The sequence below is a fragment of the Ochotona princeps genome, chromosome 26 (assembly GCF_030435755.1).
Source record: "Ochotona princeps isolate mOchPri1 chromosome 26, mOchPri1.hap1, whole genome shotgun sequence".
Taxonomy (NCBI): domain Eukaryota; kingdom Metazoa; phylum Chordata; class Mammalia; order Lagomorpha; family Ochotonidae; genus Ochotona; species Ochotona princeps.
The window spans coordinates 5501768-5785008 of NC_080857.1; the positions used below are offsets into that span (position 1 = coordinate 5501768).

Sequence of the window (283241 nt, forward strand, 5' to 3'; positions counted from 1 at the left end):
GGGTGGCAGGGTTGGGGAGTGTCCGGTCCGCAGGCTGCACCAGGTCCACAAAAGCGTCTCGTCTGGGCCTGCCACATCAACCACTGCACCGAGGAGGAGCTGGAAGTCAACTTGAACCAGATGACCCAGTCACCACCCTCAGTGCCCGGGAGCTGCAGGTGGCCAACACTCCACCAGCACCTGCCTCTTGTCTGATCCTCCCCGCACCAAGCCCCTGAAAAAAGCCCCTGGTCTCCATTCCCCAGAGGCCAGAGTGGATAGTGGCTGCCTGGAATTTTCCCCAAACTTGCACGAAGTCTGTTTTTCAGGAACCAGAAATATGGGTGTCTCCCAGCACACCCAGCACTCCCAGCACTGCCCTGGGCCCCACCTCCCCCACTCCCACCTGTCCTGGGCCCCACCTCCCCACCTCCCCCACTCCCACCTGTCCTGGGCCCCACCTCCCCCACTCCCACCTGCGCTGGGCCCCACCCTCTACTCCCACCTGGACCCCACCTCCCCCACTCCCACCTGTCCTGGGCCCCACCCCCACTCCCACCTGGACCCCACCTCCCCCACTTCTACCTGGACCCCACCCAGGGTGAATTGTTGACATTTCACATCTACTGACTTCCCCTAGACAATCCCTGCTCCCCAAATGGCAGGCTCTGTGCCCCCAGACCTGCCCATAACTGCTACAGTTACTTCTTTCTAATTTTTTTTTTTTTAAAGGAGAGAATCAGAGGGAACTTCCATCTGCAGGTTGCCTCCCCAAGCGGACACAATGGCTGGAGCTGAGCCAGCTGAAGCCCGGAGCTTCTTGCTGGTCTCCCACATGAATGCAGCAGCCCAAAGACTTGGGCCATTCTCAGCTGCTTTTCCAGGTGGTAAGCAGGGAGTTGGATTGGAGCCGGTGCCCAGAGGGGCTGCTGGTGCTGCCCATGGAGGAGTAGCTCTCTATGCCATTGCGCCAGCCCCTGCAGTTACTTCTTACGAGGTGTCTCTGCCTTGGGTCTAACGTGTTAGTGCTCGTCTCCTCCAACCAATGCAGTTTGCGACAGCTCCATCCCTCGTGGCCTCCTCCCACCCCAGCCGCTCCTCACCGCCCTCATCCTCGCCCTCATTCCGAGAGGGGCACAGCTTCACCTGCCCTCTCGGAGTTCTGGGAGCTCCAGCAGAGCTCTCAGCATCTGCGCGCCTTCCTTCCCCCATCTGTAAGCCAGGAGTGATAGCAGGGCAGACCTCACAGGGCAGCTGGAGGGGCTGGTACAGGCTCGGGCAAGCGCAGGTCTTACCAGGTGCGGTCCTGAACACCTGGACCTGTGGCGCCTTCACCTGCTGCTCCCTCAGCCCTACGCGGGCAGGTGGCTCTTGCCCCAGAGGAAATCTCGGGCGCCCTCCTGGTTTAACGGCTTACTCTGACACACATAGCTACCAGTCATGATCCAAAGGCCACAGTGACCTCAGACTGCATCGCAGGGCTGATCACACTCCTGTGATGTAACCGTCAAAACCTCAAGCTTTCACTCGGTGTTTGGTGTTCGGGCTTCTTCCCTCCCTGGGTCGAGGCCTGATGCTGGGAGCCGAGGCCAGGCAGCGCCCCGATTCCTCCAGGGTGGGGACCCCTCTGCATTTTCTGGCCCCATTGTCCACAGGAGACAGTGTTGCCACTTGAGGCAGCCTCCTGAAAGAAGGCCCAGCTCACCGTTGCTGGGGTCTCCTCGAAGCGCCTCTGTTAAGCCTTGGTGGAGGCCAGTGCTGCCCTTGTCTCCTGAAGGGTGGAAGGCTGGCAGGCGGCAGGTGGATGGGCGTTCTCGCACCCTCAGCACTTTGTCTGGGAGCCCTGCAGGCTCCGGGCCTGGCCTCCCTGGTCCATGGTGGCTCAGCACATGGAGCTCATGGACCACTCTGCTCCTGCCGCCTTTGTAGGTTCTTCCTATCTCCCATGGAGGCTGGCATCTGCCCAGGGTGGGAGCTGATTCATAGAGGCCGTCATTCCAGGGCCTGGAGACAAATGAAGAATGAAAAAGTTCCACCTAAACACGACCTGGAAAATGTTCTTCCTGTTGAAGCGCCTGGAACACAGCAAGTCCTCAATCAATGTTTATTATTCAAGCCAGTAAATAAATACCAGTGCAGTTCTCAGGGCTGGCAGCTACTGTCATGGTGTGTCGGCTTAGTTCTTGCAGGCCCTCTCTCCGTTCCTGATGTCAGCCCTCCAAGGGCCTCAGAGTCCCCACCTGTGTCCTGCACTCACCCACCTACCCCGGAGGACTTTTAAGCCCTTTCTCACAGCCCCAGTCAAACCGGGGTCAGCCAGCATGCTGTTCTGTCCCTAGAGGAAGCTGATCCCTATGTTACCCTGGCACCCATCGTGGTCACAGCAGGGCTTCTGCCTGCTGTACACACACACACACACACACACACACACACACACACACACACACACACACACCTTTGAACCATGGCTTCACGGCTTACGCACGTCACAGCCTCCATGACACCACACTGCCAGGGTTATGGAGAGAGTGAAGAATTGGTCAACAAGGCAGGCCACAGTGGGTGCTACAGACATCAGATCCTCCTCACTGCCTACCCAGCGCCGTCCTGGGGGTTTTCTCTGCAGAAATTTTTCCACCCTGTCCCTCCTGGAAACAGGCTGAACTGTAGCCCACTGGAGTGGGGTTCTCGTGAGATCTGCCCAGCCAAGCCGCCCAGCACCTTAGCTCCAGCAAGCGGGACAACGTTCAGCGGTCACAGTGTTCCTTCACTTTCCACCTGCTGCCCCACCCCCTTGAGGGGTCTCCTCCCAGTGGAATAGTAACTTTGATGGAAAGCCCCAAGTGGGACACACAGTTAAGAATGGGTTATGAAGGGTTAAGGGTTACAAAGGTAATGATGGGTTAAGAGGGATGTTGCCTAGCCAGTCTCCCTTTCAATGGACAGTTCAGACTTCTGGTTTGCCAAAGCCGATGGCCAGGTTGCATCCTCCTCCTCCAGGGAGCCTTGGCACTGCTGGTGGCTCCTTCCTGACCTCCAGGCACCCCACTTCTTACCCTGCCCTGGTGCTGGCTTCCTGGGACACCTCCCTTCTCTGGCTTTTCCTTCTGTTCACTGGCCACTTCCAAACCCTTCCGCCTCCCTGTCTCTCCCCTCCCATCTCCTCCTCTCCTGCCAGTCCCTCCCCTCATGACCCAGTGCATTCTCTAAGCATCAGATTCCATTTCTACATGGATGAATCGGGACTGTGTCTCTCCAGGCCTGGCCTCTCTTCTGACTCACCAGGTTGGCTGCCTCCCAGACACCTCCCTCTTCGTGCGTGTCTCCAATGTAGACTCTTGGCCTCCCTGCTCAGCTCACTACATAAATCTGCCTCAGGGGCCAGTACCGTGGCACACAGGGCCAAGCCACTACCTGTCATAGCAGCATCCCATGGGAGCCCGTGTGACTCCCAGTTGTTCCACTTCTGGTCCAGCTCCCTGGTAATGCTCCCGGGGAAGCAGGGGAAGACGAGCCCACATGCTTGGGTCCATGTGCTCACGTGGGAGACCTGCATGAGGTTCCTGGCTTCCGGCTTCAGCCTGGCCCCACACTGGCCATAGCTACCATTCAGGGAATGAATCAACAGATGAAATATCTCTTCCTCTCTATAACTCAGCCTTTCAAATAAACAAACAAATCTTTAAAGGAAAAGAAAACAAACAGCCCAGCCCCTGCCCTTTTGCCTCTCTGCAGACAACAGCACGATTTAGCTGACGGGTCATGCCAGCAACCTTGCCCCACCATGGTTGTCCCCGTTTTCTCCCTCAGATGGTGTGGGCAACACTGCCACAGCCTCTCTTGCCCCTGCCCCATCCTAGTCCAAGTCACGGCCTCCTTTGTCTGGGTTATTGCAGGATGTTGGCCTCACTGCCTGCTCCAGCTACCCCACCACTAGCAGCCAGCTGCTCTTTCAAAGTAGAGACCATCCCACACCACTCCTTGGTATAAAACTCTTGGGTGAGATCCTAGCCAATGCAATCACGCAAGAAAAACAAGATTGTTGGCAGCACGTGGAGACAGCGACTCCTCTCCTCTGCTTATCAAGGTGAAGCAGCACAGGGAGAGCCGCCGGGAAGCGGTGGAAGGAACAACAACAACAAAGCAAAGCATCTGTGGGTTCCAGCGCTGCCCCGCCGGCCCCCGCGAGGACGGTCCAGCCTGGCAGTGACCACGAGCTCTGCGTGCCTCTATTCTCCATGTCGCTTCCCAGAGCTACTGTGGGAGAGCATGTCCCGGGCAGGAAACACAGTAACCCTGGGACGTGACCATATGTCCTTTCTGATCACAGTTCACAAGGGTATTGAGTGACAACAACGCATCCTCTCTGTGTTAGGCCTGCCTGCATCACCTTACAGCATCAGCTCCAATCCCCTTGATGCCCTCACCCAGACCTCACCAGGTAAACACCATCATTATCATCACCATCATTATCATCACCATCATCATTTGCCAAGCATGGACAAGGAATTTGCTGAAGAACACTGGCAGAGCTGTGATTTGTACCCCAAGCCCGTGATGCCATCACTCAGTCCCCTTATGCCCCAGGGCTAGGGATCAGCTCCAGGGACGATGAGCCTCAGGGCCGGCTCACTCATTCTCCCCACGCATTTCCGAGTCTGGAAGTTCAGTCTGTGGAAGTTCCCATTGAACCCAGCCTGCTCCCTGGGAGATATCTTCTAGATCATAGGTGGCTAAGCAGACAATTCTAGCCTGGTGGCTTCAGATTGCAGCCTCTTGTTGGAGGGAGAAAAACACCCCCCACACCTGTCAATGCAGGTGTCGATATGGCCAGAAAGATATGTAATAATTAGAAAAATAAAAAAGGATGGTAGAAGTAGTCACAGGCATTGTCCACATGGAGCCATCATAGCAGGAAGGGAGGAGAAAATTCTCCTTGGTCTCTACAAGGAAAGGGCTCGGCCGTTGGCAGAATTGGGTACACAGTAGCCTCTGGCAAGAGGACAAGAGAGGCAGAAAGTTCCTTGTCAGGGAAGTTTCCAGACTGCGGGACAAAGGTCTCTGGGTGTGTGCCCAGACCTACTCAGACAGAAGGGCAGCCCTGGCAAACAAACCCTGGGTACAGAGAGCTCAGGTGGGCACATGCCCTCCAGCTCCTGCCTGGAAGCTAAGCGATCAGCCCAGGGTGACCTCCCGGAGCTCCTGGGTGGGGCCCCACTGGAGGTGCTGACAGCAGACACTTTAGCTCTGTCCACACCTTTCCCTCTTGGTTAGTGCCTGCCTGGCTGAACTGTGTGAGGAGGAAATAAGCTCATTGTGCGGGGAGCATGGGACCTGGGCCCAGGAAGTGGGGAACTCCGCTGACCTGGGTACTTGGCACTGGGATGGGACCTTCCCTCATTCAGGCCAATACCAGATGCCACCTGCCTCTTGGAATCTTGTGCAAAGAGGGAAGAAGAAGAGGGGAGGGGGAGGCTTCCATGATCAGTGACCACTGCTCTCTGCCCCTGGCTGCAAGCAACCAGGAGGCTGAGCCCCAGGCATGTCCTGTTCACAATGTAGCATGGGCATGCAGAAACATAGAGGGGAAGGTGTGCAGATGTGGGCTCTATGGTGGGCCCGGGGACATCTGGTGGCCAGGTCAAGGCCACTCTGTCCCTTGGCATAATTGAAGATGACTACAGCATTTTGTGCCTCCTGGAGGCTGGTAGAGATCAAAGGCAATGCTGAGGAGCAGCTGCAACAGGCAGGAATTCCCTAGCAAATACCACCAATTATGAAAAATTGACTGCAGTTACGGCAATTACCGTGGGGGGCTGCCCAGCTCCCCAACCCTATCGGCCCATGGCACCACTGGAGAGATGTGTCTCTGATAGTGGGTGGGGGAGCCTGCCAGGCAGGGCTGGTACAAGGCAGCCAATTCCAAGGGTCTGCACCTCCCTGACTCAGACTCCAGCAACATGGGAAGGGATTGTATGCAGGGAGGATTGGAAGTGGGGGTTGGGAAAGTGCCTGGGAGAGGACAGTGAACCTGGAGCACGGGCCTGGTGTTGGCAGAGCACAGAGCTCCACCACCTGCCCGAGGAGGCACAGGTGTAAGCAGTGTGTCCTAGAGGTCCTCATTCTGGGCATGAGGACCGAAGCAAAGGGACAACAGCAGCAAGGAGCATCCTGAGCCAAGGTCAAGGACTCTGCTGGCATATCTGAAGCCTGCTCCAGGCTGAGGGTCTGAGGCTAGTGGAGGGTGGGCATCCAGATAGTAATCCCCAGATCAATACACGCGGGGCGGGGGCGTAGGAAGAAACAGGCACTGGGGCTCAGCTCCCTGACTCTAACACTCACTGAGCTGCGTAACCTTACCTTCTACCTCCGGAAGGCAACGAAAATGTGGCTGATGTCAGACGCACGCAAGATGGCGCTGGGTAATGAGTCACAAAATCATGGCCGCTGTGCAGGCCCAAGGCTCGTGGCTGCTTAGCCCACACCTGGGGCCCTCATGCTTCGCTGTGGTCACCAGCTGACCCAGGGGGCCCAGGGAGCCAGAATGGCCTTGTGTCAGGAGGCGTTGGGCTGCGAGGAGCTTCAGCAGGGACCAGCACAGTGAACTCATTCCATAGCAGGTCTGAAGGCATCCCACAGGGCCAGTTCAAGGGATCAGCAGAACCAAAGTGCTCCTTTTGGTCCTTTGTCTCTGTTATTCTCCACGGGGGTCAGCTACAGAATTTGTGGGGCCGCGTGCTGCAAATATAGGGTCCCTGGCTTAGAAACCAGAAAACTATGTCATTGATGGCAACATAAAGACCATCCTTTTTAAAAGATACATTTTACTTCTTTGAGATTTAAAGGCAGTGCTACAGAAAGAGGGAGAAAAAAACACAGAGAAATCTTTCATTGGCTGGTTCATTCCCCAGATGGCCATAATAGCCAGGACTGAGCCAGGGCCAAAGCTAGGATGCAGGAGCTTCTTCCAGGTCTCCCACATGGGTGCAAGGCTTAAGCACTTGGGCCACCCTCTGCTGTTTTCGCAGGCCATTAGCAGGGACTAGATCAGAACTGGAGCAGCAGGAACCTGAACTGGTACCTATATGGGATGTTGGGGTCATGAATGGCAGCTCTACCAACTATGCCACAGTACCCACCCTGCTGATTTTCTTTCGTAGTCTCTTTCTCGAAAGGGCACTTGGGTCAAGTTGCTCTGCCCTATAATGACATGCTGCCTGCCCAGCTCCTCCTCAGCCCTCATCTGCCACCGGATTGACCTGCTGAGTCCCTCCTGGGGCAGAAAGATCCCAACCTACATAAAGATACAGTTGCTATTTGAGGCTCCTCTTTCCCATCCTCCCACCCCGCCCCAGTCACTTGCTAATGCTAAGCAGGCTCCGATGCATGCAGCTCTAGGTGGGCTAGCCCGACCCTGAGCTAGAGGGTGACAGTGCTCAGAGGGAGGCCAGATATGAACTAGAGGGGCAGCAGGCAGCTGGCAGCGGAGACCCAGCCTGGGCAGGTGGGACCAGGTGTGAACTGAGGAGCCAAGGGTTCAGGCATACTCCTTTTGTCCCCCTGGTCTACACTTGCAAACACCAATTCAAGGACAAGATGATTGGGAACTTTAAGATAATGTATGCAGCCTGTTGCCTTCCTTTCAGAGTGGTAAATATTTCTAGAAGCTTCTAAGGGCTAATGAGCTCAGTGGTGTGTGTATGTGCGTGCACACGCTCTCCCAATTGGGCACATGGACTCTTTGCTCACTGCCAGGCTAGCTCCTCCTCTGAGGCAGACTAGTGCAGACTTCCATATGAAATCAAATGCCAATGGACTCCACGGTGCCCACAGGCTGGATTGTCTAGCCAGCCCTAGGGACTTGTTGACATGAGAGTTTGAGTCTCTCACTGAAAACAAGTCAAGTCCGTGTACCTGTCGTCTCTGCAGGGGGATGTCACCTGAGACCATGCCTGTGCTTCATGCATAGAATGCTACGGTAACTGGTGGCATTGGTTTTGCATCCTGGGCCACAGGAAGGGCATATCCTGGTTGTAAAGCTGCTTGGTGGTGGCGAGCAACAGCAACTGGCTCACTTGAGCAGGCAGGCATGCCCCAGAATCCTCAAAACAAAGAAGGTGAAGGACCAGAACTGAAGGATGCCGGGTGGGGTGTGTATGTGTGTGCATGGTGGGGGCATATGGCACAAGGGAGGAATTCGGCACCAGGAACCCAGCAGAGGGGCTTTCTCCTTCTTGGAGCTTTCATTCCTAGGCCTCAGGCAGAAACTCCTGGGAGTGTGAGGAAGACTTTGATGGGCTGAGCTGGGTCCCAACTTCAGCCCTTAGCTGATGGAGGTGGAAACCAGCCAGTCCAGCAAACGGCAGAGACAATTGCCAGGAGGGGCAAGAATCAACACTGGGCAGAGGCATCAGCACACGCCTTGCACAGGCTGTCTCCTCATGTGTAAAATGGGCCTGATGATGTCTAGCTCATGAAAGTGTGGTGCAGACTGGGAACCACACACAGGGTGTGGCATGATATTGAACCTGTCTTCTCTTACACCAGGTACAGGGTGGTGCCGGTGGCACAGGATGGGGCCGGCTATTGATGACTGTTGAACGTCTCTCCCTTTGGCACAGAGCAGGCGTTGAGATGTTTCTTTTCCTTTAACCACTGTATCTGCCACTTGGGAACAGGGCCTTGAGGAAGCTTGGCATTCTTTGGTCGTCCTGGTGGTAGCCACAGTTGGGGTAGGGGAACTGATGCCCTTCTAGGATCCCTGTACCGCTACATGCTGGCCTCGTGTGGCATGCTTCCATGTTCCTCCATGCACCTGAACCCTGTCCGACTGTGTTGTGCCTCTGACTTCTCTCGAGTCCTTGTGGGGGCTAGCAAGGTGGCAGATGCTGGGACTCGCTCCTCCCCTAATCTTGCCCACAGGCGTGAGGGCTTCACTTTTACTTTCTTTGACCCACAATGGTTTCTGGAGCTGCGGCAAGTGGCGAAGTTTAGGAAGGTGCAGGCAGAGCACAGGGAATGCTAGGTTTCTATATCTTGTCAGGGGTCCTCTGTCCTCCTGGCACAGATGCGCAGCAGCAAGCAGAACCCATGTATTTGTAGACAGCTGTGGGTCAGCAGAGGGGTGACAGATTTTTCTGGAACTGGGTCCCCTATCAAGGGTCTGGGAATTACAGTAATCCCCTGCCCTCCCTGCCAAATATTCATGCTGTATTCTTCATGATTTTGCATCTTGTCAGCAACAAGCAAACTTGCATGCAAATTGCAAAGTGCATGCAAATGGTAAAGACAAACAGAAACTGCACGTGCAAAACGGATGGCACAGTCTCCGCTCATTTTTTCTGCTGGCTGATGCTGCCAGGGAGCCAGACGAGGCCAGTGCACGGTGGCCAGGGCAACTCAGCTCCGCCCTGCTTGGTCTCTCCTACAAGCCAGCTTGGGCCCTCCCCAGCGGGGACTCAGGACTCCATGAGCTGCTGAGGAGGGCAAGTCTGCAGGCGCAGGAACTAGTTGACACTTTCCGCTCGTGCCACATTTACCACACCCTGTGGGCCAAATCACTCCATGGCCAAGCTTTGAAGCATGAGGCAAAGCCAACTCCACCTGTGGCTGAGAGGAGTTTGACAATCAAGTCTTGGAAACCACCTGCTGGCCCTGCCCTGTCCCTGCCCAGAACTCTGCATGGTGTCTGCCCCATTGCCATAAGAAACTGCTATTTATTTTCCTCTCCCACTTCTCTGGAACACGGCACAGGCAGGGGCTGCAACTTAACAGTTATTAACACACATCAGTGAAGGAGGCTGAAAGACAAGGGGAAAAGGTGTGAAAAGAAGAAAGCAGGAGAGAAAGTGAGAAGGAGGGAAGGAGGCTGACCCAGAACTCCCAGCCTGCTTCCGTTCCCCCCAGCCCATCCCTCTCCTCCTGCAGCTTGGCTCCCTCTCACTTCTTGCTTTGCTTGCCTTTGGGTCCCTGGATTACAGTCACAGGCTTCTTCAGCTTCCTTTCCCCTGGGGCTCTGTGTGGCCAGGCAGTGCCCTGGCTTCTGCTGCCCGCATCACCGTGAGCAGGTGTAGCTCTGTTCTTAGTGAGCTTCCGGCCACCTGTAGGACTCCGAAACAAGGATATTGGTACTCAGCTGAGACAAGGTCACTGCCAGGAAGCGGGGGGTGGGGGGGGAGCTGGGACTCAACAGTGGGCAGTGGGATGCACCCTCCAAGCGCAAAGCCTCCGGGGAGACTATGGGTACCGTTGTCACTGCTCCCTGTTTCTGCCCCTCCTCCCTGCAGCACAAGGCCGCCAGACTGCCAGCCAGCAGATCCTTCCTTTGCGTCACTGGGCTTTGTAGGTGGGTCTGTTATCCGGCCAAGGCTGAGGGCTCCAGACGGGGCTGGGCGGGGGAGGGCTGAGCCAGATCTGATAGTCTGGGAGGACTTGTCCAGAGAAAAACGAAGAGAAGGCGAGGCATGCCGGTTGCAGGAAGGGGTGGGCGGGAACGCCACTGGCTGGCTGCAGAGGGAGGCTTTTATTGTTTTTTCGCGCCTTGTTGAACATCCACGAAACATCCCAATAGATGAGCTCTCCCACCATGAGCAAACCACCTGCCTTGCCCAACTCACACGGGAGACCAAGCCCCTCCAGCCCCTCCCTGCCTCCCCATTACCCTCCAAGGCTGCCCGCCTCCCTGGCCCCCAGCACTCCACATCCCCCACTCTTCACACCTGCTCAGCAGCAGAATCCACCGCGTGTTGGCCCCTCTGCTCCGGCCGCCATGTTCTTTCTCCCCCATGAGGTAGTCCCCATGGCTGTGCACACTCCTCCTAGACATTTGTACTGCTGGGGCCTGAAAGAACCACACTGGATGTGGCTCCAAATACTCTCTGAACACAACTTCCTAGAAACATACCTGGGCCCTTCAACAAGTTTATAGGAAAATGGAATTAAAAGATTAGTTTAGAGGCCAGCACTGTAACATAGCAGCTTCAGCTACCACCTGGGAGGCCGGTAGCACTTATGAGCACAAGTTCAAGTACTGGCTGCTCCACTTTCAATCCAGCTTCCTGTTTATGCAACTGGAAAAACAGTAGAAGATGGCCCAAGTGCTTGGATCCCTGCCATTCACATGCAACACTTGGGTAGAGCACTGATTTCTGGCTTCAGCCGGGCCCAGATCCTGCCATTGCAGCCCTGTGTAGAGTGAACCAGTGCCTGGGGGAGCTCTCTCCCCAAACCTCTCCCTCCACCCACTCTGTGTGTCTCCCTTCTCGAAGAATCTATCCATTGCTTTCTTGTAATATGATTGCCCTGAATTCTCTGTAGACCTCCAGTGTGTGTTTCTGTCTGGTCAATGCCAGCTAGCAGTGGAATCCTGGGTGAGAGGGCTTGCATTTTGAGAAAATGAAAGAGCGAGGCAGCTTGAAAGAGGGCAGTATGTTATTGCAGGGCTGGGGCCTGTGAGTGTGGCAAGGAGACTTGCTTCCCTGTGTGCAGTAAGCCAGGGAGTGCCATGCCCTGATGACATGGGGCTGTGAGGCTGGAGCCCGCCATGAGCAGCACACAGGTAGTGCGGTGTGGAGGGAACAGAGAGAGACGTGACTGTGGCTGAGACCAAGCTGCTACGGAGATGGTGGTATCTGATGACCCAGCAGTGCACAATGAAGCTTGGTGGCTTAAAACAGCGATGGGGGTGGTGCTTGGTACGGCAGTGAGGACATCCCTTGGAACGCCTGGCTCTGTTCCATCACTTGGAACATCACACCTGCTAATGCACACTGGGAGGCAGCAAGTGCATGAGCAGGTTGTTGGATCCATGTCAACCATGTGGAAGACCCAGTTCTGGCTGCAGATACTTGGTGGAGCACACCAGTGTGTGCTTGTGTTCTTTCTGACTTTTGGAAAGGAACAGAGCATATATTTCCCCCTACAACATTGGCGATCTCTAGGATGGTAACAATCAGATGACAGTTCGGGCCAGAATCTTCCAGAAGCTCCTTCGGCTAAAGCCTTTGAATAAGGTGACTTTTCCAGTTGTCTGCCTGGCTCCTACTCTGGTACTGCTGGAGCAGCAGGGCACTAGGGGAGCTCCTCTCCCCATGCCACCCCCTGTGTGGCCAGCTGGCCTCCATGGCTGCCTGGTGATCCCAAGGTGATGTGATGGTAGCCACCTTTGCTCAGGGCCAGGCCAGAAGCCTCAAAGCTCCATGTGATCCAGTCTCAGCAGCCACAGAACATCACACCTGCCACATGCTTACCTTTGAGCAAGTTAGGAAGTATAGCCCCCGGTTCCAGGGAGGGGGAACCAATGACAGGCCTCGTGCCAGGGAGGAAGGAGCGACAGAAGCTGTCTTTATTCAGTAGCTGGCAAAGATGCATGTGTCAGCTGCACCAGACGTGGCCAGGGCCCATTGCCCATGTGGATAAAGGTGCTCATCACTTCCCCTCACAGGTGACATGTGATGACATTTCAGTTAGTGAGAGACCTCTGGGTCCTCAGGACTGGTCTCCCCTTGTGATGTCATGGCTGGCCTTGCTTGTGTGTGTACACTCTGTGATGTTTGCTCAGCAGTGCCCTTGCCTCACGGCACACTGTCAGCACGTGTCCCTGGTGTAGGCATGACTGTGCATTTCTGGCACTGCCAAGGAGATGTTGGGCTGCTGCTGGGGGAGTCCCTGGGAGTCACACTTCCCACAGAACTACCCTGCAGGGGGCCATGGGGAGTCTTGCTGCTCTGAGCTTAGAAGGCTCAGGTGCCCTGCCCCCAGGGGTCTTGCTTACCTAGGGCCATGCTTGGCAGAACCCGACAGCCTGTGAATCTTTAACTGGGACTGCTCCGCTTAATAACCTGGACCAGTTCGGAAAGGTCATGGCTGCCTCAGAGCAGCAGAAAGACTGGCCACTGGCCACCCCTGTCCAAGTCAGAGTTCCCTCTGGGCTGGCCTACAGCTCCTGCAACCCTGGGGACACAATGGAGCTTTCCATATTTCCTCATCCACAGAGTGGGGATGGGGTGGTGCCTCCTTGGAAGGGTTACTGCAGGAGACGACTCCCAATGCTGGACCCGATCCATGGGAAGCAGGGATCCATGGTGTATGTTAATGGTGCAGTAAGAATGGATGCACAATACAGTTGCAGAAATAAGGGGCTGGAGCCTGTGACACTGGCAGTCCACATGGGCCAGTTCAAATCCCAGCTGCTCCACTTCTGATCCAGCTCCTGCGAAAGCTGTGGATGATGACCCACGTGCTTAACTCCTGGCTTTAGCTTGGCCTAGCCCTGGCTTGTGACTACTTGGGGAGTGAACCAGGGCAAGAAAGACCTCTCTCTTGCTGGCTCTCCACAGTGGCTCAGATGGAGCAGAGGACAGCATATACAAATGTGCATGGAGGATATGGCAGTACATTAGCGCCTCCAGAAGACCCCTGGTACCATGGTAGGGGACAGAGGACAGAACAAATTGATCAACTACCCTAGTCAATCATTGGCAGTAAAGATCTGGGCAGATAGAGACATTAAGGTGGACCGATCAGCTGCAGGACTTTGTCCGGGGATTTGCTTCATTATGCATCGACCTTTCATGGAGTTATCAGCAACAAATTTGCTTTTGACTCCAAACCATTGGGATCAGTGTTGCATGTTTTTGCAGTTTTTGTTGCAAACACCTGGAGACAGGACAGGGGGTCTTTCCCTCCAGGGTCTTTCCTCTCTCCACATCGGTACACTGCCAACCTTGAACATGTGATGGAGAAGTTCAGCTTTTTCACTGGAAAGGAACATTCCTTCCACCATCTCCAAAGTCTGCAAAGAAAAAATGGGCAAAGCTATCTCCGGGGAAGCGGCCTTTGACTACGCAAACCTGGGAGAAATGAAGGGATTTATTTGTGGAAATTGGGGCATCCGGTGCTGTCTACCTAAGGAAGCAATATTTTTTAAAACCACCTACCAACATCTCCACAGAGCAGAAAAGTTGGTAAAATCCCAGAGAACGCATTAACGTTGCACATTGGAGGTAATCACCCAGGCTCAGGGGCAGTTTGGTTCATTCTGTGCCATAGAAACACTTTGAATCTCACTGAATCGCACGCTTCTGGAAGCAGCTCTCCCAGGTTGTATATCTTTGATGTCAGTCACCCCGAGGAGGAGAACTGTGGGCTCCGTGTTCCCAAGAAGAACACACAAGCCCAGAGTGGCTAAGGACCTGCTGGAGGGCACACAGCCTGCGAGTAGACCCAGCAAGGAGAGGCCTTCCCATCCACGGCCCCACAAGGCTGCTGCAGTTTGAACCTGGGTTCAAATCCTCAGTAGCTACCCCCAGACTCCCTGCATTTTTTACCTCTGGGCAAAAATTCTTGTTGCCACTGCTCCACTTACAGTCCAGTTCCCTGCTAACGTGCCTGGAAAAAAACATAAGCACATGACCCAGAGACTTAGGTCCCTGTCACTTACGTAAGAGACCCAGATGAAGCTCCAAACTTCAGCTTTGCCCAGTCCCGGCCATTTGGGGAGTGAACCAACAGATGAAAGACCCTTTTCTTTTTTTTTTTTTTTTAAAAGATTTATTTATTTTTATTACAAAGTCAGATATACAAAGAGGAGGAGAGACAAAGAGGAAGAGGTTCCGTCTGATGATTCACTCCCTAAGTGAGCACAACGGCCGGTTCTGTGCCGATCCAAAGCCAGGAACCAGGAACTTCTTCCGGGTCTCCCGTGCAGGTGCAGGGTCCCAAGGCTTTGGGCTGTCCTCAACTGCTTTCCCAGGCCACAAGCAGGAAGCTGGATGGAAAGTGGAGCTGCCAGGATTAGAACCAGTGCCCACATGGTATCCCAGCAAAGAAGAGGACTTTAGCCGCTAGGCCACGCTGCTGGGCCCGAAAGACCCTTTTCTCTGTCTAGGTCTCTCTTCCTATAACTCTGCCTTTCAAATAAATAAATAGATCTCAAAACAAACACACACACATACACACACACATACACACACACACATACACACACACCCCGGAGGATCCATTTCCACACTGCTACGGTGCCAGTGTCAGCTGCCTTCAGCTTGCACCTGCGCTTCCTAGGCCAGCAAGGCTGCCTGGCACCCTGCCTCACACCGTGGATCTCTGTTCTGCACAGAAACTATGTGGGCCTATTTGGGTCCTCCACATGTCCTTGCTGCCTCAGAAGATGCACACTCCACTCCAGGGTCCGCACCACAGATGGCAGGGCTGGACCATGGGTGGGCGTTCAATGCAGGGTGAATGAATGAGGCCAGGGGTCTTTATGTTATAATGCAGCCTGGTGACATCATAATGCAGACCCTGGGTCTGTCTGAAAAACAACCATCACTTACTCTGGTCAGGACCAACCATGACCCTCTCATTGGATTTAACCTGAAATCCCTAAAGGTTTTTATGTGCTGGTGAGTGCCATGGTTTTAACGAAGCTAAGACTTTTTTCAAAATATGTGTATTGATTTTTCACTTTATGTGAAACGTAAAGAAACATAGAGAGATGGAGAAAGGCCTTCTGTCTACTGGCTCACTCGCCCAATACCGGCAGCGGCTGGGGCTGGGCCAGGCCGAGGCCAAGGGCCCAGAACCCGGCCCGAGTCTCCTATGTGGGCAGCAGGGACCCAGCTACCTAAGCGTAGAGCTGCTACCTCCTAGGGTACATAGTAGCAGGAAGCTGGATTCAGAAGTGGAGCCAGGATGCACACCCAGGCACTCCCTAATCACTACACCAAACACCCTCTCCTACAGCTAAGACCTCAATCAAGAAGAGGTCATGGCCTGTGACCCCCGGAGTCACATCCTCCAGCCAAGGCCCCCATCACACAGCTCTCCTCGAAGTGTTTGCCAAGGAGGCCAGAGCTGTAGAGGTGCATCCCCCAGAAGGTTTCCTGCCTGGACCGGCAGCAGGACAGGAAGCGAACGGCATCTGTGAGGTGTGTGTGTAGGGCGGAGAACACTGAACGTGGGGAGCTCTGGGGTGGCATCCTGGAATCTCTGCAGCCCCTCTGACTCCGAGTCCTTCTGCTCAGCAGGACTCAGTTTTAAACACTGCCAAGGAGGCTAGCAGAATTGGGCACTTCTGGAAACTCCAGAGAAGCCTTGAGACAGAGTCCCTCTCCCTTCCCCATAAAGAGAATAAGAGGGAAGGAGCACCACTCACTCGGGAGGCCAAGGCATTGGCAGCTCTCCTGCACTCTCTCACATGCGCATGGGCGTGCTCTTTCTGGCTTTCACTATCCCTGCCAGGATTCCAATCCTGGAAGGTGAGATGGCCAGACCCTATCTCGGTATTTTCCTCAGCCCCAAAATGCAAACATTGTAGAATCTCCTCCCTACATGTTTATTTGGGCCCAGGACATGGGCATGAAAGTTTGTCTTTTTGAGCACTGAGTTCTAGCCTGCAATGCGTAAGGAGTTATTCGAATATCTCACCATGGGCCCGGCGCCATTTCCTCTTCCTCACAGCTCACGAAATTTGCGCCAGTGCAGCCATCCGCCAATCAGATGTAACCCTGCATTTCACCTGAGAATCCCACTCCCAATCTCCCAGCCCCTTCCCCAGCTCCGCCCACTTACCAATCATTCTTAGGCAATCACCTGTGACAGTCTCAGGCACCAATCCCCTGGGGTCTGCCCTCAATCCCTCCCATCCCCGCCCCCCTCACCTTGCAGGCTCACCTGAGTGACAAAAAGGCCCCCAGGTGCGGCTCTATCTCTCTCTTCTCCTTCCAGCCTGCCACCCCTTCCCCCTCACCTCCCCACCACCTCCACCCTGTTCCTGCCCCACTGGAATAAACCTGAGATACTTTGTTGCGTCTGGTGTTTTTGGCTCATGGTAAAGAACCAGGTTGTGGGAATTAGCTGCACGTAATAATATCGTAATAACTAGAACTCTGTTTTAAATAACTAGCACACTGTGAGTGATTTGCTTCCTCCAATGACCAGGAAAGGCACCTGCCCACATCCGTGCGAGGGGAGGTGGGATGAAGCCAGCATGGGTGGCAGGAAGACTATGGGAGTTGCACAGTCAGCGTGCGGCTGGGCCAACGAGTGGGGAATGATGAGGGTGGGGTCAGGAGAAGGTGGTTTCCTAGGGGACACATTGACCAAAGCCTGGTGGTCACTGGGGTGTATTCGTCCAATTTCTGTTACTATAACAAAACACCTGAGCTTGTGTGACTACAAGGAAGAGGTTTATGCAGCTCACAGTTTTGGGGTGCTACACAGTGCCAGGCTGCGTGTTGTCGTAGTGGACAAGAGGAAGCAAGACAGTAGCCGGCAAGTGGGGAGGGCCAGTCTTGTGCTTTTCACAGAGAGCCAGCTGGCAGTGTCCCCACATGGACCTCATGGCCAAGGCCCCATTTCTAGGCACCACACACGCCTCCCACACACAAACACCTGTGGGACAGACACCCAAGCCAACACCGGGGTGGGGTGGGGTGGGATGGCAGGGACGTGGCCAGGATCTGCAGCAGCCCAGGAATATAGATCAACCTAAGGCAAGAACGTGGCCCAGGGATGCAAAGGGGCTGGGTGGACATCGACACGCCTACCCGACTGTTCATACACCTTTATGACGTCAGAGCTGGCTCAGAGCAGGCTCCCAGTCCGCTCTGAGAAGCACCACAAATTCTTTTCACCTCAGTTCCACAAAGGCTGGTGATCCAACATCTGATACACATCTGAAATCATGGTGGGCTAGCCCCTCACTGTTGGGGTGCTGTTACTACCTGGACAGTGACTCCCTAACCCCCGGTGATCCGGGAAGTCATCTCAGTATCCTGACAACTGCCTATTGCCTTGCTGGACACCCATACCACACCTGGTTCCTGGCGCGTGCCTCCACGGAGGGCCAGATTTATTGGAAAGTGAGTTACAGATAGAGATCTCTCATTGTGTGGTTCACTCCCCAGATGGCCAAAAAGGCCAGGACTGGGCTAGGCTAAAGCCAGGAACCACGAACTTCATCCGGGTTTCCCACATGAGTGCAGGGGCCCAAGGACTTGGGTCATCTCCTGACACTTCAGCAGGGGGCTGAATCAAAGGTGGAACAGCTGGGATGCAAAGCAGTGCCATGGCTTCGCCACAATAGGAGCCCCTCTCCTTGTTCTTTGCAAAGAAAATGATTTGAGCCCAACTATTGCCCCACAGCAACTATAGGAAATAAACGGAAGTTCCAAACCCAGGCAATGACCAGCAGATGGGGGGATGGGAGGCTGGGGTGACAGGGCTGCCCCCACCCTGGCTGCGTGGGGGGCAGAGGTAGGGCCTTCTGCTGCTGTGTGAAACAACCACAGGCAGGGCCATGAGTCAAAGGTGGAACAAGAGAGCTCCTTCCTCTACCTGGGCCGGGGTTGGGGGGATCCTGGCGGAGCGTGCATTCTTGTCTGCCCTGACCCCAGCCCAAACAGTGGTCTCAGCAGGGGTCCCTCTCTCATTTCAGGCTCAGCTCCAAGGTCAGTCCTTAGAGACCTGGGTGGTGTCCACTCCTCACTCCAGGTCTTACCCTGAGCTGAGGGTCTCCTCCCGTTGATGGGTTTATGGGGGGGTGAAAGGCAGGTGGACTGCTTGTAGAGCCCCTCTCCGTGGGGTACTGCCTGAAGGGCCTACCCACATGTTAGTTATTTCCGGCATTCCAGCCCACGAATCCAGGCCCATGTGTAAATGGTCAGCAAACCCTGCCCACTTTCCCCCCCCTCCTCCTGGAATGCTCCATCTTAAAAGGCATTTTCTGTGCAGCCTTAGGTGTCCTGGAAGGGGTAACTCTGTGGGGAGCAGGGAAGGCGCCTGGGACCCCATGTCTCAGGTCTCCAAGGCTTGGACAAGTTTCCCCATTCTAGCTGCAGAAAAACCAGGAGGCTCTGCCTGGGGCCCAAACGTGATAAGATCCAGAATTCCCGAAAGTTCAAAGAACTGACGGGGGGGGGGGGGAGAGAGGGGGAAGGCTGGGCCTTGCATTCACAGCAAGCACCCTCCCACCGGGCCCCAAGCCCTGCGCCCCGGCCTCCCGTCAAGGGACAGGCCCCAGTATCTGGACGCGCGGAAAAGGTTCTCCTCCCCGATGGTCCCACATTGGAGACACCCCTTCGCCTCCACACTCCTTCTCTCCCTCCCTTCGGTGGTCCCCCTCCTTCCCAAGCCGCCCACAGGGGCCAGGGAGGAGGAGGGGGCTCGCCTCTCAGGTTCCAGAGCGGCAAGGGATCCAGTATGGAGTGGGGGTCATCCTTGAGACCAAAGGGGGGCGCCGCAGGGTCGCAAGGAGGAGGGGACAGGGACCCGCAGTCTTTCCCGGCCCTGGCTGCGTCACTGGACCCACCACCCGTTGAGACATCACAATCTGGGGGGGGCCCGGACCCCGCGCCTCATCACTGCCCCTTTGCGACCCAACAATCCCACCCTCCTACACCCCGGAAAACAAAACAAAAAAGAGCCAGCGGCCCGCGCCCAGCCTCCCTCCCCGCCCCGCCCCGCCCCTCGCCCCGGGGCCCCCGCCCCCGGCTGGGGGAGTGCGCGCGAGCCGGGCGCCCCGCACCCGCCGCCCCGCGCCCGCCCGCTGTCCGCCCGTGGCGGGGGCGGCCCCGACCGCGCCAGCGCCCCGCCCGCCGCCCCGGCTCCGCGGCTCCGGCTCCGCGGCTCCGGCTCCGCGGCGCCCTCGCCGGTGCGCGCCGCCCGCCCGCCGCCCGCGCCCGCCCGCCGGCACTCCGGCCTCGCGCGCTTCATGGCTGCGCAGGAGTGGGACTGGTTCCAGCGCGAGGAGCTCATCGGGCATATCAGCGACATCCGAGTCCAGAACCTGCAAGGTAACGCGGCCCGCTGCTCCGGGAAGGGCTGCTCGGCCGCGAGCGAGGGACCTGGGCCGCCCCCGCACCTGGCGAGTGCGGCGGCTGCGCCGCGAGCGGGCTCCTGACCGGGCTGGCGGGGCTGAGGAGGAGGCTGGCCGGGGGACGACTGCTGCGTGGGGAGGGCCCCTATTTTTCCTTCAAGGGAACGCCGCCGCCATCCCCTACAGCCCCTGGGGCGACTTTGGAGAAGTTTGTTCCCGGGCTCCAGGGGGCGGTGGCCTAGGTCCTGGAGGGGAGGAGGAGAAGGCGCGGCTTCCCCTGTGCGCGCCGGAGTTTGTGTGTGTGTGTGTGTAAGTTTGTATGCGAGTGTGTGTGCATGTGTGTCCGAATGTCCGTGAGTCTGCGCACTTTCTGAGTCCCTGCCAGGGGAGGGGGACTGGATGGGGACGGGGGCTGAGGCGCCTAGGAAGGACCTGGCGGTCACTGTCTTGTGGACGCCGCCCCTCGCCCGCGGGTGCCCCACTGCCAGGTGGGAAGGGGCGGAGGAAGGACCCTTGGGCTGCCGGGCGCTGGACGCCCGGCAGAAGCGGCTGCCTTGGGGTAGCTGAGACAAGGTGAAAGGGAGTCTGCGTGGCCAGCTCTGTGTGTGAGAGTGTGACCAACTGGAGAAGTGGTCATCCTCCCTTCTACCTTCCAAAGAGTTTATTCAGTGTAGGCACTAAGAAAGCATAAATATGCTGGCATGAGAACAGCGACGCACAGACGTGTTCCCGAACATCCCCCCTCCGTTCCCTCTTTTCCCTTGGGCTCTGCCTGGCAGTGTCTTCCCAGGCGGGTGTTTTCATACTAGACTTTGTAAACTTGGGCACCTTTCCACTTCCGGCCTCTCCCCACTCACTTTTACCCGTACAGGTGAAGTTCTTCTAGGGTTTGGATTTCTAGAGACTGCACGGGTGGCTGGGTGGAGGGTGTAGAGGCTGTGGCACGCCATTCCCAGCAGGTGCGATAGCTTTATTGCTGGAAGTGTGGGAGCCTCAGGGGTTAGGGTGCAGGCTGGGGAGTGGTTGAGAAAGCCATTTAAACCTGACACCTGCTGGAGTGTTTCCTGGGAGACCATGTGGACATGCTCCGCCCCCTAGGTTGGGCAAGTGCAGCGCTTGCAGAGGTGATGGGAGGGGGCCAGGGGGTGGGTCCTGGAACCAGCCTGCTCTGGGGCTCCTCTGCCCTCCTCCTGCTGTGATTGATGCCAGAGGGTGCAGCTCTGGCTGGGGATGTTGCAAAGGGTCCCTTATGATACTAAGCCAAGTGCCCTGGGCTCTGTTGCCCAAGAGGAATGCCTGGCATCATCTTTGGGGGTGGGCATTAGTGTCTCTTGCTGAATTGGCATCTGGTTTGGGCTGTCAGGGTGTGTCCCTGTGTGTGTGTGTCTTAGGCAATCACTGGATGTTCAATAAGTAAGCTCAGGCAGCAACACTTGGTGGAAAACTTCCTTCTGCGCTCCTCCCGGGTCTGCTTCAAGGGTACAATGGACTGTCAGCAGTGCGGGCGCCTAGTTACCCCCAGATAGCTGGGGGAAGGGCTCACAGAACAGGGACCTTTGGAGTTGGTGCCTGACAGTTGGGTGGGAGCCCCTAAGCAGGCTCTTTTTCTCTTCCAGGGAGCCATCCTCACCTTGGGATGAGTTCAGCTACAATCTGAGCATCTGTAGGCTCTTTCATTGAGACAGAAACACACAGACACACGCATGACATGCACTAACCCTGTATGTAGATTCAGCAGATTTTTACATATGGGTACATCTGTATAACCAGCATCCAGATCCAGATCCCGGGAAAGAAGTCGGAACTGTAGGGCACTGCCTCAGTTTCCCTCACCTTCAGTAGCATCTGCCCAGCCCGCACACCACCGCCAGGGTAACCGCTGTTGTGGGCTTTTCTTCCGATGCCTGCTTTTGCCTCCAAGACTGAATCGTACCATAGATACTCTTGACCCGCGCCTGTTCCATGTTGTGGTGTGCTGGTCAGCCCGTGTGCTTGCTTGTGTCCATCCATAGCTCCTTGGAGCAGTCAGCTTCCCGGGGGTGGCTGGCTGTGCTGCTGCTGCTGGGGTTGGGGCCCCTGGCTTGCTCGCAGGTCCTGGGGCTGCAGTGTGATGGTGGAGCTGCCTGTGTGTTTTGAGAGGATGTCAGCCTTGTGTAGTTGCCGAGCTAGGTGTCTGCTCCTCATTGGTGAGGAGAGGCTGGGAATAGCCTTGGGGTCAGGAATCTTCCCTGGATTTTTCCCTTGGTGTCCCTGTTTGGTGGCTGACTGAATAACAGATACCGTTCCTTCTTGATTCTGTGCATCCAGAAGGTACCCCACGCCAAGCTTAGAGCATCTGCCCGAACCAGCTGGGAGATGTCACCGGCTGGATGTGCCCGGGTGTCAGCTATGGCACAGCCACCAGCAGGGGCCTGCTTGCCAGGGGGAGTCTGGGAGACAGGCAGACTTGGGGATGGAGGGACTGTGCTCCCTGGCAGGTATCTGTGGGTGTCATGGTGACAAGTACAGTGGGACTTCAGGAATCCAACTGAAGGGCCAGCCCCGTCTGCTGCCTTTTCCCCTAAGCTTTGGCTCTTGGGTGGCCCTGAGGCCACATAGGAGCGGCTGCCATGGGTCTGTGTGTTTGGGGTGACTTGGCGGTATGTCAGCCTCTGTTGCTCTGTCTTGTCCCAGACCGTGGGGCTCTGGAATCCACATAGCTGCTGTGATTATGATGTGGGAAGAGCATCTCCTGAGGAATGCTGGAATAGAGATGCCCTGACCTGTCTTTGGAGGTCAGCGGGCCAGGGAGAGCTCCCCCAGAAGGCCTGGTCCCCCACTTTCCTGTGTCAGCCCCAGGAGTGTGATGATATCACCCACACATGTTTCAGCACTGGCCGTGGAGACGTGCTGGAGCGTGGAACGATCCTCGGTGGGCTGTCTGGCCAAGGACCCCGCATGCCACCCTCCCTTGCAAGGGAAACAGGATGACCTTAGTGCAGAGGAAAAGCTGGTATTCCAGGCCAGGCCAGCCTCTGCCTGCCCTCCCCACATCCTCAAAGCTTCCAGAAGTAGAACTGAGGTTGGAGTTGGCTGGGGAACAGGGCTGTGTTCTGCAAGGACTGGTGTCCTTCCGACTGATGACAAGGTGACAAGGCCACTCAACGCACCCCTCCCTCTTGGCCACAGGGTCCGCCTGAGTTTCCCACTGCGGTGGGGGCTACTCTACCGCCGGGCAGTGGCAAGGGGCGTGGGGCTGGCCTTTAGAAGTCAGACACATCCATTCCGCCCCCATACCCACAGCCCCTTTCTGTTCAGTCTTGCTGGCGAGCCATAGTGCTGTGGCATCTTGGGGACAATGGAGAGTAAAACCCTGGCTCTGGCTTTTGGAGCTTGAGGTTGTGGCTGTCAGCTGGCCTTTCTGAGCTTGGTGAGTTCCATGTGGGGGTGATGCCTGCTGTGCGGTGCTCTGGGAAGGGCTGGGGGGCTTGAGGCTGTAATTCTTGCCCTCCTTGTTTTAGAGTGGCTCTGCCTGCCATCACAGGCTGTTCTCCCTGCTGGGGCAGGTGCTGCTCCTTCACTGCCCCCAGGCCCTACTGGCCGCTGCCCCTAGATGACCTCCTCAAGGTGAAGCCGAAGCTTGCATAACGTCACATGACTCCTAAGTGGCTCTGGGATGAGAACAGCCCTATAACCTGTGGCACTTGCTCCAAGAGGCCCATGCAGCGGCTCCCCTGTGCACTGTAGCACCCCATGGAGCTTGGGGTGGGAGTTTCCTGGGCTTGAGCATGGCAGCTCTTGTCCCTTGAACCCACTGCCCTCTCCCTTGCTCCATGGGCTCAGACCTGCACCTAGGCCCCACTATGGGTGCTCCCACTCTGCAGTAGCTTCTTGGTGTTGCTGGCCTTTGCCTCATCTCTTGTAATCCAGCCAGCCGCCTGCATGCACCTGTTTGTGGCCTGGGGGTTTGGGGCAATGGTTTGGCACACTGGACAGGCCTGGGTCCACCTTGGGACAACGCGCGCCCTTGGCCATGAATGCATGATGAGAAGCAGGTTGGCTGCACTGCTCCAGGAGGAAATTCAAGTGCCTTTGGCGTGTGGGGCCATCCATGATGTGGCTCAGCATGCCACGCTGGCCTCCCCTCCCACTCTCTGTCTCCGGCACCTTATCTCCCAGCCCTTTCCCTTATCTCTGTCTTGAGACCTTTTGTGCACTCAGGGCTGGTGTTGTCATGGGGTGTGCCCCTGTAACCACTGTCAGGTGGCGGCCAGAGAAGGGACAGCGAGGCAGGAGCCTGGTGTCCAGAGGCTGAGCTGAGCTCCAACAGCTGTGCTTTCTCTGGGCCCCGGCTAGGGTCTCCGGAGTGCAGGCAAAAGGCTGAGTCCTGCTGCCTTTGCCCTCCCTAACTGTGGAGTTGGCCACATGGGACCTCGCAGGCGTGGGGAAGCTGCAGGTAAGCCCAGGAGGCCGAGGCTGGAGCCTGGGTCCGGGGGTTGGTGCCAACTGGCTGTGGGATCGGGGGAGGGGGCAAGGGATATTTTCCCCTGCTGTTCCCATTTTCTCACTTCCTTCATGAGAAGGTTGGATGGTCAGACCCAGCCCCTGGGGAAAGTGGTGTGAGGGGAGGCAGGTCCCCACCCTACCTCGAACCACCTACACCCATGGATGGACGGCTGATGTGGGACTGTGAGGGGCTACCTTCCTGGGTTCAGTGCCGCGTCAAGCCCCAGAGGCTCATGTCTGCAGGGGCCCTGGGTACGAAAGGCCGTAATGTCTGAGCTTTGCTGTCAGGGTGCATGCCAATCAGTGGCTTTGTCGTTGGTTGCCCGGAAAGGTGGATGTGTCGGAGCCTGGGAGGTTTAGTGAGCGACTCAGTACAAGGCAAATGGGGTTCCCAGCCCCTTTACGCACATTTATGCTGAAGAACAGGGGTGCTCCGGGGCCAGTGAAGGTGGCAACCATCCTAGACGTGCCAGCACCCCCCGCCCCGGCCAGCAGCCATCTGCAGAGGACCGCGTTGCCTGGCAGGCCTTGCTGCCTGCTGGCCACGCAGCGTCTGGGCACCCCACTGCAGTCCCTGGGCCACGTGTCCTTTGGGTCTCATGCACAGGCCTTCCTGACCTCTGGGGCACTCTGGTGTTTAATTTTTGACTGGGACAGCTGAGACTCTGGGCAAAGTCCCCCTGCCCAACCAGCAGCCTGCCTGCATCCGAGCGGAAGAGGGAAAAATCCAGTAATTGTCTTCTTAGCGGCTGAACCATTTGAAGTGAACTCTCTGTTCCCATAGAAACTCTTTTTTGAAAAAAAATTTTTTTCCCTTCTCCATGCCTCTGTCTTTTTTAAACAGTGGTGGATTGTGTCGCTCACAGAAGGAATTAGAAGCAGCATCAGAAATCCCAAGTGTGCTGCTTTGTCCTGCTTGCTGCTGTGTCTCCTTTTCTTGCATTATTATTATTATTTTCTATCAAGGATTTATACAGCGTGGTCTCTGGACCAAGTATGGCCTCCTGCTTATGTTTGTAAATAAAGTTTTATCGGAATGCAGCCACACTTTATTGGTTCTTCCTGGTGAGGTGGGGGGCAGGGTCTGTATTTTGTAAACCTGGGGTGGGAGACGCTTCTGGTGACGGCAGTAGGGGGTGTTTGCCATGTGCCTGGCATGTTTTGGTGCCCTCTGGATCTGCACTGGCAAGGGACCTCTGCCCAGGGAGCCTGGTCACATCACAGTCCCTGAACCCTCCAAATTGCTGGGAGCTGGGGTGCTGGGTGGACAGGGCACCCTGGGAGGTTGAGATCAATGGGTGGTCTGGAACAGAGGGTGCTCACTGCAGCAGGGTGGGGGTCTAGGGTCCAGCCCTGAGGGTGAGTGCACCGGAGGGAGCGGTCTTGGGAGAGGCCTGCACTGGTGCCACCGTCTAGACGCTGCTGGGGTACTGCATCCTGGACACGGTGCCTACGTCGCAGTCCCCACACTGCTCTGACTCCCACCTTCTGCTCACACACATCACAGGAGGCAGTGCGTGAGACCTCAAGTCATTGGGTCCCCCCTACCCCTATGTGGGTGTCCCAGATTGAGTCCTGGGCTCCTGGCTTCAGCCTGGCCTCGCCTCGGCTGTTGCAAGCATCTGGGGAGTGAACCAGCGGATGGAAGATCTATATGCATGTCTTTGTCTCTCTGCACTTTAAGAAAGAATGAGAAAAGAAAAGCAGGGCTGGGGGCCTGTGGGGATGCAGGACGGGAGCTGACAGTCAGGAGACCCAGGAGCTCTGGAAGGCTGAAGTTAGGGGTACAGAGAAGGGGACCCTGTGGGAGTACGTGCCTGTCTTGGGCACTGTGATCTGCTGCGTGGAGATTTGAGTCCCTTCTGAGGTGAAGCAAAGCCAAGGAAAATTTGGGGAACTGATAGGAGTCCCAGAAGGCCTTTGGGGTTGACCAGCAGGACCATCAGCTCCTGCAGAGCCAGGGTCAATCTGGGAGGGCTTCCAGGGCTCAGCTAACAGATGATGTCACTCCACTCCTGCCTCCCTCTCCCGGGGGGTTCTCTAAGAAGGGTCAAGCTTTTGATATTTATATGCCTCTCCTCTTTTAAACTATTTTAAACCTCTGGGCTTGGACATGACATATTTCAAAGCTGAGAACTGGGGCTCTGAGCAAAGGGACTGAAGCCGTCAGGCGGCCCTGTCCAGCACCTCACCCCTCCTCCCCTCCCAGGCTTGTGTCCATCAGCCCTGACCCTGGAGCAGCTCATCCAGGCCTTTCCATGTTTACCTGCTTAGGTGGCATCCTCCACCTTGTTCCCTGCCCCGAAGTGTCTGGTCCCACTTAGTGCTGCAGGTCAGCCTCCTCCTGACCTTGGGTGTAAACTCCCGGCACCACCCGGCCTGCCTTCCTTAGGGGTGTCTCCGTGCTCCCCCCAGAAGTCACATCCTTTCTCATCATTGTACCTGTGCCTTCAAGGTCCTTCTCCATAAGACTAACTCCCTGAGTCCCTGTTTGGATCAAATTTACACCCTGGGGTTTCACAGTTGGCCCACCTGTGCATGCACCTACACCGGATGCAAGTGTGTTTGCATTGCCTGTCCCTGATACGGACGTGATCTTCGGAAGCACCTGCTGAATTGTAGGCTGACCCTGCCCTCACCCCAACAAGGATGTCCACAACCAAACCCCAAAACCTTGGTCAGGAGGGACTTGGCAGACATCAGTGCATGCAGGACATTTAGAGAGGGATGGGGTGACAGAAGCAGAAGGGAGAGTGGTGCCAAGGCTGGAGGAACCAGCCCCACCCCCAGGAGTGTGTTTGGTAAATGCCCAGGGTGGACATGGGAACCCAGCTGAATGTGGGGCCTGGGCTCTGTTACCAGGGACAGACAGCAGGCAGGCAGGAGAGAGGGACTTGCAGGGGCAATGGAGGAGGCCATGTGGCCCAACGTTCCCCAGGTGGGATGGGACGGGGCGATCCACCTGCTGTCTGTGCTGTGACGTGGCAACTTGCAGGTGCACACCCTGCTCTGGTGGCGGTGATGTCTCTACTCCTCCTTTGTTCTTTCTTTTCACATTTTATTTACAAAAACATTGAGAGAGGAAGAACATGCATGCTCCCATTCCCAGGGTTCACTCTCCCAGATACCCCTAATGGCCAGGGCTGGGACTGGAAGCTGTGATCTCCCCCCCGGGTCTCCTATGTGGATGGCAAGGAACCGACTGCTTGAGCCGTCATCCCTGAGCCCAGTGTGCGCCTTAACAGGGAGCTGGAGTCGGGAGCTGCAGCTGCGGAACGGAGTTGTGTGTTCCACTGTGGGTGCAGGTGTCCTAGTCAGTGGAGTTTCTAGGCCGTTCCCGACTTTCATTGACATCCTGTCAAATGCCAGAAGTCCAAAGTGAGGCAGACATGTTCAAGGGGACTCCAGTTCCCAGAGGGTGGAAAAATGGAAATTTTGGTCTCACCCCTGCGGTCCTGCAGTGTGAGTGACGTCATGTCATCCTTTTCGTCCACTTTCCTCTGGCCCCTTCTCCCTTCCTAGTTGAGGATGTGGTCAACCCCACACTCTTCCTGAGTGTGGTGCTGCTGTTGTCCCCAGGGACCCAGGAGCCCCCAGTGTCTTGGCGCCTGTGTCTTTGCCCTTTACGTCGGGCTGGGCCCTGGGCTGTCCTTCAAGTCTGGGCCTGAGTCCATGGCTTGGTTTCGACTGGTGTGATTTCTGCGCATGGCTTCTCTCTGACCTTCTACAACGGCCTTTATCTGACTGGTCATCCTCCTGGGCTGAACCTCTCATTTTCCTGTCTTTCTTATTCTTGGTCCCTTTTGAGTTTTGCTGTGCTGGCTGGGAGAACTGCATCAATTTATATTGCGTAGTTTAATCTCTTGCATTTTTAACTTGCAAGTCCTCTTTTGTCCTCCTCGGCCAAGCCCACCCTTGTTCATCACTGCAGTGGGAACGTCGGCGATGGGCAGGGAGGGCTAAACGGATCTTCAGTTTCCTGTCTGGGGACTCACCATCAGTCTGCTGGGGCTGTGCTGTGGTGCAGCAGGTTCAGCTGCCATGTACAATGCAGGCATCTCAGCACAGCACTGTGTGCCTGAGAAGGCAGCAGAAGACGCCCTGTTGCTCGGGCTGCTGCCATCTGTGCAGAGGACCAGGGTGGAGCTCCTGACTCCTGGCTTCGACCTGGCCCAGACCCTGCTGTTGTGGCCATTTGTGGGGAGTAAGCCAGAAGACCCCGGGGTCCTGAATGAGAAAGCTCCGTGGTCAACTTCTGAGCCTGCCACTGGCCAGTTGAGTGACTGCAGACCTTGCACCAGCCCCTCAGCACCCAGTTCTCATCTGAGAAATGCCGGTTTTCCCCCTTGTGGTGGTGAGGATTCAAGATAAAATACCCAGCGGGGTTCCAGTGCACAGTAGCTGCCCTGCAGACACGGCGGACAGAGGTAAACACACCGGCCACAGCCAGCAGCCGCACCACTGGGTTCAGCAGCATGTTCATCTGCCCCGAGCCTCGAGAAATGACACTGGGAGGAAGTAGCCCTCTTCCCCGCTGCCCCATCTGAGAGACACTCAGTCTCAACCAGGGCAGGGACAGGGACACAGGCCATGAGCATGAGGACAGGAGATGACAACGACCACCTGGCAACACGACCACGCCATCCGCTGTACTCCAAAGCACATGGAGGAGCAAAGCAGAAGTGACCCCATGGCACAGGTTGGCCTCAGAGCCAGCCCTCGTGCCAGCAGCGGTGGCTGGGAGAGCTCTTCAGAGTACAGACTGCAGACCCTGGGGACCCTGTTGCCGAGAGTCGTCCTCTGCTGCTTTTCTGCAAAGGAGGAACCCACTCCCACTCCAACTCCAAAGCCATGGCCTGCCCCGGGCTGGGCATTAGGCTCTGTGGATCAGTGTGACCTAACCACTAACATGAATTCCAGGAGCTCAAGTTCACGGACAGTTTCCCCTGCCTCTGCTGTCCCACCAGCTCCCATCCACTCCTCCCACCATTGCTCACCATCCTACCCCTCCACACAGCCTTGCATGACCCCTGAAACCAGGCCCTGGTCAGAAACCCCAGAGCCTTGGACCAAGCTGCTCAACAAGTGTTCGCAGGACGTCGTTGCTGAGAGCTTGGGCTGGTGACCTAACAACGGGCATCACCCTGGCAAACAGAAGCCAGGTTGCAACATGTGCACCTTGACACGTGGGGCAGTGTTCCACGGAGCCATCCCCTGGGGTCATGTGTCATTGTGTCACTTGTTGGCTTCTGCCCACCACTGTCCACCCATATAATGGACACAATTCACAGACCAGTTATTACATCAGCGATGGATCATCCACGAGCCTCCCATCAAAGGGTCTTTTGAGTGAGGGCGGCACGTGTGGTTGTGTTTGGGTCTGTGGCCAGCTCTTACCCTTTTATCTGCATATAGATGATCCCGCTAGTACACAAGGGGGCGGTGGTACCATTCCCTAGGAGAAAGGGGGACGTTTTGATTGACACACAATTGGTATTTTGTGAACTCAGCCAAGGCTCTGAAACCTCTTGCCAGAAGAGACCCATTCACAGAAGTCCTGCTCCTTAAGCCAACCGTGCCATTCCTAACACTCACATACCATGTGGTAGGAATGAGCCAGGGAGAGGGGAATGGCGGCAAGAGGGACAAGAAAGACAAAGGTCACATCGTTATGAAGGAAGGCCCTCCAACCCCCTTCCCCAGGCCCTCTTCCCACTCAGGCTGGACTAGTCCCCCTCTACACATTCTAGAACCTTCTTAACACTGCACTTACTCTTATCCACCTCACCACTAGCCAGTCTCCATCTCCCCGAGTCACACCTCCACCCACCCACCCAGCACAAGATCTTGCTACACAGCACCTTCTGTGTCATCAACTCCAGGAATCTGTTCCACCTCCAAAGGCGTCCCCACCTCTGGCTGGACAAGTTACACCAAGGGCTACCACTTGGCCTCAGAGTGCAGACTGCAAACTGATGTGACATGGTACAAACCTTCACACGCTGACCATGCCATCAATACATGCACCCCGCCTAAATGTCAGCCACTAGACAGGAAATAACTCTCTTCGACTTGAGATCTATGAAACACCGACGATTCCAAAGGCCCCGACCAGCAATCACCACCTCACAGGGCCCTTCCAACAATGTCCGCCAGGATCCCATTCAAGGCAGGAGCGACCAGCACCAGGAAGGATGTGTTGTTTGAAGTCTACAGCCAAACTTCAGGTCCAGGCCTGGCTTCAAAGGCCACCTGTGCCCACTCTACACATGGCAGCCCGTTCCTGTGGCTCAGTCACACTACAGTGTACAAATGCATGGACTCGGAGGGGCTGTGGGTGCCTGCGGACGTTTGCCCTTTACCTCCCCAAAGGTGTCTCCACAACGCTCCTCCCTCTGAGTTAGACAAGCCTCCAAGCCCCCGGGGCGGAGCAAGTCAGAGGGAGACGGGGGCAGCAGAGAGAATCTTCCGTTTTGCCAGGAAGAAGTGGAGAAGAACCAAGCCCTACTCCTTCCTCTGAGCGCCAACCCACCCAGGTGGTTAGGGTCACTGCCCTACAGAGCACCAGCAATGGTGCCAGGTGCTCCAGCCAGGAGGCACACGGATCCCCATACACACCTAGCCAGAGCAGCTTAGCTCACCCACGTGTGAGAGCCAAGGCCCATGGAAGGGCTCAGGGGGAGTTCCAGGCTGCAGGTGCAACAAATGGTGTGGCTGAGAGAATGGGCATCAGGTGGGAGCTCCACACCTGCCCGCCTTGCCATAACCATGAGTCTCCAAGGTCAGACCTAGGAGGCCCCGACTGGCTGGCATCCTACCTGACTGCACATAGGCCAGGGGAAGAAGGGAGACAATGAGTGCCTCACTATGGCCGCCTACCAATGCTACTGAACTTCATGCATGGCCCGGGGCAGGCCATGGCTTTGGAGTTGGAGTGGGAGTGGGTTCCTCCTTTGCAGAAAAGCAGCAGAGGACGACTCTCGGCAACAGGGTCCCCAGGGTCTGCAGTCTGTACTCTGAAGAGCTCTCCCAGCCACCGCTGCTGGCACGAGGGCTGGCTCTGAGGCCAACCTGTGCCATGGGGTCACTTCTGCTTTGCTCCTCCATGTGCTTTGGAGTACAGCGGATGGCGTGGTCGTGTTGCCAGGTGGTCGTTGTCATCTCCTGTCCTCATGCTCATGGCCTGTGTCCCTGTCCCTGCCCTGGTTGAGACTGAGTGTCTCTCAGATGGGGCAGCGGGGAAGAGGGCTACTTCCTCCCAGTGTCATTTCTCGAGGCTCGGGGCAGATGAACATGCTGCTGAACCCAGTGGTGCGGCTGCTGGCTGTGGCCGGTGTGTTTACCTCTGTCCGCCGTGTCTGCAGGGCAGCTACTGTGCACTGGAACCCCGCTGGGTATTTTATCTTGAATCCTCACCACCACAAGGGGGAAAACCGGCATTTCTCAGATGAGAACTGGGTGCTGAGGGGCTGGTGCAAGGTCCGCAGTCACTCAACTGGCCAGTGGCAGGCTCAGAAGTTGACCACGGAGCTTTCTCATTCAGGACACTGGGCTCTTGCCATGAAGCCATACCAGTCTCCAGCAGCATCGAGTCTGCGTGTGAATGGTGGACATGGGGCCCTGGCCTTAGGCATGCACCCCTTTTTGACCCCAGCTTCTGTGTGTAGACTAAAGGGAAAATTTACTCTTATTTTTTGAAAATGAAGACAGACACAGATCAAGCTTCTGTCCTTTGCCACAAATGGCCACGATGGCTTGGCTGGGCCAGGCCCAAGCCAGGAGACTAGGCCTCCATTGGAGCCTCCCTCCTGGGTGTCAGGGGCCCACTTACTCATGGAACTTGCTGGAGGCCAGAGCCTGTCTTGTGGGTAGTGTGCATACAGCCAGCCCTTGCGTGGCAGAGAGTATCATCCACAGGGGGACTTTCCCACTTGGTCAATTGCTGCTTTTGTTCTAAAAGTTTCCCAACTGTGTTCTGGGGTCAGCCTTCTTAACACTGGAGAATAAGGGGCCTCACCCAGCCAAACGAATAGTCCCATCTGGGGCCCAAGGTCTCCCCCTGGAAGGCCCTCTCTTAGCCCAGTTGCAGCCTCGTGGTGGCCAGGAGATGACATCATTGTGTTCTCCCTGCTTTGTGTCATCTTTGTCCTGCTTCTGCTTGTCTGATTGGTGGAGGAGGGGAAGGGGGCAGCCCTGAGCTCTGGCCTCAGGCCTGGGGAGGAATGAGCTGCAGGGCCCCGAGCATATTACAGGAAGTTGCCCAGGTCTTCTGCCTGTGGAAACCTCTGCTTTCCTTTCCAAAAATCACTGACAGGTCGCGGGGTCTTGGTGGGGAGGGGGATGCTGCCCAGGACTTCCTGGGACTCCCCTCTTCCAAGGCCGCTGGAATGGACTCTGTGTGCCCATGTGCTGTTATTTGAGGCCTGCTGAGTCCACAGAGTACAAGGCCAAAGCCAGGAGACTGGAACTCTATCTTGGTCTCCCACTTGGGTGCAGGGACACAAACATTTGGTTCGTCTTCCACTGCTGTCCCAGGCACATTAGCAGGGAGCAGGATCAGAAGGGGAGCAGCCGGGACTGGCACCAGTTCTACAAGATGCCAGTGTGACTTAACCTGCTGGTAAAGAGAGAAGACCACAGGTTTTGAGCAGGGTAGCTCCCTAACGGTGCCCTGCGTGCCCTGTGAAACAGAAGTGTCCAAGGTGGCCTTTTCGGTTCTGTGATCCAAAGGAGTGTTTCCTGAGCTGATCTTTGAAATTCCTTCCCCATAAAACCGGGATCCCCACTGAGCCCTGGGCACAGACTGAGCTTGTAAATGTGGCTTTATAGACTTCCAGGGCTAGTAAAGTGAGGCTTGTGGGGTGAGCTGCAGGCGGGAGTCTGAGGCCGCCTCTTCATTGCAGCCTGCCTCTGCCCGGGCCCTGTGCCCCTCGGCCCTCGCCAGGAGCGCCCCAGTCACTGTTCCTTGTGCTCTGTTCCCACTGTAGATGGGAAGATTCGGGAACACAGGTCCTGCAGTCTCAGCTCGCAGGGGCTGACTCCGGATTGGTCTTGGGGTTGGCTGTGAGTTACAGAACACCCAAAAAAACAATTGTTTTCCCCTCTGTCACATGAACACAACAGTTCCTGCCTGCCTTGCTGTGGGAATGACACAGGACGATGGCTGTGCAGCCATGTGTGAGAGCGTTCACCCCTGCCCCTGAGCGGTGCTTTTGTCACCTGTGTTTCCAGTAATGGTTAATCACATCTTGGCCAAGCAGACGGCGGGGAGGACATCACGAAGCAAGGACACAAGCCTGCCTGCCCTGCCGTTAGTGCCCACCGAGCAGCCAGGCTCCTGGATCTCTGTAGCAGCTCCCCCCTGTCCTTGCTTCCAGCCACGCTCTCCTTGTCCTGGTTGGCAGGCGGGGGAGCGGGTCAGGGCTGCAGTCCTGAGAGATTTGCCCCAGTCCTCTGGCCAGGAGAGGTGGGTGCTCAGACAATGAGGGTTCGGGTCTGCATCCCAGATGCTCATTGCTTTGTGTAGGGGCTGATCTAGGTGCACCTGAGGCCAGGACAGTGGGAGGGGATGCACCCTTGGGAGTGGCCTGAGCGAGGTCGTGTGTGACGATCTGTACCCTTTTCCCTGGATGCTATGGGGGTGTCAGGACAGCTGCTGCATCTGGGGTTGCATGGGCAGGGAGTTGATGGAACGCTGCTGAGTGCCAGCCTGGGGCCTGGCTGACCTTCCAGTGTATTCTGTTCCCGTATCAGGCCTGGTTGAAAAATACCTGGACAGGGTTGTACCCAAAGGGTCTGGGACCCATTGGCAGTGGCCCTCCTGGGCTCCATGGCATGCCCTGCGGACATGAAGGCCCAAGGTGCCTTTCCCTGGGGTCTGGAGCAATACCCTGAGCTCTGCCTATGAGCAGGGGTCATGCCCAGGTGTGGGCTGGGGTGTGCTGTTTTCCCTCCTTGTGAGTATTGCTGGGTTCTTTCACAAAGTATGGTTGGTTGTTTTTTTTTGGTTGTTGTTTTGTTTTGTTTTGTTTTTTACCAAAAACAGAAAGTATTTTTAACAATGAGCCTTTAGCATCCTGCTTGGTATATGGGCTGCCCCCATTGCCCCCGCCATGCCCTGCCCATAGCTTCTATGCACATCCACCTGCTTGAGTTTGGGGTCTCCCTCGTAACCTAGAGGACGTAAATTACAGTGTATGAGCGATGTGCGTGCCGTGAGGAGCTCACTTGGGTGGGGTCAAGACTGGCCAGCTTCCCCAGGGCGTGAAGTGTCTGCACTCCCTGGAAGCTGGCCTTCTACTTTGGACTTTGGGGTCTTTTCCAGGCTGCTCTGTTGTGTGCTGTGGTGCTGAGCTTGGTCGCTTGATAGGTCAGGGCTGTCATGTGTGCTGTCAACTTGCAGTGAGCTTATTTGGGACCCACCCCATGGTGTGTCGGGCACATCTGTGTTAGCTTCATGGCTCTCACATCTCAGGGATAATGGTTTGACAAAGGGCTGCGTGGGAAGCTGTCACCAGCGGCCCTCCCCGTGTGTCTGTCCTCATCTGAAAGTGGAACAGGGTGCGCTTTGCTGCGTAGTCTGATTGATTGGTTATGACTGCCTCTAGAAGGATTTCCCGCCAACTCTGTGGGAAGGCATGCTGGGTTTGATCAGCAGTGTCTGCCAGGGCACAGGCCAGGGAGTTTAACAGGAGGGAAATATTCAAATCCCAAGGACTAAATTATCTCCAAGTCTCTCTGTTGGTCTCTGTGATTATAAACTGTTCCTAGAGCTGGCTATGTAATCTGTGGAGTCCAAGGAAACATGACCGAGGGAAGACATTTCCTGGGGCCTAGGGTGCTTGCCGAGGGCCAGATTCAGTGCCCACGGGCATCTTAGCCGCACCCTCCCACCCTGGTGTGTGTGTGAGAGAGATGGTCTCCCCAACCCCGCTACCATCCTCCCTTGTTTGGTCCCGCCCTCTGTCCCCCTACCCAACCTCTGCCATCTGTCTGCTCTATTGGCTTACCTCCTCACCCACCAGCTCTCCTCCCGGGCCAGCCCTTCCCCTACCACTGATCCCTGGTCATGCACCTGTGGCCGTCCTAGGGTTGAGTTTGGCCCACCCCACATGGAAGTTGAATTTAGTGGCTGTTATGTGCCTGTGCTCCCCCAGGGGCTGGGAGGCCTGTGAGGCCTGGCTGTCCCACAGGCTTCCCTTGCCTGCCCTCTCTGGGCAGCACATTGTCATTAAGCGCCTGCTGTATGCCAGACATGGCTGTAGGTGCTTGACAAGACAGGCTGAGTCTGGCTCCCTCAGATCTTCATGTCTTAGTGTCGGGGGGTGAACAGGTGCGCAGTCCATCAGAAGCTAGAGGCTGGGTGTGCATGGAGAGAAATAAAGACAAGTCAAGGGGTGCAGCATGATGGGTGCGGGAAGCAGCTGCCCCTCCAACGTGTCTGGCCCTGGTGGCTGTGTCGCCTTCACAGCCAAGGGGGCTTTGCAGGATGACTGATATGGGCCTGGGGAGCAGTGGCCCCAGGCCACTCAGGCTTACAGGATTGTGACTACAGGGCCAGAGGCAGCATGCCAGAACCTGAGAAAAAGTTGAAGCTGGAGGGGAAGCCAAGGAATGTGGGTGCATTCTAGAAGTTTACAAAGCAAGTCAGATTGCCCTCTAGAACCATCAGCAGGAGTGTAGTGTTGCTCTTGGCCTGATGAGACTCATGTCAGGGTTCTGACCTCGAAGGACTGTAAGGTGATGGCATTCTTGGAAGTCACCAGATCTGTGGTTGTTATAGCAACAGGTGGACATCAGTTACAGGAAGCTATTTGTTGCTAGTGGTACCACTTGGCCAAGAGGCAGATGCAGTGTAGAGATGACGTAGAGCTTAGAGAGCAAGTATGCCGGTCCTGGGAACAGCAGGTGCAGCGGCCCTGAGTGAGGATGAACTGGACTGGGTGGCGAGTCGTTCTTACATTGTGGGTCACTCCTGAGCCATGTAAGCACACTGACCCTTATCCCAGCAGGCCTCAGCTCCCTGCTGATCTCAGCTTCTGCAGTCCGTCCCCCTCCCATGGGGCCACAGCTGCTGCTCTGGGCCACTCCCCACACAGGGTCCTGGCACCAGGCCTGGCCAACAGAGGTCAGATATTTACTGAATGAGCGATGGTTCTGGTCTCACAACACAGGACTCTGGAGCCCCCTGTGTCACCCCCAGCTTTCAGCCCTGGATGAGACCCAAGTCACCCAAGGTGAGTACTTCAGCCCCCACAAGCCATCCCTTCCTCCCAATAGCCAGGGGAAGGGGAGCCCCAGCCTCTCCTGGGGTTGCATCAGGTAGGAGCCCAGCAGCAGTCTCAGAAGGGTATGTCAAGACGGAAGGGGAAAGGGAGGGGTAGTGCTGTGGCTCAACAGGGTAATATGCCATCTTGTGGCACCAGCATCCCACATGGGGGCTGAATTTGTGTCCTGGCTGCCCCACTTCCCATCCTGCTCCCTGCTTGTGGCCTGGGAAAGCAGTCGAGGATGGCCCAAAGCCTTGGGACCCTGAACCTGTGTGGGAGACCTGGAAGAAGTTCCTGGCTCCTGGCTTTGGATCAGCTCAGCTCTGGCCATTTTGGCCGTTTGGAGAGTGAACCAGCAGATGGAAGACCTCTCTCTCTTTCCTCCTCTCTGTAAATCTGCCTTTGAAATAAAAATACATCTTTTTAAAAAAAATGGGGCTGGGAGGAGGAGGGTGTGCAGGCCCTGTCCTAGCGCTCCAGACCTCTCTGAGAGGTGGGATCCTTTCTTAACCAGCTCATTGGCCTGAGAGGACAGTGCAGGGGCAGGTAGGTGAGGGGAGGCAGCTGGCGACACTTAGCTCCAAGGCTGCCTGACCTGCCTTCTCCACCAGCAGGTTGGAGGCCAACCTGGGGTGCCAGGCCTGCCAGGGATGTGCCCACATCCCTCTGCTCCTGAAGACTTTGTGTCCTGCCGCCTCATTCCCGTCTCCTTTCCTGCTGCCCTCCCTGCTGTAATCTGCCATGACCCCACACAAGCAGGGCCTGTGCACCTTGCGTGCCTGGCATGTATTAGGTGCCTAGCAAATCTTTGGTGGCAGTGGGTGAACCCAGTGCCATCCCTAGCCATTTCCGGTTCTTTGTCAGGTGGACTGCGCCTCTAGGCTGTGTGGGGCAAGGGGTTGGGAAACTGGGCTTGGGGACAGCCTCCCACCAGACTGCTTGCCGCACCTGCTCTTTGCATTCTCTCCAGCCAGGTCGTGGGGCTGGCCCCTCCCCCTGCTTGCACGACGCTTTTGCTGGAATGCTGAGTGAGAACAAGCCCAGCAGGCAATAGGAGCAACACCTGCCTCTGAAGTTCTCCATGCTGGCAATTTCCTTCCTTGCCAGGCAGAACCACCTGGGTGGGCCTGATCTCTGGAGACTGCACATGTGTGTGATGGCCCCACAGGTTGGGGAAGGAGCAGCTCAGCCAGGGCATCTGTAATCACTGTCCTTGTGACTTTGTTTTCTCATTGCCTAAGCCGCAGAGGGCTGGGCACCTGTGTGGCTCTGCTCTTCCCAGCTAAACCCTGGAGCTCAGCTAGGCTCAGAGTGTGTGTGTGTGTGTGTGTGTGTGTGTGTGTGTGTGTGTGTGTGAGATTGGCAGACAAACCAGAGACTGTGGGGAAGTAAGAAGTGTGGGAAGGGCCGAAGGGCCGTTCCTCTAGCTTTGCAGATCTGTTCTGGGTACAGGCCGATGCGCCTTTGCCTCCAGTGCCTCTTGGTTTTGCTGCTGCTTGGCAGCACTTCATGCCGCTTGGCTGTGCTGGGATGGAGTTAGCCTTGCCCATGAGGGAGTAGCCCCGGGCCTCCTGCCCCTGCCTCCCCAGCATCCTGTGCTCTGCCAGCCTGCCTTCCGGAGCTTTCTCTTCTCACCCCTCCGTCTCTATTAATCCCAAATCCCAGCAAGTCCTGGCTCCCTGGGGACCTGGTGTTTTCACTGGGGCTGGTACCCCTGCTCATCGCCTCCCTGCACCTGCTGGGCAGTGAAGGCAAAAGAACATCTCTGTACCTCTGAAAGTGCCCAGGGGATGAACTGTTCTTGAGCCTTGGACCTGAAGCTGCCCAAAGTCAAGGGCATTGGCTTTGAGAAGGAAAAAAGATCAGTATGCCCCCAGAGGAGGGCTGTAACTGCCCTCTCTGTAACCCAGGAGCATGGGGTCTTTGGGGGCAGAGCTGTTCTTGTTTCTGTTGTTGTTATTTAAAAATCATTCTAGAGGAGGTTGCAGAGTCTCAGGAGACTTTTTAAAAATAGTGGAGTTTCTGGTTTGGAAAGTAGAACAAGTCCACAGTCTAAAATAGAGAAAATAGCCAGAAGATGAAGAAAATAAAAGTCATCCTGTACAGTGCCACCCAGAAATGACAGCTATCAAAATATTCTGATGTGTTGTTCTTTTCAAGCTTGCTCCCCTGGAAAGGTATCTAGAGCTTTAATCTAAACAACATGGGCTATGAAAGATATGAATTTATATACAGAGCTGAACATTCTGGTGAACTTGAGCTGGCTCCTTAATTCTGTCCAAAGGTCAGCGTCCTAGTCTGTGAAATGGGCGTAAAACTAGAGCTTGCTTGCAGGTTGCTCAGCATGCAGGAAACAGCCGCTGGTGGCGTCAGGTGCTCGGCTACCCAAATTTGGATCCTGCTTTTTCCTCCCCAAGTTTCAGATGCACAAGCATCGCTTCTGTGGCCACACAGGCTTCCGGCCCGGCGTGGATTACAGCACCATTTGCATCTAGGTCTTGCATGGTTCTCTGCCCTGCTTGGTCCCAGCCTCCTTGCAGATGCACTCCTGTCCCCATTTCAGGAGGTCTTTAAGGACGTGTCCTAGGCCGAGATATACTGGGCCACAGGCCATGGGAGTTCCTCCCTGGAGCTCTGGGTCACGTGTGTCCATGGTGTTCTCCAACGCTGGGCTGTGCGCTTGCCTTTCCCCAGTGGGGTTGGCAGGAGCCACTGAGGCCCCACCCCTTCGTCTGCTCCTGCTACTGCTGTTTATTTGCACGGGAGACCCTCTGCAGCCAGGCCTGCCTCTAGGAGGTCCCGGGAAGAGGAAAGGGATCCTCTGGCCCTTGATGTGTCCAGGGAGGATGCGTGTGTCTGTGTTATGGTTTGTTATTTATTTTGGGGCCCAGGCGCACAGCCTCAGTGATTAGTCAGCTCTGGGAGGGGCAGGAGCCGTGGGCAACACAGATCCGTGTGGGCGGAGGCATCTGTCTCCAGGGCCCCAGGGAACAGGTGGTTTACTGGATGGGGATCCAAGCCCCAGACAGACAGGAAGTTCCACTGAGCCTGTGCTCAGCTTGGGAGTGGGGCAAATGTTGTCACCAGCAACCAGGGACCCTGCCCCAGCCCCAGCCCCCCTGGCAAGCTGAAGCAATTTCCAAGGTAGTTTCTTTGATCTTTGCTCTGATCCTCCCTGGGAGGAGGAGGTGAAGCCGTGGGTGGAGGTCGGCCAGGGTGGAGTCTGGCAGTGGCCTGGGAGGGTGTTTCTGGAGGTGACAGGTGCATCCTCTGTGGTGGCAACACAGCAGTTCTGTGCATCAAGGAGGAGCACGCGCGCCCCAGTGCTTCGTGTCCTCCAGCCCCGTCTTGTTCCGACTGCCCCAGCGTGGGTGCAGCATCTGCTCCATGCCGGAAGCTGGGGTAGGGATGAGACATGTGCTGAAGGACAGCTTGGTGGTGTTAGTTGTTCACAGTGTTAACAAAAAGCTGCATGAGTATATGATCACCAAGTCAGTGCTTTGGAAACACAGGAGGGCGTGGGCATGGGGAGACGCGTTTCAGACTCCGCTTGAGACACCCACATCAGAATACCTGGGTTGGAGTCCCAGCTCCACTCTCGCTTCAGCTTGCTGTTCATGCTCCCTCTGGGAGGCAGTGGTGTTGACGCTAGCTCCTACCTCCAGGTGAGACCTGGGTGACGTTCCTGGCTCTTGATGGTGGCTTGGCCTCACCCAGCTCAGCGGTTGTGGGCAGATGGGAGATCTCTGACTCTTGGTTTCTCTGCCTTCCAAATAAATCTAAAAATCAAGTAAATGCATTTTTAAAAGGGAAAGAGCGTGTGCGCACACACACATGTGCACACACACATACACACCCACACTACCTTAGAGTTTGGTGGGCTGGGGATGAGGTACAGTCCCCCTGACAGGGCTGCAGGTGCCATCAACCAAGAGGAACGTACAGGAGATGGCCAAGTGCCTGGACCTTTGTCACCAAGGTGCACTTGGGTGTCCGTGAAGGGGTCTAAGACAGCAGTGTCCTGGGTGTGACCAAAACACCTTCCTCTTCTCCAGCAGCCTGGAGTAAGCTGGTTGCTGGCTTTGGCCTGACACAGCCCTGGTCTTTGTAGCCATCTGGGGAGTGAACCAGCAGATGAAAACTCTGTTTCTCCCTTTCTCGCTGTAACTCAAATAAATAAAATTGGTTTGAAAAGGCAGGAGGGGAAGGCAACAACACAGGATGAGTGTGGTGGCAGAAAGTGGGTCTCGCTGGATGGGGACTCCATATGGAGGAGGAGCAGGGGGTCTCTGCAGTAACTTGAGACTGTCACACTTCAAAGATGGACTGATGAGGCCCTTAGCTACCGAGCCCTGCAGCTGAGTGACACTGTGCAAGGGTCTGTGGTGTTGCTGTCCCACCTGGTACAAAGGATCAGGCCACATCGTACCAGCCTGGGGAATTCATGATTTGAGTTGTAGTCTCCATTGGGTGTGCACAATCAGTCTGTCCTGAGTGGGGAGCTTGTATATGTGATGTGTTCTGCATGGCTTGGCAACCGAAAGGAACTGCCAGTTGTCCCCAGGGACACATCATCCCAGGCTAAGAGCCTTGCATTTCAGAAGCGACCACCGCCTTCTGCCCAACCCACTCCCCCAGCTGTACTCCTCTGGCTGGATTCATTTTGCACCTGACTCTTACTCCGGGGAACAGTCTACATATTTACACCTTTTACCAATGGATGGTTGACTTCTCGGGATCAGACTGCAGCCCTCTCTGCTCTGTCCGTAAGATGCTTGTCTTGGCTGTATCACATCTTGGTTGGACCACAGCAGGGCTAGTGAATGTTGGAAGTCACATGTGACTGTCTTAGAATGATCTCGCAAGGTGCACTTGGGTGTCCGTGAAGGGGTCTAAGACAGCAGTGTCCTGGGTGTGACCAAAACACCTTTCTCTTCTCCAGCAGCCTGCAAGGAGGTGACATGGGGCAGCTGTGGCTGGGCAGAGGCGGGTAGCTCCCCAAGGGCTGTGTTTGCCACTTGACCACAAGATGACATGATGGTGGCTAATCATGGGCCTGTGCGGGCTGGGGCAACCATAACAACCCCGGCTGACTCCATGGCGCCAGTTGCCCTGTAGTCTGCGAGGTGTGGTTGCTGCATTGCAGGGCTGAGTAGGGGATCAGAGCAAGCAGAGCACTGGAGGGGAAAACACGAGGGAGACAGGAGGATAGGTGTGCAGAGGGTCGGTTGGGACCACGAAGAGCAGTGGGTGAGGGACGGGTCAGTGGATATGGGATATGGGATAGTGGGAAAGAGCAAAAGCATTCATGGGGGCAGGAAGCCCATTGCCAAGCCAGAGCCCGAGAGAAAACGTGAGACTCTCCTTGCGTCTCTTCCCAAGGACCATCACAGAGGGGTGAGCATGTTGGTGCAGTGGTGGTTGCCACTTGGAAAGCCCGCACCCCATGTTGCAGTGCCCAGTTTAAGTCCCACCTCCTCTGATTCCAGCTCTCTGCTAATGTGCATCCAGAGAGCCAGCAGGTGCTGGCTCAAGTACAGAGACCCAGATGGAATTCCGGGCTCATAGCTTTGGCCTGGCCCAGCGCTGGCCGGTGAAGGTTTTGGGGGAAATAATGTAGCAGATGTGAGATCTCTGTCTCCTTCTCTTTCTTTCTCTTTGCCTTTAACAACAACAACAACAACAAAATTAAATAAGCAAAACCTGCCCAGAGAATAGAAATGCAATAGCTCACAGGCCTCATGTATGATGGATCTGGTCTCTGCTCAACTATGACGTGGTGGTGGGTTCAAACTCAACTATAGTGAGGGCACCCCCAGAGACTACAGAGAGCGAGAACAGGTGGGAGATGGGTCCTGGAGTCAGGTTCCTGGGGTTCTGGGCTGTGGTTTCATGTGAGGACCAACTCTGCACATGATGGGGACAAAGACCCTGGGGTTGCTGCTGTTGCTGCTACTGCGACTGACATAAAGTGTGTGGTCTGAGTGGAGACTGCTGAGAGCAGAGGCTGTGTTTGGAGAAACTTGGATCAGACACTAACTCCCATCATCCCCTCCACCCCTGCTTCTCTGGTTAGAGTACAGAGTCTGGTTGCATTCCCAGAATGCAGCCTTGCAGCACATGGCTGCAGGGTGAGATCCATCACTGAGCCATTCTTTCCAGAGCTTGGCTCATTGTGTTGTAGACATCCTTTATCTGAGGGTGAGCCAGTCTCACTTGGGGTGCCAAACCTGTCTGGTGACAGAGATGCCATTTCTGGCTCCCAGTTACAGCCTCAACAATGCCTCCCCACTCCCTCCTGACATGCCCAGGGCCTGACCTTGAGGCAGGATCCTGCAGGGCAGGGGTGAGTAACAGCAAGCTGTCCTGGATGTGTGTGTCTGGTAGGGTGACAAGTAGATGCACATCCACTGACTGACCCCAGGGCTGGACTCTGGAGGGGCAGACCTGCCCCATCTGAGCCTTCTGAATGTACCCCTGGGATACCCTTCACCCGGTGGTATCGTTTTGGGATGTCCTTCCCCAGTGTTGCAGGGGTGACTCCTTACCCTGCAGCCCTTCAGGGTTGAACTGTGTTCAGGGGGCAGTGCAGCTACGTGCAGGCGTTGTGTGTGTTTCTTGGCAGAAGTCAGAATGCCTCCACAAAGAGACAGAGCAGACGTCACTGCTGTTGAGGGAGGGGCTGGTGAGAGAAGGGGGTGGGGGTGGAGGAGGCATCTCTGCCACCCCTGGGGGGGGTACTTTCTGCATTTGGAAGCAAGTGAGAGTTTACCTGTGCAAACGTGACTTAAAGGAGGCCAGTGCTTTCTGCTGGGAGCTTCACAAACGGCCTGCCTTCCCTCCCGTCAGACTGCCAACTGCAGGTGGGCAGGCAGGTAGGCAGGCGGGGACCATGTCTGTCTGGTTTTTCAGTATCTAGCACAGGGCTGGGACTGCTGGGCCCAGGTGTTTGGTGACTTACCATAGAATGAATGGGGTGGGGAATGTTAAGAGAGCTGTGGAGAGTGCGAAGTTGTAGAGCTGTGGGTTAAGTCACTTCTGCGGCGCCTGCATCTCATGTTGCAGTGCTTGATTCAAGCCCTGGGCACTTGGCTTCTGATCCAGCATCCTGCCGCTGTGTACCCTGGGAGATAGCAGATAATGGCTCAGGTACTTGTGGTCTCTGCTTCCTATGTGGGAGACCAGGATGGAGCCGCCAGTCAAGGGTGTCATCACCCTTCCTGTGAGCATAATGACAGGCTCTTAGAGACTGGAAGGGCAGGATGGGAACCCAGAACACCTTGACCTGTGCCACAGGTCTCTGGCTGGGTCAGCGCCTGTCCTCTCAGCCTAGAGTCAGGCCATTCGGTCTCTTAGAATAGACCTGGCAATCTAAGGGTAGGCGCATGCTCACAGGAGCATCTATAATGTGCAAACCCAAGGCAAAGCAGCATGACCTGCTTCTTCCCACTGGCCCTGGGCTACAGCTGAGGCCCAGGTGGCAGCCAAGGCTGTGGGTCTCCTGGGTGGCTAGTGGCTTGCTCCAGCGGCCTGCGTGTGAAGTGTCCAGTTAGACCAGGAGATGGCTGATCCTTGCCTGTGGCAGTCAGGGAGTTTGTGCTGCAAAGCTGTTGCCATAGAGAAAATCTGATTACGTTCAAACTCAAAGGTCTTTAAGCCAGAATTGTCTCCGCTCAGGGTCAGAAAAGGTCACCCGAAGGCCTTTCCTCCTCCTCCTGTCATCAGCCTAGTGGCAGGCAGGCCTTTTCCAGGACTCTGTCAGAGCAAGACAAGAGTGCCTCATTCCTTCTGATCCCAGCCGGCTCGGAATGCAGCTCGGCCAGGAGGTGACAAGCAGTGGCAGATGGCTGGAGATGGAAGGTCTGAGTCACAGGTGCGGCCACTCTCCTCTGTGCTGTGACCGCACGTGCCCCTGCCACACCTGCTCAGATGGATCAGCCTTTTCTGAGAAACAGCCAACAGGATGTGCATATGCATGTATGGAGTCGTACTTACACAACCGGGGAGACTTTGCAAATCCCAAACCTGCAGGGCAGGGCAGCTGGCTAAAGATGCAAGGAAGAGTCCAGTTCAAGAGTAAAGACCACCTGCTGGCAGAATCCCTGCTTGCCCAGAGGAGGGCAGGGATCGCCTTTGTTCTGTTAAGGCCTTAACTGACGGGTCAGGCAGCCCTCATTCGGGATGGCAACCTGCTTCGTAAAGTACAGATGTGTTCATCGTCTCTGAAAAATTGGCTCAGCCTCTAGTTGCTGTGGCCTGGTCTCTCTGTTGATGCATGATATATTTTTTTAATTATTTATTATTTTTAATTCATTAATTACATTGTATTATGTGACACAGTTTCTTAGGTACTTGGGTTCTCCCCACCCTCCCCAAACCCTCCCACCATGGTGGATTCCTCCACCTTGTTGCATAGCCATAGCTCAAGTTCAGTTGAGATTCCCCCATTGATGCATGATATTAATCGTTACCCTGTGTTTATCCCAAGCCTGTTGGCTTCTGGAGGAGGTCTCTGGTGCAAAGTTCACGGACACAGGATGGGGTGCCCTGGATGTGAGCCTTGGATTCTGTGATTTCTAGGGACCCAACCTTGGCCTCCGTGGCTTGCAGAGGCCAGATATTGAAGAGCGTCATGCCCCTGCTGGGTGTGGTGGGCTTGCGATGGTTCCCAGGATAAGGAGAGGGTGTCTTCCAATACTGGCCTAAGATTGTCCAGCTTGGAGTGGATGAGGAGGGCCTGAGTCCAGGACTGGCCCTGAAATGCTACCAAGGCTCATGAAAACAAGGAACAGGTGTGTTGGAGCCATAGCTGGACTAGCAGCCTTTGCTCTGTTCTTAGGGCTACGGGTCGGATCTGGAGGCTACCATGGCATTGCCAGCCAATGTTTGCCAGCAGCTGGCACTCACTGGCACTGACTCAAGTATACTCACTACCAGCCCAGGAGGTGAACACCACTCCTCTCCCATTCCCCCTGGAAGATGAGGCCCAGGCTGCAAGGGTGCCCACTGCGTCCGGTTCCTCTCCCCAGCACCCCACACTCCACCTTCTCTTGCAGCTACTCCACCCTCCCAAAGCCTGTCTCCCTCTGCCCTCACACACACTCAGGCCTTTATTTGTGAGCATGCACAGAGCAGCAAGTAAACGCACTCCGCTGGCTGGAGGCATCAACCAAGCGATGCCTCGCATTTCCGCCGCACCCTTCCTGAGGGCAGAGTCTCAGTAGCACTCCAGGTTTTGAATGTTTGTGCTTTTTTTTTTTCTTCAGCAGTTTTGCTGTTGAAATATCTCCCACTCAAGTGCAGAAGGGCTGTGAGGTAGCTGTTGGAGAAGACGTGTTGGGGGTAATTTATAGTGCTGGCAGCAGTGGGTACAAAGTTAACGAGTCAACAGTAAATGTGCCGTAAGGTGTCTGTCAATGTTAATGCACGTAAGACAAGGTGTGGGGTAACCACCTATCAGAGAGTGTGAGCCAGGGTGTTTGGCACAGTGATTAAGGTAATGCTTAAGGTGCCCGCATACTGCATTGGAGTGTCTGGCTTAGTCCTGGCATTGCTTCCAATCCCAACTGTCTGCTTGTGCACATCACGGAGGCAACAGGGAATGAGCCACACACTGGCTGTTGCAGGAATTGAGGACAGGAGATTTCTGTCTCAAGGAGAAAGAAAGTGGAACGAAAGCTTACACACACATATATGCAGACACTCCCACACATGCACACACAGGCACACACACATGTGCACAAATACATATGTATGAACACACAGGCACATGCGCACACACACACACAAAGACAAGGACACACACACGAACCAGAGTCGTATGGGAACTTCAGCCTGACTGTCTCCCAAGATCGGTGGGTCAGTATTCCTTCATTTTGCATTCACGGCAGGTGTGAACAGTGGAACCTGACTGCCTTGAACAGTGAGAATCAACTGGCTTCTATTGGACAGTGGGCTTGTAGTGCTCAAGATCCGACTCCAAGTCCATCTCTTCAGGAAGCTTCCCTGGAGCCGCTGCACCCTCTCAGGGTTTTCCCCTCGCCATGTCCTGCTCCACAATGTAGATGATGTTTACCGTTGATGTGGCGCACGACCCAGATCGCAAGGTTTGACTGAAGTCGCTTCCCGCATCTCATGTGGCCACGCATGAGCTGCTTGAGGCTTGGCAGTGTGTCTGCTGCAACCTGTCTATGCAAATCAGGCAGAGCGTAATGACATTTCAATCATTGGCTTGATTTACTTGTTGCCTCAATTCTTTGAGCAAATGTGGAGCTGAATGAACGAGTGACTTGCCGTGTGTGCCAGACGCCCGTGGGCAACAGGCACGAGGAGAAGGCCGGGATGGCTCAGAGTTGTGGACGCCTCCAAAGCGGGGAGCAGACAGGAGCAGTCCCTCCCTTCCGTGGGCAGAGCTGGGCAGGCACCCAGGGACTCTGAGACGGAGGTGGAGGCGGAGGCGCCAGGCAGCACGAACAGCGAACAGCGTGTGCAGGGCCTGGCAGGCTGGGCAGAGCTGCCAAATGCCCAGGCAGCAGAAGGAGGTGGGGAGTATGCCGGGATGGGTGGGGCGAGGTGGGCAGGTACAGCTGGACAGGCCGGAGGGTCCAGCCCTGGGGGATCTGTGTTTGAGGGGTCCTGAGTGCTGGAGAGCTGCCAGTAGGTTAAGCACCGAGAGGTTCGGAGTGTGGATGGAGTGTACTGCGGGCTTTAATGAGCTCTCCAGCAGCTGCTTCTGGCTGGGAACAGGTATCCGTCCTGTGCTGGCTGGCTGGAGCCCCCCGGGAGTCACAGCCCTGCCAGGGAGCCCTGCGCAGCCTGCTCCTTTCCCACCCCACCCCCAGCTACCAGGCCCGGGGAAGGGGGAGGTGGGGCCCTGGCAGCCGGTAGGTTCTCCTGGCCTGCCCCCAGCGCCTCTGTGGGAACAGCCTTGCCTTGCTTCCTCCCAGGCGTTTCTTGAACTCCCAGGGGCTCCAAGAGAGAGCTGGGTGGAGCATCTGTGGGTGTCCTTGGGAGTGTAAGCCCTGTCCCCGTGTGTCCTCCTGGCCTCTGTCCTCCGAGGTCCTGCCTGGTATGGGGAACAGAGCTCGGTGGCTTGGCTGTGTGTGTCATGGCCAACCTCATGCGTTCACCTAGCACCGTTTCTGCCAAATGGGGTAGTGTCGCTGCCAGGATACTGCTCTGGGGGTGTTCATTTCCCAATCTGCAGGCAGGGCCCACTCAGCACTGAGCCCTGACATGTACCCACATCTGTTGCATACCACACACACATGTGTGCACACATGCAGCCCATATACACCATATACCACATGCACACACATACATCCAATATACCCCATAGCCACCACACACCACACGTATACGTACAAACACACGCACCCCACATATGCTCTATACCATATACACATGCATCCTACACACCACAGACACATACACCCTTCATGTGCCACACACCACACACACGCACACATGTACCACATACATTACACACCCATGTATCCCACTCAAACCTACATGTACCCCATAGCCACTACATACCATACACACCTACATACATACATACATACATATATGCAAACACATTCATTCTGCATGTGCTGTATACCATGTACGTATAGACCCCATACATGCTGCACCCCATGCGCCCCGTGTGGGATGCTGGCATCACAGACAGCAGCATTACCTGCTATACATAGCCCCTGGGTATTAGCTATGAAACTTTCCAGTGGCACACCCTTGCACGTGCCCCAAACTTCATCTTCTCGTTGGTGAGCCAGGGACAGGAGTGCTTGCCTGCTGGGACTGTGGGTGGCAAGGGGCAGACACCTAACGGGAACTCACTGGAGGATTCCCAGACACAAGGGCAATCAGCTGTCCATGGGCTCCCAGGAGGAGACACTGAGGAAGCCACTGGCTGGACAGGGGTGCAGCCGGGCCCCATCATAGAGGGAACGAGACCTGGACTTGCTGGTTCCTTCCTCCCTGCTGCCCTCCACTCCCCTCCGTGCCATGTAGAATTCTCTCATCCTCTCTAGAGTGACTTTCTCCACCAGGAGGCCAGCGGAGCCGCTGTCAGTCCCCGCGTTCAGATCCCATAGCTCAGGCATAGGGGAATTCTGGGTCCAGAGCCCCAAGGACAGCTGTTTAGTTGGATGTACAAAGTAGAACTCATCTGCTCTACGTGCGTCTTTAGGTTGCATCTCAAATCCGAGTGTAAACTGAAGCCCAGGGCAGAAGAGCATGCATCGTGATTTAGTAAGCCTGCATGGAAATGGCCTAATTGGAACGCTGAGTGGCATCAAAGCCTGCCTCTCCCCTGCCCGCCCACTGATCTCTGCCCAGGGGCCTGGGCTTGGTGAGTGTCAGAACATGCGCTCCTGGTCAGTTTTGTGTTGTGTATGAAGATGCCCGAGAGTAGCACTTTATGAGGAAGAGCAGTTAGCCCACACTCTGAGGTTCAGGATCCTGGTGCTGGCATCAGGTGATGGTGCCACCTCTTGGCATGATGTAGCTGGAGTCGGGGGCAAGGGGAGAGAGAGAGAGAGAGGAGAGACTGTGTAGTGAGGGTGGAAATGAGAGAGCAGGAAGGGGCCAGTTTCATTGTGGAGTGAACTAACCAAGTCCTGTGAGAACCACATTAGTCCCTCTCAAGGGTGATGCCTATCCCTGAACATTCTACCACCTTGGTACCATGGCACGGGGAAGGGTCCTGTTGGAGACGCAGTTGTCCCACCTCATCTGAATCATGGCACTTGCCTTCCACCATTGTGCAGCCTCCTCTTGCCTTGGCTCTTATTGCTCCTGCAGAGAACAGCCTGTCCCTTCCCTTTCCCTGTCTGCTAGTGTCCCACTAGGCCTCCAAGCTCCTGCTTCAACTTCACCGCCCGCCTAGGCAGGCCCTGAGGCCCCTGTGTGGTACCGCTTCCAGCACCCCCACATGTCCCCTGGCTGTTTCCCAGCAGGCCCCTGTCTTGGGCAGTTTCTCTCCCATGCTAAGCATAGACATGTGCCCATGCCTTGTGCACTATTTGGAGATGAATGCGCCAAGGGGCTTCGAGCTGGGAGCACCCAGTCCTCTTGCTGATGATTCAAATATCTTGCGTGATTCCACACTGCATGCTTGTTGAGGACACGCGGCAGATGCCCCATCTTGGGCAGCAGGTGGGGTGTGCCTTGGGAGGCCTCCACAGGTAGCAGTGGAACGTGCCAGGACACGTCCACAAGTGAGACGTTCGCGTGTTTCCGAGCGCTAAGCCCTGTAATTACCTATTGAGTCACAAAGCTGCAGTTTCCTCAGCCAAGATGTGCCGTTGCTGACAGCACGGGATACATGCATCCCATTAAACTCCACAACGCGCCAGCAGGTCATGCTCTTTTGGCAAGGGGATAAAACCGGTTTCAAGCTCTGCCAGGAGCACTGTGGAGTCCTGAGGCATGGCAGGGACTGGTGCAGACCAGGGGGCAGAGCATGGGCCATTGTTTCCTGTTTTCCTGCCCATGCAGTCACCACAGGTCCCGGCAGCTGAGACCCAGCTCCCCTTGCAGTTCTGCCCACTTGTGGCTGTGTGGCCACAACTAGGCTTCCTGCCCCTCTGCCTTTGTTTCCTCATTTGTAAAGCAGAGCTAAGAATCTTGTCTTTACTGGAATTAGAGAAATGGATTCACATGAAGTGCTTTAAATAGGACTCTGTTCTTTTTGTAAGGTTAATGTGTTTATTTGGAAGGCAGAATTGCAGAGAGATCTTCTTCCACTGGTTCAGCCCTAAATCTGAATGGTCAGATGGCCAAGGCTGGACCTGGCCAAAGCCAGAAGCTCAGAACTCTCTCCGGGTCTCCAAAGGGCGCAATAGAGCCTAAAGGGTGTGGAACATCCCCTGCTGCTTTCCCAGGCACATCAGCAGGGAGCTGGGTGGGATGCTGAACGGCCTGGGACGACCAGGGTGCTGGCCTCAACAGGTGGTGACTTCACCCACTGTGCCACAGTGCCAGCCCGTTGTCTGTTGTGTTGTAATGTGATGTATGCATCTGTTCCTGAAACTCCCTGCATAATGCAAAAACAGCAGCTTAGAGCTGCAGTGTCTCAGGAAGGTGGGACCTCAGTACCAATCCCAGCATGACACAGCTTTGCATCTGTGGAATGGATCAGAATTCTGTGAGTATTATAATAAATACAGAGCTGAATTTGGTGGTGGAAGGGGTATGGCTGTGCTCGGGCTGAAGCCAGGAAGAAGGTTCTGTGCCAGTCCTTGAAGAACTCCAGACTGGAAGATTGGAACACACACACACACACACACACACACACACACACACACACACTTCAGGAAGTTTGTGGAAAGTCTATTTTGATGCCGAGTATGTCTGAAAGCCATGCATGGTTTTTTTTCCCCCTGTTGCACAATTTTGATGTTTTCCCTGGATTTTCTCAGTCTTAGAGGGGAGAAGCCAGAGTCCAAGGTTGCTATCCTCCAAGGTCTGTCATCTTGGCTCAAGGTGGCTGTACCTCTGTCTCCATGCTGCATCTCCTGTGAAGACCTCCATGCAGTCACAGAAAGGCTTTGTGATGTGACCAGTGACCAGTGTTTTGTTCACAGCAGCTGTTACGGGGGAGGGAGGGCGCTGCACAGACCACCAGAGTGAGAGATGCGCATGGCAGAGGCGGGAGGATTCCAAGCGGAAGTTCCTGTTGTGCTTCTCCCTGGGGTTGGGGCACTGTCCCCTTGCCATTGATGTGTCACAGTTGGCCTGTGCCATTGCCAGCACCTAGGAAGCTCATGCAGGATTTTAGTGGGGCTTTGTGATGGGGCAGGCTTGGCCACTGGACTGATACGTGAGGGACGCTCCTGGGCTTGGGCCCTAAGACTGGTGTGTGGCCACCCCACATTGCCCTCTGACCTGTGGTGGGCAGTCACCATAGACGGAACTCCTGTCGGAGATGACTAGGTGCCCACTCGGAAGCCGAGAGGGACGCTGCTGGTGGTCCCGGCCGCCCATTCCTGGCATTGGCTTCCCAGCACGCTGAAGGACACCCAGATGCGCTGCTGGCCCTTGTTTCATGGTGCACAGCGAAGCCGGAAAGGGGCAGCGACACACCCACCCTTACAGAACTAGTGAGTCGGGGGGGGGGGGGTCCCTCCCCAGCCCTGTGGCTTGGCTCATGAGCATCTGCTCTTATTTCTCACACTTGGCTGCTTGCATAAAAATCTTCTGAAAACATTCATTAGTTGCCCTTCATCAGGTGGTCTGCTCGGCACCCCCTGGGGTTCCTTCGGCAATTTCCGGTCTTTGGGAGGAGGAAGGACCACCCCAAGTCCTCGGTCCCAGGGTCCAGGGGCCAGACTCCAGGAGGGCTGGCGGGAGGAGGTGCAGAGCAAGAGAGCCAGCCCGGCGGGAAGCTATTTTCCAATCAAGTGAGGCTTTGCCTGGCTAATCCTGCTCCTCCACGGGACCCAGGGCAGGCGCTCCTCTCTGCAGGGAGAGCTTGGGCCCAGGTCCAGCCTGCCGGACCCGGTTCAGGGCCTGCCGTGTAGAGAATAAGCCAACGCGATGGAATGTGTCTCGGACAGCCCTGGGCTTGGCCAAGTCTCAGCTGCTGCTAATGAGAGAAATGTATGAGCCCAGGGGGTGGAGGGGGGAGAGGGGCGACCATCCCTTCACCCCCAAAGGCCCCAGGACTGTCAGAGCCAATTTGTCAGCGCTGCTTCTCCCTTCCTTATCTCCCCCTTGCAGGAGCCTGTCCACTGAACTCCTTCCCACGTAGTGCCTCAGTTTTTGCTTCCCTAAAATGGGGATGCCAGGTGCACTGCACAGGGCTTAGTAAATACAGAGGGATTTTCAAAAAGCTCATGGAAAGATAGAATTAAAACTAAGGATGTGTTTACATGCAAAAAATTGAGGTCCGTATTTTTTTTTCCGGTGTATCTTCTGTGTACTTGAGGTCTTCCTGTGTAGTTCCTTGAGCTCCAGCCCTCAGGGTCATGGATGACCCTTCCAGCCCACAGCCTGCCTGCCCCTGGAGACACTGGAGGCCGGCGAGCTGGGCAAGATGTGTTTTAGAGCATGTGAGGACTCTCAGACTGGGAGGCGAGTCTCCTTTGGTGCCATTGCTGGTTCTTACAGGATGCACGTGGGATTTATGCCCCTCGCCAGGGCAGAGGGACTCCATCCACCAAACAGATGTCAGGTGCAGAGGCCCCGAGGCCTTTTCAGAATGCGGGCAGCCGGGAGGCCATGACAACTGCGGAGACACGTGTGTCTCTGGTCCTTTGCTCTGATGCGCAGACACGCATATGCGCACACACACACTCAGGATCGCCACGTGCAGGCGCCAAATGCATACACCATACCACATGGGAAATAAATCCTGCATTGGGAAGCGTGGAGGTTAGAGGCGGCGCTGACGTGTCCCCGTGGTCCCTGGAGCAGATTTCCTGTGCTGTCATTAAGAACCAGCCGCTTCCTAATGCTTTTTCAAGATCTCTCGCTTGCTGCCACCTTTCCACCACCCCACTCCCCCAGCTGAACACTCGACTCATCATCCAAGGCTTTTGTTCAATCCCCCAGGCTTCTCAGAGCCCCAAGCAATATCCAGTTTTTACGGCTTTGCTTACCCCTTAATCTCCTGCATTCATTCATACCTTGTACCCTGAGGTTAGCGGCAGCTTCCCTGGCTTAACAGGGTCCTCCTCACCTGCCCTGCCACCTGGTAGAACTGACCTGCCGGGTTTTAGAACCTGGATGCAAACCTGTGGCTCTTGGGGAAAGGTGATTGTCTCTGGTGTTTGCTTTCAACCCTGTGGCCAGTAGTTAGTGAAGTTGCCTTCAGTCTCTGAGCAGAAATGAGGCATGGAGAAGACAGCCCTTGCAGAGAGCCTGCCGCCTGGAGCTTGGCTGCCGGGCTGTTGCAGCTTGAATTGTTTCCCCCTGGCTTCAAGAGAGAGTGGAGGTGAGTTCTGCAGATTGCAAAGTGTTTTTAGAGACGCAAGGGTCCCTGTGTGTTTATGCATAGATACCCACTCATGAAGCATTTATAGCAGCAGCTGGAGAAGGTGGAACCAGTGTCAATATTTAGCATTAGGGATATGGCTGGAGGATGTGTGCTGTGTTCAGCTGCACATAACAAAAGCCCAGCTTACAGTGGCTACTTCAGCAAGGAACAATCCATTACACAGAGTAAACAGGAGAGGTGAGTTCTTCAGGGCCATCCGCCTTTTCTCTGAGTGCCCAGCCCTGGTTGTTTTGTCCTGCAGCTTCACAACTGCTCTTCAGAAAGGCAGAGGGTTCGTGTGGCAGGAGGAGAGGTGCACACTGCCGTGCCCTAATACCCATGTCGGCTTTGTGGCCCAACGTTGTCAACTGCAAGGCAGGCTGGAAAATATGCTTAGGAAAGTTACTGACTCAGAGTTACTGGGATTCTGCTGCGGTGGCTGCCCAGCCGAGAAGCAGGAAAAACCTGTGCAGCTTCCCCTTTGGGTCTGCATGGGATTGGGGTCCCTGCCCACCCAGCAGGGCCACTGTCCAGTGAGCTGCCCCTGGTGGAATGGGCTGCTGGGCGGGTACTGAGTACCGTATCTTGGGGAGCATCCCAGCGGACTGCAGTGGGAAGCTGCCCTTGACAGTGCGACTTCAGGGCCTCTCCCACCAGAAAACTAGGTTGCCCTGTGCTGTATGAGCAGACCAGTCCCCAGTCCCTTGGGATGCTGAGAACATAGGAGGGCAGCTCCCTTGTGCACATCTGCCCTCCGAGAGGCGCTTCCTGTAGGTGGCCCCTGTCCATGTTGCGTTTCTACCTGTTTCCATGTCAGTCTCACGGCGGAAGACAAGGACGAGACCCAGGAGAAGTGCTAGGGCTGTTTTGTTGCTTCCCACACTCTTTTAGATATGTCAGAGGGGAAGTTTTTGTGGGAGGGAGTGGGCGATGATTTGATTAGAAAAACGCCAGTTGTGGAAGGAGGGGAACAAAAACATGAATTATTTAAAAGCCTTGTTGCCCAGATGCAATTTTCCTGCCTGCTGACGAGAGGAAGAAATCCAAGTGGGTTTCTCTGACGTGGAGGGACCCGACTCCCAAGTTTCTCTGCTGCTTTGCCTTCCCACACCCTTACCCCCTGATACAGGCATGCACCTGCTAGCTGCCCCATCCCTCCTGCTGTCCTGCAATTTACTGAGAGCAGCAGACAAAAGGCACACAAACCGGTCCTCTGGAAGCCCGAGACTGAATTGTCCAAAGTCAGGGCCTGCGCAGCACTGTCCCTGGCAAGTTCTAAAATGCTGTTTAAATCAAACCTGAGCCCAGGGAGTCTGGAGCAGGGCCTGGCAAGCTGCAGCCTACTGCTCGATCTTACAAAGTGTTATTAGAGCGTGACTTTTGCATTGTAGAGACAGTTGACCCATCGGGGGTAGAGACCAATGGCCTGTGATATCAAACACATCTTCCATCTGACCCCTGACAGAAGGAAATTGCCCAGGGTCACCTAGGGAATCCCTTGAGAGCTTTCAAAATATAGACGCCTGGTGCTCTACCCCACCCCTGCCGTTCAGACCCAATTAGTCTGGAGTGGAGCCCGGGCTGCTCTCAGGGTGTCCCCAGGCGACCATCATCGTAGATCTCGGTCAAATGGGTTTTTAAGATGACCATGCTAGAATGTGCAATTCTGCGGGGTTTTTCTAACCCACAACGAAAATCTGACGTTGACCTCAGGGTCCAGTCCTAAAGGTCCAAATCACTGTGGTTACAGCACAAGGGAAACTTGGTAGTGATGCCCACCTGCCATAACCTGGCGACTAATCTCCCCCAAGCGGCTGAAGGGGGCTCATACGTGGTGAGGCGTGCAGTGTGTGTGCCTGCAAGTGTGGGCCTCCAGTGGGCGCGCGTGAGTGTGTGTGTTGGGGTGGTTGTGTGTGCAGGCACCTTTCACTTGCTTGTAAACGAATGCATTTCAGAGGGAACCGCGATGTGTGACGTATTGGGGTTTGTCATGCTGTCACAGCCCAGGTCACTGTCTCAGGCTGCAGCAGCCTATGGTTTCTCATGCTGATTGACATGAAATGTTGGTGACATGTCCAGCTGGAGGGGAATTTGTCGACTTTCCTACTTCAGTTTTCAGTCCCTCCCTCTGCCACTCCAGGGGTGGGGAGATTCAAATTCACGCAGGTGTCACTTTCGCTGGTAGGTACTCTTGTTTGGCTCCTTTTATTCAAAGCAAATATTAAGCCCCTTAGCTGTCTCTGTCCCCCACGTGGGTTTGTTCTGTTGTGTCACCTACTGTGCCCCTGGACCCAGCACCTGGTTACTAAGGCGACCACCTTATCCCAATTTGCCTAGGCTTTTGCATTAAATGCTCCTGGAGTATCTGCAGGCCTGGGCAAACCTGACCAGCTGGTCACCCTAATTCCGGAGGCTCCTGCAGCTGATTGGTTTTTACATATGCATAAAAACATTGATGCTTGAAGGGCGAGTGTCACGTTTTATTAAAGACAGATGTGCTTACAAATTAAGTCGAGGTCATTTATGGGGGTTATGTGTTTTTAATCTCCTTTTTAAAAATAGCTACGTGTGGGAGGTCGAGCTGAGCCCTGTTCAGAAGGGCCAGCCCGGCAGGTCAGCCCAAGTTCTGCCGTGGAGCTGAGCTGAGCACATAGCAAATGTTTCCTAAAAGACCTGAGTGAAAATGTGTGTTTTCAAGGGCTGTGGCTGGCCCCAAATGGCCCTGAATGCCGGCTGCTGGGCGAGTGTCCTCCCTGAGGTGCCCGAAGTCCTCAGCAACCCCCGTGTGGACACCCTCTGCCCCCTGCACACGGAGGCTTTGTTCTCACAGATGGCAGGTGTCAGCCACCCAGAGGGGTCAGGGCTGGACTCAGCAGCCCACCAGTGGTCCCTCTCCTCGGGCACTGTAGTGGGTGGGTCCTTGTTAGTGGCGAGAGAGTCACCCTGGATGGTCACCAGGCATGGAGGATGCTGTAGGGGCTTGTTGGGAGCCATTGTGAAAGTGGCTTTCCTCAAGCTCTCCCATAGCCATGTGACCCCCACATGGCTATGCCCCAGGGTGGACTGGGAAATGTAGTCTGGCTGTGTGCCCAAAGGAAAGAGCAAGCAGGATTTGCCAGTCATGTAGCACAGGAAGCGGGGTTGCTGGTCTACCACCTGTGATGACAGGACATGGACTTTCCCGACCCTCCCATGAGGGTCTGTAATCTCCAAAGCGAATTCTATAGCAAAGCTGGGGTTGCGTTTGCACAGACAGGGATCTAACTTCAAAAGATCTTTGAAAGGAAATTAACCCAATCTGCAGAACTTATTAGAGCCTCCAGCTCTGGCTGAAAGGTCCTCCCAGAGTGCTCATTGAAGCTCAGACTTACTGGGCTCCCTTTCTTTGTTATTTTTTTAGTGATTTGTTTATTTTTAAGAGCTACAGAGAGAAATCTTCCATCTGCTGGCTCAGCCCCCAGATGCCTTAGTGGCCAGAGCTGAGCTGGGCTGTTCTGAAGCTGGGAGCCAGCAGTTTCCTCCTGGTCTCCTACATGGGTATGGGAACCCAAGGACTTGGCCCATCCTCCACTGCTTTCCCAGGGACAATAGCAGGGAGCTGGATGGGAAGCTGAATGGGGAGTGGAGCAGCCAACCAGGGCTCGCACTAGCGCAGGCAGAGGCTTAGCATGCTATGCCATGGCTTTAGCTGCATGGGCTCCTTTTCTGAGAGGTGTTTTGGACCAGTGAGCTGGAGAAGGCTGCTTTAGGAGTTGCTCAAGTTAGAGTTCAGAAGCCGGAATACTTGCTGCCTCTTGTGTGTATAATCAGCGTGTATGAGGTTCTCAACAGAGTTTAGTGTCCATGGCACAGTGGTGTCCAGACCCGGCAGGTGAACCCTCATGGAACGTGAAAGGGGAATAATCTCCCGTGTCCCCCCTTCCTCCTCCTTTCCCTCCTTGCCCCTCCCTCCCTTCCTCCCTTCATGCTTTCTTTCCAATCCTGGCATGGGGAACCCCTGAGGTCACGCTCTGTGTCCTGGTATTTACGGTTGAGTGCGGTCATCAATGCCGGCTAATGAGATGGGCGTGTGAACGGTGTGACCAGCAAGCGCCCTGCCGCTCCCTTCATTGGCCCTGCCCCCTCTCCTAAGCTTGGGTTTATGGCTGGCTGGCGTCACTCGTCCTAACTCACGGTGGGCTGAGGTTTAGCACCAAGTGTCATTCTCGGGAGTCGCCAGCACAGGTTTATTTAGTCACAGGCACCAGCTATGTATGCCTCCATACACATAGATATGTATGGAGCTGAAAACTTAATTTGGTGTGTAATTGGGACTAGCTCTTCGGAGTCCTGGGTTATGTGTTCTGGAGCCGTGGTATGTTAATTGGCCGCCTCTGGGACCTGTGAGAGAATTGGATTTAAGTCCCCAGTTAAACTGAGCTTGGCAGTTTTATTTGCATCTCTGTGGGCATTTATTTAGAGAGAGCATTGATTTCCCCGCTTCCAGCAGGGGGCTCACCCCTCAACTTGATGCCCTGTGGGCACAGCCGAGCCTGCATGTTGGGGGTGGCAGAAGGGTCCTGGAGAGGAAACCACGCTGCCCCACCACCCCACCAGACTGGCCACCCCCTATGCTGCTGCCTGCTTTGCCTGCCTGGCCGCCCTGGAGCCCCAAGGAGAGTTTTGTATTTTATGACCAAAGCCTGGATAAAAGGGACTTGGGGCAGAGCAAACATTGGCGAGGAAAAACAAAGGAAATGAAATGCAGAATCACCACTGGGGAAGGCCTTGACTTTAATTCCGCCAAAGCCGCTGGGGAAAGCCGCCCCTGGAGGCGGAACCCAAGGACGCTGGCCTGGTATTCTGGGGGCTGGGGGGCTCCCCCTCTCCTGTTTAAAACGAAATTGCCGTTTAATTTGTTTCTGAGTTTTATTTCTCAAGTGAGCCAGCATGGGGCCGTGTAATGAGGCTGTGGTTCTGGGAGGTGTTGAGAGACAGGGAGTAGGGAGTGGAGTGGGGGTGCTTCCTTCAGCCGGCAGCCAGGGCAGGTTCCATTGCTGTCGGTGGGGCAGGTGGTGCCCTGGGCTGACTGGCAGGCCGGGCTACCATGCTATGCCCGCCCCAGGGGGTGAAGGGACTTGTTTCTCCACTCCCCTAGTTTTTAGCTCCCAGAAGGCTGAAGGCCTTTAGCTCCCAGAAGGCCCCAATAAGAGGGGCTGGGAGAAGGAGTGGCTCCAGGCCTGGTGTGGAGGTAGCTTTCTGTGCTGGGTGCATTCAGAGAAACTTTGCATGGGCTTGGGGAGCTGGGCCTGCCCAGGGAGGAAAGGTTGACCGGGGCGCCCCCTGCCGTAGCTGCCTTTCCATACAGTTTGGGAAAGGGGAGGGACTCTTGCCTTTTGGTGACCTTTCCTTTTGTGACAGGGAGAACCCACCAGCCACAGCTACCCTGTGTTGGTGTGTGACCTAGGCGGGAGCCACCATTCCTGATGCCCCAAGCCCTGACCCAAGGTCCCCTGCAGCAGGCAGTCATGTGACAGTGGTTTGTGCCTGCAGCTGACAGGCTGAGTGCAGGACCCAGTAGGTGCTGTGGACTCAAGTCATACGCGTCCATTTACTGAGCACACACAGGTGCTCTTGGAGAAGCTTCACCCAAGAGAGGTTTGGGGGGTGTTGCTGGACAGACAATAGCAGCCATAGCTGTGGGTGCCAGGTGCTTAGGGTGTGGCCAGTCCCCCACTGAGGTCTCCATCTCCACAGCCCTCCCCTCCTTCTATCCCAGCTGCCACAGGCCATGCCTGCCCTGTAGGAAGCTGGAATGGGCTGTGCTGAGGGCAGCTGCAACCCATTGCATCCTATGACAACCCCCCGTTGTAGATTGATCCACTTCCTCATGCCCCAGAGGTGCTGGCTGGCACAGACTCTCCGCGCTGCTGTTGTGGGGAGGGGATGCAGGAGCCTGAGATGGGGCACTAGGAAGTGGCTTGCTGCCAGCCTCTGTGTGCTATCCCGGCCCCTGCCAAGCTGGTGTGCCCTCTCCTGTGCCCAAAGATGACCACCAGATGCTGCTAATAGGCTCCTCTGTGGCAATGCCAGATCTCCCCTCCTCACCATCAAGCTGTTCAATGCAGATTCCTAGGCCTTGGTCCCACAGACTAGGGGTCAAGTCAGCCTTAGATGGAGTCCAGGGTTGAGCCCATTGGCTTTCACCCCAGAGGTGTCATGGTTCTGGGCCACACCGGGAGCCACCGAGGCACTGACCAGTGACACGGAAGCTGTCCCCATGGGTCAGCTGAATGTGTGCCATTAAGGGGGTGTTTTCTCTGGATGTGACAAAATTCCTACTGATTTTCAGTACTTTTCCTGTATGCTTGTTTGCGTTGTTTTCACTTTTTGTGATGAGCATGTGGTTTTTAGTAGATTTATTATTTTTTTTTATTTGAAAGGCAGAATTACAAAGAGGAAGGAGACAGAGCGATCTTCCATCTGCTGGCTCACTCTTCAGAATGGCTGCAATGGCTGGAACTGGGCCAGGCTGAAGCCAAGCCTTTGTTCTGGGTCTCCCACACGGGTGCAGGGGCCAAAGGATTGGACTCCCCTGTGCTTTCTCAGGCCATAAGCAAGGAACTGGCCCGAAAGTGGAGCAGCTGGGACATCAACTGGCACCCAAATGGAATGCTGGCTGCTGTTGGTGGCCTAGTCTAGCATGCCATCATGGCATGGGGTGGTGGTGGGCAGTGAACGCATAACTCTTACAAGCAGATAAAGGCATGGGGCTCCTGCTGGGTGAGGAAGAGGAGGAATGTTCTATAGGAATTGTTACCCAGGAAATTAGGCTTAGGGACAAAAGACCGCAGCGACTCCTGTATCTGTGGCTCCCGGGTCCTGGGCTGGCTGCTGATGGCTGGAGCAGGGAGGAGTGACCTGAGTCACTTTCTAATGATCTTGTTCTTGGCACCGAAGCCACACCTGGGAGCTGAGGCCCGTGGCTTGAGTCAGAAGGCCAGGACCTCTCTCCTTTCTGCCTGAGTCCCTGGAGGCTGGCCCATGAACTCTTCTTCTCTCATGCCACCTCCCCTACTTGACTCCCTGCCAACCAGGCAGAGCAGGGATGGCGATTTTATGGTGCAGTTATTGCTGTATTGTTGTCCGGTAACCCCGCACCGGGCCCCACGAACACTCCGGCAGAAGGCCAGACCCTGCCAGAGAAACGGTCTCCTACACCTTTACAACGTGATAGGAAAAAAGGGGCCGTTGGATTTATGGAAACTATATAAAGTTTATGGAGTCTTGGCAGGCCTGAAGGAGCTGGGGTCTGCAGGCTCGAGGTGGGGATTTTGAAATGGAGACGGCCGTGAACGAGTGGCAGACCTCTGCATCCAGACACCAGACAGAATCCCCAAGTCCAAGGTGTGCCAAGGGCCAGCAAAACTGGCCTGGAGGGAGCCGCTTTGGGGTGCCTTTTGGGGTGACCTCATTTAGTCTCTCCAGAGTTCCTGTGGGAGATGTGTGGCTGGCCTGGTTCTCTGCAGGGAGAGCGAGGCTGGGTTTATTTTGAAAGTTGTGAATTTGCCCTGGGTCCAGTACCGATGGTGGGTCCAGAGTGGGTATGCTGGAGCAGCCTCGGGTTCTCTGTCTCTATCTCTCCCTCCTGTGAACTGAGTGATGCGTCCCAGCAAACAGGGTCTTCAGACCCTGCCTCAGATGGGGACCTGTCTTGTTATTTGTGACTTAGTCTAACCGTCCCCTGTGGCTCTCGTCATCAGCTCTGCTCTGGGAGCCGACGTGTGTTCATATTCGCCTGCTGACCTGGGCTGGACTGGAAGCAAAGTTGTCCAGACCTGGGCAGATGGCAGCCCTTGCCTTCTGGGACCCCTCTTAGGGCCCTGGAGGAGAACCCCTGGGGTTCTGAAGTCAGTTCCTCTTGTGTCTCTTGGCCGCTGGCATTTCTCCTTGCCTGTACGTCTTGTGACATTGAGGCTTTCTGTCTCCTACGAGTCTGTGAATTCTTGGAGTACAAATTCCATGGATGCTTCCTTTCCGCATTGCTGGTTCTGCCCCCAGAACCTGGCATCTTTCCCAGCATATTGTCATAACTGCCTAGATAGCAGCTTGAAAGATGGACACATGGGTGGTGGATCGCTGGGTGGGTGGGTAGGAGTGTGAGTGAACGACTGGGTGGGTGAGTGGGTAGATGGATGGATGGATGGATGAGTGGATAGATGGATGGGAGGGTGGGTTGTTAGACTGGTGGAGGGATGCATGACTGGGTGGGTGAGTACATGGGTGGGTGCAGAGGAGCATAGGTGGGAGGGAGGGAGGGAGGAAAGGAGGGAGAGGGAGGGGCCTGTGTAGCCCTGCAGACACCCACTTCTTTTATACCCTCAAGTGCAGTTATACCAGCAGCCTGACCCGGTTCCTGCAGGCTTTGTCTAAATGCGTTTCTGTTCCAGAGGGCATGCCGGGTTCTGACGGCATCTGGAGAAAGCAGCCCAAGTGTTTGACTGTGTGTGTAAATACTTTACAGACCCCATAAACTTGTTTAAAGACAGGTGGGCAGGAACGGCTAAGCTGGGGTGGCCTTTTGGGAGGGCAGTTTGGAAGTAGCTATTAAAATGGTCAATGCGCCTACCACTGAGACCCGGCCGTGTCAGGGCTGCAGCCAGCCTGTCCGTGCGGGGCCGGGAGGTCTACGCAAGGGTGCTCGTGGCCACACGGCCACTGACGGTGAGCACCTGACAGCCGTTCTGGTGTCTGTCCATCAGCAGGTGTGTGGGTCACTGTGGGACCCCACCCCCCAGGATGGAGAGCATAGAGCAGAGCTGTGTGGGCGTAGTGGGGAAGTCAGGAGGCACTTGGCACAGCCGCCCTCATAGCCGACCCGTGGCAGCCTCTCTCCCGCCTAGTGTGTGTCCTCTCCTTGTCCCTCCCTCCCTGCTTCCCACCTGAATCACACTTCACTTGCTCCTCCTGCCTGCTCCCCATCCACTTGTTGTGGCAGAGTGGGAGGAGGAGGAGAGAAAAGTGGTTGTGTGCGTAATTACTGTCTTCAATTATCAGCTCTTCAATTAAGAAGATTGAAAGGCGTGATATTAAAATCTGATTTACGGGCACCACTCGCTACCTAATAACCGGGCCGAGGTGGACTGAGCGCCACAGTCGATACGGAAAAACGTCTCCCTGGTTCTCCCCCGGGAGATGAATTGGCTGTCACAGCGCACTGCTGAAGAGGTGGGAAATGGTTTTGAGGCGTGTGCGTTGTGTTCTTCCAAGTCGCTGAAATCCAGAACTTCGTAATTTAGCAGTCGTCTGGCCCAGACACTTCCAGGAAGCTTGTCCAGGGAGGTGTGGCTGCCAGGAGAGCTGATGAGGCCGTCTGCTGTGGGCCTGTGACCCAGCTCAGAAGCACCCCATGGGTCCCCAAGACAGCCAAGGCCTTGGTGCGGAGTTGGGAGTGGGAAAAGTCAGAACCCAGAGTCCCTGCTCAGCGACCTCCTATCTGACCCCTGAGGTGAAAATGGTGGCCTTCCCAACTAGGTGACCCTGGACAAGATGGACAGCTCCTTGCTGAGTCCCAGGATCCATACTGTTCCAGCTGGCCCTGCCCTGGCTATTGCAGGCAGCTGAGGACTTAGGCAGTGAGCAGAAAGATCTCTCTCCTCTCAAAGAAATATTTTTAAAGTGCAAATTAAAGGAGTAAATGCGTGTTAAGTGCCTAGCTCCATGTCTGCCACACAGCAAGTACCCAGTGTCTTTTAAAAACAATCCCTGTTATTCCAATGATTCTAAGAAGAGGAGAGCTGGGATTCGAACCCAGGACTTCTGTGCCCGGGTGCTGGCTGATGAGATAGAACAGACCCAGACAAAGATGCCCCATTTTTTTTCTCTCTGTCCTGGGCAGGCCCCTGGGACTTTCTGAGTCCCGGTCCATTCACCTTTAAAATAATTAAGTGACATGATGAAGTATGGCCATGGATGGGAACGATGCATCTTGGGGGCAGGTGGCGGCTGGTAGTGGTCCTGGGCACTGGAAGCCTTTCCTGGGGAGTCTGCTTGGGCCATGTGCTGCCCTGGGAGGAGGGGTTCCTTCCTGATTTATGTCCCTCGGGCAGCAGGAGCCTACAGAATACCCACCTTCCCAGAGTGTGCAATCTTTCCAAAGGCTAAAACTCATACCAGAAAAGAAACGAGAGCAGCAGCCGCTGCAGCAGGACGGTGTGGAGTCTGGGTGCTGGGTGTCCCACTGGCAGTCTGGGAGTGGGCACCCCGTCCCCCCAGGTGTGTCAGACATGGTGGCTGGCCACTAGCCAAGCCCACAGCGCTGATAGGTGACAGGGCTGTGTCTCACTAGGGGTGCCAGGAACGTTCCACAACACTCTGGCACATGGCAGAACCCCCACCCCAAGTCCGAGTCCCCGACCCTTCCTCCTTGCTGCTTCAAGGGAACTCTACAGAGCCACTGCCTTGTGGGGTTCGCTTCTATTCTCATCTAGGATGCTACATGTCCTCGTGAGGTTGTGTGTGAGATGTGAGCGGTGTGCATGTGTGTGATTTGTGAGTAGCACGGTGCTTGAGCTGGGACCAGTGGGCCCTAGAGTGGGGGCAGGAGGCAGGGGGCAGCAGCCTTGGAGCCTTTGCCCAGCCCACCCCAGGAATCCTCAGGGCTCTGTGGGCCCACACAGGTTTCCCTGCCCCTTGACTAATGACATTTCTTTGCTTTTAGTCGAGAGGGAAAATGTGCAAAAGAGGACTTTCACGCGTTGGATGAATCTGCACCTGGAAAAGGCAAGTATGGCCTAAAGGCTCGCCCTGCAGGGACTGGGGGGTCTGCACCCTCCCAGCTGGGCCTGGGGCCATGTCCACTCTCCCAAGGGGGGGGTGCGGGGGGGAGGAGGACGGCCCCTGATTTGGATGGGGATTTGGACTGACAGTTCTGGGATGAAGAGGAAGGGTGTGGACAGAGTGCCCCAACATGGCCAGACTCCAGCCCAGGCCCTTGAGGGCGCTGAGTGGTCCAGGCTGGGGCACCAGAGCTGGCTTTGTCCTTTTTTAAAGAAAGTTGTCAGGAGTTGGTTCACTTTGCCTCTTCCTCGTCCCACAATTCTCCTTGCTTCTCCAGCTGCATCCAACCTGTAGTCTCGTTTCTTTGGGAAGCTGGTAGTACCTCATGTACAGGGAGCCCTGTGCGCTGGTTCACTCTCCAAGAGCCACCCAGGACGGGGAAAAAAGCGGGGTCTCCCTGGTGAGTGGCAGGGACCTACTCCCTGGAGCCGTCACGGCCGCCTCCCAGCATCTGCATCGGCAGGAAGGTGGAGCCTCACGCCAGCGTCTTGGTACCTCACTCTGTGCATTTGACTGCGTTTGTTGTCCTCTGTCTCCTCTTCCGAAGACAAGAGCCCACTGTCGGCTCTCTGGATAAGCAACCGGAGGTGAAGGACCTTTGGAAGAAATGGTTGGAAAGCAGAAGAAATAAATACAGCAGTGAGGAAGTGGAGCTCTTGGCCAAGGTCTAATTCACGTTGTTTGGCTTTAGGCAGGCACCCTTAACTTGTGCCCCCCTGTAGAATGGGCGTCCCCTTCCACCACCTAAGCCATACGTGTCATGAACTCCTGTCTGTCGTATGCAAGGCATTGTCCATCACCAGGCGGGGAAGCCAGCCGGCACCTGGCCCCAAGGCCTCAGCTGCAGGGTAGAATTAACAGCTGGGTTTCCAACCTTGAGTCCTTCAAGAACAGCCTTTCAAGTCCAAGAAACCCAGGAACTGCTTGGGGCTCGGGGCTTAGCTGTCATTTGAAGGCTGTCAGAAATATTTACGGAGTCTCTGACTTCTGGAAAAATCCTTTCGTTTACCGAAGGAGTTAGATGGTGAGGGAAGCCCCTGGTGGGGGAAGAGGGAGTGTTGGGCCAAGGGCCCAAAGCCCGTGATGCGTTTGCGTGTTTGCGCTGGAGCAGGTTCAGCAGCCAGCTCGCCTGTGGACTCAGGCCAAGCCCTCCCTGTTGGTCTCTCTGTGGCAACTCTTACAGGAACTGTCGGTGGAGGCTATTTTTCATGTTTAACTCATGAGTCAGGCTGGGCTGTGGACAGGGCTGGTAAGTGGGAAGGTTGTTAGTCCATTGATCAGGGGGCATTCTGTTGGGGCTGTGTTCTCTGCCTTGCCTTAGCAGGAAGGCCTGGGTAACCTGACACCATCCTGCACTCTGCCTGGGATGGGCTCAACAGAGCTAACACAGCAGGCACTGCTGGAGGCACCTGTGGGTAGACTCGCCCTGTATTTGTACAAACTGGGGTAAGGAAACGCCACCTTCCTTAACAAGGAAATAACACTTGGAACCTCCGAAGCTGCTCCTTAGCTGGCACCTCTCCCTAGTTTGAAAGATTTTCCTGGCTCCTGGGCTTCCGGCTGGGTACAGCCACCACAGCCCCATTGGCCCAGGGGTACCTTGTCCCACTGAGCATCCCTCTTGTGTAAGTGCCCGCTAGTCAAGCACACCCACAGCAGAGAGCACCCAGACTGGGCATCTTCAGTCTCACGACAGCTTCCAACACCAAGAGGGAACAGAAAACATGATTCAGGGATAGGGCTCATTATGAATACAAGTTTCGGGGCATGACACTGCGACTCAATCGGCTACTCCTCCGCTTATAAGCACCAGGTTCCCATGTGGGCACTGGTTCATGTCCTGAATGTTCCATTTCCCATCTAGATCCCTGCTTGTGGCCTGGGAAAACAGCAAAGGATTCCCCAAGTGCTTGGCCCTTGCACTCACATGAGAGCTCCTGGCTTCCAACTGGCCCAGCTGTGGCCGTTGCAGCCATTTGGGGAATGAGCCAGCAAATGCAAGATTTCTCTCTCTGTCGCTCTCTCCTTCTGTAACTCTGCCTTTCAAATAACTAAATCTTTAAAAAGAAAAGAATGCAGGTTTCTGGGGGTCCGTATTTGGCACAGAAGTTAAGATGCTGCTGGGAATGCCCCATTCCACATCTGAGTGTTTGTGTTCAGGTCTCTGCTAATCTGCTTCCAATCCAGCTTCCTGCAGATGCACACCCGGGAGGCAAAGGCTGATGCTTCTGTTGGGTTCCTGCCACCCACATGGGGGATCTTGTCTGAGTTCCAGCCTCCTGGTTTTGACCTGGCCCAGCCCTGGCTGTTGGAGCCGTTTGGGGAGTGAACCAAGAGATGAAAGATCTGACTCTCTTTAGCTTTCAAATACATAAAAGACATTTCTGGAAGGTTTCTGGATGCTGCTACTGGGATTCTGTTCCAGTGAGGATTCAACGTGTTGCGTTAGGTAGTTAGCACCAAGAAGCTGGTTGAGTCAACCAAGCCCTCGGGAAGGTGCACCTGCAGAGCTGGAGCTGTGTTGGGGTGGGAGAGGCCTGCCACAACCCATGTTGCAGTGGCGTGGGTCTGCTGTGTGCACAGGTTGGCTAGCGTGGCCCACTGCAGGCACAGAATGGGACCAAGGAGCTGCTTGGTCAGGACATGGGACTGCCCCACAGCCTCTGTGAGCCTCTCTGTCTGCAAAGCTGAAGCAAAGGGCTTGCTCCTGGCAATGTCCTGTAAGCCCTGGTAGGTGTGGTTTGTGCCATAGAAGTCCGGCATCGTGACAAGCCATTGCTTTCCTTTCCTAAGCAGAACTTCACATGTCATCTCCTCGTGAGGTGCGAGATTGCAGGCCAGAAGGGCCTGCCAAGGTGACTTATTCACTCAGCCTCCTCTTGCTGAATCTCCACAGTTCCTGCCATGCGGCATGCACCTGCTGCCTGAGTTTCACCTCTGGGGGGACAGGTCTACTACCTGGCTTGGAAGGTGTTTTTGCCTAGGATGGGTGGATCTGGATGTTTGGAATTTTTCTCCTGACACCTGCTTCTCAGGTCTGTGGACTACACAGGTCACTAACTGGCTACTGTCTCCTCCCTTTGCACAGTGTGACCCACCTCTAGAAGTTAAAGACCTGTTCCTTGATATACAAGATGGCAAAATCCTCATGGCTTTGTTAGAAGTCCTGTCTGGACGCAGTCTGGTAGGTAACTCACTGAACGGCCAGGAAGAAGCACCTGCCACAGAGGACTCAGCTCAAGGTGTCTTGTCAGTCAGTGCACACATCCTACATCGAGAACTTTGGAGGGTGACCTTCCTTTATGGGTGACTAAAGGGTGTAATCATGTGTACCTAAGCTGCATTAAAAAATAAATTTAAAAGGCAATGTATGATGGTAAGTAAATAAGTGCCAGCATTCTGTGAAGGCCCAAAGTAGAACTCCAAGCTTAGACTTTGGTTAGCCAACCTTCATGTTAACCAGAAGGAGAGCTAAGAATCAGAAATACGGAAGAGAAAGGCCAGTTCACCCATCAAATGCTGTCATGCAGTCCAAGCCTGACGCTAGAGCTGCTGGCTTCCATGACGTTTGTCCAAGCGTGACTGCAGTTGAGCTGAGCGGCTGCTGTGGACATCCGTTTCGTTTTGGCCATAAGTCAGACTTCTCTGTGCAGGTGGAGCATGTCTATTCCACGCACATTGGGCTGCTCGGCCTTGGCCCTGTTGGCATTTAGGGTGGGCAGTTCTTCATTGTGGAGGTATAGGGGAGGATTGCTCTGTGCATTGGAGATTGTTTAGTATTCAGCCATGAAAAGCCAGTGTTAGGACGGCAGCCAAAAGCCAGTGTCCAAGGGGACAAACTAGGCCCTTCCAAATAACCATTGGTGCTGAGAGGAGAAACTTTCTCCAGGGTCACGTGTTGAATTTCACTGTGGTGACCCAACCAACCTGCCCATATGCCGGGACAGCAACAAGGCCACCCTCGGCCAGCAGGGAGCGCCCCACGTTTGTCTCTATTGATTTGAAATCATGAGCCTCTGTTGGTATCTCAGCTGCACAGTAGAGGGGGGTCTTGTCACCCCCGAGGCTGGTCAGTTTTGCTATGCGCCTAGTGAAATAGGAACTCCATCAGCTGCATCTGGAGCAGGCTGTGCAGGGTTATGCAAGCATGGGGCCCCCTCATTTTGCAAAATTTGTGTTTGGTATCTCACAGGTCTTGTCCTGAGCCAGCAGTGTGGTTGGTCCCTGGAAAGCTTCCTGAGAACAGCGTGTTCCCAGTAACACAGGGTCCTACCTTGGAGGCAGGATGCTGGCCAACGGTCAGCCTGTCCCCAGCGGCCAGGCAGCTCCCTCCCTGGAAGCCAGCACCCTCACCCACACCCCTTAGGAGCATGGCCGAGTTTCCATTCAGTTCAAGTGATCTTCAGTGATGCTCCTGGCTTAGGAGAGGCCTTTAGAACATTTGTGGAAAACACATGTTATGGGAAAACCATGCGTGGATTTCAAGCTTTTTCTAACATGAAGATGACTGTATCTTTTCATCCCATTTTCTTCACAAAATGTTGGTAGTGCCTTGTGCACAGCTAACATTATCGGTGTTTTAGCATCTGTAGTTCCCCCTCCCCCACTCTGGACCTGGGATAACTGTTCACAAAGCTCTTGTCCAGAGAGTAGAACCATTTGCCGCCTCCAGGGAGGCCTTAGCTGGGTGACGGGGCAGCTGTGTGGCGATGCTGACAGCCCCTGCTCCCTGCACAGTCAGTGGTGTGCCCCGAGTTGCATGTGCACAGGGGGGTTGTGGTCTGTGGGTTTTCACCATGAGCCTGGGTCTTGCTGTTGACATTCACAGAGATCAGTAAGGATGGAGGAAGGCAGGGCCTTGCTGCTTAACCAGATGGTCTTGTTCTGCTTTGTTTTACAGCTGCATGAATACAAATCCTCATCGCATCGTATTTTCCGGTTGAATAACATAGCCAAAGCACTTAGGTTTTTGGAAGATAGTAATGTAAGTATTTATTCTTCCCCATGCTTGTCCTGCAATGCAAGGGTCCCATTGCCGTTGAGTGCCGGTCTGCATGGAAGCGTGGAAGGGGTGGCATCAGCCAGCATGGTCGCGTTAACCAAGCTGGGTTGTAGCAGGAAGCATGCAGGAAGTGCAGCAGCTGGAGGGGCTGGGGCTGAGTCCTGCCTGTCTGCCCACCCGTCCCCCACATTGATCAGGATTAGGGTTGCGTGCAGAGCATGGAACAGCTGGCTCCCAGCTGTGCAGAGTTTAATTGGGATTTTCACTTGCCATTGCTTTAAGTCGCAGTAAAGATGTCAGCGTGGCCAGTGTTGTCAGGGGACTCAGGACGTGGGATAAGCATGTGGGGAGTTAAATGCGGCGGGAGAGGAAGCCCTGCTCCCCTCTGGGCTCTGCCTTGCAAGGCTGCAGGGAGTCTCCCCATCTTGGGAGTCTGCAGGGAGAGTTGGGAGGGGTGAAATTCAGGCTCCCCTTCCAGTTGGTTTCGCAGTCAGTCTGGGTGGCCAGTGCCATACAGTGTGATCCACACAGGGCTTGTCATTACCAGCACAGAGCTGAGTCTGGTGGATTTAAGCAGAACGGGAATGTGTTGGAAGGATGCTGAGTGGCTGGCAGGACTTGGAAAACCAGCGACTCGGGCATGGGGAGCTGGCCAGAGCCAGGAGCACTGTGGAGCCTCCTCCATGCAGCCTCTCTGCTTGCCCCTGGGTCATCATAGCACATTCAGCTTCCCTGGCCCTGTGCTCATGAGTGCCCAGGGTGCCAAAAGCCCTTGGGAGAGAGATGGGGTCTCTGCCTCCCTGTAAACGTTGTGTAGAGGAGTGGGAGTCCTGGGGAGTGGGTGGGGAGCTGGAGGTGGCAGCCACGCAGCACATCACACACCTTCCAGTGTGGCCAGAAGCCAGAAACCACCCAAATGTCCATCATAGATGGATGGATGACCCAAAGATGGTCTCTTTAGACTTGGATTTTTCTACCATTAAAAATATATATAAAGAAGAGGCTGGCATTTGGCATAGTGCGTAAAGCCACCAGCCTGAGATGTCGGCTTCCCATGTGTGTCCCCGTTCAAGTCTCAACTGCTACACTTGTGATCCAGGTTCCTGCTAATGTGCCTGAGCAAGCAGAGGGAGGTGGCCCAAGTGAGCCCCTATCACCCACATAGGAGACCCAGAAAAAGCTTCTGGCCCCTACTGTTGTGGCCATCTGGGGAGTAAACCAGCAGATGGAGGGTCTCTCTGTTCATCCTAACTCTGACTTTCAAATAAACAAATCTTTAGGAATGAACCTACCAACACCTGCCACACCATTGGAAACATTATGTGAAGGGAAAGAAGGCAGTCGTGAAGGACCCTGACCGGTTGTGCCCGAGCCTGGACTGGGTGATTTCTGAAGACAAGCAGGAGACTTAGTGGTGGCTCACGGCTGGAGGAGGATGAGGGATTAGGGCCAGTGGATCGAAGGGGTGGGCTTGTCTGGAGCTGCTGGAATGTTCCACAGCTGACTGTGTTGGGAGTACCCTAATAATCAACCCAGTAAACTATGTGTCAGAGACAGTGGGGTGCTTGCAGTGCCAGGCCTAATACAGCCGTTCGTGAAGCAAGTATATCCCGTGTTTGTCAAAAGGCTCCTTTCTGCTGAGTCAGCCTCCACTCAGACGTGGCCCGTTTGGGTTCTGGTGTCTGCCTGCCTTGGTCCCTACTCCTGGCTTCCCCACTCGTTTCCAGAAGCCATGGGCAAACGGCCTGACCTGCTTGAGCTGACTTTCCACATCTAAGAAACACAGGTGATGAGAGCATGACCCGTCGCGCCTGGAGAGCTGCTGAGACCTGAGCGTGTTGACCAGGGTGGATTCTGGCCACATGATCCCTGGCGCAAGGCTCCCTTAGCTCCGACTATCCTTCGGCAGCCACCTGACACCCTGCTACTCTGGGCGTTCTGCATGGCTCTTAGCAGCATGTGTGATAAAGTGGACCCTTGCAGACTATGCTTGTTGCCACTGCTGTCCATACCACCTTGTTGAGCTGGGAGTGTCCCCTACTCCAGCAGCTGCCCGCAGGGATGAGACTGATGTTGCTGTTACCCAGGTTGGTTGTGGGTTTGCTCCTGGGAGTCCCTTGGACTGTGTTTACTGGGCATCTTCTATGGCCGCAGGGCTGTGCTCAGTGTTAGGGACAGATAGCTGTATCAGAAACACACCTGCATCTTTGAGAGGCTCAGGGTCAGGGGTAAGAGACCCCACGTGGACAGCTTGCTGCAAGCCACCACAGATGCATGGGAGCAGCCATGATCCTGCAGGTGAAAGCATACCTTATGCCCGACAGGCAGGTGGACTGGCCTGAGCAGGTGTGGCACCGTGGAAGTACCCAGCCAGAACTCTTGCATCTATTCCAGAATGGTTCCCAGACGATCTGCACAGGCTGTCTTATTACATAATACAACATTCAAGGCTTCTCCCTGTTTCACTGGTCTTTTCAAATGTGGTCTATGGTGCCAGCATTATGCCTCCTGCAGCTTGCTTTTCCAAACAGGTGGGGCAGGTGAATGGCAGAATAGGAAAGTCAGCATGGGTGAGACAGATGAAAGCTGGCACCGCAGGTGTATCTCTGTCTCACTTCCAGGACCTTCAGGTTCTGTCCGCTGTCCCGGCCTAGGCAGGACAGGTCAAAGCTGTGTGTACAGGTTCTGTCCGCTGTCCCGGCTAGGCAGGACAGGTCAAAGCTGTGTGTACAGGTTCTGTCCGCTGTCCCGGCCTAGGCAGGACAGGTCAAAGCTGTGTGTGCAGGTTCTGTCCGCTGTCCCGGCTAGGCAGGACAGGTCAAAGCTGTGTGTGCAGGTTCTGTCCGCTGTCCCGGCTAGGCAGGACAGGTCAAAGCTGTGTGTGCAGGTTCTGTCCGCTGTCCCGGCTAGGCAGGACAGGTCAAAGCTGTGTGTGCAGGTTCTGTCCGCTGTCCCGGCTAGGCAGGACAGGTCAAAGCTGTGTGTGCAGGTTCTGTCCGCTGTCCCGGCCTAGGCAGGACAGGTCAAAGCTGTGTGTGCAGGTTCTGTCCGCTGTCCCGGCCTAGGCAGGACAGGTCAAAGCTGTGTGTGCAGGTTCTGTCCGCTGTCCCGGCTAGGCAGGACAGGTCAAAGCTGTGTGTGCAGGTTCTGTCTGCTGCCCCGGCCTCGGCAGGACAGGTCACAGCTGTGTGAGTGACTGAAGCACATCAGTCAGGGCCTGCTGGCCCCAGGAGTCAGGTGCGGCTCTCGTACATAGCTGCACAGCACACAGTGTGGGCTCCGCATCAGAGAGGGTCTGCCTGTGTGCTGTGGCCTCCAGTGAGTCATTCCACGTCTTTGAGCCTCAGCTTTCTTTTTTCTGTAATGGCTGTTGTGAGCATTACAGGAACTAACCTGTGAAAAGCCTGGGATCAGGAGACAGCAGGAGCCTCATGGTCATTATCATTGATCAGGACCCTGAGTCGCCACCCTAGATGTGCCAGCCCAGAATTGGAGGAGGAAAAGCCCTGTGAGCCACTAGAGGAAGAAGAGCAGATCACCAGCCCTGAAACCTGCCTGGCAGAGGTGGAAAAACAGCTGGCACGTGCGACCTTTGGGATTGTCTGCTGCTGGAAGCCTGGCACCACTTGCAGCCAGCACCTTTCTTGGGCCAGGGGACAGCGTCACTCCCCGGGGCCCCTTCCTGGAGCCTGCTGCTCCCTGCCCTGCCCACCCGCCCTCCTGGTGGTGGCAAACACCATCACAACATCCCTAGGAGACAGCCCAGTGCTTGCTCTGTTTGGAGCGGCACCTGTCGCTCACCATCTGACCTGCCTCCAAGCTGGAGTGAGGACCGTGTAAAAGAAGTGTCGGCCTGCTTTGAGTCTCCTATATGGGAATGCTGTTCTGCAAGCCACAAAGCAGAGGGAGTGGGCCGGGTCTGGCATGTGATTCAGCATGGAGAACATGTGCGTTTGACGAATGAGGAGAGAATGTTGGACTTGAACGTGATCTGCCATGTCTTGTCACCACACTGACAACCTCCTGCCTGCCCGTGATGAGACTGTGTCATCTGAATTAGATTCTTGGCATCCACTTGTAATACCAACTTCACCGGGGGGGGGGGGGGTGTCTCTATGGCTGCTTGGATGAAGAAAGGCCTGGCGGTATGGTCCTGGTGTCAGAAACCTCTGACAAGTGGTCGAATCAGAGGAGCTTTAAGAGCCAGGAGGGAAGGGGGAGAGGAAAGGAACCGTTCTGCTGAGACGCTCTGTGTTCTCTCTCCTGACTCTGCTGGGCGGTGTGCACTGGGGGGCATCTTGACACCTTATTTCTCTTCACCGGAAGTACAGCTTGTGCCTTTGCCAGGGACGCCCATGAGCTGCAGCGCCTTCAGAAGCTGCTCCTCACTGCTTTCGGAGGGATTGGCAGAGCCCTGCTTTGCACTCTTGGTTTCCCTTGCAGAATGGAAGGGTGACTGAAACAGTGCTTCTCCAAGCAGAGCCCGCCTTGGGAGTCTCCTGGAGCCCTGGGGAATTGTAGTAGGCTAGGCCCCGCCCCCAGAGTCTCTGATTCGCTAGGTGCAGGGGGCTACTTTGCATTTCCTAGAGGGAGTTTGTCAAGAGTTCCTGCAGTGGGCTGGTTGGGGCCTGTCAGTGGTGCACTGTGCTGTCCTGCAGCATCTCTGGGTGTAAACCTTCCCTGACTTTGCTCAGCACTCTTTCTATCCAGCCACAGTCCCTGTTTGTCCCAAGGATGTGTGAGGTCTACAATCGAGGCTGTTACTGTTGCATCTAGAAAGACCCCGGGGGAGAGAAGGATTGAAGGGTTGGAGTGGTTGTGTGGCCCTGGTGGGTGGTGTTTAACCTCTCACCAGTGCTCCCGCCTGGACTGCTGGGGTAGTGAGGAGACCCACAGGAAGACAGATGTAAGGGTGAGGGGGCATGCACACACAGCCGTGTGCACCTGTTACATGCGTTCTCACATGCTGGGAGCCACCGAGGGCTGCCTTTAGCAGTGCCAAATGGCACCAAAGACCCAGGCTTGTGAGGGTATTGAGCAGTGAGTCAGCCCCGTGCGCCCCTGGGGACCCCCTTTAAGCACATGCTTTGCTGCTTTCCAGGTCAAACTAGTTAGCATCGATGCAGCAGAAATAGCGGACGGCAATCCATCTTTGGTTCTTGGGCTAATATGGAACATAATCCTTTTCTTCCAGGTAAGTCATTTCCTGGCTGCACCCCCCGGGAGGGAGCATGAGCTGGAGCCTGCTTGGGTGCCTGCAGGGTGTTGGGGGTCCAGCTCCAAGACACTGTTTCCCTTCCAGATTAAGGAGCTCACGGGCAACCTCAGCAGAAACTCTCCGTCATCCAGCCTGTCCCCCGGCTCAGGGGGCACCGACTCAGACTCCTCCTTCCCCCCAACACCCACCACCGAGAAGAATGTGGCTATAACTGTCAAGGACCAGAGAAAAGCCATCAAGACGCTGCTGGCCTGGGTGCAGAGGAAGACCAGGAAGTGAGCCCTGGCCCCAGGGCGGGGGGGTTGGAGACAGGGCTTGGGCATTCTTGCAAGGGTCGGCTGCTTCGTGCAGGCCGTTGGCAGGGCGCACTCAGCCGTTTCCATTATCTCACACACATGCACACACACCCTCACACATCTGCAGGATGTCTGAGCTGCAGAAAGCTGGAGAGAGGATTTGAATCCAGAGCAGAAGGCGCATGTTGGTGTTGATCTCGGATGTGGGCTTGCAGTTCGGTCATGCCATGCCCACATCCGTCAGTAAACTCCTGAGTGCCTGAGGCTGGCAGCGGCCCAAGGGTGCTCTGTCCAATTTGAGACAACAAAACTAAAGCATAATCCCAGTCTTCTGTTGGACCCTGTGCCAGCAGGAGAGGGTTTTGTTGTTTTGTTTTGTTTTATTGTTTTTATGTGTTTGAAAGGCAGAGCTAGAGAGAAAAGTCTTGTACCTGCTGATTCACCAGTTAGTGCTGATTTGAGCTCCAGCTGCTCCACTTCTGATCCAGTTCCCTGCTAATGTGCCTGGCAACATACCAGAGGATGACCCAGGTGCTTGGGTCCCTGCACCAAGAGGGAGACCCGGACAGAGTTCCAGGCTCCTGACTATGGCCTGGTTCTGCCCTGACCATATGGCCATTTGAGGAGCGAACCAGTGGATGGAAGGTCTCTCCCTTTGTCTCACCTTCTTTTTCTGTAGCTATGCCTCTCAAATAAATGTAATAATAATAGTAAAAATGGTATAGACAAGTGCCCCTTTGTAAGATGGGACTTTGGAGATTTCTTAGACAATGGAATGAAAACAGGTTTCTTTTTGTATAAAAATGTTGAACTTCATGAGGTTTCCTCATAATACACATTTCCTGTAACACTTTTGAAGACTCGTATTGTCTGGGGAAGCCCCGGTGCTGCCTGCTGTGTGCATGCTGCCCTCCATGGAGATGGGGTTGGGAAGCGTGAGGGGCCAGGCACACCTGCTCAGGTAGCTTGGTGGTGCCCACCCCTGCCTGGAGGCTGGTGAGGCTGCTATGTGCTGGCCCCTCACCTTGAGCCAGTTTTCTCTGCTGCCCAGTGTGCCTCTGCTGTCCCCCCAGGTATGGAGTGGCAGTGCAGGACTTCGCGGCCAGTTGGAGAAGCGGGATGGCTTTCTTGGCCATCATCAAAGCCATCGACCCAAGCCTGGTGGACATGAAGCAGGCCCTGGAGGACTCCCCACGGGAAAACCTGGAGAAGGCCTTTAGCGTCGCACACGAGGTGCTGCACATCCCAAGGCTGCTGGACCCAGAAGGTGACTGGGGCTCTCGCTCACGCTGTAGTAACTTTTATGACAAGTGTGTACCTGCTGTTCCAGACAGGAAATCAGCAAAATATAGAGAAATTCCATGTAGATGTTTTCCTGTCTCCTGTATTTCGTGTGTTTTCCATGCTTCCTATATATTGAATTCTATTTTACATCATTGGTTTCATTTTCTCTGTTACTTATCACCACAATATAATGTAAGCATTTGTTACTATAATATCTTAGTTCGATGCCCTTATTGGTTGCATAGTATTTCATTGAGCAGGGCACACTGAGACTTACTCAGGTGCTGCTTACTGGGAGTCACTCAAGCTCTTTCTGAGACAATCCCTTTTATATGAAACACTGCACTGAGCGTCTCAGGGACAAGCTTACAATGCATCTCAGGTTACTGCCTCCAGGACCAGCACCCACGAGCAGGAAAACAGAGCAGGTGCTCAACTGGCTGTTGAGTTGCCTTTCACCTAGGCTAGGCTCAGGCAGGACCCCCTGCAGCAGCATGGAGGGCTCCTGGTTCGTGGTACTTACAGCAACGGGACTAACAGGGAGCTGGCTGTTCCTGTGCAAGGCACTGAACCCACCAGGAAGGAGGGACGGAAGGTAGGGAGCAAGGCACCATGGGCCCTGTAGCTCAGCTCCCCTGTCCTGTCTGAGCACCCTGCTCCTCACATGCAGAATGCAGGTGATGCCCCAGCGCCCCCATGGTCTGTGGGCTCCCTCATTCTCAAGCCTCCTGCCATCCTGTTGGAAGATTGTTCCCGTGTACGCCTGACTACTGTATCTCTCTTCACAGACATCATGGTTGACTCGCCGGATGAGCAGTCCATCGTGACCTATGTGGCTCAGTTTCTAGAACGTTTTCCGGAGTTGGAAGTTGTATGTTTGTTTTCTCTTATCTTTGATTCAGAAATGTATGCTTCCTCCGCTGGCTGTCAAAGGAAGCTGGGAGTTGGGCAGTGGGGGGGCGTGTGGGGTAAGAGCAGGTCTTCTGTCCCCGGGAGTACTGTTTGGCTGTGTCTGTGGGTTGATGTTTGCTTTAGAGCAGCAGGGCGGGAAGGTAGACAGCCACGCCTCTGCAATCTCTTCCTGTGCCAAGCTGCCGAGGCAAGAGCAGGTGTACACGGGCCACGTGTGGGCCATACGCATCTGCTGCTTGCCACTTGCTCTGCAGGTGCCAGTGGGATGATGATGTAGCCTTCCAGGTTTTAGCAGAGGGTTTAAAAGGGTCTTCATAAGCAATCCTGCTGGTTTTTGGAATCTCAGATTGCAGCTGGTGATGGATATCTTTGGAGCAGAACCAGACTCTGTAGACTGTCGCGGTGCCACTGACCCCACCCCTGAGCTGCTGATGGCAACAGCAGGAGAATAAACAAAACCCTCATGTGCTGAATGTGTTCGTGGCTCCCTGAGCACCTGTGCTGACTCAGGAGATGCAGCGATAAACTCAAGGGATGAGGTTCTTGACCCTGGCAACTTTGTCCTCATAGTTCCTGGTTTTCATTGGCCAATGCTTTCCCACGTCAGCAGTAGTCGTTTGGCCAGTTTGCGACATCACGGAGACAGCCCTGGTACTGCAGTGTGTGTTCTGAGCATGGGCCGTGCTTGATGTCCCGCTGAGCTCATGCTGCGCTCTGTTTCTCTGCAGGAGGACTTCCTGGAGTCAGAGAAGGAAATGCCCATTGAGTCCACCTTTGTCCGTATCAAAGAGACCCCTTTGGAACAGGAGAGCAAAATCCTGGTTGTGACTGAAAATGGGGCATGCGCCTACACGGTGAGCCACGACACTAGCCACCCGCCACCCCCCAAGGTCTTTGTCTGCGACTCGCCCGAGAGTGTCAAGGGCGTGTGTGTGGACAGGAGTCGTTCCTTGGCTGACAGCTCCTCCGACTTCGTGCACCGCATCATTGACCAGGTCTTCCAGGGAAGCCCCGGGAAGACGAGCAGCCCAGGCGAGCCGCCTCTGGAATCGTCCATCTTAGCCACCCGGAAGGATGGCCGCAGGTCCAACTCACTGCCCATCAAGAAAACCGTCCACTTCGAGGTGGACCTGTACAAGGATGCCTCCTGCAGTAAAGACCCTCTCTACAGCTCAGACCTGCGCTTCGAAGGGACCCTGCAGGCTGCCAAGGGGTCAGCCACAGAGGACAAGCAACAAGTGGCCAATGCCCCGGAGGTAGCCTCCAATGGGATCCCTGAAGATGCCTCTGTGGCCACTGGGTTCCTCAGCAGCTCCCAGCCGTCCCAGAGTTCCTCTCCCTGTAATGATGTCATGGAGAGCCCAGCCAGCCCTGGTAAAGAAAGCCATTCTCCTGCGCCCCCTACGGAAGACTCACCGATGGCCAGCCCCTTGCAGATCCAGGCAGAGCAGCAGCTGGCTGTGGAAGCTATGGACGGAGATGACTCTTTCGACAGTGTACCGCTGAAAACCTCAAAATTTAACAGGGACCTGGTGGAATTCGCTTCTACGAGCCAAACTTTTGGCGAGGGCTCTTCGCCTCCCGAGAAGACACCTGCTGGAGATGAAGGCGCTGAGACGCAGGAGGACAAAACAGGCAAGAGGAGAGCTAAGTCTGCCTGCAAAAGGAAAGAGCCTTCTGAGTGCCCAGAGGAGGCCAGTGACCATGGCCCTCCCGGGGAGGCAGGACCAGAAGCCCCAAGCTCCTCCTTGGCCCCAGAGGAGGCAGTGGTACACAAGCCAGAAGTATATGAGAAGGCCAAAAGAAAATCCGTCTGTCACCATCGCCACTCTGGGGAGGAGGAGGAGGAAGAGGAGGAGAAGGAAGCTGAAGGCCAGCAGGGGGCTGATGCCGAGCTGCCTTCAAACCCCGCGAGCAGCAGTGTCAGCCTGGAGACCCTGGGGACCCCCAGCAAGGAACGCGTGGACTTCGCCCCCTCGCCGCCCCTGTCCAAGGTGTCCGTCATCCCCCATGACCTCTTCTATTACCCGCACTACGAAGTTCCCCTTGCCGCGGTGCTGGAGGCCTATGCGGAGGGCGCTGAGGACTTGAAGATGGAGGAAATGGATCTGGAAGAGCCAGAGGAGGCTCATCTGCATGACCCTGAGCCCAGGGAGCAGGCTGAGGGCTCCCCAAACAGATGCAACTTCTCAGGGCCCGGGATCAGCAGCCTGGGGCCAGGTCCTGGCAGGGGTGCCAGCCCAGCTTTGGACCCCACTCCTCCAGACCCCCATGAGGACCACCAGCCGAGGGCAACTGAAAAGAGTGACCCTGTACAGAGCCAGCAGGTACCAGAGGTGAGAGATCTTGACTGTTGGGAGATTTTGTGCTCATTGGCCTCTGTGGTTTAGAACAGGCTGTCAACAGGCTAAGGAGATCCTAGCTTTGAGTGTGGGCACTTGTCTTCTCATTTCACCATGCTCAGTCACTCCTGGAGCTTACTGAAGGAAGAAGAGAGCTGGTGTGAGCGCTTCCAGCCTGGTGCCACCAGGGAGAAGGGCGGAGCAGAAGAAGGAACCCTCAGGCAGGTGCACTGTCACCGAACTCCCCCATTGCCACACCTGGAATCTGGGGTGGGAAGAATCCCAAACCACACTGATTATGCACCTGCTGGATACAGTGTGGACAGGGCTGCCAGGGGGAGGTAGTCCTCAACGACTCACCTGCCTATCCAGTGTAAACCCGGGGCTGGATGCTAGAGACAGTCAGTGCCAAGCAGCTGTACTGTGAGGCCTGAGGCAGCGGGGGAAAGTGGGCGCTCTGCAGTGGCAGGCTGCCACCCAGCTCCTGAAAGGATGACTGGCAGACAGGTGCCCTCTGGAGCTAGCGGGGGTAGGAGTGGTTCTGCACCAGAGGGGGACAAGGCCAGCTGTCCCGGGCGGCTGTGGTCCCACCACCTGACCACCTGGAGCGCCTTTCCCCACACTTTACTTATGAAACAGTTCTTCATTCTGCAGTTATCACTTCCTCCAGGGAGCCTTCCCAGCTCCTCCCCAGGGAGAACCATTGTTCCCTCCACTCCTGGGGGAGGTGAACGAATGCTCATTGTGGTTTTTGGACCCTGGAGGTCAGCATGGAGCCCACTGCTGCTGCAGGGTTTGGAGGTGTGTTTGATGGTTTGGGGGTGCAAGGTGCTTCTCAGGTCGAGCACAGAGATAAAGACAGAGCCCTGGCTGTAGCCACGAGGGGCGAGGGAGCCTGTGGGAAGTCTCCCGGGGCAGTTGGCATTAAAGCTGACAGTAGAGCTGACTCGGTGCTATCTAGATCCCGGAAGGGCTGCCCAGAGCATCAGAGGAGCAGGGTTTTCAAGCCAGAGTGCACACCTGGCAGGACCCGTGGGCCCAAGGGCAGGGCACACGCAACCTGCTCCCTCTGTGCAGGGCTGCTGGGGAAGAGGGCGGGGGTCCCCCAGGGGCTGCACCTGTCACCTTTCTTTCCCTTCTGCCTGCTAATGAGGATCTACCTCCCTGCCCTACACACCTCCTGTGTACAGGCTTCTTGTTTGCCCCTGCCAACAGAGAGACCTCAAGAAGCCAGTGGGTTGAAGGACATTCAGGTTTTGGGCTGGGGGGCGACATGCAGGTTAGAGAAGCAGCACAAAGGAGTTGGGTGATTAGAACCCCGTAGGGCCAGCTGGCTCGCTCCCTTCTGCTCTAAGACAGGCAAGGACATGCGGCCTAAGGGAGCCGGGCAGGAGGCTTGCCCTGCTGGTGCATGCGAGGGTTTCGCCAGGATTTCTGCTGCCATTGTGCCTTCAGGAGCCGGGCGGTGGAAGGGGTGAGCTCATGCCTGGGCTTTGCTTTCTCTGCCCCACCCCCATCATTCTGCCACCTGTTCAGCAGGTTCTTCCAGCCCCCACCAGGAGTGAGAGGTGCCTCCCACATTCCCAATTTCTGGAGTTCACCCAGGGGCACTGCTCATGGGTTCACAGGTGCCAAACTGTGCTCAAAGATTTTTTTTCCTCACGAAATGAAAGCAAGGCGGAGAGCACCCTGGGCTGCCTTGGCCACAGCCCGGTGACAGTGTCCCCACACTTGCCTGGGAACTGCTGTCATGATGCAGTGCCACCTTTGCACCCCAGAGGAAGAAGACAGGATTTATTGTGCCCATTTGATAGACATGGCCACTGAGGCTCAAGGTCAGATAACTTAGAACTAGCTCTTGGTGACACTGAAGCCCTCACAGTTTTTACTCCATCATTGGAATTCTGTCCAGGGAGCCTGGAGTTGGGGGCGGGCTTCTGTGTGGACAGGGACCCGCCGGAGACAGCATGGGCAGGGCTGGAGCCGGGCAGTGGCGGCGTGAAGTGCTGACTTCTGTGTCTTCCAGTGCCAGGAATCCCCAAACTTGGAACCCGTAGCCAGCCCGTCAGAAGCGAAGGCAGTGGGAGAATCAGTCAGCAGTAAGAAGAAGGAGAAGCGGAAGCATGTAGATCACGCGGAAAGCTCGTTGTCGGTAGTGGCTGGCACTGTGCAATCCTCCGATGACCTGGACGAGGAGCTCCGAGACTGCAGGGTCCCTTCCAGGTACGTGGCTCTGTCATCTCGCTGTGGCTGGGGACCCTCTGCAGCTGGGCTTTGTGGGGGTCCAGGAGCATGCAATGGCCAGGTTCCCACAGTCCTCCTAGGCCACACCCAGCTTCCCCCAGCCCTGCTCACCAGGAGCGTGATGGGAAGGGTGGGAACTGGCCTTCAACCCCTGTGTCTGCAAGCTGGCTGAGCTGTAGTGGGTATGCAAGGTGTGATGGGTGCGGTGGGGGCACCGTCCCTGTGCCCTGGGGTCTGGTGGAGTCCAGGCTTCACCCTTCACAACACCTCAGACTTCCAGTGTACATCCCAAGGGGATCTTCGTCCCTGTTGCGTGGAAGCTGGACATGAACCTGAATGTCTCCTATGAGTTTGGCACCAAGGAAGGCAGGAAGGATGATGGACTGTGAAGTCCAAAGGGAGAGAATGAGGCTTGAGCCTTCAGGGAGGTCAGATATCCCTTCTGTCCTGTAAGGGGCACTGGAGAGGGCCAGGATGGGATGGGGAGTTGAGCTGTCCCCCGAGTTGAGCGTAGAGGAATAAGGGGGACTCACGTTGCACAGGGGAGAGGGTTTCCAGGTGACAGAAGTAAGCTGAGCAAACAGTTGCCCTCCTCCTTAGCAGGTGCTTGTCGCCATGCAGAGTGGGAGGACACCCTGGGGGGCAGACAAGCATTTTACTTCCTTTCTGTGCTAAAATAAAACCAGCCTGGAAAAACTAGCGAAGTTTTAGGGGAGCAAGGACTGGAGTTCCCTAAGCCTGACATGGTCTTGGCACACAGCAGGTGCATGAGGTCTGTTAGCTGGCAGTGTGCCCATTGCAAGGGGAGAGCTGGGAAAGGTTTCCAGGGCCAAGTGGGCAGGAACACCAAGGCAGTTGCTGGTGGGTTCCCTGGGCGTGAACTCCTGAGTCAGGTCCTTTGGACCCTGGGATGCCCCCGAATGGGCTTGCCTGGAGCAGACAGAGGTGACTGTGTACTGCCTGGGGCCTCAGCATCCAACACCCGCTTCTTCTGCTGAACAGTGAAGACAAGGCAGGTCGCTTCTCTTACCAAGTGCCAGGATCCCCAGAATGATGATCTCTTTCACAGAGGAGGAAAATGAACCGAAGACAGAAACAGCCTGGAGCCAGAATGACAGCCCAGGCCTCTTTTGGCTCAATCCTGAGCCAGTCAGCACTGCTCAGGGGGCAGAGGCACGTTCTAGGCTGTGGTCAGGGTGCCACTTCCAGAAGCTGGACTAGCCAACAGCAGCACTGTGGACAGACAGCAGGGAGCACTGGGAAGCGAGCCCAGGTCTGACTCAAAGTTGCAGAGACCTTCTTGCCAGCCCCAAGACCTGAGCAGGCCTAAAGTCCTGTGCATATTGAGGCTGTGTGGCCTACTTTCCATTTAAAAGCCCAGCATTGTGTCTTCTTGTGGTCGTGGGTCCACTCTGTCCCCAGGCTCCTTGCTGCCACCTGCAGGTGCACAGCAGCCTGAGGGGGCCCCTGCAGGAGCATTCTCTTTTCGCCTGGGTGTGCTGGTGTGGCTAGGGGGCTGTGCTGGTGCCCATTCAAACCCCGTCTTTTCTCTTCCAGGACTAGTCACAGTGACTCCAGCATTTACATTCGGCGACATACTAATAGGTCTTTGGAATCGGTTAGTATTCTGCTTCTTGGCACAGGCCCCTACTAATCAGTTCCTCTTCACCCTTCCTCCTCCCCCAGCCCAGAGCTTTGAAATTACTGAAGTGCAACAGCTATACTTTTGGATAGAAGACCAAACACATTGAAACCTTGATTGTTAAGTACAGTCCAATCGGGTGTCCGATTTGGGCAATAAGGGATGTAAATAAAGTGGTGATTGTAAAGCCCGAAGGCCTCTTTGTTATAAAGAAAATATACATACATATATATGTGTGTGTGTATATATATAAATGCATGCATTCCAAGCACCCTCCAGGACACTTCTCCACCCTCCCACTACCCTCTGCACACACATCCAGGAAGAACACATTCACAGAGGGGCAACTGGTACCCGGGGTCTGCCTCACATTCATGCTATCTCAGCCCCAGATGTGCTGCCCCCGAGCCCTTGTCTGGCTGTAGGTGGTTGGGAGCTGCGTAAGGTGAGGTGGGAGATGGGGTCACGGGGAGCTGCTGTCGAGGAGCCCTGGGTTTGGGAAGTAGATGTTTGCAGTATTGAGAAAAGCATGGCTTGCTTGGCTTTGTGTGTTTTAAAAAAAAATTCATCTTATTTTCTGTTTCAGAGATTTCATCTTTACTAATTGGGTTGCGGGGTTTTGTTTATAAATTTCACTGTAGGATCATTTTAGCTATGTTCACTCGAGGAACGCAGCAGATCTGGATGACAGGAGAAACCGAATACTAAGCAGGTGCGTGGCTTTATTCCTCCAGCTCGGGGAGGGTTGGAGCACTGCTTTTAGTGGTACAGCCTGCTCTTTGGCGGTGGCACCTGTCCACCTGCGCTTTAGCAGGGAACTGGATGAGGAGTGGAGCCGCTGGGACTTGAGCTGGGATACTGACATCACAGGTGGAAGCTTAACTCACTGCTTCAAGATGGCAGCATCCCCAGGAGGATGCTCAGAGGAGGGAGCAGGCTGGGCTGGAGCTGTTGCCTGCTGCAGTCCCTGACAGCAGGGTTCCTTCTGTCGCCCCTACAGGTACAATACTGAGAGGCTCGCTGAGCTGATTTTACAGTTTTATGGCATCAGAGCAGATCTGAAGAGGGAAAGCAAACATGCCAGGATGTCTATGAAAGTATTTCTTGCTGTCGGACGTCTAGCGGCCTGGGCCAAGGCTGAGTCGCCCTAGAGCTGCCCTTGCAGGGCCTAGGAGAGCAGGAAGCGCTCCCAGCCCCAGCTGTTCCAGTTGCGGAGTCACAGGCGGTGGTGCTAGTGGTGGTTGGGGCTTGGTTTTCCTGTGGGTTTGGATAGGTTTGGGAAAGGAGTTAGATGCTGGGGATTCGGTCAGAAAGCTCTGTCTAAATAATGCCTGATCTCTGGGAGTGTGATCCTTCCTGCGCAATCCTAGAAAAAAAGGATGGGCCACCCTGCCCTGCCCTGCCCTGCCCTGCCCTGCCCTGCTGTAAGGTGGGAAGAGTCATGTTCATTTGCAGTATGGCTGGGCAGGCTGGGAGGAGAATCTCTTTGGCTTGTGTGAGCTGGGAAGGCAGAACCAGCAAAGCCATGTTTCCAACATCGAGCGCTGATTCCCTTTGGGGTAAAAACCAGTAAATGTCCTTTACACCTAGGTATGCAGTTTTAAGAAAGACAAGACAGGGCTGTCGGCTGGCTGGGGCTTGCCTGGGCTTCACTCAGGGTGCAGGGTGTGCTCCCAGCCCTGTATCTCAGGGAGACAGGGGCTCGTGGGTGATACTGTCCTTATTCCTCTCAACCCCCATCACACACCATGGAAGGACCCTGCAGCCAGCTCGTGGCTTCTCACCCTTTCTTCCATGGCAATTTGGGTCTGTGGTCACTGCCCACTGCCTGGCAGCCTGTTACCCATCAGGGTCAACGCAGAATGTCATATGACCCTGTTTCCTATAACGTTATGGAAGGAAGCTAACCCTGCCCAAGTCCAGTGTGGTCCTATTTGGAAAGGACCCTGTTCCTTCAAGCCTTTTGTGGAGTCTTCCCCAGCGCACAGACAGGAGAGCAGCAGAGACGCCAGCAGCATCTCCCATACATGCTGCCGAACCCCGGCTCGGGTGCCAGTTCTGTGTGGCCTTGGCCACAGTCACTCCACCCACGAGGGTCCGTCTGCCCATCCGCACCATGGGGCTGACAAGGACGTGGATGCTCCCAGGGCTGTCGCCTGCGTGGCAGCATGCTGGTTTGTGCATGCTCTGTGTGGGCAGCCCTGAGATCTGACAGTGTCAGGTGGGGTGCTCCTTCTGGGGACCCCCTGTAACTGCCGTCCTCTGTGGTTCCTCCTGCAGGAAAGCCAACAGCTCTGGAGAGGCAGCGGTGCTGGGGGCACAGAGCCCACACGACGACTCGCTGACACAGCTGGTGCAGCAGCCTGACCTGGTGTATTTCATCCTCTTCCTGTGGCTTCTGGTTTACTGCCTGCTGCTCTTCCCACAGCTGGATGTCAACAGACTCTGACGTGTGTCGGGATAATAAAGCGACAAGACCCTGAGCAGGGGTTTGGGTTTTTTATCTGGGAGTCAGGATGGGGTCCTTCGTTTAGACCCCCTTTCTTCTGTTGTCGCTTGCCCTGCCTGTGTTTCCCTTTGCCTTCTCTGGGGCCTCAGTGTACTTTTCTCATGGGCTATGTGCCCAGGACTCAGGGGAGGGGCTGAGGCTGCAGGTGAGTGTGCCTGGCTTGGTCAGAGAACAGCCATCCTTGCTGTTACTGAGCCCGAACCCGGATCTTGGCTCATTGCATTTGCTGTGGCCGGGCATGGCTAAGGAATGGGAAGATCTACAGAAGCAAGTGAAGGTGTTGTCATGAGCCGGGGGCATTCTTTCCTTACCCTGGTATGGGGACAGTGGGGCTCGTTTGGAACTCACGCTTGGGTTGATTGGATTGTGAAAAGCAGTGATTTCCAAACCTTTTCCACCAAGGGGTCAGCATAGGTAGGAGTAGGGTGAGCCCTGAGCCCCCTCCCACTCTGCCTTTGCTGCCTTTGGCTTTAGCGACTGCTCCAAAGCTCTGGTCCCCAGGCCACAGGGGGTACACCTTGCGGAGAACTGGAGAGAAAGGGTGTGGCTAGAATAAGCGCATGAGTCACTGTTGCCTGGTGTGGGCATCCTTGGTGCTCGGTCTCAGAGGATTTCTGCAAAGCACAGGGAGAAGACCAGGGTAGGTAGTCTGCAAGGAGGGACGGGCCCTGCTCCTCCACTTTCCTCTTCCCTGGCCCTGGGCCCCCTCCTCTCTTTTTCTTGCCAAAATTCAGGTCCCTAACCATCCCCTAGGTAGTATGTGTTGAGCCCTCCTGGTAAAAGGGTAAACTGGCATGAAAGGCCTTGAGAAGCATCTCGGTTAACACAGCCCAGGAACAGAGCAGGCTGGCCATGAGGAGCACTTAAAGAATACACCTGTTACCTGATGCCCATCCCAGAGCTATCATCTCTGGTAAGAACTTCTACCAATATCCTGAAACAAAGACAACACAACTGGAGAGAAATGTCCTCCGTTAGCCAAAGTGAGCACATTAAGCAAACTTAGTTTCGTTCTTATATTTTGCCCATGAAGAAGTTCTGTCCACCTTGGAGCACAGCCTCTGTTCCTTCTGGAATAGCCTGGCCAGCCGTGTCCCCAACAAGCCAGCCAGGGATGTGCCCAAGCCAGGGGATGGGTTTCGAGTCCACAGTCCCAGCATGGAGGGCCCAGAGACTTGCAGAGCTCACTGGGCATCAGTGACAGATCCAGCCCCGCCAAGCATCCTGATTGTGGTCTGGGCCTCGGCATTCCACCTCCCATCACCTGCCTCCCCGCCGCCCCCCTGCCCCGCCAAATGGCAGCCTCCAGGCCACAAGCTATTGGAAACTCAAAGGCCAAGAGCTAAGCAGAAAGGGAGCTAAGGAATGGGCCCCTGGTGGCATGGAAATTTACAAGTGCAAGCGTGGTTGGGAGATCCCTGTGTACTCGGAGCAGCACTGGCCCATCAGGTGTCTGCTGAGCCAGGGAAGTGCTGACCCCTGCATGAGTCACCTTACGGATCCAGGCCTTATTCAGAAAGATCACAGGCTTCTCGCTTGACTTGTAGTGGTGCTTAAAACATTCTCTGGCATGCGGCCTACAATTCATTTGGTTCAGGTTGGCAGTGATCTGATTTTCTTTTTCTTGAAGGGCACAGGTCTCATTTAAGTTTGCACTGTTAGGAGGAGGCTGGAAAGAGATGGCTCAGGGACAAGCTGCCCCACTGTGGTCCGTGCTGCCTTGTCCCATGTGCTGCCCAGACGCCACCACTTCTAACTCTTGGCTGTTTCTTCTAGTATCTTCCTTTGCATTTTTATGGAATGTGCTCAAGCTTAATTTAGAAACACCTACTGACTCGTGGTATTGTCAATGAGAAGTTTGCCCTGTCTGTACCCCCTTGGCTTTCTAGTTTAGTGACATTGCAGTATTCGGGGCATCTCCCTTCAATGCCATGCTGGGGTCACTGTGGACTTACCGAGTGCTTATTCTTGGGCCAAGCAGAGTGCTACAGTTTCATGTCCCTCCATGTCAAATATTATCCCATGATCTTTTAGTAACTTCCAGAGAAAGAGGTGAATAAGATTGAAAGTAGGTGTTGTTACAAATATTTGTAGCGTTAATCTCAACATCAAAACTCAAGCTCAAAAGAAGAGTCGTCCTTGCCACTGAAATGTATCGCTCCTTTCCCAGTGTGGCTGAGCTTAGAATTCCAAGTGGGAACCCACCTCCGTCTCAGGGTTCCTACCCAGGCGCGATTTCTGATTCCGTTCTCTTCTTGTGCCTTGGCCAGGGACTTGGGTGTCTTCTTCTCTCACTTCAGGTCTGTGTCCCTGGTATTCTGGCCTGTCCTGGCATGTGTCAGGTGATCTTGTCACGTGATGTTACACCTTGTGCCAACTTCCGAGGCAAGGGGCTCACGTTTTCTTGTACTAGAGACCATGTTCTTTCTTCCTGCACCACCTGCTGTGCCAGTGTTTTCCCTACCAAGCTAATCCTTCAGTATCCATAGCTTTTCTATCTGTCATCTGTTTATGTTCTTGGTCTGTTTTCCAGGAAAAAAAAAAAGTCTGTTTTCCCAGTAGGAATGTTGTATTTGAGTTCTCATTTGTGAAACGTTTGGTTGTTCCTCCGTTATTGTTCTGGATACCAGTCTTACCCTCTGTGCTCACCACCACGTGTCTGGGGGAAGTTCCCTGCTGCTGCTGGCCGTGCACTTGTCTCCTCCGAGACCCCTCTCGCGCAGTGGTCTCAGGCTCTCTCATGTTACCCGTTTGCTTCAAACACCTGCTGATGCTGTTTCACCATTCCACTTTAGAGCCACACAGCAGGAAGCTGACTGGGCAGCCCGTGTGCCAGCCTGTGGACTTGTCTCCAAGGGCACCAGGTGGCCACCTGGACTCATCACTGAGAAGCCCACGTCAGTAGCTGCAGGTCTTTTCTCTGGAGCTTATTCTAACTTCTTGGTTTAAGAGCTGTTTCCACTCTCCTCCCACCTTGGGAGGAGAGAGAGACACACACATGCTCACCTGCTGCCCTCCAGGGCCACCTCTGCCCCCCTGAAGCTGACAAGGGACTGCTCTGCCGCCAAGCTCGAAGACCTGGGTTGGGTGGTGGAAGACCAAGAGCTGACACAGGGTTGCCCTAAACGGCAGGCTGTGCAGAAGAGGCAGGAATGAGATCATCCTTGTTGGGCACAGAGCTCCCTAGGTCTTCGCGCCTCTGCCTCTTATATTCCTGAGGGTCAGCAGTCTGCAGCCCGCAGGTGAGCTCAGAGCAGGAAATCGCCAGCCCCGCTCCGGTTTCTCATGCTCCCCTCCCCTACCCACTCCCCCACATCATGTGTGGACGTTTGGGTCTTCAGGCTCCCTCCAGCACTTAGCTGTCCTTGACCTGACTTCTCAGAGCACCGTAGTGACCTTTTGGCCTTGCCATTGCTCTGTCGTGTATGCAGGGCAAGGCCTGGGATGTGCTGGGTTGGATGTGGAGCACAGCGTGGAGACTTAGCAGTGGCAGAAGCTGTCAGCATGCTTGACTGGCTGGCTGGAATTGCCAAACCTTGCAGGCCCAAGGAGACACTTAGCTGTGTTTAGAACTTCTTCTGAGAGCCTCAGTAGAAACATATCAGGCAAGGAGTTGTTTCCAGCCAAGCTTGCAGCAGCAACGTGCCAAAAAAACACTCTCCCCATAGGGAAAGACTGACAGACCTCTGTGCTGTTGGATCAAGCGCTTTTAAAAACACACAGTAACACAGCCGGCTGTGGCCCGCTGCTGACTGCGGCTCTGGCACCCCCATGTCAGGTCTACTTGCTTCTTGGGGGGGGGGGGAGGCGGAGGGAACTTCCTCTTGTCTGGGAGGTGTTGGTGGGATTGGGAAAGAGGGTGGGTTGGGAGTCAGCAAGATCTAGTTGAAAGCGCCTGTTCCATCGCGCTTGGGCAAATGAGTCCGTTTCATCTCTCTGAGTCTCTGGCCAGTGTGGACATGGAGCATGCGTCTGTTGCGTGAACAGTACCTTCCTGGCAAGCGTGCTGTGTGACCTTGTAGACTGCTTAGTACCCTCCTTGGTCCCCGTTCACCCCATCTCCGGGCAATGATGAGACGATCCAACATGCGGTGTTCCGTGGCTTCTGCCGCCCTCTCCCCAGTCCCACACCATCCTTCCAGCTGCCCCGTCTCGACTCTAACTCCTGCCTTTTGCCCAGGGATGTTTAAGCCATTGCGTACTCGCTGACACTGTTGGCCCTGCAGACAGTTATGGGAGGTGTTTATTCCAGACAGGATGGGAAAGCTTTAAGCTTCTCCAATTCAGAGCTAAACTGGCAGGCCTGGGAACACAGGGCTCTTACTTTCCAACGTACATTTTCAGTCTCAACCTCCTCACTCAGACAGGAGTTTTGCCCTAATGAGATTCTGACTCTTGCTGGCTGGCTTAGTTGGCAAGTTATAGGTAAAAATTCCAAATGGAGAAGGTGGCAAAGTTGACTAGTCACCATGCAAACACAGCTGCAGCCTCCCCTCACACTCACATGGAATGGACTAGAAGCCTCAGCTGCGTTTAGCTGACAGCTGCAAATTTACAACCAGGTTGATGTCTTCTGAAGAACTCTGAGCAATAAAATCTCAGTGTCTTAACATGGGAGAGAGGCTTCTGGAACTTTACTAACTACATCCTGCTCCCTGCTGTTCCTCTGACTTCCTCCCACACAGGCTCCTCCAGCAGGAAAGCAAAGAGAGGGCCTGGGCAGAGTCCAGGTAAACTGGGGGAGAGGAGCAACTGTTTGGTGCGGTGGTGAAGTCGCCCCTGGGCATGCCTGCATCCCGCATCTCAGGGCCTGGGTTCGAGTCCCAGCTCTGCCTGCCATCCGGCTTCCTGCTGATGAGCATCTGTGCAGGTGCAGCAGCTGGGTCCCTGCTACTCAGGTGGGGTACCCAGTTTGAGTTCCAGGCTCCAGGTTTCAGCCTGGCCCAGCCTAGTTGTTATGGCTATCTGCAGAGTGAACCAGCAGGTTGACATCTCTCTACATTTAAAATAATATTTTCATGAGGGAAACTAGACTGTGAAATATTTAGATGAAGTTGTGGGTGGTTGGTCTCTGATACAGAGTAGAACTCATTTTTTTCCTTTGAAAGTTGTGATTTTTTGCATTGATATAAACAAAATGGAAAAGATGTATTATTTAAAAGCCTGAATTACAGAGACATGGGGGAGAGAGATATGCAGAGAAGAATGTGTACTTCTGTCCTCTGGTTTATTTCCCAGCGCTGGGCCAAGCTAAAGCCAGAAGTGTCATCCAGGTCTCCCACATGGTTTCAGAGGCCCAAGCACTGGGTCCATCTTCTGCTGCTTTCCCAGGTATATTAGCAGGGGTTGAATTGAAAGCGAAGCAGCCAGGACTCAAACTGACACGCCTGTGGGATGCCTCTACCATAGGCAGCTGCTCAACTTGCTGTTCCACAGCTGGCACCTCAGTGGATGTATTTCTTTCACTTGCAGTAGCTGCCTCTTTGAAACCTGCTAGATCCCACAGGAGCATCTTCTGTGCAAGCGCCTGCTGTAGGTGAAGACCCCAGGAAATGTCTGGGACTGCTGGAGGGAGCTCTGGAAGTGGCTGTATGTGCAGGGTTGACACTGTCCAAAGCCGATAGTGTCAACCTGGGGACCGGGAGCCCACATCTTAGCTTGTGCACTTGTAAACGCCTTTTAACAAAAGACCATTCTAGGTTGAACCATCCAAAGGTGAGCCCATTTGGTTTTGTGTGTCTCTGTAAGTGGCCTATTGCTTAAAATAAATGCACTTCTATTTATATGTGAATGCCAAAGCTTCAAGCCTTGGGTCTTGGCTTCTGTGTCTGTGATACGTGCCTCTGGGGAGAGTTTGGGCAAAGTGGCCTTCAAGATTTGCGAATTTGAAGGAAAGCCTGGGAGAGCTGCTTCTCAGGGCTTCAGGATGAAGTGTGGCTCAGGTTGGCATCTCATGTCGACTCAGTTCCCAGGAATTTCTTTGAAATTCAGGAGTCCAGCTGCAGGAATAACTAGCGCAAAGGACTGGTCCTGTCCTTCCACTGGCAATGAAGCAAAATGTTCAGAAGATTCCAGTATTATCACAGCCCCCTGCCTGCCAGCCCTGGGATCCAGAGGCTAGGGTGCTTGTGTAGACTTTCCCCCCAGGTGGGGTTAGTGCCTGGGGTCAGGGAGCAGAGATGAAGAGACCAGCTGCTCTGTGCCATTGAACTTGGACCATGTAAAGAAGCCTGTGTCACCTGCATTGTGCCAACACTGGCCAAAGACCAGCAGTAGACATGGGAACATGATTGCTTTCTGCTCTGCATCCTTGGGACAAGTTCTAAGACCTGTGGACACAAGTTTGTTCAGAGCCTCACACGTTGGAGGGTCATGAGTGCTTTATTTTTTTGGTAGGGCTTGTGCTATATTGGACAGATTTAATGTTTTTGTAACATCATGGCAGGGTTAATCATCTGAAAATTTTATTGAGCGCTCTAGGAGACCTGTTAAGGTTGAAAAGAGTAAAATGTTATTTTGTAATACAAGGGTGATTTTGTCTGTTTAGCATATGCATAGCTATAGCTTTGTTTAAAAACGGGGCAATCTTTGTAAAAGGAATTGTACGAATGTGTATTATTTATTGATTATTATAAATTAAGATATAAATGACGATTTGCATAATTTATACCTGTGGAAATTAACTGGAGTATTTGTCATTTGACTTTTTATTAAGGAATATTGGGTTTGGTGCTATGATGAATGATCTTGTAAAATTACACGTATTCTTAAGAAGATTTCTGAGCATAAGTTTCCTGAATGGACCATCTCATTGGTAACACTTCGTTTGGCATTTGTGTGTTCCTCTGCCAGAAATGAGCTATCTTCCCTGATCTCCAGTAAAGACACTCTGCCGAGGTCATTGTGAGGCCAGCTGTCTCTACATCTGCAGATTGCAGGGGAGGTGCTGTCGGTAGACTGTGCAGAGGTACTTGAAAAAGCAGTGAAATTGGAAATTAAAAAATGAGTTTATTAAGGGGCAAAGTGTCTTGAAATCCACACACAGTCTTTTTACAAAAAAGACCCCTGCTGGGAAGTTGCCTTGAGCTTTTCCATGTGAAGCTCCAAGAAGGAATCACGGTAGAATATCATGCGTCGGTTTCCACAGGCCATTGGCTGCAGGACCCCAAGCCCAAGGGCGCCCGGGCACTGTCTGTGAGACAGTACAGTACTGAGGCCAGCGCTGTAATAGCTGCTTCCCCAGCATTCCATGCTGAGGCACCAGTTGGAGTCCCACGTGCTCCTCGGATCCAGTGCCCAGCGAATGCACCTGGGAGAGTAGTGGAAGATTCCCCAAGTGTTTGGGCCCCATTGCCGTGTGGAAGACCCAAAAGGAGTCCCTGGTCCTTGCTGCAGCCTGGTCCCAGCCGTTGCAGCCGTGTGGGAGTGAACCAGCAGATGGAAGATTCTCTTCCTCTCCTTGTTACTCTGCCTTTCAAAAACAAACAAAAACCTTTAAAGAACAGGATAATGTTTGCATAAAATCTTCCTCAGTACCTTAAGTCATTTCAGGTTCCTTTAAATACCTAATACATATAAATATGATTTGTGGATCATTACTGTATACCATATTGTTTAGGGAATGGCAGTGAGAAAAAAGAGTGTGTAAATATTCACTACAGACCACTGTGTTTCCCCAAATGCCTTCAGTCCCTGATAGGCTGAGCCAGGGGGTGTGGAGGCAGCGGGTGCAGAGGGCTGCTGGAGGGCGGCTGGAGGTAGACTGGGCTTGAATGCTGAGCTTCTCTGACTAGTTTCCGTACCAGTCAGGGTTCCCCAGAAAACAGCCTGATGATACATCACCTGGGGTAGAGAGGGTGTGATCCAAGGGCGCTAAGGATGAGGGAAGGAGGGGGCACCAACAGGAGGGAGATGAGGGAAGGAGGGAACACAGACAGGAGGGAGTGGAGCAGTTTCTGCTGCGTGTGCTGCAGACCCGGCACTGTGCTGCATCCAGCACTGAGCCCATCCCAGAGCCCTCGCCTGCTCCTGCCTGCATTCCAGCCACGAGGCATACACCTGCTGAAACACAGGGAAACAATGCAAAGGTTCTGTCACACACGAAAGAAGAATCTGCCTGTGAACACAGCAGTGAACCAGGTGAGATTCAGTCAAGTCAAAGACCTGCCCTAGAAGTCAGGAGGAGGCTGCCAGGAGGGCAGCTGAGTGGTCTTTTTTTAAAAGTAGTTCTATGTGTTAGAGAGATTATTTATTTGAAAGGCAGAGTTAGAGAGAGAGGAGACATTGAGATCTTATACCTGCTGGTTCACTCTCCACTTGGCAACAACAGCCGGGACTGGGCAGTGGTGCCACTTGGGTGATCAGGGTAACAGCTAGCACTAGAGGAAGGAGGCAAACAGGGCCTAGGCAGCCCACAACTGTAGGCCACGTGGGCAGAGCAGGTGGGGAGCAGGGACACCGGTTGAAGCTCTGCCCCACAGATTTACTCCTGGCCTGCCTGTGGGATGGGAGAAGGGCAGGGTGGGAGAGGTGCCAGGCTTTGGCCTCTGCAGCTGGAAGGGGGGCTGTGCTTGGCTGCTAGAGGGAACTGTGGGCAGAGCAGGTCTGGGGAAGATTATGGGTACTGGTTGGGAGGCGGTGGTGGACAAGAGGATAGTTTGAGGCTGTTGTGTTTGAAATGCCCCTTTGCTGTTGTTTGTCCTGTCCCTGGCCTTTGGTTCCAGGGTTTGAGGATGCTCACTGTCCACACCAGAGTCACAAGTCCCTCATGTCCCTGAGGCTGTCCCCACGGGCATCCCACAGGGCCCTCTCTTGATGTTGGACTCAGTCTGGTACTCCTGGCCCGAGGGGAGAAACAAAGTAGAGTGAGGACATAGGGAACGCAGAGAGGGAGTGAGCAACTGAGAGTGCCTGCAAGGAGGCTGAGGCCAGCACGCCTTTCCAAGTGGGAGCATGAGCCCTGCCTGGGCAGTGTGTTCCTGCTCAGAGGCATGGGTCTGCACAAGGCAGGTGGCTGTGCTGGTGGGCTGAAGCTATGCAGAATGGGGTGCCTTTTTCTTCCCCCCATGAATTACAGGAAGCTTCAGGATGGATGGCAGCCGTGTCAGCCAGAAAGCACAAGAGCAGTGGTGTGGCACTGTGGTGCAGGCGACCTGGCCTGCTGAGTCCAGGTTGGGACCCTGGTGTCAATGGCCAAGAGAGAGCAGAAGTGCTTTATCCAAGTAAGAAATGCTCAGAACAATACTGGGACAGTTAGGGGCAGTCTCCATGGAGCCTTTTCTAGCAAAACCAAGATCTCTTCATTGTTGCCAAGTGTTTAGTATCCAGTGTACCTGCTGGCAAGGAGCTCCAGAATGGATCAGGTCTGGCCTGGTCCCAGTCCCAGGCCCCCTCTTTCTCTCACTCACTCACTGTGTGTGTATCCTGGCCATCAGGGAATAGTGAGGATACATCCCTGTCCTTCCCACTGCCCCAGCATTCTTCCAACTGTGTTTCCTCTATATCGCTGTCCCTGACCTCATGGTCCAACATGGTGTGTGCACATCCAGACATCACATCACATTTTATGCTGTGGGATGCAAGAGGTGGCAGCAAGGGAGTGTTCCTGGCTCTCTTGGGAGACTTCTCCCAGGCTATAGGGTCAGCACAAAAGGAGATGATGGGGTCGGCACTGTGGCTCAACAGGTTAATCCAGCACAGGTTAAGAAGCCCAAATGGGTGCCAGCTTATGTCTTTGCTGCTGGTCACTCCACTTCTGGTCCAGCTTCCTGCTAATATGCCTGGGAAGGCAGTGGAGGATAAGCCAAGTGCCTGGTGTCTGCTATCCAGTTGGGAGACCTGGAAGGGAATTCCATGCCTCTGGCTTTGGCCTGGCACAGCCCTGGTCATTGTGGTCAGTTGGGGAGCAAACCAGCAGAGAGAAGATCTCTCGCTCCCTCTTCCTTTGTAACTCTGTCTTTCAAATCACAGAGAGAGAGAGAGACATGAACAATAGTCAAAACACCAAAAGGTTGCTTACAAGGTAAACCCCTCAGCAGGGGACAACTCCCCCACAAGGTTGCTAGGCCTTCCCTTTATTTCATCCGGAGGCACTGGAGTGATTGTGGGGTGGATCTCCAGGCAGACTGGAGATGGGAGAGTTTGGGGCTGGGCTCCAGCATTCCCTGTTTCCTTGCCCCTTTCAGAAGCACTGGGAGTTTCCAGAGGTCAGAAGCAGGAGTGTCCCATAGTAATTTTATTACAATGACTTGAAGGTCATGGTGTGTGGGTGTGGGGGGTGGTACACCCTGCAATCATGCTGGACTCCTCCAGCTAGCACCGGCTGTAAGTTCCCAACACTGGGGACTGTGCAGTTCCTGCCACAAGCACTGGGAGGAGGAGGAAGAGAAAATGTATAGAAAGGGAATTATCATGTGGCTGGCTGAGTCAGTCAGCTACTAGCCATGGGGGTGGGGGTGTCACCTGGAGCTGTCCAACAGTGGGTTAGCTGGAGCCCCCAGACCTCAGCTCCTCTCCCTCCCTCCGCACAGCAGCTAGCCCAGCTGTTAAGCCGCCTGAGTGCCATGTTAGAGTACCTGGGTTTCATGGCTGACTCCAACTTCCTGCCAGTGCAGGCTCTGGCTGGCAGCCGAGGATGGTTTAAATCCACAGGGCCCACCTCCTGTGCAGGCTCTGGATTCAGCTCCCAGCCCTAGCTTTGATCTTGTGGCATTCACCAAAGGGGAACTCTGGCTGTCTCTCTGTCTCTCAGAATAAATACATAAATTTAAAATAAAGGTAACAAAAGTTAAATGAAAAGCGAGTATTATTTTGGTGCAAAAAGTTTTGAAATCCATGCACAGTTTTTTCATAATTGGCATTTCAATGAACTTCTTGAGGAGTTTTCGTACACTTGGATTAATGTGGAATGAAAATTAGATAATACCAGGGAAATACTGTCAACTGTCATTGTGAAAATAGCAAGATGATGTCAAAAAGCCATGATTTGGCATTATGAAATAGATACGGGTAAAGTTATTTGAATTGCTGTGATTTGCGTTATTACCATTTGTGACTACTTTTAATTACAGTGCAATTTTAGTAAAACTTGTTTTACTAACATTTTAATGAATTGTATATTTTACATCAGAAAAAAATAATAATGCAGAGTGGAAAGTAGCCAGTGAGATGAGGAGATAAATCCAGATGGTTGATGTCGGTAATGACCCAAGATTTGCAATGAACACTCTACTGCTCATTACAGTCACACACTTATCATGTAGTTATTTGAAAAACAGAGTAACAGACAGAGATCTTACCAGCTGCTGGCTCACACCTCCAGTGTCTACCAGGTCTGGAGCAGGCCAAAGCCAGGAGTCTGGAACTCCAGGGGCGTCTCCCAGACAGAAGGTAGGGCCCAGGGACTTGGGGCATCATCTGCTGCTTTCCCAGGCACATGTTGAGGGAGTTGGATTGGGTGCAGGGCAGCTGGGACTCAAGCCAGTGCTTCTATATGGGATGCTGCAAGTGACAGATTATTAGCCCACTGCACGATAATGCCAGGCCTTGTTATGCACTTTTTAGAAACTTGAGATGTTCCGATCTATTACAATGGCTACTAGTTTGATTTGGCCTGGGTTCAGCCCTGGCTGTTGCAGACATTTGGGAGGTGAACTAAGGGTAAAAGTGTGCTTGCTTGCTCCCGCTGCTCGTTCTCTAGGTCTCTTTCTATCTATCTCTTCTTGCCTTTCAACTAATTAAAGCCAAAAGAAATGTTTTAAGCTGCCAAAACATTATAACAACAACAATATTTTAAGGAGAAAATGAACACATGAACTATTTAAATTTTTCTGTTTACCCCAGTTCTCGTTTTCATTTTTGTGTAGTTTACACAAAGCCTAAGCAAGGAGTCCACAGCACGCCATGTGCTGAAGTTGGTCCCCTCTCCTGGGGTGAGGCCTTTTTCATTTCTTTACAAAACAAACAGCAATAATTGATCACATCATCATCCAATCCCACATTTAATCAGTTAATATTTTCTGTCATGAATTTACTTTTTCCTTTTGGATGGTTTCTTAGCCAAAGCACCCAAGAGTATTTTCATTCATACAAAAGAAAGCTTTTTTGTTTGTTTCTGATCCACTTGTCTTCCAAAAGAATAGCAAGTATCATTAGAATGGCTGGAACAGTTTTAACCAAACATCACCAGATTTAGGCTTTCTCCACTTTTTGGTTGATTTGTAGAACATATTTGAGAAACATGTCTATAAAGTAACCTCTTGTCCGCGAAGATCCCAAGTAGGACTGAGCTCTCCGTGAGTTAGCCACTGTTTAGTGAAATATAAATATCCTTCACACATTTCAGCACTCAGGATCCGGAAGAATTCTTTGTATCTCTGGCTTGTAACAATGTCTACTAATCCTTGTCTCACTTGCCTTTAATCAGCATGGGATTTTTAGAGCAACACTTTAGACATCTTCGTAATTGAAGTTACCAAGGCAACACAGGGCGAGTGAGGGCTTTTTGGTCACTGAAAGAAAAAGTACCAACCAAACAGCACAATGTGAATGACCTTACATGATGCCCGAGACGCAGCGCAGGTCATGGCGGAAACACACGGCTGCATCTATGCCAAACACTTCAAACCACATCACTCCGGGTTTTCTCTTTAGGGATTTATTTTCCTAATGAATTCTGGAGTTCTGTAAGTGACCTTTGCTTGACTGTTAGGAACACAAAGGTAACACGCTGGTGACTGTGGCTGCCCTCCAGGGCTTCCTGGTCGAGCAGTCTGCCGGTAGTTCCCAGGGCAGGCTGGCATTTGCTGCTCTGCCTCAGAAGGACTGAGCTGAGGTGTTAAAGGAATCATTCTGGTTTCCCTGAAGCCAGCATCGCTGGAGTAGGAGCAAACTGAGTGAGCATGGGAAGGACAAGCTGGCGAGGTGGGTAGGGAGAGCAGATTCGAGAGAGGCAGGGTACGGCCAGCAGTGCTTCCCGCTGGACCTGGGTTGGCCAGCCTTTCAAGGGAAAGTGTGGCCAGAAGGGAGGGACCCCAGTGAGCAGGCCATGCACTGACAACAGTCCTGAACAGAGTACAGGCCTGACAGACAGCCACAATGCTCAGGGCTGTACCAGGAGCCTCTTCTGAGTCTCCCACGTGGGTTCAGGAGCCCAAGGATTGGGCCAGCTTCTGCTGCTTTCCCAGGCATGCTAGCAGGAAGCTGTGCTGAAAGTGGAGCAGCTGGGATTTGAATTGTACCCATAAGATATGTTGGCGCTGTGGGCAATGGCTTTACTCACTATGCCACAACCCTGACCTCACTTTTACTTTAAAATTTAAATAAAGCCAAATAGGGCTGCTGATGGAGATGTGAGAGCAGGAAGGGCTAGGAAGTTGATCCGCCCACAACTGCCCACCGCCAGACCCCTAGCTTGCACACTGCGATGTCAGCCTTCTCTTGGCAGGCCAGCCCCGGGAATCCCTTCTGCACTTCACCCGGGACAGCCAGGTCCACGGCTCTTGACAAATCGGGCCATTTGCCTTTCCAAGGTGGGGGCTGGTCAGCGCACTCTAAGAGCTTCTTGATTTTGCCTGTGAGGATGCCGCGTTTGGGGGAAAGTGCAATCCATAATCAGAATTCAAACACAAAGCCAGGCTTCTTACCAACTGCTTCTTTACTCAAAGCTATTTTAAAAAAATTTTTTTAAAGATCATTTTTATTTGAAAGGCAGAGTTGCACACACAGAGGGAGAGATACAGCGAGAGATCTTCCTTCTGCTGATTCACTCCTTCAAGTGTTGCAACAGCTGGAGTTCAGCTAGGTCAAAGGCAGGAACTTGGAGCTTCTTTCGGGTTTCCTATGTGGGTGCAGGGGCCCAAGCCCTTTGGGCCATCCACCAGCTGCTTTCCCAGGCCATTAACAGAGAGCTGGATTCGGAATGGGGAAGCTGGGGCTCAAACCGGTGCTCATATGGGATGTAAGCACCACGGGCAGAGGCTTGATAAGCTAAGCCACAGCACTGGCAACTCTTGCTCTTTTAAAATGCAGAGCCATAACAGAGCCCACCCATCTGAGTACACACCTAAACATGAGAGGGTCGGCCCAGGCACACAGGATGATTGCTAGCAATCTTCCAAGGTTTTACAATGTATCAAGCGCTTATTCCAAATGTAGCAGCGAGGTGGTTCTTCAGGTCCCTGGAGCCGGCAGCTCTGGGCAGGGTCGAGCACCCAGTAGGTGTGCACAAAAGGCGTGCATTTGGGGATACTCTGTAAAGGTAGACCAAGGTTTTGCTACTTCAACTTGTAGCTACGAGGTGTGGCCGAGAGCCCCGAGAATGACTTAAATGAGGGCCTCCTCTCACCAGCGGGTCGTTCCGCTTCCACCACACGCGGAAGGCCCCGTGCCACTACTGGGGGACGCACTACAACAAGGGGCGGCCGAGCTCGGCACAATCCTTGCACCCCCGGCAGAACAATTACGGCCCTGGAAGAGCCACGTTCTCGGTGTTGGGGCGTGGGTACCAGGCGGAGCGACCCCGAGCCTCTCGGCTCCACACGCTGTGGGCCGCAAACGCCGCCTCGGCCTCTCCGGCCGCACCCGTTGTCTCCCCGCTCCTGAGTGGCTGCGGGGCCGGGATTAACCTTTCACCGCGGCGCTCTGTCCAATCACAGGCCCGCTCTCAGGCCGCCGCCGCGGGGCGAGGCGGCGCGGTGCGGCGCGGGCGCCGGTGGGATTCTCCAAGCGGCCGTGCGCCGTTGCCGCGGGCCGTGCGCGGGCTGCGGGCGAGGCGGGCGCTGCGCAGTCTCCGCAGGCGCCGGCGGGAGGGGTCCCGGCGGAGGCGCGGCGCAGGCGGCTCCAGGCCCAGGTGAATGGAGTAACCTGACAGCGGGGACGAGGCGACGGCGAGCGGGAGGAAATGGCGGCGGCGGCGGCCGCGTCGGGCGGCACCGGGAGGCCTGGGCTGTGACGCGAGCGCCGGAGCGGGCTCCGATGGTTCTCGAAGGCCCGCGGCGCCCCGTGCTGCAGGTGAGGCGGGCTCCCGCGGCGTCGCTTTGTGTCCCGGGGGGGTGGGGAGGGGGCGGGGAGCGGCTCCGCCCGGCGTGGACTCCGCGTGGGCGCCCTGGGCCCCGCGCCGCGCGTCGGGGCCTGCCCGGGGCCCGCGGCCTGGCCAGGCCTGGGCGGCGCTCTGCGGGGTCGGGCGCGCTGCCTGCCCTCGGCCGCCACCTCCCGCGCCTCCTCCCGGGACTTTGCGTGGCCGCTCTGGCGCAGCGTGGGATACTGGGGGCCTCCGTCCTCGCCAGGCGTCCCCCTTAACCCATGACGAGCTGGGGCTTTTGACAAGTCCTGGCTCGGCCCCACGAAAGTGGTGCGGCGACACCGTGCGCCCCGGGGCTGGGCTCTGCTGGCCTGGTCGCTGCCTGCGCTGGCCCCAGGGGACTCCTCTTAGGGCGTGGAGGGGGCGAGGCCGGGGCCCCGACGGGTGGGGTGGGTGGGTGGGAAATCCCTGCCGGGGACTGGGTGTGCTGATTGGCAGATGACCAGATCTGGTCCCAGGAGGCGGGAGGCCGTCCTTGTCCCTCCCTGTGGCTGTTCCTTTGCCGGGGTGTTGATCCTGGATAGGAACCTTCTGTGAACTTGGGGCAGGCCCAGGTGTGGTTGAGGTTCTGTGGATTGTCAGGACTTTGCCCGCGGGCAGTGCTGCCTGCCTGGTGGGTTTGTAGCAGCGGCCATGGGTGCTTTGGGGAAGGAAGGTGTGTGTTCCTTGCACGCACACCGAGTGGTCTGAGTGTTACTCCGAGTTCTGTGTTTGTGGCTTGGAGTTTTCTGCTCTGAACAGCCCTCTGCCAACGGTCTCCCTGCGGCTTGTTTTCCCTCCCAGCCAAGTTAAGAGTTTAGTATCTGGGAAGAGGGATTGTAAGAACTGACAGGTTACCTAAATTGGAGTTTTTGTTGCAAACATTAAACATGGTGAACAAAAATATCCATCCCAACTACACACTCAAAGAATGGATTGAAAGATGGGTTCTGGAGTAGGCTCAGGCAATAAATGTTGAGATATTACTAATATGAGAACTAGCTTCTGGAAGAATCCATTTGCACTGCAAGGTGTATGCTTTAAGACACCTGTGGTGTATGTGTCTGGTATGCCAAGCAGGTACACACACACGTCTTTATGGATATGTAATTATCCAAAAGCTTCATTTAGAGCATATTTTGTGAAACTAACTTTTTTGAATGTACAGAAGATTGCTTTTAGTGTAGTCGCTGTGAGCCAGATAATAGATCGTGGGATTACTCGTGGCACAGAAATGCTTCTTCAGACAGGTAGTTTTGGTTTCAGAAGCAAAGGTCTTTCCCTGCAGTTATCTTTCCTTCGATGTGGCCATCTCCTCCTATGGAGGTGAAGTTCTGGCTACTGAATGGCTTCGTGGTTCCGGTGTGTGAGTGGTGTAGCTAGAAGGCTTTGCTGTTGCTGGGTGCTCCTGTTGCCACTTGAGATGCCGTTTCTTTTGGATGTGGCCTAGAGAGTGTGTGGGGCTGTGTGTCGTCCGGGGGCAGCGTGGCACTGACTTGAGGGAGGGTGGCATAGGGTGTAGACATGTGCTATCCTGTGCTCCTCTCCAGAAGCTGCAGGCTCCCTTCCTGGGGGAAGGCAGGTGCTTCTCGGATACGCCTCACTGGTTACCTTCCCATGGCATCACACTTAGCTGTGGCAGAGGAAGGGGGTGCCAATCCAGGTGAAGTACCGAGGCTGTACCCCGAGGTACTTCTTCTAGAGAGATCTTTTGGAAAGTTGTATTTATTTGTTTATTTTGAAAGGCAGATTTACAGAGAATGAGAAAGATCTTCCATCTGCTGGTTCAATCCCCAAATGACTGCAAGTCAGAGCTGAGCTGACCTGAAGCCAGGAGTCAGGAGCTTTGTGCTTCGTGTGGGTCTGCAGTATGGGTGCTTGTGCCCAAGGTTTTTGGCCATTCTTTGTTACTTTCCCAGGCCATTACCAGGGAGCTGGATTGGAAATGGAGCCGCCAGGAGTTGATACCACCTGTATGGGATGCTGTTGCTGCAGGCACTGGCATAAGTTGCTATGTCCCCTCTCCCCCAACACTTAGTTGTCCCCTTGCTTCGCAGGCCAGGGACTGTTGAGACTCCGTGCTGATGGCCCACATTGTGAATCTGGCAGCGGCAGAGGCTGGGTTGAGTGACGGCTTGGTTTCAGAGATGTTGGCACTGCCGATCCAGCCTGATGCTAGGGGAGAAGTTTGCAGCGCCAGTCAGTCCTCAGTGAAGCCCCGTGTGGTCTGTGGTTAGCTGAGCTGCCCATGGGTTCTTTTGTCTCCGCCTGATAAAATGTAAGCTGAACCATCTTAACCATGTCTGAGTGCGCCGTTGGATACACTGGCAGTGTGCTGCAGCTGTGCCCACTGCCCAGCTCTGCCCCTCCCTGTGCCCGGCCCCCAGCAAGCCCTGCAGCATTCCATCTCTGTGAATGTGCCTGTCTTGGAGCCGTGCAGCGTTTGTGTTCTTGTGCTGGCACGGTACCTCTGGGGCTCCTCCTTGTTGTAAGTGTGTCAGAATTTCCTTTCCTTTCCCAGCTGAGTGATGTTGCATCATGTGTGTTGATGGTCCCCAATTTAGGGTTTCTCTATTGGAGTTCAAAAGCAGTACACATTGTAGAAACAGGAAGTGGCATTTGAACCTGAGTCGCTGAGGCTGGGCAGTGGCAGCAGGCACAGCTGCTAGGTGGTCGTGCAATCTTGAGAGGGAGGCCCTGGACCTGCACAGTGGATGACATCTGTTAAATGCATTCCATCTTGGGATCTTTTTGTCCAACATGATGGGTTTATGAAGACACAAGCTTGTCATAAGTCAGCATTTAAGTGTGTATGTACCTGTTTATCTGTTAATGGCCACTTGGATTGCTTTCATCTTTTACTTTTTTAATACATATATTTTATTTTTATTTGAAAGGCAGAGTTACAGAGACAAGGAGAGAAAGAGATTTTCCATCTGCTGATTCACTCCCCAGATGGCCACAGTGGGTGGAGCTGAGCTGATGCAAAGCCAGGGGGCAGGAGCTTCTTCTGGGTCTCCTGTTTGTGTGCGCGGGCCCAGGGACTTGAGCCATGCTCTGCTTTCCCAGGCCACAAGCAGGGAGCTGGTTGAGAAATGGAGTAGTCAGGACTCGAGCCAGCACCCAAATGGGATGCCAGTGCCAAAGGCAGAAGCTTAGCTTACTATGCCACTGTGCTGGCCCCGCTTTCATCTTTAGTCAACTGTGAACCTGCTAGCAGTACATAGGTCTGTCAGTACTAGCTTGTGTCTGCTTTTTACCCCTTTTCTTTTGGGTGGGGGATATACCCAGATGGGATCAGATTGTTACTTGATCCGCAGGACACTCGAGTCAGAATGTGCTGCAACTGGAGTTTCATACAGACAGTGGTCATCTACAAACAGTTCCTCCATGTCAGTGAAAGACTTAGCACGTCGAGGCCCAGGATTTACTCATCTTCATGCTCTTGGTTCCCATCACAGCATCTTACAATGACTTCAGATGGGTGCATTGGCTCAAACATGGGGTGATGTGCTTGTGTCGCTTCTCGGCCTTTTGGCTCGGATCTGAGTGTGGAGTAATGTGCTTGGTTGAATGCCAGAGCGAGATGCCGGTCAGATCTGTGTTTCACTTGTGTGCACAGAAAGCTGGAGCCAAGTGAGGGGCTTTGTTCTCCAGGAGCGTGGCTTCTCCTGAGAGCCTGGTGGTGCACACGTGCCGTGCCAGCTCGCGGTCACAGGCTCCTCCGCAGCCTGTTCGCTCGTGCACCTGGACTTGTGTGATTCCTTGGTGGTTGCTGCCTTAGCCTGTGGGATCGGATTCGGGCCTTGCCGTTGCTGGTGTTCTGCTGCTTTGATGTTCAGGAAATGCTTCACAGTGGAAGGCTGATTGCTGCCAAGGAGACGCCAGTATCAGTGCATTCTGCAAGAGAGGGTTGGTTCTTCGCCAGCCGCTTGTGGTCTGTTCCTTTGAGAGAGAACTGGAGTGGCCCTACAGTAGCAGAAGGACTTTGAAGATACCAGTGAGGGTGGGTAGGGGTAGCTTAGGAAGGAGAGAGCCGCTGAGTGAGGGCAGGAGTGAGGCAGCCTGCCTGTGGCAACAGTTGGCTTTTACCCTTTGTAGTTTGTCAAACTGAAAGAGGAAATGGGACTAATTATAGCTGACGTTGATGAATGAAGGGAAGTAAACCAATTAATCAGAGGCAGCAGGTTGTTCTGGATGGAGAACACTCATTTACATGCATACATTGAAATGACATCAACAATATATAGATGGAGGGTTTCATGTTTTCCAAATGATGAAAACATTTTCATGTGCTGTTTTAGGGCCACATGTTAAAGCCTCGTGGGGGTGGGGCAAACAGGAATGCTTGAGTATGCAGGTGAGAACTGTTGTTGCGATTTCATTCAGTGTAGCTCATTGGTCTCTGAGCTGGTGTCCTGCAGTGTCAGGGGCTCATTCAGGCTCTGGTCACATGCCACATAGCAGTCCATTCAGAAGTGGACTGCCCGCTGGACAGTGCAGGCAGTCAGGGCTTGCTTGCAGTGTTGTGCTGGTGTGAACAGTAGGACTGTTTGTGTAGGGAGTATCTGCTGGGTACATGAATGGATGGAGAGAGAAAAGCACGAGTCTTCGAGCCATAATTGATGTTGTGGTTTTCAGTGTTAGATTTTGAGGGGCCGGCATGTGGCGCAGTATAACCACTGCCTGCAGAGCTGGCATCCCTGTGGGTGCTGGTTCAAGTCCTGGCAGCTCCCCATTAATGCTCCTTGGAAAACAGTGGAAGATGGACTCTGAGTTCCTCCACCCGCATGGGAAACTCAGGTGGACTTGTAAGCTCCTGGCTTCGGCATGGCCTGGCTCTGGCTCTGTGGACCTTTGGGGAGTGAACCAGCAGGTGGAAGATCACTCTCCCACCACGCGTGTGTGTGTGTGTGTGTGTGTGTGTGTGTATGTGTGTGTGTTACCCACCCACCTCTCTGTAACCCCACCTTTTAAAGAAATCTTTAAGAAATTGAGGACAAAATTGCTTCCGCATTTATTTCAGTCAGAGAAGTGTTGGTACTTTAACATGTGTGATTACTATACATTTTATGTAAGTAAATTTGTAACTAAGAAAGCGCCACAGTGCACTGTGTGAGGATGTCAGTAAGACTGGAGATAAAGCGTGGTGGTTGCTGCGGGGCTTCCAGCGTTGGGATGCCTGGGTCCCAGCGAGCACCTGCCTCTGAACTGCAGCTTCCTGCTGAGGCACACCCTGGTAGGCAGCTGTGATGGTGTGATTGGTTCCTGGGCCCCAGTCTGGGGACCCTCATGGAGTCCCAGACACCGCCCTCAGCCTCTCCGCTGTTGGAGACCTTAGGGAAGGAGCAGTGGGTGGGAGCGCTTTGTGCTCCCCTAAGTAAATAACAATGGGCACCAAAACACATGACAGGCCTGAGTTTGGCCTTAGGAGTTTGGTTTTTGAGGTTTATAATGGCATTAAATGTTCTGAGATTTTTTATAAGGTTTAGAGAATACTAAAAGCTTAAGTGTTACATGGATATTCATGGCCAGACATAGTGTCTGGCATATAGGAAGTGCTTTGATTTATGGAGTGAATAAGTTAATTTACAGCTTTATGAAAAGTTACATGAGAGGCAGAGAATCAGAGCGCTCCCACTGCCCCCATCCTCTGAGTCCCTCTCCGATGCCTGCTATGGCTCCAGCTGGGCTGGGAGCGAAGCCTGGAGCCAGGAGTGTCAGCCAGGCCTCCCGTGTGGAGCCACGGCTTGAGCTGACACTTGCTGCGTAGCAGGGTCTGCCTTGTCAGGAGAGACTTGCTGATGAACACAGGTATTTAGGTGAGAGGTGGACGTCTTAACCTGCAAGTTAAACACCTCCCCCTGTGACGCTTTTTGATATTTAGAAGCTAGCAATTTTGTAGGGAATAATATTGTTTGTGAGGCTTTTCAAAAGATTGTTACTATTATGATTTTGAACAAATCATGCTACTCTGTGAGGTAGGCAGGATTGTGTGAATGGAAACATTGTAGACTGAGGAAGGTGATAAGAATGGAGGAACAAAATTGCTACAAAGTTGGAATTTTACTGGTATTGCCCGTCTTATTGTTGAGAGCAGGTTGACCTTGGTTGTTAGGGTTGTTTTAAGTGACAGTTAAGTGTTTATAGTGAAACGTATTTTAAAAACATTTTTACTATTTCTTTTACTTGAAAGTGTGACAGCAAGAGGAGGGAGGGAGGGAGAGACAGCGATGTTCTCTCTGCTGGTTCACTCCTCAGATGGCTGCAGAGACAGAGCTGGGCTGCTCTGGAGCGTCTTCAGGGTCTCCCTGTGGCCCCGGGCCCAAGGCCTTGGGCCGTCCTCTGCTGCTTTCAGCAATGGACAGGAAGTGAAGTAGCCAGGACTCTAACCACTGCCCATATGGCGCAGGATTAGACTGCGAAGCCACTGTGCTGGCCTCTGAAACACACTTGGGAAACTCTTCTAGGGGTTGGAAGATAATGTCAGTCAGCCATTCAGAAATATAGTAATAATTAAAAAAAAAACACTTAAAGAACTTGAGTAATGAGAGAAGACTCTCAAATTAGACCTGATCTTGGCAGTGCTGTGGTGGCTCAGCGCCCCTCCCCCGCAGGAAGGAGGAAGTTGGTGGGCTCCTCACTGTGGCACTGTGGGTCTGTCTGCCCTCTGTGGGAGGGTTCACACGGAGCCCTGCTTGTCTGTTCCACACACCTGCTGCGCAGCTGTTACTTGTGGGTGTTTTATACCTTTTCCCAACTTTTGCAAATCCTGTCAGTTCTTGGGTGAGTTTTCTCTCTTCTGTCTCCCTGCTTTCCCCCTCTTCCTCCCTACCTTTGCTCCTCTTTTCCCTTCTTTAGTTTTTTACTAAAGACGTAATCATGATATTATCAAAAATAAAAATTTTCTTCTATAAATTTAATGTGATAACATAAAGCCTTTCATTCACTACGATTTTTGTCATAACTTTCACTGTCTGAATGGAATTGCATTATATAAAGTGAATTACAAGTTACCAAACCATTTTTGGTTCGTTTTTGGGCGGTAGATTTGGGCGGAGTGGGAATGTCTGTACTGTCCTGGGTGGTAGTTAAGCAGGGACATCTCTGTGTGAAGTGGTTTTGTTGTACTGCTGTAAGTTCACTTCATGTGCAAGGATTTTTATTAATGACACATATACCCAATAGTATAAAAACATAAGAATTTCTTTTATGTTATGTGCTTAGGTATTTAAGATATCAGCGTTTAAATTCTCATAATGATTCTCTTCCTCATTAATTTGGCTTGACATTAATATTTATGTATATTAAATAATAGTTATAAATAATTATATGACATAAATAATGCACTATGGATATCTTGGACATTTCCTACTTTTGTATTTTTATAACGTATGTATGTATATATTCTTTTGCCTGTACATGTAGCATTTCATCATGTAGGTAACAATTTAGTGAAACAATTTTCTTGGTGATGTCTGTCCTGCCAGGAAGTAGGACATAAATTTTTGTTTGTTTGTTTGTTTTACTTTGAAAGGGAACTAGTAGATTCATACCTAGGTGATTTTATTTTGTGTGTCCTGTTTTGTGACTTATTTCATCTTAGATGAAAATGACTAGGTAGCTTGGCATGCAGGGGAGGAAAATGCTTATACTCTTAGGTGATCTTTCTGGGGTCTGCAAATAGAGCTGAGAGAAATCAGCCTTAGCGAGGGAAAGGCTTTACGGGTTGTTTGACGCTACTGTTTTCTGTGCACTGAGGGTCTAAGGAAAAGTGGAGTCCCAGAGAAGCACTGCAGAGACTTAGAGCGTGTGAAGTGACTGGAAAGGCCGGGGACTCCCAGGGCCAACAAGGTGTCAGATTGGGACTGTGTGGGGCAGACACATGGGCGTCTTGGGAAGCCCTGGGTGGGGCCGGTCCTCGTTGAGCGGGGATGGGCAGAGCGGAGAGCTGTTCCCAGGTGTCCTCGCTCTCGGTTGCCAGAGTGACGTATGCCCCGTCCCCTTCAGGAGGAAGTGGTGTCCCAGGCTGATCTGGCTAAACAAGCCCTGTAGACTCTGGATACTTTTACTGCATTAGAATGCATTTTCTAATTCCATCCAGGTCGCCCCGAACCTGGGCCATTCCTGCTGCCTGCTGAGTACGCCTTAGCCAGAAGCCAGACTTGGCAGTGTAACCAGGATTCACACCAGGTGGCATCTTAACTGCTGTGCCAAATGCCAGCTCCACACTTCAGAGTTGTTTGAAAGGGACTTGTGAACCGGGTTTTGTAAAATTGATAGTTTAAGTCCTGTTCATCAACTAAAATTAGAAAATGACCTGTTGGCTTTGTATTAACAATGTAAAATAAATTGCTGTTGTACTCGGTGTGTTATTCTAATATATTCATAGAATTGTCTGGGGAAAGAATTTGGATAATTGAGTGATGCTTTTGTAGTGACTGAGCCACTTGAAACTTGAAAGGATTCCAGCTCAGGATTGTGGTCTTCCTGGGGCAGAGGTGACCGAGGACTCACACCGGGCTGGCCCTGGTGCCTGTGAGTTTTGCATCTTCTGCTGGTGTTGAATGGAATCTGAGATGGCCTTTGAAGCACAAACTGTCTTGCTGGGAGATAAGAGACATGCTCCTGGGCCCAGCGGCGTGGCCTAGCGGCTAAAGTCCTCACCTTGAACATGCCAGGATCCCATATGGGTGCCGGTTCTAATCCCGGCAGCTCCACTTCCCGTCCAGCTCCCTGCTTGTGGCCTGGGAAAGCAGTCGAGGACGGCCCAAAGCTTTGGGACCCTGCACCCATGTGGGAGACCTGGAAGCAGTTCCTGGCTCCTGGCTTTGGATCGGCACAGCACCGGCCATTGTGGTCACTTGGGGAGTGACTCATCGGACAGAAGATCTTCCTCTTTGTCTCTCCTCCTCTCTGTATATCTGACTTTCCAATAAAAATAAATAAAAATCTTTGTAAAAAAAAAAAGAGAGAGAGACATGCTCCTATGTAATCCTGGCTTTGCCGTGGTGTTCGTTAAGTGTTTTAAAAGCCCAGATTCATTGAGAGAAAGTCAAGAACTCTCCCTTATGCCTAATTGGGTTGTACTAACAAGTTTGCTTTTCTGTCCCTCCCTCCCTGTCTTTTTCTGTCTCTCCTCCCCCTTCAGTTGTATTAGCCTTCAGTTGTGTTAGCACATAATAGTCATTTTCTGAAGAGCAAATTCTTCAGGTATGTACTATTGTCTTGTCTCCAACAGATACAGAAACCATTGTACCAGAGAGCTTACTCTGCCAGGTTGCACATGAATGTTGTCAAGTGACATTCTTGTAATGTTGTAACAAGTGAGTTGTCTAAAATACTTCCTCTGATTGCCTTTAAGTTATCTAGGGTATGCGTTAATACTGACTTGGAAGCTTTGAAACTATGAACGTGTGGCTTCTCTGCAAGTTTGCTCAGTGCGGAGAGAGCATGGCCTAGGCCCTGCCGGGGTGGCCAAAGGGACTGAGTTGGCGGGTGGTGGTAGCTGAGGCGTCCCTGTCGCCACGGCCAGTGCTTTCTGAGCCTTTGGTTTATGGTCCCTTCAGGAGAGCTGCAGCTTCTTTCCAACATGAAGATTGTAAATAGCATAGAACTTGTAGAGTTGGCTTTATTGTGCTTTGAATATGTGCTTTGAATTTTGTTCTGGGAGAGCGGGAGTTGCTCAAGGGCTTCATGCGCATGTGAGACTGTGGTCAGAGGCTGTTGGTTTCTCAGCCAGGCACCTCTCCTGGTGACCTTTGGTTTCTCTTAGAATGCAGGTCTAGACAGTAACACATAATCATTTTTAGTTTTTCAGTTCTCTACAAAGTGTTATTTTCAGAATTTATTTACCTTGATTTCCTTGTAACCATTTTGAAACCTTTCTTTGTCCCCAGATCACTGGAAGTTGAGCATGCCCTTGATGCGGTTCTTTCTCATGTTCTTTGTTTTAGGATAAGACCTGGAATCCTAAAATAATTCGAATGTCTTTTGTTTAAGGTTGAATGTAATGACATAGGGACCTATTTCTTGCTTCTTGTGTCCTAGGGCTCCCTTGTACCTGTGTTCACGTTCAGCTCACTGGAGTCTTCAATGCGATGCTATCTTTGTGTTTATCTTTAGAACAGAAGCTGGGCTGTGCCATCACAGCGTCCCGATGTGCTTCAGATGGTAGCACCATGGAGGCCGCAGGCGCACCAGCAGCCAGGCTGTGACTGATGGGCAGCCTGTGGAAATCAGAAGCGAGCTTTTATTTTACTTCACTGTGTCTAAGTTGGCGATAGGCAGACGTTGTGGAACAGCCTTTCCAAAGTCACAGATAGAAGTTATTTGACCAGCAATTTAGAATCTTTAGCTGCAAAAGACTCACATGGAGTTATTCTGCCCGTGCCAAAGTGGTTACTGTTTGCTCACCTAGGAAACTATACAACATTTTCTTACCCGTAAAGATTCAGAGATTTTTGTTATGGTCAAGTTTAAATGTTCCCCAAAAAGGTAAAAATTGGCAAAATTGTTAGGCTTTCTTTTTTCGCATTATTAGATTGCCCATTGCATTTTAAATCTTGGATTTGCTTTTCCTAACTAAAAAGTGCATTGTCAGGGCCAACCTCTGTGTATTAAATGAATGAAAATTAACTTAAATATTAGAACCTTATGGGAGATCTAACTGGGAGGGTTACCTGGCTGTCCTCAATTTGTTTGCAAGTCCTTTATCTTTATACCCACCCTTCAGTCTGGAGGGAGTGGGTGAGATGTGCATTTCCAAACCCAATAGAAATCTATCTGCACCTGCCCATGCTGCTCTTGTTGTATTCTGTGGATGTATTCTAGGACTCTGATCTGGTGTAGCAGATATTTAGACATGTGTGAAGCAGGGCAGGAGGAAATTTCAGTGAGTCAGGCACATGTCTTCTGTTAGAAAATGTGTTCTTGGGAAAGAATAAGGGGTGTGTGTGTGTGCACATGGGAGCTGTCCATAGGTTTTTTTTTTTTTTAAGATGTTTTTGAGAGATATGAATTTTTTTTTTAAGATTTATTTTATTTTTTTTTATTACAAAGTCAGATATACTGAGAGGAGGATAGATAGAGAGGAAGTGGAGCTGCCGGGATTAGAACCAGCGGCCATATGGGATCAAGGCAAGGACCTTAGCCACTAGGCCACGCTGCCAAGCCCTGTCCATAGGTTTTTATGTCTTTCAGGTGGACATGCTCTTCATGCTACAAACCTGCATGTCCTGGGTGTGGCTCTGTGCAGTGAGTGATTGAACAAGTGGAAGACAAACAGTTCCTATACTCAGGGAAACTGGAGTCTAATTACAAGTGTTTAAGTGAGAATAGAGATTTGAAAGAGATGATTTAAATAAGAATTCTTTTAAAATTGTTGAAGCACACTTTAATGTATAGTTTAGTGTGCCCCAGGCCTGTATGGGTGGAGCCCATAGGCATATACTTGTTTCAGGGTCCAGTACTTTTAAAGGGTCAGTTAGGAGCTGTTAGGCATTCGGTGCCCAGTGGCCCCTGCTGGTGGGTGAGCCGCGAGCTTCTCCGTACTGCGCACGTGACCCAAGCCACAGGTTGGAAGCAGCACAAGCTACGGGTCCAAGGGGCAGGGATGCTCAGCACCGTTTGGGACCAGATCTCCTAGAGGGAGTGGATAGTTTTCTTCTCTGAAGATTCTCAAATACCATGTTTTCTTTTCTTTCTGTTTGTGAAAGCTGGCAGAATCCTCATGTTTGGGTAGTTCCACATTTAATTTCTGTACTACTGTGTTTTTGGTAATTCCTTTCACATTGCGGTGGCTCCATTTTCCCTGTTTTGGAGCCTAAATGCTGATAACTGTTTACCTTTTATTTCACCATTCATTTTTATTCCCAGGTTGATCTGTGGAAGGCAACCACTGATGTTTTTTTCAAACTTACTCCGTGGCTGAGATGGGAAAATTGATGAGAACTTTGTTCTGTCATCTGAGTTGAGCAGTGCTTAGAGTATATAGCACAGGAGGTGGGTGAGTTTGCAGCTCCCGCCCGGGCCTCCCGGCTGGTTTGTGACTGTAGGTTGCTGTGCCGTGTGAAGCTCCTGCCTGGAGGTGAAGCCAGGTGTGAGGAGCAGTGTGGCAGGAGATGCAGCTGCCATGTTCCAGCCAAAATTTGCTCTGTTCTGTGGGTCTTGGCCCCGCTTCCCTGGCCCACCTGTCTTCTTTCTTGCTTTCAAACAGAATTCTCCCCTCCACTGCAACCTCTCCCCCACCTCCCAGTTTACTAAAAAGGAAGAACTGTCTAGATTCCTCCCAGTTTGAGGGTTTCTGAAACAGCGTTCAATTCTTGGCGGTTTTTAGAAATATTTTCTGATGGTCACTAGAAGACGTGCAAGGAGAGGATTGCTCAGTTTTGGCAGCTCTTAGAAGCTTCTAGGTGGAGCTCATGGCTGGATGCTTGCAACATGTGCTGCTAGAGGGCTGCCGACTTCCCCTTCACGGAGCCTTTCTGCTTTCCTGAATCCTGGGTGAATGGCCTGCTCACTGTCTCCATGGAGACCTCAGGCCTGATGCCTGCCACTTCTTCTGACCTCAGACTCTCCTGTTCTCTCTGCCCTTGATTTGTTTGCTTTCTGTTCCTTTTTATCCTCTTTATTTCTTTATAAACTTTCATGTATTTTCGTTTTTCATGAGAGGCAGAGAGAGCTTATACCCGCTGGTTCACTTTCCATATGTCCACAGTAACCAAGGCCCAGTCCAGGAGCCAGCAACTCCAGCTGGGTCTCCAGTGTGGACAGCTGAGATCCAAGAACTTGAGTCACCCCACTGCCTCCCGGGGTGTGCATCAGCAGACAGCTGGGTTGTCAGGGGCCCTGGGTGGTGCCCCGGGCCCTGGCAGGGGCTACGGAGCACTCTGAGTGGTCATTGACCACGTGTCCAATACCTGCCCTCCTTGCGCTCCTTGCCCTCTCTACCTAGGTCTTTTACACAGTCAGTACTGGTTTACAATCATGCGGTCTACTTTTGTTCAGAATTCAGAAATTCAGCTGTAGCAAGCTTGGCGAGTGAAAGTTTGTGGGCTCCTGCAGTGAGAAGGTCTAGTTTTGAGGTAGGGGTCACTTGGTTTATCTTTGCTGTCTGCAGTGCGGCTTTTTTCCCCTGTGGTGTAGGGTGATTTCAGCAGTAGACAAGGCTCCTAAGTCCTCGAGCCATGCTCCGAGCGAGAGTTTCTTTGCTGAGGCATCAAACGAAAGTAATAAACTTTGTGCTGTGGGATCAGCATGAGCTGCCGAGCAACAGGTGTAAGAACAGATTCTGCCCTTGACTTGTGGAGTTGGGAGATGCTTTACAGACAGTAAGTGTCGCAGGTGATGTGCCCTGGAATACTCAAGGAATGAAATACTCATTTGTTTTGAAGCAGAAGGTGCAGAAAATATTTTTTTCGAAAGTTTGTTTTCATTGGAAAGGGATACTTACAGGCAGAAAGAGAGAGAGAGAGAGAGAGAGAGAGAGAGAGAGAGAGATCTTCCAACTGTTGGTTCACTCCCTAAGTGGTTGCAACAGTTGGAGCTGAGCTGATTTGAAGCTGAGCTCTTGCATTCGGTGCAGGGTCCCAAGGCATTGGGTTATCCTCCACTCTTTTCTGGGGCTACAAACAGGGAGCTGGATGGGAAGTAGAGCAGTTGGGACATGAACTGGCGCCTATTTGGGATGCTGGTATGTGGAGGTAGTTTTTACCCATTGGGCCATTGTGCCGGCCTCAGGACAAGTTTTTTTTGTGGCAAGAATATGACTAGAACAAAGTGTACTTTACCCATCTTGCCTCCTTGTCTTAGTGGTTACGCGCATGCTCTGTGCATCTGTGTGTGGATTTTTTTCTGACGTCCTCTTGAGATGGAGAGGAGTTCTGCATGCACTGACCTTTTCCTTGGAGGACCTAATTGTGTAAAGATCCATTCCTCACCGCAGCTCACTTGTTAAGTAGGGAGTCTGAACATTGCTTCTATCTGCAAGGTAGAGTAGGGACTTGGGAGGCAGGTTTGTGTAGCCAGAGGATAAGGTCGTGGTTTCGGGGGGCAGCAAGCAAGGGGAAATGGGAGCTGTCGATCTGGGGGCCGTGGTTTCTGTTTTGTAGAGGAGCAAGTTCTCTAAGTGCAGCATGGGGCTTTAGGATAAGATCTTTAGGGTAAAAACGTGTCACACACTTGTGCTTTAGCACAAAGAAAGTGGATCTCAGATGTTCTCCCCACACCAAAGAAAGGTAGCTGTGAAGAGAGGGCTGGATCAATTAGCTTGACTGTTCATCTATTCACGGTGCATGTAACATGCCAGGCACCTTCATCTAGCCAGGCTCAGTTTAAAAACATGTTCTGGGCCTGGCATGATGGCTCAGTAGCTAAATCCTGACCTTGCACACACTGGGATCCCGTATGGGCACCGGTTCGTGTCCCAGCTGCTCTGCTTTCTATCCAGTTCCCTGCTTGTAACCTGGAAAAGCAGTCGAGGACTGCCTAAAGCCTTGATACCCTGCACCTGCGTGGGAGACCCAGAAGAGGCTCCTAGCTCCTGGCTTTGGATCAGCGCAGCTCCTCCAGCTGTTGTGGCCACTATGGGAGTGAACCCATGGATGGAAGGTCTTTCTGTCTCTCCTCTGTCTGTAAATCTAACTTTCCAATAAAAATAAATCTTTGAAAAAAGTAAAAAAAGAAAAACACATGTCCTTTGCTCTCTTACAGAATGCAATCTGAGATCACATATTGCATTTAGTTGCTATGTTTTGTGTTTTATTTTAAAAATTTTGTTTTTGATGATATTTACATAGTTGATTAGGGTGGGAAGGGTTGAAGAATAGGGAAAAATGGGTGAGACCATGGTGTCCAATTTTTGTTTTCCTCCTGTATCTGGGGGAAAGAGGGAGATAAGGGGAGAAGCTGCAGCCAGGCTCCCAATCTCCTCATTCCCCGGGGATGGAGAATGGTCACCCAGTGTCGTCCCAGGGTCCCTGAGGTGCAGCATGCCCCAAGAGTTCTGCTTAAATGGTTTTGGTAGTTCTGAAATGCTGTCAATCTCGTGGATCCAAGGATGAGAAAATGGTTGACATAGCTTACCTTAGAATCTCCATTCGCCCAGTATTTGCTGTCACTGCTTGGCTGGGGTAGTTGTCCAATTTGTTCTGCCCTCCTTCCCCTGCAGGCTCTGATGGACTGCCATATCCTTCATGTGCGTTTGGGTGTGCTCCATCTTAGCCACTGCAGGGTGTTGGCATAATGAGAACGTTAGCCAGCGTGAGTGCCTGCAGGTCGTAGCTTGGGGCCTTGAGGGTGCAAGTTGAGTAAAATGCACTTCCACGGAGGCTTCGTGGCCACTTTGTTGAGTAAGTTGGGTGAGCAGGCGAGGCTTGAGGGCCTGGGCATCCAAGACACTGATGGGACAACAGGGGAAGGGATGGCTGCTGGGGCCTGGGTGAACAGATTCTTTCTGCAGAACAGCATGGTTCTGTTTGGGGAGAACAGTGGCTTGCTGGTTTCCCCTGCAGTGCTCTGTTCGGCTCTTTTGACAGCCTTCCCCTGAGAAGGTGGGCCAGCTGGACCGTGCTGTGGTCCATGCTGCCATGCCAAGGCCCTGGCCCTGCAGCACTGGACCCAGTGTCCTACAGTGGGTGTAGACTCTGTGCAGCGGACCTCCTGTCCAGTGAAGGCCTCTCCTCAGTCAGAGTGGGTTTTGTTCTTGTTCTCCCTGCTGGATTAGAAATGACAGCTCCCATCACGTGTCTTGCTCTGGGAGGTGAGCTGGATCAGCTCTTTTCGGTTTGTTAGGACAGTGGCGGTGAGCACTCCAGCGCAGTACACAGGGAAAACTCGCTGCTAGGGCTCAAGTCCCTTCTGCTGGCAGTGGGCTTTGATTTCAGGGATTTGAAACCCAGACTCTTTAGTGAAGACATCTTTTACATAAATTTGTCTATGGGAAGAACTTCGTTGAAATACAAGAGAGTGCTAGGATGCCATAGGAATATGCTTGTTTTGCAGAACTCATGCCTTTGTTGTTGTTGTTATTAGATTTGTGTATTTAGGGCCTGGCGCAATAGCCTAGTAGCTAAATCCTTGCCTTGCACATGCCAGGATTCCATATGGGCATCAATTCTTGTCTCGGCTGCTCCATTCTCTTTCCAGATACTGGCTGGTAGCCTGGGCAAGTAGTAGAGCATGGCCCAGAGCCTTGGGACCCTGCGCCCACATAGAAAACTTGGAAGAGGCTCTTGGCTTTGGATCAGCTCAGTGCTGGCTGTTGTCCCTTGAGGAGTGAACCAGTGGAAGGAGGATCTTTCTGTCCTTCCTTCTGTCTATAAATCTGCCTTTCCAAGGAAACGAAATAAATCTTTAAAAAAATTGTGTATTTATTTAGAAGTCAGAGTTACATAGAGAAAGAGACGGAGATCTTTCATTCTCTGCTTCACTCCTCAAATGGCCGCATGCTCTAGACCGGACTGGGCTGAGGCAGGCCTGAGGAGCTTCTTGCGGGGTGCAAGCGCTTGGGCCATCCTCTCCCAGGCACATCGGCAGGGAGCTGGACGGGAAGCGGAGCAGCCAGCCCTCCAGCTGGTGCCTGTAGGGGGTGCTGGTGTCACAGGCTTGACCCCTTACGCCACAGTGCCGGGCCCTGCGCTTGTCTTTTTCTGAATACATGTTTAAATAATTGGTGACCTGTACAGTTGTAACCAGTTGTGAATTGAGAAGACTTGTTCCTGGTCTTCTCTCTCTCTCATAATTATCTCATAGTCTTTTACTGAAATGAAGTCGTTTTGACTGGCGTTTGACTTTCCTATGCAGCACAGGGCACAGTGCTGAGCACCTCCACGCGTTGTGGACCAGTCCTTGGACCTGAAGAGTATTTCTGTGTGTATTCACACATTGTACTTATACAGAAGGAGCGTCACTCAGTGGAAAATCCAAAATCAAGTTGAACGTCTGAAATGTTCTAAAATTCAAAGCTTTCGAAGTGTCTTGACACATTGTGTACTTTGGGGCATTTTACATTTTGGGTTTTTAGATTAGAGGTCCTGAACTGGATCAAATCTATGCACATATTCCTGAATCTCAGAAACCCAAAAATCTGGAACATTTTGGTCTGAATCGTTTCACAGAAAGGCTGCTTGAGCTGCACACATCCTACCTTAATTACGGGCACTGTTCTAGGTCTGTGAATGTAAACAGGTATTATCCTATGGATGTGTGAAATATTCCATTACGTAGCTTATTTTCATTAGTAGATTTACAGTTATTTCCTGTTTTGAAGTGTCAGTGTAGCAACAAATATTCCTATGCTTCATTTTTGTGCCCTCTGCTCCTTTTAGGCGAGTTTCTAGGTGTGGGAGTGCTGGGTCAGATCAAGACCGCTTGACTTTTGAACTGCTCCTCTTAGGTCAAGATAAAGTTGAGACATCTCTGGGAAGACTCTGCCATGATCCGCTGAGGTTTCTCTTGTTTCCATGCCTCCTTTTGTCCCACTCCTGCATGGTTGTGTAATGGTATTCTTTTTCCTTTTTGTAGTCAGCTGTGCTAGAACAAAAATGCAATGAAAGAAACACTGGATGAATGACAAGCCCTGCTTTGCCGCCCCTCAGCATGGCAGGCCTGCAGCTCATGACCCCTGCTTCCTCACCAATGGGCCCTTTCTTTGGACTGCCATGGCAACAAGAAGCAATTCATGATAACATTTATACGCCAAGAAAATATCAGGTACTAATGAGAACACTAATATGGGAGCATTTTTCACTAAAATGAAACAAATTAGCATATAGTTGACACAACTTATAAAACTCATTTGCCCTGTCAAGCCTCCTTCTGATTAATTTTCTCAATTAGAAGCACTTGTTTTAATAGTCTCTTTTCTAGCATCTGCCGGGGTAGTTAATTGGATAGTTGTATCTGTGAAGTTCCCTTCTTTCTTCCTCCCCCTGAGCACCTTGTGATTCCTGAATGTCCGTTTAGGTGTGTCTGTCCTAAAGAGCTAGGCAGGAGTCGGGATTGGTTTGGAAGTGTTTAGCCGTGGGCTGGCAGGACCCTGGTCGCTGCACCTGTAGGCATTCGTATCATTCTGGAGTGCTTGTGACAGAAGTAACTCTCACACAAAAGCATTTGAATGCTATTTCAAAAACATATTTACAGCAGAGCTGTGTGTAACAAGTGAATATACTTCCGTTTTTCCTGTTTAAAGATGTGGAATGTGTGCTGGGTTTTATGGGATTGATTTTTGTTGGAGGAAAATTTTAAGAAAAAGTGAAATTTCCTGATTTAAAAACAGAATCCGGTTGTTGCAGTTTTGTCTTGAGTTCCAAAGTGCCTAATCTGTGTTTTTTCTCCACCGTACTCTAGGTGGAACTGCTTGAAGCAGCTCTGGATCATAACACCATCGTGTGTTTAAACACTGGCTCAGGGAAGACCTTCATTGCCGTACTACTCACTAAAGAGCTCTCCTACCAGATCAGGGGAGACGTTGACAGAAATGGGAAGAGGACGGTGTTCCTGGTCAACTCCGGTAACAGCCAGTTGCATTATCACATTGGAGGGATTCCTGTTTAGGCACATTGTCTCTGGGGGCATTGTGGAAATGACAAGAGTGCTTTTTGAGGCTGCCGGCAGACATACCGTTCTGTCTTACTTTGTAATGTGAATGCAGCTGGTGCTGCACTGCTGGTGGATGCTCTACTCTTGGGACACATTCTGATCTGTCACAGTTACTTTGGTTTTTTGACGCTTTTATGTTATAGAGTATCTCAAAAGGTGATTGGTTATGGGATGGGGAACATTTAGGGTTGAGATTTTTTGCTATACCACTTATAGAAAGTAGACTATATTGTTTTTTAACAGTGGGTTTGATTATTGTTGTTAAAAATTTATATATTTATTTTATTTGAAAGAATTGCAGAGAGAGCTAGAGAAAGACAGAGACAGAGATGAGGAGAGACATAGAGGTCTTCCATCTGCTTCTTTGCTTCGCAAATGGCCATTGTGGCCAGAGCTGGGCTACTCCAGAGCTGGGAGCCAGGAGCTTCTCACAGGTCTCCGTGTGGGTACAGAGCCCCAAGGATTGAGTCAGCCTCTGCTGCTTTCCCAGGTGCATTAGTAGGGAGCTGGATCAGAAGTGGAGCAGCTGGGATGTGAATCAGCACCCATGGGGTGCTGGGCCACAGGTGCCACAGCATGGCATCAGCCCTTAAGCTGCGATTTTTAAATGGGCTGTTTAAAAACTTGGTGGTGAGTTAGAATATGTAATTAGCAGTTTCTGCAACTGTCTTCTCTGTAAAGCAGAGTTAACTAGGTAAGATTTCTCATACTTACATGGAATATTGTATTTGTGATCAGCAAACCAGGTTGCTCAGCAAGTATCAGCTGTCAGAACTCATTCCGATCTCAAGGTTGGGGAGTACTCAGACCCAGAAGTAAGTGCGTCCTGGACTAGAGAGAGGTGGAGCCAGGAGTTTGCTAAGCACCAGGTGAGGCCTGTAGTATATTTTCTGGGGGAATCCCAATCTGTCCTTGACTTGAAGCCATCGCTGTCTGGCTTAGGTCTGAAAAGTCTACATTCTGAGCCTGGAAATAGCACCGAGGTCCTGTCTCCTCATAAGTTTCGTCCTAAAACCCCAAAACTACCAACCTGTGTGGTTGCTTTTACCAGCTTGTGTTTTGTAGAAATGAGACCGTTTTCAGCACAATGGACTTGCTTGGAAAATGCAAGAGAGCCCTTCCTCCCCCGCCCCCCGCCCCCGGCACCCCAGTAGCCTGCTTTGAGGACATTTGCTTTAGAGTTGAATGTATTGAAAATGGAGAAATTTCTTGTTTCAAGTCTCTGGGTGTGTGATAGAGACCGTATCTTAGGTGTTTGGCTTAGCCAGGATGTGGGGGGGGCTTTTTTTTTTCAAGGTTTATTTTATTTTTATTTGGAAGACAGAGAATGAGAGACAGAGACACAAAGATCTTCCATCTGCTATTTCATTCCCCAAATGGCCACATTGCCTGGAATTAAGCTAATCTGAAGCCAGAAGCCAGCAGCTTCTTCTGGGTGTCCCAAGTGGATGCAGGGGACCAAGGCCTTGAGCCATCCTCTGTTGCTTTCCCAGGCCATAATCAGGGAGCTGGATGGGATGTGGCACAGCTGTGACACGAACTGGCACCCATAAAGGATCCTGGCACTGCAGGTGGAAGCTTAGCATGCCATGTCACAGTGCCAGCAACAAGAGGGACTTTTGTGTGTTAGAATCAGGGGATACAGAGTGGTTGGGAGCTGCTTTCTAACCGTCAACAGCCCAGGCCTATTGGGAGGTTTCATACCCTGGGCCACGTCCGCACTGATGAACAACATGTCCTTGTCCCAGGCTGCAGAGACAATGTTGAGCGTGCCTTCTGCCCAAACACCTTGTTGGTGTGGTGGAAAGCAAATGATGGTTTTGTGGTTTGACCAAATAGACAGGTTTGTCATGTTTGAGTTTGTCTGTGGGAACCTGGAAGTCTGAAGTAGACTTTGTCATAAGAACATGGCTTCCAAGATCAGGATTTTTTCTTCTCATCTTTCCTGATGTTTTCCTAAGTTGCTTCTTGGGTCCAGTACCTGAACTTCTTTCCATTTATAATTTTTGTTTCGATGTTAATCCTCACCTATGATACAATGGCTGCGTGATCTGGTTTTATGTAAGTGTACCCAGGCAGGTGAATGACACATTTCCCAACTGCTGTGTGTTTTATTGTAGGTTCTCATTATGACTTGCCATGTCGCCTTGGATGTTTTGAAGAATGGTTACTTGTCCCTGTCAGACATTAACCTTCTGGTGTTTGATGAGTGTCATCTTGCAATCCTAGACCACCCCTACAGAGAAATTATGAAGGTAACTTGTTAGAGTAAACTGAGTCTATCAGATTCTTTAAGGTACCAAAAGCAGTAGTGTTAGTTACCAATATTGGGAACACTGTTCTGCAAATGAATATTGGATTAATGGTCATTTAAATCTATAGTACAATTTTCAACATCATATTGAATGGGAGTACAATGTGGTCGGGAGCTATTTATTTATTAATGTTTTGTGGCTTACCTGAATGGTCCTTTCTGAAAAGGAGTACTTTTACAGCAAACTACAGTAACTGCGTAGTGTGTTGTCCTCGGTAGACCTACGTTTCCATGGCACAAAGCTTTTCCTATGTGAATGTTAGTGATTTTGGCGTGTCTTTATGTGGAGGTGTCTCTCTTGTGAAGGCCTTGCAAAATGAAGTCTTTACTGTCAGTATTTTTATTATGTTAGCTCTGTGAAAATTGTCCATCATGTCCTCGCATTTTGGGACTAACTGCTTCCATTTTAAATGGGAAATGTGATCCAGAGGAGTTGGAAGAAAAGATTCAGAAGCTGGAGAAGATTCTTAAAAGTAATGCTGAAACTGCCACTGACCTGGTGGTCCTAGACAGGTAAGGGCTTCCGGCCGACGTGGCTGCGGCGAGTGATGTTAGTAATTGGATGTTACTCTGCGCTAGAACCTGCTAAGTCCAGAGATGGTCGTTCAAAGGACTATGCATGACTGAGGTTCTTTGCAGGCACAGTTAGTGATGACAGAACTCTAACCGTGTTCCCCCGGGGCGGGGGCATGCTGTAAGATGTCATGTTGCTTAGTCCAGCTCTTCTCACTGGCTGTGCTGCTGGGCACTGGGACCCCAGACAGTAAATTTGCCTTCATTTCTACTTGTGTGGGGCTTTGTTGTTCTGACCTAAATGTCTCGCATCATGCCTAGAATGAGCACTGGCTTATCTGGGGGAATTCAGCAGTATACCTGAAGATATTTGGAAATACCTGTTGTTTTGAACTTGGGTCTCAAATGTCTGAGCAAGATGCTGTTTATGATGTTCAGGTGGTTCTCTTCTTCAGCGAGTTGCTGTTTTGAGTTTTATTAAAAATACCCACAGAAGTGCATGTGCATACCGCCTTACTGCTTTGTTCAAGTTGGTGGTAGAAAAGTCTGTATTAGTAGGAAAACAAATTTTTAAATAAATGTAACTAAATCAGTTCGTGTCAAAATTGGCAATGTCCTTACTGGATTCAGTCTCATTATTTAAATAAGGCTGAGGAATACCATGCGGTGGCTCTGAGGACAGTTATACTGTATTATAGAAGGACTGATTTCTCAGGTTATGGAGTTGAGTCAGATGTGGTGTTGGTTATTAACATCCCTGCTTGTAAATTACATGACCTCAGGGCAGTCCCTTGCCTGATTCTGTGAGATGGTGATGACAGTGGTCTTGTGGAACTATTTGATGATCACTTATGGGGACTCTTGGAAAGCACAAAATGCTTGTCGTTCTGGAGACTGAGAGAAGCTTGCTTCACAACGGGAGAAGAAAGTACCCTGGGGCGCGTCGCACGGACCGGAAAGCTGAGCGCACTGCACGTCTTGTGTTAGGACTCCCTGAGCCAGCCCTGTCTGTGACTGGCACTGAGAGGCTTCTTGGTGATTTGATCTGGCTTGAGTTCAGTTGCTTGGCTTTTTATAGTGCAAAGTAGGAGCCAAATGGTAACTAAGAAGTTACCTGTTGGAGTAAGCAATCCTAATTGTCCAAACAGGAGTTTTGGTGAAGTCTAGATTCTCATTTGGCTTAAGAAAAATGAAAAGTATAGTTTGTAAATATGTTGTTAATGTGTTGATTAAAGCACAGTATGTTTTTCTAGAATAATATGAGCCATTCTAGTTGTCATTTTTAATGAAAAGCATGTTATGAGCCAAGAAATTAGATCAGAAATGAAAGAAAGTCAGAGGAGTTTCCCTAATGAAAGCACATTGAAAGAAACATTGACTCTACAAATGCTGGAAATTGCAGGCAGCATCAGTTAGTGCTCCCTGTTCTGTGCTGTCATCCCTAGCTCCGCCACTCAGACGTGCCCAGCATTGGCTGTTGTCTCCAGAATGAAACAAATGGTGTTACGGGAGGCGGTGGGCCTCATGGGAGCAGCCTCTGACGGACGGTGCCACTGGGTGTCTTTAAGCCTTGCCTGCCTTCCTGGCCCTAGCTGAGGAGGTGCTGCAGGGCTGTCAGACTCTGTCAGGCATCCTCCTGTTCTCCTTCCCCTACTTCTGAAAACATCTTATGAATACATTTCACTGGGTTACAAAATATATACATCTATACCATATGTTAACGTGGGAAATTCACTGATGCGGAGAATAGTTACCTACACCGCAACTAGCGTTTTGGCATATTAGCATATGCTTTCCATTATTTTTTGAAAAAGAAATTTCAATTAAAAATAGTCTTCGCTGTTGTGATATTGAGAGAGTTTGTTTCTCATTTTGAAGATACACTTCTCAGCCATGTGAGATCGTGGTGGACTGTGGGCCGTTTACCGACAGAAGTGGGCTCTATGACCGGCTGCTGGTGGAGTTAGAAGAAGCACTTGGTTTCATCAACGATTGTAATGTACCTGTGCATTCAAAAGAAGGGGATTCTACTTTAATTTCTAGACAGGTGAGCACATACAAAAGAATTATACTACATGTAATAAAAAGCTGTTTATATTTAATATTGAATTAAAATTGATTCTCATGAGGCTACTCTCTGTACGTTTTATTTTAATGCCTTGTCTCCTTAAATCCTTGGCCATTTTCCATTTAACATTCCCTGTTGGATTGATTCCTTGGACAGAAATTTACATCATTGCATGTAGAGATTCATGATTTAAGAGTTAGGATCCGTGTCATGGCTGGACACGGATGAGGTGGAAAAGGTGAGCCTTGTTTTAGGTCAGGTGATTGAGTTTCCTTCTCAAACCTTTAGACTAGATAAGTTCTATGCTGTCTCTTAATGTGTGTGAGCAGCTGTCAGCCCTGTCCCTGAGTGGTGTGGCTCTGAGCAGGGGTCTTTCAGCATGGCAGGTGGCCCAGCAGCAGTAGCAGCATTTGTCTCCCGATTATTGGGATGTTTCTCTAGACCTGGATTCCAGCTAGGATGTACTGAGCTGAGTTCTGCGTGAGTCAAGCTCGGATAGTCCCCAGGGATCACAGCACAGTCACTCATACGTGAGACCATTGCTCTGATCGCATGGCCACTTGCGAGAGTCGGCTGGAGTGAGTCTCATCTCTCTCCCAGTGGTTTTTCCTGGAGCAGCAGCACCCAGCTTTTGCTCAGCCTTTGAATTTTGACAAAGGCCGTATTCAACCCCACAATCTTTTGCTTCCCTTCAGAACCAGCCGTTCCTTGGCATAGCCTGGCCGTGGATTTCTGTTTGACACTCAGCTAAGGGTAGTGAGTGTGATGCGGCCTCCAGGCACGGTCCTGGGCCAGGGTCTGGTGAGGCTGTGAAGCAGATGAGGCCTGACCTAGTGGTGCTGTTTGCACTGAAATGATAACAGGATGATTGTAGAGTGGCTTTAGAACAATCTAAACCAACCAAAAGTAACCAAAAGTGCTGGCTAGGGACTGACCATGACTTACCCAGCATCCTTCTCCTCTGAATAGTCATTAGAGTGGAATAATGTGCAAAACCAAGGGTGTTATACATAGATCAAGAAAAATTGGTTTGCTCTTTTTGCTAAGAAAAATTGTCTAGATCAAATTACTGCATGTGGCGGGAAATAAGTGACACAGATGTAGTTCCAACTGACTATAGATCTAAAAGTAAGTTTGATGAACTTCATACAGTTGTCCTTTACGCTTATATTAGACTGTTTTCGCTGGAGGGCAAAAAGAGATGGTTTCCAGCTCTCAGCAGGAGCTCCCAATCCCCCAATATATATGCAGAGTAAAAGAACTTGAAAAAAAAAATCACTATCCCACTCCAGCCACAGGGCACTAGTGTCAGTGTTTGTGCTGGTAGGACAAATGGATTTTGAGTAAATAGTCAGGGGACAACTGACCGTGAAAATGCTGCCTGTTGGACATGATTGCCATCTGACATTGGACATTTCCTTTTCTTTGTAGATCCTGTCTGACTGTCGTGCAGTGTTGGTAGTGCTGGGACCTTGGTGTGCAGATAAAGTAGCTGGGATGATGGTGAGGGAATTGCAGAAGTACATCAAACATGAGCAGGAGGAGCTGCACAGAAAGTTTTTATTGTTTACAGACACTTTCCTAAGGAAAATACATGCACTATGTGAAGAGCACTTCTCACCTGCCTCACTTGACCTGAAATTTGTAACTCCTAAAGTAATAAAACTACTCGAAATCTTGCGCAAATACAAACCATATGAGCGGCAGCAGTTTGAAAGCGTGGAGTGGTATAATAATAGGAATCAGGATAATTACGTGTCTTGGAGTGATTCTGAAGATGATGATGAGGATGAAGAAATTGAGGAAAAAGAGAAGCCAGAGACGAATTTTCCCTCTCCATTTACCAATATTTTATGTGGAATTATTTTTGTGGAAAGAAGGTACACAGCCGTTGTCTTAAACAGGTAAGTGTTGAAGATGAACCTCTTTGCCCATCCGGAACAAGGCCTATTTTGTCGTGTGAGGCAGTGCAGTCTGACGGCTTTCCCAACGTCGGGTCAGGGCTGAGAGAGTGTTCTAGGTGATGTGTGATCCTTCCTGTGGTAGAGGTGGGGATGGGAGGTGTCACCATCGCGAGAGCCTTCCCGAAGTACTGGCTGGGTGTAACTGAGACGGCTTCTTGTTTAAAGGTTGGCTTATTTTACTTGAAAGGCAGAGTTACTTTCTGCTGGCTCACTTTCCAAAGAGCTGCAGTGGATGGCCAGGGCTGGGCAGCTCCAAAGCCAGGAGCCTTCCCGCCCTCCCAGATGGGTACAGGGGCCCGAGCACTTAGGCCATCCACTGCGGCCTTGAAATTTCAGGTGCACTAGCAGGGAGTTGGGACTCCCAACTGGCACCTCCAGGTAAAGGCTTTACCCATTATGCCATACAGCCAACTCCGTGACTGAGATCTTAAAGGGTGCTAATCTATCCTAGTTCCTCCTAAACAGTGAGCAAATGTTCAGCGGTCTTTTATTGTGTGTGTTCAGTTGTTCGATTCTGTGCAGATATTGATTGTATGTTTGTCTTTATGTTGAAACATTGAACTGCAAGCTCTCTCCCTCTGGTCATGCTAGGATACACTTCATTTGGGTATTAGGATGAGTCTTTTTTTTTTTTAAGATTTATTTATTTTTTATTGGAAAGGCAGATGTACATAGAGGAGGAGAGACAGAGAGGAAGATCTTCTGTCTGATGATTCACTCTGCAAGTAGCCGCAACAGCCGGTGCTGCGCCGATCCGAAGCCAGGAGCCAGGAACTTCTTTCCGGGTATCCCCGGGTTTCAAGGCTTTGGGCCGTCCTTGACTGCTTTCTCAGTTCACAATCAGGGAGCTGGATGGGAAGTGGAGCTGCCGGGATTAGAACCGGCGCCCATATGGGATCCCGGCGCGTAAAAGGAGAGAATCTTAACCATTACACTATCGCACCGGGCCGTAGGATGAGTTTTTTTTTAAGGTTTTTTGTTTTCTTCACACGGCAGACTTACAGAGAGAGGGAGAGTCAGAGAAAGATCTTCCATATGATAGTTCACTCTCCCCAGATGGCTGCAGAAAGCCACAACTGAGCCAGGCCAAAGCCAGGAACTTCATCTGCGCTTCCCAAGTGGGTGGCAGGGGCCTAAGACTTTAGTCATCTTTAGCTGCCTTCCCAGGTGCCTCAGGGAGCTGGGCCAGATGTGGGGCATCTAGGACTGCACCCCGTGCCCGGATGGTACGCCATCTTGTGGGCTGGCTTAGCTGGTGCGCCAGCCCATTCCCATTTGGGTTTTTCCTCAAGGTGATACTGTGGAATAAGCACTTGGTGTTTGTACTCCTTTTCCCATATGTAACGCTGAAAGTCCCTGAGATATTGAAAGTGGCAGGTGTGTCTTTTGTGCACTAATGACTTGACTTGGCGCTGATGTTCCCTGCTAGTGTAAGGGCGGGTGCTGGCTGCCTGGAAGATAGACAGAATTAGAGACTTCAGCCACACCCAGACGTCTAGGGAGGGGAAGAGCACTGTTGGTTAAGTCAACTACCAACACTTTGTGATTTTTTTTTCTTTTTTTTTTTTTTTTAAAGATTTATTTATTTTATTACAAAGTCAGATATACACAGAGGAGGAGAGACAGAGAGGAAGATCTTCCGTCCGATGATTCACTCCCCAAGTGAGCTGCAACGGCCGGTGCGCGCCAATCCGAAGCCGGGAACCGGGAACCTCTTCCAGGTCTCCCACACGGGTGCAGGGTCCCAATGCATTGGGCCGTCCTCGACTGCTTTCCCAGGCCACAAGCAGAGAGCTGGATGGGAAGTGGAGCTTCCGGGATTAGAACCGGCGCCCAAAAAGGGATCCCGGGGCGTTCAAGGTGAGGACTTTAGCCGTTAGGGCACACCGTCGGGCCCAACACTTAGTGATTCAATCTGTAAAACCCACGGGGGCCAGGGTTCTGAGAGCTGGGTAACTGGACATATGGGGGTGTCTAGAGATGGCTGGGCACCCCTTCCGCATCCCCTGCTCTGTGAGGCTGGATTCCCTGCAGCACCCTCTGGTACACTGGTGCCTGTGAGCATGTGTTGCCCTGAGTCCTGTGGGCTGCATGAGCCCAAAGGGGGATTGTGAGGGACTAGAGCTCATGTAGGACATGTGTGGCTGGTGTCTGAAATGGGGTGGGGGCGACTGTGTACTCTGTGGGCTCTGAGCTGGGGTCCCCCAATGCAGAACTGGTGGGCCATTCATTGTGAGGGAAACTCACCGGGCCATTTGTGGCCACACAGTCCTCTGAGCTTGTGGTGGTGTGAGAGCAGGGGAGAAGCAGTTTAGTTTCTAACACAAACAATGACTCAAGTTTCAGTGGAAAAGCTTGAGGGAAGCTGAACTTGCCTTGGCGTTAGTTTCTAGACTGCATAACCAGGGTTTTCTGAACCAGATGACTGTTGGGAAGAGTTCTGGGAATGTCGGCAGGGATGACAGCAAATTCAAGTGTTCAATTGCAGATTCCATCCCTTTCCTCCTCTTCAGGAAAATTTCATTTTTCCTGAATGTAGGTCTAGCCAAGTGGCTGGGCCTGATTTGTGTCAGATGGTCGTGGAATGCACGGTCCTCTGGTTTGTGGGTAGATGTTTGATTTTCTGTGGAAAAGCGTCCTTGTTTTATACTTAGGACAATCACCTTTTCTATGAGACCCACTAATTGGCCAAAGTGATTCCTACGAGCCTTTTCTGCAAGTAGTGATCTCCGAGGGAAAATTAAGCTTTGCTTCCTGGGGTAATTTGGGATTTTTTCCCCTCTTAACTGCTTCTGAATGTTTAGGGGCTTTAAAAACTTTTCTGAGTAACAAGAAATTGGACTCAGGGGTAGTCATCTGGCAGTTCTCAGCCTGGTAATTTTCATAGTCATTGAGCCTGATCCTTCTGATGAGTAGGAAGTAAAATAACTTTAGGTACTGAATTACATTTAAACCAGAAATTTAAGGTTGGAAAGGGACCTCATCAACTATCTAATCCAGCCCACTTAATTTTATAAAAAAGAGAAAGTGCTTCAGGAGGAGAAGTGATTTGCTGCAAGTTAAATTGCCAGTCAGTGGCAGAGACAGTTCTAGAATCCTAATAACCTAACCCCAGTTCTTTCCACAATCAGAATGCTCCCGGGCGTCTCACTGCTAAGACCCAGGGCTGTACATGGGAAGACTGCCAGGGGCCGGAGAGAGCCGGCTGAGCGGGGAGTGCTGAGTGCTGGGCGGCCCAGCCAGGGCTGCTGGCCCACGTGCTCCCTGCCCGCAGGAGGATGGTGGGGTTAGGTAAACTCTCTGGGGCTTGAAGAGAAGAAACAGGGTTTCCTTTCTGCCTCTGCCTGTTTTCTGCAGGCATTTTTATATTTAGACATGTAGTGTTCAATGCAGGAATGAATGTTAGCCCGAAAAGATTTATCCAGAATCATTCTGTGACTACCCACGGACTTTAAGGATCAGGTTAATTGTGATCAGCTTTGATCCAGTGTGGCTGGGGTTTAGAGTGTGTGCTGGATGGAAAGTGGCCGTGGTGGACTTTAGGAGCAGCTAATTAAATGCACAATCGAGGTCTTGTTTCAGTAAGCTTTTTAATAAGCTTAGGAAAACTTCCTGAAATCCAGATTCTTTCCTTCCCTGGATTTAATGGGAATGAAACTCCTTCCTCGGCGAGCAGTGTTGTACAGCACTGTGTTACACGCTCCTCATCAGAGCAGTGCATCATCAGGGTGGCCCTGTGCGTAGGTAGGTGTGCGCTCAGGCTCCCGCCTGTCAGTTTCCTTGTAAAAAACCATGAGGGGCTTTTCGTGTTACCTTGATGTATTTAAAGGTTTCCACATTCCTGTGACAGGTGAAGGACCCCGTAATTCTGTTTATGATTCAACCCAGACTACACAGATAGCCAGCTCCCCTCTGAGAGTCCAGTGATCTGTCAGCGTGTGGTTCTTTGTCCAGCCCGGGCTTCCAGCGCCTCTGTGCCCACCGTGCTTTGTCCCCGGCTGACTTGTCTTGCATTCGTTTTAGAGTGGGAAGGCAGCACATGGAGTTCCTGTGCCCACCTCACCAGATTTCCCATCTAACAGATCACCTAAGAATGCTAACATGGGTGCATTGTTGTTAACTAAACTGCACTGTGTTTGGAGTTTACCCTTGTTTGTGTTATTGTCCTGTCCTGTTTTCAGCTGAAGGTATTCTAAGGTCTCCTATCATTATCACGTCTCCCCAGGCTCCTGTGGTCTCTAACAGTTTCATGGTCCAGTTTTTGATCAGTCTAGAGGTGTTTGCAGCATGCTCCTGTGTTTGTCGGATGCCTTCTCAGGACTAGACCAGAGTAGCTAGAATTGGAAGAAGGCAAGGAGCTCCAGGTCCATGTGCTTCCCAAACCTCGTTCGTTCATTAACTCTTATTAGATAGGAATCTTATGAAAGTTACTTAGTTTTTGAATTTTGAGCCTTTTTAGTTTATCAAGCAGTAATAATGCCTCTATCTATTGGCCATGAATGAGAGGGAATGTTTAATCGAAGGAGGGTGCTGTCACCTTGGCACATAGTAGATGCTAGGTCTTTGTGCCTGCACTTGTAAGGATGCATTTTTACTATCCTGGCCTGTAACTGATGGGGATAGGTTTATGGTGTGAGCCCACACAGAGGAATTAGTTTGATTTTGTTCGTTAACTGGAAGATGTTAGATGGAAAGGATGCTATGAAAGATATTGTTCTGATATGCTTGAAGTGGCTGTTAGAATTTCAGAAGATGTGTATATGTTTTTTATTTTTTCTTTTATGATTGAGTGGATGATCATGATTAGCCAAATCACAGATATCAGTAATGTATCTAGCTCTGATCTTCAGTGTGCGTGGTCGTGTTTTTAGTTATCCTGTTTTCAGTCTGATGGGAGAGGCTGTGTACATACACATAGAAGCAAAGTGCGGTCTGATGCCTGGCTCCAGGACAGAGCTGTACTGTGAATTCAGGGCAGCATTTAGAAGTGCTTCCAGCAGCCTAACAGTAGAATAAAATCAGTGCTTGCCTTTCAGATGATTTTTTAAGAGTGAAGTATTAAGAAAATGAACTTAGAAAGCATTAAAATTCAGAGAGAGAGAGATCTCCCATCTCACTGGTGCATTGCCCGGATGCGCCAGGCCAGACTGAGCCAGGAGCCCAGGACTCGGCTTGTGGCTTCCTCTACGCGGTGGGGCCAAAGCCCTGGAGTTGTCACTGGCTGCCTGCAAGGGCTTGCGTTGGCAGAAAGCGGACATGGGTAGCACAGCGGGTCTCCAGACTGATATGGGAGGCCAGTGTCCCAGGCAAACGCCTGCCCTCTAATTAGTTCATTTCTGCAGAATTTAGCAAAAAAAATCATGGTCTCGAATGAATTGGAAGTTAGCAAAACAAGAAAACCACAAAACAAAACAAGACCTGGCTTGGCGCCAGATGGTTTCAGCAACTCTGCACTTGAGAGCAATTGAGCACACGCACCGGCCTGCTGCTGGGACAGTCGCATAGACTCCAGGCAGAAATGAGTGAGTGAGACCCTGTCTTCCCGCCTCAGCTGGACAGGACAGTCTGGGCAGTCTGCGTTCATCTCTTGTACCCACGCTGCAGCTGGGCATCCCTGACAGCCCGTGGCTTCGTCCTGGCTCAGGCAGCGTCTGTCTCCTCACTGTCAGCATGGTGTGTCACCTGTAGTTGCCCACCAAGATGCTGTCTACTAACATCCGTGTTGTCTGCTCATGCCACTGTCCATGTGGCTGTCGTTAAGACAAGTAAATCTGTAAAGATTATCAAAATAGAATAATTACAAAAATATATAAGTATGTATCAACCAAAGTTAAAAAAAAAAAAAAAAGACAAGTAAATCTGGTCGTAATTCAGTTCATCTGAGGGCCACCAGAGTGATGATTTTGGCAAAGTGAGTCTGTTCTTGGCTGATGAATATTGACTATATGTTTTTCTTTCTGTTAGATTCAGATTGATAAACTGAAGTGTGGAGGTGTGTGTGTGCAGCAGTGTGGGTTTTGGTTCAGACATGAGCGTGCTGTCTGTGCAGTTCTGCTTCTGCAGTTATGATAGTAATTAAACCTTGGAGCGGCATAAGGGGCTTTCTGATGGTGCACTTTTAAGTCCTTGAACTGCACAGTGGCCTTTTAGCTTGACCTAGACATGCCAGCGATCTACCGATGGGGGGCACAGCTCTTCTGAGTGCTCCCCAAGGTTTCCTCCAGCTCTTTGATATTAGTCTGTTTTATGTATTTTAAAAAAGGATGGTTTGACTTAAACATGCAGTTTTCTGTTAGGAATTTCTCCTCTGTATTTTGACTTCAGAAGAGCCATATGGAGTCGTTTATGTCAGGTGTGGAACCATTTATCCTGTGTGCGCTGTGTTTGCATGTAGATGTTTCTAGGATAGCTGTAATGGGCACACTGATTGCTGTTGTGTGTCTACGTAACACGATCCTGTCCTGTGGCTCTGTGCCCTTTCTTGGCCAGCAGGAGAAGGAGGCTGAGAGTGGGCAAAGAGACTCCTCTCTCTTCTGACAGCATGGGGCAGGGGAGCCCTTGCCCACTAGTGTGGCGAAGCCTGGTGTCTGCATGGTGCAAGTGTGGGCAGTGGCCAGGCAGGTGCAGGAACTGGGGTGACGAGGTATTGCTTTCCCCAGAGCTCTACTTCCAGCGATCGTGTTCCGGGTAAGATACAAGAGAGGAGCCATTCCTGTTGGCAGCTGGACGCTTTTGTTACACAGAGGCAGTAGACATCCTGAATTGGGGGTCAGATTTGGCATGTCCTCATGTGTCAGCAGGGCTGTAGAGAAGGGGGTGTGGCTTCTGCTGACCCTGCGTCTGTGTCAGGGAAGTGTGCTAAGCTGCTACATCCAGAGTTCTGGCCAGAAGCTGGGATGTGGAAGGATCCAGGTTTCTCGGACCACTGGTCCCACCCTGAGCCACATTTTTTCTGAAAAGATGTGTTTACTTGAAAGACAGTACTTGATTTGTCTGCAGAGTAACACACAGAGAGAAACAGAACCTTCCAGGTGGCCAGACAGTTGTGTGTGGGCCAGGCCGAAGCCAGGTGTTCAGTGTGGATGGCAGGGGCCAAATTATTGTGCCACGTTTGCCACCTCCGAGTAGCAGGAACAGGAAGCTGAACCGCAAGTAGAGCAGCTAGGATTTGAACCGGGCTCACATGGCGTTCTCCTGTCAAGGGTGGGAGCTTACCCCACTGCATCACAATGCTGGGCCACATTTCCAATAAGTCATCAACACCCAATCAGAAGTGGGAGGTAACGTGAGTGTCTAGTGTTCAGTATATGCAGCCTTGGGTTTAGAGTCATTGGAGTGCTCAGTCCATAGGTCCAAATGGTGAGGGTGGTTCAAGCTGGTTGGGAAAAAATATGATAGGTATGTTGGCAAAAAATACTTCGTCAGTATTTGTATCTTAAAGGAGACTTTACAAACAAAAGTCTGAGTAGTTTTCCCTCAGCAGTGCTTAACTTTCAAATGTGTATGATTTTCTTAGATTGATAAAGGAAGCAGGCAAGCAGGACCCTGAGCTGGCTTATATCAGCAGCAACTTTATAACTGGACATGGCATTGGAAAGAATCAGCCTCGAAACAAACAGATGGAAGCAGAATTCCGAAAACAGGAAGAGGTAACTTAAATCAGAATGATCGTACAATTGCGATTCTCAGAGCAAACGCAGACGCATGGCTCGGGAACTCCCTTCCGCTCTCCTCTGCCAGCTCGTTTCAGTCTTTGTACTCTAGAACGCTTATTCAGGTGTAGACTAGTTGCCTGCTCTAGGTAGTGCCCAGTAACTTCTATGCTCAGAATAGCTGTCTCATAGGTTGTGTTTTGGGTTTTTTTTTTTGGGGGGGGGGTTATTTTATTTTATTTTTTTGGTCTTGATCCATTTTCTTTGGTTAGGTTGACATCACACAACATCTCACATAGACAAGGCAGGTGTGTCTGTGGACGCCTGTTGAGTCCATGGGATTCTGAAGGGAACAGCTCTTTTCCTAGAAGGATTTTCTTTGTTCATGAAAGTCCTGCTTTAGTAGAGGACTTTAGAAAATGGCACTGTTTGGTTTATGTGTTCCGTGCGTTTTAAGGTCTCGGTGTAGAAAACAGTACTGTCAAGATGCCAGAGAATATTAGAGTGCTTGGCTTGCAGATGCAACCTTTTAACATTTATTATTCAACTTAGAATAAGTCCCGTGGAAGGTATTTTAGCTTTTTGATAACATTCCAGGAGCCAGGAGCTTGTGTTACTGTTTACTGTTTGTGCCCTGAATTAGGGCATGATGTAAAAGAACCATCACTTCCTGTTCTCATATATTCTGACTCCTTAAATTGAAAATTTCCCAAGGTGCCAGAAAAATGAGTAATGTACTGTCTGTGACTTTGAGTTGTCAGTAAGTCAGGGAGGTTAGTGATGGAGTTTTATGTTTTTGGAGAATGTTGGCACCTGCTCACAGGCATGCGACAGCTCTGGGGGTGCAGAGGATCCTCCGAGCTCCTGACGGGCATGCGTCTGGTCCTTTGAGTGAATAGATCCGTTTGTGGCCATTAAAGAATCCAGTCTTGATTTTGCCTGAATGCTGTCATGTTAAGGCTTTACAGGTACTTCTGTGACCTGTAATGGGTATTTCTGTAATGTACAAAGGCACTGTGTTCTTTTTTTAAGAAGAATTTGTTATGTACTTGAAAGGCAGAGTTACAGAGAAAGAGAGCTCTTCCATTCACTGGTTCACTTGCAAATGGCCCTGACAGCCAGGGCCGGGCCAGGCTGAAGCCAGGACTTTCTTCCAGGTCCCCATCAGGATTCAGGGACCCAAGGACTTGGGCCATCCTCTGCTGCTTTCCCAGGTGCATTAGCAAGGGAGCTGCATCAGAATTGGAGCAGTTGCGATTTGAACCAGTGCCTGTATGGGATGCTGGTGCTGCAGGCTGTGGCTCCACTGGCTGCACCCCAGCGCCAAGCCTCTCTGATCATGCTCAAGAGCAGACAGCTGTCCGTCAGGCAGTGCTTCTGCCTCCACTTACCCCGGGTTTTCTTTTCAATTGTCCTCTCTCCATGCTGGCTTTAAAGATTTTCTGAGAGTAAAAAGAACAGAAGAACAGTTATTTAATTTTACTGCCTCATTTTCTTTGAAATTTTCTTAAAATTGCTCTTCCTTGTGGATTTTTTCCTTAGGTTCTTCGGAAATTTCGAGCACACGAGACTAACCTGCTCATTGCAACGAGTATCGTAGAAGAGGGTGTTGATATACCAAAATGCAATTTGGTAGTTCGTTTTGACTTGCCTACAGAGTATCGCTCCTACGTTCAATCTAAAGGAAGAGCCAGGGCTCCAATTTCTAATTATATAATGTTAGCAGATACAGATAAAATAAAAAGTTTTGAAGAAGACCTTAAAACTTATAAAGCTATTGAAAAGGTAAGATCAAATATTAATATATTTTTGTCATTGTTTGTATGCACGTAAGTAAACAAATGCTGGCTGAGTAGTCTTTGAGGGGGTGTTGGGGTCTCTGCTGGCCGAGTAGCCTCCCTGTGACTGGTGGGATCCGTCTTGGCCGAGTAGCCTCCATGGGCGCGGTGGGGTTTTTGGTGAAGAAGCTGAGAGTGATGGTAAGGATGCAGCATTCTTATGTTTGGAAGAGCGCAGTGAGGTGGCAGGGGTTCGGTCCTGTGGATCCCTGGGGAAGTGTGTCTGGGACCGTGGGCTGAGAGTGTGCACAGCGCAGCAGGGAAGCAGCTTGCCAAGCCAGTGGCCTCAGGGGAACACAGCAGTGAGGCCCAGGCACGCGGGCTTGGGGTGGGGGTCTCATGTCAAGAGAGTGTTCGTAGAGCTATACAGGCAGATGGCTAACGCACGAAGAAGACATTTGCATCCATCCTAAGTGCTGTGTGTACGTTGCTCAGATCCTGAGGAACAAGTGTTCCACATCCATCGACACTGGCGAGGCTGATATTGATCCTGTGGTGGATGACGACGATGTTTTTCCGCCGTATGTGTTGAGGCCAGATGATGGTGGTCCACGGGTCACCATCAATACGGCCATCGGACACATCAACAGGTAGGGGACCAAGTCTTCATGTGGAGAGCCTGCAGGTGTCCAGCAGTTAACTCTCGGCCTCTAAGTGGTGTATTTACAGTTTACAGATCCTTTCTGATCAAAATGTAGGCGCAGTAATGTGTGATTGTGTTTAATCCCCTTTGGCAAGGCCGTCATAATGACAATACACTCATTGTGCTTGAGTTTATGTTGGCTTTTCCATTATCAGTTAACTGAGATTATGGCAAATTGTATTTTTGAGTGTGACAATGTGCTTTTGCTGAGCTCTTAATGACATTTTTAAGAACTAAATTTTCTTGACAACTCCAGGATAATTCCTCTGTGCCATCCTTTATGTTTGTGTCTATTTCAGTTCAAACTTGAGCTTAAGTTAGGAAATGCAGGTCCCTGATTGCACACATTAGGGTACTGAGCAGCCACTGCCTGCTTGGATGCGTTGCGCAGAAATAAGACATTTCACGGAAAGTCCTGTTTGATAACCCTGTTCTAGAGGGTTAAAAGTTTGAAGCAAGGAACTTGCAGCTCTGTGTGGAGATGCCAGGGGGAGGGACCCTGAGGCTGTGCATCTCAGGACAAGTGTCATTTCTCTGTTGTGAATTCAGTCCAGATTCTCTCTCTCCACAGATACTGTGCTAGATTACCAAGTGATCCATTTACTCACCTCGCTCCTAAGTGTAGAACCCGGGAGTTGCCTGATGGCACATTTTATTCAACTCTTTATCTGCCGATTAACTCACCTCTTCGAGCCTCCATTGTTGTAAGTTTAGACAAAGAAATGATTGTATCTTTTAAAGTATGTCATTAATTTTTCTCCACTTCTCTAAGATGTGCACATTAGCGGTTAATGTGGCTTTAACATCTGCTTTCAAAAGCACATTTATAGATGACGTTGTACTCAACTGCGTGTTCAGAATGTTGACAGAGAAGTTGCAGTGGAGAGTCCCTGAGTTGCCATTGAGTTCTTGGCCATTTGACACGGCCTATCAGCTGCAGCTTCTGCACTTAGAATTGGCCCGTGCCGGTTATTTTGTTGTTGACTCAGAAATCTGCTTTGTGTAATGCTGTCCTCTGTCCCAATATTGATTTCTCTGTATTCTAGCATCGCTAACTTATGTTGTGCATAAGAAGTGTTCACTCAGCCTTTGTGCTAGTCTTATCCCAGTATGTATTTTTGTTTTTCGTTGCACAGTTGTATATTATGAAAATAAGAGACTTTAAAATCTCGCCAAAGTTTAAGTTATTCAAAATTAAGAGGATCTTAGTTATGATTTAATTTTTTATAAGGTGAGGACTTTAAAGGATGGAATTTTTTAAATGTGCATGTTGGGATTTTTAGAGAACCTATATTTGTAAAAATAAACTTGATTCTGGTAAATGGAACTTTGGAGATATTCAAGAAGAGGTTTCATAGGTGTCTTATGTGCTGGTGATAATACAGCTGCATGCACGTGTATTTTCAGGGCCCACCAATGAGCTGTGTACGGTTGGCTGAAAGAGTTGTAGCTCTCATTTGCTGTGAAAAACTGCACAAAATTGGTAAGAATGAAAACCATGCAAATGAAAATAAAATGCTTAAACATGAAAGAAACCTGCCAAGGACTGCGTGGGCCTGTCAGCATCGTGTGGAGGCATGACCTGGCCACTCGTGGCGTGTGCTTTGGTAATCAGGGACTCCACAGCGTGGCATGGGCTCCTGGCTTTCCACAGCTTCACTGCACCCTTCCCTGAGCGGGTGCATCAGGATCTTATACCTCTCAGATGTGAGCCAGCATTTAATGCCTATGCTGGCAAACAAATTAAATGTTTATTTTTCAAAGAACACAACTTATTTACCATGGCCTTTTTGTTGAGAAAGCGATATGTACTGTTGTCACGTTAAAATGTTTTTGTTTTTGAATCTTATGAATAAATGTTTATTTATAAATTTACAAATAAAATGTTTATTTTTGAAATTTGAATTTGCAATCTTGTTCAGTTGAATGTATGAATGCCAAAGTGGACTTTGCCTGCATGGCAACTCTGGTGACTTTTACATTATTAAAGATGCAGGCACTGTAGTTTGAATCACTCCAGCTACTTCCCAGGCAGGGCTTTGTGGCACAGCTAGCTAAACTGTTGCTTGCCGCATCTATGTCCCATATCAGAAGAGTTCTGGCTGCTTTGCTTCCCATCCAACTTAATGCTCAGGTGCGTGGGCCCTTATGGTCCATCTGGGGGACCAGGATGGAGCTGTGTAGACTCCTGGCTGCAGTCTTGCCCAGTCCTGGCTGGTGCAGGTGTTTGGGGGATGAACCAGCAGGTAGGAGGCATTTTTCCAGGACCCTGCCTTTCAAGTAGGTGAAAATCAGTAAACAGTAAAAATAAATAGAATGTTCACTCGTTAATGAGAAAGCAAAAGTCTCAAGTATGTTGATTTTGTTTTTAAACTTGTTAGGTGAACTGGATGAACATTTAATGCCGGTTGGGAAAGAGACTGTTAAGTACGAAGAGGAGCTTGATTTACATGATGAAGAAGAGACCAGCGTTCCGGGAAGACCAGGCTCCACGAAGCGGAGGCAGTGCTACCCAAAGGCAGTTAGTATTGGTCGAGGCCGAGGGGCGCCTGGGCTTGCTGCTGCCCAGATGCCGCCCGCGGGCCTCGGCGCGTCTCCGTGACTCTCCGCTTTCCCACGTCAGTCTCTTCACCCCATCCGTGGACTCTGTGCTGCTTCCGCTTCACATGTTGCTTTGGTTTTCCTTTTCCAAATATTCTTGGACTCATCTAGCAGATTCTTCTGGGCGGTTTATTCCATTTAAAGAGAATGTTTGTTTTACTTGGGGCCAGAACAAAAGAAGATTCATGTGATAAAACTCCCAGAGGGAGAGACACTCTCTCAGGTGACAGGTCCACAGGAAGGCAGGAGCTCTGCCAGGAGCTGGTATGGGCTCTGGGGGCAGCTGTTCCTACGCGGTGTGCCTGGGCATCCAGGCACATTTCTGTATTCTACTTCTTCTTGCAGCCATACTTGGATGCAGTGTGTGGTTTGTGAATACTTTTGTTAGTATTTTTCCGTCCCAGTGACACTAAAGTTTTGCTGTGTACTTTTGTTTTTGCAGTTTCATTGCATTTTTACTTTTAAAAAATATGCACAGTTGCTCATTTCCAAGATTCGAAAATCATGTTGGTATTTAGAAGGTGGCCTCAAGTGCTAGGCCCCTGCCACCCCTGTAGGAGTCGTAGAAGAAGTTCTTGGGTCCTGGCTTCATCCTGGCCCAGTTCTGGCTGTTGTGGGCACCTGCGGAGTGAACAGTCCACGTTGCTGCTCCCCTTGGACTAGTTCCACAGGGCAGCCTGGCTAGCAGGAGGTGTTCTGAGAGCTGTGGGACTTCCATGTCCAGTTTCAGAAAGGTGTGCTCTGTGTTATCTGGGAATTACTCGTTCTGTCTCCCAGCCAGCATTCTCTATCTTGTAACTATAGTTACTGCAAGACCTAAACTGTGCAGTTGTGTTATTCCTGGATGTTCAGAAACCCGCTAATAGTAACTTGATTATGGTGCGCTCACATCCTAACTAAGATGGCCATTCAACAGGGTGCTGATTCGTGTTGACCTTTCACTTCCATTGTAGTAAGTGGGGATAAAAATCAGACTCCAGCCACTCCAGCCTGTATTTTGTATTAAAAAATATGAATGTATGTTTATGCACATTTATGCATAAGAAATGGATTAGGAAATTGTCCAGGCTGTCTTTGGGTAATAAGAAACTATGGCATTTTTAGAATTTTGCCATGTTAATTTTGATATTTCACAATGGATAAATAAATAAACGGGAATTTTTAAAGATTTATTTATTTACGTGAAAATCAGAGAAATGGAGAGACTGAGAGACTCGCATGTACTACTGGTTCACTCCACAGGCGCCCAGCATCGCCAGAGCAGGGCCGGGATGAAGCTGGGAACCAAGAGCTGCTTCCAAGGCTTGCAGGCGGCAGGGGCTCAAGCACTTGGGCCACCTTCTGCTACTTTTCCTAGGTCATTAGTGGGGAGTTGGGTCAGAAGTGGAGTAGCCAGGACTTGAGTCAGCACCCGTATGGAAAGCTGCTGTCACACCCAGTGGCTTAACCAGCTACGCCGTGGCATCAGCCACACGAAAAGCATTTTTTACTTGGAAGAAATAGATCCAAAGTATCTTTTAGAGCCCTGCAGTGTTTGGTGATTTTCTGCAGTTCTGCTCTTGGCTGTGCAGTTCACAGTGCAGTGTGATGTTGGAGGGTTTGGACCACCTGCTGCTGCATCCCAAGACATCCTTGCCTTCCTCAGAGTTAAGCAGCTAGGAGGTCTGTCAGCTTCTGGGAAAGAAGTAACTGTGATGCATGATTTGTCTTTTCAATTCCAGATCCCGGAGTGTCTGAGGGATAGTTATCCCAAGCCCGATCAGCCCTGTTACCTGTATGTAATAGGAATGGTTTTAACCACTCCATTACCCGATGAACTGAACTTCAGACGGCGGAAGCTCTATCCCCCTGAAGATACCACAAGATGCTTTGGAATACTGACAGCCAAACCCATACCTCAGGTAAGCCCTTCACAGTGACTGCACGGTAACAACATCTGGTTTTGAAAACAAGTAAAGGGTCTGTCATTGTGCTTGGAGTGGCAAGACTGGCAGCGATTATAACTGGTGAACTATCAAGACCACTTGAGCAAGACCCTCGGAGCATGCCCTACATCCGGGACCTGGGGAGGGTGGGAAATTGGGTGGGCCTTCTCCCTTAATACCCCCCTTTAAACATGAAGGAAACAATATGGGAATAATAGTCTTACGCACTTTCCTATAGCCCTTGAACCTTTTTACCCTAATTAACTATGTAAAGATTGTCAAAAATATAATAAAAAAATAAATTAATTAAAAAAAGCAAGTAAAGGGTCTGGGATAAAGAAAACTAGTAGTTTATTACCTCAGTATGCTGAGTGCCTAAAGATTAATTCAGAGTGGACCTCGTGTGTGGAGCGCCTGTGTCCCATGTGGCATGCCTGGGCTGGAGTCCTTCCTGTTGCACTGCTGCAGATCCCGGATGAGGTGCATCCTGGTGGCAGCAGTGGGGGCCTGGTGTTGCGGGCCTTTGGGGAGTGAATCCATGGGTGGATGAAAAGCCGAGTGCAGTGCTTAGTGCTTGCCCCCGCCCCGTGCCCCCAAGGTCGCTGTGGTGGAGGAAGTGCCTGCTGACTTGAGGGTGCTGTCTTTCCCTCCGCTCAGATCCCGCACTTCCCCGTGTACACGCGCTCCGGAGAAGTCACCATATCCATTGAGCTGAAGAAGTCCGGCTTCACCTTGTCCCTGCAAATGCTTGAGCTGATCACACGGCTGCACCAGTACATTTTCTCACATATTCTTCGGCTTGAGAAACCAGCATTAGAATTCAAACCCACGGACGCGGATTCAGCCTACTGTGTTCTACCTCTTAATGTTGGTAAGGAGGGCCCCAAAAGCTGTGTTTCTGAGTGAGCTCACTGTGTGTACCCCAGAAACTCTTCCTTTGACAACTCCACACTGTGGATGTGTATTTTAAATAAGAATCTCTTGCCAGCATTGCATGTTAACAAGTAATCTTTTTCTCATCCAAGTTAACGACTCCAGCACTTTGGACATTGATTTTAAATTCATGGAAGATATTGAGAAATCCGAAGCTCGCATAGGCATTCCCAGTACAAAGTATTCAAAGGAAGCACCCTTTGTTTTTAAATTAGAAGATTACCAAGACGCAGTTATCATTCCAAGGTAGGTGCTAGAAGGAAGGGACAAGGCTGGTGATAGTCGGTTTGAAAGATGCACCTGTTCCCTGGACTGTGAGCTCTGGCTTCAGCATTGTGCGGTGGACAGGAAACCTGGGGGTTTCTTCCAGACAGAGCTGATCGCTGCTGTGACTTTCTGAAGAACTAGAACAGAACAGCTGTGTGTGCCGGTTCATCCTTTGAATTCCCAAAGTCATGGAATCTGGCCATGAATAAGCACTTCACTCAAGATTTAATGTGGGAATAATGCCATTAAATTCAATGAAAATAGTAAATTTGAGTGCTTTTCTTTTTTCTTTAATTGGTAAAAATTTCAGGAATGAATTTTGGGAGATAAAATATAGGAACTTTAGAGAAATGGCTGTGATTCAGTTGGTCTTTGGCTGTTGTGTGCCTCAAAGCCGTATTTTAAATACCAGCTATAACTAGATTATGTGTGACATTGCATCTTATGATAGGAGTCTTTCATGTATAGTGCTGTTAATGTTCAAAGATTTTAGTGTGTTGTTTGCATGTTTTAAGTCTTCTGTTCGTATGGTGATATGGTATTTAAATGTTCCTAGCTTTTATGTGATACTAGAGTATAGAAACCTGAAACCGGATAAAGTAGGGGAAAATAGTTTTTCCTATTGAAAAGTTATTATTTTTAGATTAGGATTAAGTCTTCACTTGTGTTGTTTTAACTTTCTTAGCTCTCAGTCACAGTTGGCTTTCCGTAGTAAGAGCAGTTGTAGCTTGAGGATAGTTGATTTAAACCATAAGCAACTGCTTGTCTGTCTTCTTTAGGTACCGCAACTTTGATCAGCCGCACCGATTCTACGTGGCTGACGTGTACACTGACCTTACCCCACTCAGCACATTTCCTTCCCCTGAGTATGAAACTTTTGCAGAATATTACAAAACAAAGTATAACCTTGACCTGACCAATCTCAACCAGCCACTGCTGGATGTGGACCACACATCTTCAAGGTAAGGCCCGGGCTGTGTGGCTCTTCCCCGGCCTCCAGCACACACAGAGCAGGCTGCGCGTCCCGCCAGCCTGCGACACGGGTTGGCCAGCGCCATCCCAGAGGCTGAGTTTGCGGGTGTGTCAGGACATTGTAGGCACGTAGGGTGGAGAGCACTAGGAGACTGTTTATTCTCGTCTGTTTGATGAACTTGTTTTGACATTTTTATAGACTTAATCTTTTGACACCGCGACATTTGAATCAGAAGGGGAAAGCGCTCCCTCTTAGCAGTGCTGAAAAGCGGAAAGCCAAGTGGGAGAGTCTGCAAAACAAACAGGTAACAAGCTGTTGGCACACCTTCGTTTGTAGAGCCAAGTTTGGCTTTTACCTGCGATAACTGTTGCCCATCCTCAGAGTTTTGCTTTGTTTCATTAGTGTTCTGTATTGAATTTTATTAGAATTTGCTTTTTGGCATGTTTGGGAGGTTTAGCCTTCAAACTTGGTCCATAGATAGAATTGTATCATGAGGTTGCCTGTTACCTTGGTAAATCCTAGAGTATATCCCATTCAGGTGTTTACCTTTATGCACTGGGGAAATGGGTCTTTAGTGTTCTTGTTTTCATTTGTGTGAGTGAGTGTGCACACACGCACATGCGTGTGAGTGCACTCGTAACTGAGTGCACGTATGTGTGCATGTGTGTGCGCATCTGTAAGTGTTTGTGTGACGTGTCTCTGCTCGCTTTTGCCTCACTGCCTTGCAGATCCTGGTCCCGGAGCTCTGTGCCATCCACCCCATCCCCGCGTCGCTGTGGAGAAAAGCAGTCTGCCTCCCCAGTATTCTCTACCGCCTTCACTGCCTTCTGACTGCAGAGGAGCTCCGAGCCCAGACGGCCGGCGACGCCGGCGTGGGGGTCAGGTCACTGCCTGCCGACTTCAGGTAGGTAGGAGTTCCTGCGTGCGAAGGAGAGGGTTGTGTTCAGTCATTCTGATCCCAGAAGCCAGTGCATCTTTGACTCCCACGTGCATCCTGTCTCCTGAGTCCTGCGTTCTTGAGGCCCCTGTGGTCAGGACTGGCCGCTCTGCCCCTGGGATGGGGGCTGAAGCAGCTCACGCAGCTCTTTGTTCCTCCCTATTTGGGAACAAGTGTGGCTTACAGAGCAGTTGCCGCAGTGTGTTATTTGTCTTCATTACGTCCTTCTCCTTGGATAAGTCTCTGCTTGCTAAAAAAGTTTGAGATTTGATCACTTAGTAATTTTGCTCACCCAGGTGGCAACAGAGATGATTTTGTTTTTTTTTCTTGGACTGAAGGAACTTTAAAATACGTAAAGACTTGGAATCAACTATATTGAGTGTGGTATCAGACACTAGTATAAATTCTGTAGCCTATAGAACTGCAAAAAGTTCATGGAAATTAGGATAAACTTATTTGTTACAAAAAAGATCCATGCGTAGGTTTTCTTTTCATTTAAATATTTATTTATTTGAAAGTCAGAGAGATAGGAAGAGACAGAGAGAAATTCCTTGTGCTGGTTCGCTCCCGTGGCTGCAGCGAGGTCCCAGGCACTCAGCTCACCTTGTGCTGCTTCCCCAGGTGCATAAGCTGGGTGAGAAGCAGAGCCCCCAGGGCTGAGACAGTGGCTTAATGGACTGTGCCACAGTGCCACCCCTCCGCTGCACGACATTTCTCAGGAACTTTTTGAAGACACCTCCCCTCCCTACACACACACACACACTCATACTCAGTGTGTGTGTGTGTGTGTGTGTGTACCCTATGTAATGACTCATCTAATTAATCTTCCCCTTGCATGCGCTGGGATCCCATATGGGCTCTGGTTAGTGTCCTCACTGCTCCACATCCCGTCCAGCTCCTTGCTTGTGGCCTGGGAAAACAGTAGAGGATGACCCAAAGCTTTAGGACTCTGTACCCTTGTGAGAGACTGGGAAGAAGCTCCTGGCTCTTGGCTCCGGATCAACCATTTGGGGAGTGAACCAGTAGATGGAAGATCTTTGCTTCTGTCTCTCCCTCTCTCTGTAAATCTGCCTTTCCAATGAAAGTAAATAAATCTTTTTAAAATAAAATGTTTTGTTGCCAAAATAAGTTTACAGTTGCATTTTCCACAAACTGAAGTCTCCTTGCAGTTATTCATCTCATCCTTGCTCTGGTCCTGTGAGGCAGGGCCTGTGGTTAGTCCCACTTCCTAGGACAGGTGGCAATGTGGGAACGCTGCATAGGCTGTGCAGCCCTCTTGGCTGGTGACTTGGAGGGTCTGAAGCTGGAGCTGTGCAGCCTGTGGCCCCTGGCTTGGTGAACCTCACTTCCAGGCTGTGTCCCTGTGGGAGGACTCGCAGCAGCACCGAAAACCAAATCCCTCTTTCTAATGTGCATCACACAGAACTGCTTGCTTGAAAACTGTTCTCTTCCAGAGTAGGAGTATATCTGTAGAAGTCTTCATTTCCCCCCTTATTTTAAATTACCTCTGTGATAGTTGCCCTTTTGAAGGATCTGATGAGAATGTGTTTCCAGATACCCTAACTTGGACTTCGGTTGGAAAAAATCTATCGACAGCAAGTCTTTCATCTCAATGTCTAACTCATCTTCAGCTGAAAATGATCATTACTGTAAGCACAGCACACTTGTAGTCCCTGAAAATGCTGCACATCCAGGTGCTAACAGAACCTCCTCTCTAGAAAACCATGACCAAACGTCTGTGAACTGCAGGACGCTGCGCAGCGAGCCGCTGGGGAAGTGCCCAGGGGACGTTCCGACAGATCCGACAGCAGTTAATGGTCTTTCTTACAATAAAAATCTTGCCAATGGCAGTTATGATTTAGCTAACAGAGACTTTTGCCAAGGAAATCAGCTGAATTACTACAAGCAGGAAATACCTGTACAACCAACTACCTCATATCCCATTCAGAATTTATACAATTACGAGAACCAGCCCAAGCCCAGCGATGAATGTACCCTACTGAGTCATAAATACCTTGACGGGAATGCTAACCAATCTACCTCGGACGGAAGTCCCGCAACGGCTGCCATGCCTGGTACGATGGATGCTGGCAGAGCACGCTGGGACAGCACGGCTTGTGAGCAGAGCACTTCTGTCGGGTACTCCTCAAAGACTCTCGGCCCCAATCCCGGCCTTATCCTTCAGGCTCTGACTCTGTCCAATGCCAGTGATGGGTTTAACCTGGAGCGGCTTGAAATGCTTGGCGACTCCTTCCTGAAGCATGCCATCACCACCTATCTCTTTTGCACTTACCCCGATGCTCATGAGGGCCGCCTTTCCTACATGAGAAGCAAAAAGGTGAGACGGGGCTCTTGCTTTGAGCGGTTATTTGGTCAGTGTGCTGGGACACAGCTTCTGGTTGGTGGGGAGCCAGTTCTGCAGGGAATGCTGCTGGGTGGCCTCCTGGGCAGTCATCTGCCTGCAAGGGACATGTTGTAATTTTTCAATCTTTTAAAACAGTGTAAGAGGTATAAAGACACAGACAGCTTGCACTTGCTTGGCTCACTCCTAGTCGGAACCAAAGCTAGGAGCTATGAACTCAATGCAGGTTTCCCCTTTGGGCAGTGGGAGCCCAATTCCTGAGCTGTCAGCACCTGTGCTCAGGATCTGCCTTGGCAGGAAGCTGGAGCTGGGAGTTGGGCCCAGGGACTCACTAGTGGGATATGAGTGTCCCAAATATGAGGGCACACGCCTGTGTTATCCCTGTTTTGTGAGCTGGGACGTCTTCTCCATAGAAGTGGGGTGGTAGCAGGAAGCTGTGTCCATGGCCAAGCATGAGGCTGCAGTCAGAAATAATGACCCCGTTAGGTAAGAGAGAGCACCGCGCTTTACGAAGCCTCATCCATCTGCACAGAACCGTGGACTGTGGACTTCCTGCAGACAGTCCTTCCCCCTTCAGCCTGGTGTTCAGGCCCTGTCTGCAGGCTCACCCCACACGGCCCACAGCCATGTTCGAGCCAGCGTACCAGGCCGGGCTGCTCCTTTTCGCAGTGCAGCCTCCACCCTCTGCAGCTGCGTATGGAGTTTGGTCTCTTGTCTGAGTGCCCTGTTTCTTTGTTTGCCTGCCTGGTAACCATTTATTAACCCACAAGAACTCACAGGCGGGCCCATGTCACACAAGCCCATGTGGCTGGAGACCGGATTCTATCCACAGGGTAGGTTTCTCTTCGCTGAAGTCCCCACAGCATTTTCCCCTTTTGTTGGCCTTGGAGGAAAGCTGTAAGTCTGTAGTGCCCCGGTGGCCTCAGGGGTAGCTGGGGAGCTGCTTTTCCCACCCCAGGCCTGTTCCCTCAGGGCTCCCCAGGAGCAGCCTCGCTGGCACAGGTGCTGAGGGAAAGGGGTCCTGCAGCCTTCAGTGGGCAGAAAGCGAAAAATGAACCTGGAGGCTGTAGACTCCTGTTTCCTAGTAAAGCCTAGACAAATGAAATGTGAGTAAACTAGGGAGAAGATAGAGCTGTTTGGAGAAACAAATAGGCCAGAGTGTAAAAACAATAAATAGAGCTGTTTGGTGTGTGTGAATAAACAAAGTCCTTACTTACCTTTGGCTGTGTTTTAAAATGGCCAAACAAAAATATCTTCAAATGCCATCTAAAGCAGAGGAGTGGGTGGAAGCGTGTTTGTGGCTTGAGTGTTTGGGGCAGCACTGGGGTTGGTGGTGTGTTCCCCTCCCCTGCCACCTCCCCCTCCCTACCCCCCACACCACACACTCCTTGGCTGTCCGAGAGCAGTGGCTACTCTGGTTATCTGACACACTCAACATTTTGTATTTCATGTTATGTTGTTTTCAAAGCCTTGACACTGTCTGAACTGCTTCTCTGGTAGCATTAGGAAGGGATCTCTGTGGATGAATACTCTGCATTTTGTGTTCAGAAATCCCCAGCTGCATTAAAGGGTGTAGAACACCTGGGAATTCAGCTTTCGTCTTCTGGGCTCGGCCCTGAGAGCGGGGGCCGGCGGCGGTGCTCTGAGGAGCGGCTCACTAAGGCTGTGTGGACGTGCCTCCGTGGGCAGTGGGGACGAGTTCACAGGGCGCGTGGACGTGCCTCCGTGGGCAGTGGGGACGAGTTCACAGGGCGCGTGGACGTGCCTCTGTGGGCAGTGGGGACAAGTTGACAGCGGTCTTTTCTGCCAAAGGTCAGCAACTGCAATCTGTATCGCCTCGGCAAGAAGAAGGGGCTGCCCAGCCGCATGGTGGTGTCCATCTTTGATCCCCCGGTGAACTGGCTTCCTCCCGGTTATGTAGTAAATCAAGACAAAAGTAACACAGATAAATGGGACAAAGAGGAGATGGTAAGTTGTTGATCACCAGAGAGATGTGTTTTTGGTGAGCCAGAGAATTTCGTTCTGTGCTTTGTTTCCTTGCCCTGGTGTTATTTTAAGAGCTAATATTTGGTATATTGACATAGTTCCGTTAAATAGACTACCTTGTTATTGGATTCAGAAGTAGCATTTTAATTCTGATGAAGGATGATTTCTATTTTTAATTCTTTTCCAAAAGCAGAAGAATATGTGAAGTTTCACTTAAAAAAAAAAATCGAAAGCCCCTTTGTCCCTCTGTGTTTCAGGATTGTATGGTCCAGGGCTGCATAATACAGCATTCTGCATCACAGGGCTCCAAATCCCAGGGTCACACAGCACAGTGTTTATTGCATATTCCAGTGTAGACCCTTGTATGTGTCAGAGAAATGACTCTTTTGTGACTGAAGACCTCCAGGCTGTCAGTGGAATCACTCATTTTAATAAAGTCTTACTCTTGCCTCTTGGGGTTTGCTTGGACTGTTTCTCGTCTAGTGAACTTAAAATCACCATGCTGAAAACTCAACATTTTCTGGAAATAATACAAGAATTGCCCAATGTTAGCAATTGCTTGCTTTCTTTTGTCTTGTCCCAAGGCCACCAGAGGGCAGCTTGGAGGGCTTCAGGGCGAAGGTGGCAGGCAGTCCATGGTGCATGTCTGAGGTTCACGGCCACCTTTCAGGACAGTTCAGTTCTGGGAGATTTATCCTGCGTCGGTGGTGGCTCATTGTCACCTCATTGCTGGAGGCCCCATGATGACATTGTCTGCGCGGAAGATTCCAGTCTTCTGTCGCACAGTTCTCACTGCCCTCTGACCTGCTTCTCTTGGTAGTCCTCGCTGCAGCTTTCGACAGATTTCACCTGCTTAGTGATGAGGTGTTTTGTTTGCTTGTTTGTTTGTTTTTTGAAACTCATGTAGTGTTTGCTTTATTACAAAAGAGAGCCTTTTCAGGACAAGCCTTAAGAGAATAATGCAAGTTAGGTAAGACAAATTGCATTGGTTATTATTGAGAAGTATGTAGAGCCTTAGAGGGAAGTGTGGAGTCTGAGCTTTGGAAAAAGTAAGAGTCATTTTTCTTTGTAAAAAAGTTTTATTATCTACTTGGCTCATATGTGTATCAAAGTGTGTATCATGTCATTTTGATACACATATTTTTCAAGAGAACAACCCAGAGTGTGCATTTTCTTTAACCTCTCCTATAGCTTGACACTTTGGTTCTTGGAATGCATTGAAAATGCTGCTTCTGTCTCCGCTGACTGCTTTGTTTGTTGAGGCAGGCCCCTGTCTTACACCTCTCCTCTGCTGTTTCTCACACATTGGTCCAGCCCCACAAGCTTTTGGCATGCCTGGGGGCAGAGGGCAGCTTTGGAGAGCGGCTTCTCCGCTGGGCTGGAAGTGCCGTTGGCAGCGCCGCCAGCCGTGAGCCCCGAGGCCGGCGCTCCTGGCGCTGGTGTCCAGCAGACCTCACCGAAGCAGTGAACTTCTGCGGTTAGTTGTTCCAGCTGCTTTTTAATTGCAATTTAGCTTTTTTTTTTTTTTTTTTGGTCTTAGGGACCAGATAGTAATCAGAAACATTTCTTTTTACCTGGGAGAAGTCTAGTTTTTAACAGAAATGGTCCCTGGGACATGCCGTTGTAATTTATTTTTGTGTTCTTCCTTATTCTGGAAAAGTTTTTTTTTTTTAGCTTAAAAGAACAAAAGATAGGCAGTTATGGATATATGACTTGCTCCACTGCTGATCTTTCTTTTCAAATACAGTGTTTGCATTTCTTTAGATCTGAGCATTTAAAAAATGCTCAACGGATTGAAAACTTTTTTGTCAAAGTACTCTGGAAAGTTGTCACACTCAAAATCAAAGCAGGCTCTCTGGCCTTTTCCCACAGAGTTTGTTCTGGTGGGATTTTTGCTGTTGTGATTGCATAATAGAAATTTGGCATCTTTCAAGCATTGCAAAAAAGTTACATCATTCCTAGATTCAGCCCATTATTAACATTGTCATTCACAAATAAACTTTGGCCAAAGAATTTGGAATTAACAAAGATCTTTTGACAGCGTGTGCATTGTTGTGTTTCATGTTAGCCCGCATTTTCTGATTTTTTTTGGTCGGTTTGTGCTCTCATCTCTTACTCTGCTGTGGCTCCGAGTTGAAGGGAAAGGCATCCTTTCTCATAAAGTTAGGCTCAATGACCACTTTCAGTTTTTAAGCAAAGCAGTTTAGCTTTACATTGTAACAAATGAACTTTGAAAAAAAAAATGAACTTTGAGCTGGAAAATGGGGTGAAAAACTTAAGAATCCTGTTGTACGTTTTTAGCGTCATGAAGCTTTTAAAATAAAGCAAATGTTATCTGTTTTTCTGTTGTGCTCTTACGTGCACACACGTAGTGCCTTTTCTGCCTCTGCGTCTGTTTGGGAGGCTCTTGCCGAGAGGCGGGACCCCCACCCCCTGGAAGTTCTGGCGGCAGCCAGGCAACGCGAGCTCGCCCTGTGCGCCTGCCAGGCTGCGCTTCCTCGGGCAAGTTTGATGCCGGGACGTGGAGTTTTCACTTTACTTCCCTGTTCAGAACCCTTCACTTTAAAGCTTCATCCTGGATAAAGGTCACTTTATAACTTAGAAAATGAGCGTTCAAAGAACTTGTTTTACTTTGTTTATATGATTAAATAACTTATTTTATGTTAATTGAAAACAAATGGCCATGATTTTAAAGTTGCCTTTTAGTATTTGTGGTTGTCATTTGAAATTATCCATAACCCTTGCTTTTATTGAGTTTCAAACCCTTTTAAAAACAGCAGCTTGTCTCCCCTGCTTCCCATTCCCCTCATTTCAGACAAAAGACTGCATGTTGGCTAATGGCAAACTGGACGACGACTGTGAGGAAGAGGAGGAGGAGGAGGACCTGGTGTGGAGGGCTCCGAAGGAGGAAGCTGAATATGATGACGATTTCTTGGAGTATGATCAGGAGCACATCAAGTTTATAGATAACATGTTAATGGGATCAGGAGCTTTTGTAAAGAAAATTTCTCTTTCTCCTTTCTCCGCCCCGGACTCTGCGTGCGAGTGGAAAATGCCCAGGAAGCCCCCGTCTGGCAGCGTGCCGTGTAACTCCGAGTTCCAGGACTTTGACTACAGCTCTTGGGATGCGATGTGCTATCTGGATCCTAGCAAAGCTGTCGAAGAGGATGACTTTGTGGTGGGCTTCTGGAATCCCTCAGAAGAAAACTGCGGTGTCGACACGGGGAAGCAGTCCATCTCCTACGACCTGCACACGGAGCAGTGCATTGCCGACAAGAGCATCGCGGACTGTGTGGAAGCCCTGCTGGGCTGCTATTTAACCAGCTGCGGCGAGCGGGCTGCTCAGCTGTTCCTGTGTTCTCTGGGGCTGAAGGTGCTCCCGGTCATGAAGAGGGCTGACCGGGAAAAGGCCACGTGCCCGGCCCGGGAGAGCTTCCACAGCCAACCCAAGCGGCCTCCCGGGAGCTGCGCTGTGGCCTCAGGAGCCAGCTCCCGGGGCTCCTCGGTGCTGAGAGACCTGGAGTACGGCTGTCTGAAGATCCCACCGAGATGCATGTTTGACCATCCAGATGCAGATAAAACACTCAGTCACCTTATATCGGGTTTTGAGAATTTCGAAAAGAAAATCAACTACAGATTCAAGAACAAGGCGTACCTTCTCCAGGCGTTCACACACGCCTCCTACCACTACAACACCATCACTGGTAAGGAGCCCCAGCAGTGCCCTCTTCTAAAAGGAGAGTGCAGTGTCTGGCCCCGTTAAGAAAACTATGCATGCGTAGTCACCTTGCGTGGTGGGGGAGGACAGAGGAACGAGCCCTCTGTTTCGCTCATCTTCCTGCTGGGATAGTTGCAGTGTGGTTAGCTTACCTGCTCTGATACCCGCCCTTTGGGATCCTGCCTAACTTGGGAAACTTGCGCCCTGGTACGTTGGTGGACCCGACCATCCTGCTCCATGTGTGCACTGTGCACGCAGGGCTGCTTTTGATGTGGCCTTGCTCAGGTGTTGGGGCTCCTATTGGTCTCCCCAGACCAAGGGCCCTGGTCTGCCTCCTGTAACTGTGGCACCAGCTTGTTTCATCACCCGCTGTCTGGCCCTGCTGTCACTGTCCACTCTGCCCTAGGCTGCGCTTGCCTCTCTGATTTTATAGTCTCTTGGTCTGTAAGAGCGAAAGGGAGGATGGGCTGAGAGCCAGAAGCTCATGTTTCTATTTTGTTTTTCAACTACAACTGTCAGTGCTTAGATCTGGAATATGATGTAGTTTGTATAATAAGATGACCTGCAAAGTGCAGAGCCAGAAGGTGAAATCCTGTCTGATTTCTGACGGGACTAGATCTCGCGTTTCCTCATGGGGAGGAAACGGTGTGCATTGCTGGGTCTCACCTACCTGCCTCTTTACCCCTTGGGTCATCTGGGCTGCGTCCTTGCCCCATGGTCGCTCTGATCGCTCTTAGGAAGTGGAGGGTTAGGGAGCCTTGCTCCCACCCTGTGTTTTGACTGCCTGCCGTCTGGGCTCACTCTCACACCTCTTCTCTCTCCAGCTCTTGGTTTGTGCCAAATATTGCACGTGTATGAGAAAAGGGGCTTGTTTATGGACCCTTGTGTGTGATGCACACCTCACAGGGCAACGTGGAGTGTTAATTGTCCACACACTGCAGAGTGGAGGGAGGCGCCATGCAGAGTGTGCGTGTGGCTGGCAGCCGGTTCAGTGCAGTGGTAACACATGGGCGATGCCCCTGCTGGCCCCATGCAGCGCTGTGGTGGGGGGCTCTGTGAGTGGGGACAGCTGGGAAAGGGTTTGTGCTTTTTATTTTTCATACTAGCAAGCATTAGTCTTTTGACCATGTGAAAAAATTTTAACCCTAGTTCTGAATTGCCATTTTCTCTTCTTAAGTCAGAAACTCATTAAGTGGGTTCAGGGAGGAGCCTTTCCCTTGGAAGCTGTGGCTGTTGATGGCCCGTGACTGCCCTCTTGTCCTCTCTCAGATTGTTACCAGCGCTTGGAGTTCCTGGGCGACGCGATTCTGGACTACCTCATTACCAAGCACCTTTACGAAGACCCTCGGCAGCACTCGCCCGGGGTCCTCACCGACCTGCGCTCTGCCCTGGTCAACAACACCATCTTTGCGTCGCTGGCCGTGAAGTATGACTACCACAAGTACTTCAAAGCTGTGTCCCCCGAGCTCTTCCACGTCATTGATGACTTTGTGCAGTTTCAGCTGGAGAAGAATGAGATGCAGGGGATGGATTCGGAGGTGAGTGCTCCGAATGTTCAAGGTAAAAAGAAAATGTGGCTCCCAGGGAATCGGTCATACAGGGCTCGGTCGTGCAGGGCTGCTGCTGCTGTTCTGCACTGTGTGTTTTCTGGGGAGCTGTGTGCTCTGTGCATTCTCCAGGGAGCTGTGTGCACTGTGCGTTCTCGGGGGAGCTGTGTGTGCTGCATGTTCTCCAGGGAGCTGTGTGCACTGTGCGTTCTCCGGGGAGCTGTGTGCACTGTGCGTTCTCCGGGGAGCTGTGTGCACTGTGCGTTCTCGGGGGAGCTGTGTGCACTGTGCGTTCTCCGGGGAGCTGTGTGCACTGTGCGTTCTCGGGGGAGCTGTGTGTGCTGCGTGTTCTCCAAGGAGCTATGTGCATTGTGTGTTCTCTGGGGAGCTGTGTGTGCTGTGCGTTCTCTGGGGAGCTGTGTGTGTTGTGTGTTCTCGGGGGAGCTGTGCATTCTCAGGGAACTGTGTATGCTGTGTGTTCACCAGAGAGCTGTGTGCATTGTATATTCTCCAGGGAGTGTGCGCTTTGCATTCTCCTGGGAGCTGTGCACACTCTGTGTTCTTGGGGAGTGTTTTAAGCCAGAGCTTGTGCTCCTTCAGGGGCTGAGATGGAGTCGAGGACCCAGTTACTGCAGTATTTCTCCGTGCCCAAGGAGTGTGCACTGTTGGCTGCCCTACCCTCTAGATTTAATGCTAGTAAAAGCTCCGTGTGGCTTAGTCTGTCTTTTTTTCTCTTTTAAGTGGATCAGAAATATTTGCTGATATCTCAGGTTAGCATCACAAATGTACACTCTGCTTCTACTTGAAATGGGGAAATCTCACTTAAAAACTAAACTTCTGAATGTTTTAACCGTTGGAATTTGGGAGGCCTCTACTCTGAGTTCAGCCAGAGGTCCTCTGTTGGTGGAGCTGATTCGGATGTGTCTGGGAGCTGGCTGCAGACGTGCAGGAGAGGGTATTGCTTGGATCGCTGACGGCCATCCGCATGCCTGGGCACCCAGGGGAGCCTGGCCACCTCTGCTTCCGATGCCGCTGAGTTCCTTATTTTTGGTGGGTTTTTTTTGTAGGGAATTAAGGAATTTGTTCTTCATACTGTTAGTCATTTTAATTGTTCTTTCTTTATCTCCTACCTTCCTTAAAAACAAACAAAAATCCTGCCCTGAATCGTTGTTGGGGAGTTGTGAATTTCTTGGGCTTTCTGTGAAGAAGAGTAGTGTAGGTTGCTGCAATGCAGCGCCAAGGCCTGGCAGCAGCTCAGTAGGGAGGGGGAGATGGGGACACCCCTCCTGCACCTGGGCACAGCAGGGCCCTTGCAGTCTTGGTTGTAATCTCATTCTGTAGAAGGGCCTGGGCTTGAAATCTGAGAACTTAGTCTGGGTGACACCGGTTCTCTTTGACGCCGGGGAGGCGTCCTGACTGTATTAGCTTTCATTCATTCTTTTCTTTCCTTATGTTTATACAAACACGCCTAGAAATCACAGGGCCTGATTGGAGGTGCCTGGGTGTGGGTTTTCTAACTTGCTTTTTGTTCTTCAGAAAGTCTGTGCCTCCTTGGGCCTCAGTTTTCTTGGCTGTGAAGCAGAGAATTAACTTGATAAATTCTGAACTTCCTTTCTGCCTCCAAGCCATAGAAACCTGAGCAGGGAGTATCTGGTTTTTAGTAGTTGGCATCCTACTTGTTACATGGACTGCGGCTGAGCAGTACTTAGGAATTAGCACTTTCTTCCTCATTGGTTCTTCACAGATAGTTTGTATTTCTGAAAACTGCAAATGCAAATAAAGAGTGTAAGTTGTGTGGCTGCGCTACCTCAGGAGTAACCAGTGTCGGCGTCTGAGGATGTTTTGCTGTGACATAGACACGGCTGTGCAAATGTAAAAAACAATGATTATTGTGAGCTCTAGCTTGTTCTTTGACTTAATGTATTGTGGATGGTTTCCTATGTACTAATTGGTGTTTTGATTTTCATTAGCTGCAAGGTGGTTAATACACGGCTACTTTATTTAAATAGTCTTTTGAGTAAATGCTTTTTTGGCTAGAACTTTTAATAAACATGGTATGATGAATGTGCTTACATATCCAGTTCCTTTCCTAAGATGCATTCCTGGAAGCGGAATTGCTTCATCAAAGCTTTAGGAACTTTGATTAACTTTAGTGCCCACGTGTCCCGCTCTTATTGTAGTGACCACGTTCTAAGTGTTTGAATGAACAGGGAACCTGAAGGGAAATACCTTCCAGTTCCACTTGCCTGACCAAATTTCTGCAGCCCAAAGCGCTGTGCGCCCCGTCCCCAGCGGCGCTCTGTGGCGCTCCGTGCAGCCCTCGCCACACTACTGGGGCAGCTCTGTTCATATGCGTGCTGTCGAATTAGGAGTGGGGTTGCAGTTTTTACACACACTCACTGACTGTGTCTAACTCTATGTTGAAATGGGTTTTGTTTTACTTTGTAAGTAACCTTTGGGGATTTTCTTTTTTCTTTTTTTTTTGAGAAGAGAGTATTTGAGGGGAGCCATTACACAGTGGGCATGCCGTAGGTGGTTGGCGTGGTTGCCTCTGTGCAGTGAGAGCCAGAACCCAAGGAAACAAGCACACTTGTGGGAGCCACCTGGAGGATGGCTTTTCCTTACAGGTCACTTTTCTCTGTAATAGCTCAGGAGATCTGAAGAGGATGAAGAGAAAGAAGAGGATATTGAAGTCCCAAAGGCCATGGGGGACATATTCGAGTCGCTGGCTGGAGCCATTTACATGGACAGTGGGATGTCCCTGGAGACGGTGTGGCAGGTGTACCACCCCATGATGCGGCCTCTCATAGGTACGCTGTCTCTGCCCCGGGGGCACGGCGCAGGTGGAGAGTGGCTTCAAGGACATAACTCACCTTATTCTTTTGATTACAGAGAAGTTTTCTGCAAATGTGCCCCGTTCACCCGTGCGAGAATTGCTTGAAATGGAACCAGAAACTGCCAAATTTAGGTAAGAAACAAAGGAGGAGAGAGAAATGTGTATGGAAAAAAAATTACTTGGAAACAAGGAGAAAGTTCTCAAAGGTGCCAGAAGCCAGTGGTTCTGAAAGTTGTGAGTTTTGGAGCTTGTGGCTCTCCAGCTCCGGTCTGCAGTCCAAGGGACTGCTCCTGTTTTGTTGGTTTTCGTTAAGGGGTGCTGCCTGCTGGCCCTGTGCAGGGTGTCCCTCTGCTTTGTGTGGTGGCAGCCTGCCCTCAGCCACCTGCTGAGTGACACCAACAACAAACACTGCTCCCTCCTCACTTGAGCTGTTTGCCTTTCTTCCCAGCCCGGCTGAGAGGACTTACGATGGCAAGGTCAGAGTCACCGTGGAAGTGGTTGGCAAAGGGAAGTTTAAAGGTGTTGGCCGCAGTTACAGGATCGCCAAGTCTGCCGCCGCCAGAAGGGCCCTGCGAAGCCTCAAAGCTAACCAACCTCAGGTTCCCAACAGTTGAAGCCTGTTGTCGACGTTCAAAACAAAACGGAAAACCACCGAGGGGGGCAGTATTTAAATATGATGGGGTCAGGTTGACATATCGAGTGGAATGAGCTGAAGGCAGAATTTACAGTGTGTTGGATAATAAGATAGATAACAGAATAAAACATTTAACACATGTACAAAAATCTTTGGAACTAATTGTAGTTTTAGTTTTTTTGCGCAAACACAATCTTCTTTCCTCACTTCTGCTTTGTTTAAATCACGAGAGTGCTTTAATGATGACATTTAGCAAGTTGTTAAAATACTGACTGCTTTGTTTGTTCCTTGAGTTTAGTTTCTGTTGACTGTTTAGTGTTAGAAGGCCCTAGGGCTGAGCGGTGTGCAGTCGCTGAGCAGCCCTCAGGCTGTGCCAGCCCGCTGGGACCAGCTGGGCCCGTGGGGCGTGGGCGAGGGGTCCTGTGGTGGTGCTTGCTGTGCACGGGGGCGTGCAGGTGTTGGCTGTCCTTTCCCTGTCCTCGGAGGAGGGTGCACTCCCTTCCTGCTGCCCTGGCTGGTGAGGGTGTGGCTGGCGTGCTGCTGAGTCAGAGCTTGGTCTCCTGATGCCCGGTAGTCCTGCATGAAGACAGAGGTTCTTGCCTTAAAAGTAAAACCCTTCATGGATATTCTCTGATTTCTGATCTTTCTGGAGCAAACTTTTATTTTACATTCCCTTTGTTTTGTTACACAGGAGATGTTGAATCCGTGTGACTCTATTTATTCCTGAATTAGTTGTAACTTAGTACAGGTTTACCCCAGAATTTCTGTCAAGTGTCCTGAGATATTTGAAAAACCGGAATATGAAGTCTGGATTTTCTTTGACCATCGTGGTAAAAGTGATCTTTGGCGAAAGACCCAGTTTTACTGAAGGGTCTCCTGTGAAGTAGTTCCATGGACGGAAATGTTTATAGCAATTAGCTTCCCCTCGTGGGCTGTTGCTCTAACAAAACAGACCTTAAGCCTCTCACACCTGAGCATGCTGCAGATTCCGTGGTGCGCTGGGTGCTGGGTTAAGGCCGGGGGCTGGCACCTCGCCGCCCTGCCTGCTGCGCGCCACACGCCCTTCACCTCCGGGCTGGGCCCACAGTGCGCTCCGCCGCCACGGGGTTGACACATCTGTGACTTAGATTGTTAACTGAGGTCAGCTAGCTCATTGTTTGCAACTTTGGAAAAGGAAAGAGCCCAATGTTTTTAGGCATCTGCCGAATTTTCTTTAGCTAGACCTGTAGGCGCTCCTCACTGAAATACCTCAATTCTTTGCTTTTGCATGCGTCTCTCCCCCTGTTTGGTGCTACGTTTATGTATTATGCTTGAAATTTTAATTTTTTTTTGCACTGTAACTATAATACCTCTTAATTTACCTTTTTGAAAGCTGTGGGTCAGTCTTGCGCTCCCACCCACCTCGCAACAGAGGTTTGCTGCAGTTTGCCCGCTAGCGATGCTACCTTCCAGTGTGAGAAGCGGAGCATAGGGGTCTCACACACGTTCCCTGTCATGTGGGTCCGAAGGTGACGCTCTGTGTAACTGTGTTCCAGCTGAGAAACCCTGGGGGCTTGTGCCAGGAAGCCTCGGGAAGGGGGTGGTGCGGGACAGTTCCCTGCTGAGAGCCAGCCGAAGCTCCTCCTAGATTCTCTGTTCTTTCTGCTCTCGCGGTGTGAGGTAGGGCAGGAGCTTTTCAGCAAGTTAATTTAGACGGCTCCTTTCCAGAACGATTCTGTAATCGTAGGGTATGTATTTAGCGACTTAAAGCCAAGGGATACTTGAACTCTAGTCAGTCGGAAGGCAGGATGTGAGCTGCGCACGGCGCTTCAGTGTAACTGTGCCACTCATGTCTTGGTGATTTCTAAACTACCTGACCCCAGCATAGCAGGGCTTTCTTGTCTCCTGGCCCTAGCCTGTAGTGGTTCACAGTGAAAGCCCCAAGAGGAGAAAAATGCCTCAATATATTTTGTAATTTTAGGAAGAATATTTTTTTGTTAATACTAAAAAGTTCAGCTGTGGGTATGATTCGGTCGTACATTCTCAGGGGTTCAGATTTCCTGCTACCATTCAAACTCTTATCGCCAGCAAACTTTATTTCGTTTTCTTGTTGGAGAGAAATAGCCGATGTTAATTTGAAACCGACGATTGGAAGTATTCTCTGGTCCCCGGGTTAGACGTGAAACGTTTGTGGTCGCTCCCTCGAGGCCGACTGCGGGTGCTCCCGAACGCCGCACTCGGCCTGTGGAAGCGCTCTGTGTGCCCAGCCTTACAGCCAGCCCTGCGTGCCCCAGAGTGCGAGCAGCGCGAGTGGGGCGGGGAGGCAGCAGTGTGGCGGGCTGGGGAGTAGTCACTCTGTGTCCCAGCCTTACAGCCAGCCCTGTGTGCCCCTGCAAGTACAAGCAGTGCGAATGGGGCCAGTGCGAATGCAGCCAGCAGTGTGGCGGGCTGGGGAGTGCGGGCTTGTGGGGCGATGCATTGTCTGTGGACGGATCGGGCGGCTTCCCCCGGCTGCATTCATGTCGCACACGGAAGCATTGCACTTGGCACCAGGCTTTACCTCATTTCAAGGAAAACGTGCTTAACCGAGAGGAAACAATATAGTTTGGCCTTGCTGCTGTTTGATTTCCCGAATCTGAAAAAGATAATTGTGATGCCTGCAGTGTGTCTTGTACTTGCACAACTTAAATAGGTCATTCTTGTCTGTGGGATTTTTACTGTTTGTGAAAGTGTAACAATGATTTGTTAACTCCTAATTGTGTATTTTTTTAATCTTTGTTGCATTTCTTTTCCCTTTTGTGTTACGTGAAGTGATTGCATTTAGGACGACCTCTAATACTCCTGTCATGATCTTTGAAAATACTGATACTTTTACTTCCTTACTGGTAGCTCGCCCCAAGACAGCAGGAGGCTTGGCCCTGTGAGCTCCGTGGGCTCTGTTCACGAACAGAGTCTGCTGGTCCAGCCGCTGGCCATGACTGATGGCCCCAGAGGACAGCGGAGTCCCAGCAGCCCAGCTGGTCTGAAACCTGGCACCTGGCTCTGTCGTGGGATCGGCTGCGCTCACCGGCTCGAAGCAGCAGCCTCAAAGCCTGCTGCCTACGTCGAGCTGCGAATGGGAGACTGTCCTCCAGCGGCGCGCGTGCTCTGTGGAGAGGAGGCCAGGCCGTGTGTTTGAGCTCCGTGGTTATTTTGATGACATTTAAATAGGTATATTTTTCCAGCCTCTGATTACTTTCCAGGAATTTAATTGTTTCCAAATGAAGTTCTTTATTTTATATTGTAATGAAAAGTTTTAAAGATATGTTTAAGACCAAGGCTGTTACAATGGTTGTAACGGTTGTTTGGAGACACCAGTAGCAGCATCTAGTGGGTATGTGTTGAGACCATTGTGTTTTCTACGAGCAGGGCAAGGGATCTTTCAAAACTAACCTGTAAATATGTTTTAATCATTACTTGTTTTGTTCAGTCCATTTGTGTGTAGACCCCAGCCCCACAAGCCACTGCAGTGTTGTAGATGCTCTGAATTCCCTGCAGCAGCAGCTGGTGTAGGTGACAGAAAGAAAATTTCTAGCTCTTCTGCTGTGAATAGAGTGAAGGAAGACGACTAAAATCAAATAATACTAACATATCATGTGGCAGTGCCCGGCTGTCATGGCGGGCCACAGTGCCGTGTGGGCAGCGCGCTCCTTGCAGGCTGTGACACAGACATGGCAGGCGGCCCCTTGGGGTCAGGAAGGCAGGCCACGACACTGACACGGCAGGCGGCACCTTGGGGTCAGGAGTCCCTCCAGTTGTTCTTTTGGTAATAATTGTAGCCGAGTAAATTTCTCCAATAAAGTTATGGTCTGTTCTCCCCGTGTCTTCTTGTTTTCCTTTCAGATGGGTGCTAGCACTCAACCAAGGGTGCAGCCAGTGTTCCACAAGGGACCTTATTTTCCGAGACACTGTGCCAAATGCTGCATTGTGTCCACCTGCAGAATTATAAGCTACCAGCTATTGCTTTCAGGACTGAACAAGCACTAGTGTGTTTTCCTGAACTCTCACTGTGATTGATGTGTTATTTGTTGCACATAGCAACATTTCTCTAAGTGATTTCGGTGGTTCTGAAATCCAGCGGAGTGAAGGCTTAGCTTGCAGGTTTGTGGACCTTGATTCCAGTGTGGTTGGTTAAGGAAGGGGTCTGTGATCCCAAGCCTTCTGCCCAGAGCTCAGCTGAGCGCAGCATGAGTCGCTGGCCTACAGGGAGTGGGCGGTAAGAAAGGGATTTTAGAGCAAGAAGAAATTTTGGTTTTCTTTTGAAAGTTTAAATTGATCCCTTCCTGCTTCTGCCTGCTGTAAGCCAAGGGAGAGAAAATATAGGGATTTAAACCTCGAGGAATTTGGGTGCGTGCTGGTATGCTGGCGAATGTTGGCATGGCCACCCCAAGCACACAGAGTAGCTGTGGCTGAGGCCCAGGGCCAGAGCTGTTTCCTGCAGTGTTGCCCTGCTGAAGCGAGTAGCAGCCCCAGGTTCTGTGGAATGGGTGTGGTTAAGGTGGCCCTGCACATCGGGAAGTGTGTGGACAGAGTTCAACTGGGGTGATCTGTGGGCACAGACCCGCAAGCCAGTGAGGTGGGTGGTAGGGGTAACGGTGAGTGCGAGCCTGGCCCGCCCCGTAGTGAGCTGTCATAGACACCTCTAGGCACAGGTGTCTGCAGGGCAGGAGGAGAGCAGCCATTAGCTACATGAAACTCGAGTGTTTTAGCCATTGTGAAGTTCTCAGGGCTCAGTTGGTGACACCAAGTGCATGGAGCAGTGTTGGACAGCCGTTGGCACCATCCAGCTCCAGGACTTACATTCTAAACAAAATTATTTGCCACCACCTCCTGCCCCCAGTAATTCCGCTGCCCCCTCCCTCCAGATCCCTCTGGACCGGCTGTCCAGGTGACATGAACGTCTTGGGAAGGAGCTCCTGAAAGTGAGTCGCACAGTCCTATTTTTCTATCCAGTGTGGCATCTTCAGGGCCCGTTGATGTCGCAGTTGACTGTTTAAGGCCAGCTCGGAGTCCAGAGGATGTATCCACCACATCTTGTCTGTCCATTCCTCTCCCCCGCACGTGTGCCTTGCGTCCTCCTCGCACAGCAGTAGTGCTGACTGAAGCATGGGCACACTCATGCCTGCCATCATCACTGCTTTCCTGTCTCCAGGTGCCCAGAGTGGAGGTGACTGCTGGCTGTCGTGGTGGGCCACTTGTGGCTTCCCATGGTCGTAAGTGGACTTCTGGTTTCTTCCCTCCCTTCCTGCTGCCATGGTTGATAGTCGCCGACCTGAGGTGTATGCAGAGGCTTCTTGCTGGGGGCTTGAGTTTGTTTCCATAGGGAGGGTGGGTGTTGGGTGTCTTCTCCTGTGCCTGTCGGCCATGTGTTTGTCTTAGAATTGTCTGTCCCCATCCTTTACCCAGTTTGGAATTGGGTATCTGATGTCTGTTGCTGTTGAGTCTTACACATTTTTTATGTATTTAATTTTCTGCCTATTAATCCCTTAACAGATGGAGGATTTACGAAGTTTCACTCCCATCTGGGGGGTGGTCTTTCTTATTCTTTTGATAGTCTTTCGTGTTAGTGAAGCCAGTTAATTGGTTATTTTTTTTACTTGCTGGCCTGTCCTGTTTTGTTCTGAGAGTTCTGCAGTCTAGCTCTTCCTTGGGTGTCTGAGCCACCTGGGGTTGGCTTTTGGAGCCGACATAAAGGAAAGGCCACCTGGAGCTTTCACTGTGAGCAAGTGGTTTCCCCAGTGCCGTGGACTGTACCTTAGCTCGTCACATGGCCACCTGATCGTCAGCACCAGAACAGTCCCTGTGCCCACCCAGCTGCCTGAGCTGAAGGCTTACCCAAGGTCACCCCTGCTTCCTGTCTGGCCAGTCGACGTAACCCGGGCCCATTTCCACTGCCACCCCTGTGATGAAGACCATGTGGTGTGTTTGCTAGCAAGGACAGCCATTGCTGTTTCTGAGAGCTTGTGCTTCTGCTGGCACTGCCAGGAGTGGTGGGCGCTGAGCACCCCTTGCTGGCCGTCTCTCAGGCCATGAACATTTGTTACCTGCGTGTAGTTTTCTGTGAACTTTGTGAACACCTCCATGTATACATGAGTTTAGATTTCCAGGAGCGGTTGGAAGTGATCTGGTTTTGCATTTACCTTCTGTTCTGTATGTGGCAGTAGGAGGCCCCCCAGGTAGTAAAACAGGTCATTGTATTGCTCCAAGTCACTGCTGCTAGAGATGGGGGCCGTGTCCACGCAGACTTCCATGTGCATGAGGGAGGATCTGCCTGTCCCAGGCGCTCATGTGCCGCAGAAGTGCAGGAAGCCAGCTTTTCTGGAACTTACTTGACAGCAAAACCTAAACTGTAATGTCTGTGCCATGTAATACCTGTCGCAGGCCCTGCTGGGCTGTCGTGCAGTCTGCATGCAGGATGTGCACCGAGTTCCAAACACACGGGCCTCAAGAACCACAGCTGAGGCCTTGAGGACCCATCATGGTGAGCTATCTGGTAGGTAAGGTGTGCTCAGTGCACAGGGCGGAGCACCTGTCACACCGTTGGACGGTACACTGCGGGGATCCAGGCTGAGAACCCAAGTCCCGCCTCCCGCATTCTATCCCAGAGCGACTCAAGGCAAGCCTCACATCCTCACCTTCATGATGAGGAGCCAGTGTCATTGGGGTGTCAAGTGGGGGTCACCTAGAACATGAGGTACGGGACTGGAGACAGCTAAGTCCCATGGCCAGCACATGTGGTTACTGCAGTCCTCTTATTTTTGTTTTTGTTTTCAGGATTTTTATTTGAGAAGGCAGAGTTAGAGTTAGGAGAAACCAAGAGATCTTCCATCTACTGGTTCACCCCGCAAATGGGTGCAACGACCCAAGTTGGGCATGTCTGGAGCCGGGAGCTTCTTCCAGGTCTGCCACACTGGAACAAGGGCCCAAGCACCTGAGCCGTGTTTCCAAGGCCATTAGCAGGGGGCTGCATCAGAAGTGGACTTGAACTGGTGCCCATATGGGATGCCAGCACTGCAGGCAGAGGGTTAGCTGGCTGTACCATGCTGCCCTCAAGAACTCTTACAGTTGGGCAAGGTAAGGCCTGGAATAGCTTGAGAAAACACAGGGCAAGGCCTCAAATTCATGTCTGCCTCAGATGGAAGCTTCTGGAAGCACCCTGCAAACACTGTCTCATGTGTTTGGGAATAAAGGAGGAGTTAGAACATCTGTTCAGAATCATGGCGATAGATGAGTAACACTGGTGTTCCGTGTCTTGTGGAGAACCAGGCTCTAGCCCACCCAGGCAGCAGTGGCAGCATGGGGGTCTGTTTTCTGCATCACCTTGGCTACTTAAGTTCCTGCTTTCCACAAAGGAAAAGATCCTGCAAAATCTTTCCCATTTGGAGGAGATTCAGAGTTGGAACACTGGCTCTGTGACCCAACTCACCGGCGTGAAGACAAGGCACAAGCAGTAGCTGTTAGCACATGCACACAGTGAGACACATGCAGATGCAGGGCCCGTGTAAACATGTGGGTGCATGTAGACATACAAAGACACAGATGCAGAGGCATGCACAGGCGGGGCATTCACATGCAGGCACATGCTAGCAAAGGTTGCATGAAGACAGCTCAGATACACACGCAGAAGTCACGCCCAGCACTGGCATGAGGAAGGAGCTGTCCGGGCTTGGTGTCCTCTTTGCACTGCTCCGTAGCTGGGAGTGGTCAGTGTGTGAATCTGAGAAACTAGTTAGTAAGTTACCAGATAATGAGACAGTGCTGCTTGTAGCTTGAAATCCGTTTTTCTGACATGTTTAAGAATTGTTGAATTTAAGAGAGAGAAATCTCCCATCCACTGAATTACTCCCACAAAGCCCTCAACAGCAAGGACTGAGCAGGGAACTCGCTCCTATGTGAGTGGCAGTGATGCAGCTAACCAAGCCAGGCCCTGCTGCCTCCCAAGGTACACACTGGCCAGGAGCTGCAATGTGGAAGAGACAGGAACCCGGGACACAGGTGCTCCCGGGTTGGATTCCAGGCCACCGAGTACCTGTCTTGGTGCATTGAGGTGTTGAATTGCCCACCCACATGGAATGTTCCCTGTTTCACCTAAGGGCTCTGGACATTGCCTCTGTGTGCAACCCCGCACCTCACCCCTGTGTCCCTGTGCTGAATCCACTGCCACGTGGAGATGTGTCATCCCGGGTTCTTAGTGGACACGACAGGGCCACACAGGGCAGTCGTGGGTTGAACAAAATCGCAGAGCATTCCTTGAAGGACTTGCAGGACCTTGGTTCCAGGGGTGCACTTGCAGCTGCCAGGGCAGGCATGCCTACACGGCAGGTCTCGGGTTGGCATCCTGAGCGTAGGCTTCTGGACATGCCCTGGCACCTGGTGAAGCATGGCTGTGGTGGGGCCCAGGGAGCCCTCCCAACCATGGTTGCCAAGCCAGCGGGCTCACTACCACACAGGAAGGTGACTGTCCCCACAGCTGGTAGAAGACAAGGGCATGCTGATGTTTCTGACTCTGGGGTCGCTCAGGCGCCTAGTTTAGGGAGGTCCTGGCAGAAATGTGACTCCCAGCTGGCAGTCATGGAGTAGGGCCCTCAGTCAAGTGCATGTTTCCTACCCAAACTGGGACCACTCTAGCCAGCGGAAGTGTTCCATGGAATGTGATTGGAGGAGCTCACCTCCCTCAGAGAGGCTGCGCCTCACCCCTCCCAGAGTGGCAGCCTCTGTCCCTCTCTGCAGCCCTGCAACCTTAAGGGAGGCTTTGCTCATCCTGCACCCCATGCTTCCACACCCACCCCCAGGACACATCACTGCCAGGCTGGCTGCCGCCCTGGGCCTGAGCCAGCCCTTTGGTCCCTACTGCAGGGCCTCCTCCCAGCACAAACTCCCCTCTAATCCCCCCATCTTTGCATGCCTGTGAGCCACTGAGCTCAAGGTCAGGCTTGTCCTCTGACACATCCCGTGTGCTGCCTGTGTGCAGGCAGTGTGGGCCTGGCACCGTGTCCCTCACATGGATCTGCGGCACCAAGGACTCCTGGGAACAGCAGCACAGTGTGAGCAGTGATGTGCGCATGCCAGGGGCACCCAGTGCATGCAAGTCCCTGTAAATGTCAGGGCTGGTGTGTGGCTCAGCAGGTGAGGTGCTGCTTGGGGCACCCACACCCCAGCTGAGGGTGGGATTCAGGTGCTTCCCGCTGGCTTCCCGCTAATGCACACGGTGGGAGCTACCCGAGACCCTGCTGCTGAAATAAGAGACCCAGATTGGAGTCCCAGCTGCTGGCGGGCATTTAGAGAGGGGTGCGAACCAGCAGATGGAAGAGCTCTTGCTCTCTGACTCTGCCTTGGAAATGCAATAAGTCAATAAACATTTTGAAAATAAGCTGTATCCCCCCAGCCCTCATGGGCATGAGAGTGCTGCCCTGTTGGGGGAAGGGTGAGTGCCTGCAGGGTCTGACGACAGGGAACAGGGAGGAGGGAGAGGGCCCCGTGGAGCACGGAGGGCTGTGGCCAGTGCTTCTCCTCCAGGTGGGATTTGCATGAGCACTGGACTCTCATGGCTCATCTTTCCCCTTTTTGCTTTGTCTGCCAGGCGACTCGATTCTTCCACCACTTCAGACCTGCTGTGAACAGCTCCACCTGCTGCACCCAGGTGTTCCTCTGGGCTGTGGGGCCAGGACAGACCACAGCCTGAGCCAGTGGAGAATCACTCTGCAGAGACAAAGACCCAGGGTTTTTAGAAGCAGCAGTTTTCTGTTTCCCCATGTCATCCTTCCCCTGCCAAGGGGACCTCTCTGTGGGGACCCCAGGATCCGCTTTCCCGCATGGCGAGCTGACCCCACTGGGTCACAGGCCCCAGAGTAGACAAGCTCACGGTCTCAAACTTGGTGCTTGCTTCTGCAGTGTCACAGTGGGGCGGCCTGTTAAATGGGCGCAGCTGCCGTTCACACCCCTTGCCTGAGAGCAGGCCAGAGGACTGTCGCCTGGGCTTTCAGCCACAGGGGGCACCGTACTCTCAACTTTCTCTTAGAGGATGCCCTGGCTCCAATGTGGGCAGCCATTGAGGGATCCAGGCAACTGTTCTGGGAAAGTGTGTTTGTGCTGTTATTTCTTTTGAGCTTTGAGACCCACTTGGGGCTTTGTTTAGTGGCTTTTTTTTTTTTCACTTAAATGTGCCTGTTTTAGAATAAAGGGCTGAGTCAGTTGTCCTAGTAAGCCAAAATTCCAACTTGAGGTTGTGTTTATGAATAGAAAAGCCAGCCAAAAGCCCAGGTTGATGACCAAGGGGAGGAACTGGTGAACGTGTTTCAGACATCGCAAATGCTCAGCCCCAGACACGCTGCCCTTGGCCTGAGCCTCCCCAGCCAAGGCAGCGGCTTCTGGTGGTCAGGCTACCTTGACCATGAAATATGGCCAACCCTCAGAGCCAGGGCCGCTACGGCAGCAGGGGTCACAGCTGGTGTCCTGGTCACAGCTGTTCAAGACTGCAGTTTCCTGGAGGCCCCAGGTTACGTATTGCTCCCCTATTAGACGTGAGCATCTGCTCTGAATCCACATGGGCCAGGCTCCTGGTCAGCGCCGAGGAGACCCCAGGATTCTGTCCACTAAAGCCCTGCGCCGCTCGCTGGCAGGTTGCCATCCAGGCAGGTGGAAGGGGGGTGGGCAGCGGAGACCCGGTGCTATGGTCCTGGAGAACAATCTGTGTCGGGCAGACACACAGGCTGACCTGACTGAGCCAGTCCGGCCAAGATTAGCAAGAGGGTCGCCGTTCATTGTGGGCATCCTGCTCTAAAAGTTCGTGTCTCCAGTCATCCCCATGTTGGGAGGATAGGCCCCTTGGCCATTGTACACATGGGTGAGGAGGGATGCTGGAAGCCCGGAAAATTTCACATGCCACATACAGGGTTTATGTTACAGTGACAATGGGGGTATACAACCCAGTCTTCTCAGGCCAGGAGAACTGACCAGGGCCCAGGAGGAGGACATAGGAGTCAGGGAGCGTCAGTGAAAGAGCTGGGTTTTGCAAGATGAGTAGGAGTTCCCCCCAACCCCCGTGAAACACCTATCACTTCTTCCAGTAATGGGGTTGGAAGCTCCTGAGATGTTGGTGATATTATTGGCGTTGGCCGCAAATTCCTGAGTATTTTTGAGCAACCAGCTAGGATCTGGGATCACTAAACCTTCCAAGTGAAGTCTGCACTAGAACCCAGTGTTACCAATTTCAACATGGATGGCATCCTTACAGACATCCTGGGGACAGCCTGTGTCCTCCCAGGTAGCAAGATTTTTTAAGAAAATTATTTTATTTTTATTTGAAAGGCAAAATTACAGAGAGGAGAGACAGATCTTCCAAGTTCACCCCTCAATGGCCGCAATAACCGGAGCTGAGCTCACATGAAGCCAGGAGCCAGGAGCTTCTTCCACCTCTCCCACATTGAGTGTAGGGGCCCAAGCCTTGGACCTTCCTCTGCTGCTTTCCCAGACACATTAGCAGGGAGCTGGATTGAAAGTGGAGTAGCCAGGACACGAACTGGTGCTCCTATGGGATGCCAGCTCAGCAGGCAGAGGCTTAATCTACTATGCTATGGTGCCCCCTTCCTCCATTTGCCTTTTAAAAATGTTTCGCAGATGACTCCAGTGGGTAGCCCAGTGGGAGACTGCTGGAGTCGAGGCAGGTCCCCAGCCTCATCCTGTGACATGCTGAGGCGGCCAGAGGGAGGGTTGCTGTTGAAGCCGGCCCCTTCTAGCTTCAGCCAGACCTGTTCACATTGTGCTGACAGCATGGGTCCTGCTGCCAAAAAGCAACATTGGCAAAGCCCATGGAGTGTGGGCGGGAGTGCTCACTGAGCACCTGGCTCCACTTCCAGTCCAGCTTCCTGCTAACACTCGGGAAGGCGGCAGGCAATGGCTCAGGTGCCTGGGGCTGTGGCACCTGCATGGGAGACCCGGATGAACCCGATGGAGTTCTGGGCTCCTGGTCTTGGCTGGCCCAGTTCAACCGCCAGACACATTTGGGGAATGAACTAGCAGAGGGAAGATTCTCTCTCCCTCTCGCTTTTCCCCTCCTTTCTGTCTATATTTCAAATAAAATAAAACTAAATACAAGTAAGAGAGAGACGGACTGGTCCAGAGCCTGTTGGGTCTCCTGGCTGTGGGGCCCCAGCTCTCGTGGGAGTACGCTCGCCACGTCTGAATTCAGCACCGTTTGTGTGCTCTGTAAAGCTGCCTTCTGTCGCAGGCAGGCCACTTCCTTGACAGGTGAATTAACCCCTGGCTGTGGCAGCGGCAGCCACAGCCTCACAATGAACGTTTTGATGGCTTCGTTTATGAATTACGGTGGGGCGCCCTGGTGAGGGGTCGAAGGTATTTGAGATCCTTTGGGATCAAATACGAGATATTACCTAAATGAGACTCCATTTAATAGACGATAAATCTTGATAGTGTAAGTTTAACACGGTTTGATGGTTGTAAAGCTAGCGGATCTACCCTAGGAATTCGCTGTGTTGCATTTATGAAATATTTAGTCAGGTGTTTTTAAAGGTACAACTTTTTTTCTTCTAAGGTACTAACTTTTATGGGCTTAACAAGAAAAATTCATATTGGAATCCCTGTATGGAGTCTTTGATAAAACAGGTTATAGTTCTCTCACTAAAATAAGGAAGCTCTTGAATAATGCAGTAAGTTGAAATAAGATGTGGATGTTAATACCTGTGTGTATATTACACATACATGCGTGTGAGACTGTATTTTAGGATGAGAGAATGGTATGATTAAAAACAACTGAAGAATGAGCTTCCGGACCCTGTGCTGTGGCTCCGTGAGCTGAGCAGCCCTGTGTCTCGGAGGAGTTCTGGTTGAGCCCTGGCTGCTCTGCTTTTCCTGCAGCTCCCTGCTCTGGAGCCCGGGAAGGCAGTGAAGTGTGGCACAGGTGCCTGGACTCCTGGTACCCGTGTGGGAGACCAGGATGGAAGTCCAGGCTCCTGGCTTCAGCTTGGCCTAGCTTTGACTGCTGTGGCCATTTGGGGAGGGAACCAGTGCACGGAAGATCACTGTCACTCACTCCCCCTTTCTCTGTCTTTCCCTTTTTTTCTTTCCCCTTTGTCACTTTTCCTTTCAAAAACAAACAAACAAACACCCTGATCTTCTGTTTGATGTATCAGAATGCCCACAGTGTACGTGTCCAGGCAAGCCTCCCTGGTGGGTGGCCAGAGGCCCTGAACTCATTACTCGCCCCATGGACTCGTCTCCACTGCCGTGTCACGAATTAGCCACGCTGAATGGCTTAAAGCACACGGTGCTCCTCCAGTGCACTTAGTAGGTCAGGTGTCTGGCTTGGGCCAGACTGCACTACAAGCAGCCTGGGGGCTGAGGTTGTACCTGGCCCGGCAATCCTTCACATGCCTGGGGCTGCAAACCTGTGGCCGCAGACCCATCACGGCCAGCAGGAGCACCTCTCTCCCAGCGCAGGTCACTCCTCCCAGACTGGGAAGTCCCTGGCAACAAGTGCTGTGTGCCTAGGATGGCAGTAAGTGCCTAGATGAACGAGTAAGTGGTGGAGGGACAGGCATTTAGCACAGTGGTTATGGTGCTATTTGGGGTGGCCAAACGCTGTGTCGGGGCGCCTGCCGTGAGTCTCTGCTCTTGGTCCATGCTTCCTGTTCATGTGCCCCCAGGGAGGCCGCAGTGATGACCTGAGCATGTCGGTCTGGTCCCCTGCAACCCCTTGGGAGGCCCCTTGGGAGCTGCCGGTCCCAGCCCAGCCCTGAAGGTTGTGCGCATGCGGGGACTGAACCAGCAGAAGGGCGTTCTCTGACTCTCTACGTTTCAGGTAACAAGAACACATTTGAAAATGTTAATACAAAGTAAAGGGCTATTGTTCCTGCAGCCACACTTGGGCTTCTGCCTGAAGATGCCATGACAACTCTGGGATGTCAGAGAGGGCCCTTCGGCCCAGGGTTCCAGTCTCTCCAGGCAGACCGCTGGACGGACAGCAGTGAAAGTGTGCATAATTGGCTTTGGCCTCCTCACCGTGGCCCCCGACACCTGCCGGGGGTCAGGAATGGGCCCATCACCTGCTCACTCCTCTGGTTGCCCGTTTGCTCCTAACCTTGCTTCAGGGTCAGAAAGATGCCCCTGGGAACCGTCACTGAGGGCCCCCCAGCGGAGCCCAGCTGTCCCCTTCCTGCCTGCCCTGAACTTCCCCTGCTCTTCATGGAGCCCCTCCCCAACCCACAATTAAGAGACCCCTGATTCGAGACAGGGCAGACAGTTTTTCAAGCAGATGCTGCTGGGAAGTTCGGGGTCGAATACTATGAGGAGCGCCGAGAGCTGCTTTAGCCATTGTGTGCGCAGCGGCGTCCACTAGCGTGACCATAATTACAAACGCAGGGCGGAGGGGAAATCCATCTTATTTAAAAGTGTTTTAGTGTCAGCAAGCACATTGCAATGCCATTAAGAACGTTTTTGTTAGGGACACGTTTGGCTTGAGGTTTTTAATTTGCTTGAAGTGTTTTTTGCTAAAACAGAATTATGCTGGAGTTTATATAAAAGCAGAGAATGACATGAAAAGTTTCAACTTAAGCAGCAAAATATAGAGGCTAATCTTATTTAAAAGTAATATGTATGTCTTGATTGGGTGCCCAGATACGCTCAACTGGGACGTTTTAGTGGGCGGCTCTGAGCTGTTCGCCGGAGTTTCGTGGAGAGCGCTTTCCTGAGCTTACATTGCCAGAACTGAAATACTCCTGTGGCTGCGTTTAATAAAGAAACGAAAGTCTTGAGTAAGGGGATATGATTTTTTATGACAGAAGGAATGCAAATAACTTTTAGTCTCATTGCCTTGACCGGGTTTGGTTTGATTTGATGGCGTTTAATAATGACTTATAACCTGTGCTGACAATGTGCAGGCCCGCACAACGTCACTTCACTCATTTATTCTGCTTGCTGTAAAAACAAAGAGATGGCAAATAAATATATGGAAGGCTCATTGTTTGTCAGAGGGCCCAAGCCAAGAGTTTTCAGTGACCTTTTAAAATATGGTCCCAGGCTAGTACTAAAATGTCTGTCACTCAACGCACACACTCGTGCGCCCTGGCCTTTTAACCCATGCAGCTTGAGCTTTTTTTTTTCTCTCTTTCAAATGGGCGTATGAATTTCCAATCAGCGGCAGCGACTTAAGCGGCCAGATTGAGAGTTACTGTAAATTGCACCCTGACAATTACAATACGCAGGGCATCGGCGAGTTATTAATGGGCTTGCCTACTGATGGCCTTTCAGCACAACCTCAGCCCTGCCCAGGGCCAGCCTAATTGGAACCAGGGCTGCAGACTCCCCAGCTCCCCAAAACCTTCACACTGAGGATGAAGCAAGCAGGGGAGTGGGGCTCCCTTGGGCCCCCCCTCTTGCAGAGGAAGACATCAATTGATTATGGATGGCTCCTGTCCCCCACGTCGGATCTCTGATTCGCCTCCTCCTTAATGACTTGTATTGGCTTAAGGAGCTCTGTGCAACTTGACAGTGTCAAGTTCAGCTGACAAAGAGCAACAGGTGACTTTAATTGAGGGCTTCTCTTGTGAGAGAGATTTTTATGCAAGACAGAAGAACTGTTCTTCGACAGACACAAAAGAGGCCTGTAAAAAAAAAAAAAAAAAAAAACAACAAGAAAGCAAAATTCAACAGCAGTTCTAGGAGACTGAGGCCAGATCTGGAGTTAGCTACTTTGCTTTCATTTCGTTTGTGATTTTTTTTTGCCCCCTTTAGCAGGGGGATCAGGAGAGAGAGAGACCCCCCCTTCAATGCTCCCCAATGGCTCCCCTGCCCTGGAAATTCTACAGCTGACTCCCCTTCCCTGGGGTTTCAATATTTATCTTTAGTGATGAATTATGTCCAGGCATAAATTATGTTTGACACGTCTTGATGGTGGGGCGGGGGGTGCGGAATGAGATTTTTCGCCGCTCTGAAAAACATTCTGCAGAGCCCAGCACGCCCAGGGTGCATCCTGGAGGAACCGTGCAGGCTGTTTAGTTTCGTGGAAGCAGACGGCCTGCCTGTCTGGGGCGTTGGAAGGCTTGGAAGGATAATGATCAGAGAGTGAATGAATGGGGGTGGGGTGGGGAACTGATGGCTGACAGGGTCGCTGACCCAGCTAGGTCTGGCACAGCCTGTAGGCTTCTTGGCGTGGGGACAGCTGGGAAACCCTAGGGGGACATTGCCGGGTTTTGGGGGCCTGAGGGGTGGGAGAGGCAGGGTGTCGGGCAGGTGGCCTCCAATGGCTCTGTGCTGGGCTGTCTCTGGTGGTCCACCTTGAACTTGTGCCTGCTCCTCAGCCAGCCACTCCCTCACCCTCCTGTCTTCTGCTTTTCCCTTGACAACTCCCATCTGCCCTTTGACGCGAGGCTGGGCTACCTCATCCTCCTCGCTGTTCCTCCTTCGCCCGCTGGCCACAGCACACAGAATCCTGACTCCAGTGCTCACCGCCTGTTCACTCAGCCCTAAGAGAGACCAGCAGGGACCCTCTGCACCCTGGGACGCAGCTGGAGGTGTCCCACAGGGCAGGGGGCAGGGGAGTGAGGGGGTTCTGGGGCAGAGAGGAGGATTCAGGACACTCCAGGCAGAGCTCAGGCCTGGGCATTCGCTGGGTATCACTGGCAGGTGCTGTGAGAGCTGGGGACGGCCTCTGTGGTCTCTACAGTCAGAACCTCGGGGCGGATCACTTCTCTTGCCTGTTGGGCCCTTTGTTTTATGAATCGATTGGCAGATGCTCCTGAACCCTGCAAAAAGTAAACACACCCACTGTCTCGCTTCCAGCCTGCCTAGCCGGGCTCATCTAGCCTTCAGGGCGGCACCTCCTCTGGGAAGCCATCCTGGACTGCTTGTGTCGGGAGGCGTGGCTGTTTGCAGTGTTTTTGGCCCTGTGCTGTGACAGTCAGCTGAAGGATAGTGTGTGAACCCTGCCATGTCCCTGGGCAAGCACCGTCAGAAAGTGATCCTGCCTGCCTTTTCTTTAACTTAAAAAACTTCATTGATTTTTCACTGCATTTGAAAGAGGAGTGTCCACCTGCACGTTGTTCCCCTGTGCCCCACACCCCGTGTTTTCTAGTCTCTGGGATCCTTGAATTAATCATCCCCTAAGCAAAAGGAGAAAGTAAGGATGCGATGGTGGGGGTATTTTGAGAAAGACAACATAAAGGCCAGAGAAGTACCTGGGAAGGAAGGGGAGGAGTCCCTTCCAGGGAAGTGGGGAGACCCCTCCAGGGAAGGGGGATGAGAAGGAGGACCCCTCCAAGGAAGCTGTGGGGAAGGGGGACCCCTCAGGAGGAGTCCAGAGTCCTGGGGTGTTGCTATGCCTGGAATGTTATAAATGCTTTTTGGGGCAATACATAGAAATAACCAATATAAAAACAACATAGAAACAAAAACAAATGGTGATGCTGCTGGTGGTGGTGATTGTGGTGGTAATGAGGTGATGCCAGGGATGGCGGTGAAGATGGTGCTGAGGGGGCCCAGTGCAGTAGCCTAACGGCTAAAATCCTTGCTTTGCATGTGGCAGAATCCCATATGGGCGCCGGTTCTAATCCCGGCAGCTCACTTCCCATCTAGCTCCCTGCTTGTGGCCTGGGAAAGCAGGGGGGACAGGCTTGGAACCCTGCACCTGCGTGGGAGATCCAGAAGAGGCTCCTGGCTCCTTTGTTTGGGTTGGCCCAGCTCCGGCCATTGCGGCTGCTTCAGGAGTGAATCATCGGATGGAAGATCTTCCTCTCTGTCTCCTCCTCTCTGTATGCTGCTGATGGTAGCAGTGGTGATGGTGGTGAACAGTGAGTATGATATCATGGTGGTGATGATGATGATGATGGTGGAAATGGTAATGATGTTTTTATTTTAAAAGATTTATTTATTTTCATTACAAAGTCAGATATACAGAGAGGAGGAGAGACAGAGAGGAAGATCTTCTGTCCTGAGCCGCAACAGCCGGTGCTACGCCGATCCGAAGCCGGGAACCAGGAACCTCTTCTGGGTCTCCCACGCGGGTGCAGTGTCCCAAAGCTTTGGGCTGTCCTTGACTGCTTTCCCAGGCCACAACCAGGGAGCTGGATGGGAAGTAGAGCTGCCAGGATTAGAACAGGCGCCCAAATGGGATTCTGGGTGTGTTCAAGGTGAGGACTTTAGCCGCTAGGCCACGCCGCTGGGCCCTAATGGTGGTTTTGATAACGACCACAATAACTCATTGTGTGACGCTGGGTAAGTTATCTATTTTTTCATTTATTTAAAAAAAATGGTGGCACTTCAGCTTTCTTCCTCCTCTGAGATGCAGTAACTCTAAGAAAGGCTTAGAAGGATGCAGGGAAACAAAGAAAACAAAAAGGTTCAGGAGGAAATGGGTAGGTTGGAATCAAACAGGAGCAAAAGCGGGGAAAACTCACCCAGTGAGGGGCCACAGTAGAGCTGCCCTGTAAGCCTGGGGCTCGGTCTGGCTCCCGGGTGCCCACAGCACCTGCCTTCCCAGTCATGGAGCCCCCACCTGCTAATGACATCCTCCAGGCCTACCTCCACTGGGGATCTGGCCCTGTAGAGTCGCAAATGTGTCCCCCCAAATAAAAAAGTCTGCAGCCACTTGTTGGGGTCTCAGATTTCCAGCCCCTGGGCACCAGGAGGTGCTAAAAAGGGCCCAGACTGCTTTGCCAGAGACCAATCAGCTCTCAGGCTTGGTGCAGGCTCCTTGCCTGGTGCTCCGGGTGTGAGAGGGAGGCGGGAGGCAGTACAGAGCAGGCTCTGGGAAAGTGCTTAACCCCTGGACACCAATTAGTTGGCCTGGTTGGCCCCCAGGGCTAGACAGAATACAAGGGAACCAGAGAAGGGCCCAGCTATTGAGCAGGGTAAAAGCTGGAGAGTATACTCCAGGCAGGCCTGCAAATTCACTTTTCCACCAGGCAGATCTGCTACAGTTCTGTATTTTATTATTTGAAGGGCAGAGTTACAGAGAGAAGATAACACAGAGATCTTCCATTTGCTGGTTCACTCCCTAAATGGTTGCAACAGCTGGAGCTGAGCTGATATGAAACCAGGAGCTTCTTCTAGGTCTTTCATGTGGGTGCCAGGACCCAAGGATGTGGGCCGTTCTCTGCTTAATCCCCAGGTGCATTGGCAGGGAGCTGGATCAGAGGTGGAGCAGCTGAGACTCAAACTGTTGTCCATATGGGAGGCTGCGGCTTTGTCTTCTCCGCCAAGGGCTCTTGAATTGTGCTTGCCTCTGACCAGGGATAGAAGGATGCCTCTTTACCCAGCATCTGGCGAGCCACATTGCGCCAGGCCAGTGGCATCCATCTGTCTCCCTTGGATGGAGACAGTCTCTGCAAAGTGGCCCACTCTGTTCCTGTGGCTGCCACAGCCACTTCTCCCTGGGTCCTTCCAGGGTCCCCACGGTCACTGTGCCCCTAAGTACTGGCTCACACTCTGTCTGACCCAGCCAGGAGGGAGGGGGCCTGGGGCTTAGCTCCTGGGGCTAAGTGTCCAGCTCAGACCCACATCCCTGCCCAGCCTCTGGACCTGTGCCCTGGGGTGACCCTTAGCATCATGGACAGCAGAGTGGAGCTGGCCCTCCTCAGCCCCCGTACTGATGGTGGTCAAGGTACTACCACCGTCCTCCCAGTCCCCCAAACCACAGACTGGGGATCCATCCCTGCGCTTGCTTCCCCTCGTCCCCTCTCATTGCCCTGTCCATTGAGGCCCAGGGCTTGCTGAGTCTTCCCCCGTTGGAGCCTCCTCCTCTCCCCAGCCCAGCCATGGCCTCTCTGTGGCCCCTCCTCGCAGGGTCACCATGATGTTCCCCACCCCCACGCCTCCTGGGGACCACCTACTCCCTTGGGCTGCTTCCCTGGACAGGAGATGTAAGGGAGCTGCCACTTGGTGGCCAGTGTGCACTCCACCTCCTCTTCAGCCCAAGCAGGTCACCTGACTCCCTCAGTTATCTTATCTGTGAAATGGGAGCGGCATAGGCCTGACACACAAGAGCAATAGTCTCCCATGTGAGGGACAGGAACTCAGCTGCTGGAGTCCGCAGATGCAGCTGGGTGAGCTGGGTGTCAGATCCAGGCACTGTGATGGGTGCTCAGCCTCTGCCCTTGGTTCGTGCCTCCTGCCATGTCGCTGTCCCCGCAGCCCCAAGAGGCAGAAGCAGCAGTGGAGGATGGGGTGGGGCCTCTGGACAGGGACCAGCTGCACCTCCCTCTGAAAGGCGGGACTGAGCCCAGAGAGGGAAGCTGGCTTTAGGTCACCAGAAAGCAATTTTTAAAAAAGATTTGTTTATTTTTATTGGAAAGTCAGATACACAGAGAGGAGGAGAGACAGAGAGGAAGATCTTCTGTCCGCTGACTCACTCCCCAAGTGGCCACAATGGTTGGAGCTGAGCTGAACCAAAGCCAACCAGGAATCAGGGGCTTCTTCCGGGTCTCCCACATGGATGCAGGGTTCCAGTGCCTTGGGCTGTCCTCCTCTGCTTTCCCAGGTCATAAGCAGGGAGCTGGATGGGAAGTGGGGCTGTCAGGACAGAAACTGGTGCCCATATGGGATCCTGGTGCGTACAAGGTGAGGACTTTAGCTGCTAGGCTACAGTGCTGGGCCCAGAGAGCAATTTCTTAAGGCAAGCCTCAAAGCCAGATTTTTATATCAAATGTCCCAATTTCTAAATACTGGCCATTGTTCTGAAGCATCTAAAAACCCACCTGTCTGTGGCCTGACTCCCTCCACCTCTGAACTCTCCCACAATTTGTGGGGCTGGGTAGAGGTGTCAGCCAGAGGCTACAAGGAGCAAACTCACCAGGTCTCCCCGTGGGTGGCAGGGACCCCAGGACTTCAGGCATCCCTGCTGCCTCCCGGGTGTTCCTTCACAGGAAGCTGGGTGGGAAGGGCACTCCCAGACCAACGTGAATGTCTGCAGGCAGCAACTTCCTTCTTTCTCAGAAATGTATTTTGAAGATTTACTTTATTTACTTGCAAGGCAGAGTTACAGAGAAAGAGGCTGAGAGAGAAATCTACCATCCACTGGTTCATTCCCCAAATGGACACAATGGCCATGACTGGGCCAGCCCACAGCCAGAAGCCAGGAGTTTCTTCCAGGTCTCCAGGTGGGTACAGAGACCCGAGCACTCAGGCCACCCCCTGCTCAACAGCAAGGAGCTGGGTCCTTAGTGGAGCAGCTGGGACTTGAACTGGTGGCTTTAACCACCATGCCAAGGCGCCAGCCCCTTTGTCTGCCTTTCTAATAAGGAGACAAAGCCCTCTGTCGTTTTGGTAAAGGGCAGGGCATGTCCAGGTGCAGCCTGAAGAGACCAAGGCGTCCTTGGTTGATCTGCTGACAGCACTGAGGGACTACCCCACACCGCCTGGCTCCCGCAGCTCACTCTCCTCCACTGGCCTGGCCCTGCCAGGGAGGCAGGCAGTGCCCTGGCGTGCCTGGCCTCTGTGGATGGCTCTGCCCAGATCTTTGTTTCCAGGGTCTGGAGCTGTGGAGTTTGCTGGCAGCTGCCAGAGGCCTGGATGAGTGGTGATTTGCAGGCTTCAGAAGCACTGGTGCTGTTTATTTAAAGCTTTGCAAATGGTTTACAGTCAGGGGCCACAGCAGACTGGGAAAGCTGCAGGCCACCACTGGGGGTCCAAGATGCTGCGGTGGGCCTGCTGGCCTGGGCTGGGTCTCCCTGCTGCTGTGTCGGCAGGGGGCGGGGGGGAGTTTTGTTGCTGTCTGACCAGCAGAGCTCCCACTATCACAGATTTTATTGACTGCCTCCCGACCCTCCTCCCCACTCGCCCTCTTTTGTCCAGGATCTAAAGCCCTGATCCCCAGGCACTGTGGGTGTGGCCTTATTTGGGAACAGGGTCGCTGCAGATGGGATCCTGTTGAGAGGAGGTCATCCTGAACGAAGGTGGACTCTGAGCCAGCAGTCATGTCCTGGCTCCATCCAAGCAATTCGTGGGAAGATTTGGGTGACCCCCAAGACAGGAGGAGGCAGCCAGAGGATGAAGGGGCATGGGGGAGACAGAGTGGAGACACACGTACCTGCAGTTGCCTGGAGCCCCCAGAAGTGGGGAAAGGTGAGGAAGTGTTCATCCCAGGAACTGCGCAGTTGAACCAGTGGGTTTGGATGACAACAGAGCTGCCAGCTCCCTGCCAGCTCCCTGCAAGCCTGCATGGGGCAGAAGGCTGGGCTGTGCCGGAACGGGAAGTCCTGCCACAGTAAGACCAGGGAGATTCAGGTTCCCCCGCTCTCTCCCCTACCGGCTCCTCTGCTGGTTTGGGACTGGCCTCTCTTTGTGATCATGTGACCCAATTCCTCAGAATACATCTCTTTATACATATACACACACAGGGATAGAGAGTGATCCATCTACAGTTCACTTTTCAAATGCCCACAGCAACCAGGTCTGTGCCAGGCTGAACCCAGGAGCCAGGAACTCCATCCTGGTCTCCCACATGTGTGACAAGGCCCTGGCTTGGGTCACCGCTCGCTGACTCCAACGGTGAGCATTAGCAGGAAGTTGAGCTGGGACTCAAACCCAGGTCCCTTGATAGGGAATATGGGCATTCCATGTGACATCTCATTTGCTGTGCCAAGTGCCTACTCCAAAACACCAGGGTTCCTCGTTGAACTCTTGCAACGGGCAGACTTGGAGCCCATGACTTTGCCTTCCTTTTCGAACTCCATTTCCCTCTGGACACCCCATGGGAACTTCTGGAATGAAATCACCAATGAGAGAATGGAGCTGAGCAGGTGCCTGGCTTGCGCTGTGGCCCAGCACCCTGCCATCCTGCACCACCTTGGCCTGTCAGAGGACGTTTGCTGGTGTCCTGGGCTTTGTGGAGGAAACCAAGAGCCTGTGGTCATGTTGGGGAAATGCTAAAGTCCAGCATTTACTGGAGGTGCTGCCTGGGAGCTCAGAGCAGAACAACTCACCCTCCCCCTTGCTGGTGGCCACAAACCCATATGGAAAATTCTCCGAAGAACTGTGGTCCCGTCACACGGGTGAATGAGCTCTGGTGGAATGCAGCACAGGCTCCGTGTGTATCCGTGTCTCCGCTGCCTGCGGCTGTCTTGGAAGCAGATGAGCTCCACGGCACTGGTTTTCTCCACGCACCCACCTGCCCACCCACCCAATCCATCAATCTCTCCTTTCTGTTCATTCACCTCCCCTTCCCTCTCTCCACCCACCCACCCACCCATCAATTCTTCCTTCCCTCCAACCATCCATCTAGCCATCCACACAGCCATCTAACTTCCCTCCTCCACCCACCTACCCACCCAGTCACCCTTCCATTTCACTCATCCGCATGTTTAAATCCATCATGAGATCCCAGCATGTCCGTTCACCCCAGGACACCTTGTGAGGTGCTGAGTCCTCCGGGGGCACGTGAGCTCTCATACTCCCACCCAGCCCTCGGCTGGGCTACGTCTGGTTCCTCTGAGACCAAAGCCTATGCTGCCCAGAGACTGTGCAGTCACCTCTTCCAGACTCTGTCCCGTCCAAGACACCCACACCTCACCAGCCGTGTCCCTCCATGTGTCGCCCTGTTGGTGGTGAGCTCCACGAAGCCACACATCGCTGAGTCAGACGTCGCAACATTCGCCATCCCTCGCTTGGTATAAACAGAGCTGAAATCAGATGCCAGCGAAAGGCTATTGCCTTTTAAACAGGTCTTGACAGCTGTGGAAAATATTATCCCCGAGTAGAATCCGTACATATGACAGACATTAATTCTCCGAGAAGCCCTAAACGGCCCTCTGGATCGTTTGTTAGATTTTATTTTATTATGGCTTGCGTGTATTGAAGTAAGACTATAATCTTATTGTGCCCTGACCTCTGTTTTTATAGCTCTGTATAAACAGCAGTTACCGTATTAGATGGAGAGATGTTTACAGATGAAGAAATAAAAACACGCCCATTGACTGTGCTCCGGAAACCTGACACGGGCCCAAGGCAGGGCCTGGGTTTTGTACCTCAGAGGCCCCATCCTGATGGGAGTGGACAGCTTGGACGGGCAGGAGCATGGCCTGGGCCCAGACCCCGGCTCCCATCGGCGTCGGAGATGCAAGCCCTCGGGTCCGGGGCGCCAATGCTCTGCGGGGCAGGCCTTTGGGTTGTGGGCAGAGCATGAGCCAGGACAGCCACTGCTTCTTTTGTGTGTGCTGTCTCCTAGCTGCGGGGGCGGGGCCAGAAGGAGGGGGTGTGGCTTGGATAAGGCTGACCTGGCTTGGTCCTAGATGATATTGGGACCTTGTGTTTGACCTCTGGGATGTGGTACGAAACGCCTGCCCCTGTGAGGAGGGTGGCTGGCTCTGGGAAAAACTCTTTTCCTGTGGCTCCTTCCCTTTCCTTACATAATCCCACTTGGTTTTTTATTTCCTTTGTTTTAAAATGTAACTACTTCATATTTTTTAAAATTTAGAATAAGATTTATTTATCTTTATTGGAAGGTCAGTTTTACAGAGAAAAGGAGAGAGAAAGATCTTCCATCCGCTGGTTCACTACCCCAATGGCCGCAAAAGCCAGAGCTGAGCTGATCCGAAGCCAGCAGGCAGGACCCTCTTCTAGGTCTTCCACTCAGGTGCAAGGTCCCAAGGGACTGGGCTATCCTCATCTGCTCTTCCAGGCCGTGGTAGTGAACTGGATGGGAACTGGAACAGCCAGGATTCAATCTGATGCCATTTAGAATGCCAGCGCTGAAAGCCAGAGGATTAGCTTGTTGAGCCACTGCACTGGCCCCACTTTTTCCTGTGATGGGCTTGGTAGTTCTCTGTCTCCCCGTGGTAGCCACGGGCCACCCTGTGCAGCCCTTTGCATACTCCAAGGTGTTTCCCTGTCTTTTTCCCTTTCTGTCTGACAGCGTAGGGGGCTTCAGCTAGGAGCAAGCTCTGGGGAGAAAAGAGACAGAGGCAAAGTCTGGGGGAGCTGGGACAGGGCCCTTACAGTGACAGGAAGCATGGTCCTTGGAGGAATGAAGCTGCCAGTGAAAGCTTATTTGGGGGCCCTGTCCGTGTATACACTGGGGACAACCTACTTGGCACAGGGTTGAATGCAAGGTCCACCCTGGGAGGCAGGCGTCTGCAAGGGGAATGTGGGGACAGCCACAGGGCTGAGGTCAGAGACAGCTGGCAATACTGGCTGCAGCTGGGCTAGCTTGTGGTGGCGGGGAGGAGCATGGCATGTGAAAGCCAAGGGGGCGCTTCTCAGGGCCGTGTAGCACGCGGTCACTGGCATAAGTGCCCATGGCAAACCCCTGGCACAGGCAAATGCAGAAGTCAGAGAAGTCAGGACCACTGAGGCCCAGGGAGGGACAGGCCCTGCCCCACAGTCATGTGGCGACTCGCGCACAGAGACAAGACTGTCCAGCCAGTTCTCACTCTGCCACATAGGGCCAACCCGTTTCCTCTGCCAACCCACTGCCTGTGTGGACCGTCCATACAGCATCTAGCCAAGGGTTAAGGCCACACTGTGCCCACATGGCCTTGTTTCAGAGGCGACACGGCTACTGCTTGCTGTGTGGCCAGGAGTTGGGGGCTGCAACCTTGCTTTCCCCACCAGACTCTGGAGGGGCCCCGAGCCAGGCGTGCCCTCTCCTCCCTGAGCCGCAAACCCACGCAGGCTGCCGGGCGCATCTCCCTGATGCTCGGAGACAGCCGTGGCTGGCAAAGCTTCCAGCCTTAACTAGAAGCAGTATCCTATCGCCTGTGGCTGATGGCGCAGCAATGGATGAAAAGGTTGGGCCTCTCAGGGGAGCCAAGCGGTTCCATTACAGATGCCTCCTCGTCCCGGATACGGGGGGTGGGGCACAAGGAAGGCTTGCACTGCAGCTCCCCGCCTCTGGCCTCCTCTGTGAGGCACAGGCACTGGTGCCAGGCTCGCGGCATGAGGATTTTCTCTTATTTCATCTCACGTGATGTCGGGCACACCCTGGGTTTTCCTAGGGATGTGGTGCCAAGCCAGGGACTGGGCGTGGGGGCCACACTTGCACATGCTATTACCAGGGGTGGGGTGGGTGGCAGTTTGGAGGTTATGGGTGCGAGGCTGCTCCATGACTCTGGGGTGCGTGCATGGGCTGGTGCCCCTGCTGGGAAGGGGAACCGGCAAGGGCATGGACAGAAGTCACCATACCTGGCTGGGTGAGGGACACAGAAAGGTGGCACCAGATATCTGAGCCTGTGGTGGCGCTTTTGAAACAGTGTCAGACTGGCAAGCCATCACTCGGACAGTAGCAAGTCGGGGTACCCTGTCCACTTTCTTCCTCAGCCCTGGATGGGGGGCATCTTAAGTACGCCTGGAGAGTTGCCCTGGCTAGGTGGGGTTCATCCTAAGATGCTGTAGCTAATACGATGGTTGTGACCTGTGCCCGTGTGGTTCCACTTGTGCCTCTGTGTGTAGCTCTGTGATATTGTGTCCCCTGCACACAAGTCCCTTAAACTGTCACTGTGGGGAGGACATGCAGTATTTGTGAAGAGAACACCCTTATGAGCCCCATTTCCGATCACACCAACCTCCTGGGCCTGACCCTTGCAACCACTGGCCCATTCTCGGTGTGCCATTGGATCATTTGAGGTTTCCTCTTGGCATCCTTCCCAGGAGACCCACTTGAGTCATTTCATGTTTCTCCTTATTTCTGAGCAGGCGTCTACATCAGGGCCACACCACCACTTCGCAGTTCTTCAGTCATGCGTCCATGTGCTGCCAACTCTGTGGACAATGTCGCAGGCAACGAAGTCAACCTCCCTGCAGGTGTCTGAGCCAGAAGAGACAGGCGTTCAACAGAGGGACAGAAAGACATCAACAAACTGGGGATGAAGCCTAAGGAATGCTAGGTTTGAGCGTGCCTGGAGCAGTCTGGAGGTGTGGGTTGGGCGTGGCGGGGTGGAAGTTGCTGCCACCTTCCCTGGCAATGTATGCCAGGGATCCAAGGCTGGAGAGCAGCTCCCGCTCTGGGAGAATGGACAGCAGACAGGCACGTGGGCCATGACCCACGAGGCCAGCCAGGTCCCGGAGAGAGGAGCACCGGCAGCCCTGGGGGGCATTGCACCGTGGGAGAACAGCGCCTGCTGTGTGCTGCCTGGACCACTGGGGGCGAGGGGTCGGGGACAAGAGCTTGCTGGCAAGTCTAACAACCTGCTGTGACCGTGGTGGCCTGGCAGTGGACATGGGGGCAGGCTGGATGGACACAGCAAGTGGGACTCCTGAGAGCCACTTGCTGAGGCTGCGCTCAGGGCAAGGCTGCATCTGACATGATAGCTGCGTGATGTCTGCTCATGCATGGCTCGGCTGCAGGCTGTGGGAAAAGAGCTACGTGGGGGCGGGAAATCCCTGAAAAGTGGGGTCAGGTCTGAGAAGGGTTGAGTTCAGATTCTGACTGTTTGGCGAGCTGAGTGCCTTAGTGCATCCCAGCCTTCATTTCCCCATCTGTAGAATGGGTATAATTGCCATTCAAGGCCCAAAGGGGACATGACACACATGGCTGATGCAGAGGGAGGTACTCTGTCAGTCCCATTCACCTTGCTGGGGACGCGGGGACAGCGCTGGGGACGCCATGGCTCAGGTGGCTTGGCGGGGGTGGGGAGAAGTGGTGAAGGCTGCGCTGCAGAGTTCAGCCGTGCTGGGGAGTCTGTGATTTCCATTCGGATTAAAAAGGACCCCGGGAAAGGAGCTGGGAGTAGGAGTCCGTGGTGCCGCAGGGATGGGGTGTGGGGGCTCGCTTACTGCCTTCCCTCCCTCGATGACGTCAGGGGGCGTCTCCCCTCCACGTGGGTTGTTAGTGTGGTAGTAGGGTTTGCCCCTCCCCCGCTAGGAGAGCTGTGGCTCAGGCTTCCCGCCGCCTAACCCCTCCACCCGGGCCCCCAGATCCTCCAAGGGCCTCTCACATGGAGGAAAGCTAGCTGCTCCCGGCCCCAACACCCCCTTCCCGGTGATGGATGGAGTCACAGTGAGGCAGGCTGGACAAGCCAGACAGATTCTGTCTGAAGGGCTGCCGAGTCCCCCCACAGTCCCTCCCAGCTGGCCAGCGCTGCCGAGCGCCGACGGGGATGTTTTATTGTTTGGTGGCGTGTAACTCCCGCCGTGTGGCCTCCTGGGGCATCATTACCAGTGAACCTGGAGACATGGGTTGCGCATCGGACTTGATCTTCTGACAGCGCAAACCACTCACGGAGGAGAATTCATGTCAGCCACGTGCGCACTGCCGAGGGGCCACAGGCACCCTGGGCGTGCTGACCGGCAGGTGCTAGCCGGCCGGCAGTCCCTCACAATCCCTCGCGGCTGTGCCCCAGCGCCCGGCAGGAGCACTCAGCTCCGAGTGCTCAGGGCTCCGGTAGGGGAGATAGCCCCCACCCGTGTCCAGGTGAGGATCCCAGATGCAGAGGCAGGCAGGCTGTCCTTGTCTCGCGTCTATGGCTAGGGCCACAATGACCCCGTCCCTGTCTTTTCACTACCTTTGGAGAGGTGACAGGAGGCAGGACAAGGTGGCTGTGCCCCAGGCTCTTACTGTGTCCTCATCACGTAACCACAGAGCTGCTTCCTAGGATGGGGGCGGGTTTAGTGGATGCTGGCTGCCTACTAGGTGCTTCACAGAGTAGGGTGGGCTGTTGGGGTGTCAGGAGGACATGGTGGGGGGACCTTTGCCTCCGTAGTAGGCAGAGCTTGGCTTGCTATTAGCCCAGGGGAGGCTGAAGCGGGCAGAGCCTGGAGCCTGGGCTCCGAGTGAGGGGTGCAGGGGGTGGAGCTCTGCTGGGAGGGCTCCCCTCCCCAGCCCCTTCATCTGGCTTCCATATTGTGCTTCTTGGGGACAGGCTCCAAGGAACACTGCCTGTTGGACGGTTCAAGGCCAGCCTGAGGGTCCCAAAGACACGGTACTCGGGTCTGGGTTCTGGGCAGCCTGCTCACCCAACTTTGTTGCACTTGACCCGGTATCTTCTGTCACTGGTATCTAACGTCACACACATCAGGCTTACAAGCAGCTCTCAAGGAAACTCCGTTTGCACACTGGACTGCCCCATCTGGCAGTCTCTGGATGTTTTACGTCCTTCCTGTCACTCCCCTCACCTTATCCCACTTGGATCTGAACTGATGACCCACAGGCCCAGTGGCTGTGCCCGTCCCTCTGCCGTCTGCTGATTCTCAGGGCACAGGCCCAGGGCTGTGAGAAGCAGGTCAGAGCGGGCCACTAGGTAGCCATTCTAACTACCCTAAGCATCCTGTTTGTTCCTGAACCATCTGGGAGACCCCAGGCTCCTGGACCCCACCCCAGGATTCCTTTCCTACAATGTTTGCTTGCTTTTCCTTCAATCCCCTAAATACTTGAGGCACCTGTGGACATGGCAGGCTCTGTTTCAAGAAGAACGCAGGTGGAGTGTCTGGCTCAGGGTGGGACTGGGCTGCAGGGAGCCAGGAGCCTTCGTCTGCTTGCAGGACGTCTCTCTGGGCTATGTGACTTCCACAACTCTTGCCACCATTGTCCTTCCTGGGTGCTGTCCCAGGAGATGTGGGCAGGCAGGTGCTGCCTAGGCAAGGGGCACAGCTCCATCCCTGAGCCCAGCGCAGCCCCTCCCCTGCGCATGGCCTGGGGCACCATGCCCTGGCTGACCTGTTTAATGAGGGGACACTCTGGCAGCTGTTGGACTCCATTGGCTGCTCTGCCCTTCTCCCCAGCCCCAGGAGGACTCTGGGAAAGGGGTGGGCAAGGCAGGACCATCTCACCAGGTGTCTCTGCCAAGCTCCTCTTCCTCCTGCGCTCACCCCATGGGTGGCTGTGCCGATGCCCCACGTGTACACAGGCATAGGAGCTCAAGCTCAGTACCATGTGTTACTAGGTGCCTCCTATGCACATGCACACACGTGTACACACAACGTGTTCACATAATCATGCATACCCTTCCTTCCACTATCCCCCACACGCCCCCGTCTCCTCCCCAGGCAGCAGTGAGCTTGTGTGTGCGCAGTGATCGGATGACTTGTCTAGGGGTGAGAGGTGTCTGGATTGCTAACACAACATCATTCCTGGCTGTGCCCCGGAGCTGTGTCTGGCCAGGTGGAGCACTTGGATGCAGTTAGGCAGATCCACCCCTGCCAATGTGAGCCAGCAATATTGGAGCCTCTGGGGGCCTAGACAGCATGAGGGCTGAAGGAGGGCACCTTTGTCTCTGTTCTTCAGCCACAGCGACATCCTCCCCAGACCTCACTTGCTGGAGCCCCTGGGTTTTGCACCTTGGAACCCCAGGGCTGGCCACAGTGGCCCTGGCTCACGAAGGATGCTACCAGCTTTCACAGCTCTCCAGTGTGCACCTGCAGATGGTGGTACTTTGTGGGCGCCATAACTGCATGAGCCGATGCCCATGATGAACCCTGGCCAATGCATCCACCTGCACATCCACCTGTCCTGCTGTGTCTGCCTCTCTGGGGAATCCGACTCATCAGGGACCTTTCCCTGAAGGCACCTCTTGTTTGTAAATCAGTGGCAGCACCCCTTTCCCTGAGCCAGAACGTCTTCCCTCCCCACATCTGTTCGTAGGGTTCACCTGAGGCTGACCCCTTCCTTTTCTCCAGGAAGTGCCCTAGACCTGGTCCGACAGCAGTCAGCCACACACCCATGCTCGCCCTTTGTCAGAACTTTCTGGAAAGAGGTGCTCCTTTGAACTTCACAAGTTGACTGAATCCAGAGTGGCTGGGGACCCTGCTGGGGTGGAAGCGCACTGCAGGAAGCAGAGTCCAGAGAGGGGTGCATTTCTTTAGCATCCTGGCACCGCAGGGGGAGCCCAAGGCCTGAGGCCACCCTGGGAGCATGGGTGGGGGCACTTGGGGAGATGGTCAGTGGCCTCCTTCTCTCTCCTTACCTTGCACGCTCAGGTTTGCTGAGTGGCGCCTTCCACCCTGGGGCTGGTAGGAAGTGGTCAAAGGACGGCAGGCTCCACCTCACTCCTCCCCTTCCACCCTCCTCACTCCTCCCCTTCCACGCTCCTCACTCCTCCCCTTCCACAGCCCAGCTCTTTCATTGCCCTCCTCACCCCCACCTACCCTCCAGGCCAGCAGGTGTCCCCTGAGAGCAGCTGTGCTCCTTCTTGCCGCTCCACTGTCCCTGGCCAGGGAGCCAGACAGCTCAGCATGGTCTTGGACAGGGCTGCAGGGCTGCAGGACACCGCCACCTTCCCAGCCTGTGCTGGCGGTCTTCTTTTGGGTTGCTGCCTGCTTCTCTGTAGCAAACCCTGCCACTTGACACAGAGATGGAACAAGGTTAAGCAAGCAGGTCCCCACCCTCTCCCGCCCCCCAGGGTTGCCTCCTCCAGGGAGTTCTGTCGTTCCTCTGGGCGTGTCCTTTTGTGCTTGCCCAGGGGGGCTCCCGGGAGGGGGGCGGGGTCTGGGCCACGCACTCTCGCTGGGCAAACACCCTGGGGAAGATGAGTATATATGGCCTAAGGTTGATATATATTTCCCAGCTGGACAGACTTTCAGCTTGTTTCATCCGTGGCCAATGAGGTGAATACAAATACTTCTATCTTGGCCGGGGTGGGAGGAGGTAGTGACTGAGACATTGGTTCCGAAGCCCTCACCCGTAGCTGGTGTTGAGTCCCAGCTCTGCTCTGGACGGCAGCTTCCTGCTTATGCACACCCTGGGAGCAGGGGATGGTCCAAGTACTTGGATTATACACATGCGCGCGCGCGCACTCACACACACACACACACACACACACACACACACACACACACGAGACCTGCACAAAGTTCCCAGCTGTTAGCAAGTACTTAGGGAGTGAGCCAGTGGATGAGCTTGCTCACTCTCTCTCTAGACCTACAGATCATTGCAGCCAATTCTCTCCAGGTTTGATTGGCTACCAGTTTCTCCATGGTCCCTCTCCGAGTCCACCTACTGCTGCCCTGGGACCATTTTGGCTGAGGAGGGATGTCCTTTCCTGGACTCCTTAAGGGGTTCTGGCGTCATGGGTAACCGCCCCTGTTACCCCCGAAGCAGGTGCAGGGAGTTGGTCCTCCTTCTATGAGAATCCCTCAACCTGGGGAGTGTGGGCAGGTGTGGCGGGTGGTTAGCAGGTGAATGCCTCTAAGCTTCACTGTATCTCCCAAGAGTCTCCCTCAAGGTGGATTTGCACCTGCCTACAGAGGTGACCCAGCTCACCTTTCCTGGCCCTTCTCATCTCTGTTCTCCAATCCCTTATTGGTTGTTTTTTCCTGGGACAACGTAAACAATAACCATTCCCAAGTCCTAGTCTCCGGGCCCAAAGCCAAAGAAGATGGTATTTACATTAAAACCCAGCACAATGGTGCCTGGTGTCGCCCGTGCTAGGCAGCATGGGTGTCGTCGCCACCGACGCTGTCATTGGCTCTGTTGCTGCCGTGACCATCAAGGTCACACCTGCTTGCTGGGACCAGTGCTGTGTACCCCCGTGAGGACAGTTCACTCACACCCTCCGCCCTCACCCCCAGCATGGAAGCCAGAGGTGAGCTCTTCCATCCATCCCAGTTCCGGATCAGCTGCCTGTCAGATGTCCCAGGGAGCTGGCCCCTGGTCCTGGCACCTGCCAGGGCCCTTGCAACAGCTGTTCTTTCTGTTTTTCTGCCTTTGAACTGTAAGGTAGAGGCTCAAGTGTCCCCCTTGGAGTCAGGCCAGGGGAGGCTGCCTGTCCCCATGGGCCTGGCAATCCCCTCTGGGAGGTGCCAGCAGGAAGGCCCGGCAATCCACAGAAGGCAGTCATTTGCTGGGCCCAGATGGCTGCGCCCCCTCCCAGAACCTCCCCCAGCAAGATGCACGGTCCCTCCTGCTCCATGGTCCAGTGATTAAAGCAAACATATTCAAAGCAACGAGTTGAGCCAAATCAAAGGAAAGATGAAGAATGCATAAAACCCCAGAAGTTTAAGTTTCATATTGGAATATCAAAGGAATATTGAAATATAGGAATATCAAATACCAATTCGTTATTTGCCCAATGTTTTGCATTTACAGACTCAATTTCAATGGGATAAAGCCTGTTGGATAATGGAGGCTTCATTGGTTTTAAAGGAAACAGATTGGAAACCTGGGATGCAGGCAGCTTGTCTTTCTCTGCTGGGCACAGCTGCGGAGGGCTGAGGATGGAGAAAGAGCCAGGGCCACTTGATTCTTCCTGCCTGAGCTCTGGGGACTCCTGTGTGCCCAAGGTGTCACGGCTGCTGGGGCCCGCGGCATGGTTTCTGCTTTTCAGGATCCTCCTTGCTCCTGAAGGAAGGCTAACACTGAATGTGTCAGGCAGGGTTTTGCAGAACCAACAAGATGTGAGTATTTGTATCCAAGACCATGTCTGGACCCGGATCCAGCCCTGCTTACCTGTGGTTTAAGCATCTACAGACTCAACCAGACGTAAACCAAAAATGCCTGAGCAGACCGTCATCCTAGCGAACGCGTAGGAAACCCATCCGCAGCGGCTTGCTTTGCTTGTTATGACTCCCTAAAAATATAGGCTGAAGCTAATCCCTGCAGCATTGGCATCATGTGGGGGACTGTAAGTAGAGAGGATGTGACGTGTGTGGCTGGACGGGCTCATGGTAAACTTGGACAGGCAGAGCTCCAGAGAGAGAGAGAGAGATACACAGAGAATCTTCCATTCTCTGGCACACTTTCCAATTGGCTGTGATGGCCAGAGGTAAACTGATTCAAAGCCAGGAGCCAGAAGTTTCTTCCAGATCTCCCAGGCAGGTGCAGGGGACAGGGACTTGAGCCATCTTCTGATGCTTTCCTAGACAATAAGTAGGCAGCTGAATTGAAAGTGGAACAGTTGGGACTTGAACCAGTGCTGATATGGGATGCTGGTACTGCAGGAGATGACTAGCCCACTGAACCATGGCAGTAGTCCCCCATGGGTGACGAGAATGCTCTAGAATTAGGCCAAGGTTTCTGAACAGCAGGACAGCTGCAAGGACTCCATGGCGAGTGACAGTGGAGGAGTGAGGGGCCACATTCCGGCAGGAAATCATGGCCTGGGTATGGCCTCAAGTAGACTTCATTGCCGCCTTCTTGTCAGGCCTGGCCAGGGTCCCAGAAGCATACTAGTCTGTTCTGAGGGCTTTCCCTACAACTGACAGGGGACTTTTCTTTCTTTTGTATACGGACATGTGGTTCCCCAGCACCCTTCACTGCTGGGACTCAGGCTTTTCCCAGGGCATGGATTCAGCACCTTTGCAAAGGTCAGTTTCTGTTGTTGTGTGGGTTTACTTCTAGAGTCTCTATTTTGTCCCATTTGTCTGTGTACCAGGTTTTATGCCAATACCATGCTGTTTGCATCACTGTAGCTTTGTTGCAGATTTCAAAGTCAGGCAGCATAATGCCTTCTGCTTTGTTCTTTTTGCTCAGGATCGCTTTGGCTGTTGGCAGTCAGAGCAGTCATCGGGCACTGTGTGGGGATGAGGGTGAAGGCACAGTTCCTTCCTGTCTGTAGAGACTTGCAGTCCTGTGCAGGGGCCGAGCTGGATACAGTGCTGTGCTGTGTGCCCACCTGGCCCCCTGTGCGGGGGCTTGGGCAGGGCTGGGTTAGTTCTCTCTGCTCACTAGTGGTGCTCCGAGCACAGACTGTATTTACTGAGTGTAGCTGAGTAGAATCGTCTCATACCTGGAGGTGTGATCATTTCAGCTTGAATGTATATTCGTACCAAACACTCACAGTGAGGCCCTCCGTCCCCTCCTGTTTCCCCAGGTGGCAGCTGCAGCCACGGGGCTGGTAGCAGAAAGCTAATGCATGCTCTGGAATGACTTGAGTACCGGGTCCCTTCCCTGCCACCCATGTGGGAGACCCCGAGAGAGTGCAACCTGGCCCAGCCCCAGCTGTTGTAGCCATTTCAGGGAATGAACCAGCAGATGAATAGGCCTCATTAAGGAAACCGAGGCAGGTCACTGAGCTGCACAGGCCACCGAGGTGTGAAATTCTGGAAGGTATCAGCAAGGATGGGCCTACCAGCCCCGTGGCTGCCTACTTTCCACGGCACCCCGAGGAGTGATGACCCCCAGCTGAGTGAAAGGCACAACCCCGGAGAATGAACCAGAAGCTTAGCTGTGTCTGCCTGGCTTGCTGGGGTTTGTGTGTGCCCACAAGCTCAAGACAAAATACATGTGTGTGCATGGTTTGGATTTGCTGGATGCAAAAGCTTTTTCCGTGGAAGTATCAAGTTGGTGGTAACTTCATGAGGCTCAGGGCTCAGGCTGTGGGTCTGCACGTTGGGATGAAACAGCCCTGTTTCCGAGGCCGGCCAGCTCCTGGAATGCTTTCAGATGGGTCCCCCGCACACCCCCCACTCTGCCTGGGCAGCTGGAATCCTGGACGGCCGGAGATGTTCCAACAATGTGCCCAACCGCTGTGATTGCATCAGCCTCTGGTGGGGGTCCCAGAGTGAGGCTGGCAGCCGCAGGGCAGGCTGGGCTTTCCATAGCTTTGACTCTTGGCTGTAACTCAGGACCCCCGCGCATGGTGGCTGCCAACCCCAAGGATGGACGTACTGGAGAGGTAGAGCCAGAAAGAGAATAGGGAAGACAGGGGTGGGCATGGGGCAGGAACTCTGAGGGCTTGGGTTCCCCTGACACCTGCAAGACTCTTTTGCCCCTCCCGGGGGCTTCTGTGTGGACTTGGTCTCTTTTTCCCAGGATCTACAGGCTCTCTGAGGACGTGCAGAGAGGGGGGGGTCATTCTTTTCCCACCCGAGAAAGGTAGAATCATGCAGACTGCTGGGGCTGGATGGACACTGTTTTTTCTGGATGCTGAAACCTGGTATATGTCCCAACGCTGGTGGCATCTGCCTGGGGAGCTTGGACCCTGGCCTGGTCACTGCGTTGCCCTGGCTCAGAGCTGCTGCCTGCAGCGATGGCACCTGGGAGAATGATGGCTCTGCACACACACATGCTGTTCCTCCTTGGCTTACACACACACACACACACACACACACACGCATGCATGTTAGCAGCCCAGGGGGGGTATTAGTCATTCTTGTTTACAGAAGGCCTCCTCCACGCTGCTCTACCCCTTCCCTTCCTTCTCCTCTTCCTCGTTCTTCACCTCAGATGCAGCCCCCCTCTAGTGCGGGTCTTTGTGCTGGGTTACTCTGTGGTCCCCTAGTTCTCTCTCTGTTCTTTTCAGACTCGAGTCTAGGATGGATCGTGGCATGTGCAAATGCTTCCTTCTTCCAATCCCAGAGCTGCTAGCAGCCAGGATCGAGCATGTGTCTCCATGGCTTCTTCCGGGTCAGATGGCCGGTGAATGTGGTTGGGGTGCTAAAACCCAGGCCTGACTGAGAGCAAGGCAGGGAGAAGAGGGGCCATGCTGGGAGGACTCTGGCTTGGATGAGGGAGAAGGTGGTTTTTGATTGTGATTCTCTTTCGCTCTGGTGGCAGGCAGCCCGTGGAGTGGTCCCCAGGGGCCCCCTGCTGACATCCATGCCATGGTGGAGTGCCCTCCTCTTGAGTAACTTTTTTTTTTTTTAGCAACTGGAACATGGCAGCGATAGTGGCATGAACTTGGATAGCGAGGTGATACGTTGCAGCAGCCTGTGGCTCCTCTCTTGCTTCTGCTTGCTCTCTAACTCATTCCCTTGGATCGCTTGCTGTTGGGGAAGCTTGCTGCTGCATGGTAAGACAGCTCTGTGGGGAGCCCAAGTGTTGAGAGCGGGAAGCAGACAGAGGCCATGGCTGTGGCCTTGAAGTCCATCTTCCCTCTGCTGAGCCTTAGAGGAGACCTCAGCCGTGGCCAAACTGGTCGCCGACCCACAGAATGTGAAATAATAAATGCTTGTGGGTGCAAGCTGCAAAGTTTGGGGCCAATGACAGGTTAATATATCTTTCATAAACAGAAGTGCAAAAGTCCTGAAGCAAACACAAGGGAGCTGTATTTAGCAACAGAAAAGAAAGTAGACCATCATGAAGCTAGAGATACTCCATGCACACAAGGCAGAATCAAATGTACCAGGGCAAGTCACCGCATCAGCAGCTTAACGAAGACAAATCACAGGTGAGCTCAGTGCGGTAGTCTTCCTCTACCCTAAGTTTCGCTTCCTCAAGTTTCAGTTACCTGTGGTCAACCACAAGCCAAAAACCATTACATGGAAAATTCCAGAAATAAACAATGCGTAAGTTTTAAATTTCACGCCCTTCTGAGTGGTACGATGGAATTTTTCACCATCTTTCTCCACCGGTGCTACATTTCCCGCCCACCTACTAGTGACCTTGTGGCTGTGTTGGCTCTCAGATTTACTGCCACGCTGTCCCAGGGCTCATGGCTTCAAACCATCCTTGTCTTTAGAATGGCTTGAGAGTCCAGGAGCGGTGACCAAGGATACCAAAGCAGATAGAGCCCGTTCTGACAGGAGATAGGAGGTCAGTGGTAGCCTAACATCACACCCCAGTGATGACATCATCCACCTGCCTTCATCTCATCATGCAGGCATTGCATCATCACTAGCAGAGAAACAGGATGAATATGGTAGAATAAGATATTCTGAAAGTAGCCACTTTCACGTAAGTTATTGTAGTGTGTTGTTACAATTGCTCTCGTCTCTATTTGGAATTATTACTAATGTCTTACTGTGCCTGTTTTGCAAATTAACCTTTATCATAAGTAGATAGCAAAAATCATTGTCCATACAGGGTGTGGTTCTCCATGTTTTTAGACTCCATAAGGCATTTTGGAATGCTTTCTCCATGAATAATAAATATGGGAGCTACCATATTTGCAAAAAAGGCGTTTGATTAGACTCAATGCATGATAGGAAACTCTTAGCAACTGTGAAGGGAATTTCCCTAGCTTGATAAAGAGTACTAGAACATTCTACACCAAACAGCCTACTCAGTGATGAAATGCTAAAACCTTTCCCTTTCAAACGGAATTTTTGCTCTTGCTGCTTCTACTGAACATTTCACTGGAGATCTTAGAAGATCCAGAAAGGGGAAAGAAATGAAGGGAAAGGGGTGAACACTGAAAAGGAAGAAGCGGGAGTGTTACTCACATGTGATGTTCTTGTCCACACGGTAAACCCAAAAGAATCTGTCCACCAGTTTATTAGAATGAAGAGAGTTTTGGGGCCCGACGGTATGCCCTAGCGGCTAAAGTCCTCGCCTTGAACACCCCGGGATCCCATATGGACACTGGTTCTAATCCCGGCAGCTCTACTTCCCATCCAGCTCCCTGCTTGTGGCCTGGGAAAGCAGTCGAGGACGGCCCAATGCATTGGGACCCTGCACCCACATGGGAGACCCGGAAGAGGTTCCTGGTTCCTGGCTTCAGATTGGCGCAGCACCGGCCGTTGCACTCACTTGGGGAGTGACTCATCGGACGGAAGATCTTCCTCTCTGTCTCTTCTCCTCTCTGTATATCTGACTTTGTAATAAAAGTAAATAAATCTTAAAAAAAAAAAGAAAAAAGAAAACGTTGAACCTAAGAATAAAAGATCATCCAGAATGCCAACTTGACCTTGCCTGTGTAACCTTTATGCACATCCCCTATACCACACGCCTTGTTTGTGGGTGTGTGTTCACATGCACACAGTCACATTGTTACACTTCAGACTGGGCTAAACCTCACCCTTTCTCCCCTGCTCACCCTCTGGGGACATGTACTTCCATAACAATGTATCCCAGCACCTAGTACACTCAGTGATCAGTAAGTATTTCTGGGATCAGTGATTCTATTTTTCAAACATCTAGCACTGAGTCAAGATGCCTGTGCGCTCTGCAGCCTTGTCGTCGTAGCAATCCTACCAAAAGGCTGACTCGTAGGCAGTGAAGTACTGGGCATGCGCTGGTAAGCCACTGGCACCAAGTGAGCAGTTTCACAAGTTTGCTTTTGTAAACAATGGTGTGAGGGACATCGCTCTGCCAGCAGCTTTGTCCTGTGCTGACTTGGGTCCTCCAGGGTGTCTCCAGGGTGGCAATCCCAGCCCCAAACTTGCAATTACATTTACAGCTCTGGGGATGCTTTGCGAAGTCGTCTTCCCAAAAGGTCATGCCAATTCCCGCTGCCAATTGGCCCTGGGGTACAACAGACGTTGCCAGTAGTTTGTCTAATGTTCAAACAATTTCTTTTGCTAAATAAAGCGGGCTGGTTAAGCGCTGCCTTTTGTTTCATCTGACTTCCATGTCTTCCCTTTTGAAAGTTCTCTTTGGCTTCAAAGCTTTGAAAATAATCACTCCGTGTGGACCCTGACAAATATTTGCCTCTATTTTCTGCTAGGCTTTTGGGGGATAATTTAATGTTTTTACAAATGACTTTTTTTTTGTGGGAAGAAAATAACCTACAATATTGCAGCAAATTTTGAAATAAAGTAAAAGATGGATCGTGTGAGTCACAGGCCCCCACCCGGAGCTGCTATCATTTTTCTCTGTCTCTTTCAGTATTTTTCCATTTGCATACACGTTTTTCAATGTGTTGGTCATGAGCAGAGGAGGTTTTACAATTACGTTCTTTCATCTGATATAACAGCAAAAAACATTCTTTATTGCCTCACAGTCATCTTAAAAATGAGCCTAGTTTCTTAGAGTGAGTAATCTTTATTAACTTGATTAACTTCTCTTATTGTTAGATACTTAAGTGGCTCCCAACTTTTTACTATTATGAATAATTCAGTGAAAAGCTTTTTAAAAAAGATTCATTTATTTTCCTTGGAAAGGCAGATTTACAGAGAGAAGGAGAGGCAGAGAAAAATACCTTCCATCCACTGGTTCACTCCTCAAATGGCTACAATGGCTGGAGCTCAGCCAATCTGCAACTAGGAGCCAGGAGCTTCTTCTGAGTCTCCCACATGGGTGCAGGGTCCCAGGCTTTGGACCACCCTCTACTGCTTTCCCAGGCCATTAGCAGGGAGCTGGATGAGAAGCGTAGCATCGGAGATGTGAACCGGTGTCCACATAGGATCTTGGCACTTGCAAAGTGAGGATTTAGCCATTTAACCATTGCATTGGGCATTGAGTTCTAGAGCCACCTCCCTGGTAAACCGTGTGAGCTTCCAGCAGACAACCACAGCTGTCTACTCCATACCCTTGCTCTTCTTCCTCAGCAACGGGACCTAGTTCTGCTGAGGGTACAAGAGCTCCAGTTCAAAACTGCTCACCCCCATTCCCTTTGGTTGGCACTGTCCTTCAACCTGATGGAAAGGAAGCAGTGGCCAGTGACTCTGGGCAACAGGCAAAAGGATTGCCTTCTAGTTTGGCAGGAGTGATTTGAGATCAGGAAGACTGAATCAGCCCTGCGAGCTGGAAAGGCAGAGGAGGACTTTCATGGGTGGCATGCCAGCCCTGGACCCTGGCTTTGGGTGCCTAGAATATTTCATAAATATGTTTAATTCATTTATTTTATTTGAGAGAGAGCACATAGAAACGAACTTGTATGTGTGTTCCCACCCACTGGTTCACTATCCAATGCTTGCAATGGTTAGAATGAGGCCGGTGTGATGGTTCAATTGGCTAATCCTCTGCCTACAGATGCCAGCCTCCTATATAGGTGCAGGTCCGTGTACAAGCTGTTGCTTCTGAGTTCCATGCTTAGGGTCTGAGAAAGCAGTAGAGGATGGCCCAAAGCCTTGGGACCCTTTGCTCGTGTGAGAGACCCAGAATAAGCTCCTGACTTTGGATTGGCTTAACTATAGCCATTGTGGCCATTTGGGGAGAGAACCAGTGGATGGAAGACCTGTCTCTCCGCTCTGTAGATCCTCGTTTCCAATAAAAAATAAGTAAATCTTTAAAAACAAAAAAAGGAAAGAAAGGAAGGAAGGAAAAAAGAAAGAATGGAAGGAAGGAAGGGAGGGAGGGAGGGAGGGAGGAATGGAGGAAGGAAGGAAGGAGGAAAGAAAGGGAGTAGGGCAAGGATGAGGTCAGGAGCCAGGAACTCAATCCAGGCCTCACATTCCTACTCAGATTCCGGCTGCCCAGGCTCAGCTGTGCGGGCACGTAGGGAGTGAACTAGAGAGTGGGTTTATCTGGGTAGCGAACCAGTGGATAGAAGTTCTTTCTCTCTGTGACTTTCCCTCTCCCTGTTAACTCTGTCTTTCGCATCAATAAATACATCTTGAAACAGACATAGTAATTTTTTGAAAGGATGTAGAATAGACTTGTTCTGAGGATTTAACACAGACTGAGCAGGGGAAGAGGAAGCAGAGACAGAAAATGCTTTATTTCCCACAACTGCACAGGCTCCTGTTAGTTGCAAATATGTCTGATTTGCCTTTTGTTGACTCTTTCTAGCAACCCAGTGGGCTCCGAGGGTAAGCCTCTGGAGCCCCAACACCATCCTTGGGGTCACTTTCCCTTTCCTCTGGTTTGAGAATGGTTTGCAGCTCTCCGCACACCTGGAGGTGGGCCCTCCTCATCCGCCTCTTCACTTCTGCCCTGCATGTCTCAGGGGACAACGTGCACATCCAGTTGTCTCTATGAACTCTGAGCTTCTGCTTCTGTGGGCTTCTCCATGTGACTTGCACCATATTGCTTGTGTGTCTGGCCCCTGCTCCAAGGCCCATACTTGGCCTGGCTTCCCCTAAGCAGGGCAGGTGTGGAAGCCTCAGCCCAGGGGAGTTGCAGGCCTGGAAGTCCATGACCCCACGGCCTGCAGTGGAACATGGGGCATTTGCACTGAGCATCTGCCATGGTGGCACCTCTTTGAGGTTGGGGTTAGTGGTCCTGGGAACTCTCCTACCTGACTGGCAGCTCTAGCTGAGCAGCCCAGAAGTCTTTAATGCTCTGTGGCTCCATTCTGTTTTCTTTGTGTTCTTTCTTGTTCTGCCATACACCTGCTGTCTTAAATACTGTTGTAGACGATGTCTTACAGTGTGTCTTTCTAGGGTGGGTGTCAAGGCTCGGTGAGGTATGTTACTCCTCAGAATGCCTACATTCCAAATCAAGAGTGCCTGGATGGAGTCCTGGCTGCTCCGCTTCCCATCCAGCTTCCTGCTAACATGTCTGGAAAGCATCCAATGAGGGTTCAAGCATTTACGTTCCTGGCACCCTTGAGTGAGACCTGGAAGGGGCCCCTGGCTCCAGACTTCAGCTCTAGCTACTGTGCTTTTGTCACAATTTCTCAGTGGGTGACAGAAAGCCAGAAGGAGGTTAATTCTCTAGTGGGAATCCAGCAGCTATCTGCTCGTTGCTGGACCCCCTGCTTGGGAGGACAGGTGGCTCCCTTCAATCTGGGGATTTAACTCCCCCTCCTTGCACCAGACTGGTGCGTTGGTTCAAGTAGGTAGTCCTCCACCTCCAAGCGCTAGCATCCCATTTGGATGCTGGTTCATGTCCTGGCAGCTCTACTTCCCATCCAACTCCCTGCTTGTGGCCTGGGAAAGTAGCAGAGAATGGTCCAAAGCCTTGGGACCCTGTACCTAAATGGCAGACCTAGAAGAAGCTCCTGGCCCCTGGCTTTGCATTGGCTCAGCTCCAGCCGTTGTGGTCATTTGAGGAGTGAACCAGTGGATGGAAGGTATTTTTCTCTGTCTCTCCTTTCTCTCTGCAAATCTGCCATTCCAATAAATTAAAGTTTAAAAAACAAAACAAAAAACACCCCCCCAATGCCCACAGTTCTCATTATTCACCAAGTCTCTATGAATTTGTCTTCTTCATAAAATCTATTTGTAAGTCATGGGGCACTTCTTGGCATTTTTACCTACAGAACCTAGAGTTGCCCTGTGTCCACCTGAGCAAGACCAAAGCACATCTGGCTTCTCTTGTCAGTTTTCATGGTGCAACAAGTGTTCCTTTTTGGGTGGGGGTGCCCTTTCACATCCACTGGTGATTTCATTGTTTAAAATTGGCCCCAAGGGTATACAGAGGAGCTGGCTGACTTTCTGAGCCGTGGAAGCCTCTTCCTGCCTGTTGTCGAAGCTTCACCACACAGAAAGCAAGGTTGTGCGTGGGTCTGTTGACAAAACCCACCAGAGGCTCAGAGGATGGGAGCGCACTGGGAGCCGCGGGCTTCGCTCCTTCTCCTTCTCCTTCCGTGTTTGTGATTATTTTGCAGAGCAATAGCTACCACGCCGAACGCGACTCCGTGTACACACACGGAGGTGAGCTCCGAGGGCGCCTTGCGTCGGCCTACTCTGGGCTCCCTGCTGCCGTCCTCCTTCCTCTAACCCCTGTAATGTGAAGTTCTTTCAAAGGTCGGGCATGGAGTGTCCATCCCCTGGAGTTCCCGCGTTGTAATTGTCCCAGAAGGGTGTGGAGGTGGGGAGTGGGCAGGGTCCAAGGGTCCCCATTCCACTGTTCCCCACCCCCCAACTTTGAAGCTTAATAGCTTTAAGATCTTACAAGTTGTAAAAACAATTAAAGCAATAATCTTAAAAAGAAGCAGAATGCGCCCTTCAAAGGCGAGCGCGCCATTCACACTTGGCGTTGGAGGCGGCCCCGGAGCTGGCCCCGGGCTGAGAAAACGCAGAGGCCGCCCTGCGAATTTGTTGATGCCAGTTTGGACAGACTGTTTATTTTCATGATTTCATGGAAGAATTTTAATTTAATGAGTGTTTTATACTCTAATGTAAAGCATGGTCCGAAGCCTGTAATTACTGTGTCAAAACAGGCCTGGCTGAGCGGCAGCCTCCGCCCGCTGTGTCTCCGAATCAGGCCCGGGAGGGGCAGAAGGAGGGGGCGGTCCACACTGAGGGGGGAACCCACGCCGCGAGTGGGAAGCCAGCTCCGCAACCTGCCACCAGGCCTGGCCAGAGACAAGTGCCTCTTTCTTAGTTTTCCTCCTGGCTGTTCTGATCATAACATTCTGCGCCTTGGCACAGTCTAAGGGCCCCGGGACAAGCCACCAGGCAATGTCACATCCCTGATTAGTTTGGCTTTAATTTTTTTTTTTTTTTTAAGGAGGACATTTTGCTTTGTGCTTTCTGGACAGCGCATTAAACAGTTTTTCTCTCTCCTGAATGTAAGACCTTTAAAAGTTTGTGGAGGGCCAGTACAGTAGCCTAGTGGCTGAAGTCCTGGCCTTACACGTCTGCCAGCATCCTACATGGGCTCCGGTTCTAAACCAGCTGCCCCACTTCCCATCCAGCTCCCTGCTTGTGGCCTGGGAAAGCAGTCAAGAACGGCCCGAAGCCTTGGGACCCTGCACCTGCGTGGGAGACCCGGGGGAGGCTCCTGGCTCTTGGCTTTGGAACGGCTCAGCTTTGGCTGTTGTGGCTGGTTGGGGAGTGAATCAAGCGGCGCAAGTCTTGCTCTCTGTTCCTTCTCCTCTCTATGTATCTGATTTTCCAATAAAATTAAATAAATCTTAAAAAAAGGTTTGTGAAAAGAAATGTTTCTTGGTATAAAACTTTTGAAAGTCCATGCTTATGAGAGAGTCATCAGAGAGTTCATAAAAAATGTATTATGAAAAAAAAAAAAAAGCCTGGGTTTCCTAAATGTTATTTGCACAAAATGGGCTTCAATTTCGCTTTATTGCCTTGTTGAACTGTGGGAAGCACCCTTGTGCTTCTCTGGGAGCATGGGCCCTGCCTCTTCCTTCCAGGTCTTGGGGCTGCGCTCGCCTGGTGGCCTGAGCTGCGTCGGGGCTGAGCGAGGCTCGGCCTCACTAAGGCAGTCAGTGGGCTGCACGCTGCATCCTTTCTGACTCCCACCTCTCGGCCATGCTGTGGAGCACCACTGGATTTAACCAGAAAAGCATCACACGGTGACAGCTGGACAGACACCCTGACTGCACTGGAATTCACCTCCATAACAAACAATTTCAAAAACAAGCCCCATGCAATATTTGGGACACACGTATACTAAAAACGTATTTGTTTATGGAATTTGCATTCAGCTGGGTGTCCTGCATTTTATCTGGCGAGCCAGGTTCCAGCCCATCAGCTGACTCTCTGTGAAGGCATCAAGGTGTAAATCCTCTGAATGGAAACTGGTGGCCCCTGGCTGAATCCACCGGCAGCTGAATTTGTTTTGGCCGATGTGTTTGAACTTGGGGTTTGCGGGAGGGTGAGGGTATTTTAGCCAGAGATGGAGCTCTGCCTGGTCCCCAGGATTTGAGTTAGGTATCTTCCTTTTGGCTTTTTCTGGCTTGCTTGCTCCTCCATGGAACCCGGCTAGAAGTTCCCATGCCACTTTCTTACGAGGCTGTGCTGTGGGCCATCTCTTAAGAAGGAGTGAGCATGGATCGCCTGACTGCTCCAAGGCTGGATACTTGGAGGAATAGGCCAGGCTGCCCCATGTTGGCAGACACACCAGGAGGCTTAGGCAAGGTGGCTGAGTGGCCAGGTCACATATCAGACAGCAGGCAGGGCATTCAGTCCAGGAGTCCAGCCCAATGTTCCAACCTTCTCCTGTGCTTTGTCTCTTCCTTACAAACCATACTTCCATTTCTGGGAGCACCATGTGGCGAATGATCTCACCCTGTTCCTGGCCCAGTGCTGGGTCAAGCGTCCAGCTGCCTGCTTTCGGGCTTCTCTCACTTGGGAAGAAACTAAGATTTCCAAACTGAGAAAGGCATTTGAAAAGGCCTGTGGCTGTTCTAATCCTGAAATGCAGGGACAAGGCTCAGCGTCTTATTTCCTCAGAGCCCTGCATCTTGCTGGAAAATGCTTTCCTCATCTTGTGCCTACGATGCTGCGAAATTGTCCCCTGGATTTATTTCAAAGCAAAAAAAGAAGCAGCAAAGATTGCAATTCTTAGGCTGTAGTTGCTCTTTTTAACTCAATTACATTTTGACAATTCGGAATGAAACTTGGGGCATGTCTTTGTTTAAGCCGTCGGCCCTGCATCGGAACAGTCAGCTCGGGTCCATGGCTAGTGTCAGGGCTAACCATCTTTGACAAGGGCATTTAGCGGTTGTAATTCAAATCTAACTCAGAACATCTTAGCACCGGACCTGTCAACCCTTGCAATGCACTGGAGCTACAAAACCAAGGGCAGCAGTCCCACAGCTAGCTCTGTGCGGCCTCAAGTTGATATGTCAACGAGAGCAGTTAGAATTAGGGGTTCTTTCAAGCATACTAAACTAATTTACAGTACTCTGGAAAAGTGGGAAAAGGACCTGAGGCTTAAAATCCCAGGACTTCTAGATTTCCAATCCACAGCACATAAAAATACAATTAGAGTTCGGCACAAAATAGCACAGGCTCTGCCGTTGTGTGTATACTTTGTACCCTTAAAAATAGACTTGCTTAAACACACATGCATGTGTGTAGTGACGACGGAGTCAGTAGGGTTGGTTACGAACTGCTTTAAAAAAACCCAAAAAACAAAAATGAAAACAAAACCCTTGTCAAGTCTTATTAGGATCACGTTGTGGGGTCTGTAGAACCCTAAACAGGCAATGCACCTTTTCGTTATTTGTAGGTGCTGGTTGAAATTGAAATCTCTCTTAATTGAGGAGTCGCTTCTCCATCACAGGGTTCCATGCGTGGCCGCAAAGCACCCAGAGCCAGTGTGGCCTTGGGCGTCTGGCCAACATGAGAAACCAGGCTGGGAAAAAAAAAAGTCTGTGGCACCAGGCCGGCTCTCCGGACGCAGGCAGGATTACAGTGAGCAACAGGCAGCTTCGCCATCCAGCTGGCGCGGGCCCGGTCTTCTCCAAGCCCTTGCGGGATTCCAGGCAGCTGTGGTGTGTGCGGAGGTGCGACCTTGACGCTGGCACAAGGGCTCATGGGGATCGTTGCCGAGCTCGCTCTCATGATTTATCTAGTTTTTCTGTACAACCTTACAGACGCTGCACCGGGACCTCATAAATGCGATTTTCCTTCCCAAATTACAAAGCTGGTCAATTGCTGGGGAATGACTCATTCATTGAAAAGTGCCGGTAACGTGATGTGTTAACCATCAGGAAATTTTACACCAATTGGAATTATAAACACTAGATTTAGAAAAAGTGCAGGGGCGGGGGCAGGGGAGGAGAGACACCGCAGAGGAGCAAATCTTGGCCAGCCATCTGCTGTGTCTATTTGTGGCGCCTCCCGTTTGCAGGCAGGCGGTGTGGAACGTGTGGGTGGATCCTTTTCATTGCTGGACCCATCTCCCAAAGCTGAAGTTCATTGAATCCATTTGTCTTCAAGATGGAGACGGATGAGGAGCCACCTAGCTTGGTGACAGAGGGGCGCGACTAGGATGGGGGCAGGAATGGCTGTGGCTTGTCGGCTTGTAGCTGGCCTGGCAGCCACCTGAGGGACCTGCGCAGTTTCAACCTGGTTGTGTCCTTGGCCCCCTTCCTTGCTGCCCACACTCTGTGACTCCCCCTTTTCAGCATTTGCTCACTTGGTGAGGTGATGACTGTATCATCACTGACCTTGTTGGCTTTGCTTGGGTGCCTGCATCTGGACACTCTTCCTTGTGGGCAAGCCTTGCAAAAACACAACTAGGCCTTCACAGGCAAGTGTGATTGCAAAGCTTTAGCTGACCCAACTGACCATGGTGGGAAGCAGAACAGGAAACCATGAGGCGTTTGAACCAGGATGGGAGACCAAGCACGGCGTCAGAGCCTGGAAGACCCTGTCATCCTCCTGTTGGAGACTCATGGGTTTCCATCCTCCAGCCTCTAGACCACTTGAAGGCCGGGCGAGCACTGATTCTAGTCCCTTTTCTGGGTGCAGACTTTGCGGACAGGGTAAGAGGACTGACATCTGCGAATCACTGGTGTGGATTGGAGCGCCCCTCCAGGGCCGAGTTAGGGATTACAATGATTCTGCTCATGACCAGCTGCCTCCTTTCCCAGGTATCGGGCGGCTTGGCGCAAGGGGTTCTGGCGAATGTACTGTTCTGAGTGCATGCTGCTGTGCAATTTCCCCAGCCTTCCCAGAAACAAAACTTTCCTGCCTTTCCCGTCAGGAACAGGGCTTGTGGTTCGTTCTTGACAGAAATGGGCACAGGACACAGAAACAGAGAAGAGCCGGTAGTGGCCAGTAGCTGGGGGAGACTGCCAGGCCTGGGGCAGAGCAGGGGCAGATGCCTGGGGGATTCTCGGGGCCGGGTGGCAGCCAGACCTTTGCAGAGCAGCACGGCTCGTAAGGAGTATGTGTCTGGAACCTCGATCTTTTGAGACCTTTGATTCAGAGGAATGTAATTGCAAGCAAGTCAAGGGATATTTTCTTTCAACTACTCTACGTTGGTGAAATGTGAAGGCAGGCACGTGGGTAATGCAGTAGAACTTGCATAATGATGTAAGAATTGCAGACTCAAGGCCCCTCTTATGCTAGCAACCACAAGTTCCAAGGGCCAGGGGTTGCATTGCCTTGCTCAGTTCTGACTCCTGGGGCCTGGAACATGGCATGCACTCAGGAAATACCTGTTACGAAGGGGATAAACCACAACGTGCTCACCCCAGGTGTAGGGCTGGAATCCATGGCTTCCTGTTGCCACAGGCAGGTGTCTGAGTGTCCAGGGGAACATTTTAAAATGGTATATGTACTTGCACAGTCGTAGAAATTTAAAAAAGCAAAGCAAAGGAGAGCAGAAGGAATCATTTAGAAACGATAAATTGAGCAGTGGAAGCAAGAACAGAATCCTCAGTTAAAACAATAAATGTAAAAGGGTTAAATAAAGTCATGGTTACTCCCGCATTGTTTACAAAGGAGAAATCCCCAGCTAAGCTGTGGATATTCTGTATGAGACACATAAAAAGCAGAGCAGCTCAAAAAATCTGAAGGAAAGATGTTTTCCTTTTCAAATTCTCATAGAAGAGATTTTCTCAGAAGGTTAAAGCATACAGGGAGTACATGTTGGTTGATACAATTAGATCAAACAATCGCACAGTTTGAGGGGATGAATTGAGTAATATTAACATTTAGTAAACAAAAACTGGGCCTGGTGTGGTAGCCTAGTGTCGAAAGTCCTCGCCTTGCACACGCCGGCATCCCATATGGGCGCTGGTTCTAAACCAGCTGCCCCACTTCCCATCCAGCTCCTTGCTTGTGGCCTGGGAAAGCAGTCAAGAATGGCCCGAAGCCTTGGGACCCTGCACCCATGTGGGAGATCCGGAAGAGCTCCTGGCTTTGGATTGGCTCAGCTTTGGCTGTTGCAGCCGCTTGGGGAGTGAATCATCAGACAGAAGATCTTCCTCTCTGTCTCTCCCCCTCTCTGTTATATGTGACTTTCCAATAAAAAAATAAATATTTTTTAAAACTTGGAATAAACCCAGAAAAAGAGCATAATTCCTACTTCTAGCGCTGTATGGTACCTTTGAAAGCTGGCAGCAGCCGTCGCTGACAAGGGTGGCTGAAAACAGTTGAGAAAGAATTCTGTTAGAGCAAGTGGGAAACCCAAACTGGAACTGGAGACAATCTGGAAAAGTTTGCAATCTCCACTCTAGTGAAACGCACGCAACTTTCCCGAGTTGGTGTGAGCTGGTCCCTGGTGGCCATTGTTAACAGGTGTGGTGGCCCACCAGACTCTGTCTCTGAGTCAGCCCCAGGAGGATTGGGGTGGCTTGTGTCGTGTGCTGAAGCTTAGGCGAGCCCCACGGCCTGGGCATGTCCCATGCCGAATCCCTGCCCTCTGTCCCTGCTTCCCATTGCCCAGTATTTAATCAAAGGGGACGTAAAACAGCCACTTTCCAGCCCCTCTCAGCAGTGCCCGGATGCCACAGGGTACCTTGATCACCCTATGTCCATGCAGCGCTCACACAATCCCTCACACTATGTCCATGCCAGCATTCACAGTCCCTCCCAGAGACCTCGTGACAGGACCTGGTGTTTCTTGGGGCCCACGTGGGGGACAACGGCTGAAGTCACTGCTGGAAGGAGAGGGCATGGGACATTGATGAGAGTGTCTACATTTCAGACAAGTTGCTGCTGGGGTCTTGTGTGGGCAAGGAGGGGCTCCCTAGGACCCTTGCCACCCCCCTCTACTGCCATGATTTACAACTGGGCTCAGCTACTGGATCTCTGCCTGAGACAGGTGGCCATGTCCACCCTGTAGCAAGGTAGAAAGAAGACCATGGTGGCCAGGAGCACAGCCTTGAGTGGAACTGAAGGGTGCCTTAGGGGTGGCATTGTGGTGTGGCTGGAAGAGCTGCTACCTGCAATGCTGGCATCCCATATGGGCTCTGGTTTGAGTCCTGGCTGCTCCACTTCCAATCTAGCTAGATTTGGGTGACCCAAGTGCTTAGGCCCCTGCACCTGCGTGGGAAACTCAGAAAAAGCTCTTGGCCTGACCCAGTCCTGGCCATTATGGCCATTTGGGGAGTGAACCGGCAGATGCAAGCAGATGGAAGACTGGGGAGTGAACCCCCCCGCCCTGCAAGCCTTGCTCTGTAACTCTTTCAAATAAATAAAACAAATCTTAAAAACAAAAACAAGAAACCCACCAGAATTCCTGTCTCCACTCTAGTCCAGCCTTGTGGCTTTGGACTTGCGACTTGATTCTCTGAGCCTCAGTGACCGACCTGTGAATTGGGCATGATGAGGTTTCTCTGGTCAGATGCAGCTGGACTTCCAGGTGGTGACGGGCGTAACGCCCCTAGGCACGAGGCTGTTCCTTGTTGAGTGTGGATGGTTAGTGCCCCTGGCAGGTGGGCCCCCTGCCCAGCCACTTCCTCCCTAGGATCCTGCCTGCCCACCCTGCATCTCACGATGGTAGTTCCTGCCTGGTGATGCTGGGAGTGGACCAGACTCCTGGGATCTGCTGAAATTAAACAAACCCTTGAATTCCAGAGTCTCTTTATTTGGAATCCAAAGAATTCCTTTTATAGAAGCAAACGCCAAGTGTTGTTTTCACTGTAACAAAAGCAGATTTTAAAATAAGCCTGTTGGCACAGCCACATGACATTCTTAGAAAAAAAGCAACTGGTAGGTCTGCTCTAACTGCTGTTCACTTCCTGTAGCCCACACCTTCTGCCTCGGTGTAGGGCTGAGTTCAGCAATGCAGCTCAGAGAGGCTGGGCAGGGCAGTCCAGCTCACACAACTGGGAAGCAATGGGGCTGGGAGACAGTCTGGTTCCATCCTGGCTGATCTTCTTTTCCGGGCTTGCCAGAGTCATGAATTAATCACCATGTAGGAGATAGAGAATGCAGCTGGCTTCCGGGATGAATATCGAGGCAGGAAAACTAAAACTGCTCCACTGCCCCTCTGCCCCGCCCCAGCCTGCTCTGCTGTGGTCAGAACATCCCCTCAATTCCTGTGCTAAAACCCTGAGGCTCAGGCATCCTGGAGGAGGAGACATTGGGAGGTGATGAGGTTGGGGTGGGGCTGGGGGTGGAGCTTCGTTATGGATCTGATCCTTACTACAAAGACCTCCTCCCTCCTCCACACACACATTGCCAAGGCCACTCTCTCCCCGCCAACAGGGGAGGCCAGGGCGAGAAGACAGGTGTCTAAGAGAAGACCCTCGCTGGGCATGCTGCTTTTGTGGCTTGGACCCTAGACCTCCCTCCCATCTCCAGAACAAACAGAATTAAATTCCTGTTGTTCGTGGGCCATGGGGCCTGTGCTGTTTGGTGCCAGCAGCCCCAGCCAATTTAGCAACAAGTCAGCTTGGCTGATGGCTGGCCCAAGGTCCTCCGAGCCAGCCTGTGTCTACTTATCCCTCACGTGTCCCTCAGCCCACCTCCTCCGTGCCCACCGAGTCTCTCCCCACACTCACATTGTCCTCTCCCTCCATCTGCTCACCACATCCCAGTCCACTGTGGACCTGGAGCTTGGTCCTTCCCCCTCCCACCTGCCTGCACAGTGTTGCGGGATGTGAACGAGATCACGCCAGACAAGTCTAGGGTTTATTAAGGAGTCTTTATGAAACAAGCTTGGAGATAACAGGGCCCATTAGAAATAGCAAATCACAAGTCCATACAGCAATCCAGTCCATTGAAACCCCAAGAGGAACAAATGGTCATTACCCTCAAGTCCATCTGTTAAGCTGAAGACCTACATCCCAGCTTCCCCAACAATGTAAGTTATCCTAAGAGACATACAGTGAGCAACCTGGACACACAAAGCTACAGACATTCACTTTTCCCTGGCTTCTCTGCCCACATTCCATTACTGTTAGGCCTCATCTCTTCTGGAACTCTTGAAAGTACACACATTAGAAATACAAAGGATCCTAGCATTGCTATCTTCACTGTCCCACCCAAGCAGCAGTGAGCAGAGGGTGAGGACTACAGACACGCAGGGGCCATGCTCAGGGGACACCTGTCCTCAGAGGTACTGGGGAGGCCAAGAGTTGGAATGCCAGAGCAACCGGAAGCACACGACCGAGAGAGCGAGCCCCTCCCTCTCATAGCCTTTGCAGGGGCTTGTGAGGGGAGTGGTTTCACAACAATGCAATAATGCCCCCAGTGAGATTCCAGGTGATGCTAGGTGAGAATCACAGATGGACAGGAGGCAATGCCTAGGTGGTGGGGGGTGTGGCTTCCAAGTTCATGACCCTGAACTAGCTGCCTACCCTACCAAACACGGCCTCTTGCTAGCATCTGTGAATCCATCCATTTAGGAAGAAGTTGTACATACACAAGATTCCAAACTCAACAAAGTGAAAGACCGTATGATCATGTGACACCTTCCCAACTCCATCCTGGAAGTCTCTCCCCGCCCCCCAGAACTCTGCTGCAGCCGCTACCCCAGTGATCTCCTAGGCAGGCTAAACAGGTAGCAGTCACCGCGCTGGTCTTTTATTAAGAAAATGATCTATTTTACTTGCTTGAAAGGCAGAGTGATAGATAGGAAGGGAGAGAGGGAAAAAACCTTCCATAGATTATTCCCCCAAACAACAATAGCAGCCAGGCCTGGGCCAGACCAAAGCCAGGAGCCAGAGACTCCACCAGAGTCTGCCACATGGATGGCAGGGACCCAAGTACTTGGACCATCTGTTGCTTCTTTCCAAGGGGTGTTAGCAGGGAGCTGGATGGGAAGCAGAGCAGCTGGGATTTGAATCAGCACTCTGCTATGGGATGCTGGTGTTGCAGGTGGCAGCTCAGCTCACTGCACCGCATAGGGCCCTTGCATTTCCCTTGCCCTGCATAAATGCTGGCAACTTAAACACGCCCTCCTGCCCCGTTGTGTCTTTTTTGATAGGGCTCAGAAAGGATTCTGCATCCGTGCACACAGAGCTGAAGCATCTCTGAAGGCTCAGAGGGCGCTTGCTCATGTACATGGACGGCATCTTTAAAATGCTTGCACGTGTGGTTATGGGTGTTGGTGAAGCCACACACTGTGCTTCAGACTGCTTAAAGAGTTTTCAGGGGTTATCGCATTTAACCTGCATGCAGCTCCGTGGGATATATTGCATTTTTATTTCCATTTACAGATGAGAATGTGGCAGCTCGGGGAAAGAGTCTGCCCAGCTTGTCAGCGGCAGAGCAACAGTGTGTGTGCTCATTTCCTGGGGAAGAAAATGCCTCTCTTCTTGTCTTTCTTCCTTGCAAATCAATAAATACAGTTTTTAAAAGAGTGTTTTGATTTTTATAAATGTAGTGGATAAAAATGGAATTTTGTATTTCCTGTGCATTTTTTAAACGAAGAACGACTTTGAACATCTTTTAATGTATTTTAAACCCATTTTGTTTATCTTCTATTAACTATTTGTTCTTGACTTTTGTTCAATTTTATCAGCAGTGCTTGATCTGGAGACAGACCTGTGGCTCAGTGGGTTTAGCTACCGCCCGTGATACCGACATCTCCTATGGGTGCCAGTTGTAATCTTGGATACACTGCATATGTTCGAGTTCCCTCCTGATGCACCTGGGAAAGCAGCAGAGAACGGCCTAAGTGCTCGCATGCCTGTACACACGTGGGAGACCTGGAGGAAGCTCCTGGCTCCAGATTTTATCCTGGCTCAGCCCTGACCGTTACTGCTGTCTGGGCAATGGACCAGCAGATGGTACATCTGTGTGTGCGTTTCCCCAAGCCTTTCCCAGTGATGTGAGTTGCAAATATTTTCCCCCTACTTGTCTTTGGACATTTTCATGGTCTTTCTCCATACAAAAAGTGCTACTTGACACAGTCGCTTATTTCATACCACCAAAGAAGCACTTCTCACTGTGTCTACATCTCCGCCCAGCACTACCTGAACGTCACTGGCGGCTTAGCTCCTGCGTGGCACCTCATTGTCTCTAGCATGAAATCCAAGCATCTTAGCCAACGCCCAAGACCCCATCTCTCTCTGCACACATCAGGTCCAGGCGACGCACCGTGCATTGTCCCCGCATGGGATGAGACACCAGCTTTTCTTTCTGCCTGCCCTGGTCTTGCTGCGGAGTTCCCACTCGCTCTTCAGACTCCTCTTTCACAACAAGGGATCTCTCTTTTCTCAGATTTGCCTTCCTTGGACTGCGGCTGTGAGGTGGGCAGGTGGCAGCCAACCCCAGCGGCACAGTCTTCGTGTCTGTGGTACAGCTACTGCCAGGTGGCCCATGCTCACCAAGCTTGGCCAAGGAGGCGGGCCTGGCTATTTTTGCCCATCACAGTGTGACCCCAAATGTTGGAATCTGGGACTTGTATGTTGCAAGAAGCAGTCTTGTCACGCAATAAACAGTCACCAGCTTCCACAGCTGCATGTCAGATTCTGTGTCTGTGGACTCAGCCAATTGTGAAAACACTGTGAGAAAAGGACTGTGTGTCCTAGCAGGTGCGTCTTCCATCTGCGTTCCTGATCTCCTAGGGAGCGGCTGGGGCTGTTTCTGCAGGCTGACTTGATGGCACCCAGCAGAGCCCTGAGCCTCTGCTCCCCTAGGTCTTGCACTGCCTCTCTCAAATCAAGAGCTCTGGGGGCTCAGGGCAGAAGAAACGAAGCTCAGAGCAAGGGCCAGAGGGCTAGAGGACTTCCTGGAGGAGGTGGTGCTGCAGTTCAGACTCAAGGGTGGGCGATCCTGGCAGACAGAGCTGGGGGACCAGTGCAGGGAGAGTGGAGGCGAGATTAGGGGCAGGCAGCCTGGCTTTGTAGGAGACACTCCCCTTCATGGGGCAGGCTCCCAGGACGCCAGGATTCAGCTCTGGCACAGAAAGCCATGTCCTCTCAGATCTCCTTCTGCCACCTCCCCTCTCCTCCTTCACTTCATCTCTTATTCCTAAAACAAGGAGCTCACCTAAAACAAGAGGCCCACTCTGACCTCTGGAACATGACCACCACCCATTTGGGAAGAAGGGCTTTGCCAAAGTAATGAAGTTAACAACCCTGAGGTCATCTGGGATCCCCTAGGCGGGTCCCAGGTCCAGTGACCAGGGTCCTCATTGGGGAGCTGAAGATGACCTGGTGGGGACAAAGATGCGGAGAGAACGGCCCAGGTTGCAGTGACATAACCACAAGCCAAGCAGTTCCTGGGGCCTAGAACCTGGGAGAGGTGGGAAGCTCTGCCCCTTGGCACCGTCAGGAGGGCGTGGTCCCGCGGGTACCTGGAGAGGGGTGTGGCCCCGCGGATGCCCTCCAGAGCTGTAGTTGCTGAATGTCTGCTCTTACCCAAGCTCTCTGCTGCATGCTGAGTGCTCAATTCTGGCATCCTACTGCCTCCCATGGGACCCTCCCCTGGGTGAGTAGGGGTCTGTGTTGCACCCTTCTATCTGGCCACAAGCAGCTCTGTTGTGAGGTCTGCACTTCCGGCCCTGTCTCTCACCCAACAGTTGTCCCGCTGTGCCCTGAACAAACCTGTCATCAGAGAATTAACGGGAGGCAGTTTTGCAATTCCAAGGAAACCAACACTTCCTTAGATTCTAGGGAGTGTGGGGCAGAAGCCTAGCCTCCCTCCCACCCCCATGCTGAAGAGTAGTGAAAGTTGCAAAACAGGAGGGAGGCATCTAGGGTTTGCTGGGAGTTACCTTGGAGGGGGTGGGGTACATTTTAAAAGCCAGGCTCTTTGGGCTGGAGTCCAGGAGAGGGACTCCAATTTAGAGTGCTGGCAAACCCCACTGGCTTCAAGGAAGTTTTCAAGCACGGCACCTTTACTGGCAGTGTCAGGGACACCAGGGAACTTGGGGACCATGCAGAGTTGCATCCAGATGATCTGGATCAGAAAGTTAGAGCTGTTCCCACAGGCGGTGCAGACAGTAGCTCATGGGACTGCCCTCTGCCCTTCCCCAAATGTGAGCGTAGCTTTTTTTTTTTTTTATTTTTTTAAAAATGTTTGTCCTATGTATTTGAAAGTGACGTGGGCTGAAGTGAGAACCCTAATCCACTGCTCACTTCCCAATTGTCCTCCACACCCCTCACGAGCCAGGCTGAGGCTAGAAACCAGGGACTTCATCTGGTCTTCCTGGACCAAAAGACTCCATCTGTTGCTGGCTGCCTTCCAGGTGTGCAGCAGCAGGAAGCTGGAATTGGAAGCCAGGGCTGGAACTTGAACCCATGGACTCCATTACGGCAATGGATGCGCCACAACATCTTTGGAGTTTTGAGAGTCTTTAGGTGCTTGCTGGTGTCTGGGGGCAAGGGGTGAGAGGCTGCTCTTGCTGGTCACACAGGAAGAGGTGACATCGCCCCTACTGTCCCATGTGTCCCAGACATATCTGCCTCCCCCCACCCTTGGTCAGCTGTGGTTCTCCCCTCTGGCCTCATCAACTATGGGGGAGACTGAGGCTGGGGAGGGGTCCACTTGGCTGATGGCTGACCTGAGATGCCTCCACTGGAAAGGAGCAAAGTAAGCAGGCTGGCAATCAGAGTTGGAGTTGAAGTGTGTGCATGGGCTCTGAGATTACTGCAAGTTGCTTGCAGCTAGAGCTTCAATCTCTCTCTCTCTCTCTCTCTCTCTCTCTCTCTCTCTCTAGGTCGCTGTGGTGACATAGCAAGCTGATCCTCCACCTCTTGTTCCAGCATCCCATATGGTGCAGGTTCTTGTTCTGGCTGCTCCATTTCTGATCCAGCTCCCTGCTTATGGGCAGCAGAGGACGGCACAGGTCCTTGGGTCTCTGCATCCTTGTAGGAGAGCCAGGATGGCTCCTGGCTTCTGACTTTGGAACATCTCAGCTCCATTGAACCAGCAGATGAAAGATCTCTGTCTCTCCTTCTCTCTGTAAATCTCCCTTTCCAATAAAAATAAATAAACATATACTTTTTAAAGTACACTAAACCCTTCCCTGGCTATGTAGCGGTTCAGAACACATGGTCTCTGGCTCAGCCTTGAATTTGGAATGTTTTAGTAGAAAGGGAATCTCGGTCCCTTTAGTTTCTCTCCACCAATGACCTCGGGCTCACAGCCCTTTCAGCTCCTCCGTTAGCTATGACTTCATTTGGTGGTCGCTGTCACGCCTCCGCCCAAGCTTTCTTCTTGGTGGGTGGGACAACCCTGCTGTGCATGTGCCATTCTGTGGGCATGCAGAGGTGTGTCTGGTGGAAATCACACCCCCTCTTTTTTAAGACCCTTGATAAATTTGTTTTGGAAAATGCATAGAGTTTTTGATCTTTGCAAACTGATTTAGTAGAAATAATATGGTGACATTGTGATTCCAAAAGGGGGCTCCAGCTCCTGAAAATAGAAGTTGGGGGCTGAATTTGAATTCTGCTTAGGATTGAACTTGTTCTCAAAGGTGTAGTAGAGTTTTCCCTTCCAAGCTGGGACATGAGGGGGTGGCTGAGGCCAGCATTGCCCAAAGTGTATGTGATGTGCCACTGGGAGTGCGTGAGATCGTTTTTGGAATATGGACCAATCAGCTTTTAAATCATATCAACTATCTACTCCCATGTTCCACAGAAGCCCAGGCATGCCAGTCTCACAATTTGTGGGCATTGCTCCATTATTGGAATGTCCCTCTGAATCAAATGAAAATTTTTGGAAAGGCGGACAGTTGAAGGAAAAGAAAATTAGTACTGGGTGTGAATGATGACAGCCCAGCAAAGAGGACACAGTAATGACCGAGGCTGGTGGACAACACTTCTCCAGGATGCTGCCTTCTGCTGCTTCAACCCCTTACCCACCAACTCCCCTTTAGCATACAGAAAGGGGCCTCTTTCAGATCTCTTCCTTGGCTCCCAGGGTGCAAACCCTCCTTTCCTCCCACCCCAAGGTGATTCAGTTGTCTGTGTGGCTTGTGATTTTTGATTATAATCTCATCTCATAGCAGAATCATTTCCTGTGGGGATTCCACGCACCCTTGACTAATATATTGGCTCCTGTGGGATGGTCTTTGCCAACTTCCCTTGTTTTATGTTAATGATCCAGGTTAGGATTCAAATGTGTTATGGGGAGCATCAAATTTTGTTCAAGTTGCCAGTTTGTGGAAGGTAAATTTTGTTTTTCTCCTGCCCAGGTCTTTGGGCATGGGGCAAGTTCCTTTGCCCCTTTCCTGCTGGTGGATTTAAGAGGTTTCATCCTACTGCTCTTTACCTACATCTGAGACCTCGGCTTTGGGGGTGAGAAAAGAGAGCTAGGGAGCTGCAGCTGGTCAGTTACTGCCGAAATGGGAGGCCCAGGAAGATTTGCAGATTTTTCTCATTCATCCATCCACTCACCAATCCTTCCATCCACCCACCCACCCATTTACCCATCCATCCACCTGCCCACCTACCCATCCACCCATGCATCCATCCATCCACCCACTCATCCACCCACCCATCCACCCATCCATCCACCTGCCCACCTACCCATCCACCCATCCACCCACCCATTTACCCATCCATCCACCCGCCCATCCATCCATCCACCCATGCATCCACCCATCCATCCATCCATCCACCCACTCATCCACCCACCCATCCACCCATTAGTCATAATATCTGTCACATGCCAGTATCTGCTGTACAATGAAAAGATGTTCCAAAATTTATCTTCTAACAGGATCAGAGCTAAAATACTTGATTTTGCTGTCAGTCATGGGTAAATTTCTTCTTTGAATTATGATCCAGCACAAGATGAAGGAATGGCTTAGAAGGGAGTCCAGGATTTATCCATTTTAACACAAAGAAGAATACAGTGTGTGATAGATTCCATGGAGAGCCACTGGGAGGTTCTCATCCTATTGTTTTAAATTCATGTTAGTGAAACAAAATGATTGCCTGGCAATTAGCTGAGAGCTAGCTGAGAAAAGGCAGTGTTGGTTAGTTAGGAGAATACAGGGATGACTGGGCTTCAAGGGGAGGGGAGGTTTAAGGGATGGACAAAACTGCTGGGTGGCACCAAAGCTCAGATGAGGGTTGGGGTCATGGATTCAAGGAGAAGCCAGCCACTCCGGGCCTTGCCTTCCCCAGCCGTGCTCAGCTGCACAGGGCCAATGTGGTGGAGGCAGTTGTGTGAAAGCATTATCTCATTGATAATCTCCAGGCATCTTAGCAACCATTTATACCCATTTCAAAGATGAGTAAACTGAGCCCAGAGAGGTGAAATCTAGAACCACAGGAAGAGAGAGAGAGTCAGGATTAGAAGTCAGGACAGACTGCTATATCCCTGCTCTTGGTACACATGGCATGTTTATATAAACACTGTATTCCCTTCTAGGGAAGCGCAAAGTGATTTTGATGATTTCATCAGCTGGAAATAGCAACATGACCTCCAACGGGGGCTGTCAGGCATAGGTCTGGTTCTGCAGCCCCAGCAGTTCCTCTCTGCGTATCTCCCCCTCTCACATGAGGGCACTGAGTGAGGGGCTGTCCCTGTCTCCCCACCACCCCAGACTTCTAAGAGGCGTCCACCCTCTGAGCAATCTAGTGGGACAACACTGCCAGGAGCCCCAAGCCCTGCAGGAGCCTGATCCCGCCTGCCCTGCAGCCAACCTGCCAGGGTGCGTGTCGCTTCCTCCAGTCTCCCCAATCTGGAGACCCTTCAGAGTGGAAATCAAGGCACAACAGACAGGATAAAGGGTCAGGGAGCTACCGCCCACCTCAACGCTGAACTGGCAAGCCCGTCAGCTGGGGGCACTCGCTTTGTCACTGAGCTGCCCCTATAATTGCCATGGGCTCTTCTGTTATTAAACAGATGGGGCAAACAAAAGGGATACTGTTTCTTTTATGAGTAATGTGCTAACTCACCCCTGAGGAGAGAGAGAGAGAAAAAAAAAATGAGTTCAAGTCCAGCCTAGGATCTGAGACAGCTTAAGATTTATGACAAAGGCAACAGAAATTATCCCTCCTTCACAACACTTAAAGTGTCTAATTGTTCACAGCTGTTTCCAATTGGGGGCAGGCTGTTAATGAAGGGGTGTGAGTGTGTGTGTATGTGGGCGGGTGCGTCTTCCTCCTCCCCAGGGCAGCCACCTGAGGCCTCAAAGGGTGAGGGTGGTGGAGGGAGGTGTTCCAGGAATCGGATGCATAGTGGCCATTCCGCATTTGTTCGTTAGCTTCTTGCTGAGTTGGAGGCAGAGAGGAGACAAGAATTTCCTTCCAGGGAGAGGCCTGACTCCTCCCTCTCTGCCAAAAATCAGGTGGATTTCTGACCTCCTTGGCTGCTCTGGCAGGCCATGTAAATGGGCAGATCTCTTCTCTCCTACCCTGGCTCAACACCCAGATGGGATGAGGGGCTTGTTCCCAAGGAAGAGAGGGAGAGGACAGGCCCTGGCCCGACCAGGCCCGGAGGAAAACAGGCTTGTGTGGTGTGAGCAACGATGAGGAGCACGGCATCTAACATCCCGGGTTCTCAGGTGAGTGCAGGCCGGGCTTTGCTTGGAGTGACCAATGGGAGCACAGGAAGGCTCCATCCTGCTTTGGAGCTTCGGTCTCCTGGTCTCCTCTGGCAGGAAAGGCAAGGCTTGGCCAGGTTACAAGTGCAAATGACTGGAAGGCTGGGAATGTCAATGGACCAAGTGGGCCCAGTAAGAGAAAAGAGGGAGGATAGGGGACTGTGGCAAAGTCCTGCAGAGACCTTCAAGATCCTGAGCAATATGCATGAGCAGCTGAGTGAGGCCTGGGGCTTGCTGCTGGCTGCTTTCGGGCTAGATGCTCTGGGAGCTTTTGGATCACTTTAGTCCTTCCTTAAACACCATAGACATCAGCATTCAGGTGGGATTGGGGCCCTGGCGAAGAATGTGTTCCCTTAAATATTTAAAAAGGTTGCCCTTTGAATAGCCTCTGGGGAGTGACATTGAAGACTACGTCGAGGTCCCTGTCTGTTTTGCTCCTCTGCTTCAAGTCTCCCACACCTGTGCTGGCGGCCACCATGTGCAGGGGCTGCGCTAGGAGCCGAGGGGCCAGCAGGGCACCAAGTGGAAGCTTGTGGAGTCTATTGGTCAGTGACATGAGAGAGACAAGAACAAAACCAGCTTGTTAAGTCAATGGCCGCAGCGGCTAAGTGTGCTGGAGACAGTGAAGCCAGCCAGTGGTGAGCAGGACAGAGCAGATTTCCAAGCAGGAGGAGCTGCCCTCTGAGTGGAGGCTGGAGGGAGGACAGGACTGAGCCCAGGACTCCTGGAGAGGAAGTGGGTTGGTCTGATAACACGTGGAGATGCCCTCATTGGCATGACCTGTGACCTGGAACCTGACACACAATAGGTGTGCAGGAGGGCATTGCTGCGGGTGGGCATTGGTAAAGCAGTCAGGACGCTGTTGAGGGCTGCCCACCTCCCAGGCCAGAGTACCTGAGTTCCAGACCTGCCTCTGCTCTGCCTCCCGCTTCTGGCTAATGTGCACCCTAGGAGGCAACAGCGGTGGTGATGGCATAAGTACTTGGGGCCCTGCTGCCCACCTGTGACCTGGATTACGTTCCAGGCTCCTCGCTTCAGTGTGTTTCAGCCCTGGTTCTTGACATTTGGGGGAGTGAACTGGTTGATGGAAGTCTCTTTCTGTCTCCTTGGCTTGCGAATAAAAAAGTGAAATTTTTAAAGACAGGCGTGGCTGAGTGAATGAACTGATGTGTGGTCCCCTCTCCAGCTTTCTTTTGCATTTTTCGTTCCTTTACACTTAGTTGTTCACTGTTTGTTATGATAGATGTGCAGTGCCTCCAGCGTGTGCCAGATGGGCTCTGGCCAGGAGGACTGGCACACAGGCCCGTGCCTTGAGAGTTTGCCTTTTAGATGCTTTTTCCGTTGGCACCTTTTCCCATTCAGTTCCTATTCTACAACCTCAGACTCCGTGGTGTGATTTCTGCAGCTCTGTTGTTCTAAGATCCCACAGCCCTTGCTCTGTGCTGGGACATCTGCCTTTGTTTTGGACCCTCAACTGGACCAGTTATCTAAATAGGGATCTTCTCAGTCCATTGATTCGTGAATGTATATCAGACATCGATGAAGAGGTCACCTCTCAGAAATTTGTAGATTCAGTTCAAGGTCAGTTGAAGCTAACTGTATTAAAGTGAGATCTTAATCTCTCTCCGTGAAATATTAGATGTTCTTTTTGGGGAAAAAAAAAGGAATTAGGCCAAAATAGTTCCCATCAAGAATAAGAAAGACTTCGTTGATGCATATATTTACGTACACGCTCATTTTGTGGTTTCTTCTCTTAATTATGAACAGCAGGCAAAGCTGCTCTGGGGTCATGCGGAGGTTAGTTGCGTATGAACCCGGCCACAGACCAAGTTCATGGACCAAGAGCTGGAGGGAGGCTAGAGGGGCCTAGAGCCCAACCTGCTCACTGAAGGCTGACACAGAAGGTGGATGGCAGGGGGCAATCTGGGTGGCTGTTGTCTCTTGGGTCCTTGAATCCTGAGGCTGGCTGGTGGGGCCAGTAATGACCAGACAGAGGGGCCAAGGACACGGCCGACCAAGCCCTTTTCTCAGGGTGTATCCTCCATTGCTAAGAAGATGACATAATGGCATCTCCTAGAGGAAGGCGGGTGACACAGGACAAAGACCACTTCTGACACTCCGGGCTGCTATGTCATCGACCGTGACTATGAGTTTGTTTGGCTCTGGGTCTGGAGGTGGAATGCCCACCAAAAAGGGGCTGTGGCTGGGGAGGCCCTCTTCCTTTGTCCTGGCACCAGTGAGGCTGTGTTCTTTTCATGGGAGCGTCCTCCTGGGACCAGGCATGAAACTTAACTCATGTGATCTGATTACCCAAAGCAGATCCCACATCCCTACTCGATTGCACTGGACGCCGAGTTCCCAGCCCACAGGCTGTGGCAGAGACTGGGGCACAGCTGTCCTGAGCACATACCAGAGCCCCAGCCAGTGGCGGTGCTAGCAGCTTGTTGATGCCACTTGAACCCCTGTCCCTCAACTTGGCAGTGAAGGATGCTGAAGTTCATGATCTCAACATTAAGTCACTGTGAGGCCCCATTTATGGTTACAGTGATTAGGTGAAAAATGGTTTTAGTTATACAAGTCTTACACAAATGGGTCACATGCCATCTGCTACATTTTGAATTGGGATTGTGACACACGGACAGGTCCGTGTTGACCACCTCTCCTCTCTCAGTCCAAACCTATTCCCTTTTCTGCTTGCCCAAAGCAACCATGCCCAGCTTGGTTGGCCTCCATGCCACGTGCACACCAAGGAACACCAGTTTCTGTATGAGCATGCGTGGCTTTGGGGTTTGTGTCTCCATTTGCTCTAATGGCGCTGGGCTCAATTTTCACCCCATAATGGGTGTAAGAAGTTTTTGTCCATCAGGATGTCATGATTTTTGATGAGTTGCAACATTTCACGCATCCTTGGTGTCTTCCATGATGGCTCTGGGATCAACTCCACAGACTGAGCTCAGCCTGTTTGCCTACCTCTGCTGTTTCTCCTCTTGGCCACGCATTCCTCTCTATTCTCTGTCTTGAATGCTTTGCATACTCTATTGTCTGTTACATGAAAGACTCGGTAGCTTAAGATGGGAATGCAGTGCAGGGAGTTCCCTGGCTTGAGGGAAAAATGGAACAATGCGAGTGAAGATGGCTTTTCTAGCCCTTCTCCTGGCACTGGGCCTGGTCCACGGAGTGCTCTGACCAGTCCAATGTGGGAAAAGCAACACAGACACAGCTCTGGGCATGGCCCTTTGGAAGCTGGGCAGCTTCTTCTCTTGTGCTCAGCGAGGCCAGCTGCAATGCTGCTGTAAGAGAGCTCGAGAGAAATAGGTAGAAAGAAGGGAAGGAAAGGGATGGGAAGGGAAGGGAAGGGAAGGGAAGGGAAGGTAAAAAGATGAGCTGGAGAGAGATTCAGTGTCAGACTAAACCACTGCAGCTGGCCAATGGATTAATTCCAGGAAGCGTAAGAACTGCCTGATAGCCCTGCCTGAATTGCTGACCTGCAGAGGTGTGAGAAATAAACCAACATTGTGTGGACTCTTCACATGGTAAGGCTGCTTACTACACAGCCACAGGTAAGTGTTACTAACTTCACACATGGCTTTTTTTCCTTGTAAGTTTCTTTATTTTTTAAAGCTTTTTATTGAAAAGGCAGAATTAGAGAGAGAGGAAGAGAAATAGAGAGGGAATCTTCCATCTACTGGTTCACTCCCCAAATGGCTGCAACAGCTGGAGCTGAACTGATCCAAAGCCAGGAGCCAGGAGCCTCCTCTGGTTCTTGCATGTGAGCGCAGGGGCCCAAGGATTTGAGCCAACCTCTGCTGCTTTCCCAGACCATAAGCAGGGAGTTGGATAGGAAGTGGAGCAGCCAAGACTCAAACTGGTGTCCGTGTGAGATGCCGCTTAATAGACGGAGGCTTAGCCCTCTTTGTAAGTTCTTGTTGCATGTTGTGTTTGGAACCCTGGCCCTGCTTAAGCTTGCCCTTATGAGATTTGCATTTCTCTTCTCTTTTTTGAGGTGTTCCTGTCTCTGAGTCTGCCTTTGAAATTAATGGGGCATCAAAAGGAAGATGCGGCCCCATCAGGTGCATGGCATCCGTGGAACAGGTGGAACAGACTGGATTGTGTAGACCCTTCCTTACCTGGAAGGCCAGAGGCAAGAGGAACGCACACTGTGAAAAGGCCAGAGGTCCACCTTCCATCCAAGTGACGTTGTCTTACTGAAGAGTAGGAAGTACTCGTTGTGCAGGTGTGTAAAAGGCATAGAAGTGTTGATAGATGAGAAGAGAGAAAGATAAGAACTGTCTCGGATTCTATCCACCTGCTAGCAATAGTATTGCCAGTTGGGTGTATTCTAGCTGCAGTGTACACACACACACACACACACACACACACACAGAGGGCAGGGGTGGGAGGCACCCATTCCACACAGTCGAGATAATTATGGATGCATAGCATCTCCTTGTGTCTTTTTCTTGGCCTGATAGCCTGAGTACTTCTCCCACCACATTGGAAGTGTTCTAGCAATGCTAGGTTTAATAGCAGCCTTGTACTTGGCCCTTGGTGTCACCACACTTTACCTAACACATTCCAATGTGTAGAGTCACATCCAGCCATTGTGAAGTCCAGGGAAGACCCTCACATGTCACTGCTGGCAGCTCTGCTATAAAGGATCCCTAAGCAAGGGACTTACAAGGGCAAGTACAAAATTACATTGTCTTTTGTTTTGTTTTTGAAAAATTATTTATTTGAAAGAATGAGTAACAGAGGGAGAGAGATCTTCCATTTGCTGACTCATTGCCCCCAAATGATCGCAACAGCTGGGGCTGAGTCAGGAACCAGGAGCTCCATCCAGGTCTGCCATATGGATGCAGGGGCCCCCTGTTGTAGAAACATAAGCAGGGAGCTGGGATGGGGAGCAGAGCCACCGGTGTTCCAACCAGTGGCTTAACCTGCAGCTCTGCAATGGCATTTTCTATTAACAAGTAGGAGACCAATTGAAGGACAGTTTTGAAGGACGACTGTAGTGTCGGCCAGGAGAAAGCTGGTGGACGCCAAGGAACTAGGAAGATGGCTCTTCTGGTAACTGCTGCTTCCAGGCTGTCTGCTCTGGATCCCCAGGTCAACCTGCTCAGCTCGCTGACCAGAGCTCATGCCTTCTCTGGCTCCTGTTGATGCTTTAAACTTCCAGGTAATGGGAGGCTATGGAACTTGTTTCTTCTTACAAGGCTGGAAAGCTTGTAAGGAAGTAAGGTAGACACTGAAGTGGGCACCATCACAGGTGGCACCTTCCAAAGCTGGAATGAGTGAGAGGCAAGGGTCACAGGGTGGCTTGCTTTGTGCTAGTCCTCTCTTGAGGACCACATGAAGCCGTCCCCTGGAGGATGTCCCCAGTGGCCTCAGAACTTCCTACTAGTTCCCTAGCATCCTGTTAGGGCCACACTGGGGACTAACCACTCACAAACCACAGTCCCCCCATGCTCGGGCCCTTGGACATCACGGACAGGACAGGTGCATACATGGAAGGGCAGCTGCTCCATCACTGTGATCACTTCAGGATTTATACACCCCTGGTCTCGTGTGTCCACTGTCCCCACTTCCCAGTGTGAGCACTGTGGGCAGCATGTGGGGCATCCTAATGCCACGGACAGCCCACCTCCCTCACTCTGTGTCTGTCTGTCCCTCCCACTCACCCCACCCATTTCCTTTTTTCTTCTGCAAAATACAAAAGCAGAAAGGGCCCAAGCACACGGCCCCCTGGCTCCCTCAGAGGCCCAGAGTTCCTGGACACGATCTTGAATCCCCATTAAGCTGTTAGAGCAGAGCTGGCTGCCGGTGACGGCGTCAGGGAGAAATAGTTTCCATCACACAGTATCTGGCCTTGGAACTGGCTAGCGGGCCCTTGCCTGTTGCTTTCCGTACCTAATAAGCAGAATTGCAAATGTTATTCAGCCAAGTGAACCGTGTGAGACACAAGGACCGAGCCGTGGGCGCCTGATGTGAGTTTAAGAAAACAAACCAGGCAAAGGGCATTCTGAATGTGCAGTGTCCTACACGGGCTATTAGCTTGGAACTGTGGCTGGGGCACGCAGTCCAGGGCTTCACGAAACTGCAAGATCTGCAGGGAAGCCCAGGCTGAGGGGAGGCGGTGGCATTCCCACACACTCTGCTTGGAATGCTCCGTGCCCTGGCAGGCTGCTGAAGTGGGTGTTCTTGATGCGCCTGCCGGTAGGGGCTGGGGCTGCCCGCATGCCCGGGGCTTGGTGCCACAACTCCGCAGCCACTGGGGCCCCAGGAAGAGAGGTCGTTTGGTTAAAAAGATATAAGGATGTGCAGGAAAAAGGTGCCCTAAGCCACTGTGGGTGGGAATGTGAGCTACTGCAGGGAGGACAGTATGGGCATCCCTCAGAAAACAGAAATGGATCTAGCATGTGACCCAGCCAGCCCACCTCCGGGAATACATTCCAAGGAACTGAAAGGAGCCTGTGAGAGACTTACCTACACGTCCAGGTTTTTTGCAGTTTGATTCTCAATAGCTGAGAATTGGGGATCCTTGGAGTCATGTGATAGGGAGAGTCTGAGCCAGAAACCCCAGCCTTGCTGTCCCAACAGGGTCAAGCAGACAGCCGGGGCAAGCATCCTGCTTGAAGAAATTCCCTCTGTGGTCCTGTTGAGTCACAAGTGCACCAAGGAGGGTGTGGACTGTGTCCATCTCAGGTGGTCTAGAAAATTCCACAGGCAGGGGCAGTCTCAGCTCCAAGTTCTGTCCCGCCCCCTGAGCTCTGTGGCCCACTGAGCTCTCTGTGGCGGCCACTTGCCTGCAACCCCCCAGGGCTGCACCTCTGCCAACAGAGCACTGACAGTGGGGGGAAGGCAGTCAGTGCTGAAGTTAGTGTGCGGGGTCTCCCTAGCTCCGTCAGCACAGGACCTGCTATAGTCTGCCTCGGTCTCCTCATGCGGCAGATGAGGGTGGCAGGCAGGTGTAACTTGGTGGGTTTGGTGGGGACCAGATGAGGGTGTCAGGATGTTGCTGAGCACATGCCAGTGAGGTAACTCACACTGGTCAGTGTCCCTGGTCCCTGCAGAAGCAGCCGTGGCAGTGGGACATTCCATAGTGTGTAACGCACCTGTGTCTGCACCTTCTGTGTGCTCTGCTGGAAAAGTCCAGGTCCGGCTCAAGTGCACTGTCTCCAAGGAGCCTCCCAAGTCAGGAATCCCCTGGCAGGTGTCTGTGTCAACTGGCCCAGCCTTGAGTCTTGATGACTCCCAAACCAAACCAAACCAAACCAAACCAAACCAAACCAAACCAAAGCCAGTCAGCGTGGGTTGTATCTGCTAACTTTAGGGCCTCTGTCTTCTTCTGTGACCATGACTTTGAGATGCTCAGATTGTTTCTGAACTTGCCAGGCCCTCGGGTACGCACAATGAGCTGGTGAAATAAATGAATAAATACAGAATGTGTAACCCCCATCATTATCTCATCAAATCCCCGCAACATCGTGTTATCTGCCTTATGGGTGAGATGTGTTCCATTTACCTTCCAGAGAGAGAGAAACAATGTGTTAGAAAACATTTGCATTGTAAATGATTGGAGGACAAGTAATTTTTGACATTGACAAGGTGAAGTTCGGCAGTTGAGTGACTTGCCACCCACTGGTGAGGGAGGACTTGCATACCCCACCATGCCACTGAGCAGTGTGTGTCCCTGCAGGCCCCAGAAGGGACCCTGTCCTTTTGTGCCATTGCCGCAGACCCAAATGTTTCCAGGAAGGTTCAGCTAGGAGCCACGGACTCCTCCCCAGTGCCTGGGCGACTGCCAGAGCCAGCAGCTTTCAAGACAGTTTGATAAAGGGACAAAGGGGTGGGTGGGGTGGCGGTGGTGGGAATGCTGACCCTGGTGGGAATCACTCCGGGAGTGGCAATGACACCCTTATCTTCAGCCTCCGCCCCCTCTCCCTGCTGGGTGCTCCCTCACCAGCACTTGGTGAAACCTGCAGCGTATAAGCAGGGTGGCGGCGCTCAGCCTCCTGCCTGTCACCGTGTCCTTCGCGGGACACCTCTGGACATACGTCTGGCAGGAAGCGTCTCCCGGTCACGGCCACGGCTGCTCGTGCTCCAGGCCCAGGAACCGACCATGCTTATCAACTGGCTTAAGGTTCCTCACAGGGTCGCCTTCCAGTTTAACTTCAAAACCTGGCTGGCTGTGGGGATGGGATGTGTGGAGGGATGGGGGGCAGAACTTACCATTGCCTCTGTGTGTACAGCCAGCCCGGGGAGCGTGGACTCACTGTCTGGGGATCCAGCAAGGCCACCTGCCACAGCCATTGTGGATGGGGCTCAGACAGAGCTGGCAAAGGTGGCCCTGTTTGGGTGGGCAGCTGTGCAGCCTGCTCCAGATATGAGGGCCAAGGGCAGGGACAGGTGAGCTGTGAGTGTGTGACCCTCAGGGGCCCCAGCATGAGTCACATGCCCATGTGCACATGCTTGCCTGCCTGTGCTCATGCAGGGCCTTTGGCGAAGGCCCAGGATACCAGGTGTGCAGGGCAGTCCTGCCTACCAGCTCCCTGTTACAGCATCACCAAGGGCCAACTTGATCTGATTCCTGGTCCTTAGTGTTGACTCTGGGGTTTGCTTTTTAATGGGAGGAAGTAGAACAGTCACATGCCTGTCCTTTCAGGTGGATTGCACAAACCTCCAGAGACCGCGCCAGGTGTCCCGAGGCACGCAGGGGGATTGTCCAGCCCTTCCTCATCGAACCCTCCCCATGTCCCTCTGGGATTGCCTCCTCGGCCCCATTTTTGAGGGAACTAGAGGAGGGAAGGCGGCTGGCCCAGCTCACACGATTAACGACCGTGACATTGCCTGAGGTTTATTAGGTGTCTCTGATGTGCTGTGGATGGAGTGGACACCACCGTCCATTCCCTGCCATTCCTGTCGGTAAGCGAGCATGAGGTGACAGGTCAGATAGTCAGCATTCAAGCGTGTTCTGCACCCCAAGGGCCCACGCTCCCCTCTGAACTGTGCCCTCTAACCCCATCTCTCTGGACTCCCTTCTTGGCGCAGTTGGTGTTCAGCTTTGGCATCTGGCTGCTGGTGCCAGAACTCTGTCTTCTTGGTGGCCATGGTGGCTTGTCTGAGTGTGCTGAGCTCCTACCCTAGACCAGGGCCTGAGCCCGATGCTGAGAAGAAAAGATGACATGGACCCCACGCCGAAGAAGCTGCAGAAAGGGGAGACCCAGCAGGTGAGCTGGCTATGCGCCCCCAGTGGAGGCCGAAGCCGGGCTAGCTTCCATGCTCCCCTCTGCGAAGTAGGAAGCCAGGAGAACGAACCTCTGGCCATGGGCGGGACCAGGGATGGAAAGTACCAGGTTTGAACTCCCCCATGGGGATCTCAGCAGAAACGAGATCATGATTGCGCTACTTTTCCAAGAGGCATGGGGAAGCTTCTCCCCCAGGAAGAACAAAGCATTTAGATGCTATGTTACTTACATATTACATGCTCAGGTGCAAGGCCCCTTAGGGAGGGTCACAGATCGCATCTCACCAAGACCTCAACTGAGGTCAGTACAGCTGGAGACACATGGGTCATGTGGTAACCCGCAATGAGGATGCTGTACCTTTGTGGGACTCTGTTCCCAGACGAATCACTCCAGTGAGCCCCAAGAAACAGGAAACAAATATGAGTCACAGAGATTGCTGGGATCTGGTGCAGAGAAACCTGTGTCCCCCGTGTCATGAGGAAAAGGTCAGCAGGAGACACTGGAACGTAATCTAGCAGCCTGAGCAGGGGCTGTTGGGCGCAGTGGGCTCAGCTGCCCCAGGCCTCTGGGCCAGTGCAGCCATGTCTGACCATGATTTGGGCGCTGCTGCCTGAGGCCTGCTGCGTGCTTGGTAAACACCTGTGCTCTCTCGGGCCTTGGTGCCCGGTCCTCCCAGTGCCCTTATGGCAGGCGACTCCAACGGCAAAGGAGGCCTGACTTACAAATGCCGTGAGCCTGTGCTGAATGGACCTGCAGGTCTGTATTACCTTGCTTCTCAACTAAGTAGATCTTTAAGACAATGTTGAGGAGTGAAACCAAAGTGATTAGAACGTGTTGAACTGCAGGTGCTACGGCTGGTGGTTCTCTGACTGACCAGGTGCCCTGTCCCAGTGGCCCAAGGGCACAGGTCAAACACAGCTGAAGTGCTCCCTCCCTTGCCTCCATTGACCAGGGTGCTATGGTCTTTACAGAAAGTCACCGAGGTGGCCACTACCTCCCTGTCCCCCAACCCTGACAGCCTCCTCTTCCAACGGGTGTTGGCTGAGCATATTCCCAATAATATAAGCTTTGCCCTCTCTAGTTTTGAACAAAAAAATGAGCAGTCCTGGGGTTGATGGAAGCAGGTTCCCCCACAGCCAGCCAGGTGTCTCTGAAACTGGTTCCCTGCCATGGATCCTGAGATGAACTTGCCCTGGGTTATGTAGGAGCCTTGGCTTAAATGCCGGCCCCAATGGGGAGCTAACTGGTTGCAGCAGGCGGTTCCCTGGTGCCGGTCACACTCAGAGGCACTGCTGTGTCCACCTAGGTGTCAGGATTTAGTTTCTCACTTGATGACCCAACCACTTGCCTAGAACCACTCTGCTATCAACACCTACCAGCTGTGTTTGCTTTGGGACCTGCCTTGACTCCAGCAGTGCAGAGCGCCTCGGGAATGACTTGCAGGATTAGTGGGCAAAACCAGGCCTTTCTGCCTGGAGTGTCCAGAGATGGGACTGGCTATGTCGCAAGGCTGCAGGGAGCAAGGGTGGTCACAGAGAGCACCACTAGCGCGGGGCCGCACTGTCCCCACACCCACTGGATGTGAGCTGTGATCTGATCTGGGTAAGTTCCTGTTAAGTCTCTGTGTTGATGTCTTTCTCCTCCTTGGGCTCCAAATGGGTGACCTTGCTTGACCCTTACGGAGATGGGTTGAGGTCAAGTCCCCACGCTGAGCCCTAATCCCACATGACTGCGACCTCCTGGGAAGGGGAAATCTGTGTGCGGCTGTGCCTTAGTGAGAACGCTGCATGCAACGGGGGCAAGGTCAGCATTGTGTCACTGTAAGTCAAGGAAAGTCAGTGTTGGCCGGAGACGCACCCAAGGCCGGGTGAGGGGCCGGGGACTCGTCTGCCTCACAGCCTCCCGTGAGGCCCACCTGCCGACATCTCCATCCTGGCCTCCCAGCACTGGAGGCCCCATGTGTCTGCCTAAGCCAGCCAGTGAGGGACATGGGGTTACCATAGCTCCCACGAGCTTACACAGTCGCAGCTGGAAACTTCAAGTAAGCGCATTAAAAAAGGTAAACAGAAACAGGTGTGGCTGATGTCAATGACGCAACTTAACCCGTCATATCCAGCATATTCTGACTCAATATATCATCTACATAAAGAGACCCATTCATGAGCAACTTGACCTCTTTGATTTAATCTTCAAATTCCCATGTCTTCTGCCCTTAGAACACACCTCAGTGGCAGCACCTGCCTTTCAAACATGGCCAACAGTCATGAGCGGGGCTGCCACGTTAGCCGGGGTAGGCCAGTGGATCCAAACATGCTCTGTGCATTTCCATTGCCTTACCTGGGTCTGTGACTCCGGCTCTGGAGAGCTTTCACCTCCACTGCCTTGTCCAGCCCTGCAGGTGCAGAGGCCAGTGAAGGGCACCTCTGAAAGCTCTGTGGGCTGCGGGTCCTGCACCCTGGCCTTGCCCATCCCTGGCTGGTTGCTGTCTGTAACCCTCTGCATGTGCATGCACATAGATTTTTTTCCTAAACCTTGAATCTAACCACACCCACATGCTTTCTCCTTCTGGTGAAGATGCTGATCACAGACAAAACCTTTCATTTCTTGTCATCTTCCACCCCTGGAGGAGTTGGTGGTGAGGGATGAGCCTGAGAAACCCGGACAGGAAGTAGATCCCCCACCATGACTCTGCTCTCTTGACTTGCACAGTGTTCAGAAAATAGGAAAAGAAGATTTTAAAAAATCAGATTTTTCTTCATCAATGGGCTGAGCTGGCACCTGAGCCCTTCATTGATTCTATTATTTGCTCCAGCACTGAGCAGCTGTCCACTGAGCTCGGACTCATGCAGAGCCAGGACTGCTAGAGAGCCCGTGCAGGACAGGCTGCAGACACCTTGTTTTTTGGTGGTTAGCTTCCAGGGCTGGGATGCAGCCAGATGGATAAGGAGACACTTGGATATGAACAGGAAGGTGAGCACAGCAACGTCCCCATGGTATCTGTGCTCACTATTCTTTTCCACCTGCTGGTCCCGAGCTGGGGCCCCAGCTCAGCACATCTGGACATCAGCCGCTCCCTTGGCTACAAGAAACCCAGAAGTGTGATGGTTCCATGTGCATGGAGAGCCCTCAGCATAAACACTCCCAAGCACTGCTGGGGCAGAAACGTCAGGGACCAACAGGACACAGCCACGCCCGCCTGGAACTCACAGCAGGTAAAGGATGCCGAATGTCAAACTCACAAAAATGGTGCCATGTTCAAGCTGCCTGACCGTTGCCTGACTTTCGCGCACCAGCTGGAGATCTCTGAGCTGCTTCAGTCTGTCTCAGCACAGGCAGGGACCACAATCCCTCTTCTGTCTACCCCACAAAGCTGTGCTCAGGGTTAGAGATGTACAGATGAGGCTTTTCCTGAGAGTCGGTGAGGAACTCCACCTGCTGGTCTGGTGTTGGTTAATTCCCAGGAGCCAGAGTGGCCCGCCAGCTGCAGGAAGCACCATTTACTGTGCACTGCAGTTGTTCATCTTGGACTCAGCCGTTTCAGAGCCTGGCTCAGGAAGCATGGAAAGGGAGGTGACCCAGGCCTAGTTGCTGCCTCTGATCCTTCCCGGGCAATGCAGGGGGCACTCCTGAGGTTTTCGGGCTTGGCCCTGGAGATGCCACAGATGCACCTGGCAGTGGCCGACTCACCTCTCCCCCTGTCTGGTTTATGTAGGTGACGCTTAGGGCAGCCCTGGAGCACCCCTGAAGAGTGAAGGATGAGAAGAAAAAGGGTCTGGACAGACTTTGCGTAGGGAGAGGCAGAGGAGAGCACAGGTATTTTCTGGGATTTGCATGACTGTCCCCCAAAGTGTGTCATGTTGGAGATGTGGTCCCCAAGGCCATACTCCCAAGACGTGACACACGTTCTAAGAAGTGGGGTCTTGTGGGATGGGCAAGTCCCAGGGGCTGCTGCTCTGGGAGGGGACTCACGCCTGTCTCGCAGGGGTGGGTTAGGCTCGTGGCCAGCAGCTCTGAATGGAGAAACCACTGCTTTGTGACCAATCCAGGCCCATCACCTTCATCCACCTTCATGACCCTGATTACAGAGGACAGAGGGTCTTGGGACCATGGAGCTGCAGGTAGCTGGGTGTGAGGTAGTGATGCTGATGACCTGTGAACACTGATACAGAACAGAACGCACGTTGCACCATGCATTACACATGCTTGTCAAAAATGCTTCATTCCAGACAGTTCTGAAGGAGCAGGAAGCTGCCTGGCTTAGGCTACTGAGCCTGGGTATGGTGGGGATGTACCTGTCCAGCACTGGGGACACATTGATGACTCACAGAGCCAGGGTCTGGTGTGGGAGCTAGGAGCCCAGGGTTTTCTTGTATCCCCGGGGCAAGTCACCACCCCGTGCTACTGTGAAGGAGAGAAAGTGTCCCCCTCCAGGGTCATGGGTCATGCAGCAAGTTTTTTTCTTTTTTCTTTTTTAAGATTTATTTATTCTTATTGTAAAGTCAGATATACAGAGAGGAGGAGAGACAGAGAGGAAGATCTTCCGTTCGATGATTCACTCCCCAAGTGACCACAGTGGCTGGTGCTGCACTGATCCAAAGCCAGGAGCCAGCAGCTTCTTCCAGGTCTCCCACGTGGATGCAGAATCCCAAAGCTTTGGGCCATCCTTGACTGCTTTCCCAGGCCACAAGCAGAGAGCTGGATGGGAAGTGGAGCAGCCGGGATTAGAACTGGTGCCCATATGGGATCCCGGGGCTTTCAAGGCAAGGACTTTAGCCGCTAGGCCACGCCGCTGGGCATTTTTTTTTTTTTTTAGGTGACTGCTGGGATGGGCTTTTGGTGTAGACAATGAGATCCTGCTTGCAACACCTGTGTCCCATGTTGGAGTATCTGGCTCCAGGGCCATTCCAGTCCCCAATTCCAGCTTCCTGCCAGTGAGCACCCTGGAAGGCAGGGAGGGAGGACTCAGGTACCTGGGTCCCTGTCACCAAGGTGGCAGACTCAGGTGGCGTTCTGGGCTCCTGACTTGGGCCTGATCCGGTCCTGGCTGTTGTAGGCATTTGGGGAGGGAGACAGTGGATGGGAGATCTCTGGGTCTTTCTCTCTCCTTGCTTTTTGAATAAAGTAAATAAATAAGATGTGAGCTCAGTTTCCTCTGCTCACTTGTTCCGTCCCCACCTCTCCTCCCTGCTCCTGTCAGGACTTACAAAGCAAGAGCTGGGAAGGAGCCCTGCTCAGCTTCATTTCCAGACCGTGCCGAGCCTGTGTGGACTCCAGAGCTGTGACCAGGCCTGTGGCCTTGGACACGTCCTTTAAGATCTTCTGGCCTTGTGGTGTCCTGAGTTGGCAATGAGAGGGTGGTGACAGGCCCAGATGTGAGTATCAGCTCAGCCAGTCAACAGCACAGGTGGATGGAAGCGAGCAGGGATGTGGGGCTCGCCAATCAGAGCAGAGTCCTGTTATACACACAGCTCTTTGGGACGCCAGCCCCTGGAGGCTCTCCGAGTCTACCTGTCCCCTCTCGTCTTCTGCATGGATGCCAGAAGTAGCTGAAGCTGAGTTGGAGCTGAGAGGCAGGAAGGTGGCTGCCTGTAGCATCTGCTGGATGCAAAGGACCAAGAGAGATGAGGCTGGGCCAGGGGGAGTGGATATGGGATTCGGTCCCCTAACGCCCAGCCAGGAGATCTGCAGGTGGCATTGACGCCCAAGTGGAACACAAAGTCTTTGTACTCCAGGCTGGGCACAGGTTGTTTTAGGAAGGGAGAAGTACAGCGGCGAGAGAAGGACAGACAGCTGAGCTCTGTCTACTGGAGGCCTCCTGACCGCCAGAGCAAATCCTTCCCTGCTGAGGAGGCTCATCCCAAAGCTGCAGCATTGCAGATGCACCTGCCAGGCCCTGGGCATACATCAATGGCTTGTGGCTCTGCAGTGAGGGCCCTGGTCATGCCTGAGGTGGGCAGGCTCAATGTTCCTACAGTGACTGGTGGGCGGGGTCTGTGGGATCCCACAGGAGACTCAGCAGAGGCTGGTGGTAGGCTGGTGGCATCAAAAGCAGAATGTTCTAGATGGGGTAAAAATAAGAATAGGGCAAGGAGCGTATAGGGACACACACTGAGGAACCTTATAGGACATTCAGAGAAGAGCTCCCAGCCCCATCTGCCCCACCTCACCTTGCCTGCCTGGACATGCCCTGTCCCCAGCTGGGCTGTGTACTCTCCTGGGGGATGAGAGACACGCACGGACTCACAGCACCTGTGAGACCCCCACACAACCCTGACTGAGTCAACACAGCACACAAAGAAGTGTACAGTTCTGCGCATAAAATTCCCCCTGCCAGCGGCAATGACTTGGGACACGGTTTCTGAGCTCCAGGATGAGGGTGGGGGCACTGGGGACTTTCAAAGGTTGACGGCCCTCTGAGGGGACAGTGGCCTCTAGAAATGAGGGCGTCTGAGACTGTCTCTTCTCCTCTGATGCCCCTCGGGCTGAGGCGTGCACCAGGAGCGATGCCACAGCCAGTGGAACTTGTATTACAGTCACCAGGGCCACCTCTATCGGGGACAGTCTGGCTGGAGGCAGCCACCATCTGCCATCCTTCACTTTTCCCATTTGTTTGAATGTTGTGGGGGGCAGGAGGGGCAGGCCCAGTCAGGGACACCCCAGGCAGGCCGAGCCCAGCTTCCCAGGTTCCATCTATGTCTGTGGCCAGCCTGGGGGCCGTGAGGTGACCTGCTCTCCTGTCCACTCCGACTGGCCTGCACGAGGGCCGAGCCACAGCTTCCAGGCCGCTTGGCTCCGGAATCCATCGCAGCCGTCAGCATGGTAGCAGTTTGATTAAAGTTCAGGGGTTGAATAGATCATTTTTAAAAAGCCCAAATTACTCACCCCTCCCCGAAACCAGTCCAGCCACCTGGCCCGCCGCCCCTACTCCCCTGCCCCCACCATGCACAGCAGCTCCAGGCCAGCCCTGACAAGGCCAGGCCGGGCCTGGGGTTCCTGCTTATTCCCTGAGGACGCCCACTGCCGAGCAAGCCCGGCATTCTCAGCTGCATTTAATCTGCCCTGAGACAGGCTGGCGATGAGAAAATGCGAGGGGCGAGGCACAGGAGGCGAGACGCGGAGCGAGTTGGACAGCGAGCCGGCTTTGTTCCCTCGGCGACCTGGAGCGGGGCCAGCCGCGGACCGGCTCCCTTGGCAGCCCGCGTCTGTTCCAATTAATCGTGTTTAACCATTCTAATCACACTTTAGCACATTAATCCTATTTTCAATCCCAAACACATCTGAAACAGCGGCATGCGAGCCTTTTTATGGGAACCGCAAATCAGATGTAGCCGAGAGACACAGGGCCCGCGTCTGGGCTGCACTTTCACTGAACTTAAACTTAGTAAAATATGGGACTGCCTTGTGGTTGGATTTACTGCATGACGCTGATGCTTTCACATAGAAATAGATCCTTTAAGTGACTTAAAAACCTGTCAGAGAGTGCAGTGAAAATTTGATTATAAAGGAACCAGTGCTTTGTTCTCTGGCCCGCCTCCTGACAATGCCATTGTGGGTCTGGTCACTGAGTGGCTGGAGTTGGCAAGGTGTGTGCAGTGCCCTGTGAGCCCCTGGTGGCCTCTGACAGAGGTGGCCCGGATGTGCTGGAGGCTCTCGGGCCGGGCCCTTGTAAAGCGGTTTATGGAGGTGTAATCTTGAAAACTTGATAAACCTCAGGCACCTCATCACTGCTTCTGCGTGGTGCCTGTCGGCGCTGGGGCCTGGAGTCTCTTGGTAGCAGCCTCATGGGCAGGGATAAGCTCCCAGGCTTTCAGGGCAGCCAGGCCTGGAGTGGGAGAGAAGAGGGAACTCTCCCAGCCAGCAATAGCCAGCAAAAGGGATGTCCAACCCCACACTTGAAATGGTGCCCCATAGCACAGAGCAGGTGACCGGGCCAGGCTGTCTCCGTCCAGCCTGGCCCCGAAGCCCTCTCCTTCACGAGCCTCACAATCACGGAAAGCAACCATATTGCTTTGCCCCTCAGCTAAACACTCTGCAAGGTGCCCAGGCAGCAGCCTCCTGTGTCTGCAGGCAGACAGGCTGCCTACCCTGCACCTAACCCACAGAGTGGCTGCACAGGGCTGCGGAACCGGAGAGCTAGGCGCAAGCCACCTCCAGCCCTCTGCCTTCCGTGGGCCTTCATCCCCATCTCAGGTCTTCATCCGCCAACAGGGGTGTCGGAGTCAGCCGCCCTTGTGCACAGTTGGCTTCAGGTGTGCCGAGGATTAAGCGGACAATCAGCACGAGGAAACGCAATGCGCACGCCCGCTAGCTGTGCCCCACCCTCCCGCCCCTCAGAATAACCAAGAACAAAAACTGTGTGCGCTTATCGAAGAGAGAACTGACCACGGGCATTGCTTAGACAATGGCATTGAAAGAGGAAATACACAGCCAGGGCACACGGCCGAAGAGCCGGGCGTTCTCTTTAGCCCTTTATGGAAAGGTCTACGGATACCAGCTTAGACAGAAATGTAAAGAGAGGGAAGCGGTTAGATCCGGTGTCCGGGCACGCTGGGCATGGCATCCCCAGTGGAGGGCAGCGGGGCAAGGCGAGGGTGTGAGCGGCCGGCACCGTGCCTGGGTGTAGTTCACCAGTTCAGTGCTCGCCTGCTGTGTTCCAGGGTCCACACACGCTGAGGCCCAGAGGAAAGCTGATTGATTCTTTCTGGGCGCCGAGAGCTGTCTCCCACAGTGGAATAACTTCATGGGGGCTGGAAGGACCGACCATCGGGCAAGCTGGTCCTTCGGGGAGGCAGGCGGGCAGGAGTCACCCAAGGCCTCCCGGCGAGGCCTCACTTTAAAATCAATTTGCAGAGAGCGTGTGCGGCTCTGGGCTCCGTTCTGTCTGGGTTTTCGAGGGGGTTGGAGGGGGCGGGGGTGGGAAGGAATGCCGGAAAGAACGAATTGGCAGAGCAGCGAATGCCATGCGCAGAGCCGGGGCGGGAGTTATCAATTCACGCTAAATGAAATACGCAACAGTTCATAACACGGTCGGAAATGTGAAAAAAACATGTTGCAATGAGCTTGGAAAGGGACCAGGATTAGGGTCCGATGTTTGGCTTTCTGTGTAAACACGTCTAGCTTTTTATTTTACGAATAACAATCTGGAAAGACGCATTAGGGAATCGAAATGCAAAATAGAAATGAGTTTATCCAGGTAAGTAAGGTTTTATTAAACAATTTAATTCATTCCAGTTCCTTTGGAAGAAGCTGTGGGTTATGGTTAATGTTCTGCCCCAGACAGAAAGCGCATTCACTGAACGCCTGCCTGCAATATACAACTGTCAGAGAGCGCGCCCGGCCGCGCCTGGAGAGCGCCTAGCTGCGGTGCATTGCTAACTACAACAGCAGACCCCAGCGGCCAGCACCCAAGGTGAGGGAAACCCCAGTCCAAAGTGTCAGCCGGGAAGAAAATGCACGAGGGAGCTTCAGAGCGCTAAGGATTGCTTAGGATTCCAGCCACTTCCCAGCACCGAGGGCCAGAGACAGACTTCTGGGAAAACAACAGAAAAAACAGAAAAAACAGAAAAAAAAAAGCCAATGGAATTCAAACCCAAGTCCCCGCAGATGCCATTAAAAATCAGTCAATCAGCTTAGGCTCTAAGTCTGCGGTAGCCATGCTGAAAGCAGGAAACTCACAGGACAGGCCTGAACCTTCTGTTTTCCTCAGTAGTCTTTATTGGGGGTGTCTGGGGTCCCAGAGCCCCCACTGCCTGTGCCTCCGACTTTTCCTCGGAGTTGATTGGGGTGCTCCATAAGGACCCCACACGCCTCAAAGTCACCTTTTTCACCAGGCTGCCCCCAGAGGTGGTGCCCTTATAGAGCCAGCGGGGGAGCAGAAAGGAGTTGGGGAAATGCGGGCAGAGAAGACCCTTCATGGTGGCACCCATGCAACACAGAGCCCAGCTTTCTGCTCTGGCCTTTCCCCAGGGGGTGGGGAACCTCCCACAAGGCACTCAAGGCACTGCACATGGGGGCTGCACAGGTGTGAGTTGCCTTGTGCCAATGGGGCCTCCAGAATGAAAGCGAGAGCCACCCCATCACCCTCTGAATAGGGAAACCCAACATGACGTAAACACACAGGTCACTGCCAGCCTTGGACAGGAGGAAGCTGTGACCACACTGCTGCCAGGCTGGGCGCTGAAGCCATTGTGCCAAGGGAGCCAGATCTGGAAGGACAGGCAGGTGGTGGACGATGCAGTTCAGGGGGTTTCCTGGAGCAGTCCAGACAGGATGGAGAGTAAGGGAGAGGGAGGGAGCCTGGGCTGCGGGAAGGGTATGCCAGGGTGGAAACCATGGGGCTTGGACAGATGCTAGCCACAGAATGCCTTTCCCATGCCGCCAGGATGCACATTCAGAATCGACAAAGATGGGGAATTTCAGGTTAGGTGAATTTTGCCTCCAAAAAACTGTCGCCGAGCAAGCCGCTCGTTCTCAACCGTCTTCATGCAAGTCCCAGCCGAAGAACCAAGATGGACTGTTTATACAGGGACCGGAAGTCAGGATGCTGCAGGCAGAAGAGACCTCTGGAAGATGGTGCCTGTGCCGAGCCTAGGGAAGAGATGAGAAGTGAGTGTAGCCCCCAGTCAGATGGAATGTCCTAGCCACCTATCTCCTCCTTACCACTTCTTCCAGCAAGGGTATGGTGGGATGCAGGGCTGCATGCTCTTCACTGTCGTACCATGTGGTGACTGTAGAGTCCCTTGAGAGGTGTGAGGTGGACAGGAGTGAGCAAGGAGAAGGAAGACGGGACTCCCGCTTCCTGAATCTCTCCCCAGTGCCTACTGGTGAGGGTTGGGGTGGGGGCAGTGGAGCTGGCGGGGCCCAGAGCCAGAGCTGTGTTTGAGTCTCAGGGGGCCCCTAATAGCTACTAAGGCCAGGGTCCACTCCCTGAGCCTCAGCCTGCACAGGTGTGTAGGTGGGCTTCCTACCCGTGACCTCCTTTTTCTCTAGCAGTCAGCAGGAGGACCAACATGGCTGTGAACTTTCCGAGCAACAGGTGTCCCAGAACTGACACGCCACAGGTATTTGGGAGTATTTGCAGAATGACTGACAGCCAGCTAGGCAGCTGTGTGGGCGTGGCTCCCAGTGCCCAGCTCTGCATGTCATAACTTTCTCACATGGACATGAACTTCACAGGCCCCGGGCTGATGTGCTTCACAGACGCTGGGATGTGTGATGGTGGACATCACCCCATCGCGCACGAGAGGACACCAAGGCCCTGAAACGTGAGCCACTGGTGCAAGATCTCCAGGCAGGCAGGCGGAGGAGCTGCCCACCTGCCTGTGAAGACAGGTTACAGAAAAGAGAGGTTGCAGTCATTGCAAGGTCATGGGAGGCAGAGGTCACACAGCTGGGAGGAGGGGAAGGGAGCCCCAGGGCTCCGTCCACTCCCAGCGAACACATGAACACACGCACCCCTGCACCTGTGGCCAGCTCTGGAAGGTGTCTGCATCTCCCCAGGACTTAGGGATCCAGGAAGGTCAGTCCCCTGCTAAGTGACTGAGTAAATGGACAAATGACCACACAAGCAGACGGGCCCAGCTCTGGCTGCTTTGTGTCTGAGGAGGCACTCTCAAACATAGCCCGTGTTCAGGAAGGGGCAGCAATGCGGCTAGCTTCCTGCCAATGCGTCCTGGGCTGGATGCCCTCAGAGGAAGTCAGACCCCGTGTCACTGTGAGTCCGGAGCTGGTGGGACTCCGTCTCTCATTCTTGCAATTTCTCGTCCTCTTCTGCCTCAGGACAGGTAGTGGGTGAGCGATGTGGAAACAGGCAGGTGCTTCTCCTCAGGCCTTGATCAGAGGTGCTGGCCTCTGCTGACAGGAGCACACAGTGGGGATGGAGGAAGCACTGAGCAAGACCGAGTGTCCACTGCTGCTAGGCTCCCAGGGCCCTGCCTCCACCCCTTCCACCTGTTCCTCTAGCTCTGCATCCTAGCTGCCACTGAGTTCCTCCTAGCAGCTCACCTGCTGAGAGAACTGATGGGGTTGTCTCATCACCGGCCAGTAGCCTCAAAGACGCCTTTTCCTGAGACTGGCATGGTAATCCTGGCTGGTCTTCACACTATGGCAGTGAGTGAGGGACCTGCCCCAGGCCACTCAACAAAGGCTGGCTGGTAACATGGGTAGTTGTCTAAAGACTGCTAGGGACGAATGGACACTTTTCAAAAATTCAAGAGGAAGCCGCGTGTTTCTTTCTGGGGAGAGAAAATCCTGGGAGACCTCACTGGGCTTTATCTAACCCTACAATGATAAAGAAGTGAGGGGACAGAGCATGAGGTCAAGGCTCTCACACATGAGGCGCTGCATGATACTGGCCGTTATCTTTTCTAGTTTACACAACTTTGCAGCTTCACCTGCTTGCCCCTCCACATCTTCTCTCTGCCCTCCCCTCCATGTCTGGGTCTGCTGGGGCAGTTGGTCTATGGGAACTTCTCTGTTACAGCCATGGGAGGCACTCCTGGGCAGGCATGGCCAGGACGCTTACTTTGCTGGGTCCTGGTAGCCAGAGCTGGCTGTGGCCCTAGGCTGGGCTGGGCTGGGCTGGGCTGGGCTGGGCTGGGCTGGGCTGGGCTGGGCTGGGCTGGGCTGCATCTTCTTGAGCTGGCTGGCTGGCTCTGTAGCCCATTGCCTTCTGGGATTCTCCCCATCTCCCTCGTTAGGTGAGTTTCTTAGGGTCTGGAGTAGCTGCAGCTGACTGCCACCCATTACCACCTGATTCCTATGGGTCCTTGATGCATCTCTCACCTACACAAAGTGGCTACTATTTCATGATTAGGAAGCCAACTCATATGCAGGTTTGTCATTTGCCCCATGTCCCCAAGGATACAAAGGGCAAGAACTAGACCTCTGCAGGTCCAGTTCACTGGCACTAAGAGTTCCTCTGTGAAATCTGCTAAGCAGTTTCTCTGTCTGGGCGCTATCCACACATGGAGGTGCACCTGTCCTAGGGTGGGAAATGGCCCAGCAGGGCTGGAATGGGAGGAGGGCACGTGCCCCTTGGCCCTGCTGTGGGGGCCCTGGAGGGGAGTTTATGTGAATAGCAGACAGGAGAGGGAGGTCAGGAGCTGGGAGCCGGCTGGGGGAAGGGAAGCAGAGAAGAAATACAGCTCTGCTGTAGACACGGGAGACAGATGAAGAGGAGCTGCAATCCTGCCGCAGGCCCTGGCCGACAAGTTAAGACCCGACTTTGCTCGGATTATCTCGAGAGAGAGCAGAGGCCGTGGGAAGCTCCAAGCTTACCTCTGAGATGCTGCTGTTGATGGAGGGCGAGTTGGAGGATTTGGGGAGTCCCTGAGGTGGGGACGAGAGCCGCCCAGAGGGCTGTCCACCGCATCCCAGGTGCAGGTGAGACGGGAGGGGCCTGGAAAGAGCAGGATGGGAGAACAGGACGGGAACAGGCAGCCCTCCACAGCATGCAGCGGGAGACTCTTTTTGGAAGTTTCTTTCTCTGGAGACCAGGGATCAATGAGATAAGAGTTTGGAAAGACTGGGCTGCATTTTCTGTAACTTACAGCAGCCGTGAGGAGGAAGAGGACAGGTCGCTGATGCATCATGGGACTCTAGACGTGTGCCAGGCCCTGTGGTTTACTGGTCTTATTCGGTCTGCTGGCTCCTTCACGTGCTCCCGCTGGGGTACCCCGCATCATGTCCAGGCCACAGCTGGGGCAGTACTCCTCCTGAAGGGGACCCTGCCTGCAGTGAGGCAGGCTGGCAGGTTGAGGCATAGTCCAGATTCTGGGAGAGGTGGCAAGAGGGACATTCCAGCTGCTCAGAGACAGGAGGGGGAAAAAGAATCCCTGGGGGAAGAAAGAGATGATAAAAGGAGTGGGTCCTCTTTGAATCTCCACGGGGTGGTGCCACCCCAAGGTCCTTCCACCCTCTGAATGTTACCATGTCTGCAGGGGGAGCCTCGGCACGGAAATCGAGCAGGGTGGAGGTCAGCAGTTGGACGCTGGTCTAGCATGACTGGTGTATTCTACAAAGCCAAGTGTGAACACAGGCAGCATCCCACAGGGAGCCTGGGATGCCACCCCCTCTGGAAGGAGGAGTGCCAGTGAGGGCTTGTAAGGAGCATGGCCCTGTGGCACCATGGGTGTGCATTTCCTGGATTCTGTTGCAGGAGCGCATGATCGCCTGTTGGCAGCCATGCAGGTCAGAGCTGGCTGTTACAGCAGCCCATGGCCGCTGATGGGATGATGAAAGACAAAGGTGGAAGGGACCCTCACTGCCCTCTGTGGCGGATTGGCATGGTCCAGAGAGGGCAGTGGCCGCCAGGGTGTCTCCAGGCAGCTGGGGGCGCTGGGAGGACACTGTGTCCCTGGGTAGCGTACCCGCCCAGTTCCTAGCATGGCCTCAAACACGGAACTCAAGGCTCTCTCCGCTGAGACCTTTCATAGGTGCCCCCTAATGATCTCACCGTCCCCCACTGGGGAGGGATCTGCTGCATCTCTGGCCTTGGTGTCTCCTGTGCCACACTGCTTTCCACACCTCTGCCCACAGTGTGGGCACGCGGAGGGGCCAACGTGCAGTGGGGCGGGGCACTGGGCTGCATTCATGTGACGCTTGGGTAAGATCAGGAGTGGGACGCCCAGACAATGATCTTGTTATCCTTCTCCCAACCCCCTTCAGCGTCTCATTAAGCAATCACATGCCTGATAGTGCCGGGAAATGGTCTCTAAATGCCAGAGCGGGAGACAGCATTTTTCAGAGTACAGGAAATGATACAATCTTCCCCCAAGTCTCCAGCTTGGTTCTAAATGGAGAAACAGAATATTCCCAAATCCATTAAAAAAAAAGTTTGATAGATAATACAGATGTTCCTTGCTTTACAAAATAGATTGTCCCAGCAATATTGGGTGTAAATCAAATTTCTTAAAATCGAATTACATTGAAAATGTACCGTGGGAATGCGTTTTTAAAAAGGAATCCAGTGAGGCCTTCTTGTGTAAATCAGAAAGACAGTCATTCATTTGGTCATTCGTTCATTTATTTATTCCAGAGGTTCTCGGTGCTGGCCAAACATCACACCCACCTGGGGAGTTTTTAAAATGTGCATGATCCTGGGGTCCCATCCCTGGGGAGACCCTTTTAATTGGCCTGGGGTGGGGCCCAAGCTGCAGGATTTTTAAAAACTCCCAGTAGATTCTGATATGCAGCCAGCCCCCCCCCCAACCACCGGTTTATTCAATAAACATTTATTAAGAGCCCTCTAAGTCAGACCTGGGCTAAGTGACTCCTAACAAGATACAGCTTGCCTCCTCCCCTGAGCCTGGAGCCTAGTGGCCAATAGACCATTTCCCTCATAATGTGCAGACTGGGAGTAATACACTGGTGTCCATCTATTTCATGTTGATGTTTTTAGGTGGCTGCTTGGGAGAACCGAGACACAGTTAAATCACGCCGCCAGGATGACTTTTCTTGGACACTCACAGAGCCACCGAAAGCTCTTCTGGTTATATTGATTGGCTGTGTCATTACTCTCAGACTTGCTATGGCCTTATAGTATCTCTCCCAAGCACCATAAAATTAGGTTTTTAAAAACTCAGCCAAAAAAAAGAAAAAAAGCTCAGTCCTTTGATGGATGAGTTTGATGCGTTTACATTTGCTGTGTTTTGGCTGACTTATGCCACCTGCTCTGAATTCCTACATGTTCTTTCTGCTGCTTCTCTCTCCCTGCTCTTGCTTTGTAACACTACACCAAGGTTGTTTAGTTCCTTTTTCCACTTTTTAAAAAAATTCTCTGAAAGTTGGATACTATATATGTTGGGAAATCACGATTCTGTGTGTGTGTGCCATCCCAGGCAGGCTTCCTGGCCAGAGAGGGTGATGTGTCACAGCCCCACTTTCTGGAACCTGCTGTTCAGAGCTTCCCCCTTTCACCTCTTCCTCTGTAACAGTCCTTGCGCCTGCCGGGTCCCTGGAGCGCATCTGCACCCCAGGGGATCTTCTGCCATGTGCTTATCCCCACTTCCTCGGGGAACCCTGTGGGGGGACGTGCACCCCTCTTAGGTGGCTTCTGCCTGGCATTTCAAACAGTGCCACTTAGACATTGGTCTTGAGAAGATTCTGGAAGGGGAAATCCTTCTTTCTGTATCTCTTCTATCTGAAAGCAAACAAAATGCAGGACAGTGCGTGTGGCCCGCAGGGGTGAGAGGGAGACTCCAGCTGGAGGCGGCTCTGGGGTGGTGACTTGGAACCCCAAGGAGTGCTCTTGGTGGGACTTCTCTTTCCACTCCCATCTGTATCTCCTAGCTCCAGTTTTTAAAACTGAAATCAACATCGGTATCAACAAAATCTCGCCCCCCAAGGGTCTTATCTTGGATTTGAGATAACCCTGTTTGTTGGGGAGGGGGTGAGCCAGCAGGTGGAAGATCTCTTTTCTTCTTCCTCTTTCTGTCTGTCTTGCACATAAAGTTATTCCTGAATAAACTTAGAAGGAAAGACAGAGCGAGCCGAGGAGAGACGGTGGGTGGGAAGGACGAGGTGCCTACGCGAGAGAGGAGGGGGCCTGGCAAGACTGAAGAACATGTGTGTGCGTGCCAGCGGCAGGCCCAGCCCCAGGCTGTTAGCGCCCACCCTTTGATCAGACACCTCTCCTTATCTCGGCCTTGCGTGCCTGCGGCCTCTCCCTCTTCAAAGGAGTGCGTCTGGCGGCCCTCTCGGCCCCTCCTCTTCCTGTGTTCTAATGGTCTCCTCTTTAGAAGCAGGAAGGCTGTAAGGGGAAGAGGCTGCACTGGGTAATGATGTCCGGGTTGGCAGGTGCCAGGGAGGTGCGGGCACCCCCGAGCAGTCCTCGCCACCTCACTCCTCTCCTGTTTGTGCTCTTGCAAATTTGATTCATTTTTAAAAAAGATTTATTTATTTTTACTGGAAAGTCAGATACACAGAGGGGAGGAGAGACAGAGAGATCTTCCATCTGCTGATTCACTCCCCACAAGGGCTGGACCTGAGCCGACCTGAAGCCAGGAGCCAGGAGCTTCTTCTGGGTCTCCCACACGGGTGCAGGGTCCCAAGACTTTGGGCCATCCTTGACTGTTTTCCCAGGCCACAAGCAGGGAGCTAGACAGGAAGCGGGACTGATGGGATTAGAACCAGCGCCCATATGGGATCCTGGCACATTCAAGGCGAGGACTTAGCCACTAGGCTATCACGCCAGACCCAGATTTGATTAATTTTTAAGTCCCAGAGAGACGTCATGCAGGAACATATTCTCAGTATAAAGAGCCAAATGTCTGAAGTGAAGCTTATGGCTCGCCGCCCTGTCCTCCCTCTGGGAAGTCAGAAGGCAGGTGAGCTTTCTGTGTCCCATGTTCGATTTTCTGGCACATTCTATCCCTAGCAGCCCATGGAAGGGTGTCAGTGTTTCTCTTTATTTGTGCATGGGTCATTTGATTATTTTTCAGAAGTGGATTATCCCAGGCTGGTGTTGCAGCATAGTGCATTAAGCAGCTGCCTGTGATGCCGACATCCCATGTCAGAGCATTGATTCAAGTCCTGGCTGCTCTGCTTCCTATCCAGCTCCCTGCTAACGCACCTGGGAAAGCAGCAGAGGAGGGCGGCAGTGCTTGGGCCCTGCCACCCAAGCCGAGAAGACTCGAATGGAGTGTCAAAGGCAGCAGCCTGAGCTACTATGCCACAGCACCAGCCCCAGCAACCTCATTTTAAGTGCAGCACCTGCAGTTCCGGCAGAGACGTAGGCTCTGTGGCCCAGCTGGCTCCCAAGCTTCCGTGTTTTATCTTGCAAAATATGTTAGACTCAGATCTGCCACTGCAGGGGAAGGTAGGGTCTGGGGAATGTGTACGCCTCCTCAGATCCTAAGGAAGGGGTCTGGGCTGTGCCAGCTGCAGCCCACATGGTGCCCTCCCAGGGACATGTGCTGCTTGGGTGCTGTTCCCAGGGTTGGGGAGGTCTGTGCCAGAGAGGAGCAGCAGGAACCTGCAGATGTTGGAGCAGCGCTTCCCGGCTGAGGGCTCCCAGCCCCCTCCCTCTCATCACTCCTGCTCAGGCCTGAGCAAGACAATTCTTGTCTACCACGTGGGTTTCTCTCAACCACACCGGCCAAGGCTAAGGGGGTGTTGGGGAAGAGAGGTGTTCAATCCCTGCCTCATGTCATCCTGTGGGAGCTCCACCCTGAGACACGCTGGCCCTGAGATCTCTGGAGTATTCAAACACCTGGCTTTGGCCCAGTTCTGGAACTTTCTATGTGGGGATAACCTTGGGCATGTCACCTTGCCAACCTCAGCTGAGATTCCCTCAATGGGAGAGTGGGGAACTGGTAAAAAATTCAGGGAGCTAGGAGGGTGAGGGGTCCTGGGAGACCCCAGCACAGAGCTCCACTGGAATTCTGAGAAGCAGGCTCAGTGAGAAAGGGACTCACTTGACTATAGAAACCGAGCATCCATCCTGCAAGCTGGAGGCCTGGGAAAGCTGGTGGAGCAGGTGTAATCCCAGCCCAGCTCTAGAGACTGAGCACTGGACAGCTCATGGTGCAAGCTCCAGTCCAAAGGCAGGAGCAAATCAGTGCCCCTGCGTGCAGGTCAGCATAGGGCAAAGGGGGCAGTGCATTGACGCATGCAGGCCCTTGGTGGATTGGCACCTGAGTCGGGGAAGGAACCCTGCCCTAGTGAGTCCAGGGATTCCAAAACAACGCTGAACCTGAGCATCCAGGGTGACACCTGCGGCTTCCCATCCCCCTTGCGGTCTCGGGTCCTCCCTGAGCACCTGTGCAGCACTGCAGGGCCGCAGCGAGTGCCAGGATGCACCCAGCCTCCCTCCCCTGTCCTGACTGCTCCTGTCCTCATGGAGGTTTATTGTGTTGCCTGATTCCTGTTTCCCAGGGCTGCTGTTTGCCCCCTTCACCAAATGGTCTGCTTGCCGGAGCAGCTGGGGGAAGGAGGTGCCGCGGACTCCTCGGCAGGTTGCAGAGAGCAGACAGGGAGGAACACAGCAGAGGGTCATTTGTGCTTGCTACAAAGGATGCGGCTTTAGGCACAGCAAGCCTCACAATGCTAATGGTTTTACGGTGTTTGTTACAGTAGCCTAGCAGGTTAAGAAACATGTCTTCCCTCTTAAGACTCACCCCTTGGTTCAGTGACGAACCTCCTCCAGTAGCTTTCTCGGACATGACTGGTGGAAGTAGAGGTCTTGACATCTGTGTCTAAAATTGTCTTCGGTTTGCCCTCACACTTGGTTGTCTGAGAGAACAACTTTTGACGGGCAACAACTGCCCTTGGAACCCTACAGATGTTCCACTTTCCAGTCCCTGACAATATCAGCGCCGTTGTGTGTGTGCAACCTGCCCCTCCTTCCTGTGCAGACACGCGCGGTCTCCGTGCCCTGTGTCTCTGAGCTCCGGAAGGTGCATCACTGGGAATCTTCTTCCTACCTGGGCAGGGTCAGCGGTGGGCACTTAAATCTGGAAACTAGGTAAAAGTTCACTGTGCATGTTTAACTATTTTGTTCTCTTTCCTTCATTCTTTCTTTTTCTAGAAATTCTACTAACTTGATATGGGACTTCCTGCACTGATTTTTTTCTGCTTTTCAGCTCTTTGTCTCTCGGTTGTATGTTCTGGAAGTTTGCCTCCATTTTATCTCCCAACCCTTTCCTGGACTGCTTTTTTTCCTTTTATTTGAAGCAGGCTTCCGTCTCCGCAAGCGCTGTACGTGGTGCTCTCAGAGGTCCTCCCCCACGCTGCTGGTCACGGAGCTTACACCTGGCCTCCAGCACTCTGACGGTGGAAAAATGGTAGAACTGGGCTCCTACATAGGGCACAACCCCCCGCTTTCTTTTCTTTTTTAAAGGGATTTATTTATTTTTATTTTAAAATCAGATATACAGAGAGGAGGAGAGACAGAGAGGAAGATCTCCCGTCCAATGATTCATTCCCCAAGTGACCACAATGGCCGGTGCTGTGCCGATCTGAAGCCAGGAGCCAGGAGCTTCTTCCAGGTCTCCCACATGGGTGCAGGGTCCCAAGGCTTTGGGCTGTCCTCGACTGCTTCCCAGGCCACAAGCAGGGAGCTGGATGGGAAGTGGAGCTGCCGGGATTAGAACCAGCGCCCATATGGGATCCTGGCACATTCAAGGCGAGGACTTTAGCCACTAGGCTATGGCTCCAGGCCCACAATCCCCCATTTTCAAAAGCCCGATGTCATTGGGTTGAGTCCTTGCTGGTCCAGTTCCTTCCAGATCAGCCTGTATACTCGTGCTGGCCCGGAGGCCAGTGGCACACCGCAGGGCAGGCTCGGCGAAGGAGCTGGCCACCTCAGTATCTTTTCCACAACCTTTGGACCAGTGTGGCTTCCAGACACAGCTTGGTCTCCGCTTTCTGAGCTGCCGTCTGCCTCTCACTCTGGGGACCAGTGCTGCGGCACTAACATCCTATGTTAGAGCATCAGTTCATGTCTGGCTGCTGGCTTCTGATCCAGCTGCCTGCTGATGTGCCTGGGAAGTCAGCAGGGGACGGCCCAAGTGCTTAATCCCGTCACTCTTGTGGGAGACCTGGAGAGCTCGCCGCCATCTGAGGAGGGAGCCGGCCGCTGGAAAGCTCACTCCCTCCCTTTCTCTCTGTTACTTTGTCTTCTCATTAAGCAAATGATGCTTAATATTTTAAAAAGGAGAGAGGAGACAAAAACATGTACTTAATCTTCCATGTTTCCATGTTTCTTTTTTAAAAAAATATATTTATTTATTTGGAAGGCCGGGTACAGAAACAATAAGATGGGAAAAACAGAAAGAAAGAAAGGAGAGAGAGAGAAAGATCCTTCATCTGCTAGTTCACTTCCCAAATGGCCACAATAGCTGGAGCTGGGCTGATCTAAAGTCAGAAAAGGAGTTTCTTCTGGGTCTCCCACGCAGGTGCAGGGTTCCAAGGCTGTGGGCCATCCTTTACTGCTGTCCCAGGCCGCAAGCAGGGACCTGGGATAGGAAGTGGAGCAGCTTGGAGTCAAACTGGTACCCATATGAGATGCCGATGCTGCAGGTGGAGGCTTGGCCTACTGCGTCTTGGTGCGGACGCCAGTGCTAGCATCTGTGCTAAGTGCCTCTAGGGGCTTCCCTCCCCCATTCACAGTTTAGCCTTGCAGAGGTGGGAGACTTTGCCAGGGCTGGATAGTGCCCAGGGGAAAGAAAATGAGGTGAGCTCAGGGATGGGGGCGCTGCTTCTGGAAGGGAGAAACAAGAGAGGGGTGGAGGAAGGGGGAAGGACGGAGGGGAGAAAGGCAGACAGGAACAAGGTGCACTCACGTGGGGGGCTGGACAGGATTGCGTCGGAGACCAGACTGGGAACTTGGGAGGTCCTCCTCTCCTCCCTGTGAGCCCTGCTGCCTGGCCTTGGAGAACACGCCAAAGATTGGGCTCCGAGTTCAGGAAAAGCTGAGGAGAGATCTGGCGTTCCACCTGCACCGGGCTGAACCTCTGCTCTCTGCGCCACCCCCAGGAAGAAGAGGAGGAGGAAGAGGAAGAGTTCCTGGCATGAGGGCAAGAGGGGTGGGCAGCGTGCCCAGTGCAAAGGCCAGCAGAGGGCCAGATTCCCTGACATCTGGGCTGCCCCGCAGCTCAGCGTGGTGAAAGGTCCCAGGTTGAACTTGGTCATGGCTGACTTGACACCACCTCAGAATGTTTGATAGGGTTCGCAGATCACCCGGCCCTCCCTCACATCGTGACAAAAGGAAAGTATTTATTACCAGGCAGTCGGAGCCCTCGGGCGAGGGGCCCGTCATCTCTGATTTGCCTGTTAGCTCAGGCTGTGGAATTAAATGCAGTTTTGTTTTTATCTATTTGTATGGAAGCTTTCCAGAGAAAACAACAATTTTTGTGACCTGCGCACTTTGTATCATGTTAATTAGGTTTGAAAACTCATGTATTGTTTTCATAAGGGCTATTACATTTTCTCTAATTAAATTAAGGGAAAAATAAGGATGCACGGCAATAATATTTATTATTAATACCAGACTCCAGAGGCGCCCAGCAAGTTAAATCGAAGGTAGAAAAAAATGGACAGAGGGAGGAAAAAAGTCCTTGAAGACAACCTGAACCTTAAAACAATGTGGTATATCCCAGTTTTTCAGCAAGTCATTAGTCTGAACACTTTAGAAAAATAGAAAGTGAAAAAAATGGGCCTGTTTAGAGGAAAACAGCCTCGGGTCCCAGTTCGCACCGCGGCCTCTGGAATGTTATCACTGTTTCTGGAACGCGGCTTTAACCCTAGCCCCTGCCGCGTTGCTCCAAGGACAGTGCTGGCTTGGGGTTCTCACAGATCCAAAGGCTGTGTCTGCTCGGATGCTCGTCTGGGCCCCAGTGGCTTTCCTTCAAAGCCCAGTTAGGTCGGAATAGCAGAGGAAGTGGCCCTGGGAGAGAGTCCCATGGAACCAGGAGCAGGGGCAGGGGCCCAGACAGTTGCCCCCAGTCCTCCCTGGCCAGGCCCTTCTGGAAGCCTGCTGGGGCTGTGAGGGGTGGTGGTCTCCACCCAGCTGCAGGGCAACCCCGCCAAGCTCCCAGCTGGGCCCCCCTGCCTGACACTCTTGGCATCCCATTTGTTTCCAAGGGCGCCTCCTTGAAATGGAGTGTTGGTGTAGACTGTGTCCTAGGGTCGGTCTGTCTGCTGCAGGTGCACAGGGCCCCCTCCCATCCTTCTGTCCCTGACCACCCTGGCTGTGGAGTTGGACCAGCTGGGCTCCTTCTCCAGGGCCTTGGACCCTCGGGCAGACTCAGGGATGGAAGTGTGGAGACACGCTTATGCCCACGACAGCACGTCGGTGCTGCTTGTGTGGTTCTGCCTGCTGCCAGCTGCAGGTTTGGGGTCTGTCTGTTCCAAACCAGATACGTGGCTTTTATGAGGCTCTGCGCTCTTCATATGGACGCTGCTTCTGTCCTGTCAGCCAGGATGCATGTCTTCCGCCTGTCACAAGCGCTTTGGCATTGAACATGTGACAATTCCACGTCTGGGAGAGAGGCCAGAAGAGGCCCAGAAGCTGCTCAGTGGAAACTGTGACCCTGTTGGTCTGGTTTAGGGAGCACTGTGCAAGGAGTTGGAGTATTGCTCTCTGAGTTCTGGCTTGCCCACAAGGCTCCACTGGGGACCTTAACCGTGGGAACAGTCATCCTCCTTTCGGGGAGACTTTGTGTCTCTGTTACAGACACGTAGAGTGGCATGGCGGTGGCAAGGAGAGTACTAACCCAACCATGGCTATGGTCAGACCAGCAGACTCGGCTGTGCTCCCTGTTTGAGAGTTGGGGAGGCTGAAGTGCGGCAGGGATAAAGTGCCTGGCCGAAGTCTCATTGCCAGAAAACAGGAAATACACGGCCCGAACTTGAGTCTGTCTGCGTCCACCGGTGGGCTCTAAAACTGGGGTGACTGCCCCAGTTTGCTGACAACTGAAGGGATTCCCAGTGCTAAAACTGGGACAGTGCCAGGCTAGTCAGCGCAGCAGGTCACCCTACTGAAGAGCATCGCTGCTTGAATGCTCTGAGACTCTGGAATGGCAGTGAACTAGGGGGAGGCTGCCTTGGGGAGACGCCTAGAAACCGATAAGCACGCACTAATGGTTTTCAAACCTCAGCATGAAAGCAAAACCCAAGTGGGGTTTCAGATGCCACCTTCAATTGCCACTGAACCCCATTCTATTTGGCCCACAACCTCCAGTGGGACCAGAATTCCACAGCTCTTTCAGCAAACTCCTGCTTGAATCTGCTAAACACTCAATCATGGACAAGTGACCCTGCCTCTTGCTGCCCTGAACCCAGACCACACCAGGGCCAATGGCCGCAACTGTTCCCTCCATTTTATAGAGATGTGGGGACACCCAGGGCCTGAAAACTTTTTCCATCTGATTCATGCTGCCATAACCCTTCTGAGGCCTTGTCTACTGCTGGACTTAGTCGCCAAACATGGGCTGACCTACTGTGTGCATCTACATAGCTGCTCACCACTGTGCCAGGGATGCTTCTTCCCAGCCAATGCTCACATAGGATGGTGATGAAGTCTACACAGTAGGACCACAGGGCTTCTAGAAGAAATGGGAGTGGATGATGGGGAAGCCGATGTTCCAACGCAGGGAGTGGATGATGGCTTTGCTCCTGGTTCCCCAGCGGCCTCGAGCCTACCCCGGCTGCTTCCCCACCATGCTATTGTCATTTTCCTCTTCCTGCTGCCACTTCCAGTGTGTGACATGCAGTAGGTACAAAGTAAACCCTCTAGTTGGCCAGACCTTCACACAGCAGAGGCGTTCTGTCCAGCAGGGGGAGAGCTGTATGGAGGCAGAGAGCCCTGGCAGAAGGTGCTCAGCCTCGCTGCCAGCACTTAGGAGTCTGTCTGCTGAATTTTTATTTCACCATGGCAGATTCACAGCAACTGAGCCTCTCTGCTAAATCAGACCCTACTGCGGCAGAACCACTGAAACTGGGTCCTCTTTTGGAGCCAGGAACTTAAAACAGGGTGAAAGTAGGCCAGGAATGGAAGCGAATGCTAGGAAAATGTCAGCCCAAGGATCCCTGAGTGGCCCTTTTAAAAAGGGGGGTGGGGAGACTTAGAAGGGAGGTGGGGAGACCTGAGTTCTAGTTGACCTGGAGTTTTCACTGCAAAGTAAATAGCAAGGATTACACCTGCTGGGGGGAGGGGAGCCCAGAAGAGATCAGCAGGTTGGGTTCTGCAAGACCAGTCTTCTGGATGCGGTTGCCCACCCACAAGCCACTGCCTGTCAATCAGTCAGGACTAATCCCACGTGCACACCGACCAGAGGGCACGGACCCCTCGGAGATCTTCTTAACTTTAATTAAAACCCTTTGACGGATTCTCAAATGCTGGGAAAGTCTAGTCACTTAGTATGCCTTCTACTTGTCATCGGGCAGACCTGGGTCAGGTTTGCTCTCCGTTCCTGGAGGTGGTGCTATTGCGGGTGTGAACAGCTCTGCTCCCAGCCCCAAGGGTGTCCAGCCAACAGGTGGCAATCAAGAGGGCATTGTCCAGCTGGGACAGTGGAAGTGGCTAAGGCATGGGACTTTCCAGGCTGTCTGCATGGGGGGAGGGGGTTAAGGAGTTGTGGAGGTGCTCTGGTATTGCAAGGCAATGCCAGTTCCCAGTGGGACCAGGGCCAGATCCAGCTGGGGCATGACAGGATGCCTACATTGGTTGTTTAAAGCTGTTGTTCGTCTGGCTGGCTGGTTGACCAGTACTCATGTCATCCTGCCTTGGTGGTGGTTTCTCCATTTCACAGAGGAGAAAACTGAGGCCAGCGATGGCTCATTCTGTCATCTAGCTGTGGGCAGGTCTATGTTGCCAAGCAAAGGTGAACTGCTTGCGGAGGGTGCGTATGGCTCCCACAGCTTCAGCCTCGTACCACGCAGTGTCAGGCACTTTGGAGTCTTCTGACAGTGATGGGAAGGTCATCAATGACACCACGCTGCTCAGTGACAGCTCCTGGTTCAATCCTCATCCCGCTTGCTTCCAGAGTGGCGCTGCTCCAAAGGGCTTGTGGCTAGGCAGGGGGTTCCGTTGAGTGGGGTGCTGGGGGCCAGGGCAGTCTTTGAATCCCCCAGGCACAGATGTCCAGCCTGGCGAGGAAGCACGGACCCAGATGCCTGCCATCTGCCCCACTCCATGGAGCGCACGCCAACTCACTTGATCTTCCCGGAGATCCTGGCGCTAGCCATAAATTTGCCTGTTTTATAGAGGAACACAGAAAGCTTCCCAGCTTCTGAGTGGCTTGTCCCGGCTCTCACAGCTACTCTGGGGCACAGATGAATAAGGCTCAAGGGGAAATCCAGCACAGCCCTTTCACCGCACAGGGATGGCCGATTCCAGCGCCAGCTCTGTGTGGGTCTGGTCCCTTGGGCAGGTACACCTTCTCGCCTTCCTCCCTCCATCCTTGTCATGCACCATGCCACACAGGTATCTTCAGAGGTTGTTCCCTGGCCTCCTCTGGCCTGCACTTGCTACCTGACATCTGGGCCCTCCTGGCGGCATCTTTGATCTGCTCTGGCTCAACTCAGCATTGTCTCTTCCACAGGCGGGCACACAGTGCAACATTGATCCATTAAGAGCCGCTGTGTTGGGTCAGGTCCCCAGGAAGGGAGCGCACAGCTAAGGGAAGGGGAGGGAGCCATGGAAGGGGGTACCAGAAGCTCAGGTCTGCTGGGGTGCTCGAAAGAGAATGTCCCTGTGAGAGGCAAGGAACAGGCACATTGCTTCTTCCATCTCCTCCTGTCAGCTCTCCGGGAGGGGTTGTTCCAGAATCTTCCCATTAGTTCTGCAGTGTGGAGCACAAGGAAGATTGCCAGGTGGAGAATCAGGGCCTCGTGGTAGGAAGCTGCTAGGGTATGCGGGGGGGAGGGGTGCTGGGTTGTAGTGCATGTAGCAGGGACCACCGCACACGGCTGCCGTGTGCAAGGCCTTGTGTCCCAGAACCCCAGTGGGGTCTGCAGGTTCAGAACCCCAATTATCCGCACTCTGTGTGTCATTGAATTTGCACATGGCAGGGCAGAGGTGACCAGCAACTCCCCCTAACAAAAAGGACAATGTTACCAACACACAGAGGGGAACCATTCGGGCACACGTGCCTTGAGACAAGGCCGATAGTAATGTTTTCAGGCCACACAGGCAAATTTGCCCTTAACGGTGGCCACTGGGTTTATAAGAAAATGCTTTTAGGGAGTTGTGCCTGCATATACTGAATTCTTGTTGATAATTATTTTTATTTTAATTTCTAAATAGCATTTTGACGAATCCAATGTGTTCTAAGAACACAATGCCTTCCTCCTCTTCTTTCCCTTTTCCCGTCGCTAAGGGTTTTATTGCAGTGAAACACACCCTACCCAAGACTGACCGTGTTAGCCACTTCCCAACATGCACACGCCGCTGAAACCACTGGGAACTGGCGGAGGTAGCGAGTCCTCCCTCCTCTCTGCTCCCAGCCACTTCCTGTTTCTGCAAACATGATGGTCAGAGGGCCTCATCTCGATACAGTCGCACAGCAGGTGCTGTGTGCGGTTCGGAGATGCCACATTAGGAAATCTGTGCATTTCTCAGCGTTCCACAAAGGCGGTGCTGGGGGTCTGCTTCGTGAGAAGGGAAAAGGCACAGCTCTAAAGCATGTATTTCTGAAAATATTCATTGCAGCATCATGTGCCAAGGTGAGAGAACTGGAAGTCACTGCCTTAACAAGAGGGTGGAGCTGGAATCAATGACCTTACAACCGTGTTCTGAGCGGCCGTTCAGCTACTAAACAGAACAAGTGGATCTGTTTGTGTTAAGTTGGGACCAAAGACAGGAGAAACTGGAGCAGAAAAAAAAATGAGCAGCAGAGAAATCGCAGGTTGGTTCTAGAGTTCGAAAGAGCTTGGTTTAAAAAAGAAAAAGAAGGGGTCGGCTTCTTTGTTGTGCTGAAGGGAAGCCGCAGCGCATGATACCAGCAAGCCCGCCTGAGTCTGGTTCAAGTTCCAGTTGCTCCACTCCTGATCCAGCTCCCTGCTAATGCCCTTGGAAAAGCAAGTGCTTGTGTCCTTGCATGCCCATGAGATCCCAGTTGGTGTTCTGGGCTCCTTCCTCACCAGGCCCGCTGTGCCGCCAAGCCAGAGAAGCCCCTGGTCACCCCTCTGCCCCTGGGAGCCCGCAGGCGGCAGCAGGAGATGCCAGATGTTGCGGGAGCCACCCTGTTCTGTGGCCCCTGGTCATGCAGCGGGGTCTGTGAAGTCTCTGGGCAGAGGACTTTTGACAGGTGAAGGCATTTGAGAAAGAAAATCCTTCTTACCATGGGCCAGTGGGGCAGGGACAGCTTCCTTTTAAAAATGCCTTGCCGCTCCCAACTTGAAATTTAAACAGTTGTGATTCTGCCTCTGGTAGTGAGCAGAAACGGGGCAGGGCAGGAGTCCGCAACAGTACGGGCTCTTTCTTCCACATGCAGTGTTTATGGCTATGGGCCTCGGGCCGCTTTTCTTCTTTCTTTTTTATATTCATAAAATGCTGTCTCAGTGCACGGAATCCCTGATGCATCCCTCCATGGGAGGGAGGGAGGTCCAGGGCCGCCAACCAGCACCTCTGAGCCCATGGGTGCTGAGTGGCACCTCGGCCTGGCACTGACTCATGGTGGCCGCTGGCCACTGCCAATCAACCTGTTCTCCACAGCCTGCCTTTCCTGTGAAATCTCACTGCCGGAGAGAGAAGCCCGTGCCTGTGTGTACGTGTGTGTGTCTGTTCATGTGTGGGTATGTGTGTGCGTGTGCGCATATCCTGTGTGTGTAAGAAAGTAACTATATGTATGTGAGTGTGTTTATGTGTGTATGACTATGAAGTGTGGATACGTGTGAGTGTATGTTTGCATGTTCGCATCTCTGTGTGTCAGTGTATAAGAATATGTGTGTGAGCATGTGTGATTGTGCAAGTATGAGTACATGTGTGTGAGTGTGAGTGTATGTATGCATGGAAACATACACAAGAGTGGCTGTGAGTGCAAGCATGGGTGTGTGGGAGGGGAGCGAGGCTGCAGGAGGGGGAGAACGGTGGGGCAGGTGAGGTAGGGTCCGCCTTGCGATGCCTTCTCTGGGGTGGGTGGGCACCCATATAGCAGTGATGGGTGTGGGGAGGCCAGTGCTAGGTGGCAGCTTTGGGAAGACAAGGGCAGCTTGGGCCTTGCTGGGGCTCCCAGTGGATTCTGAGAGCCGGGGTGTGGCCAGAGGCTCTCAGGAGGAGGAGCCGCAGGGGAAACGGTGGTGTCTGTGAGAAGGACAGCATTAACTCAAGCCGAAACCCCCAAACACAGGACTCGGGGAGGCCCCCTCTTGGGCATCCCCCTCCCTCTAAGGTGGGCAGTGTTTGAAAGCAAGGCTGGGGGCAGGGGGAACGGCTTCTCCAGCGTGGTTACTGGCACACGCTCATTGCAGCTGCTGGGTGACGCGGAGCATGGGGACAGCGGGCACAGTTCCCTTCCCTTCTGCCTTCAGCTCCTCCAAGCTCCTGAGAGGCAGGTGTCTGTATACCCAACATACAGGTGAGGCTTGCGGAGAACTCCTGCACTAATGAAATCTGAGCTCGGCCGTAGGGCTGCAGGCGCCTCTCCCAGGGCGATGCACAGGTGTCTCTTCTTGGGCCTTGGAGAGGAGCAGGGATGGCCACAACGGCCTGCTTAGTCCCCAGGGGGCACTGCTCCAGTACGGACTGCTGGGAAGCATGGGAAGCGAGCTTCGTAGTCACAGCACAGCATCCTTGCAAGTGTGGCTGCCCCTTCACTGGGTTCCCACACAGAAATGAGGGGACAGCTTCTGAGATGATGAAGTCGCCTGGCCCAGGCTCATGGGAGACCAGCCAGCAACCAGGACGAACTCAGGAATGCTGCGGCCCAGGCATGTGCCCACTGTGTTGACACCTGAGAGGCCAGAACCCAAGCAATCTGCCAGCGCCTGCCAGCCACCCATGCCCAGTTGTCTCTAAGGCAACTCTGCCCTTTCCTTATTCAGTCGAGGACTGTTGTGAGCTACTATGCCGCAGGAAGTTCCTAGTGAGTGATTTGTGAGCAGAGGATGGCACGGGGCCCAGGGAGAATGGGTGATTGTTGAGAACCCCTCGGTGAACTGGTGGTCTCAGGGCTGCTTGCTCTGGAGCAGAGCTGCACTATCAGCCGACCAACTGCCTTACAGGGGTCGGAGCTTCCACTGGCAATCGGGCTGGGGGCATGGCTGCTTAAGGATGTCTTCTCAGAAACTCTCAGATAGGGAGTGGTGAGGGATGACCAGCAGGTGGGAGGAGACCCGCCCAAACTAACATGAGGCCCCTCCTAAACACGTTCCTGCCTGACTTCTAAAAGGCTTAAGTCCTAATTCGGGGGAGGGGTGGGCCCGCATGGCAGATTTCTACTGCTTCTGACTTCTCCTGGCATCTCTTGGAGGTTTCATTTCTGTGCTGTTTGATTCCTTTTGACGATTGTCAAGTTTCGTTTACGACAGCTGGAGAAGACTTTGTTCCGGGGAGCGGGGGAGGGGACCCTGGATTGGAAACATGAGCTGGTCCCCAACTTGTCCACTCAACCCAGCGTCGTTTCATTCCTGCATTTCTGAACGGCTCCTAAGTAATCAAATCCAGAGGACCAGCGAGGGAACCTTGGCCAAGGGGCCTCCCTCTTGGCTAGCACTTTCCCTGTTTCAGGGAGCCAACAGAGGGGCAATGGGGACCAAAGTGTGGGTGCTGCCATGCCATCAGGATCCCCCCAGCTAAGGGGAGTCTTCCAGTAAGGTGTTCGTGTGTGGGACTCCCAGCCAAGAGCTCTGTGAGCATTGGGAATGCTCAGCAGGATTAGTGTTCATTGAGCACCTGCTAGGTACCTGGGCTGGGCTGAGTGCAGGCATTTGCTCTGCTACTTCATCCTGCTGGTGGCTTGGTGAGGAAGGATGTACCCCTGTCCCCAGGCACCTGGCGAGGTACCCAGGCTTGTAGCAGTGAGTGACAGGGCATGTTTAGACACAGGGAAGCCTGCCCGCTCTGTGGCTGAGTCCCTGGCTGGGCCATGAAACCTTCAGTGGAGGCTCACAGTGAGCACAGGAGCAGGGGTGTGCCCCCTTCCTGGCACCCACCCTGTGGGACTGTGTCTGTTCTCCTCACCCAGGAAGGGCATCCTGTCTTCTGGGGGCACCTTCAGGCAGAGATGGCTGGCAGGGCCTCACCCAGAGCTGCCCTTGTCACCCTCGGGGACTCGTGCCTATCTGAGTCCTGCAGAACCAGGCTGACAGCTCCCACAGAACCTCTTGTGGTCTCTCTTCCTTCAACCCAGTGACAGCAGAAAGGTGAGATTTAAAAAATGCTTGTTTATGCAAAAGAATTACAGAGAGAAAGAAAGGACAAAGAATATCTTCCATCCTCTAGTTCAGCCAGGGATGAGCCAGACTGAAGCCAGGAGCCAGGAGCTTCATCTGGGTCTCCCACGTGGGTGCAGGGGCCCATACACTTGAGTTATCCTCCGCTGCTTTCCCAGGCCATGAGCAGGGAGCTGCATCAGAGGTGGAGCCGCTAGAACTTGAGTCAGTGCTCGGAAGGGAAGCTGGTTACAGGAGTGACAGCTTAACCATCGCGTAGAGAGAATCTCTTCGGCCTTGAGGTTCTCCTCACCTTCCCAGCAGTCCGTTGCTTCTTCCTGACAGTGGGCACAGGCTGCCGCCTTCGAATGCCCAGAGAGCCAAGCCCATGATAACAGGTGCATGGCACAGGCCGCCTCTTTCCTCTTCTCTTCACCTCTGTATTTGAAGATAGAAGAATCACCACTAAGAAGACACAAAATTCCATGGAGTTACTTTCTGTTTTATTAGCACTTGCAACAAGGTAAGAAGTGATTGGGCCAAAACACAGCATCGAGACGTGGTAGCTCGCACGGATCTTGGGCAGTGTGCGTGGCCCTCTGCGCTGGGTGGGGTCACTGTGTTCCAAGTGGCGTCTTCCTCAGATAACCCAATGTTGACGGCAATAATGCAATTTTCATATCACAGTGTTGTTCCAGAGAGAGTGTGTCTATTTCACTTAGGCGTGCTGAAACTCAATCTCCAGGAAAGGACGTTCAAGCAGAGTTGGAGGCTAAATTTCATTTGCTGATTTAATAAAAACTAACAGGATGGATTTGGGGCGATTTCATTAATCTTTCTTTCCTTTCAGTGCAGAGGAAATGAAGTTCACTCCAGTTCAAACTTTGTTTCACTCTTCCACAATAGGCTGCCAACGTCCACTTTCTCTCTGGCAACTGAAAACCCAATTAGTCACAGAAAATTCCTCCCTGACCCTCTCACTGCCAGCAGGAGAGCACCCAGCAGCAGGCGTGGAGACGCACGCCAGTGTCTGCATGGACATCCATGCCGGGCACGCACACACACACACACAGCCATACACATACCAGGGACACACCATATATTCATGTGCCCTCCACATTCCCTGTATGCACATACCACATGTACATACCATGTATACAAACTCCATTCCCCTATACACAACTCACACATGTACACACATGCATGCCATGTAGGCAACCTACATATCACACTGCACACACATGTCCCATTATACATACCACATATACATGACATGCCATGTACACACACATGCCCCATACAAATCCCCTGAACATCACACACACCATGCATACATACTCCATACTTCATTATATAACTCACACACGCACACACCCCTGTATACATATCATGTGTACAGCCTACACACCACACCCTCACACACATACATCCTGGGCATGGCTGTACTCGCACGGTGTATAGGCCTGGGTGCCCACACTCCCACGGGTGTGCTGACGGGTGGAGTCCCACAGCCACTCCCTGCTAGGACTCCCATGTGCCTCTTAGGACATTCCTGCAGGGTCCAGCTCCCCATAGAACAAGGTGTGACACATCCCAGTGGGCACGCAGCATCAGTGGCCCCAAGATCCAAAGGCCCCAGTGAAGACGGGAGGCCGGTTCCTGGAGGTCACACCCCTGCCCAGGGCGGCAGCTGGCGGGCAGCAGCTCTTGGCTTGGCTCCCAAGGCCAGTCAGGTCCTTCCCAGCAGCACCCAGCTGCCTTTTAGCAGTTCTAGGCTATCTCTCCTCCCCAGATCAGAGTAGGCTGCCTGACAGGTGCTGGGCCCTCAGAACCTGCCAATCAGGGCATGGAGGAGCAACCCCCAAACCCCACTCATCCAGAAAATTCAGGAGCCCAGTCTCTGATTGTGCAGGCTCCCAAGAGGCAAGCTGGGACGGGGCTCCTGTCCTTGAGGTGCCCCCAGACCCGACACCTAGTCAGGGCCTCGTCAGACCTGCTGTTGTGGTCTCCTCCTTAAAGGCAAGTCAGCTTCTTGTTCAGGTACGAAAGGGAGCCCAGGGGGTAGGGAAGGAGGGGAGGGAAGGAAGAGGGGGGCGGTCCTGCTCAGGCAGCCACAGTGAGGCCCAGTCAGTGATGCCCAGGCCCAACTCCTTGAGGGTACCTGTCACTTCTATAGGACACAAGAGGGATGCCAGGGGATGGGTCTGTTCCCTTGCCTGCCACCCACTGCTGTCCAAGGAAAGAAAGAATAAATGAATGAGACTGAGAGAGCAAAAGCCCAGTGGTTGAGGCAGTCAGAAGGGCTACCTGTAGCAGGAGGTTCAGCGCTCAGTCCCAAAGATGGGGAGACAATTCAGAGAGCAGCTTCCTGCCCCTCTAGGTGCTGTGCCCAGGAAGCCTGATGACTTAGTGTCTCTGGAGACGGGCCAGGGATCCTTGAGTAACTGAAGCTGTAAGCAGGCATGCGCGCAGCCCTGCGAGACAGCAGCCAGGCTGCCTTGTGGCACAGATGAGGAAGCTGAGGTTCAAGGATGTTCCCAGCTGGTGCTGTGGGACCCTGAGCGTGAGGGGCAGCTGGGAGGGGGCCCAGGAGGCTGCGCCCCAGAGATGAGGTCCATCAGAGGGAGCAGGAACCAGGAGATGGATTGGACATCCTTGATCTTGATGAGCGGTGTGGTCCATTTCTGACCTCCCTGAGCAGCCCTCCTGTTCCTGTACTTCTCTCAGTGGATTCTGATGTCCCATGCATGCCCCATGGGGTTTGTGTCCCCACCTCCCTCTAAGCAGGGTAAATCCCTGGGGGCAGTGTGGTGTTCCCCACAGGCTGTGTGTGGGCCCCAGTGATCTCTCTTCTCCTCTGTTGAATCCCTAGGTCAACTGCAGGGCTCAGGCTATGCTGGGAAGGCCTCCAGGCCCCGTGAGGTGCGATGCCTGAGCCAGCCCGGCCGGCCTCCCAGCCCTTTCATGGAGGTCCCGGAAAGCTGCCTGCTTACCAGGCTGTTAGGGACCCCATGCACATGTGCACAACCTGCCTGAGCCCCCTCCCTGAAGCCCTCATCCCCATCGTGGCATGTCCCCACTTCTGGCAAAGGAGACCCACTCTCCAAAGCTGGAGCCAGTTACTGGGAGTCCCTCCCTGTACTCAGCACCCAGGGTGTGACTTCTATACCTATTCACAGCCTCCTGCTGGGATGCCGGGGCTGAAGGTTGGTATGTCTAAGTGGGGACTCAAGGACTCCCACTCCTGCTCCTCATCCTGCCCATGATGCATCAGACACAGCTTCCTCCAGGCAGCCCTCCAAAATGTCATGATGGTACTCCTGCTGCTGTAGTCTGTGAGGGCAGTTGGCTGGAGGGCCATCTGGCCTGGCCTTGGAGCCTTTTTGGCTGTCCCCTGCCAGTAGCTTTGCCTCCCTTACCTTTGTTTAGTTGAGGCACAAACAGGCCACACTTGTAGCCTACCTGCTGCTCACCTGGGCACTCTCCCAGCAGGACTGGGGGTGAGGGCTACCCCCCCTCACTGTCTCCTGGCTGTCACCTCAGCAAAGAGTGTCCTCTAGGAGGGTCCGGAGAGACACCCTAGGAAGTCTGGCATTGTCACTTGACCTCCAGGCACCTGGGGAGCTGTGGGGACCTGCAGCCCCTGCCACCAAGCCTCTGCAAGCCCAGAGGACATTGGGGAATGGGTCTCAGGGTTCCAGCCACTCTCAGATTTGATTCCCACTGATGGCAATTACCGGGAACTAAGGCTTTGCTAAAACAGCCGTGCCAGCAGCAGCCTGATGAAATAGCCAGGTCCCAGACCCATGCAGCACAGGATGGAGAGGCTGGGAAGGTCCACTCCCCACCTTAGGAGCATCCAGCATCTTCCAGGTTTGTCTGGAAGCTTCTTTAACCTCTAGGCCCAGGGAGTTCTTTCCCATCTTGTGCTAACTCCCTCTCTGTCATGCAGGTGTTGGGTCAGGTCACAGATTGCTCTCCTGTTCTGTCTACTTCTCCTGGAAGGGTTCCATGGGGACGCCTGTCCCTAGATGGCCACATGCAGTGGGTCCGTGTCCACATCTGAGGATTCAGGCTGCCCACCAGGGAGGTCAGTCTCTGAAGGGCTCCTTGGTGGCTGCTGTGGCCACAGGCTGGCACTGGGCACCCCAGGAGCACAGCACAGGCCTCAGCTCTACCAACTGCAGCGTGTACGTTCCCGGCCAAGCAGCCACATTTGTAAGAGAAGAACAAGAGACAGTCAAAGTCCAGAGCACCAGGTCCATGTTGGGGCTGCTGTCTGAAAACTCCTGCCCACTGGGTGGCCTGCCCGACTGTGCAGGGCCCAGGCCTGGATAAAAGCACCAGCCTTTATCAAGCACCTGATGTTTACTATTTGTCCTGTGCCCAGGGACTTGGAAAGACACACCTGCACAAGGGACAAGCAGATGCCACTGCGAGACAAGCGAGTGCTAGCAATCGCGTGTGTATATGTAACTCTCAATAGGCAGGCTCGTGCATGCCATTGGTCAGGAAGCATGTCCACTGTCTGCCGAGGACCAACGTCATGTGCACGTATGATGATGAGCATGAGTGACACACACAAGCTCCTCTGACAGTCAGGCACAAATGTTGGGAGAGTTCAGGAGCCACCCAGCACTAGTTACAATGAAATCCCACGTTCACGAAGAAGTACACCCTCAATCTCCGGCTGGAAGAAGCATCCCGGGATCATGCTGCACAGGCCTACTTGATAACCCAGGACAGGGTCCCTGGCCGCTCACCCATCTGTGACATTCCCAGCCCGGGTCTGCTAGTGTGCTGGTGGCAGTGTGGTCCCCCTGTTGTGTCCTGACCAGAACAAGGTCCTAGTGGATATGGGTCTCCAATGCCCTCATTTGAATTTAATCTTCCTTTCCAAGTTGTTGTCCCTCTTTGAAGGACCTGGTGTTAGGACTCCAGCATATGGATTTAGAGGTCATGTAGCTGAGCCCACATGGCCTGGGAGGCCACCAAGGGGGCCCGAAGTCAGGAGGCCTGGTTGGAGAAAAGCCATCTCACGTCTCCTGTTCTCTGTTTGCCCATCTGTGAAATAGTGGTAATGTGCCCACTCTGCCTTGCTGGCGAGCCTGAGGGAACATCCAGAGAGGTGAAGGCTGGGAAGGAGTTCTGCAAAGCATGAGGCTCTGCCTGCATGGGATGGTCTAGAGTTATCCCTGCACTAGGCCAGCTTGGGGTATGGCTGGGGCAGCGAAACCTGCAGGTGATTCCGGGGAGGCCAGGCAGGAAGGTGAGCTGCCATGGGGCAGGGATGTGAGGCTGTAGTATTTACCTGCAGTTCAGAGGGCAGTGCCACAATAGGAGGCCCGGATGGCAGGCGTTCATAGCCCAGGGAGCTGGCTGATGAGTGAGGCTTTGGTGAACAGTGCCAGGGCAGGTGAACAGGTGCATGGGCAGGAGCTCTGGGGGGTTAACAGGTGAGCCCCGAACAGGGGGGATATGAAGTAGAGATCCAGCGTCCTTTGTACTTGCCGTGCCAAGTCCAGGGCTGTGTTGACCTGGGGAAACAGGCCACTGACGCCGCTTCTGGGGGTTCTCAAGGCCAGCAGCCAAGGCCTCGATGGTGGCACGGGGAGTGCAGGGCTGTGGCAGGCAGGAGAGCAGAGCGCAGACTCCTGGTCCAACCAGCTCCTCCTCGCCCACTGAGTCTCCGGCCTTTCTCCCAAGTCGGCACAGTTCCACTTCTCTGGCTACATCAGGAATTACCTCTCCTTTGGGCCAAAGACAAAAAAGAATGCAGACTTGTTTCCAGGGTTCTTGAATTACATGCAGCGCACTCTTCCCGCGTCCCGTCTTAGCGGGGTTTAGAGCTGCGTTTGGGCCAGCCGGGCTCCGGTTACCTCTAATGAGGATAATGATCGAGAGGCTTAACGATAATTCTGCACTGATTCTCTTGTGCCTGCACAACCCGTGTTGGCCAACTTGGCTGCTGGGGGAAGGACCAGGGGGTGCTCATTGCACCCACGTCCACGCCACTCAGCCAGCTCTCACCTTGGCCACCTGGGGGCCCAAGGCCTCCAGCTGGTCCTTCTTAAGGGAGGCTGTGTGCTCTTGGGAAAGGATTAAACACCAGCTGACACCACAGAGGGTAAGAAGGAAAGTCGGGGCAAGAAATAAAAACCCAAACAACAACAGAAAAATGCGGCTAATTCCATCCTGTCAGCGGTGGATATTAAAGCTGGCAAGTCGGCGGAGCAGGGCCCACAATGGTGCTACTGTTGAGTTTTAATTTAATTTTCAGGAAGGTAAGTGAAGCCCCAAGTGGGGCTGGAGAGGAGGTGTTCGGAGCTCATCTGTTGGCAGAGCTTTCCTGGGGCCCTGGCTGAGAATGGTCCCTGCCCAGTCAGTGCAGCTAGCTGGCACCTGCTGCTCGCTGAGCATCTCCTGCGCTCCCCGCCTTTTCCTTGCCGTGTGCAGGTCTTGAAATGGCTCAGGGCATCATCTTCCTACTTCCTGGAACAGGAAACAAGTGTACGGAGAGCATGTGTGACTGTGGGGAGGGGGCCCAGCAAGGAAGGGACACAACTCGGTCCTGACCTTCACAGGTCAGTCCGCCCAAGCCTTGGGGGTCCTCTCTTTAGCTGTGTCTCTTCAGCGGTGGGCCCACTTCTCAGAATATCCCCGCTCATCTGGCACAGCAATCCTACCCAGGAGGGCTGTGGATACATGCCCTGCACCCTCTTAGACACATGCATTTTTTGTTCCTTTCTCAGCATTGTCGTCTTCCTGGACACGGGGCTTGGGTTTACTCTAGGTCACCCAGGTGATATTTTATGCCCATCTTACAGCCAGGGAGCAGTGAGAACAGAGACAGGATCCAGAGCCCCAAGCCAATGCTGCAGCCTGTGCCAAGTGGTCCCCCTCACTCTGCTGCCCTCCAGCCTGTGGGAGTAGGGACAGCACAGAACAGTGCAGGAGGGGACAAGGGGACAAGCTCTGCGTGGGCTCCTAGTTATTTCTGGAGCCCAGAGATGGATAGAGAGTCCCAGAGAGTCCCAGAGTTCCAGCTGCCGCTGCCCACCCGACTTTCTCCTTGGTTTTCTCAGGAAATTTCCTTAGTTCAGGGTTGGTTTGAAGTAGCGCCTTGTCTGTGCTTCTCACCACTATGGTGGAACAAATCTTCCTGTTCTGGAACTGTCCAGTCACGCAGGCTGAACCCCTGAGTCCCGCATGGCAGGGCCTGGGTCAGCACAGCACACAGGAGGTGTGCTGTCTCTTTAAGGAAGCAAGCCTGACCATGCCTCTTGGGATGGAGACCTGGGGGGTGGGCACACAGACAACTGCTGGGGGCTGAGCCTGGATAGCTGAGATGACTCAGTGCAACATCGTTTTTGATTTCTATTGTAAACTTCTTGGAACTTCATCCCAAAGCATGATTGTGCTTACCCAAACAGCTGCATGCTGGCAGAAGGAATGGTTGGGGGAAGCCATTCTGGCTGCCCAGAGACCCTGTCTGCTGCAGCTGCCCAGCTGGGGCTGTGGGTCCTGTGCCACACACACACACACACACACACACACTCCTGGTATACACCAACAGCTCTGGCAGCTAGGGCAGTGGAGTAGGCCTGTGTGCCCTGGGGAGGGCCAGGAGGGCCAGGTGGGGCCACAGGCCACAGCCATAGGGTAGGTTTTGTTTTTTAGGATTCATTAAATTTTTGTTAAGGCAGATTAGATTTATGGGGAAAAGGAAAGACAGAGAGAAATAGCTTCCGTCTGCTGGTTTACTCCCCAAAAGGCCACAATGGCCAAAGCTAAGCCAATCCAAAGCCAGGAGCCAGCAACCAGGTACTTCTTCCAGGTCTCCAAGACTTTGGGCCATCCTCTACTGCCTTCCCAGGCCACAAGCTGGAGGGGTGGTTCCAGGGAGCTGGATGGCAAGTGGAGAGGCGGGGCACAACAAGTGCCCATATGGGATCCCAGCACTTGTAAGGTGAGGATTTAGCCACAGCACTGGACCCAAACAAAAAATAGAAAGTGTTACATGGTGAAGAGCCCTCCAACTGAGACATGCCCCAGACTTTGAAAACCATTGTCTGAATCAGCAAAGAAATTGTTGGCTTTTCCAGCGAGCTAGCGAGGCCATCACGGACTCCCCTTCCACCTTGTCCACATCAATGAAGACGTTAACCAGCATTCTTGCTAGAAGAGAGCTTGGCCTCCAGTAGCAGCCACGGCTCACGTGTGAACGTGAGAACTCCACACTGCCTGGTGACATGCTCTGAGTCAGCAGCCATGGGGCCTTGGCTGTCAGCAGTGCTGTGTGTCTTGGTATTACTGGTCAGGTGCTGCACATCTGGTGCTAAGGGAGATGAGTCACAATGAACACTGCCCTGCCATCACTGTCCCTGAGCAGCCGGGGGACACCCGTGGGGTTTCTCTTCAGGCCCCTGAAGGAGGAAGGTAAAGGAATCTCTGTGCCTGCCATTCCTCCTCATCCCTCACCAGGGCCTCTTAGGGTGGGCTCCTTGGGAAACAGACCTTGCAACAAGGAATCAGTGTGTGCTGCTTGTCTGGAGGGGTGGTCCCAGGCAAGCCCAGCAGGGAGGTGGGAGACGGAGTGAGGAAGGGAACGCAGCCCGCCACCACTGTGGTCAGCTGGAGTGGCATCCGGCTGGGGAACTTGGGACAGAGTGGAACTTCCCCTGAGGGTGGCGGGGTGGCTGGGGTACTGATGCCTCGATTCCTGGCTCTGGTTGAGTGCCACTCTGGGAGATAAACAATTCATTGTTTGTTCTGGTCCCCATATAGCAACGTGGTAGCAAGGACAACCTCGGGTCACCCTGAGGAGGGATGAGAAAGCCGGGTGGGCAGCGGCAGCTGGGACTCTCTGGGACCCTCGATCCATCTCCAGGCCCCTTCCCCTGTCCTTGCCCTGTCCTGGAGGGGAGGCACTGTGGAGGAGAGAGGACTGCCCCCAATCCAGTCAGAAAGCAAGAAAGGAAACCTCTTCCCCGGTGCTTAGGGACAGCTCTGATCAGGTGTGATTGGCCTAGCTGAGTCACCTGGTCGTCTCCAGCAACCAATTACATGGCTAGAGAAGGCAGTGCTCTGATTGGCCAAACTTGTCTCTTGTGCCTTCTTGCTGAGTGTTCCTGTGTAGGAAGGAAAGCAGAGGTCACTCCTACAGATGGTTAGGGTAAATTATGTCCACTCTCACAACCTTCTGCTGAACTCCTTAAATTCCAGTGTTTATTCAACATGCAAAATGCACCTGACACACATAAATGAAAAGATCAGCCTACAGCTCTGAGCCTACTCCACGTGGTCTTTTCTGTTTTCTCTTTTCAAAACAGATGTTCATGTGTTTGAATGATAGAGACAGCAATCTCTGGTTCACACCCCAAACACCCACAACAGATACAGCTGTGGCAGGCTGCCAGGAGCTTTCTCTGGGTTGTCCACAGCAGCAGGGACCCCACCACCTGAGCCCTCACCTGCTGCCTCTGAGGTACGCATCAGCAGGAAGCTGGAGTTGGAAGTGGAGGTGGGGGCATAAACACGAGCTCCCTGACATGGGAGTGGGGAGGGGCTTGCACCAAACAGCAGTCCATTTCCTTCTTAGCTGTCACTCCTGTCTCCCTTTATTAAGAATAATGGGAGGGCCCGGCGGCATGGCCTAGCAGCTAAAGTTCTCACCTTGAACGCACTGGGATCCCATATGGGCGCTGGTTCTAATCCCAGCAGCTCCACTTCCCATCCAGCTCCCTGCTTGTGGCCTGGGAAAGCATTCGAGGATGGCCCAAAGATTTGGGACCCTGCACCCGCGTGGGAGACCCGGAAGAGGTTCAAGGTTCCCGGCTTCGGATCGGCGTAGCACCGGCCATTGTGGTCACTTGGGGACTGAATCATCGGACGGAAGATCTTCCTCTCTGTCTCTCCTCTCTGTATATCTGACTATGTAATAAAAATAAATAAATCTTAAAAAAAAAAAAAAAAAGAATAATGGGGCCAGTGCTGCAGTGCAGTATTCAAAGCCACCTCCTGCAATGTTGACAACCGCTGTGGGCATTGGTTCGAGTCCCAGACGTTCCACTTGCAATCTAATTCCTTGCTAATGTGCCTGGGCAAACAGCAGAAGATGACCCAGAAGATGAGCCCCTCCCCGCAAGCTGGAGACGTGGGAGGCTTGCAAGAAGCTCCTGGCTTCTGGCTTCAACCTGGCCCACCCCTGTCATTGTGGCCATTTGGGGAATGAATCAGTGGATAGAGGGTCTCTCCCTCCTTCTCTCTCTTTTTCTGCCTCTGCTTCTCCTTCTGTATAACTCTGATTTACAAATAAATCTTGAAGAAGGAGGAGGAGGAAAAAGCTTGTGAGGAGTGTGGGCTTGGTCTTCCGGTGTATTCGCCACTAGCCGGGCACATCAGTGATGCCCGGTGTGTAGTAGTTGCTCAACAAACATTGCACGAACGCACTCACTACTGACGAGCATGGATGAACGAGAAAGTGAAGAGTTGATATTGAAAGGTGTTGGCAATCTGCAGGGCTCGGTTCCCCACAATTATTCCTGCTGAATGCTATACTCTTGTAATAGCGGGCTAACAAATAAAGAGAAACAATGACTGCCAAAAGCAAAATGGGCAGCTCATTAAAGCTAGACTGTGTGGCCAGGAAGGTTTAGAAAAATGCTCCCAGATGGGCTGGAGGCACTGATTGCTTGTATTGCAATTGCCATGGGCAATTTGTGTTTCCAATCTTACACATCGGCTCATTTCACCCTCCCAATAACTCCGTGGGGGCGTGAGCTGCGCTCATCACTCCCATTTTATGGATGAGATCATAGAGGCACAGGCATGGCCGAATCACACAAGCAGCATTACTGCAGAGCCAGGCCTCCCCGAACCACCATGTGCACAAAGTGAAGATGTCGCCCTTGCTCCCCAGCCCCCAGGGAACTGACGATGGCATCACTCAGGGCTTTGCAGATGGCGTGCAGACTCGGGCGCTTGTTCAGACACACATTGTCAGTTAGTGGCCCCGGAGCAAAGACTGAAGGGTCACACTTCCTACACACTCCCAGACCGTGCTGGTGGCCCACCCCTGGCAGCCACAGGCACAAGAAGTGACCCCTGCTGCTGCCACGAGAAACCTCTTGGTAAGCCACGCCACACACAAGGGGCTGTACTGGTCCACACAGAGCCCACTCGAGAAGGACTTACGTCTCTCCTCCCCAGGGCAGTCTGCGCTTCCATCTCCCCTGCATCCAGGAGACTGATCGCTACCCTGGTCCCAGCAGCTTCTGTCCCTGACCTCTCCCATGTCTCAGGGCTCACTGTCCCCTGCAGGAGTCCCTCCCATCCCTGGGCTGCTCTGGCTGCTTAGAGCTATGGTCAGCTATCCCAGCCCAGGAGGAAGGCCTGGCAGCCCCATCCACCAGGTGCTCTGACAGTGGGTACAGGAAGATGGTGCCTCCGGCCCAGCCCTACAACATGGTCCCCACATGCCTCACGGGCCGTGTTTGTCATGTGAGCAGTTGGCAGAAAAGAAAATTAAACATTGACACCAAAGCCAAAGTCCTCGACAGACTCTATGGACAGCCGCTGGTGCCTGTTGGCCCTGACCAGGAACAGAGCTCAGCTTTCAGGCACTGCCCTCCTTCTGCTGCCAAGGATGCCCTCCCCTCCTAGGGCCAGTGACATCCCGTGACGCAGATCCCCAGGGCCAGGCTCTGGGGCGTCCTGCTGGAGCCATAGGACTAGCTCTGAATCCCGGTCCCTTCTCCTGCTCCTGGCACTCTGGGTGGGATGCCCAGTATGGTGTGGGCACAGGGGAGAGCAGGGAGCAACCGATGCACTATAAAGGTTCAAAATATATTAGTGAAATGGATGAGTTCATGAATGGCTCACGTGTGTACCGCTCTTTGGAAGCCAAGTTCATGAAGCTCTGCCTGGAGAAGGAAATGCAGGAGGCCACATTCCCTCCACAGCTGTGATCAGGTAGGCAGGAGGTACTTAATAAATACTCAAGGTTTTTGTGAATTGGGGTAGCTGAGCGCCTGGACCCACCAGGAAAGAAGGGCCCAGTCCGTCCTCCTGACTAACCAAGCATGGAATGGGACATTTTGATCTGGCAGTGGCTCATGTGGAGCAAGGGCTTCGGCCAGGGATGAGGTCAAGGCCAGCCCTGCCATCGGAATCTGTTAAGGCAGCTCGTAATGTCCACTCTCAATGCATGAGCAGGTGCCTAACAGCACAGGAGATGATTCCTCCCACTCTTGTCTGCCTTCAGCATTCTTAGAGAGCTGTCCTCTGCTCTGAGCCCTGTTGTGGGCGAGCAGCCTTGTCAGGCGGCAGCAGTACAGGCAGGAGAGGGACAGGGGCCTGAGATAGAGCCACACGAGGGCAGCAGAAGGATGAGCTGGGAGCGAGCGGCTTGGAGGAGACAGCACACCCAGGAGTCAGGTCTCAGCACCAAAGCGCAGTCTGGGAAGGAGTGTGCAGCCAAGAAGAGGGTCGGGAGGCTGCAAAGTCAGCCCAAGGGAGAGCCCCCTGAGAGTGGCAAAAGCTGCTTGCTTCCTCACACAGCCAGGACAGGGTCCAGGGAGGGCAGAGGCCCAGCACCCACCAGCCACCCCAGGGTGACAGTTCAGGAGAAGGAGGCTGCAAAGCAGGCTCTGCTTAGACGACAATGAAGCTGACAGTGACAGCAGACAAAGAGACCAGAACAAGACCTGTCTCTCCCAAGAGCCGAAGATAGAGAAGAAAATGCGATTCCCAAAATGCAGGCTGGAAGCGAGGAGAACACCTACCAGCACGGCAGAGGAGGAAACAGACGCTGTGGACAAAAAACTCAGGCACAGCTTAAAATCAAGAAAAAAACCCCTGGGTTTGTTTGCTTGTTTTTTAAATAAAAAAGAGCAAAAATCAGCTCCAGGGGAAGCTTAAGCAGCTTTGTTAAAAGAGTGTGCTTTGTCAAAAAAGCTGGGATGGTAAAACTTGGTCTCTTCAGCACGACAAGTTCAAGGCCGTGAGTCCACCGGACTTCAAGACAGAGGAAATTCTCATCTTACGCATGTCGTCCCCCCAAAGAGGAAAGGAACAAAAGGTAGTGATGACTAGGCAGGTTCATGGCAGAAAAGAAAATTAAACATTGACACCAAAGCCAAAGTCCTTGACAAAGCACGGGGACGAAAGGGAAGCCCAGCAGATTGTAACCCAGAACGAACTTTAAAAAAACTAAGTGAAGGCAGAGCATGTGCCAAACAACATGGCATTCACAGCATCTGGGTCCCCGGGGAGTGTTCAGGAGGTATGCAGGCATGTGACCGCTAGGAGGCAGTGTCTGTATTAGAGTTCTGGCTCCACTTCCACCTCCAGCTTCCTCCTGGGCAGTAGCAGGTACTTGGGTCCCTGCCGCTCATGGGGAAGACCCCGATTGAGTTCCCAGCCTTTGCCTTCAGCATGGCCCAGCTCTGGGTGTTGGAGACACTTGAAGAATAAACCAGCATATGGGGGATATTTTTCTCTCTTAAAAAATTAAATTACATAAAAAAAAAAAACAGCACCAGTCATTCCCGATCTAAGAAACCCTTGAGACTAGCAAGCGCATGAAGAAGTACTCTCTTTAGTAACTACATAATCGCACATGAAAACATCAGGATAGCAACATACCTCCACCAGACGAACAAGCAGGAGGGGGAGGAGAGCGCAAAGTTAGCAGGGATAAGGAAGTCAGGTGCTTCACTCACAGCAGTGGGGAGTCACCGGAAGGTCATCGGACAAAGCTCAATCAGATCACCTCTGACCCAGCAATCCCACCCCCATGTTCACGCCAAAGAAATCCTCACACAGCTCCAGAAGGGGGATTTTAGGAGGATGATCATTTCATCATTGATTGGGTCCACGATTATCCCATCGTTGACTAGTTGGATCATCCCATCACTGATTGGAAGCGGTTCAGTGCTCGTCGTGGGGAGGAGGGATGGGTGAATCCCGCCCAGCGTCCACACCGTGGAATAGCATGAGCAGCAGACACAGGTGCCTTGTGGGGCGGGGTCACTGGGTTCACACTGTTGTCCCTTGGTATCTGAGCACGGTTTCAGGATCTCCTGTGGTTACCAAACTCCGTGCATGCTCAAGTCAGGGGTAAAATGGCATAGTGATTGCATAGCACTTATTCATATCCTCCCTCCTGTAGGCTTCAAGTCACCTTGAGATGACTGACAATACCTAAGTGTAAATGCTAAGTAAATGGCTGTCAGGCTGTGTTGTTTAGGGAGTGATAATAGGAAATAAGCCTTTAGTGTCAGCACAGACACATTTTCTTTCCTAAGTGCTTTTACTTAGGTTTTATTTGAAAGAGAGTGAGAGATACAGAGAAGGGGCAAGAGATCTTCTATTTGCTGGTTTACTTCCCAAATGTCTGCAAGAGCGGCAGTGAGCCAGGTTGAAGCCAGGAACTCAGTCCAGGTCTGTATCACGTGTATACAGGGACCCAATCACTTGAGCACCTGCTGCTTCCCAGGGAACACATTAGCAGGAAGCTGGAGTAGAAAGCAGAGCAGGGACTCAAACCCAGGCATTCTGATATGGAATGTGGTGTGTCTTAGCCCCTGCAACCAACACCTGCAGACGTGTGGAATTCCTGGGCGCACAGGCCCAACTGGGTGGAAATGCTTAGAATACAGTTGGCACAGTCCAAACCCTCAGTGGGCGCTTGCTGTGACGTGTGTTATTCTTCGACCCATTTGAAAGAAAGATTGGGTAGTTTCTGCAAGACTGAGAATGTGCACTTCCATGAGTCCAGGAAGCGCCTGCAGTATGCACAACAGTCGGGACGGTCAAGCTCAGCTGAGCAGGGCAGTTTACTGATTACTCTGATCATCTCTTCTGTCATTCCAAGTACCAAAGTGAGAAGGCAAGATGCTCCAAGGAGCGGAGAGATGGCACAAAATGGGCTAGGACCTCAGCAGGTGTGTGCACCTGACACTGGCTCAGCCCACCCCTGCCTTTGCTCTGGATGGACAGAACTTCTGGAGTGTCCACAGCAGGCCCCTGAGAAAGACCTAGGTCCCCATTGCCAGGGGCGTCCGGAGTATCTCATTGTCATATGGGAATGATTTGGGACTTAGGGCTGCAGTTCTTGGGGCAGGAGCAGGCTAAGATTTCCATAAACACAAGCACCGAGCCATTTATGGGTTTTACTAGAAATTTTATTGGCGTTCGGTCGTGTTGGCATTGTGTGTGCCTTCAAATGTAAATTAGATTACTGGCAGTAGATTCAATTTAGCGGTAAAAATGTAAAGGGAGCCGAACTGGGCTGAGGATGAAACAATGCAATGATTGTTCCTGGGTCGACAAAGGGTGAAATCACCCTGAGTGTGAGCACAGCGGTGTCCCTGAGCTGAGCAAAGAAGGGGGAGAGGTAGGGCTGTGTCCACTCTGCCATGGCCACCTGAACTTCTACTTCCCTGTAAAGGCCACGGCTATGGCTTCAAAGCCATCATTTTGTCTTCATTAACAGAAAATGCACTACACCATTGTGTGTGTGTGTGTGTGGCTTACTTATTTTTATTGGAAAGGCAGATTTATATAGAGAAAGAGAGACAGAGAAAAAGATCGTCCATCTGCTGGTTCACTCCCCAAATGGCTGCAACAGCTGGAGTTGAGCTGACCTAAAGCCAGGAGCCAGGAGCTTCTTCCAGGGCTCCCATGCAGGTGCAGGGTCCCCAGGCTTTGGGCCTGCATCTATTTTTTTCCCAGATCACAAACATGGGGCTGGATAGGAAATGGAGCAGCCAGAACATGAATAGGCATCCAAATGGGATCCCAGCAGATGCAAGCCGAGGACTTTAGCCACTAGGTTACCATGCTGGGTCCCAACAATGTGTTTTAAAGATTTATTTTAAATTTATTGGAAATAGGACCCAGCGCGGTAACATAGTGGCTAAAGTTCTTGCCTTGAACATGCTGGGATCCCATATGGGCATCAGTTCTAATCCCAGCAGCCTTGCTTCCCATCCAGCTCCCTGCCTGTGGCCTGGGAAAGCAGTCGAGGACGGCCCAAAGCCTTGGAACCCTGTGATGCCCACATCTGTGGATGCTCAAATACTGTGCCCCACACAGTATTTGCATAGAGCTTACGCATGTTCCTTTGGGAATTTCAAGCTCTCTCTGGATGACAACGTCCACGCTGTGTAGCTAGCTGTTGTATTGCACAGTTTAGGACATTCCAATAGGCAGATGTTGGTAGTGTCCAGTGCACACTCAACATCCTTCCTGAATGTGTATGGTCTGAGCTTGGTGTGACCTGCAGAGCCAGAATCCAGGGCTGGGCATCCTAACGTGTACTACTTGTGCAATGACTGAGAACAATCAAGGTTTGTTTCAGCTGAGAAGTTGGGCACCCAGGGATCTACTTGTGTTGCCTAGGGCCTCTGGCTTGTCTCTCTGCTGCCAGGGTGAGGGTAGGCTGGGAGCTAGCTGGGCTTCATTCACGTCCTTCCCGCTCACACTTCAGCATGTCTCGTTGGCCCCAATATCTGTGGGGCACCTGTTCCCACTGATGTTCAGACTGGCCTCACATGCCTCATGGCATGGCCTACTCCAGCCACTGGTCCCAGGCGCAGGGGTTCAGGGACTGGGGCGGCATCCCCCCCAGGGCCTCCACCTGAAAGGGATTAGCTGGGACCACCAGAAGCCTGCAACCCTAATCACAGGGATTTTGTTTCTTGTTTCCTTTGCCTAGTTCCTCCAGGTGTTTCTGGTGATTAGCCAGGGCCCCGGGGCCTGGTCACTGTGCCACCATTGTGTCCCCAACCCTGTTTCCTCGGCACGTGGCCTTTGGGGACAACCCAAATAAAAAATGGTGAGAGCAGACTGGCAAGTGGCAGGATCGTTTATGGGCGGGATGTGTGAGGACTCCCACGGGGGATTTACAGCTCCACCTGGCGTCCCCATGGCCGGCTGAGAGGGGCCCCCAGCTCCTGGGCAGCGTCTCGCTGGGGTGACAGCTCAGGGGCGCTGGCCTGGCTGGGTGAGACTTTGGGTTTTCCTTCAGTGGGGCTGGGATTTTGCTCTGCTGCTGGGATGGCTTCAGCTAAATCCCGCTGATTGCCACCGGGCGGGGATTGAGATGGTCTGTTGCACAGGCAGCTGCCCCCAATCCACAGATAAAGCAGGGGAGCCTTCCCCAGCCTGCTGGGTTTCCCGGCTGCCTCTTCCCTGGGTTCAGGTTACGCTATTTTTTCTTGTAAATAAGGCTTTTCCCTGGCAGTGGCAGAGGCCAGGGAAGCCGCAGACAGAATAGGAGGTGGGGACAAGGGTCCGGCCTGCATCCCCTCGGCCCTGGAATCTGGCCTCTTCCTAACCTCACAGTCACTACAGCGTCGGGAAACAAAGACAGGAAGGAGGAGAACAGGAGAAGAGGCGGGACAAGGGAGGGAGTCTGGGATGCCAACCTGTTCTCTCCCCATCCTGCGGTGACGTCAGCGCCCAGACACACACCAGGAGACTCCTCTGCACACTGCAGCATGGCTGTGGTGGCCACAAAGGCACAGGGTCACTGAGCTGGCCCATGTGACAAGAGGGAACCTTCCCCAAGTTCATGACCAGGCAGGAGTCAGTGTGCAATAATGTCCACATTCAGTGACGGAAGGGCTGGATTCCAGTTCCAGCTCCACTTACACTTGCAGTGCCCTGCTAGCGCCCTGGGAGGCAGCAGGCTCAGGTCACTGGGTCCCCGCCGCCCACACGGGAGACCTGGGAGGAGTTTCCTGGATCCTGGCTTCCTGTTGTGGGGTGAACCAGGAAAGGGGAAAGCGGTCTCTCTGACTCTGCCTTTCAAATGAAATGAAAATAAATAATACATATACATTTTTAAAAGAATTTATGGGGGTAAACAAGAAGCACTAGGAAACTATGGAAACTCAGAATGAAACATAGCTAACATTGCAAAGTATGGAAGTCAGGGTAAACAAGGTAGCCTGTCCCTTGTCACTGTCCAGCAAATAATGTCTTTGTTACTCAAACTACACAGGTAGCACAACAGTTCACGCAGGAAAAGCGATGCATTCCACAGGCCTGGATTCACCTGCCCCAAACACGAAGCCTGGAGGAGCACCATTACACAGACTCCAAAGCGAGTCAGGCATAAAGGGCTTTTTTTTTTTTTTAAGAGTCACTGCTTTAGATGTTTTCATTCTGATTACAACCAAGAAAAGAGAGTTCTCAGGACCTGTTTAACATCTGGCAGAGGGAGCAGTCACGGTCCCCGTGATAGAACCGGCTCCCGACGATCAAAGGCCTGAGGACCCTGGCCAGGGCCCCGCGTTTCGCCGAAGCGACGGGCTGTGAGCGGGAGGGAAAGGCAGTGGGATTTACAGGCTTTTCTCACGCGAGCAGAGCAGCAGCGTTGCGCATCTGCAGGCTGCGCGTGGCGGCTCGTCCCTGCTGGTTAGCTGGGTTTGGAGAACTTGATGGAGACCTGGTAGAAACACAAGTACGCATTTGTATCTGAAGACAGTCCCAGTACTGTTTATACAACGTTTCATTGGAATCCTCTTTGCGGTTCTTACACTGAAACATCCTGTTGGCATAAATAAGTCTTCCAAACTTGGTGATGAACACATTTACAAATGCTTGACAGAATCAGGCTGCCCAGCGAGCTTGTTGCTAGCTTGCTTTTCTCGCCCTAGGGGTGAGGAGTTTAGGCTAATAACGATTTATGTATGAGAAATAAAGGCTACACAAGAACACTTTAGATCATATATACTTAATGATTGTACCAATAGAAGGTGCAAATTAATGCATTTTCTGTTGGTGGACCCAAGTTCAAACTCAGAAACCATTAATGGCACACTGACCCTGTAATTTGATATGCAACCAATGATATCAGTTGAAAGGATGTGCACAGCCCAGCATAGGCAGGGCTGGACCTATGTAAACATAGACACGGTCTGCCAGGAGAGAGTGAATAGGAATTCTCTTCCAGGGACATGTAAGCATGGACAGAGCTGATGCCTCTTGCTGCTTCTCCCAGACACACAGGAACTTGCAGGGTGTCATGTCTGCTGTGATGGCCTCAGGGAGTGAAAACTGGCATGTTGGACAACAGGACGGAGAGACAGCAACACCACCTAAAGTGCGACCCTCGGCAATGAGAACAAGAGCCCTGCCCACAGAGGCCTCGGCTGCACAGGCCTGCGAAGGGCCCTGAGGCTCCCTCTACACACAGCGGGTGGGTCACGAGAGGCCTTCACCCTTGTTTTTCACAAGTTCACCAGCTGGTGGAAAGCCTGGCACCTTGGAATCAGCCAGGAGTGATCTGGTATGACTAAGAGTGTAATCCTGAAAGCTGTCCATTGAAAGAAGGGTAGCAGGTCCTTGTCTGGAAGAAGACAGGGGGACTTTCTAAGGGAGTATTCCGGAGAACACCCATCAGCTGTGTCCCAGGACCACTTCCATATCCCTCTTGCTGGGAGTCACACGGGGGACAACTTTCTGTAACAAATGGCAAAGCAAACAGTACCTCAAGCAAACAGAGATGTATCAGGCTCGTGCAGGTGCTGCATCCAGGACCGAGGATGCTAAAGGGTTTTATTTGTCGTGTGCAGACAACGCTTCCCTCATCGGTCATGGAGACAAAATATGGAAAGAGGCACCCTTCCCAGAAGAAGCCAAAAGGCTGAAGGTTTAGATGGCTGAAGCAGGAGAGGTCAGCTGTGTGGAAAACCCATGAGCAGATGGTGACAGAGCCCTGTGAGCACTGCATGGCTTGGGAACTCTTCCCGGCCACACTTGGGAATCTTTGCTCAGGACGCAAAGGTATCTGAACTGCATGATGTTGGCTCTCTGCCTTCCCACACCCAGTAGCAGCTAGAAGGGGCAGACACGGGGAGGCGCTTTAGGAGGGGTGGTCCACAGCAGGCTGGAACACAGGCAAGGAGAGAAAGGCAAAATGGAACCTCAGGGGGTGGACTTACTGGAGGTAACTAGGTAGGCTTCTGGATCCTGCAAGACCAGCAAGATTTCTTCACGTTAAAGTCCACACTGAGGAAGGAGTGTGGGCATGCACAGGAGAGAGCTGCCTGCCACAAGTCTGGGTCCATCCATTGATATGGACTGGAGGCATAAGGAGTACAGGTGTAATTAAATATTCAAAGGGGCAAGGATGGACTATCGTCCATTTCTAGAAAACTCAGAGAAATGACATGAGGTGCATGATGGGTGTAAGAGTGCCAGTCATGATCTATTTCTTTAGATTTATTCATTTATTTTGAAAGTCAGAACTAACAGAGAGAGAGAGAGAGATCGTCCATCCTTCAGGCTACTTCCTGAATGGCTGCAACAGCAGGGGCTTGGGCCAGGCTGAAGCCAGGAGCCAGGAGCTTCAGCCAGGTTACCCATATGGGTTGACAGGTACACTTGGATCACCTTCCACGGATTTTCCCAGGGAGCTGGATTGGAAATAGGGCAGCTGGGGCACATACAGGTGCCCATAGGTGATGCTGGCTTTGCAGGTAGCAGCATTTACCTGCTCTGCTACAATGCTGACTCTGGCCACAGCAATTTTATCCTAATGACTCTGAAATGAGCTAAAGGTGATTGCGGGGATGCGGCTGGCAGCCATATTGGTTATTTTTGGCCAGCGCCGGTTCTAAGGCATAGATTTGTGGGAGCTGTGGTTTTCCTCTGCCCAGAAGGGGTAGAGTCTGAGTGGGCTACACCTCCCTCTCTCCTTGCCATAGAAGACACAAAGAAAAATAAGTGTGCTCTCATCATAGGATGGTGACATTGGGGTGGTTTTAAATATCATATTTAGCTCCAAATCCCTTGAATGCAGGGATCCTTTGAATTGGGGCACCCCCAAAGTCAAACTCCAGACAACAACTTGGATGTTAGTGATTTATTTGGGAGATCTCAGGGTGCAGGAGAGAGGGGTGGGGAGACGAATGAGACAGCATGGGGAGGAGCCAACCCAGGGAACACCATGGAGGCTGCTGCTGTGGGGATCGCTGCCTGAATCCAGCACAGCGTCCTATCAAGTGTGAGGGCATCTCCCAGAATCAGCTGCAGGAAAGGTCCGAGGCCAGGGCGTTTATCTCCTGGCCCCAAACCCTTGGTGGAAGGCTGCTGTCGGGCGCAATGCCAGCCCCTGACCCTCCTCTGCCAATGCATTGCTTGCTGAGACCTTGAACATGAGTGCAGCTCTTGCAAACTGGTAAGTCATCCTGCGATGAGATTTTAAAGGCCTGGACAAGTCAAAAAGAGATAGTCGCAAAAAATATCTATCACAGGGTAATTGATTAGAATGAAGTCCCAGAAACTGCTTTAAGCACTGAGAATTAGAGAATAGTACAAGGACGTGACCTTGAGGAGGTTAAGGCTGAGAGCCGAGGGCATGTCAGAATAAAAGAGCGAACAGCAGCAGCGGTTGGAGGGCTAGTCCTAATAGACACAAACAGTGACTGAATGCTGAGTAGCTGTGGCCAACTGCTACTTACTGACTAGCATTTGCTGTCACTGGCATTTAATTCTTGCCGTGACATGAGATGGATGTCATCACTGCCTCCATGCTACAGTGACAGTAACTGAGGCACAGCAAGTTGGACATGCGGGTGAAAGCGAAAAGACTGGGGAGAAACCCGAGGGCTAACTACCCCTCCGCCGGCTGTCTGCACTACACTGTAATGACACCACCCACCCACAGGGGGCGCAGGCTGAGACGGGGAAGTCATGAGCTCAAAGGCCACAGCCAGCCAGCGGGGGAGGAATTAGTTGTATTGATCAATGAAGCTGTCTCTCGTGCTCAGCACTTCTGGCTCCGGGTGCCTGGGACACATCCAGGGCTTACAGAAGATGGAGTGTCCGAGGTGGTCACATTACTTACCGAGACACTCCTGGGTCTGGTCGGGCTCTGTGGTACTACCTGTGGAGGGCTCCGGGGTGGTCTCTAGGCTGGACTGGGAGCCCTGCTCCTGCCCCTGCCCCAGGCACAGCAGAGGGAGCCAGGGCAGCTTCCCAGGGAGGCACCAGCAGCGGTCCACGAGCAGCCATGCTGCACAACCTCTCCTCTGGGCTTCAGTGCATCCTTATAATCATTGCCACCACGCAGGCTCTGCCCAGGCACCTGACCACGTAGGCACCAGCACCCTGTCTCAGAGGTGACAACTTCAGGCTCAGGGAATTTCCACATGCCACTCCTGGGAAGAACCAGCCAGCCTCAGGCACCTGACCCCAAAGCTCACGCTCCACTCGGAATCTTCTTAGACGCCAGACAAGAGTGAATTGACACAGGGAGGGAAAAAACTCCCTAAGAATTGGAAACAAAAGGATACAAAAGACCCTAACTATGTATCCAGTTGGGGGCCTAACTGATGAAGCAGAAAGATTTCAAGAGGAAAACAAAATAATTTAAATATTCCCAGTGGAATGGACCCTAAGGACAAAAAGAAGTGGAAAAAAGAAAAGCTGTTTTCAGTAATCACGTTACTAGGTGATAACTTACCCTTCCAATTCTGGGATATTCTGCATTCATAGATAGAGTCGCAGGATCTAGGGCACTCTCCTTTAGATTGGCAGCTATCAGTCCTGGGGAAATGGAGATGCCTGTTCTGAGGACCGGGTCTAAGGTGTGTGCTGGCACCCAAAGTGGCCTGCTGCCTTGTGGTTCCCAGGCCCAGTCGGCTGGCAATTTGTCTGCAATGGTTTAGGGAGGAGCCTGCTGGCAGGAAGGGGTTGACTTCGAATTTCCCTAAGTCCCTTTCTATCCTAAGCTTCTTGAAAGCCAAGTAGCTGAGGGATGGACAGAAGCAGCATCGCGGAGGGGTGAGGGGCAAAGGGCAGTTAGGCCCTGTGGTGAGCGGTCTGTGAGCTCCTGTGGTTGGGTCGGGTCTGACCCACAAAAGCCACAGGCATAGTATCCAGCTTCGCATCTGACCCTTGGCTGCCGCCTCCGGGTGGCTGGGAGCTTCCTGGCTTCCTGGCCACCCTCACTGCCATCTCAAGGCTCATCTCCCAGGCTCTTAGCTACAGCTACAAGGTCCACCTGCAGCCCAGGGAAGCCCTTCCAGATCCAGGCAACCCCATTCATGGTGATGCTCAGGCAGAGTGGAACCTAGTTGGGCTCTTCATTGAAAGGCAGAGTGATGGGAGAGTGGGAGGGACGGAGGGACACAGGGACCTTCCATCGCCTGGTTCACTCCCAAAAATGTCTGCAATAATCAGAGCCAGGCCAAGCTGAAGGGGGGACACCAGGAACTCCTTCCAAACTTCACACATGCATGGCAGGGGGCTGAAGACCCGGGCCATCACCACTGTTCCCAGGTGTATCAACAGGGAATTGGATCAATGTGGAGCAGTCAGGACTCAAACCGGTGGTCTGATACTGGATGCTGGCACTGCAAGAGGCGACTTAATGTGCTGTGCCACGAAGCCAGCTGCAGGGTCACCAGCTTCTTGTAACCAGGGGAAGGTCTCCAAACAATGCCAGATGACCCCCTAGAGGGCAAAGACCCTCCTGGAGCACACACAGCTCTGACCTGAGATAACCACAGAAAGGCTTTCCGTTCCTGAATATCTGCTCGGTGGGGACATCCCTGTGCCCAAGGAAACAATTAAAGCTTGCTTATCAAATAAGCATCATGGCACTGTTTCAAATAGGAGACAGCTACAGCCAGACGCCGGACTCCTTGGCAACCGAGGGCCTGCTTTTATCATCTGCATATTCTACGTGGGAAAGCGAGTTCCGAAGTGGTGTATACGCTGTCCTTCCATCTGGGGCAAAAATACACGCCAGGTTCCCACAGTGGCTTCCTCTATGTGTCTTTCTGCTTTGGGTTAATTTGTGCTCCTCTCTTTCTGTCATGAATATCTTGGTTTCGAAGTCAGAGGAAAAGTGGTCACCTTGATTGACTGATCGGTTGATTGGTTGGTTTTTAAAGCAGAGCAGGTCTTGCTACTTAACTAGATGAATTGCAAGTGATTGGAAAAGCCAAAGAACCAGAAAAGTGTCCCAGGCTCCGAGAGACGGCCCCCTCAACTCACTGCACTGCCACAATTCCAGCTCTCCTGGCCAAGGGGTCCTCCACGATGCCCAGCTTGTGCCCTGCTTTGGCAAGGGGACCTGGCCTTGCCCACCTGGCCAAGTGTGAGTGCCAGCACAGGGCCGTGGCTCACAGACACCCCCAAGAGCTTGCTCTCCGCCTGGGCTTCTCCAGCCCCGGCGCCATTATGGCTCTGCTGTTCCATCTCCCACTGCGGGCCATGCCGAGTGGCAGCCTCTGTGCCAGCAGTAACTTCCCTTCGTCTTGCCCCCACCCCCATCTTGCCATCTGTATTTTGTCTCTGGTCAGCAGGATTCTAAGAGAACCTGCTCCCCACTCCTCAATCCCTGACCCTTGATGTCCAGCCTTGTCACAGCTGTTTAAACACAAACCCGAGTGCTGCTGGGACTGGATTGTGCAGGTGTAATTAAGGTCCCTGGACAGTTGGGCTCAAGAGAGGGAACTGTGCTGGGGGGCCCGACTTCATCAGGTGACCCTGGAATTCTGGACTGAAGTCAAAGACGGGAAGTGAGAATACACAAGGGTGGGAATGAGAAAGGCTCCATTGCTCGTGGAAAGGTAGATGGGCCGTGCGGCAAGGAGGGGAGGAGTGTCCAGTGACTGAGCTCAGCCCCTGCACCACAGCCAGGGAGGAACAGCCAACTCCTGCACGCAGTTGGATGAGACTGGAAGTGGTGCACACTGGGTGGCCACTTGGCACTGCGGGACTGGGGGAGGGGAGAGCAGGAGGGGGCTTGGCTGACCCATCAGCCCTGACTCCCAGCCCACCACCACGGAGGTGAGTCTGTGCTGCTGACTCTAGTGTTAGCTCTACAGCAAGGAAGAGCTGTTACACCTTCCACCTGCTTCCCCCGTGTGCCCTCCTGCCTGCCGTCTCTAAGGTGCACAGGGGCACCTACCCTGGTATTGTAGATTAGGCAGGAAGAAACCAACAGAACAGATTCTCCTGTGTCCCTGCAAAACCAGTGGCATGGGCAACTGTGGCCTTGGAAAGCAGCATGGGCCTGGCCAACACAGCAGGCCAGTGCGGTCAATGCATAGCTCCCCACTTCACTTAGCCACCAAACATCTCCCCTCCACATGCCCCCCAAAAAGCACAGCTTGGCTATATTCATGCCCTTGGGTGGCAGAGCCAGCCAGCTCCCAGGAAAGTCACTATGGGGGAAGTGATGTCCTAATAAGGGCGTGGCCTTGCCCCCTGGGGCCCGACCCCTGACCTCTGCCCTCAGCTTCATTCCTTTTCTGCAACGCATTCCCACTCTCCCGGCTGGTGTCCGTTCCCTGAGGACTGGCACGGGGCACATCTCAAGAAGTTTTCTGCCTCCAGTGTCAGGCACGTGGTAAGGTCACTTGTGTTGGCTAAATAAAGAGCTCCCAACCAGCCACACCAGACACACAGGGAAGCCACATCCGTCTTTATTCCCGCTCTGTTTTCATCTGAGTGCCAGGTGGTACAGAGGGGAAAACTCTGGAGAATAACAAGCTTGTTTTGATT

The 283241-nt window shown here is 52.6% G+C and overlaps 2 protein-coding genes across 2 annotated transcripts; both read left to right on the forward strand.

The window, feature by feature from the left end:
- Positions 1 to 19597: 19597 nt before the first annotated feature.
- CLMN (calmin) lies at positions 19598 to 85771 on the forward strand. Its single transcript, XM_058655375.1, has 13 exons — positions 19598 to 19772; positions 64230 to 64291; positions 67437 to 67532; positions 69249 to 69332; positions 74452 to 74544; positions 74653 to 74843; positions 75938 to 76131; positions 76937 to 77019; positions 77789 to 79396; positions 81429 to 81625; positions 83204 to 83264; positions 83930 to 84000; positions 85569 to 85771. Exons 1-13 carry the CDS (start codon positions 19691 to 19693, stop codon positions 85735 to 85737), a joined length of 2991 nt encoding a protein of 996 aa, XP_058511358.1. The 5' UTR covers positions 19598 to 19690; the 3' UTR covers positions 85738 to 85771.
- Positions 85772 to 100550: 14779 nt separating this feature from the next.
- Positions 100551 to 157179, forward strand: DICER1 (dicer 1, ribonuclease III). Its single transcript, XM_058655554.1, has 27 exons — positions 100551 to 100806; positions 118379 to 118567; positions 119204 to 119366; positions 120194 to 120324; positions 121576 to 121710; positions 122122 to 122282; positions 124161 to 124329; positions 125782 to 126254; positions 133831 to 133963; positions 135509 to 135751; positions 136240 to 136394; positions 137019 to 137151; positions 137855 to 137930; positions 138829 to 138968; positions 140770 to 140949; positions 141631 to 141844; positions 141999 to 142152; positions 142953 to 143135; positions 143345 to 143450; positions 143875 to 144050; positions 145638 to 146421; positions 148258 to 148413; positions 151247 to 152135; positions 153419 to 153687; positions 156344 to 156506; positions 156589 to 156664; positions 156981 to 157179. The coding sequence occupies exons 2-27, from the start codon at positions 118424 to 118426 to the stop codon at positions 157144 to 157146; spliced, it is 5772 nt and encodes a 1923-aa protein (XP_058511537.1). The 5' UTR covers positions 100551 to 100806; positions 118379 to 118423; the 3' UTR covers positions 157147 to 157179.
- Positions 157180 to 283241: the final 126062 nt, after the last annotated feature.

What these genes read in the sequence shown, in the direction of transcription:
- CLMN (XM_058655375.1), top strand. Translation starts at nt 19,691, where the DNA reads ATGGCTGCGCAGGAGTGGGACTGGTTCCAGCGCGAGGAGCTCATCGGG. An exon ending in GGTTTTTGGAAGATAGTAAT is followed by an intron (nt 69,333 to 74,451) that starts GTAAGTATTTAT and finishes GCTGCTTTCCAG; the next exon opens with GTCAAACTAGTTAGCATCGA. An exon ending in AGAAACCGAATACTAAGCAG is followed by an intron (nt 84,001 to 85,568) that starts GTGCGTGGCTTT and finishes TTCCTCCTGCAG; the next exon opens with GAAAGCCAACAGCTCTGGAG.
- DICER1 (XM_058655554.1), top strand. Translation starts at nt 118,424, where the DNA reads ATGACAAGCCCTGCTTTGCCGCCCCTCAGCATGGCAGGCCTGCAGCTC. An exon ending in ACAGCCGTTGTCTTAAACAG is followed by an intron (nt 126,255 to 133,830) that starts GTAAGTGTTGAA and finishes TGATTTTCTTAG; the next exon opens with ATTGATAAAGGAAGCAGGCA. An exon ending in CCAGAAACTGCCAAATTTAG is followed by an intron (nt 156,665 to 156,980) that starts GTAAGAAACAAA and finishes CTTTCTTCCCAG; the next exon opens with CCCGGCTGAGAGGACTTACG.